We start from the raw sequence: 208,872 nt of genomic DNA on the forward strand, positions 1-208,872 counted from the left end.
TGCTCCTACAAGTCTGCACAATAACTATATATTAAAAAACTTTTTAATTGCAGTACCACCTCAGTATATGTTCTTTTTGTAGTGTGCAGGGATTATTTGTGGGTTTCTACTGCTCCTGAGGTGTGAACAGGGGAACAATATGGTTGATTACAGACTGAGCCTGAGGTGTGAACACTGCAGGGGGTGAACAATGCAGAGATTAAAAGGTGTGAACAACACAGTGGATTACATATTTAAACAATACAGCCTGATTACAGCCTGAATCTGAGGTGAGAACCATGCAGGGGGCCAGTTAATCACAGTACTGATACCATTTAAAGCTTACATAAGAGTAAGCCATCAAAGCAGCCAGACAGGTGGGGGGCCACACAGAGGGGGGTCGCCAGTTGGACAGCACTGCTTTAATGCATTCAGATTACTTAATGTACATGTGAACTCAGATTCTGTAGGTCTACAGACTTGAAGTAAATGGTGCACTGAATATGGGAAAAGTAACTGAAATGCAGCTAATGGTTAAACAAAACAACACAAACACAAGGGGCCTGCCATTGCTAAAGACATCAGTGAGCAGCATGGGAGTAAACTGTGTATTTTGATTCAAGTGACTGATAAAATTGTGCTGGGTAGTGATGAGTGAATCTGTCCCATTTTGCTTCGCGACTATTCTTGCTACAATTTGGACATGCGACTATTCTTTTGATGCCTGTGACTATTCTTGCAACAATTTGGACGTGCGACTATTCTTTTGACACCCGTGACTTATTCTTGCTACAATTTGGATGTGCAACAATTTTTTTTATGTCTGCGACTATTCTTGTGACAATTTGGACATGCAACTATTCTTTTGACACCTGCGACTATTCTTGCGTCAATTTTTGGATGCGCGACTATTCTTGCGACAATTTTTCGACATGCGGTGAATTTTTCTGTGGCGGATTTTTTCATCCATTTTGTGAAACAATCCGCCAATGGCGAAACGCGGAATTTTGCCACAAATCCATTCCTGGAGAAACATTTCGCCTGGATATTAGGAGAGGAGATATGGAGACTACCCTTTTAAGAATGGAAGCTTATTGGACATTTATATCTCAATACATTTTCTACTATGGGACTTAAGGTGCCCATACACGTGAAGATCCGCTTGCTTGGCGAGGTCGCCGATCCGACTAAATCTTTTAACCTGCCAGATCGATATCTGCCCAATTTGAGACCAGATATCGGTCAGGCATGCCTCTCGTTTCTGCCCCTACACGGGCTGATAAGCTGCTGAATCGGTCCAAGGGACTGATAGATAGATATATATATCAGTATTTTTAATTACCAAAATGTACTAATGCATTGTTCAAATATTACTTTTCAGATCTTGAATGTTTTGCTAATTGGCAGCTGTCCAGCCAGAGCTGAATGTCTTTGATACCTCTATTGAGAGTAAAATGGATGCTATATTTTTGCTTTCAAAATATCATGATATCATTACACAAACAGCCAACATTCCAGCACACACAACGGAAGGATAGATGTTTCAGATTGTAATATTGTTCATATCTATATCAGTCTGTCAGGGTTTGCATTCAGCATTCATATATGAAATTATATACAGAAATGAATTGTTTTTTTGTGTAAAAATATTCTGGAGACTTTTACGGGCCATTATATTGCAGCAAGAGTATCAAATTTCCACAGTACACAATTGAATGCAACATAACATAACAACATAAAAAACCTGTAACACATTAGGCCTCATTTAGTAATGCCAGGTGCAGAGCAAAACAGAAAACTGTGTTCACCAAAATGCTATTCACAAAGATACTTATGTCAATACACATTCTTCTATACTTTCACCTTGTGCTTAAAATGCTGGTTGCATCTGCTTTGCTTCTTAAGGTGCAAATTGTCAAGTACAGGTTGCACAGACAAAAGAGAATGTCCCAGTGAGTGAATCTTACACCTTATTCTTGTGTTTAAATTAGGTGGTAAGTTACGTGCTAGTACTAACTATAACAGGTTATTAGACATGAGGGTACCATAAAGTACTATTACCCCAGCTGGTATACTTTGGACCCGGTCCGATGGGGTTCAAGTTCAAGCACCTCCCAGTAGGGCACAAGCAGGGGCGGGCCAAGCCGACCGGGCACCCTAGGAAACCCGGTCGGCCAACTCCGCCCACCTCCCAGTCCCCCCAGGCCTGGATTTGTGGAGAGGCCTAGGGTGGCAGAAACCTGGGGGCGGCAAACTCTTTACTGAATAGTAGCTGGACATAATCAGAAAACAACAGAAGGAACGACCTGGAGGTGGGCATAGACAGTACTGTTTCTATTTTTGCTGATGACACTAAATTGTGCAAAACTATAAGTTCCATGCAGGATGCTGCCGCTTTGCAGAGCGATTTGACAAAATTAGATAACTGGGCAGCAAACTGGAAAATGAGGTTCAATGTTGATAAGTGCAAAGTTATGCACTTTGGTAGAAATAATATAAACGCAAACTATCTACTGAATGGTAGTGTGTTGGGGGTATCCTTAATGGAGAAGGATCTAGGGGTTTTTGTTGATAACAAGTTGTCTAATGCCAGGCAGTGTCATTCTGTGGCTACTAAAGCAAATAAAGTGCTGTCTTGTATAAAAAAGGGCATTGACTCAAGGGATGAGAACATAATTTTGCCCCTTTATAGGTCCCTGGTAAGGCCTCACCTTGAGTATGCAGTGCAGTTTTGGGCTCCAGTCCTTAAGAAGGATATTAATGAGCTGGAGAGAGTGCAGAGACGTGCAACTAAACTGGTAAAGGGGATGGAAGATTTAAACTATGAGGTGAGACTGTCGAGGTTGGGGTTGTTTTCTCTGGAAAAGAGGCGCTTGCGAGGGGACATGATTACTCTGTACAAGTACATTAGAGGGGATTATAGGCAGTTGGGGGATGTTCTTTTTTCCCATAAAAACAATCAACGCACCAGAGGTCACCCCTTTAGATTAGAGGAAAGGAGCTTCCATTTGAAGCAGCGTAGGTGGTTTTTCACGGTGAGGGCAGTGAGGTTATGGAATGCCCTTCCTAGTGATGTGGTAATGGCAGATTCTGTTAATGCCTTTAAGAGGGGCCTGGATGAGTTCTTGATCAATCAGAATATCCAAGGCTATTGTGATACTAATATCTACAGTTAGTACTAGTGGTTGTATTTATAGTTTATGTATGTGAGTGTATAGATTGGTAGGTGTGGGTTAGGTGTGCTGGGTTTACTTGGATGGGTTGAACTTGATGGACACAGGTCTTTTTTCAACCCTATGTAACTATATAACTATGTAACTATGTAACGAGAGACAAACTCAAAGTCAGGAACAAGCTGGAAACCAGGAAACAACCTAGGGACAGGACCAGGGAAGCAGGAACCAACAACATGATTCAGAGCACCTAGGAACAAGCAAGCTTGACCTGTAACAGACAGTGAATGAGTACAGAGTAGAGGTTTTTATTGCGAGACTAATGTCTTAAACTGAACACCTGTGACCAGATTAACACCAGCTGAAACAAGCCATGCCAGTCATGCCAGATGCATATAACTCTTTGGTCACTGGGGTTAAATCAAGCAGGATGTTACATAGTGTTTTCCACACCCAGAGTTAGTACTTGTTGCCTTGATGAAAATCCCCAGCACTAGGCAAATCTCATAGTGGTGTGCTACTCCAGGAATCTATTCCTGAGCCTAATAATAGACATTGAGAGAGTGCACAGAGGACTTAAACCCATTAGGCTTTCCCACTGATGTCATGTGCTTCTTAACTTGCTTTGCTGTAAAGATGGAAACTCTCCTCAAAGCCAGCAAGCTGAAGACAATTAGTTTTATGGACTCTGATATCATTGTACTATAAATTTCTCCTGGTATATATAGTATTTTAATAACACTGGTTTGTGAAACCCATATTACCCTGGGGTAAACCTAATGTTCAAGTGTGCCATATTCTGCTATAATGCTTTGAAAATGTGGTAGTTTACAGCTGGGAGTTTTTGATCTATATATAATATATATAGTTAGTTAGTGAAATTTTACATATTCTTAAATAGTAAATGAACTTACCTTGACACCCAGATATACCTTCTGTACCAGGAATAGAACAAAGTCAAACATCTTAAAATATGTTTGCTTGAATTTACACCAGGAATACCTAACCTTTCTTTATCCGTGAGCCACATTCTAATGTAAAATAAGTTGGGGAGCAACTCAAGCATGAAAAATGTTCATGAGGGTGCCAAATAACGGCACCAAATAATTGGTTATTTGGTGGCTCCTATGTTGACTGGAAGCCTACAGGAGGCTCTGCTTGGCAATACAACTAGTTTTTATGCAACTAAAACTTTCCTCCAATCCAGGAATTCAAAAAGAAGCACCTGCTTTAAGGCCAGTGGGAGCAACATCCAAGGGGTTGGGAAGCAACATGTCACAAACCGCTGGGTAGGGATCACTGATTTACACTGTAGTAACTTATCATATCATATTTAACCGTATGTTACTTAACATATCTAATGTTGTTGTACAATGTCATGCTCCTTAATATAGATATATTTAGATATAGATAGATTTTACATATTAATTTACAATCTATATGACAATGTTTCACCATGCTCTGTTAGAAATTTGTTAGGATTTTCACTGAAAAGTGGTTGTTCACTTACTTAACTTGTTAACTTACTTTTGTTACTTACTTTTTTGTACAATTGGTCTACTTTTTTTTATTTTATTATTTTTAGTTTTTCAATTATTTCACTTTTTGTTCAGCAGCTCTCCAGGTTGGAGTTTTAGCAGCTATCTGGTTGCTAGGGTTCAAATTACCTTAGCAACCAGGAAGTGGTTTAAATGAAAGAAATATATAAATAGGAGTGGACCTGGATATAAATATATATATATATATATATATATATATATATATATATATATAGAAGATATATTAAGAAATGTGACAATAACAATAACATTGTAATCTTACAAACCAATAGTTTTTGGCTGCTGGGGTCATTTGAAAGTTACAATGAGTTAGAAGAAGGCAAATAATTTAAAAACTATAAAAAAAATAAATACTGAAGACCAATTGGAAAGTTGCTTAGAATTGGACACTGTTTAAAAAATACTAAAAGTTAACTCAAGGGTGAACCACCTCTTTAAGAAAGTACAGAAGCCGGTGTCACAAAAAGTGTGCTGGACTGATCTAAAGCACACTATCATTGGACTTTTTTTTTTAAATTAAAACAGCAATACCTGTTATTAATGCACTTAAAAATATGAGCTGTCATTCATGAATTGCCTGTACCACCTCCATGCCTCAGGCACAGCACTCACTTTCACTTTCATTTCTGCACTTCCTTAATGTCACTCCCTCCTCACATCTCACCCCCCCCCTTCTCACTGTCAATCAGTTTGTGAATGGGCATTGACATCAGGTCCTCCTTTCTGGTGCATAAACATAATTTTGGTATGTTGCAATATTTGCCTTGATTGATACCAGCTTCCACAAAATGGCTGTGCCCTGCTTTCTGTAATTATGGATTTCAAAAGAAGAAAGGAAACAAGTAGGTAAAGTTTCTTTTGCCCAACTAGTAGAGTTTTAATTATTTCTTAGGGTGACAGGTCCCCTTAAATAATACCACTTCATAATTGGCAGTTTGAGGGATAAGGTTGGTTTGGCATATAGCAGGAGACCATTACCTGCCTGCAGGTGAATGCCAGTTGTAAAGTTTGGTGGTTCAGGGATATTTGTCTGTGTCACAGGGCCATGGTTAGGCTGTGGCAACAATGATTCTGTTAAAGAAAATCAATTGTGACACAGAGCCAAAGTTACTGCTTTGCTTGAGAGACAGAGCCAAAGTTACTGGCTTGCTGCTTCTTGTCAACTGTTTATTACATAGATAATTTACAACATACTTTTTGTTCCATTATTTCTTGTCCTTTACAACTTATGTTATACTTTATCAGCTGACCTAAGTTGTCATTTACATCATACTTTCTCAGAGATGCTAATATCTAAACAGAATTTTACTTGTGCCTTAACTCCCCCATTACTTCACATTCAGGGCAAATCAGAATATATGACACATCAGCATAGTCTAACACCATAACAGTGGTACAACACAAGTGTACAATTTCAAAATAACATTTGGACTAGGCCCTTAATTGCAGTCAAGGGGAATCTTTTTGCTACAGCACAAAATTGTGTCTTTGTGGTAATAGTTTTGGAAGGAACCTTTTTGTTTCAGCGCAACTAGCCCCTGTGCACAAAGCAAGGAAAATAAACAAAGTCTGCCACAAAAATGAAGTTTGTTAGAGCACCAAAGAAGAGACCATATAGAGAACATATAAATGCCAAAGATTTTGAAATTAAATCTTTAATAAGAACATATGAGTGTGGTGTTCATGCCACCCCATACTTTTGTTCTTGTAGTGTAAATGTCTTCTTTTCATTGGTCCACTTCCCTGGCCACATAACAAAAGCTTCTATTTGCATTATAGCAATTTCTGCTGAAAATGCTTTTATGAAACCACAATTCCTAGATCTTACATCTTCTGCTGGTATTGCAACAGAAGTGCAGTGGCTTAAGTTGGTTTATTTGAATGCAACTGAATATTAACAGCCTAGTTTTACTGTTATATAAAAATTGTATGTTGGCTAAAAGATATTTTCACAATAACATGAATAACTGAAAATGACAGAGTACATTTTCTAAATACAAAAATCAAATTGAGCTAGAAAGGGAAGTTTGAGAACAAACTTCATGTTGGTTTGAAAAACGTGAAGTCACTGAATGAAACCTGATCTGTTGTTGGCTCTTCCCATTTTTTCCATTATATAATAAAAACCAGTGTCCAAAGTTTGGATACTCGGCATAAAAATTGTGGGACTGACAGCATTTTACACTTTACCATTTAATGTATGAAGTCTATAGGTGAAATCTGATTGGCTGTTGGTGGCCCGCCCGCTTTTCTAAACTTGGAACTCAGTCACCCGGTGACAAACTAGGATCCTGACCCTGACATTAAACATGTGAGAATTGCAGCAGTTAAAATTTCCACACTGAAAACAGTGAAAAGTGATTGGCTTTTGAGGGGATTTTTGGAAATATCATCAAATGCTATTTAGGAAAGCTTTGTAGCTTGGTACTGTGGAGTAGAAAGACATGGGTACCCATTTTAGATTCGGGGAATGTGTACTTTACAAAAATATATATCTTTCTGGGAAGAGCGTACATTTTTTGTAGTGTTATCTCACAATGTAAATGTAAATGTAAATGTGTTGATTTTGCAGGAGCTAAAATGACAGAAATGATTGATCATATGGGGGAATGTTCACATTGGGGCCCCAAAATGCCAAATACTTAGGTAAACCTATAAATATTGGATGTCAAACTGTTCAGTGAACCTCTGGCATTTATTTTTAGGGTGTTTTATTTGGTTACTTTAAGAAAAAGTGGGTGGAGCCACTAATAGCCAATCCATTTCCACCCATAAAATTTAATTGGTTTACATTTAAACTGATGCCATTATTTAGATATTAATTCCAGGGTTGTTAAATGTTCCAAAGTTAGTCACTGGTTATTTGTGGTTCAATGTTCGAAAAAGTGGGTGGAGCCACCAATAGTCAATCACATTTCACTTATTTACTTTTAATGGTGAAATGTAAAATGCTGTCAGTCCCACAATTTTTACGCCTGAGTCCCCAAAATTTGCAAAAGTTGGTCATTGGGGGACTGCAGTTCGAAAATAGGAATAGTGGGTTGGACCAATCTGAGCCAATCAGATTTCATCCATTGAATTTTCTTGGTTTACATTTAAAATGCTGTCATTCTCACACTATTTATGCCAGGGTGCCCACTGTTTGTCACTGGGTGACTTCGACTCAATGTTAGAAAAAGGGGGCACACCCACCAACCACCAGTCACAATTCACCTATTGACTTTTATTGGTTTAAATTTAAACTGCTGCCATTCTCTAACTATTAATTCTAGGGTCCCTTAACATTGAAAACTTTGCACAGTGGTTTTTACTATATATCTGTGGTCCAAGGTTAGAAAAACTGGGTGGAGACAACAGCCAGCCAACAACACATCAGATTTCATTCAGTGACTTCATGTTTTTCAAACTAACATGAAGTTTGTTGTCAAACTTCTCTTTTCTAGTTTCTTCATGAAATGATATTCCTACTTATTTTGCTCCAGTTGCGTTTAAAAATGCCCATTAGTACCCTGACTTGAAGGTCATGAATACCATGGTTACTATCGCAGAAATGTGCTGCTACTGGAAGTTCCATTTTTCCACGTCTAATATAAGATCTGTGTGAGGACATCTGCTGGCATATTTGTTCAGGTTCACCCAATATAACCCTGTAGCTAGCCATTTCACACACAGGATAAGGCTGACCACAATAGCTAACTTTCAGGAGAACAATCCTTTATTATGTATTTATACTGGCATTGTAGTTTAGGTACCTGGCTTATAGTGTAAATGTGTGTGCATGTTTACACTTTGTTTGCAGCCAGGCATATTTGCCATATTCTGCTGGTCACTTGTGGAGCTTTACATAATTCATTTTTTAAGGCTAGACATTATCTGTATGCCAGCAGGGAGATTCTGAGAATATATTTTGCAGCTTGTCATCATATTGCATGAAGTGTTGGAGTTCTTTCATAATTTTGTATAAGGCATCAGGGTTTGGATTTTAAGTGACAACAAGGGGAAAACAGTTTTTGTTGATGATATTATTATCTTTCTGACAAACCTTACGGATGGTCTCACTCCTCACTATCACTCCTACTTTTTTATGCTAGTGTCCCTGTAAAAAAGAACAGGATAGCTGTTTTGAGCAGGAATTCTCTTCCAGTTAAGTAACTAACTCGGAACTCAGATTTCGGATCCACATGGCAGATTTGTAATTCTTAATTTCGAACTTGCTTAGCTTGTATGCACCTAATTCACATTAAACTAAATTTATAAACATAGTCCTCAGTCAACTTCCTGTTGTCATTGCTGATAGACAGCATTTTATTATAGAGGGTGACTTTAATATGGCTTCTAACCAATATTTAGATAAATGTCCCATATTAAACAGTGTTTCAATGCATACTGCTATAAACCTAAAAGTCTGCAGCACACCTTAAAGTTATATATTCTTTTTAAATCAGAGCATATTGATCGAACCCTAACCTTACATCTGACAATATCAAATGTAACTTTTCAACAAACAGTCCGATTATTTATTTTTTTGCGTGTATAAGGCATATTTAGGAGGTTACATTATAGCCCTAACTTCTAACATCGAGAAAAAAACTAAAGCATTACTAGATCTGAACCTATAATTATGACAGAACTTATAAATCTGAAAAAGAATTCAACCTCTGCATGTCCTTGCATGTTCTCCTTGATACCGCAGATCAATGAGATAACTATGCTTAAACAAAGGTACTACTGACAGGATAACAAATATGCAAAGCTGCTGTTTGCTAAACGTAAAGAAGCTAAGGCCAACACCAGAATTTTACAGGTTAAAACTGATGATTGAAAGTAATTTACCAATCTTTACCTAATAGCAGAAGGCTAATTTTTATTCCAAACTGTAATAAAGACACAAATACCACTTTGGCAATAGAACAGTTCTATCTACTTTACATAGTTACATAGTTACATAGGGTTGAAAAAAGACCAGTGTCCATCAAGTTCAACCCATCCAAGTAAAACCAGCACACCTAACCCCCACCTACCAATCTATACACTCACATACATAAACTATAAATACAACCACTAGTACTAACTGTAGATATTAGTATCACAATAGCCTTGGATATTCTGATTGTTCAAGAACTCATCTAGGCCCCTCTTAAAGGCATTAACAGAATCTGCCATTACCACATCACTAGGAAGGGCATTCCACAACCTCACTGCCCTCACCGTGAAAAACCCCCTACGCTGCTTCAAATGGAAGCTCCGTTCCTCTAATCTAAAGGGGTGACCTCTGGTGCGTTGATTGTTTTTACGGGAAAAAAGAACATCCCCCATCTGCCTATAATCCCCTCTAATGTACTTGTACAGAGTAATCATGTCCCCTTGCAGGCGCCTCGTTTTCAGAGAAAACAACCTCAACCTCAACAGTCTCACCTCATAGTTTAAATCTTCCATCCCCTTAACCAGTTTAGTTGCACGTCTCTGCACTCTCTCCAGCTCATTAATATCCTTCTTAAGGACTGGAGCCCAAAACTGCACTGCGTACTCAAGGTGAGGCCTTACCAGGGACCTATAAAGGGGCAAAATTATGTTCTCATCCCTTGAGTCAATGCCCTTTTTTATACAAGACAGCACTTTATTTGCTTTAGTAGCCACAGAATGACACTGCCTTGAATTAGACAACTTGTTATCAACAAAAACCCCTAGATCCTTCTCCATTAAGGATACCCCCAACACACTACCATTCAGTAGATAGTTCGCGTTTATATTATTTCTACCAAAATGCATAACTTTGCACTTATCAACATTGAACCTCATTTTCCAGTTTGCTGCCCAGTTTTCCAATTTTGTCAAATCGCTCTGCAAAGCGGCAGCATCCTGCATGGAACTTATAGTTTTGCACAATTTTGTGTCATCAGCAAAAATAGAAACAGTACTGTCTATGCCCACCTCCAGGTCATTAATAAACAAGTTAAAAAGCAAAGGACCAAGGACTGACCCCTGCGGTACTCCACTAACCACACTGGTCCAATTAGAAAATGTTCCATTTACCACCACTCTTTGTACTCTATCCTTCAGCCAGTTCTCTATCCAAATACAAATATTATGTTCTAGGCCAATATTCATTAATTTGATCATTAACCTTCTGTGAGGTACTGTATCAAACGCTTTAGCAAAGTCCAAGTAGATGACATCAACTGCCATTCCAGCATCGAGGTTCCCACTCACCTCCTCATAAAAGGCGACTAAATTAGTCTGGCAAGATCTGTTACGCATAAAACCATGCTGGCACAAACTAATAGTATTGTGAACTGCAATGTATTCAAGTACCCTATCCCTTATTACCCCTTCCAAAATTTTTCCTACTACTGATGTCAGACTAACAAGCCTATAGTTTTCAGGCTGAGAACGGGATACTTTATCCTTACCTACTTTATTTAAAGGAAACCGAAACGTATGAAACCAACTAATTATGAAGGACAAAGATTTACTGACTATAAAATAGTTTAAACTCAATAAATCTCTGGGCCTTGATGGCTATACATACAATTTTTATAAAATTCTGACCCAATGTGGACTCTTCTATTTAATGACTTGAATCACCACATCCTTCATAGGGATCAACTTTTTCAGGATGCTATCTCTAAAGTATGGAAAGATCCCAGTCTTGTGATGAATTACAGCTCAATTTCCCTTCTAAATCCAGACATAAAACTTTATGCAAAAATCTTTGCATTTCTTTAGATGCCGAAAAGGTATTTGATAGGGTAGCCTGGCCTTTTTTGAAAGCCATTCTGAATTTGCTCTTTCTGGTCCTTTTTTATATAACATTCTTGTATCATATAGGAACCACTCGGCTAGGATCTGTGCCAGTGGATATAATTCTCCTTTTTTCTATTTAACTTATGGGACTAGACAGGGTTGCCCCCTTCCCCCTTTAATTTTCACTCTATTAATGGAACTACTTGCAGAAAATTAGAATTAACTCACTCATAAAAGGCTACTCACTAGGATCCCAACTCCTACAAGATTCAGGGTCAGACTGGGCTAGAGGGGCACAAGAAAAAAACCTGGTGGGCCCCGCCAGCCCAGACCTGATCCCCACCAGAGCCTCCCCCCCCCGGCCACTAATCTCCATCCCTCAATGAACTGAAGGTAAGTTTAATGTGTGCTCAGGGGAGGGGGTGGTGCTGCAGGGGTTGTGGGGGCTGCGGTGGGGGTCCCTGCAGGGGTTGTGGGGACTCCTTGGGGGATGCAGAGCCAACACTGACAAGGTTTCATCATTAGCAAACAATCTTATTCTGTGTCTTTCTGACCCTATAAATTCTTTGTTAATCCTTTTTGTTACACAAACCCAATTCTCTTTAGTGTCTAGTGACTAGTCTAGTATTTAATTTAAACACCATTAAATCTGAAGATCTCCCCATTTCGATTGATAATCAGACTTTGACAGACTTCAAAGCTTCTTATCTATTTGCATTAACTGGCAACAGTGTTCCATAAAATATTAAATTATGCTTGTCTGTTAAAAACTTGTTGAAGGAAAACTTTTTGACAATTAATCCTTACAATATTTACTCCTGAAATTTTTCTGGGAAAGCTCTAAACCATGTTCATCAAAGGCTTTTGCCAAACATAGAAACAGTGGTGGACTTCATTTCAAGAAATACTATCAAGCTTTCCACCTAAACTTTCTTCAGAGGTTTAACAATTTGGACAATTAACCTCAAGGTGTTCAGCAAGAATCAGAAATTTCTTCTTCAGTTTTTGGTCCACTATTTTAATTAATCTGATCTAATCCTAGGATTCGTCCACCTATAGGAAAACTTTTCCCTACTACCCTGGCCTCTTTAAAAATGTGGGACGCCTATCAATTTAAATGCAGGACAACATCCATTTAATCCATTTTCTTATTTGCATCATGTTATACCTAATTTTAGTCTTTCAATTTGGATCCTAGACAGTGCTACAAAGTTTGCTGACCTTTTCCAGCATTCTTCACTCCAATCATTTGAAAATGAAGAACATAGTAGAAAAAGAACATAGTTTGGTTACAATATTACATTTTTGGCAATCTTGGCTAGAGGGGATGTCCCAAAACTGTGATCTCAGGGTTGACTGAAAATGATGATAAACTGCTAGTTGACTGGAACCACATAACCCACTTAATTAAATAGAAAAAGACAAGAAGAAGGAGAAGAAGAGGGAAGATTAGTATAAGATAAGATATGTACTAGAATGGCAATACAATAAAGAAATGAGAGAGAAAAGAAAACAGGCTCAATAGCTCATTAAATGTCTGGTAAGTAAGAACTATGTTCTTTTTCTACTTACATCTACTTACAACTATACGGTACATCCTGAAAGCTTACTTGATTTGAAAAGTTAAGCTACTTTCAAATGTTCAACAAAGCCTAACCAATTTAATATCCCAATCCTGTAGAATATCCCATTAATATGCCGGTCTGTCAGAAACTAATGCTCAAGACCCTAATTCTCATCTGATTAAGTGGGAACTAGAAACAAAACCCTTAGTCTATCTCTTAGATTGGAATATTTTTTATCTTATTTCCTCAATTACTAAATATATATGTCCACTAGAAACCAGTATTAAGTTAAAGTACAGGTTGCATATGGTACAAACTCTACCTGAACTCTGCTTCGTATTCACATCTGTACACTGGGCATTTTGGTTCGACTTTTTACAAGGTTTTGAATGTTACATTAACTTTGTCCACAAGACCAGTTCTTTTAAACCTTGATTTAGATCATACTGTATTACCTGAAATGCCAGAACTACTGGACTACTTATTGCAAGGAACTGGAAATCAGCAAACCCTTCAGACATTTAATGAGCTATTGAGCCTGTTTTCTTTTCTCTCTCATTCCTTTATTGTATTGCCATTCTAGTACATATCTTATCTTATACTAATCTTCCCTCTTCTCCTTCTTCTTGTCTTTTTCTATTTAATTAAGTGGGTTATGTGGTCCCAGTCAACTAGCCGTTTATCATCATTTTCAGTGAACCCTGAGATCACAGTTTTGGGGCATCCCCTCTAGCCAAGATTGCCAAAAGTTTAATATTGTAATCACCAGTATTATACTAAGAGGCAGAGTGGTATAGCTTCTTTTGATAATGCTTTCTATAAGTAGTAATTTTAGTTGGGATTGGGTAGTAGCCATATTTTGATTTTTATTACACCACATGTCTATTACATGGTAATTTGAGAGGTATCATAAGAGTGAACAAGAGAAGCGTAGAGCACACCTAGACGCAGTAAACATTGAGGTCTGTGGTTTGAGGAAATTCAGCAGGAGTGGGGTTAGAGTTAGGGAAGGAAAGTAATTAAGTACCCTCTTTGCGCGACTTTTTCGTTGCCATCACGACTTTATCGTATATTTTCCGCGGCTTTTTCGTTGCCGTCGTGAAAAAATCGGATTGGTTTTTCCGCCGTTTACAATTGCGCAATACGAAAAAATCACGACAGTGACGGAAAAGTTGCACAAAATACGATAAAGTCGTGATGGCGACGAAAAATTTTTGCAAAATACGGAAAAATCGCAACAGCGACGAAAAAGTCGCAAAATTTTCATTTCCAATCCAATTTTTTCCCATTCGGGATTCGGATTCGTGGATTAGTAAATGTGCCCCCTAGTGTTAGGTACATAGTCAGCAAGTATGTCACCATGGAGTACTCCATCAGAGTGAAAACCACAAGGTGGCTCACATATTGGGCCAGATTAAATTTAGTGAGAAAGTAATCCCATGGTTTACCATGTGAAAAATTATGGACAAGATTCAGTTCAAGAAGAAAACACTTCTCTCCTAATGCAGTTCCATTTTTTTCCTTTATACTTCACTTGAGTTTTTACATGATAAACCTTTTTCTCACTGAATTGAATCGGGCCCATTGTCTGTTGGGACTGTGATGTTGTGAATACACTCCAAGGTCACCTCTGATTGATCCAAAAAGAGTCTGCCCATTATTGATGGCTTTTAGTTTGGCAGAAAAAAAGTATAGTGTATTTGATCCCTAGATCACAGAGCTTTCTTATGACTCCTATGAGGTTGATTGTTTGTGAGTGAAGTAATCCAACAAGAAGAAAACTAAAGAAATCTAGAATATTTAGCAGCTTTATCAGGAACACCCTAGGTGGGGCACCAAGTGGATTGGGTCAAGTGGGTACCCTATGGGCATTTTCGAGTACGTATTGGGGAGAGAATAAATCTTGGTCCACCACCTCTTAAATCCAGGTATCCACAAAAACCTTAGTTTGGGTAGCCCCACCAATCATATGTTACTATGCCACTAGCTGTTCTCTAGGTCCTCCATCTAATTAGTAATGATTTTAATGGATGGTTCGAGCTGCCATAGCCAAAGTCAATGCAGTCCTCTAGATCTACAATTCTCATCTCGAGTGCAGCACTACTCCTGAATGTTGCTCATACTTTGTAGGAGAAAGCTCCACTTTTTCTCCACCTTCATTGTGAAGGTGAAGGTAAGTGTTTTTTGGCAGTTGAGAATGGCTGCCATCAGGTCTTCCACAGAAGAATCAGGCTCTGGGGTCTTCATTCTCAGGGGAGGAGCGTGATTATGAGGAATGTTGCATTGATACTGATCTGGTGCCATTTTGGTTTCGGGCTGGGTGAATTAAGTTTAGAGGCAGCATCTGAGTGCATTTTGTTGCAGATTTTACCCATGGTGGCAATGCTCAGCAATGCTGTCCAGCCAGTAAAGTAGACGTTGCTCAAATTTAGAGGCAGCATCTGAGTGAATTTTGTTGGAGACATTGCCCTTTTACAACCAGTGATACCCTGCAGAATGGAAATAAGAAAAAGGATTCAGTTCACTGAGAAAAAACTTTATCATGTGAAAACTTGTGGACAAGATTCAATTTGAGGTGCAATTCAATTCAGAAAAACTTATCTCACTGCTTCTCACATGAAACCTTTATTGAAGTCTATGGGGAAGAAATTGAATTAGGAGAGAAGTGTTTCTTGAATTGATTCACATCTGTAAGTATTCATGTGATAAACTATGAGATGACTTTTTCTCTCTGAATTTGAATCTGGACCAAAGATGGATATAGTGGAGATCTCAGCACAAATGCACATAGCCTGCTATGCAGCCATGCCCCTTGAACTGACATTTTTAAGAGCGATCCTATTCGTTATCCAAACTACACAGAATTAGGAGGAGGCTATGATTTTCTGATAGTTCTGATCAATATTTACTGAATTTCTGATTTCTGGGAGGCCTGATCTCTAAATGTGGAATCAACTAAATACATCTTATGTGTTATTTGGCATGATAAATCCCAAATTTGTATGCCTATATTGGATTTAAATGATACCTAAATGATTTTTAATAAACTGGCTGTTTGTTGTTAACTACTTCAAATATAAATTTGTATACAGATAGCTATTTCTTTAAAAACGGGCAAATCTTTTTTTTATTTTCAGTTATTTGCTGTTTCTCTTTAATAGCAAGACAGGACTTCCTACCTAATGATAACCTAGACAGCATAAATTCTTTTGATGGCAATATTTCTACTGGGTTTTAACATTTTTAAAAAGCCTTAAGGGAGATGGTAAGGTAAAAACTAAGTAAGCTTTATCAGAAAGGTCTATGTAAATACAGCCATTGAAAAGAAACACCGCATTTCTTTCCTTTTATTCTGTGTAGATAATATGTTGTATCAGACTTCCTGCTCTCAGAAAAATCCTTTAGGGCACTGCACAAGTCTGCTCAGTTTGCTCCCCTCTCCCCCTGCCCCTCCCATCTAAACTCTCTCTTCCTCCTATCTGTTCTGTGTAATCTGAGTTTAGAGCTGTTCCATGAGCAGTGTGCAGCCTGGGAAGTGAAGTCAGGCCAAGTTAAAATGGCAGCTGCTATCTTAAACAAACAGAGGGAGCTTCTTTGGCTGTTTACTCAGGTAAGGCAAAGTATTTTGCAGAATATGTATAGCATTCTATCTTGCACTATTGTGACTAATCTATTGGCAATAAAATGCCTTTTCTTCTCCTTTAAGATATGGTTTTACACATTACATAAAGATTCCCTAATCCAGGTTCCAAGCTATCTGGAAAATAGATCTAATACCTTCAAGTTCATTTTTTCAAGCCTACTAGTTACAACATTTCTGAAGCATTCCCTAGCAGAATTCAATTATATTCCATTGAAAGACACTGAAGCAGGATGACTCACACAGAAATATTATTTGAGCATCTGTTAAGTTTATTTCTTACAGTGTATGCTGACAGTTTCTTGGATCATGCTCCAATATGATGTTGTAATAAAACATAAAAGATAAATTGTAGTTAAAACAATCTTAAAGTGATACTGATACTAAAAAACTACTTTTCAAAGTATTAATGTACATTAAAAGTTACCTATATTGATCATTTTTCACTGATAGACCTGCTTTTGTAAGTGATTGTTACTTGAAGTTTCTAAACCTGACTAATGCTAAAGGACTACCATTGCACAAAAATGGCAGCCACCTCATTGAGGAACATGAGGGGATCAGATAGATTATGTGAAAGCATCGGACAAATAATCCTATAACGAAATTATAAAGCTTATACAAAGATAATGCTATAATAGATGTAAAAAAAGTTCAATTTCTGGTGTCAGTATCTCTTTAAACTAGAAGTTATATGACCTTAACAAAAATATGGTTTTGTCAAATGTTAACAAAAACCCTAAAACACTGGTAAACTTTCATCTAAAATATAAAGCGCAGTTCTGGTCTCTAGGTTTAAAAAAGGAAATAACTGAAGATGCAAACAAGGGTTTTAAACATGAGAGCTGAGCATCTGTAGAATCCTCTCCCTCAAGTGGTTGTACAGAAGTGTTTGTCACCTTCCTCTGGATTAACCATCAGTTAGGCAGGTTTCACATAGTCACAATGTTAAAGACTTAATGGATGTGTCTAATTTTAACCTCAACCATTATTTATTTTTTTAATTTATCCTAAAGGGAAAAAAACAGTCTGAAACTATCTGCTGTTTGCCTCTAGAATAGCATTTGGGACAATCCTTTAAACAACACTGTGCAATATATATTTGTATAGGTAGCCTTGTTGTTTTTCTAATTTGCTGAAATCACCTTTAATAATGCCAGGATTAATCACAGTTGTAGTATTGGTTGAGAGGAGCCTATGTGCTGCGTAACTAGATGAAAGCATGTTTAGTGCTTTACTCAAGAGTAGTGATGGGCGAAATAATTCGGCAGGCATGGATTCGCAGCAAAAATTGTTCCTCGTGCAAAAAAAATGCCAGCGTCAAATGGTCAAAACGGGACAGATTTGCTCATCAGTACTCAAGAGGCAAAGGGAAACGGGACAGATTTGCTCATCAGTACTCAAGAGGCAAAGGGAAACGGGACAGATTTGCTCATCACTACTCAAGAGGCAAGAAGGCAAAAGCATGATCTGTCAAACATGATTACTCATCAACAATTAGTTACCATCCTGAACTCCCACTACCAGTGCAACATTTTTCTTATACTAAGAAATGTCCTAGTGTCCTCTGCTATCAGTTACTCAGTGGAGTTTATTGTATGATCATTTTATATATTTTTATACAGTTATATTCTCATTAAAGTATCTTGTGCCAAATGTAATAAAACCCAACTTTACTAGTTTATGATCTCTAAGATTCTCTTTTACATGTTTTCATTAAAAGATTCTTCTCAGAAATCTCTCTAGTTGTGTAAAAAAAAAAAAACTTTTCAAGAATTGGCAAGGTTAGATTCTGAATGAGAACCTACAAATGCTGCATAGAGAGTAAATTATCACCCAAGAGCATAGTGCTGGCTCTATCTATTGCTTGCATAACCTATGTTTATTGCAAGTACTATTGTTCAGTTATTCACTATGCATGCCACTTAACATTTATGGTCCCAGCCTGCTCAAGAACTCTGCAGACATCTGTATATGACATCATTATTTTAGTATAATCCAGCCCATGAAAGTGTGATATATCAGATAATTGGCCAACTCATATGAAAAAGTTGGAAAGCTTTAACATTAGATAAGGATAATAATATAAATCTTAAATGAGACGTCCTGTGTTGACCTAGTCTTGAAAACGCTATAGTTGTACACTTGCAATGCTATACAAATAAACATATACAAGTACAGTATACATTATGATGCATATCTCTTAATCAGTTACATTCTCACAAGGTTTTCCAATCTTTGGTTTGGAACATTAATAAATCAGAGGCTGTACAAGTCAGTTTGCAAGCTTTAAAGTAAGTGTAGCATTTGATCTAGGTGTTGCACATGCTAGGTTGGAATATGTGGAAATGACAGATTTGCTCATTTTTCTGTTTGTGATGAACTACTGTACCTCTTTTCAACTTAGTGAACACTGGTGAAGGTGGACCCCATAAATGAATGACAAAGACGGTAAAAAACCAGAGTCCATCCAGTTCAACCCTTCCAAGTTACCCCAGCACACACAAACCTATACAGACCTATCTATACACTCACATACATAAACTATATATACAAACATTAATACTAACTGTAGATATTAGTATCACAATAGCCTTGAATACTATGCTTGTTCAAGAACTCATCCAAGCCCCTCTTAAAGGCATTAACAGAATCTGCCATTACAACATCACTAGGAAGGGCATTCCACAACCTCACTGCCCTCACTGTGAAAAACCACCTACGCTGTGTCAAATGGAAGCTCCATTCCTCTAATCTAAAGGGGTGGCCTCTGGTGCGCTAATTGGTTTTATGGAAAAAATAACATCCCCTATCTGCCTATAATCCCCTCTAATGTACTTGTACAGAGTAATCATGTCCCCTCGCAAGCGCCTCTTTTCCAGAGAAAACAACCCCAACCTTGACAGTCTAACCTCAGAGTTTAAATCTTCCATCCCCTTTACCAGTTTAGTTGCAGTCTCTGCACTCTCTCCAGCTCATTAATATCCCTTTTGAGGACTGCACCAAAACTGCACTGCATACTCAAGGTGAGACCTTACTAGAGACCTATGAAGAGCCAAAATTATGTTTACATTCCTTGAGCCAATGCCCTTTTTTTATACAAGACAGCACTTTATTTTCTTTAATAGCCACTGAATGACACTGCCTGGAATTAGTCAACTTATTATCTACAAAAACCCCCAGGTCCTTCTCCATTAAGGATACATCCAAAACACACCCCCATTCAGTAGATAGCTCATGTTTATAAATTATTTCTGCCAAGTGCATAACTTTTCACGTGTCCCCATTGAACCTTTATTTTCCAGTTTGCTGCCCAGTTTTCCAATTTTGTCAAATCACTCTGCAAAGTGGCAGCATCCTGCATGGAACTTATAGTTTTGCAAAATTTTGTGTCATCAGCAAAAATACATACTACTTTCTATGCCCACCTCCAGGTCATTAATAAACAAGTTAAAAAGCAAATGACCAAGGACTGGCCCCTGCGGTATTCCACTAAGAACACTGGCCCAATTGGAAAAAAAAACTCTCTCTGTAATCTATCCTTCAGCCAGTTCTCTATCCAATTACAAATATTATGTTCTAGGCCAATATTCCTCAATTTTATCATTAAACTTCTGTGAGGTACAGTATCAAACGCTTTAGCAAAGTCCAAGTAGATGACATCAACTGCCATTCCAGCATCAAGGTTCCTGCTCACCTCCTCATAAAAGGCGACTAAATTAGTCTGGCAAGATCTGTTACGCATAAAACCATGCTGGCACAAACTTATAGTATTGTGATTTGCAATGTATTCAAGTACCCTATCCTTATTACAACTTACAAAAGCTTTCCTACTACTGATGTCAGACTAACAGGCCTATAGTTTTCAGGCTGAGAACAGGATCCCTTTTTAAATAATGGTACCACATTAGCAATTCGCCCGTCTCTCAGCACCATGCCAGACCTCAACGAATCCTGAAAAATTAAGCGAAGAGGTTTGCCAATCACAATGCTAAGCTCGTTTAATATCCTGGGATGAATACCATCCGGTCCTGGGCCTTTGTTTACCTTTACATGTTCAAGTCTCTTTTGAATTTCCTCCCGAGTGACCCATGCGTCAGAAGCTAAATTACTAGAACTGGGCATATTAAAAGTGAAGCCTTCATTAGCTGGCTCCTCAGATGTATAGACAGATGAAAAATAAGAGTTAAAAATTTCTGCTTTTTCCCCGTTCTCATCAACCAACTTACCCCCCGTGATAATAAAGTTCCCACCCCCTCTTGCTTCATTTTTTTACTACTCGCATAATTAAAAATGCACAATGCACAAAAAATGGCGTCCATGGTAATGCAATGGGTGCAACAGAGGCAGATGTAACTCTTTGTTTAGCCACTGCAATGACAGCAAATCTGTCCTGAAACAATGAAACTTTGTAAATCACCAATGAAACTTTGTAAACAGTGGGTGTTTTTTTATGGTTTTTCTTCACACAAAATACAATGAAGTCATTGGTTACTGTGGTAGAGTGACCCAACAAATATGGAAAAATGTACGTTTTCCCTTAAGTTAAGTTCTCCATAGTGGGAGATGTAAGCTTTAAGGAAGATGCTACTAAATAGAATGCTTACTCTGTTTGAAGGACTTTGTTTTCTGGTCGGGGAACCTATAGTGTTCTGGAAGGAACAGGCAGACCAGGCAATCTCTTACTAGTCCAGCTCATATATTGGAGTTCACTTTCCACAGAAATGCTGCCTAGTGGAAAGGTATTTAATTGTGTGGAAAATGTTAGGAAGGTCTTTCAGAGTAGGGCACAGAGCAGGAAGACTGACTGCCTGTGTTTAGAACTCCCAGAGGGGCTGGAGGTGCTGCCTGCCACTGCAAGGAGCAGAGGGAGCCAAGATCAAGTGACTGAGAGACTGAGTGTCAAGGAAACTGAAAGGACAGCCAGGAGGCTAAGAAATTTCCCCAAAAATGTATTGTGAGTACAAGGGTAACCCCAACCATTTGTGTTTTTACTGGTAATCCACTAGGGGCCAAGTTTAGTGAGGGAACTCATCAAATGTGTGAAGGTAGTGCCCAGAGGGCCGGATTTTTTTTTATGATTTATTTTTTGTATGCTGTAATGGGCACCCCCGCGTTAAATAAACTGCCATAAAGTGAAGAAAGTGTCTGTTGAGGATCCTGCAAGTTTACAGTACCTACTGCAACTGCATCCCATTCACCAAAATTAACACAACTACAGGTGAGCTTTGTCATATATCTGCCACACTTGCTCCAAATATTCTCAAATTTGCCTTAAAGGAGAAGGAAAGGTAAAACCTAAGTAAGCTTTATCAGAAAACTCTATGTAAATACAGCCATAAGCACTTACAGAAACGCTGGACTGAGTCCTCTATCAAAAGAAACACAGGATTTCTTGTCTCGTTTTTTTGGGAACATGTTCTTTGGTATCAGACTTCCTCTCTTTTAGGGCTCCTTCAGGTTTGGGGCTATAGCTGCAGCAGGAAGATCACTTCAATTTACTTTTCCAAACAAAATACATGTGCTTTTTGTAACCAAATCAATTGACAGAAATTGACCATCGTGTGTAAATACAATTGCATTAGTATAACAAAAAGCAATAGTATTTTGTTTGGAAAGTAAGTTAAAGTGATACAGAGAGGTACTTTTATCAAAAAGTAAATTGAATAGACCTTGGGAGGGTTGTCTTCTCTTTCCTTTTAATTTGTTATAGTTCAACTAAACCTTCACAAGGTAATCTGGTTCTTGGAATTTAAATAGATAATTCTGAGTAGGTAAAAACTTTCTTCCCTTATTTCAAACACATACCAGAACCACATTGCTAAACTACCATTATAGGGCATAATTGGCAAAGCATTGAAATGCTGTGCAATGATATTACATGGTAATTTCCTTGATTGTACATTGAGTTAAATGTTAGCACCACCCCCTACAAACTCTTGTATCTTTCAGAACTAAATTGTGTCTATAACAGCAAAATATTCAGATGTTTAAAATAGTTTTTTGGTGACATCTGCTAAATATAACTAAAGAGGAGCCTTTGCCTACAAGGATACAATTTTCAGGAATAAGTCTGTTGTCTCTGATTCCTGTAAAATGCCCTAAAAGCATGAAATATTTCTCATGAGAAACCAAAAATCCCAGTAATATGTTATGAACTAAGCTGCTTAACTGATCTGGGACCCTTGCGTAAGAAAACCATGTTTTTGGAGATTTGCTTCATTGCTGGAATTCTTTGGGATAATATGTGTAACCCAATAAATCATCTATTTTAAACATTATGTGAAAATGGGGAACAGAACATAGCAAAGTTATATGATTCATATAAAGTGTTATAGACATGTCATGTATACTATTTCCTAGGTATCCCTGCTTTGTGCTAGGGGGCAGATTTATTTAAGGCTTTTTTTAAAGGGGATGTTCACCTTCAGACAACAGTCTGAATTTGAACAGCCCCTGTCAGAATAAACATTTTTTAAATCATCTTCATTATTAGGATTGCAACCTGTCCAGTTCCAGTCCCAGTTTTCGGTAGGGCTGTCGAAGATTGACGCGGCGATTGGCCAATTGCCAAACACAGCTCCATAACCCCGCCCCCATGACATTGCGCTCTGCCTCCCTGCCTGGAGTTGCCAGGCAGGAGAGGTGGCAACCCTATACAGACCGCTCTCTCCTTTGATCTTGGCTCTCAGTAGGGGATTTCCCAGACCAAATAAAAAAGAGTTTGCAATGAACTGGTTCTGCCTATGCCTTCCCTCTCCTGCTTCATTTGCACATATGTCACACAATTAGCTGGCAAGATTCGGGCAGAATGCAAGTCGAAGTCAGAGATTCCTTCAGAAAAGAGAGCAGAGAGCAAAGCAGAGAGTATTATAGCAGCACTGATCCTGGTCTGTAGCTTTAAACTAAACATTTAAGTAATGAAATGAATTACAAAACTGTTATTTTCTGAAAGCAGCTCTTTAAATTCAGACTAAGGTAGACTCCCCCTTTAAAGAGTTTTTCCTTCTGCTTAATTGCAATTATGCAGTCTGTGAAAATGGAAATTGTATTTGTCATTTTTACCCTTTTAATTTTAAAGTTTGTTTTAATAAAAACCAAAATGTATCACAATCAATTTCTTTGCTGATTTCTGTTCGCACAGGTATACAGGGGATGCCTTGGAAAGGAAAAAACAATGGGATGTTAGTAACAATCATACTTTGATTACATTTCAATTACTGCATAACTTTAGCAACTTCAACATCCTGCAATTACTACAGGTATGCACATGTAGTACACACTACCTAAATAATCCCTCATAGATAATAGGGGACAATGTTACATAACTGTTTTGTTTGAATACACTTGACCATGAAATTACATATATTTGGTATCTTATAATAGCCGATTGATAGAAAGCACAGAAAAAGTGTATGCTGCAAGAGAGCAATAAAATAATATATTGCATAATATTTCTATATAAAGATATGCACAGTTTTTTTTTATCTCCAAATAGGCAGTAATTGCATCAAGCACAGCAAGTGCAGATGGGTACTTACAGGCCACCCATTCCAATACAGCATCTTCTAAAATATGAGAATGCATTCACTATCTTCTCTCAGCTTACCACTAAAAGCTATAAAGCAAGGGAGTGCCCAATAGTGTATAAAAACTCCTTTACTTATGCAGAGAAAATAGTATTGCACTTTTTTTTTCCACGTAAAACAGGCAGTCGTTAAAAAAAATAGCCTTCCCATGGTTCAGGTCTCTGTGGAAAAGTTAGATGATATACACTGGCTTTCTTTTTTCCTGCAAGCCCTTCTTTCTGGTTGCTGGTGATGATGCCACGCCTTACATATTTCACCAATAGGCTTTATCAGACACCTCCGATGAAGCCTCTACCTTTTCCACAGAGACTTGAACCGTGGAAACCTATCCTATTTATTGGCACATATTCTTAAACAGAAAGAGTGTGAAACAGAGTTTTACATTTTTAAGAGACTTTTGGAAATTGTGTAATTCTTTATCAGGTACCTGCTTATTGGTTCATTATGGGTGTGCAGGAACTCCATGTTCATGGTGGGAGTAAGCCTGCTCATGCTTAGTGATCTATGCTAATTTGAGCCCCTGACATTTATTTTATTATTTTAGGATCTTCATTGCTTTGATATAATTCTAGAGGTTTATTTTAATGTTGCATTGTGTTAAACTTGAGTTGGCTAACATTGTTCTAATCTTCATTATGCTTTTGCCTCCCAGTTACACTTCCTGCTGTGACCTTGCATTGGTCTGTGTTACTATGCACAGAGGGTGGATTTGGAACAAAAATCACCTTTCTTTGCATTTTCTGGGTGATTTTTAAGTTTCTTGGTGTATGCCAAGTGCACAGTGACAGGTGGTGCAGGATGAATCAGCATCCGGGTAGCTGATGGGATGTCTGCCTTCTGGGCCTGAATAATTTTAAATCCCTGCCTGTTTTCACATGCATCAAGGGGTCCCATCATGAATACATCCCTTTATTTTGGCAACTTCTCCTTATATACCATAATATTGAGATTCTCAGAGAACTTGTTCTTTGCTTTCTGCCAGAGTCAGTACCATCTATCTTACTTATCAAACCCAGCTGGACTGGCAGCTCACATTTCTGGCTCAAATAAAAATCAACTGTTACTAGTAAAATTCATCTACTTTGAATTCCTCATGTTATCAGTTAAAATAGGGCATATGATTGTCCCATTGTCCTGTTAACTGGTGCTGATATTATTTTTTTGTGGATCCTACCTGTTTTGAACAAAAGTGGCACAATACACATTAAAAAGGGTCACCAAAAGAATTAGTTTTCATATATTTTATAATTTCTCTGCTATTTTAAAGCCTGTCTAAGCCTGTCCAGTCTATTTTAAAAAAATGTCTCAGAAGGCTTTTAAAAAAATGAATTTACTGCGTTTATTCATCCCAGTCCCACTTTATCCTTGAGATCCTTGAGCATCTGAACACACTGTTGGATCAAAACTCTGTCAGAGGTCAGGGCCTAACAGTTTCTTACATCCAACTTCATTTTTACAGTAAATTATCCTTCTGAACAAAATGATGATGTTGGTGATCATAAAACAACGAACACATTTGCACTGGAAGAATGTTGTCTCATTGAATATCCCTCCCCCCCATTCTTTACTATACTATTCACAAGAAGCTCCAGTATTTGCATACTGCTAAATAACCAAGCAAGGTAGCTGTGTTTTCTTTCTTACATTTTCAATTCCATATCACTTGCAAGCCAGAGCCCAAGAATTTTAAGGCTGACACACTGTTTTATTTTGAATCAATAGATATTCAGTTATTTGATGATATTTTAAAAAAAGGAAGTTTTCTTCAACCTTAATTGTAAAGCAAACTCTTGTTGCTGCTCCTGGTGACCTTTTTCTTTTTCATTAGGAAGAATTATTCTTTAAAGTAAAAGGAAACGTGGAATCATTGGTTGGTGCCAAAATGTTAGGCACCTCCCAGTGATTGTATTCACTTAGCTGATACTCCATCTTCTTTCTTCACGCTTGCTGTGCAGTAGAGAGAAAAGCTGCACTTTAACAAAAAAAGTTAGCTTTTTTATACCTGGGATTGCAGCAAAAGGAGAAGGAATGAAGAGGATCACTTATCTGCATGTACCCCGGGCTGGTGCGATTTTCTGCAAATAGGAGCACCAACCTTGGGTATTAGGTAAGCGATCTTAATCACTGGGCCAAAATGTTAGCCTCCATGCCCATTGATTCCATTTTCTCCTTTAAAGGTTGTCAAGTGGAAGTATTTAAGTTCATCTATAATTCTCTCTTACAACTGGCAATGCCATACATCATTTCTATAGGTCTAATTTTGTATCAATTAGGTTTGTCTGCTCTTATAAATCTTATATTATAAACCTTAAATTTTAAGCACAGACTTTCAAATGGTGCAATCCTTACCTAAATACCAAGGGGACTTTGAAGATACATCAGGTTAGGTCATTGTAAGGTAGATTAGTAGAGCACAGATAATCACCCTGCATAATAGAATTCTTTTTATGTGCGCAGTAGTAATCACTTATACCCTTAATGGAACTGCACTAGGCAAATCAATAATGAAGAAGGACCTTGGAGTCCTTGTAGATAATAAACTTGGCTGTAGCAAGCAATGCAAGGCAGCAGCTGCAAGGGCAAACACGGTTTTGAGCTGTATTAAAAGGGGTATAGATTCACGGGAGGAGGGTGTTATTCTTTATCCTTTACAGAACGCTGGTAAGGCCCCATCTAGAATATGCTGTTCAGTTTTGGTCTCCAGTGCTAAAACGGGTCATTATTGAATTAGAGAGGGTCCAGTGAAGGGCAACTAAACTGGTAAAGGGTATGGAATGTCCCAGTTATGAAGAAAGACTTGTCAAGTTGGGTCTGTTTACACTGGATAGGCGCTTAAGAGGTGACATGAAAACTATGTTTAAATATATAAGGGGATCATTTAATAACCTCTCTAATGCTTTATTTACCAGTAGGTCCTTCCAACGGACGCGAGGGCACCCACTACGTTTAGAAGAAGGGAGGTTCCGTTTAAATATACGGAAAGGGTTTTTCACTGTGAGAGCTGTGAAGTTGTGGAATTCCCTCCCCGAATCAGTCGTACTGGCTGATACATTATATAGCTTTATGAAGGGGCTGGATGGCTTCTTAGCTAGTGAGGGAATACAGGGTTATGGGAGATAGCTCTTAGTACAAGTTGATCCAGGGACTGGTCCATCTTGGAGTCAGGAAGAAATTTTGTTCCCCTCTGCGGCAAATTAGAGAGGTTTCAGATGGGGTTTTTGCCTTCCTCTGGATCAACTAGCAGTTAGGCAGGTTATATATAGGCATTATGGTTGAACATAATGAATATATGTCTTTTTTCAACCTAACATACTATGTTACTACGTAGATATCCACCTTTCAAGGACCAAACATGCAGTAGCTTCAGTTTCCTTATTTGCCCTGTTTAGTTCAAGAAAAAAAAATTATATACAATTTTGTAATTGAAACAGTTGGCAAAAAGTATTCCATAACATGCAAAACATAATAAAGTATAAAAAAGTAAGTCCAGATATTATTGCCAAAGTTCCTGTTACTCTATTAACCCTTTCACTGCCAGCCGTTTTGAACAAAGTGTAACTTCTACTGCCAGACAGTTTTTGAACATTTTGCACTGTTTCACTTTAGGGGCTTTTCCTCGGGGGGACTTTTAGTTTACCCAGGAAAATTCTGTAACAAGATATAGGCTTCTAAATGTCTAAAAAATGAAAAAAAATAATATTTTCCATAATATAAACACATACACCAGAAACAAAAATTATTGTATGCACAAAAATACGACTGATTTGGAAAGTCCCATGTCTCCTGAATGTGCCAATACCAAATATATATAGTTTTATGGAGATTTCTCACTTGTATAGGTCAAAAACTCCCAGCAGTACACTACCAAATTTCCAAAGCATTGCTCCAGAAAGCTGCATACTTTAGATTTCAAGGTCACAAATTCCACTAACATAAGGTTTATCCCAGAAAATGATACATTTTTAGAAAGAACAGATTCTGTGGAATCCAGAATAGATAGAACTGCCTGTCTTCTCCAAACTACCAAGTTGCAATGCTTTCCTAAAGTTATTGGTTTTTATCAAAATTTGTGAAATTTCTTAAAAATCGCTTCAAAGCTTCCTGTGTATAGTATCTTATCTCCTACAGGTCATAAAGTAACCAGATAAAACACCCTAAATATGAATGCCAGGGGTCCACTGAACAGTTCGATTCCCAATATGTATAGGTTTACCTAAGTATGTGGCATGTAGGAGCCCCAATGTGAACATACCCCCATATGATCTATCATGTCTGTCATTTCAGCTTCTGCAAAATCAACACATTTACATCATTTTGTGTGGGATAATGCTACAAAAAAGTATGCTCACCCCAGAAAGCCATATATTTTTGGAAAGTACACATTCCCCTAAATCTTAAATGGGTACCTGTGTCTTTCTACTCCAAAGTACCAAGCCGCAAAGCATTTCTAAAGTTAGCAATTTTGATGACAATTCCAAAAATCCCCTCAAAGCTTCCACTTTGCAGCATCTTATCTCCCACATTGCATTAGGTACCAAGATAAAATACCCTAAATTTGAACACCAGGGGTCCACTGAACAGTTTGATGCCCAATATGTATAGGTTTACATAAGTATGTGGCATGTAGGGGCCCCAATGTGAACATACCCCCATATGATCTGCCATTTCTGTCATTTCAGCTTCTGAAAAATCAATACATTTACATCATTTTATGTGGGATAAAGTTAGTAAAAAGTACATTCACCCCAGAAAGTCATATATTTTTGGAAAGTACACATACCCCGAAATCTAAAACGGGTACCCATGTCTTTCTACTCCAAAGTACCAAGCCGCAAAGGTTTCCTAAGTTTGCCGATTTTACTACATTTCCAAAAATCACCTAAAAACTTCCAATATGCAGCATCTTATTTTCTATAGGTCATTAGGTACCAAAATAAAACACCCTAAATATGAACCCCAGAGGTCTACTGAACAGTTTGATGCACACTGTACATAGGTTTATCAAAGCACATGGCACTTAGAGACCCCAAAATATACCTTGTGCACATGGCAGTTTTATGTGGGATAGAAACTGCAAAAATATAGGGTTTCCCCTGAAAACCATATATTTTTGGAAAGTACATGTTCAGACAAATCCAACATGGGTAAAGAGTCCTTTCTACACCAAAGTACCAATCTACAAAGCTTTCCTAAAGCTAGTGGTTTCTATAACATTTCAGAAAATCTACTAAAAATGTTGCAATTTGCCGCATTTATCTCACACAATTACTTGCATACAAAGGAAAATCACCCCAAATATGAACACCAGAGGTCTACTGAACAGTTTGATGCCCTATATGCATAGATTTACCAAGCTATGCAGCATACAGGGGCACCCAAATGAAAATAATGCATATGAATTTTCACGAATGATGCTCCGGCTTGTGCAGTTTTTGCACCCGGTATGTGTATTATGTGCCATAAGACCCCCTAACAGTAAGGAGACCATAGAAAACCATACATTTTCCGAAAGTACACATTCTGACAAAACAAAAATGGGTAAATAAATCTTTTACTCGAAACTACCAAATTACAAAGCTATGCTAAACAAAACGGTTTTTATGACATTTCTGAAAATCGTCACAAAGATTGCATTTTACCTCATTATGTACCCCTACAATTTGTAATGTATCAACATAAAACACTCTAAATATGAACGCTAGGGGTCTACTGAACAGTTTGATGCCTTACATGCATAGATTTACCAAACTATGCGAAGTACAGGGGCACCCAAATGAAAATGGTGCATATGAATTTTCACGAATGACGCTCCGGCTCGTGCAGTTTTTGCACCCGGTATGTGTATTATGTGCCATAAGACCCCCTAACAGTACAGAGACCCTAGAAAACCATACATTTTCTGAAAGCACACATTCTGACAAAACAAAAATGGCTAAATACATCTTTCTACTACAAACTACCAAACTACAAAGCTATGCTAAACAGAATGGTGTTTATAACATTTCTGAAAAATTGTTACAAAGCTTGCATTTATTATGTAGCCCACATTTCATAATGTACCAACATAAAACACCCTAAATATGAACACCAGGGATCTACTGAACAGTTTGATGCCCAATATGCATAGATTTACCAAACTATGTGGGGTACAGAGGAAGCCAAATTGAAATACAGCAGACAAAATGTCATGTGCAAGACAAGTAACAAAGAACAATATGAAATGCAATAACATCGCTAAAATCACAAAAAAAAAACCTAAAATCAATGGGGGGTTTTTTCCTAGTGATATCTGCAGTCAGAATCACAGTTTGAGTATTTTGGCTTGGGCAAATTAGTTTTACAGACAAAGTTAAGCGAACAACAACTATGCATAACTGAAATTGCAATAAAATGGCTAAAAATGCAATAAAATTACTAAAAATGCACCAAAATCACAGAAAATGTAATAAAAACACCAAAATAATACGCAAAAGGTATTGTGCAGTGTGGTTAGTGAATTCGCTATCTGCAATGGCAATAAAACAATTTTTTTCAGGCAAGTATAAAAACGATGCGATAAAAAAAATTACAAAATTACATGTGTGTAAGTGAGTGTGTACACTAGGTAAAATGTGTTTTGAGTGCATGTGGTGAGTGTGCAAGTAAGTGTGAGTGCTGTAAGTGCTGTGAATGTGGGAACCCCCCCCAAATTGTATGTGTGTATGTGTGTGTAAGTGTGAGTATAAGTGTGTATTAGTGTAATATGTGTGTGTATGTGTGATTGTGTGTGTATGTAGCACTTACCTGGGGTCAAAGGAGCTGAAGATTGCAGGAGGGAGGACAGGAGATGCAGGACAGCAGCTGCAGAGGTGAGTAGCCGGCACAGGAAGCGGGGGGGTGGAGAGGGGGAGCGCAGGAAGTGAGGGAGAGAGCAGAAAAAGTCGGGCACATAGAATCTACGTGCCTGACTTTTTTCTATGGCGCCCCAGGGGCCACTGGGTACCCCCCTCTGCTCGTTCCCTAGGGGGTTCTTTACTTTGCGCTCATTCTCTGCACTTGGATTAAGCAACGAGAGCAGAGAACGAGCACAAAGTAAAGAAAACGTAGCTCCTACGTGCTCAGCATTTAACATCTTTTTATGCCAGCACGTAGGAGCTACGTCTTTGACAGGGAAAGGGTTAATGGAAGTTAAATGATTTTTTTGTATTTGCAATTGTCAGCACATCATTATATATGTTAACTTAAATACTTTTTTTCTGATGGAAATCACGACACCATAAGGTACTTTATTGGAAACATATGGAAAAGTATGGATGAGTTAAGAGGTTTCAGATTATGTATAGCAACCTTTTAGTTTTATGAAAAACCTAGCCTGCAATAGGATACACTAATTTAATCATTATACACAAACAAGCAAATCAATATATATCTATATACCTGCAGTCAGTACCACAGACACAGTACCACAGCATTTTAATATTTAACACCTTACACTTGCACTTTACAACTTTAAAAGGATTAATTATTATTAATACAGTTATGGATTTACTATCTGGAAAAGCTAATGGGAATGCCATATCCTACACAAACAGACAATTGGTAACTTTTTACTTTTTTGCTTTTTTCCTGTAATATTATTAATACTTCCAATAATAATACTGGATAATATTAGTACAGGTATCGGACCCCTTATCCGGAAACCCGTTATCCAGAAAGCTCCAAATTACGGAAAGCCTGTCTCCCATAGACTCCATTATAAGCAAATAATTCAGAATTTTAAAACTGGTTTCCTTTTTTTATGTAGTAATAAAACAGAACCTTGTAATTGATCCCAACTAAGATATAAATAATCCTTATTGGATGCAAAACAATCCTATTGGGTTTAATTAATGTTTTATTAATTTTTTAGTAGACTTAAGGTATGGAGATCCAAATTATGGAAAGACCCCTTATCTGGAATACCCTTGGTCCCGAGCATTCTGGATAATGGGTCCTATACCTGTACTTGATCTTAATAAAGCTAAAATAAATAATATTGTAAAAAATGATGTAAGTAAATGTTTAACTGCTATTTGATTTTTCATGAACATGCACTTGAATGCCAAGATATCTTTCAACAACATTTTGTGTTTTTTTTTAACTTTAGGGCCAATTCCTGGGGCCATTTATTTTTCCTAGTAAAACCATTTCTTTCAGTACAAACTATGGGGCTGATCTACTAATAAACAAATCCGAATCCGAATGGGAAAAATTCAGATTGGAAAACGAACATTTTGCGACTTTTTCGTAGCCGTTAAGACTTGTGCGAATTGTCGCGACTTTTTCATAGCCATTATGACTTTCGTGAATTGTCGCGACTTTTTCATAGCCATTACAAATTTCGTGAATTGTCGCAACTTTTCCATAGCCATTATGACTTTCGTGAATTGTCGCGACTTTTTCATAGCCATTACAACTTTCGTGAATTGTCGCGACTTTTTCGTATTGAGCGCTCGAAAAAGTCGCAAAATACTGATCATTACGAAAAAAACGCATTCGGACGCTTTTCGGACGTTCGTAGATTAGTAAATGTGCCCCTATGTGTAGACTATGGTTTGTATAGATGTATAGACTATGGTATTCTACCAAATTCAAAGTTTATGTCATACATTTCAAAAAGTACACATTTGGACTACAAGGGGTTCTGACCTTTTAATTTGTCTGCACTTCCCAGGTCTAGCCTTTCCTTTCTCTTTCTTATATCTGCTCCTCACTTAGCAGGTGCTCCTTTACTTATCTTAGTTAAAATGTAACAGTTACTGCTGCATCATTAAGTGCTACTTATTTGCTACCATTTTGTCACATAGTTATGAGTAGCGTTTTCTGAATTAGAACAATAGTGCCTGATCACCTTTTAGCACCTCTAAGAAAGCACTTTGAAGGTTTTTAGTAGGGATGCATTGAATCCTGGATTCGGTTCTGGATTCAGAATTCAGGATTGGGTTTCGGCTGAATCCATGGTCCAGGCTGAACCAACTCCAAATCCTAATTAGCATATGCTAATTAGCATTTGGAACAGTATAGGTATAGGGAAAAAAAAATTCGGTGCGCGCCAATTTTTAACCATTCTGGATCCTAATTTGCACATACCAATTAGGATTCAGATTCAATTCGTGATTCGGCAGAATCCGTTGGGGTAGGTTCAGCCGAACCCAAAAGAGTGGGTTCGGTGCATCCCTAGTTTTTAACATCAAATAAAGGAGTATGATGTTTTCAGTGACGTTTGCTGAAATAATTTTTCACAAGTGAATGCATTGTTGTTGACAAAGGCTAATGGATTAGCCGAAACCTTAGTCTCCACTGAATAAACAAGTGTATAAATAATAATAATAAACCAGTGTTTTCACCATAAGCCCTTTGTTGTGGATTCATTCTGAACTGCACCCCAGGCCAGCTGGACTTCTGTGACGTGAGTGTTGTTTTTGTGAACTGTACTATATACAATACAGTAGTATAGTATAGTATCAAATAGCAAACAAAGGAAAATTGTGCTAACCACTACACCTACTTTTTATGGATTTTACCACACATAAAAAGCAAGAATTTCTTGATTTTGCAGTAACAGATATGACCGGGTGTATGTAATTTGACCCCTGGCATTCGCAATTATGATGTTTTATCTTGGTACATAATGATGTGAGAGATACTGTAGAATGCAAGCTTTGAAATGTCAGAAAAATACTTTAGCAAAGCTTTGAAATTTAGCAGTTTTGAGACATATTTAACAATTTTGTATTTAACAGAATGTGTTCTTTAAAACAATATATGGTTTTCTGGGGTCAATATAGTTTCTGAACTTTTTCTATAGATAAAATGCAGTGTGTTTATTTTTCAGAAGCTAAAGTGACAGCCATTACAATTCATGTTGTGATTCCCCAGACCCTGTAACTGTCTCCCGGACTCTTTTGTCATCTCTGCACAGTTCCAAATGATCTTCAGGTTGCCAAAGCTAAAAATCACATCTCTATACTAATCCTCCTTGATCTATTGGCTGCATTTGATACAGTCGACCACTCCCTCCTGAGACAATTTCTGCATTCGATTGGAATCTATAATCGGGCTACATCCTGGATGTCTTATCTTTCTTCACTGTCTTTTATGGTAACAAAACCTCATCTCCAGTTCCACTTAATGTAGGGGTACTGCAAGGCTCTGTACTTGGGCCATTGTTGTTCTCCCTTTACAATCTTTCTTTGGTAGATCTCATCCAGAGAATAGGGAGGCCTCTGTGTGCCCCAATCACAAATCTGGCGATGATCTCATTTGGGTTCAAATATCATATGTGTGCCGATGATATTCAAATATTTTTCGACCCCTTCATTAACAGTTAAAACTCGGACTCAAATTTCTAATGACCTCCTAGAAATCTGCAGTGGGATGAAATAATGCCACCTCAAACTGAACCTAACCAAAAACTGATAATTTTTCTGCCTAAGCCTGGTACTAGTTCAACCTTTACTACCTCTATCGATGGCATGCTCATTAACCCTGTCAGTTCGGCACTTTCTTTCAACTGTAACAGCTAGGATGTTCATTCATGCTCTCATCCTATCCCGACTGGATTATTGTAACTGAATTCCTTTGGAGAGAATCCTCCCTCAGTCTTTTCAGAACTATACTCAAAGACTAACTCTTTGAGCACTCAGGCAGAACCTGATCTAGGTACTAGCATTTATATTGCAGTGTCACCATTGTAACCTGTGGCACTCTCATCCTCCTATTTGTGTCTGTAAGTTACCCTCCCATTTAGATTGTAAGCTCTATGGGGCAGGGACCTCTAGCCTCTTAGATTCTTAACTTATCATGACTGCACCTTGTATCTCTTTTTATTTAATGTCATTCTTTGTATTTATCCATTATTGTGATGACCCCCTATATTGTTGTATTCATTTATTATTCTACTGTACAGCCATGTGTACATAAGTAGCACTTTATAAATATATACATACCTGTATATGATGAACTATGGTAATTTTTTTGTGGAAGTTTTCACCTTGCAATCTAAAGTATGCTGATTTCTAGACTGTTTAGAAAATCTGAACTACTACTGTACTACTGACATTTATAATGCATGCAAGTTAGGAATTTCCTAACATACTTTAGCATTAGTGTATTTAAAAGACATGGGGGTTTCCAAATCAGTGTAGTTTTGAGCATTTATGTTTATAGTATATAAACATATAGTATATTATAGTATATCTATGCTATGAAAATTCTGGATCTTCTTCTCCTTCTCCTTTCCCGTCTCCTTCTTCTTCTTCTTTATAATGTTATATCTAATTACAGAAAATTCAGGCAGATTTATAAAGCTTAGGTTTTCCTAGGTGAACTAAATGTTCCCCACAGAAAATGTCTACAAAGAGAGAGAAAACTAATTTCAAGAGCTGGCTAACACTGAACACAAACTTGGCTAGCACTGAAAGGGTTAAATTAAGTTATTCGTTCTGTTGGGAGTGTTTTTGAGTTTTCTCTTGTGAATACCAAAGATAACATGATTTACTTCCTCTTCATGTGCTGCTGATTTCAGTCTGTTTACACAGACTAGCTAGTTCTCCAGAAACATACTTCATAAAAAAGAAATAATTTATTAACTTCTTATCAGAGATGGGCTTCTCTACTACATGTACGACATGTACAAGGTATCCAAAAAATCTTCCCTTATGTACCAGGAACAGATATTTAACAGGCCTCTGTTCGCTAGGGTCTAGAACCAGCCATGTGTAAAGGTCTCACACCCTGGAATGCCCAGCTCTAATCCCTGGCTGATAAGAGTCATGCCATGTGGGGGAGTGAAAGCCCACATAAGGGTGACTTAGAGTTTACATCAGGACCCATCACAGATGATGTGATGGTCACACCATAACAAACACACACAAATTTATCACCCTAGAACCCATACTAGTTACACCAGTGGTATCAAAAACTGGGTACAGGTTTAATTTAATATGGCTGTCACGATCTCCCTGAGGAGACGCCCTGGGGTACCAGGAAGGTGGGAGCCTGAAGACTGGGTAGCCCGGAGTGTATCCATAAGTCACAGAACTGGTGTCAGAGGCCATGATATAGTGAACAACTTTAATAACTAGAAGCGTAGCAGTGCACACAATGGTAATACAGTACACACTGAATAGAACGGCAGGCAGAGGTGGAATCCAAAAACAGGCAAAAGGTCAGGGCAAGCGGCAATGAAGCGAAGTCGAGGACAGGCCAATGTCAGAACCGGGAGATCAATGCAGAACTAGGAAGGGCAACAGACAACAGGAACAGGGTAGAAAGCAGGAACAGGACACAGGAACACTGAAGCTTGGAACCAGCACGAAACAAGAAAAGTCACAGGAACCAGGAACACGGAGGCAGGGTCGCAAGAAACAATTAATGACCAAGCAAGGGGCAATGGTCAGGGAAAGGCTTATAAAGGGTGAAGATTAGGAGATGGGAAACACATGAGGTTAATGAGGTGGGCAGAGGAAAGGGAGCAGACAGAAAGCAGATGACAGACAAGAGAAGAATCAGACAGCCTAAAATGCCTCCAGTGGCTACAGAGGCAAATGCATGCCGCCAGAAACACTCCAAGTGGTGTTCGAATCCTGACAATGGCCTGTCAAAAGAGTCCAAACATGACTAACTTTGGGTACTTGGTTTGTCGGGTAGGAAGATCTGGGCTGGGGCAGGTCACACAGTAGTGATGTTTAGTATGTATGGGACTGGTGGGATAAATCAAAATTAATGAATTCAATTAAACTTTTTATTATGTTCCCATAAGGAGTTATGGGAATTAGTTTATTGGTCCAGTTCATACACAAAGGCGCTCATAAAGAACTCACACTCATTTATCAACATTGGGCAAATTTGCCCAGAGGCAGTAGCCCATAGAAACCAATCAGTAATAGGCTTTTTCCAGCCAGCTGCAGGAGGAACAATGAATGAAACAATTTGCCCATAAAAAAATTTGCCCACTGTCAATAAATGACCCCCACTGTGTCCTGCTAGTGGCGACATCCCTTGCATTCCAAAGGGTGGAGGGAGTGTCCAGTTACCTGATGCCCTAAAAACTGTAAACTGTAAATAGTCAGCTCTTCTGACTAAACATTAGATTTACTTTGGAGGACCAATTTGGAAGTCCGTCCCGTTGGTTTCCCCTTGCCTCCAGGACTAGAAGTACTCTGTTTGGTATAGGACTTCTGTGTTTGTTTCCTTTTATTTAAAAAAAAAACTGTTTGTAATTATTTTTCTGTATGCCCTTTTGTAACATTTTTTGGTATACGCACTGTTATACCTTTTGTAATATTAAATACAAAGTTTAATCATTTTTTTCCATGATGCTCTAAGCGACCCTAACCTCAGAGTGTGTAACTGTGTGCCTTAGCCCTCTGCATGCTGTATGCTGTATGCTGATTAACCATTTGACTGTTGGTAAGAAGAGTGTGTGTTAGTTACATTAACCCTTTTATACTAGAGTGCTTGGCATCTCATCGCCAGTGTGAAAAGTTTGTGAGTGTTGGTTGGTCTTTGGGGTGCTGTGACCTGTGTGCGAGGTGTATAAGACTGAGCAGGTCCTCCTCTAGACAGCCACGCCTAAAGTCACGTGCTTCTGGAAGTGGTGTAATCATGACACCATGGTATAGTCTGTTCTACCGCATTGCATTGTTTATCAACCATTTCTTAACATTATTTTAGCATTGTCAGAAGTTAATAGAGACTGAGTTGAATTTGAAATGTTCTCTTCTACAGAGCATAAAAGAGAAATATTGAAGTCGCGAACTATTGACTTCTTTTCTTAATTTGAGAAAGTATCTTGAAATGGAACAATAACACAGATCCAGCCGTTCCCTGGGAAGTTGGGTTGAATTTAAATTATCCTCATTTACTTTTAATAGTAATTGTGCTTTTTAAAACTAAACAAAGTAGACGAAACATGTTTTTTTTTTCACATCACACCAACAACTTGGATATATTTGGTAGTAATTTAAACAACATGCTGGAAAACATTAATAATGCCAAAGAGAGATTTTCCATGTTATTGCTATGTGATTAAGATAACAAAAACATTACAAGGCAGCAAGCAGACATTATTATTATTCTGTGTATTGCCACTGAAGCATTTTCTAAAGATCTGTAACTTACCATTTTCATACAGTGACATGTATATTACATACATAGTTACATAGTTACAAAGGGTTGAAAAAAGACTTGTAACACCTGTTTGGCCAGTAAAGGGTAAATCCAGGCTAGTATTTATAGAGCATGTGTTACATGCGATCCCCCTTTCCCAGGATGGGCCTCCGCTAAATGGGAGATGGCCTATAGGAGCTATTTTGTAGATGAGGATGTTGTTTAACTACAACTCCCTGATGCTGTATGGTGAAGAGGTAGTAATTAGGACGCCAGAAGGTTCTTTGCTGAATAACTGTAGAACGTTTATTGTCAGACAAGGTTGAAGCAGGGTTATACTCACAATACTTGAGGTAGGTAACAAACAGTCAGTAGCAGTTGTGGTTATGCAAGGCAGAGTAGCACCACAGTGGAGGTAGATGAGGAGCTAGCAGCAGTCCTAAGGATGATCACCCTTTACTGGACCAGATCCCTACAGCCAATGGTGGATCAGGGGTAGATACTGCCTGATACCTGTGTCTGAACTGCGGTCCCTACAGCAAGGCAAACAGAGCCTGGGTATTGCTAAACCCTTAACTTTCTCCTATGTTGGAGCCAATACTGCTCTTGCTAGATAGCCCTGACTATCTCACACTATCTAGAGCATGCTATAAAAAGATCTATCCTACCACTAACTTCTCCTCATTCACGGGGCCCTGTCCCCGACTTTCACTAGCCAAGGGGCTACTCTAGGGCAGGTGGCTTTACTGGGGCCTAGTCTGATCCCAGGCTCAATGGAGATGTTCCCTGAGAGTCAGAAGGCAGCCAAAGAGGAAGCCACCCCTCCTTGCTAGACACTTTATTAGTCTGCAAGGGGAGTGGTCATCCTAACTAAACCAATAAGGCATAATGTATAGTGAACTAGATACATGGGACTTTGCCCAGCAACAGCACTAGAAAATAGGCAGTAGGGATTTAAAGCCATAGGGACTCTAATACCTATGGGTCCCTACAGACCCATCAGAGTCCATCAAGTTCAAACATTCCAAGTAAACCCAGCACACACAAACCTATACTTACCTATTTATACACTCACATACATAAACCATATATACCAACATCAGTACTAACTGTAGATATTAGTATCACAATAGCCTTGGATACTATGCTTGTTCAAGAACTCATCCAGGCCCCTCTTAAAGGCATTAACAGAATCTGCCATTACCACATCACTAGGAAGGGCATTCCACAACCTCACTACCCTCACCATAAAAAAAAACACCTATGCTGCTTCAAATGATAGAGTGGCCTCTGGTGCACTGGTTGTTTTTATGGTAAAAATGTACATCTGTCTATAATTCCCTCTAATGTACTTGTACACAGTAATCATGTCCCCTTGAAAGGACCTTTTTTCCAGAGAAAACAACCCCAGACTTGACAGTCTAACCTCATAGTTGAAATCTTCTATCCCCTTTACCGGTTTAGTTGCACGTCTCTGCACTTTTTCCAGTTCATTGTTATTTTTCTTCTTAAGGACTGGAGCCCAAAACTGCACTGCATTCTAAAGGTATCAAGGACAACACCGTACCTTAAGGAGTGGCGTATCTTCCCCAGAGGAAATCAGGAGATAGTTAGTCTCACCTACATCTCCCACAGAGTAGAACAGTCGCTGAGGGTGGAGACAAGACTGACACCAGTGGAGGAGTGGCAGGAGTGCCATAGGTAAATCAGGCATCAAGCAGAATCGGCAGGCAAAAGCGTAGTCGGGCAGGCAAGCAGGTCAGTCCAGGCAGCAGGAAAACAGGATCAGAAATCAGGCTAAGGTCAGGTACACAGGAAATCAGGCAGGAATACAATGCTCAGTGTCAGTTGCAGGCAACAGCGATGACTTCGCAAAGTGACCAGGCCACGGCGTCCTTTTATTCACAATGTGCATGCACGCAGCGTCACTTCGCAATTCGCCTGCGTGCAACGTCAATTGGGACACGCGCCCGTGCCGCAAATTCCTCTGTTCGCTGAATAATAACTGGATTCTGGGGAGGACTTGTTCAACCTGGGAAAGGATTCTGCACCACCGGCTTCAGAAGACTGGATGAATCCGAAGATTCCTAGGCAGTTTCAACTTAAATGCCACAGCATTGACTTTTTATGGGAAAAGGACTCAGAAACCTTTGTCCAAACTTCTTGGAAGGGCAGGAGAGCTTCAGATTATGAGAAAACATCCAAACTAAGCCAATTCTAAAAACATGAGAGTCCTGGCACTTTCTGTCAGCAAAAGTGTTAAAATTCTCCTGAGCTCATCAAACCATGCGTTGAAGAGTCTTTGAAAAGTCAAACAAATCAGGTAAGGAGGCTGGATGAAAACCATAATTAGCAAAAAATGGTGTCTGTTTGGTTGAAGAATGCAAGGAATTATTAAAGGCGAACTCAGCCACTTGGAGAAGGGTGGCCCAATTATCCTGCATATAGAAAGAAAAGCAACAAATGTATTGTTCAAGAGTCTGATTTGTATGTTCAGTCTGCCCACTAGTTTGTGGTTGAAAGGCCGTGGATAACGAAGGACTAATATGCAGACCATGACAAAGAGGTTTCCAGAACCGAGAAGTGAGCTGAGGACCCTAATCCAAAATGATATCTCTGGGAAAGCCATGAAGACGAAAGATCTCCTTAATAAATATCTTGGCAGTAACAGAAGCAGAGGGTAGACCCTTCAGAGAAATAAAATGTGCCATCTTAGAAAGTCAGTCAATTACCACTAAAATTATATTGTATCCAACAGAGAAAGGAAGATCCACAATGAAATCTGTAGAAATAATCTATAGTCTCTCAGGAAGAGGCTGAAGTAGACCCAAGGGACGAGAATGAGAACCCTGCAGGTGAGCACAAGTGTCACAAGAGTGAACAAAACATTGACAATCCTTGATCACTCCAGGCCAGAGAAAGTATTGTCTAATTAGTTTCAAGGTCTTGCGAAAACCAAAATGTCCAAACAAAGGGTGGTCGTAACAAAACTTAAGTACCTCAGACTGCAACTCCTTGGGAACTAACATCTTGTCCTTATAATAAAAAAGATCTCCAGAAAAGACAAGATCATCAGTTTCGGCAACTGAGACTTTAGAGGCTTCTTTGAGTTTAGTAAACAGTTCACAATGTAAAAGGAGAAAATTGGAGTGTTTAAGAATGGCCTCATGTGAAACACTCTCTTTCCCAGAATCGGCCCACATACAAGAAAGAGCATCAGCTTTTACGTTCTTCGAGCCAGACCTAAAAGTGACATGGAAATTAAATCTTGAAAAAAAAAGTGCCCATCTCACTTGCCAAGAACGTAACCTCTTGGCATCAGATGTCTATCAATCAGGATTAAAAGATCAATCATCGAATCAAGCAAGTCATGTTTGCCAACTCGGGCCATCTTTAACTGATCATAGGCGAAGCTGATGCTTAAGAGCGGCCTTGTTCCACTCAGTGTCGGAAGCATACCTTGAAAAATCAGAAACATATTCCTCACCAGGCCTCTTGTTCTGTTGTAAGTTTCTTAAGGCAGCCTCAGCAGTTTCAGTCCTTTTGGGAGCATCATATAAATTTGCCATAGCAGACAGGAACGACTGGAAATCGCCAAGAAGAGGACTCTTTTGCTCCAGAAGGCAATGAGGCCAGGATTGTGGTTCCCCAAGAAGGAGTGAAATCGCAAACCCCACATTAGCCTGCTCAGTGGAATAAGTACGGGGTTGAAGCAGGAAGATCAATTTACAGCTATTGATATAAGCACTGAACTTGCTTCTGTCTCCACAGAAACGCTCAGGAAGTGGTACCTTAGGCTCTGGAATGGTTGCAGCAATTGGAGGAGACGAGTTTATGGAGGGGTCAGGAACCGCAGTGGCAGGAGCTGGAAGGCTACCTGAAGTTGTCAAGGTCTGGAGCTGGGCTTGAACCTGATGATACCCCCCCGGAGGTCTCGGACAGGCTGGGTCAGATCGGCTAGCTGCTGGGTCAGCAACTCAATAGGAGAGGCTCCACCGGATTCCTCCATGTCTTGGGAAAGTGATTCTATCAAGCACAACACCGTACCTTAAGGAGTGGCGTATCTTCCCTGCAGGAAATCAGGAGTTAGAATCACCTACACCTCCCACAGAGTAGAACAGTCGCTGAGGGTGGAGACAGGACTGACACCAGTGGAGGAGTGGCAGGAGTGCCATAGGTACATTGGGCGTCAAGCAGAATTGGCAGGCAAAAGCATAGTCGGGCAGGCAAGCGGGTCAGTCCAGGCAGCAGGAAAAAAGGATCAGAAATCAGGCTAAGGTCAGGTACATGGGAAATCATGCAGGAATACAATGCTCAGTGTCAGTTGCAGGTAACAGTGATCACTTCGCACGCATGCACATTCACAATGTGCATGCGTGCAGAATTACTTCGCAATGTGCCTCCATACAGCGCCAATTCGGACGACACGCCACTGATTGCTATGCCGAAGTGGGCAGTGGTGCAAGCGAGCCTGACACAAGGTGAGGCCTTACCAGGGACCTATAAAGAGGCAAAATTATGTTTTCATCCCTTGAGTCAATGCCCTTTTTTATACAAGACAGCACTTTATTTGCTTTAGCAGCCACATAATGACACTGCCTGGAATTACAATTATTAATTAGTGCAAATTCCAATATATGCTCCTTACTCCAGATACCTTGTGTCCCAGGTCAGAATAACATTCATATAACAGTCTGAAGTGCCCTCTTCTTTCTTCAGACTTAACAAATTAGTTCTTGTGAGGTAAGAGGAAAAAAAATAGCGTGATACTGTTTTAAATCGATTCATTTTCATCATATACAATATTCCCATAAGTGCATCAATATCACCAGTGAGTAGACTAAATTATAACACCCTTTCTTGTGCACACGATATCCTTCTTGTTGCTTTTCTACTTCCAGACCACTTAAGGCTTATGTGCATCTGAAGAAATTACTTATACAGACCTGCGGACTTTCACTTTCCTTTTTACCTCCTACACTTTGAATGGGCAAACATCCAACTTTAGAACAGACAAACAGAGGAAGGGGTTAGTTGTGCATGTTGAACATTTATCTTATGTCTGGGGGGGGGTACAGCTTGGTGTTCTGAAAAATATAAAATGAAAAATTACACTAGAATCAGTACCGGGGCAAGCTGACCGGGCGCCCTAGGCAACTTGGCCCGCCCCAACCAGAACCCACCATGTGTGCACATGAGCAAACTAGCCCACAATGTGTACACACCGGTTGGCGGGGTCCCCGAGGCCGCAGCAGTTAGGGGAAAGTGTCCGGAACTAGAGGTAGGTGAAAGAGGTACCTGCCTGGCACCCCCCCAGTGTTGCACCCTAGGTAGGTGCCTGTTCTGCCTACCCCTAGTTCTGGCCCTGACTAGAATAATGCAACAAACAAGTTGAGGACGTGACCACATTGTTCAGAAGTAGTGCAACATATATTTACCTTGAGTCTCCAGGGCTTGATCTTCTACTTCCGGAGCCTTCTCAACATCCTGGTGTACATTTGCCTCTTCTTTGGGCTTGTTTAGCATGCTGGGCCACTGCGATCTTTGCACCCTGGCTAAAATTGCCAGGAGGAAATCAGTTTACCTACTCCAAAGAGTTGCTCTGCCTACTTCCCCTACTTGCATAACAATTTTAACTTGTCCTTTGAAATACTCAGTCACTGGAGATATAATTGATAAAGTTATTATATGGGACACAATGATATTTTTGTAAATTATGGCAGCAGGAGAAACCACTCTTATATGCAAATATGTGACCATGCAACACCTAAACCCAAAAAATTGTCTACCCTGTACCCTACCCTGTACAAACATCTGTGCTATATTGGAGATATGCGTAGCAAACCAGAGTGTGTCCAAGTCAGAAAATTGTCATTTACTGTATGTTGTTCCTACACCTTGTTATTAGTAAATGATTAGTAGTAATTCCACTGAAAAAAGAGAAAGAAACTCTGCACATGAAGAACAGATAAAAGATTTAAATAGTTAAGTGCATAATCTAAGATCTTTGTAAAAATCATGGCGAATTTAGTTAAAAAAAAAAGCATTAGGAAAATAAATAACTTACATCTCCAATCTGTCGCAGCTTTTCACTCTACTGCACAGGTGCAAGTGGCGCAAAGACAGAAGAACTTGCTTGCAGGTACCCAGGGCCAGTGAAGGTTTCTGCTAACAAGAGCACCAACCCTGGGTAAGTCTTTACAATCAATTTGGGGTGCCTAACATTTTGGCACCTCCTGGTGATTATACCTTTCCTTCTCATTTGGGGGCTCTCTAATGGACCTTCACCTTCTCTGAGACCCCCTATGCTCCTCCTGCCTCCTGCCCACTCTACCCCCCTCCTTCTTACTCCCATGCTTCCACCTACCCTCCCTCCCCTTGCCCTCAGTACCTTTCTCCCGCCTACCTACCCTCCCCCTGTCCTTACTACCTTGCTCCCCCCACCTACCCTCCCCCTGTACTCTCTACCTTCCTACCCCCTACATACCCTCCCCCATCCTCACTACCTTGTGATTCCCTACCTATCCTTCCTCTATCCCCACTACCTTGTGACCCCCTACCTTCCCTCACCTCCCCTACATACCCTCCCCCATCCTCACTACCTTGTGATCCCCTACCTATCCTTCCTCTGTCCTCACTACCTTGTGACCCCCTACCTTCCCTCACCTCCCCTACATACCCTCCCCCATCCTCACTACCTTGTGATCCCCTACCTATCCTTCCTCTGTCCTCACTACCTTGTGACCCCCTACCTTCCCTCACCTCCCAAGGCTCACAAGCCTGCTCACTCTACCCCCAACCAGATGGTCATTCCGCACCCCAATCACCCCTCCCACCACCACCATCACCTTTTCTTCAACTCACTAACCCTCCCCCTCCTGTGTCCACCACTCAGATCCCACAAACTGGTAAGCAAAAAACCAAATCAAGTTAGTAAAAACTAGAAAATGTACATAATAATAAATCTCCCCCTAACCCCCATATAATAAAAGGCACTAAGTTTGCCCAGGAGCAGTAACCCATGGCAAACAATAAGATGTTTGCTTTTAAATGGGTGACCAGTAAATTCTACCTGCTGATTGGTTGCTATGGGTTACTACTCCTGGGCAAAATTAGTGCCTTTTACTACATAACCCCATTAGTGTCTTACACCTAAAACTGTGAATAAATGAAGATAAGGGAATGCTGTAGTAATGTAAACTTTTAAATTCTGATCAGAATTTTTTTTATTTGATTTGTTTCCTTCCACACCCCCAAACATGTAGCAGGGTTAATTGGTTTCTGATAACAATGACCGTGTGCACCTTGACTGGATAAAAAAAAATGGTGCATAGTGCAGCGCTGCGTAGACCAGCCCTGTCCATACCAGCTGCAACAGGACAGGTGTTAAGGATAGGACCCTGCTTTTTTTTACTTATTCTCTGTCACTACCCATGATGTACAGGTTAGGACATTGGTATGGGCCAGTAGGTGGTACATCTACTGTACATGCCTACAACCTCTCAAGTAAAGTTCTATATAATGCGGACAGAGCTCTATTCAAGGGGGTAGTTGAAGGTCTTCGTGCTTCGAAACTGAGCATAGTGTTCTGTGCCAATTAAGCAATAACAGAAAGTAGTGTGCAAAGTACACAAAATGTCACTACTTTGCCAATTGCTCAGAAGGTCATAAGTGATCCCTATAATCTTTGTATAGAAGAGGAATATGTTGGCGCTATATAAATAAGGGTGATGGAACTCGCAGTTAAATCAGAACTACCACATGTAACAAATCTCCCTTGATTGCTTTTTCACCAGCAATAAAGTGAATCGCTGGTGGCAAAACTTACACAACGTTTTATTCTCTTAGCAAGGAAACTTCATGTGACTTTGGAAAGTGAAGTGTTGAATATGTTTCACTTTATTGCCATTGGGAAAGCATTCTTCCCTGAATTATTTCCCAATGGCAATAAAGTGAATCACTGGTGGCAAAATATATGCAACATCTCTCTTCGTGCCGTCACCCTTAAGGCTAATAATTATCTTGTCACTTGCATCCACCTAATTATTGCCAAAATAAAAAGTTTTGCTCATATCAAGTTAACTGTTTGAAGAATCCTATTAAGTATGATCCAGTCGATGGCAAACTCCACTTAGACATGAAATATCCAAAAAGGGAAATATACATTTCTAACTGCTGACCCACGCTACCTTGTACTTGATCCTACAAGTACATGATTCCCTAATAAATCCTATTGGATATATTAGATGTTAAAAAAGTTTTTAGCTGACAAGGTATAGTGATACAAATGAAAGATCCCATACCTGTACCTTGAGAAATTACCTGATCTTTAGATATATGGCCAGTTAAGACAGGTACAGTAGCAGATGTACTATAATTCTTCTTCAGTTAAAAAGCAGACTTGGAAATATTTTCAAGAACAGATTCTTTGCAGTATAACAATCATAAAATATTTATTACACTGGTGTTCACAGTAATTAAGTAAAAATATAGCAATTACTTGTTCCTGAATTATATCTAATGTTTTGCTACACACACACACATTATGGCCAATGGCTGAAGCTTATTAAGGAAACATGAGAAACCTGTGAAAAGATAGATAGCACTAGAACAACATGACAATTCCACACAGATAGCTCTCTGGTAGCATACTGTTATTATTACAGTGGTTACTGTTGCCATAGCTATGAACTATGTTTAAATAATTATTAGTGTGCTTACCAGTAAACCAAAACAAAGATTAAAAGGTTTTTCCTATGTTGTAAAATGATGCCCTTGATTCTCTCATTGCACCACATATACAGTGGAGGAAATAATTATTTGACCCCTCACTGATTTTGTAAGTTTGTCCAATGACAAAGAAATGAAAAGTCTCAGAACAGTATCATTTCAATGGTAGGTTTATTTTAACAGTGGCAGATAGCACATCAAAAGGAAAATCGAAAAAATAACTTTAAATAAAAGATAGCAACTGATTTGCATTTCATTGAGTGAAATAAGTTTTTGAACCCTCTAACAAAAAAAGACTTAATACTTAGTGGAAAAACCCTTGTTTGCAAGCACAGAGGTCAAACGTTTCTTGTAATTGATGACCAAGTTTGCGCACATTTTAGGAGGAATGTTGGTCCACTCCTCTTTGCAGATCATCTCTAAATACCTAAGGTTTCGAGGCTGTCTCTGTGCAACTCTGAGCTTGAGCTTTCTCCATAGGTTTTCTATTGGATTAAGGTCCGGAGACTGACTAGGCCACTCCATGACCTTAATGTGCTTCTTCTTGAGCCACTCCTTTGTTGCCTTTGCTGTATGTTTTGGGTCATTGTCGTGCTGGAACACCCATCCACGACCCATTTTCAGTTTCCTGGCAGAGGGAAGGAGGTTGTCGTTCATTTTCCCGTTAATGCGAATAAGTTGTCCTGTGCCCTTAGCAGAAAAACACCCCCAAAGCAAAATGTTTCCACCCCCATGCTTGATGGTGGGGACGGTGTTTTGGGGGTCATAGGCATAATTTTTCTTCCTCCAAACACAGCGAGTTGAGTTAATGCCAAAGAGCTCTATTTTGGTCTCATCAGACCACAGCACCTTCTCCCAGTCACTCACAGAATCATTCAGGTGTTCATTGGCAAACTTCAGACGGGCCTGCACATGTGCCTTCTTGAGCAGGGGGACCTTGCGAGCCCTGCAGGATTTTAATCCATTGCGGTGTAATGTGTTTCCAATGGTTTTCTTGGTGACTGTGGTCCCTGCTAATTTGAGGTCATTAACTAACTCCTCCCGTGTAGTTCTAGGATGCTTTTTCACCTTTCTCAGAATCATTGACACCCCACGAGGTGAGATCTTGCGTGGAGCCCCAGAGCGAGGTCGATTGATGGTCATTTTGTGCTCCTTCCATTTTCGAACAATCGCACCAACAGTTGTCACCTTCTCTCCCAGCTTCTTGCTAATGGTTTTGTAGCCCATTCCAGCCTTGTGCAGGTCTACAATTTTGTCTCTGACATCCTTGGACAGCTCTTTGGTCTTTCCCATGTTGGAGAGTTTGGAGTCTGCTTGATTGATTGATTCTGTGGACAGGTGTCTTTTATACAGGTGACTAGTTAAGACAGGTGTCCTTAATGAGGTTGACTAATTGAGTAGCAGTGTCTAACCACTCTGTGGGAGCCAGAACTCTTAATGGTTGGTAGGGGTTCAAAAACTTATTTCACTCAATGAAATGCAAATCAGTTGCTATCTTTTATTTAAAGTTATTTTTTCGATTTTCCTTTTGATGTGCTATCTGCCACTGTTAAAATAAACCTACCATTGAAATGATACTGTTCTGAGACTTTTCATTTCTTTGTCATTGGACAAACTTACAAAATCAGTGAGGGGTCAAATAATTATTTCCTCCACTGTATATAGTGTGCATGAAAAATGATAAATCCTGATGGGAGCTCCTCCTAAGCCAGCATAAAGGGAATTAATAATTGATAAACATTGTGCTTATATAAACTAAGTACCAGTCAGAACTTTTCCTATGATTGGCAGAAATTCTACAGCAAAAGTTGCTGACTGACTTTTTATTAGCAATATCTAACACAGTATGTCTAACACTACGCCCTTACTGAATTAAAATTGTCAAGCTGCTGTTAAAAAGTCATTAGTACCTTGAAAATGAATTATGCATAATATATTTATATATCCATATTATTCATGGAATATTAAATAACTAGATATGAACAAATCATGCAAAGCTGTGATAAGTGGCACAGACACGAACAGGAAGAATTACAGATTTGTTGGTTTGCAATTCATTCATATTCAGCATGTAATAAAAAGCTGCAGCTCCCTAATTGTGGTTTCAGTTCTTAGATTCTTTAGTCCTTAATGCAACAATATGCTAAGTTTTTTAAACAAATGCTACAGCGCACATCAAGAAAATATTTAATTACTAATATCGTGCATATCATGGAGTGGCGGTGTATAGCTTTGTTACAATAAAATTCTCCACATACAATGCAGCAAGCCAATGTGACCGGTAGGGCTATGCCAAGTAGTGCTATGGTTGGTTTATGGCTTTAGGAGACATGCATTATTACAGACTTAATGGTTAAAAACCACAAACAAGCAAACCATTAAAAAAAATATATGCACTGTATTCAGCAAAGTATCAGATTATGTGGAACCACACAGGCACATTTTTCATGGTATTAATTGTATACCACCTTTAACACTGGTGGAAAATATACCAAACAGTAATCTTATTTACTGCATCGCTCACCATATATAGTGGGATGATTAGCTTTTACAATAGTAAGCAAATGGTTTCTTTTGCAGAGAATGAAACAGAGACATCACAAATGCAGGACAAACAATGTTTTGCCTTTAATCATTCCCTCAAAAACAGGTACTTGTCTGCATATGGCATCAAAAAATATAACAGTCTCTCATACATGAAATTGTAGGCTTCATGACTACCCCAGGCCCTCACAGGTTAACACCCTATTACTCACAGTCCAGAGATAACTTAAGTCAGCTTTACTGCTGCACTCTCTTCAAATACTGCCTCTCTCCAGGCACAGTCACAGTCTCCTTGGCACTTGCTTTCTCTCTCAAGCTCAGGCACTCTGCCTCTCTTTATCAGACACTCCCAGTGTCTAAGGCTCAGGCACTCTGCCTTTCTTTATCAGACACTCCCAGTATCTAAGGCTCAGACACTCTGCCTTTCTTTATCAGACACTCCCAGTATCTAAGGCTCAGACACTCTGCCTTTCTTTATCAGACACTCCCAGTATCTAAGGCTCAGACACTCTGCCTTTCTTTATCAGACACTCCCAGTATCTAAGGCTCAGACACTCTGCCTTTCTTTATCAGACACTCCCAGTGTCTAAGGCTCAGGCACTCTGCCTTTCTTTATCAGACACTCCCAGTGTCTAAGGCTCAGGCACTCTGCCTTTCTTTATCAGACACTCCCAGTGTCTAAGGCTCAGGCACTCTGCCTTTCTTTATCAGACACTCCCAGAGTCTAAGGCTCAGACACTCTGCCTTTCTTTATCAGACACTCCCAGTGTCTAAGGCTCAGGCACTCTGCCTTTCTTTATCAGACACTCCCAGTGTCTAAGGCTCAGGCACTCTGCCTTTCTTTATCAGACACTCCCAGTGTCTAAGACTCAGGCACTCTGCCTCTCTTTATCAGACACTCCCAGTATCTAAGGCTCAGGCTCCACGGGCTTATTGGTCTATGGAGCTGTCTTTGTGCTAAGTTTGAAAGAAATTGGCAACATGGGAGCCTTTTTTTCTACAACAGTTGTTGTTGTTGCAGAGCTAAAAACCTATTAACCACAATGTAACTTCACCATTGACTCCAATGCAGTTTGGCAACACATCATGTTTTTGCACTGTTTTCTGTGTTTTCACTAAATTTTCAGCCATCCATTCAGCCAAGCTCATTCATCCCTAATGATTAAAACAAACATCAAATCTTTAAAAACCTTTTATTTGTGTAATCTAGAACAAATACAAATATGCTTTACACTCTAACCAAGTGGATATGCTTCACATGTTAAGATACAAACAATGACACATTTTAAGTAGTAGATAATTTTAAGCAACCATGTTTAATGAAAGAATTTATTAAAAAAATCAAAAGTTAATTTGCTAGCTGCATATATCTTGAGATATAGAAACCTCATTACTGGCCAAATAGTTTGTATAAATGCTAGTATACAAATATAATATGTACTGTATCTACAGTATACATAATGACATTTAAATATGGTTGTGTTCTGTAGAAATACAGAAAAAATATCAATAAAAAATTCTGATATCAATTCAAAATTAACTATGGTAAAAATTAAGGATGTCTTAATACAAATGAAAGCCTTTTACATTTAAGATTAATTACATACAACATTTGGTTCATAAAATAGGAAATAATACTAAAATAATACTGACAGGTATTTGCATTTATCCACCATGCCCCATGTTGTGCTTTTAACTAAGGATTACATAAGCTTTGTTAAAACAGAGTTACACACTTTCACTGGTTCATTATCTCATAAAAACAAATGTAACTAAATTGTATATGTTACAGCAATGGGACAGATTAACATATCTGTTAGAAGAGTATTGTACAGTAATAAGCAAAAAATATATATAAGAGATTATGAATAAAATCATTTGTTGCTAATTAGAAAATGGAAAGATTTATTCCTCCTAATATATAAACTATATGCATGTTTATGCTATTCCAATCAGTGAATTTATAACAAGAAAGAAGCTCCCCAATTAGGGCCCTCTCTATAAAATAAGAAAATTGGGCAGTTTGGGATAAATTACCTTTCTTCCCCGTTTTTTAACTCAAAACAAATGGTTTTCCCTTGTTTTGAATACATTTTTGGATAATTTTGGACAGACCACTCTCAAATGGTATAACATATTAATATTTACTGCCATTATATTTTCAATTATTTCCATTCCATTAGCCATAACTGTTTTACCTCACATCAATTTTAAGTACCAAAAAATAAACATTTACAGAGTAGAATTACATGTTTGAGTTTTTTGCCCCCTAATGTCAAGTAATTGATCCTCTACATAATTCAATTAGCAGAACCTTAAAGTGATACTGACACCAAAAAATGTATTATAAAAATATGAACCTACTTCAAAACCTACCTATAGGTCATGTTGACTGTTTTTTCCTAAAAGTCCTGTTTCTCTACATAAATCCTACTTAAGATCCTGAACCTGACTGTAGCTTCTCAATCTGTCAAAAGGACTACGTCATAAACTGGGAGGATTTAGCTTGCCGTTTGCTTCAAAGAGTTCCCCCTTCCTCCCTCTCTCACATAGCATTGCATGGCGTTGTGAACTAGATAGCAGGCAGGCTTGATCTTTCCATTGCCTGCCTACTTCAAAGGGCTGTGCCCCCTCTCTCTGCTCTTCCCACAAAGAATTAAATAGCTTTCCCATGCCAACTTCTTCACTTTAATCAGTACATTTACTTTTTTAGTAAATTTGTAGTCATGGCCATTTTTAATGAATTTATTAAGCTCCTGACTCTTACATGATCTGGTAATGATTTATAATATTTTCAAAAACATGCAAAATAAAAACATTGGGGGGCCATATATAAAATTTGCACATTTATTTCCAGAGTTGGGTTAATTTATAGAATTTGCACAACACAAAATTTTTTGCACAGTGAACATATTTGTCCTGCCTGTGTTTACAGGACAAGACTGGTGCATTTAATGGGTAAACATTAGTGCGAATGTCCTTAAAGCTTTTTAAATATGGCATATTTGCAAACTGTGAATATTTACTGTATGCGCATACTCAATGTGTTAATTCCTAATACAACAGAAGTTAAGTTATCGAAAAGCCTTAAACTTCTTAGCAGTGGGGAACAGTGAATAATGTTTAGGTCAGCCTTATTGTATAATACTGTAGTACTTAAAGGGGTGACCTGGCAATTTGCTTCTTCTCTGTCTCTGAATTTACTATTTAGTATTTGTAAATATTCAGGTATCTTATGTATCATTAAGTTTAAGGTGTGCAAAATATTAAATATTTAGTAAAAAAGTAAAAACACTTAGGGGTCAAACTGACTTCTACATGATCTCGGCAAGTTTTAGCTGGCGAGTTGTTGGATTTGGGTTTTTAGCTGTTTGGACACATAGTAAATCTCAAAAAAAAATTAAACTTTTTCTTCTGTGACTTTTAGCATTAAAAATCTGAATTGAGAAAAAAAATCTGATGATTAGTACTGTACATGGGCCCCTCAGTTGCAGATTTATAAAAATGTGAGTTTAGAGCTTAATACATAAAAACTCACCCATGTTCTTTTCATTCCTATGGGATTTTTAGATTTCCATGAATCCTAATTATGTTTCTCAAACAGGAATTGCTCCAGCAGCCATTTTAGAAGCATTGGCAATAATAATGGGATTAACTTCCCCTAGAAAATGTGTGAAATAGAAAACAATGATGGGATTAATTTACCCTTGAAACTGGGTGAAATAGAAAACAATGATGGGATTCACTTCCCCTTGCAAATGTGTCAAGAACAAGCAGTCACTGAATATTCTATTCCTCTACTATAGGACTCAATGGTTCTTGCCAGCTTATAATTTTTGTCAGTCAAGAAGATTCACATTAAGTTTTATAAATCTCAAACGCTTGTGGTTTTAAAAAATTGAGAAACACTCTCGAGCTATGTTGAATTTTTCAAGAAAAAAAATGTAATCTTTTATTGCCAAAAAACACATACGTAAATCTTGAGGGAAAAAAAACGAAACATAAAAAAAAAACTACTTTTCTCAGAAAACCTTAGTAAATGGGCTCCTTAGTGTGTTTCCGCTGAATTTCTACCTCCCTCTTCATGCTAAGCTAAAGCTGAAGCATTCCATTAAAGCTTTTTTTCTGGCCAATAACCCAGCATTACAGTGTGACATGGTGTCTGTCAGCAGGACACAGACATTAAATAAGCAATTTTTCTGAACTTTTGGAGGATATTTTAGCAAGGCATAGTCAGGATTTCTGTGTGAACAGTTAGGTAAGTTGAATGCTGACACAATTTCTACTTTTGATTTGTTTTTAAGCATTTTTGGTAAAATTTCAACCCATGTACGCTTACATTTAAAAATGTTTTTTAAGAATATCTATCTAAGTTAATTAAGTCATGTTTGTGACTTTATATTAAGCCATGTTTGCGATTATATTTAAAACAATCTAGATCTATTTAGAATTGAATTGTGTTGCTTACATTATCAAAAAGAATTAAAAAAGAAGAAAGAGCTCACATTGTGAAAAATCAATGGGTATTATGACCTAGACCTAGATCAATGGGTATTATGGACTTATGAATACAACTTGCTGGGCCATGATGATGAGTTTTTGTATGTTGTAGACTGGGTGAATTAAAGGAGCTCCCATGCTATACCTTCTGGTATGAGATCTATTGGGCAGCCTGCAGCCCTATGTGATGCAACAGGATAATAATCCTAAGCATTCTTTACAGTTCTGTCAGAATTATTTAAAAAAGAAGAAAGATAAATGAAAGTTAAAAGTAATAACTTTAATCCTATGAGCAGATTTAGCTAGCTCATACTGTTCATTTGTGAAAACATCTGTAGAAGTGTTGGTGTGAACTTTCCAACAAATACCTTGAATCTTTACTTAATACAATGCCCAGAGTTTGTTCTGCTATGATCTGTACAAAAGATGGTAAAAGATGGGTCTGCTATGGTCCCTGCAAAAGATGGCTATTTTGTTGTGTCCAAAATTTAGCCTGTTTATGTTTACATCACTTTGCTACAATTAATGTGTGGGCAAGGAACAAAATTATATATATTTTTTATAAAAATATTAGACCATTTAAGACATAAAGTGCTTTACATAATTTAAAAACTTTGTCTTTATCTAAAAATGCAGTCCCTTAAAATGAGTACAAATGCATTATCTGTAGATATCTCTTTAAAAAATGTTATGAGAGTGCTAGGTTGCAAATAAACAAATCAAATTAAGACAGCGAACCAACAGCTGAACTTTTTTTGTAGGATTTTTGCTCCAAAACATTAAAACTAGCTAAAACTAGCTAAAATCTACGTAGAAGCTTTCAGTTTTAATTAGTAATATACAGTATGAAGGTACATAATCTAAACAATATTTAACTCTCTAAAAGTATTTTCTATACTGCATTTGAAAAATACTGATTATGTTAACTGAGTATAATAATGTTTTTGGTTCATACAGAAAATTAAACAAAAAATAATTTCAAATACAGGCTTATTGCAAGGGATGGTTGTACTGTTTTGATGATATCAACTTCTGTGGTCAGCAAAGTCCAGACAAAAAATTGTTCCTTCTACTGTTAATCCCATTTTGAACCCCTCCTAAAATGAAGAAGATGAAAATGATTATGTTTACAACAGATTTTTTCAGAATACCCATTTATGGCTATCACATAATATACACAAATAGCTTGTCAACAATAAAAGACAAACAGGCCTGTGAGAACACCATTACTGCACAATTTTATTACTGTATATCCTTCAAGCACAGGTAGATTTAAAAGTTGTTTTCCAGCTTGACCACCCAGGTAAAGGAAGTGTTTGTGGCGTGCACATTTATCGCTTTCTTTTACTCTTTCTCAATGGTTTTAAACTATGTGATGAGCAGAACTTTCTCTTTTTTTTGCTATAGTTTATACAGGAGCATTAGCCAGTGCCATGTTGTAGCTCCCATCCTTTTCAGCTACAGTCAAGTAATACCATTGGTGGCCAATAAAAAAATTAAACCAATAAGGAGTTTTAACCTTGAAAGCAAGTAAGTTACAGGTAAAACGTAGTCCCTGTAAAATTTGTATACTGCTAAATTAGAATTCTTAATGAATAAGATGAAAGTCAATGTAGGACTGGCCACACAAGGCATGAATTTTACGTAGTTGGCAAGCTTGAACATGTTGCAATATATGGACAAACACCCCTGTATTGTTTAAAGAGAAGGGCATTTTTAGTAGCTTAATTCACAAAATTTTTTGGTGTTGGTTGGTGTGATGTTAGATAAAGATGATAAAGAAGAAGCATTCATTGAAGATACATACAAAGCCTCTTCAGTACTTCAGTGCATACTTAAGGTGAAGACTTATAAGGGATTATAAAGGACCAAATTATTTTTTTTTTCGTTCCTTAAGTCATGCCTTTTTTATGCAAGAGACTACATTATTTGCAGAAACACAGAAAGAGTTAAACAGTCTGTTTTCAACAAAAATGTTGAAAAGCTTCATATGTGATTTTTCTCAAGTGCATAACCTTATCAACAATGAACTTTATTTGACAATTTGCTGCCCATTTCTCCAATTTTAAGATTGACAACATCCTGCATATAACTTTTAGCTTTTGCACAATTTTAGTACCATCAGAAAAACCTCAAGCCTCAAGGCATTTTACATTTATATTAGCCTATAGTATTGGGACATTTCTATACATTGCTCAGATGTGTTGTACAATATACATTTGAGAAAGATGGCTTTACTTGTTTTTATTAAATATTTACTAGTTTTTTTACTGCATTTAGGGTATAATAATTTTGTAATCCTACATAAAGGTATTGACTCATTAAAAGTGTGTCGTTATTCTGGACCCTGTGGCCAAGAGAATATTTGAAGTGAATTAGTACATATTTCCATATAAAAGAAAGTAGTAACATGAAAGTAAACACATAATGACAGCAAGTTCACAAGAACACAGTGAGCAAGCACAGGAAGAAGGAATGTAGACATAGAATGGACATTAAATTGCACATGCCCTTACAGTAGCACGTCTAATAAAAGTATTGTTTTTGAGCCACTGTTGGATCCATTTCATAATTACATAAAACATAATGAATCCTACAACATTCTAGATTTTTGTAATATACTTAAGAGACAAGTAATAAGAGATCTTATCCCAGGTAGGTTTAATATAGTGGATAATGTCGGTCCAATACATTACATTGGAGCACTCCCCAGTAACATTGCCATTTAGTTCCTTCTAATCTTCCCATGGCTATAAGCCTCAGGGGCGTAATATAGATGTCAAGGACCATCTTAAGTTGGACCATTTTGTCCCTGAGGGATATTAGAAATATGCATAAATTGTCTGTAAGTTCACTTAAGCTTTAACAATTAAAACAATATGCGTTGTTTTCAATTAAATTAATTTCTCGCCATATTTTACACAAAGATGTCCTAGGCCCTTTCACTAATAACATTTTAGGCCTTAATTCAACCATTATAAAAAGCATTAAAATCTCCCTTGATCAAAACCAGCCTGTGGTGGTTGTCTCCCCGTGTGGCTTTTGTTTGTCAGAAGGGTAAAAAGATCTAAGCAGAGAGATGTTTGCAACTCCCTGATTTATTTTTGCATCCATAAATGATGAGTATTGGATTGCATTTTCTCATATAGTGGTATGCTGCAGATGGTGGCCAGGACGCTGATGCGACCGGACGTGTGAGAGGAACTCTGCTTCCTAAACCATTAAAAAGAAATGGCTACAACCTGATTTGTGCCATAAATCCTGTGCGGTCCTCTTTTCTATTTTCTATTGCCAAGAGATGCCGCCCAAGGGGAATAAAAGATTAACCCAGCCTGATCTAACTCCTTTTTTGGCTAAGCCGAAACAGTCAGCGGTGAAAATCCAAGATGGCACTGGAACACTTGATCAGGCTACGCAGGACAGCAACTCAGAAACGGAGTCTGCTAACCCAACACCTGTAACTGTGAGTGTAGACATTTAATATAAGTTGTTTTGATCATTTATGTAAGTTGTTTACAGATAAGGAATGATTAACTGCTACATGCTGAATCCTATATCGTCACCCCACACTATCAAATGGCCCCAGATGTCACATGTTGTTTTGGAAAGTCCAGAAACTTCTGGTATCACGGATGGTCAAATATTTTCTTCTCCAATCTCTCTTTTTTTTTTTTCTTTGACAAGTTAAAATTAATTACCAGGATATATTATTTAATTTTTGGGTCTTGCGTTTTCTCCTAGTAACATAATAATTTATCTGCATTTTCTACTATCACCTTGTACATATAACTCCTATGTTTAAAATGCATTTACACATAGGGGCACATTTACTAACCCACGAACGGGTCGAAATGAGTCCGATTGCGTTTTTTTCGTAAAGATCGGTATTTTGCGATTTTTTCGTATTTTTTGCAATTTTTTCGGCGTCTTTACGAATTTTTCTTTACCAATACGATTTTTGCGTAAAAACGCGAGTTTTTCGTAGCCATTACGAAAGTTGCGTAAAATCTTGCGATTTTTCATAGCGTTAAAACTTGCGCAAAAAGTTGCACTTTTTTCGTAGCGTTAAAATTTACGCGAAACTTCGCACCTTTTAAGTTTTAACGCTACGAAAAAGGCGCAACTTTTCGCATAAGTTTTAACGCTACGGAAAAATCGCAAGATTTTACGCAACTTTCGTAAAGGCTACGAAAAACTCGCGTTTTTACGCAAAAATCGTATTGGTAACGAAAAATTCGTAAAGACGCCGAAAAAATCACAAAACATACGAAAAAGTCGCAAAATGTTCGTTTTCAAGTCGGAACTTTTCCAATTCGGGTCGGATTCGTGGGTTAGTAAATCAGCCCCATAGTCTCAGTGATGTTAAAGGGCTTAATAGTCCTCAGAAAAGGAAAACCGTACTTAATTGGGCTAGGAACGCAAAAATTGATATCCTCTGTCTCCAAGAAACACATTTTAAAGCGAATGCCCACACCAAGCTTAATTCTTCCTACTACTCAGAGATATTTCATGCTAATGCTCCTGTTAAAAAAAATGGGGTAGCCATCTTAGTTAAAAATTCTTTACCAATCTCTATTAAGGAGATACAACAAGATCCACATGGTAGATTTTTATTGCTAAATTTTGAAATATACTCACAAAAGTATTCCATTCTTATTGTTTATATCCTAATGTACATAAAGCACTGAAAACTCTACCAGACTCCCTCTTAGACCGCAGGCAACTAATAGTATTAAGTGATTTTAATGTGGCTCCAGATCCCTACTTCGATAAATTTCCAATTCCCAAAGATCAAGCGCTGCGTACCACTATGAACCTGGCTAAAGGCCTGAAACTACTAATTAAAAAATATGGCCTATATGATGCCTGGAGAGCAGGACACCCAGCTGATAAAGATTTTTTTTTTTTTCTCACACGTACACCTATCTCATTCACGAATAGATCTAATCTTTTTAGATCCTTTTCTTTTGCAATCTATGGAAAAAGTTTACATAGGCATTGCCACCTGGACAGACCACGCTCCAGTGGGCCTCCACCTCAACTTAACTGCGGTTCCATGCTCAAGTACTATATGGAAAATGAACAACACAATTCTTTCCACCCCCAAAAATATAGACCACTTAATTAAGCTTACAGAAGATTTTAAATCTTCCAATCCACAGATGGATTACAGTCCAGATTTACTTTTTATAAGAGGCCACATTATGTCTTTGACCTCTAACTTAGAAAAAAAAGAAACAAAAGACCTTTCTTTAGCTCCATGAACAATTGGCTACCGAGTTATCTAACTTAAAGAAAAGACCTACTGGAGCTAATTCCCAAATGGTGGCAATGCTAAAACAAAAAATGTATGATATAAACGCTGAAAAAATTGCATACCAACTGTTGATGCTGAAACAAATGTATTACTCAGAGGATAATAAAATGGGAAGACTGCTGACCAACAAACTTAAAGAGGCAAGAGCCAAAACAAGAATATTATTACTCAACCCATTACAACCTACACAATGTCCCTAACACTCCACAACCGACACAGCCTATTTTTGACAATTTTTTAGCCTCTTTACCCTTACCAACTCTTTCCCAACAGCAAAAAGAACACTTAAACAAACCTATCTCGGCAGATGAAGACTTGCAAGCAGTTAAAATATTAAAAAACAATAAAGCCCCAGGCCCTGATGGATTTACTAACAAATTTTTATAAAAAGTTACTTTCTACTATTTCCCCACTCTTAACTCAGCTATTTAATAATTTAAGTAGTAACAATTCTCCCCGCTCTGAATTATTCCAAGCTACCATCACCACCATTCCAAAACCAGGGAAGGATCCCAATTTAGTAACTAATTATAGGCCAATCTCCTTATTAAACTCGGATTTAAAAATTTATGCAAAAATACTTGCCACTAGATTGAATCCAATCTTAAAAACCCTCATAGTAAATGACCAAGTAGGCTTTGTCCGCACTAGACAAGCCCCGGATAATACTAGAAAATTAATTAATATATCTCTTCACGCTAATTCACACAAAATTCCCTGCTTGATTCTTTCTTTAGATGCTGAAAAAGCATTTGATAGAGTCGCCTGGCTTTTTATTAAATTGATAAAATTTGGCTTTTCTGATTTTTTTTTGAACAGTGTTTTATCATTATATATTAAACCACCTGCTAAAGTGCTTACAAATGGTTTTAGCTCTGCCTCATTTTCTTTGACTAATGCTACGAGACAAGGCTGTCCCCTCTCCCCGTTAATATTTGCTCTTTTAATGGAACCATTAGCTGAATCCATACGGAAATCTGTTAAAATTCAGGGATACACAATTGGTTCCCACACTTGCTTCATTATTTGCGGATGATGTGATCATCACACTTACTGAACCGGCTAACTCCTTACCAGCTTTATTCCAAATTCTCCAGCAGTTCTCAGCAGTTTCTTACTATAAAATTAATACAACCAAAACAGAAGCTTTACCTATCTGGATTCCAAATCACACTTTGCAGTGTTTAAAAGCCTCTTATGGGTTTGAATGGCAGCGGTCTTCCATAAAATATTTGGGTATTCATTTAAATTTTTCTGTTAAGAATTTAGATAACTTCATTCCTATGTTGGCAACATTTCAAAAACTTACACAGGACTGGATGTATAAAGCTATTTCTTGGCTTGGTAGTCTAGCTGCAATTAAATGTAATTTGTTACCAAAAATTTTATATTTATTTAGAACTATTCCAATACCCATTTCTGCTAAATTTTTTGTATCACTACAAGGGTTATTATCTAAATTTATTTGGCAAAAAAAAAAACCTAGAACTGCATATACTACAATGGCAAAGCCAAAAAACAAAGGAGGATTAGCCCTGCCTAATTTTAAAAAGTACTATCAAGCCTGTCACCTCAACTTTCTGCAGCAATTTTTTGACATAAACAATCCCCCTCAATGGACAGAGAGTTTATTATAGGAGAGCATCCTATTATTTCTACTATCTGGATTCCTCCTCGACTACGAACAGGACAAGAAACTCTCTTACCTGCCACTACAGCTACATTCAAAATCTGGGACACACTTATGCATTCTGGTAATCTGAAAGATGGACTATACCCTCTATTCCCATTATCTGGATTCCAAAAACTGATAGATAATTTGAATTTAACCCCATGGAAAGAAGTAAACATTCTTACTTTTTCCGACATGTTCCATAACTCGATATTTCAACCTTTCACTTACTTAAGGAACAAATTTAATGTCTCAAACACACCTTTTTTAACTTTCCTACAAATAGCAAGTTATTTAAAAACGTATTCACTACAGACATTAAAAGCATTACCAACAGATCAAAAGCGGCTTACCTCTTTAATACAACAACCCTCAAAAATCTCTCATTACTATGGTATTTTGCTAGATATAAACTTACAAGAATTGGATTCTTTCACCACAAAATGGGAATCTGAACTGAACATAAAAATTGATCCTATAGACTGGAACACAGCCTTTCCTGCCCTTTTATCATCTACTCGATCAATTTGTCTTCTCGAATCCAGTGTGAAACTAATTTATAGATGGTATATGACCCCTGCAAATCTTTACAGAATTTTCCCAGCTACAGAATCAAATAAGTGCTGGAGAAACTGCAACCAGGTTGGAACCTTTATTCATATATGGTGGGATTGCCCCAAGATCTATCAATTCTAGCCCTTAATATTTTCAATCCTAACAGAAATACTTCAAATGCCCATCACACTTTCTCCCAGAACGGCTCTCTTGAATTTAGACTTGGATCATATCTCCTGGAACAAAAAGTGCCTGATAATTCATATTCTAGCAGCTTCTCGTTTATTATTAGCAAGAAACTGGAAATCAACATCCATCCCAACGACAGACTAAATTTTGGCCTTAATTAATAACAACAACTCCATGGAATACTACAATGCTAGGAATAACCACTTCCTCCAAAAATACCATGCTAAATGGAACCCATGGAACGCCAGCAAATATGCAGTTAAAACCACTTCAGTTATATCATTAAGCTTTGTCTGAGCTTAAATACCGCGAGTTATTGAACATAAGACAAACCCATATCTTACTATAAGCCCTTTAATCTTAATTTTAATTTATACTAAACTTTTTATATCCTGGTTTATATACAACCATGGAGCCATTAGTGCTCACCTGTCTCTTTTATTTTCTTCCTTTTTCTTTTTTATATGTTTTGTTTGCATTTTCTATTTCTTTGATATTTTTATTGGCTATCTGATAGTTATAAAACTGGTGAAGTCACAACCGATTTAAAACTTTTGCAAAAGTTACGATGCATGATTTTTATTTTTTTTTATTATTAACCCTTTAAGTGCCAGCAGAATTTGACATTTCGGTTCCCCTCAGTGTAAGACATTTTGTAAACATTCTGTGCTCTCTCAATTTAGGGGATTTTACTGGGGGAAGTTTAGGTAGGCAAACTATATATTGTTTTTTTCATGAGAACCTGAGCTTTCCAAATCTGCCTGAGTTTTTGTGTATTTCCACTTCTGAACAAGATTTAGAGCTTGAAATACAAAAGAAAAAAAAATTCTAAAAAATCGCCTCAAATCTTCCACTTTCAAGCATCATATCTCCCACATAATATTAGGTATCAAGAAAATACATCCTACAGTAAATATGAAAGCCAAGGGTCCACTGAACAGTTTAATGCCCATTGTGCATAGGATCACCGATGTATCTGGAATTTAGAAACCCCAAAAGGAAGTTAGTACATGCAAATTGCCCCGGAGATCTCTTTAGCTAAATATGAAAGCCAAGGATCCGCTAAACAGTTTGATGCCCATTGTGCATAGGATCACCAATGTATCCGGCATTTAGAGACCCCATAAGGAAGTTAGTGAATAGAAATTGCCCCAGAGGTCACTTTAGCTACTGAAAATTCAACACGTTTACTGCATTTTCTGTGGGGTAAAAACACAAAAAAATACATTGACCCCCCATAACCATATATTTTGGGAAAGTACACATTCAGGTGAATTCAAAATTGGTACCCATGTCTTTCTACTCCAAACTACAGAGTCGCAATGCTTTCCCGAAATTGTCGGTTTTGATGAAATACCTGAAAATCCCATCAGATCTTCCACTTTCAAGCACCTTATCTCCCACATAACATTAGGTACCAAGAAAACACATCCTAAATATGAAAGCCAAGGGTCCACTGAACAGTTTGATGCCCATTGTGCATAGGATCACCAATGTATCTGGCATTTAGAGACCCCAAAAGGAAGTTAGTGCATACAAAGGGGCTGATTTACTAACCCACGAATTCGAATCCGAATTGGAAAAATTCCGTATTTTTTGCGATTTTTTCGACGCCTTTACGACTTTTCGGAAATTATCGCGACTTTTTCGTTACCAATACGATTTGCGCGAAAAAACGCGAGTTTTTCGTAGCCATTCCGAAAGTTGCGATTTTTTCGTAGCGTTAAAACTTGCGCGAAAAGTTGCGCATTTTTCGTAGCGTTAAAACTTAAAAGGCGCAACGTTTTGCGCAAGTTTTAACACTACTAAAAAATCGCCACTTTTTGCGCAAGTTTTAACGCTACGAAAAAATCGCAACTTTCAGAATGGCTACGAAAAACTCGCGTTTTTCCACAAAAATCGTATTGGTAACGAAAAAGTCGCGATAATTTTCCGAAAAAATTGCAAAATACCGATCATTACGAAAAAAACGCAATCGGACGCATTCGGCCCGTTCGTGAGTAAGTAAATGGGCCCCAAAGTGTATACGCTGCAATATAAGCTACCGGCATGTGCATTATGTGCCATAAGACCCCCTAACAGTATGGACACCCTAGAAAACTATACATTTTCCGAAAGTACACATTCAGACAAAACAAAAATGGGTAAATACAACTTTCTACTGCAAACTAGCAAACTACAAAGCTATGCTAAACAGAACGGTTTTTATGACATTTCTGAAAATCGTCACAAAGCTTGCATTTTACCACATTATGTACCCCAACATTCTGTACCGTATCAACATAAAACACTCTAAATGTGAACACCAGGGGTTTACTGAACAGTTTGATGCCATATATGCATAGATTTACCAAACTATGTGGCATACAGGGGCACCCAAATAAAAATAGTGCACATGAATTTTCACATAAGACGTTACGGCACGTGCAAATTTTGCACCTGGTATGTGTATTATGTGCCATAAGACCCCCTAACAGTATGGACTCCCTAGAAAACCATATATTTTCCGAAAGTACACATTCTGACAAAACAAAAGTAGGTAAATACAACTTTCTACTGCAAACTACCAAACTACCAAGCTATGCTAAACAGAACGGTTTTTATGACATTTCTGAAAATCGTCACAAAGCTTGCATTTTACCACATTATGTACCCCCACATTTTGTAACGTATCAACATAAAACATTCTAAATGTGAACGCCAGGGGTTTACTGAACAGTTTGATGCCCTATATGCATAGATTTACCAAAATATGTGACGTACAGGGGCACCCTGTGACATTTCTGAAAATTGGCACAAAGCTTGCATGTTGCCCCATTACGTACCCCACATTTAGTAATATACCAACATAAAATACTCTTAAGTATGAACACCAGGGGTCTACTGAACAGTTTGATGCCCAATATGCATAGATTTACCAAACTATGTGGGGTACAGAGGATACCAAATTGAAATACAGCAGACAAAATGTCCATGTGCAAAGACAAGTAATAAAGAACAATGTGAAATGCAATAAAATTGATAAAAATAAAAAAAAACACTAAAATAATTTTTTTTGCCTAATAATATCTGCGGTCAGAATAACAGTTTGAGTATTTTGGCTTGGGCAAATAAGTTTTACAGACAAAGTTAAGGGAACAACAACTATGCATAACTGTAAACGCAATAAAATGGCTAAAAATGCAATAAAATACCTAAAAATGCACCAAAATCACAGAAAATGTGCGGTTAGCAAATACGCTATCCGCAATGACAATAAAACATTTTTTTCAGGCAAGAATAAAAACGATGTGATTAAAAAAAAAAAAAAAAACTAAATTACATAAGTGTGTAAGTGTGTGTACATTAGGTAAAATATGTTTTGTGTGCATGTGTGTATGTGTGCAAGTAAGTGTGAAAAACTGTTCCTCCACTCCCATCCGGAAAATAAAGCAGGACGTAGAATCTACGTCCTGTGGCACTTAGGTACTTTGATACACAGGATGTAGATTCTACATCCTGTGGCACTTAAAGGACAAGGAAAGTCTAAGTCACTTGGGGGTGCTGTTCTCTCCCAACAGGGGCACCAGCCCGGGGTACAAGGTAAGTGATTTAAGTCACTTGGGGGTGCCTAACATTTTGGCACCCCCAAGTGACTTAGACTTTCCTTCTCCTTTAAAGGGTTAAGCTGTACTAATTATACTTTACTGAACCTCAGAAATGTCTATGCCTAAGTGTAACAAAGTTGTTGTTAATTTTCTTCACCAGTCAATAAAAATATTAAAATAAGAACAATCATTTTATATTGGATCAATGCTATAACTATATTTGCAGAATGTATATATGCACACATCGATCCCTACTTAATGAATTCTAATTTAAATATATTGTATTATGTTATACTATATTTGGTATACATGATTGTTTTCCATTATATTATTACAATTATTTATATTTAAAGAGACAATAATAATATAATACATTATTATTTTGTAAATAATTCACAGAGGTGTGAATGCTGATAGCATTACCAAAGTATCATGTGATTTATAGAGACAGGTGTTACTTGCAAGAGTTGCATGAATGGATCTGTGAAGAGTTCTGAAACTGGGTAGCCACAATCTTTCAGTGCTCCTCTGAGATGTTTGTGCTTCTTGTCCTTGTAGTCTGTATCGGTTGTCACACCGGTGTAGCATTCTAATAACACCCATGTTTGTGTTCCAGCGGATGGTGGAAATCGAACAGCAGATATTGATCTGTATGAGTGGGTTTCCTGTATACTGTCCACTGAGTTTATGTGTTCTGAAAAGGCCACCACTTTATTGGATCTGATTTTAACCTGTGCCATCTACAAACCTGAACCAGTGACCTGGTGTAGTTCCCTTGAATGTAAGTAAGGCCTTCCTTTCCACTTTCTCCATGTACAAGTCGGCTACAATAAGAGAAACTGGTGAACCCATTGCACAGCCATGTTTCTGCATGTAAAATTGGTCCTTGTATTTAAAGTATGTGGTGTTAAGGCACAAATCTAGCAACAAACATACTTGGTTAGGACCGGGTTTCATTCTGCTGCTAAGGGTGTTATCTTGCTGCAGTTGATCAGGCTTTGTAGCATTATGTGTAAGTTTAAATAAACTAGTAATAAACTTGTTGAGCTACATAAGATGTTCATTTATTCAGAGAGCATGTCTGTCTTTTTCGATTTCCTTTATTGGCTCCCTGAAGCTGAAGGTCTGGGACATGAGCACCCGGACCCTCTACTATAATGGGTAAGAATTTTTACCTCATTCACCTATTACTATTTTTTGTTATTTTTCGATTTCTTACTGTCAGGATCTGCGAGGAAACGAACTTTGAACTGTATCTGCATTAACCTATTGAGCCACAGGAGGCTCTTTGAGCAGGGCTTAGTCAGTTGCCCTGATGTGCATCTAGCATCTCTGCCCATTTCCCTTTTGTCTCCACCCATCTTGTTAATCACAAGTGTTGTTGGTCGAGCAATTAAGGGGCTTTATAAGCTGGCTCCTTACAAGAGACAGTTGCTCAATCATCATTGTTCCTGAGCCTGTTATCTATTGTTCCTGCTCTCCTATCCCCACCTGGAACCCATCTTCTGTGGATTCCTTGGTTTGGCCTCCGGCCTGTTTACTCAACCTTGTTTGGCTGCTGCCTGCCACTGACCTCAGGCTGCCTTTCGGACCTTGTCAGTCTTCTGCCAGCCCTGACCAACTTGCCTGTTTACGGACTCTGTTTTTTTCTGTCTTTGCCTCATCACAGGCCTGTATTTGAAGTCTTATTTTTGTTCTGCTTTTCATCTGTTGTGTTACTTCCATTATTGGTCCATTAAATCTGTTTGCTTCACCTCACTTGGCCTTCACTAACTATCCAGCCATTAAAGGGTGTTTCTGGGGTTACTACTCAGCACATAGGCTCCAACCTGCTGGTCACTCACCAGTGGCCAGTCCTGACATTTACAGTCTCAATCTCAATTCTCACAGTCTCTGTTGTAGGTATACATGTGAACAGTGAAGTGACATCATATGATACCATTGTTTTTTCTGCATCTAGTTGAACTCCATGACTCTTGGTGACAAACTCTTTGGCATTTTGCATATATCCAATGGGGTTACAACTTCTTTGAAGTTGAGCTGTAGCAGTGGATTGTTACACAATACTAATCTGTAGGTAGGGTATGTCCCACAGTATATAACTGGCCTTATAACCTAGGTGTTTGTAACTTTGTAATTTTTAAAAGACAAAGCACTTTTGTTCTGTAATGTCTCTTGCTTTTCTGACCTACAGATAGGATGGATGCAGAGTGTAAATCAAATTAGGAGGCATATGATTTGCATTACCCTATTTTACCATTTTTGTGTATTCGTCTTCAGTGGGTTCAGTAATGTGATCTATAACTATAATTCAATGTAGATTATACTCAATCAGTGTGTGTAAAAAAAAAGACAGATGGGGCAGAAAACTGCATCTTTTTCAAATGCTTGCACAAAAAAACAGCGTCAGAAATCCAAAACCTTCAAATCAGAAAAGTTTCCAATCAGAAAAAAAATCTGATGATTAGTAAATGGCCCCCATTTTAAACAGGTGCACCTTTTATTACATAACTATAAAATATTTTTAACAAGTTTTTTAACTTTGGTGCTATGCGTGCATATACAGAATACTATATTATTTTTTATTTTGGTGCTCCTTCAGTTCAGTGTGTTTGTTTTTGTGATTGTTGTGCATAAGAAGTGAAGCAATCAGTAATGGGTTTGGCCGGTTTTTGTCAAGAAATTTTCAGATTTATATTTGTTTGAAACTAAGAAAAAAAAACACTTTCCATAAATGGTAGCCATTTATCACAAGATCTGAACTGAAAAATCATGAATGAAAAAAGTAACTGAAAAAGTCACGAAAACCACAACTTTTTGTCTTGTCACGCCATAACCACAACTTTTTTGTGCAGCATCAAAAAAAACCAGAAACCTCTAAATCCATGAAGCAAACAAATATCTTCCAATTGTAAAAGGAACATCTTCCATTGACTTCCACATAATCTGGACAGGTTTCAGCTGTTGCGGTTTTGACGCATAATAAATCACAAAAAAATCATGTTTTTTCCACAACAAATTTGTCTTTTCTGCAACAAAAAGCCTGACCTGAAAATTTTGTGCATTTTTAAATGCCCCCTATAAGAAGGGAACATGTCAAAGGGATAGTGTTGATTGAATAATAATAATAGTCTGAAAATGGTGGAATACTGTATATCTGCCTAACTAAAGAAGTCCTTGGTTTTTAACATGGATATACTAATAATCAGGTCCAGTGCCACATGATACAAAGCACAAATCAGCATTACTAATAACCCTTTAAAAGTACCAGCACCATAGATCCTACATTTTACTGAATGAGAAACACATGTTGCCTAGTAACACATTGTACCAATTGTGGAGACCACTGTCAGCACTCAAAGACAAAAACATTGTGTACCCCCAGTACCCCCTTAATGAAGAGTAGAGAGTCTTCTATGCCTGCATTATTAGTATTAGTATTAATATAGTAATAAGACATGTGAAACAAAACTATGGCACATTGGTGACTGTCCCTATGTTTTCTGGAACCTAAAAAATCCCAAATTTATTTTTAAGTGCAACAAATGCTCAAGCATACAAATAGATGTACTTTATACAAATTACATCAAAAAGCAATTTTAATTGATAAAACAGCAATACTAACCATCTCTGACGCTAGATTTCCATGAAAGCACAAAGAAGAAATGAGAACAAATAAGTTCAAAACAAATACCAGCACCAATATATATTTTGTTTAAGTATAACCATTCACATTTTTATATTACTTATTCAATTTTGCATACATACAACATACTACAGTATGCTGTTTATATTTGGTAGTTGTTTTTTTGTTCGGCAATAGGATAAGTAATTTAGTTTGTTGTTGATTCTGATTTTGTTGCATTCAGCTATTCATGTATACATGCATTACTAGATATTCAGCTATATATAATGGATCCAGTGTTAGTTGTTTTTATTTGTATGTGTTTGCGAAGAGCACACGCTTATATTTTAATATAATATGCTTTGTTTCATTAACACTATGGATTTCAAGTGGTGAGATCCATTTATTGCATCCACTTGTTTTCTTGATTAAAATGTTTTTGTATTCGGCATTTCATTTTCCTATAGAAACTCCTTTGCCATATGCAGTGAGTCAGTGAATTCCTTATGGTTATAGTTTTTTCACTCAAGTGATCTTGTGTGCAGACATTTTCACTGCTCCTATAGTTTACAAGAATCAACACCGGGTTCTGTGGTACAATGGTACAATTACTGCAGCCTCATGCTGATCATTACATTTTAAAATGCATCATGCACCTGCATCTCATCCAGTCTGGATTGTATGTCCGGAGGAAAGTCACCTGCTGCACAGCAAAATGGATCAAAAGGTTCTGCTCCAAAGAGATCCTTTTCTAAAATATTAAAGCAGAAAAGATATATTAAAATATAACAAACACATTTTAATATGTGAATTATTCCACTGGTAAAAATTTTAAATATATTAGTCCAAAGTGGCAAAGTCTGCAATATTGTTCTATATAGGTAGAAGGCTTAGGGTAGAACCTGTGAATGAGGACCCTTAGGGGCACTCTGCACCTAGCACCGGATTGGAGTGCCATGCAAGTGAGGGGAAGGGTAGGTGGAGAGAGGAGGTATACCAAAGTGTTTTGCAGCTCCTGCACCTAATGAATACAGTGCTGCTGAATACAGGCAGCACTTCAGCCAAGGTGCACACACAGACCTCTGCACTCCTTTCCACCTAGCTGCACTTACTGCAGTTCAATGGGCTGATTCAAATCAGGCATAATTGGATGGTGTCCATTTATTACACTATCACATTTTTAGAAAGACATTTTATGGCACAGTACCATTGAGCTCAAGGCAGCCCTGTACTTAAAGCCTCCCATAGATAGGCAGGAGTAAGAAGAAAGGGACTCTGCAGCCCCTTGCACTCTGGTGCACCCTTTCAGTGCTTCAGAACTTGGGAATTGCTTAAAAAGGTACACAAAACACAGTAGTTTGTGCCAGTTTTTTGCATTTTGCACCATGCAATAGACATTGTAAATGGTTAAAAAGAAGGGCAGTCTTAAATATATCAGACAGCTTACTTAATACAGCTCATATATGCTCAGCTTCTCTGTGTCTAGAAATAAAAGAGGTTGTTTACCTAGATCCTGGGCTGAAGTACAAGACTGCACTTCTGCTATGAATCTGGCTCTGCTCTGCACCTCACAGCACATAGAAAATTTGACACAAATGCAGAATGCAGGCCAATAAACTAAAAGCAGGCCAATTGAACTTTACTTACATAATATAAATTATCTAAATCTTGTTTCCTTCAGTCTTGGAATTCATAATCATAGCAGGCAGGCACCATTTTGTGGCCAAAGCTTTGCATTATCCCCAAATATTGTTGTTATATGTGACAGAATGGGGGAACTCATGCCCATACATAGGTTACACAGATAGATGGTGAGGAGGGAGGGGGAATGAGAGAAGTGCAGTGACATCTAGGGAGTTCAGAATGAAATGTGAAAGTAAGTGCCTGTCCCACTATGCCTCAATATATGATTGATCAAGCATGTCATCAGTAGCAATATGTATTCATAAACAAAATCTTACTGGTCTCATCATCTGATCTGATCGGTGTAGGAGGAGGTGGAGTTCCATTTCGTGTAGGTGTGGTTGACTCAGGTGAGATAGAAGAAAAAGGGATCATATCAAATATATCAGTAGATGGTGACTGGGGTGTTGCACTGTCTGTCTGTAAAGAGAACAAGTTTAAAATAACTATAACACTGAGAATACAGGCAACACATGGGTATAATAATTGGCCTTCCCCTCCAAAGACTGTCCCCTCTCCAGTCCATAATGAATACTGCTGCCAGGCTCATACACCTCTCCAACCGCTCCTCCTCTGCCATGCCACTCTGCCAATCCCTGCACTGGCTTCCCCTACCATCCAGGATAAAATTCAAACTATTGACCCTCACATTTAAAGCAGTCCATAACTCTGCCCCACTCTACATCTCTGAACTCATCTCTAGGTACCATCCAACCCGCTTGTTACGCTCCTCTACTGACCTGCTCCTCAACTCCTCTCTCATTCCCTCCTCACACGCTCGCATTCAAGACTTTGCAATGGCTGCCCCCCTTCTCTGGAATTCGCTCCCACAAACTGTCAGACTTTCTCCCAATCTCTCTGCCTTCAAGAGATCTCTAAAAACACATTTATTTAGAGAAGTTTACCCTAATCTAGCTTAGCAATACCCTGTGCCACACCTCTCACAACTCTGGTCATGCCCATTCCCACACCTTGGGGCACATTTACTAACCCACGAACGGGCCGAATGCGTCCGATTGCGTTTTTTTCGTAATGATCGGTAATTTTGCGATTTTTTCGGTGTCTTTACGATTTTTGCGTAAAAACGCGAGTTTTTCGGCGTCTTTACGAAAGTTGCGCAAAATCGCAATTTTTTCGTAGCGTTAAAACTTGCGCGAAACGTCGCGCCTTTTAAGTTTTAACGCTACGAAAAAGGCGCGACTTTGCACGCAAGTGTTAACGCTACGAAAAAATCGCGGCTTTGCGCAACTTTCATAAAGACGCCGAAAAACTCGCGTTTTTACTCAAAAATCGTAAAGACACCGAAAAAATCGCAAAAAATACGAAAAAGTCGCAAAATGTTCGTTTCCAATCGGAATTTTTCCAATTCGGATTCGAAATCGTGTCTTAGTAAATCAGCCCCCTTGTGTCTCAACCCTTTCTCCTTGTAGATTGTAAGCTCTTTTGGGCAGGGCCCTCTTCACCTCTTGTATCGGTTACTGATTGCTTTATATGTTACTCTGTATGTCCAATGTATGTAACCCACATATTGTACAGCGCTGCGGAATATGTTGGCGCTTTATAAATAAATGTTAATGTAATGTAATGTAATAATCTGGTTAGCCCCCTCATTGGAAGGAAAAATTCTTTGGTCTATTTGCATTAACCTTGGGACTGTGGTTTTCGGACCAATACAAACATACATATACATTGCCTCATGTTTTTGAGATCATCTTTGATATTTGACTTCAGAAAGTAAGACAATATATTCTGGTATCCTATTGTCTGTCCTCTATACATGTACCCTCCTGCCATGCACTAACTGCTCCAGTCGCAAGTACTGCTCCACCATCCAGGTGAATACCTGGTGGTGTTTATGGGTGGTAGTTAGCAGTCTTTGTTAGGGATATTAGTTAGGCCTGAGAGTGGTGGTCTTCTTTTCTCTTCTTTATAAATATTTTTTTTTCTATAAATGAGGCAATTTGATGGTCAGAACCATCTGTCTCCCATAAAATCAGTATTTCCTGAGATTGTTGTGAAGAGGTAAAAATAATTGCCTTGGAAGCACACATACAAACTCCTTAAAGGTTTGCTACTGGGGTGTATCTGCACAACTTGGTTAGCTTGGATAATATCAGAGCAGTTGAAACTGAATTTAAAGTAATTGGAATCAATTATCCCTATTTACACTCTACTTGGACTCCTTACTATGATTTTTGGGGACTTCAGAAAGAAAGGTTTATGTTATATTTATTTTCTTTTTACGAAGTCTTTTTATGGTGCAGTTCTGTGAGATTCTTTTCAGATCATTTTCATACCCCCCCAACTGTCCCGCTTTCTGCAGGACTGTCCCGGTTTTAATAGCGCATCCCGCTGTCCCGGATAGTTAAATTAATGTCCCGCGTTTCCATAATAGATTATGGAAATGCGGGACATTTATTGAACCACCCGGGACAGAGGGATGCGCTAGCTGGAGCCGGGTGCTCCTGCTCCTTCTGTAGCTCTGCTCCTTATGCGGCTCCTTGTGCGGCGGTGATAGGTCCTTTTATAATGTTGCGCCCCATGTGTACTGATGTCACATGTACGCACAGGGCGCAACCTTATAAAAGGACCCGTCGCTGCCGCACAAGAGCCGCATAAGGAGCAGGAGCCGCAGAAGGAGCGTCTATGGGGGGCACTGTGTATGGGGGGTACTGTGTATGGGGGGTACTGTCTATGGGGGGTACTGTCTATGGGGGCACTGTGTATGGGAAGTACTGTCTATGGGGCAATTGAGGGCACTGTCTATGGGGTCAATTGGAGGCACTTTCTATGGGGGCTACTGTCTATGGGGGCACTGTGAATGGGAGGGTACCATCTATTGGGCCATTGGGGGCACTGTGTATGGGGTGCAAAACTGGTGCATAGTTATAACTCACTTATAACTGACTGCCTTCTCTCTGTATTTGTATTTTATATGTAGGAGTTGCTATATTGTTTGGTAGTACAGTATGAGGGTATAGCACATTTTGCGTCTGATCCCCCCCAAAATGGGGTGTGGTAATTGGGGCGTGGCCACAAAAGTGGGCGTGGTCAAAAAATTGCTGCACTGCACGCGCCAAATCTTTTTGTCCCTCTTTTCATTTTTCAAATGTTGGGAGGGTATGCCTTTTCAGAATACTTGTGTATATAGTTTGGAAGTTTCTGAATCTATTTTCAGGTTGTATTTCTATGTATGATCCTTTTTTAGGTCATTGTCAGAATACTTGTGTAAATATCTTGTTTAGATGGTTATGTGTGTGTGTTTTGTTAAGCTCTCATAGATAGCAATACCTGTTCTTATGTAGTAATTCAGGATATTGTATATTGGCTATTTGTAGCCTAAATTTATTTATTTCACTTGTATTGTATTCGACTAGGCTTATGCTTGGTTAGTAGCAGTAGTCTGGCTGAATGTGTTTTGGGATAGGTTATAGTACAATGTGTAGATATTGGTGTTTTAGGTTTATGCTATAAACACATTTATATTAGTTATTATCAAAGAACAAAGATTTAGAACAGGACATAAGCACAGAACAACTGCAATTGTTGGATGATTTTAGACATCAAGACCAGAGGTCATTCTATTTGCTATTTGGGTCTTAAAATGCTTGCACAGAACAAGAAATGCATCTGTTGTCTCCTGTCACAAGTATTCCTAGTGCGAGGCTAAGAAAGTCACAAATAGTCTCAGAATCACCAACTACACAAATACCATACAGATCATTGTGCTGAGACACTTAAGCCTTTCTTAAAGATGAACAGAGAGACACAATTATGCTAAAACAAGTATGATGATTGGATGGCATGGGATCAGCCCCATGTAGGAAGAAATGGTTAAATGGCAAAATTTTTGTACGTGAACTTGTTCCCCTAACATCCTCATGAGCTTTCAGGACGTATAAGCTATTTATTTATTTAATACTCTGTATTAATGTACAGGTATACTTCAATAAAAGCTTTTTGGTTAATATCCTTAGTGAATCTGAATGATTCAAGTCAGGCCCAGGAGGAACTTCGGGGCCAGGCTCGCTTTAAGTAAGTATTTATTTAAATCCAAGAGTGACTTACTCACTGTGGGCAAGAATCATATATCCCTAGTGGAGAATCATATGGGAAGACGAGTACATATGAACCCAGTATTCAGAGCATTGAATACTGACATTTCAGAAGAGAAACACACATTGTCAAATACGATACAATACAATTATGGTCCGTTTATACCCAGTTTTGCCAGTATTTATATTGGATATTGGGAACATCTTTTCATCCATGGTAGTTTGTTAAATATAATATTTTGGCATAGATAAATAAATGATATTGAATTAATTTGCAAAGGAAATCATGATGAATTAACTCACAGCCTTGGCCACAGATTGTATTAGAGTTATAAAAAGATCTACAATAAATCATAACAAAACCAAAGTATACTGGGATATCAACTCTATGTTTCATATCCTCAAAAGTTCAGCATAAAAAACACCCATTGACTGCAAATTTTGTCAGCAAAGTAAAAGTGGACAGATTAGCTCATCATTCAGCAGCTCTACAGTTTAGAATTTATGCAGCTATCTGGTTGCTAGGTTTAAAATTACCCTAGCAACCAAATAGTGGCGTGAACGATAGACTGGAATATAAATAGAAGATGGCCTTAATAGAAGGATAAAATTTAACAATTTAGCCTCACAGAACAATAGGTTTTTGGCTGACAGGGCCAGTGACCCCCATTTGAAAGTTGGAAAGAGTCAAAAGAAGGAGGCAAATACTATAAACTATAAAAAGAGAAAAAATGATGACCAAATAAGAAGTTGCTAAGAACTGCCTATTCTAAGGAATGCAAAAAGTTAACTTGTGAAGTGAACTACCACTTTAAAAAGTATTTTAAAGTACCATTTGCACATATTAGCACCCAGTTATAAGAAGAAAATGTGGTCAATTGTGTGGATATATTGTGTGGTAACTTTTGCTGCCATAAATGTAAAGCTTGAAAATTTACAGCGATGATAAATCATTTACTGCCCCAGACTAGCTTACAGTCTAAGATCCCTATGGCATTTAGTCTAATGCCACACGAAGCGTATGACGCATATTTTAGGCAAGCCAGAAAACTCTTGCAGAGAATACACTCCATACACTTTAACATCACTCCACCTGTGTCTGCACTCAAATGAATTGAATACGCTCAGGTGCAGGCATATGTAGCCGATATCTGCATAAAAACACCAGAAAATGCAAAGTCTCGCATTTTTGTGCGGATATCAGCTACATGTGCCTGCACCTGAGCGTATTCAATTCATTTGGGTGCAGGCACATGTAGGGGAATATTTAAGTGTATGGAGTGTATTCTCGGCAAGAGTTTTCTGGCTTGTCTAAAATATGTGCGATACGCTACATGTCACTTTAGTCATAAGCCAATTAACCACCTGTATGTTTTTGGAATGTGGGAGGAAACCAGAGCACCTGGAGGAAACCTATATAGACATGGGGAGAGCATACAAACACCTTGTAGATAGTGCCCTGGTTGGATTAAACTCAGGGCTCTAGGCAGAAGTTCTACCCACTGAGCCACCATGCTGCTCCCCTGTGCACGCATAAGTGAAACACGCCAGGGGAGGACACCGGCTGGGTTTTTTTCTGGTGTCCCGGCAGCCCAGTCCGACCCTGCAGACAGGGTTAGGGCTATGATGTGACTGGTTGATGTGGAATGTAAGAGGCATATAATAATGTCTTTTTTCTGGTCTCTTTTTCTTTTTGTTGCAGCACATCTGTACCAGGAGAAAAAGTACTCTCATCCCTAGCATATTTCTGTGGGTCTGACGTATGCAACATGTAGGTTATAAACTACAGCAAAGCAGACTATTTTTTACTATGGCATGTACCTTCCATTGATTCAGGGCATATGTAATAAGATGACTGACAGAACACCTGGGAAAGTCCTGGAAGCAGTGTATATCTGTGCCAGGTTTCTTTGAAAGTAGTTCTGGACCATGTAGCCAGGCCAGGTTTTCTTGGGCTCAGGTGGGCTAATCAAACAGTTTTCTCCAATCTGTGTGGGACTGGTATCTGAAAAGGAGATGGTTTTGTTCCACTCTGAGCTGGAAATTCAAAATAGCATTAAGTGTGACTAGAGGTAGAGAAAGTAAAAGAAAAGAAAAAAAATCATCGTAATAAACTGTGTGCTGAAAGCCCTCTGGGACTTTATGAAATAAATGCTGTAAGTGTTGGACATTTTTATTTTTGTACAGTAATCTGTGTGCTGAAGCAAGACTGCTAATTTTTAGTTGAAGTAAGTGTGCGGAATCCAGTCAAGTTGCACTGGACTTTTAGAAGTGGCATTAAGTTTCTGTGCTAAAACTGTGCTGAGACTATAGTCCTAACTAACAGCAAAAAAAGTTGTGTAAAAAGGTTTTTATTTGCCCAAGTACATACAAAAAACAAGAGCAACGTTTCGGGCCCCTCCGGACCCTTTTTCAAGCTTGAGGAGGGGCCCGAAATGTTGCTCTTGTTTTTTGTATGTACTTTGGCAAATAAAAACTTTTTTACACGGCTTGCAACTTCAGTGTGCTACTGGATTTTTTTGCTGTTGGATATTGACCCCCATGCAAGGTGAGGTTCTTCCAGTATTTGCACCTGATACCCGTTTGGGTAAGTTAACAGAGGGTTGAGCTCCCCAGTACTGCTATTGCTATAGTCCTAGCTAACGTGAACTCATACAAAGCATGCATTCTTTAATAACTGAAGCATGTTTCTAATAGCATGTATTGTTTTAGACAAACTGAATATGTTCCATTGCACTCACATTTTTATGTACTGTTAGTGATATTATACACTGGTAGTATGATTGGTTTAAAGCTGCAGCCAAACCAAATACTTAATCTATTCTAGGCCCTGGAATATGCATGCCTGTAAAGTTGCTGCTCCCTGTGAGCCTCACAAAGATTTTAGGCCCTGGAGTATGCATGCTTTAAAAGCTGTACCCAAACTAAATTTTTCATTGTGATTGTGGGGTTAGGTAGTATGCATGCTTTAAAAGCTGAAATCGATATTGGTTAACTGTGTAATCTGAAAGAAAAAGTATGTTTCTGTAACGCCTGTATGCATCCTTTAAATGCTGCAGCCGATCTGAAGGTTTTACTGTACTTCACATAGATTCTAAAGGCCTGGCAGTATGCTTTCTTTAAAGCTGATGCCAAACATATTTTACCATAATTTGCATTCTTGGCCCTGTGGTACCTGTTTTCAAAACTGTAACCAAACTAAAAGGTTCACCTGTTGATTGAATTAACATATTGGTGTACCCCAGTGAATAAATTTTTCTTGTCCTTTAATAAGCTGAAGATGTAGTAATCAGTTTTGTTTGGTTTAGAGGTTCCATATGTGTGTGACACTATGGTCTGGCAATTTGCTGACAGAAGTATCAACCAGACTGAAGGAATTCTCTGGGTTATAGTAGCCCAGGGGCATGATAATAAGCTTATTTTAAAGCTACAGTGATACCTAGAGCACTTTTATTACCTCTTCTTGAGGTAAAGCTCTATAACTGGCTAATTTGCTTCTTAAAGGAGAAGAAAACATTAAATCAGTGGGGGGTACCAAAAGTTAGGCACCCCCCAGCGATTGTAATCACTAACACCCCGGGCAGGTTCTCCTGTTAGCAGAAAACTGCCCTAGCCCGGGGGATTCTTTGTTCTTTGGTGCAATTTGTTTTCCTCTTCTCTCTTCTTTTTGCCAGGGCATGGTCATGCACACTAGAGTGCTCATTCGCCTGCCCTGATCGGAACAAGAAGACAGAAGAATCCGAAGAGATTCTTCTGCAGGAGTAACCTGGGCTGGTGCAGATTTTAGTGAATAAGAGCACAGGCCCAGGGTATTGGAAAGTGATTAAAATCGCTGGGAGATGCCTCAGTGTCACCCCCCAGTGATTTAAACTTTAGTTCTCCTTTAAAACAATCACGTTGCCTGACTGTTGGCTAATGTTCAGGGTTTGTCATCCAACTGCAATCATTTGAAGAATATATACTAGTTCATATACCACTGTTTCATCTCATTCCAGCCATTGTATTATCTTGTTAGGAGTTCCTAGCAGTAGAGATTACTTTCATTCAAAGTTATGATCCATGTCTGTGTTTTGTTAAGAATGCCTTTTTGTTGTATTAGTGTTGTGGCCCTTAACTGGTTATATTTTAATATGGCTCATTTTAAGGTTACCATTTAATTATTTTTTATAGATGTCAACTAGTTGAATAGGGGCAGCTGCCATTTTGAAATCTTTCTCACATAAGGAAAATAAGGGTATGTGGAGGTCTTGTATTTCAGTTCTGGTCCATATTAAAAGTGAATTACGCTGCTTCCAGAAAAACAATCTCTTGATAAGTGGGTTACACAACCCCTCACTTTAATGTGAATCGCCTGCACTAGAAGGAGTTTCAGCACTTGACACAGTGTTTTGGAGCTTCCTAAAAATGAGGCATTCAACACACCAAAAATTGCCCCATGAGCCATTGCCCCTCTTTCAGACCTGCCTAACTAAAAAATTAAGCATTGTCTTCAGGTAAAAACCTTCTTTTTTGTAACAGTGACCCTTTAAGGAATGTAAGCTGGAAACATGCATGTTTTTGAAGCACGAGCCAGAGCCTATGTGAAAATAAAATGCAGTCAGTCCTTCAGAAAGAGAACAATTTTTTTCCCAAGTAATACAGACCAAATGTATCTTTTATGTGTGGCCAAAACCACAACCTAGAGAGAAAGTGTAGCAAGACTGATCTAATGGAAAGTCTCAGATTCAATGACTCAATGCTAGTCATCAAAAGCTGTGTCTGGAGAGTTTCAGTAAATAAATGACACAAGAGAAAGCTATATACATGGCTTAACAAGGTTATTAAAATGTGTTTTATCTAAAAAACTTGGTTTTAAAAGGATATCCTTGTTTCTCATACAAAGTGGAGAGGGAAAACTCCTGTGTCTGTTGTCAGTGGCAACAAATTTGGCAAAAGCATGCTATTTTTCTTTGTAATATGCAGTAGCATGCATATATATTTAGTTAGGTTTGATATAACATATTGGTAGCCCACCAAGTCCATTTTGTTCATCAGCCAAATCTATGCTGGTTCAAGGAAGATGTACACTGTGAATCTGTGACCTTGTGCCTGTACTGCACATATTCTTGGGCATACTCTTGCTGACGAGTATCAGTTTCAAACCAAGTGAAAACCCCCTCCTTTCTTTTATAACATATTATAGTACTGGCGATACTTCCTTTGCTCAAGTTTCAATGGGCATTATAAGTGCAGAGATAACAAAAGAGACAGTAGTAATTGTTGTTGTGTCCTGGTCTTTTCTGCAAAAGGCACTGTTGGTATGGTATGTCTTATCCGGAAACCCATTATTCAGAAAGCTCCAAATTACAAGAAGGCCATCACCAAAGGGTTCATTTTGAGCAAACAAAATTTAATTGTTTTAACTGATTTCATTATTTTTTGTAACAAAACAGTACATTGTACTTGATCCTAACTAAGCTACATGAATTCAGATTGGTGACAGAACAGTTCTGTTGGGTTTATTTAATGTTTAAATGTTTTTAGTAGCACAAATTACAGAAAGATCCCTTACTCCTGGTCCCAGACATTCCACATAATATATTTGTCTAATAAAATAATAATACCTGTAATGTCTTAATATACTCATAATAGCAATAATATAACTGCAAACTAATTACTAGAGTAATGAAAAATAACTTAATCTGTAACTGCTTAACCTGAGTCTTAGCTCCTGACCTGCCAGCCTGCCTGTCACTGCTCTGTCCTGCTCCCCCCCCCCCCAGCCTGCTTGTCACTGTCTCCCGCCCCCCCCTGCTTTTTGTGTAGTGGGGGAAATTGGAAATTACTTCAGAGAGGGGAAATGTAGGAGGGGTGGCGAGCAGAGGTATCTGAACTGTTCAAACATTATGCAGACTGTATGTGCCAGTGCTGACTAATAGCAGCCTCCATTAAGCAGATCAGTTCTGGTCCTAGCTCCTGACTTCTCCTGTCACTTTTCCATTCTGCTCCTCTCCCCCAACATGCTTGTCACTTTAGCCCCCTGCTATTTGCCCCCCTTGCTTGCTGTATAGTGTGGGGGTAGGGGGGAAAATAGAGAAATTTATTGTGGAGGGGGGGGGGGAGCGAGAGGTGTTACGAACTTCTGGTCCTGCCTTGGGCACAACTTTAAAACTGATTGATTTAAGTCCTTAAAAGCGACCTGTCACCCAGACATGAAAAGCTGTATAATAAAAGTCCTTTCCAAATTAAATATAAACCCCCAATTTTTTCCAAACTAAATATAAACCCCCTTTTTTTTTCTTACCTGTTAATCTTATATTGCCTGCCCTGCCCCTATGCATCAGGTGGGGCTGTCACCTGAGCTGGAACCACTAAACCAGAACTGCGTTTAACTGTATTTCAGTAAAATTAAAATGCACATTGCAATAGTAGGCAAGAATTGTTTAGTCTCATGGCTTTTTTCTCATGAGTTGTATAAAAGGGAGATAAAAGAGGACAGTCAGTTGGATTTTAAAGGGATGGCAACTTTTGTACTTTTTATTAATGTCCAGACTTAAACAACTGAAGTTAAACAAATTTATGTAAAATATATAAACATCCTGTATCTCTAGCTGAGATCATATGGTTAACAGACCATTTTCCATCATAAAAATCTTCTACTTCTAAAAGAGGATTGTACTGTGAATGTTAAAGTCAGCTTTCCAATCCAAAGGGAGTTTACCCCATGTATTTGGCATGTATTAATTCTGTCTTGGAAAGTATTATAAAACCACTCATAAATTGTGGGATTTGGCAAGATATGCTTTATAGCAAGAAGTCAGCATCTGATGATCCGAACATTTAAAGAAACTGTTCAGAAAAAAACACTTCATTCTTTTTAACTTCTAACAATAAGGCAATAGACTTACAGGGCAACTAAAACAGGACAACATCTAAAGGGAGGAAATAAGCAGCAACCTCTTTTACCACAGCATTGGCAGGACATAAGTGTATAAGTATATATCCTGGACTTTAAGAGTGCCAGTATTACTGCTTGCCTCTCTCCTTTGGTATACCACAAAAGCCTTTATTACTGGCATCTACAGTACCGTAACTTGACTACTGTGCCCTATAGTTCAGATTTATGTAATTTCCAGGATGGATGGGTTGTTTATCTTTTAAATGAGAAGGAAAGGCTAATAAAGAGTTAATCTCAAGTTGCAGGCATACCTTCAGCATACCTCCCAACTGTCCCGCTTTACGCAGGACAGCCCTGATTTTTTCACCCTGTCCCGCAGTCCCGGATTTGTCTTCAAATGTCACGCTTCCTTCGGCTGTGTCCCCCGGCTCTTCTTCTACCAGTGACGTTACATTCGCTATGGGGGAGCTGGAGAATGCTATGGGGGAGCTGGAGGATGCTAGGAGGGAGCTGGAGGATGCTATGGGGGAGCTGGAGGATGCTAATGGGGAGCTGGAGGATGCTAATGGGGAGCTGGGGGATGCCGGGGCTGATGCTGGGAGGGAGCTGGAGGATACTAGGGGGGAGCTGGAGGATACTAGTGGGGAGCTGGAGGATACTAGGGGGGAGCTGGAGGATGCTAAGGGGGGAGCTGGAGGATGCTAAGGGGGGAGCTGGAGGATGCTAAGGGGGGAGCTGGAGGATGCTAAGGGGGGAGCTGGAGGATGCTAATGGGGAGCTGGAGGAAGCTAATGGGGAGCTGGAGGAAGCTAAGGTGGACCTGGAGGAAGCTAAGAGGGAGCTGGGGGGGGGAGCTGGAGGATGCTAAGAGGGAGCTGGGGGGGAGCTGTAGGATGCTGGGAGGGAGCTGGAGGAAGCTTAAGGGGGGAGCTGGAGGATGTTAAGGGGGAGCTGGAGAATGCTGGGGAGGACGCTGGGAGGGAGCTGGAGGATGCTGCAGTGGGGAGCAGCCCATGTATGGGGACACTGGGGGAGGACCAGGAATGTTTTAGGGGGCCCTGGGCTGGCTAGCAATGTTTTAGGGGGTCCCTGCCCTGGCACCAATGCAAAACGTAACACCTGGCTACCAATGTTTTAGGGGGGCCCTAGATACCAGTGTTTTAGGGGGCCCTGGCTACCAATGTCTTTGTGTCCTTTGTACTGATGGGGCTTCATACAGCTCTGGTGATTTTCTGAGTTTTTAAATGTTTAGAAATGGGTATTAGAGATGCTGAGGGTCAATATGTAGCATGGGATGCTTGTGTTACACTGAGTCTGTCATGATATAAAGGTGCCACAGTGCGTAATGAAATCCTTAGGGCACAATATGTCATAAAATGATTGGGGCCACCGTGTCTGTCTTCTGGTGCACTTTGTGTATGTTATGCTTTTCAGGTGTGGTTTTGTAAAATGGGCCTGTTTTGGGGGCGTGGCCACGAACTGCGTGGTCTAAAAATTTTGACTTGCTACGCGCAGCAGATATTCTTGTCCCTCCTTCTACTTTTCAAATGTTGGGAGGTATGCCTTCAGTTGTCTCAATTGTGCCCTTAAGTCTCCCTATATTTCTCCCGTTCAGATGATCAGAAGCCAAAAAGGAAGGAAAAACACTGAGCTGTGTAAAGAAAGTTCCCATAATGCCTTGCTCCTGCCCAGACACCCAGACCAAGTGTACATGCTCAATTAGTTAGACTATGAGTCAGCTTCCTGCTGATTGGCTCAGATCCACATTTCTAAGGTAGAGGGAGTGAGTTCATAGCATTCTTGAGGGAGAGGGAAGCAGGAGAGAGCGGAGAGGAGACAGCTGTGTGTCTCTGGCACAGGAAAACAGACACAACTAATCTTTTGATAGAGAAGTCAGTGCAGCATTTCTGTGAGTGCTTATGGCTGTATTTACATAGAACTTTCTGATAAAGGGACCATGCTCTACTATATCCTTTAGTTACTGTGTCTCAAGTCAATGAAGGATTTGAGTAACTTTTTTCCAATACGGGAATAAGAGGCTTGCATAATTTTAAATCCCTATTGGATGATTTGCAGATACCGAATGATCTAAAATATGGTAAAATATGAGCTACAATATGCTGTCATATTAACAAACTTTGGCCAAAGGGCTACAGTTCCACCTTTATCAGACACAAGTCCTCCACAAATTTTTAACTGCATGTTTCTACTATTTCTACTATCGAGAAAACATTATACTACACAACCTTTTCCTTCCTTATTCATTTTGTATTTGAAGGCAGTATATCTATGCAATAATTTCTGCAGAATGCTTTATCATACCTGAGTAAACAGACCTAAAAGCTTTCTCTGTTTAAGATAGCAGCTGCCATTTTAGCTTTGTCTGACGTCACATCCCTGCCATACATTGCTCCCTGGAAGAGCTCTCTGCTCAGTTAAAAGCAGAGAGGGGAAAGGGGAGCAAACTGAGCAGGCTCACACGGTGCCCTGAAGGATTTTTCTGAGAGAAGGAAGACTGACACAGAAGATCATGTATACAGAATAGAAGTAAAATAAATGTGGTGTTTCTTTTCAATAAAGACTCAGAGCAACGGTTCTGTAAGTGTTTATGGCTGTATTTACATAGACCTTTCTGATAAAGCTTACTTGGTTTTTACCTTTTCTTCTGACAAGTTTCTACAGTACATTTCAGTGAAATTACATTTGGAAATATGATACCCAAGTCCCTATGATTTTTTTACTGTAGATTTATATATGTCTATACATTTTCTGTTGCGTCAGGTAAGGATGTCTAATGGTACTGTCAAATTCTATTTACTGTTGAGTCAAGGCAAAGTATGTAATGCTTCTCTTTCTACCAGTTGATAATCTTTGAATACAAAATGATCAAACTCATTTTCACTTTCAATATCTTAATTATTTCAAGAGTTTAGGGAAATTATCTAATTTCACATCTTAGTTCTTAATATTTGTTAGCATGGTGGTGCAATGGTTAACACTGCTGTCTTGTAACACTAAGGTCCCTGGGTTCATTAACTGAATATTTGCATGTTCTCCTTGAGTGGATTGTGTTCCAGGTCCTCCCAATATACAAACAGTATTAACTGGTCCCTGACAAAATTGACTATAGTGAGCGTATGCCTGAATGTTATATATTTAAGCCCCACTGTGGCAGGGACTCATATGATGTAAACTTTCTATAAAGGATATGTCAGCACTATATAAATAAAGAAAAATACCTCTTATTATCTATCATATCTCCTAATCAAAACATTTTACAAAACATTATGTTTAATTTTCCAGTTTAATCTAAAATATTATTTATTCTGTAGGGTCTAAGAACTTAGTATTGTGTAGTAAAGTGACTCCACCATATAATGACAAATCAACTTAAGAATATCATGACACACTAAACAATGGATATAGCTGCACAGTTGACACCAGCATCTATGCTGTAATAGTAAAATAACTGTAGAATACTGCCTCGGTAACTCAAGCATATTAAGGCACAGTCCAGCCTGGGCAAAGTAATCATGTCATTTGGAACTTACTTCACATCAGGACATTATTATGCCAATAACATGACTCTGAACTTATACAATATCATTGCCATATTTAAATCCACACCCTCTACCATTATTTATTGAACTTGATGCTTCTGATATCAGCACAGGGCATCCTTTCTTAGAAGCAAGAAATAGATGGGAAAATAAATCTGTGCATCCGCATAAGTGAGGAGCAAATCTCTTCAGAAATGAAGAAAAATTAGCAAACCGCATTGAAGTCAATGGGCGTATTTCTCATTCCAAATGCATTGAAGTCAATGGGAGTTTTTTTCACTCCAAATGCATTGAATTTAATTGGGATTTTTTTCATGGCATTCTGGTTATTTTTCTTGCAGTGAAGATTTTTGCTGCAATTTTTTACTGCAGGTTCAAAACAAAAAATTCACAGATGACAAATTTATTTTCCTTTGTATCAGTGGAAAATGTTTGTTAGACTTATAGTTTTTTTTCAGTGCACAATGCAAGTAATAAAAACAAAATATACATCACCTTCAAGCAGGCATTGAGCTTTTTGCATAAGGATCTTTATGACAGAAGACTGCCGGTCCCACGTGTAAGTTTAAGGAGACAGCAGGAGCTTAGGGAGCTAAAAGTCTTGGTGTAGGAAGGAAGGGTTTGGGTTCCTAGAGCACTGGGCTAACTTTTCTTTGGGGTACAATCTATACAGCCATGACGGATTGCACCTCAATGGAAGGGGGTCCGCTGTGCTAGTGGAGAGAATAGTTAAGAGGCTGGAGGAGTGTTTAAACTAGACAAGGGGGGTGGGGTGGGTGAACTAGAGTGTAAAAGCTAGTGTGAAAGCTAGTGTAGACGGGGCAGTGGGACTAGTAAAGAGTTGTGGGGGAGGAGTGAGGGGGGCATATAGTATATCAGATAAGGAGCTTCCGTTGTTACAAGGGAAACAGACTAAAATTTGCCTTAGCTCTAACTCTCCATTAGCTAATGTAAATATCAGAGGGAGAAGTAGTAATCTCCGCTGCATGCTGGCTAATGCACAAAGCTTGTTGGGTAAATTAGGGCTATTGCATGTACTGAAAATTATAATTTAATTGGTATCACTGAGACCTGGTGGGATGAAAAATGCGACTGGGCCATAAATTTAAATGGTTACACACTTTTTAGGAGGGACAGAGAGATTAAAAAGGGGGGAGGGGTTTGTCTTTAAGTAAAGTCAGATTTAAAGCCATGTAGTAAAGACATTACCAATGAAAGTGTTGAATCTCTTTGAGTAGAAATTTCAGTGGGGGGGGGGATGAGGCCCAGCTATTGTTGCAAATGGAGGAGGCTTCACAACTGGGTCAAGTTGTTATTATGGGGGACCTTAATTATCCGGACATTGAGTGGAGTAATGGGGTGGCTAAGTCAGAAAAAGCTAGTAGGTTTGTAAATATGCTAAATGACAACTTTTGATTTCAGGCGGTTCAAGGACCTACTAGGAATGACTCTATTTTGGACCTGGTAATATCTAATAACACTGAACTCATCTCTAACATTTGTGTGGGTGAGCATTTGGGGAACAGTGATTATAACATGGTCTCCTTTGAGATAATGCTACAGAGACAGCTCTATAAGGGAGTAACCAAAATGCTCAATTTTAGACGTGCAGACTTTGCCAGTATAAGGGCATCTCTGCAATGTGTCAACTGGGAAAGGCTTTTCATAGGGTTAGACACAGAAGGAAAATGGAACATCTTTAAATCATTGCTTTGTAGGTATACACAACAGTATATTCCCCTTGTAAGCAAGGAGAGGCATCGCAAAGCAAAACCTTTATGGCTGAATAAAAGTGTTGAGCTTGGTAAGAAAAAATGTGCTTTTAACACATTCAAGTTAGTTGGGACAGCAGAAACTTTCATCAGGTACAAGGACCTGTTATCCAGAATGCTCGGGACCAAGGGTATTCCGGGTAAGGGGTCTTTCCGTAATTTGGATCTTCATACCTTAGGTCTACAAAATTATTAAAACATGAATTAAACCCAATAGGATTATTTTGCAAACAGAAAGGATTAATTATATCTTAGTTGAGATCAAATACAAAGCACTGTTTTATTTTTACAGAGAAAAAGGAAATCAATTTAAAAAATCTGAATTATTTGATTAAAATGGAGTCTATGGGAGACAGGCTTTCCATAATTCGGAGATTTCTAGATATCGGGTTTCCGGATAATGGATCCTGTACCTGTAATTGGATAGAGAAGTGGCTGAAGGATAGATTACAAAGAGTGGTGGTAAATGGAACATTTTCTAATTGGACCAGTGTGGTTAGTGGAGTACCGCAGGGGTCAGTCCTTGGTCCTTTGCTTTTAAACTTGTTTATTAATGACCTGGAGGAGGGCATAGAGAGTACTGTTTCTATTTTTGCCGATGACACTAAATTGTGCAAAACTATAAGTTCCATGCAGGATGCTGCCGCTTTGCAGAGCGATTTGACAAAATTGGAAAACTGGGCAGCAAACTGTAAAATGAGGTTCAATGTGAACAAGTGCAAAGTTATGCACTTTGGTAGAAATAAAATAAACGTGAGCTATCTACTAAATGGTAGTTTGTTGGGGGTATCCTTAATGGAGAAGGATCAGAGGGTTTTTGTAGATAACAAGTTGTTTAATTCCAGGCAGTGTCATTCTGTGGCTGCTAAAGCAAATAAAGTGCTGTCTTGTATAAAAAGGGCATTGACTCAAGGGATGAGAACATAATTTTGCCTCTTTATAGGTCCCTGGTAAGGCCTCACCTTGAGTATGCAGTGCAGTTTTGGGCTCCAGTCCTTAAGAAGGATATTAATGAGCTGGAGAGAGTGCAGAGACGTGCAACTAAACTGGTAAAGGGGATGGAAGATTTAAGCTATGAGGTTAGACTGTCAAGGTTGGGGGTTGTTTTCTCTGGAAAGCGATCAACGCACCAGAGGCCCCCCCTTTAGATAAGAGGAACGGAGCTTCCATTTGAAGCAGTGTAGGTGGTTTTTACGGTTAGGGCAGTGAGGTTGTGGAATGCCCTTCCTAGTGATGTTGTAATGGCAGATTCTGTTAATGCCTTTAAGAGTTCTTGAACAAGGCTATTGTGATACTAATATCTACAGTTAGTATTAATGGTTGTGTATATATATAGTTTATGTATGTGAGTGTATAGATAGGTAAGTATAGGTTTGTGTGTGCTGGGTTTAATTGGAAGGGTTGAACTAGATGGAGTCTGGTCTTTTTCAACCCTATTTAACTATGTACCTATGTATTATTTCCTTTCAGGTAATGATGACCACACATAGGCAGATTTCATAATTCTCATCTTGTCTGACACGTTTTGTCTACAGTCATTTGAATTAGTTGTTTGTATCAATTAACTGGATTCCGTAACAACTGCACTAACCAGTCTCCAATGACCTTCTGGGACCAAATCCAAAGAATATTGCTGCATATTTATTCACTTTTTTCTTAATTTTTTTGCCACTTTTTACACAGTTGATTGTCAGCTTCTACTTGACATCACACTCTCATCTATTATACATGTTACCCAGGATGGCAACCTTGGGCAACCCCTCTGTCAGTTTCTAAATTAAACTGTCTCATGCCTTATACTCTGTTAATGCCTTACAAGTCTTTGGAAAATGAATGAAGCTGTCCTTAAAAAGTGTGTGTTTTTTTTCTACTCTGGGTAAAAAAAAATGGCAACTTCTATCCAAAATTACCCTTTGTACACTGTACTTGTATAATTAAATAATCATTTTAAGTGTATTGGGAATGGTTATGATTTTGATTTGTTTTTAAAACATTTTATGTCAGGGTATATAGTATAAGGGTTCCATTTCATATACTGGGATAAGAAGTTTATGCATGGGGTCATTGATATAAATAAACTAAATGCGATTATTATTTTCTCCATTAAGCACTTGGATTTACATCTTTCTTTGCAGCAACAGTTGTCTTGTGTTATACAATCCTATTTTTACTATATTTCCATTCTGTTTGCCAGACCTTAAGGTCATAGCATTAAAAAATTTCTATTGCTGCTACCAAAGCATCGCATCATCTGAACAGTGTTTGCATGACAATCGCCTGCTGATCAATAATAGCAGTGCTGCACATTGGCCTTAAAATAAAGTCACTCCGAATTTTGTGTTTTGATCTTGCAGCAAATAAAATGTTTTCATACTAAAACATTAGGTCATGTGCTCAACATATAGTATGTCTACTGTTTTATTTATTTAGTCTACGATTCGTGTGTAATTTCTTGCAATAAACTGGGCAAAATCTCAAGTTAAGTCACATTCTTTCTGCACCTATATGTCAAAACACTGAATTAAACTAATGTTGCAAAAGGCAATTATAATAACAATCATATAATTACCTTGCTGAGCAAAATAATTTACATAGCACTGCAGAACGCTATATGCCAACTTCACTGGCTACATATGCAATTATTTTAGTATAAGATTTGCTGGTGTGTTAAGTGTCAGGCCCCATGGAACGGTAATTAATAAATATTTTGGTGTACCCAATACTTTGAACACTTAAAACTAGATGGCTTCTCAGGCACTTGAGTATGTAAGGTTTATGCAATCATGTATTCATTTAATCTTATTTTTTAACCTTAATATTTATAAATTAATTTTGAATGCTTGTATTTGAAATACATCAAATAGAAGCAAAAGATAAAACCTAGGAACAAGAATGCTATTTAAAACATAATTCTTCCAAAGTTCAAATTTGTTGGAAGCACCTTTGGCAACTGGCGCATTTACATGTGACTCCTTGGATAGTGTAACAATCTACTAACTTTTCCCTGTTGGCAGTATTTAATATTTGGCTTGTGCTTTACAAATATGCTTAAGCCCTGTAAAACTGGCATATGCTTGAAGACTTAAATACATTTTCATGTGCTGTCCCTTTTTAGTACTCTGGCAGACCCACTGAGGACATGTTTCCCAGCATGTGACTGTACATAACTGCTAGAACTTTTGCTTAACCAGAACAGAGAAACCCCCTGTCTTTGTATTTCCACAATGATACATAAAATTGCTTACAAGAGGCTGCAGTTTCCAGTTTATAGAAATAAATATCAACTACCTGTACACACTACACAAAGGTAAGCCATTGGCTACTTTAGTATACTAAGATGATACACTTTGCATAAATGTATTTCTAAAGGGTATTCTGTCACACAGTTGATAGACTGGAAAACAGTAGCAAACTCCCAGGAAGAGAGAAATGTAGAGGAAGGAAAACATTTGTTAATTTTGTGCAGTTTGGTTAAGTTATTCATACAGAACTCATTGTTTTTATAAAAAATACATTTGCGTTCAGTCCACAGTTGCAGTGTAGTAAAGAACATACCAGAATAATATAAAATAAACCCTGGTAAGCCAAAAAAGCAATTAGGCAGTAGTTATACTAACTAAACTTAAATACAAAAAGAACCTGTAAAATATTATATCTAGGTAATTAGAAAAATGCATTTATTGGAGAACACAATAGTGTCTCAGGAGTAAAATAAAGATGTTTTTTTCTACTGCTGCAATAGATAATACACAACATAAATAAGGGTTACACAAGTCCTCTTAGGACCTACTCACTGTTACCTGGTTATGACTATGAAGATTTTCATTCATCCAGGTCATGGTATATCTAGTATAAATAAATCTAAAGCAACTGGACTTGTTAAGTAATCATTGGAGACGTTTCAATACGACCAGCTTCTTCAGTTCAATTGACTGGTAGGGGAAGTCCTCAGCATATGTACTCTTCCACTAATCCAATCACAATGGCACATTGTAACTTTTCAGAGAGGTGACACATAAAATTCACAGAGGTGTGAATGCTGTGGCGTTACTTTGAAAGGATTACCAAAGTATCATGCAACTCATCGAGATAGGTGTTATTTGTTAGAGTTGCATGAATGGATGTGTGAAGGGTTCTGAAACTGCCGGGGTACAGATGTTAGAACAGCATTGTATGTAGCAGACAGATGGTGTTGAAGGCCCCCACCTGTGTTTAGGGATGATTTCTCCACTTTAACATGAATAGCCTCTTTTACACCTCTTTCAAACCAGCGGTCTACTTTGTCCAAAATTTGGACATTGCTATTCTCAAAGGTCTTTTAGTTGTAGAAATACAGCAGAGTCTTGGCCTGTAGCGTTCGCCCTCCTATGGAGAGCAGTTGGAGAGTAGTTAGAGAGCAGTTGCTTTGTCTCCCCAATGTATAGGTCTGTGCACTCCTTGCTACACTGGACTGTGTATACCACATTGCTTTGTTTTTCCTTTGGTGTTGGATCCTTTGGGTGTACAAGTTTTTGTCTCAGTGTGTTGTTACTAAGTTTAAAAAACAGAGATGTGGTGTTTGTTGAAAATCTCCTAAGTTTCTCCCTCCGACACTCCTGCTACATATGGGATGACTATATTGAGCATACTCTGTGCCTCAGGATGGTTATTCATTTTGGTGTTTCTGTTAGGCTTAGTTGCTGTTGTTTTGACAAAGTCCCAGTCTGGGTAGCCACAAGCTTTCAGTGCTCCTCTCAGATGTTTGTGTTCCTTGTCCTTGGACTTTGTATCGGTTGTCACACTTTCCGCCCTGTGGTGTAGAGTTCTAATGACACCCCATTTGTGTTCCAGTGGATAGTGAGAATTGAACAACAGATATTGATCTTTATGAGTGGGTTTCCTGTATACTTCTGTTTTCAAGTTACCCCCCTCTTGAATGGACATCAAAAAGTCCAAAAAAGCAAGTTAGTTCTCATGGACATCCTCCCTTGTGAACTTGATGTTATTGTCCACCAGTGTTCTGAAAAGGTCGCCATTTCATTGGATCTGATTTTAAAGTGTCATCTACATACCTGAACCAGTAACTTGGTGCAGTTTCATTGAATGTAAGGCCTTCCTTTCCACTTCCTCCATATACAAATGGGGCTCCATCTTTGTGTATCTTGGGGAGTCCATATAAACATGGTGTAGCTTCTCTGGGTTACAGGCGGTGGTATAAAGCTCAATCAATGGCTTCCTCCTTTTCAAGTTGTTGTAGGCAATCTATCTACCTTTTTCTTGTAACTGCTGCTTGGGTCTCTCCTTAAAGGTTCATATGTATTGCTATTACTGAGTAGCGTGGTCATTTTGCAGTGATAGTCAGTTGTGCTGAGCACAACTGTGCATCGCCCTTTATCTGCTGGAAGGATAGTGATGTTCGGGTCCTTACTAAGAGATGTGAGAGCTCTCCTCTCTTGTGTAGTAAGGTTACAGGGAGATGTTCTGGCACTTGACAAGGCAGCTGGCACTTTTAGTTGGAGTTGTTCTCCTTCCTCCATTTTTTTTTATACTAGATGCTACCTGGTTACTGTAACATTTCTTGCATCTGTAACAGAATGCTCTCAAACACTGCCCATTTTGATAGAAACCTGGATAATTGGTTCTGAGTAGATCACACAACAGTGATGCATCAATACATCTATGCATGTATAGTAGTAGAGGTTTACTTAAACCCACTTTACTCTTACTTTACTCCTCTACTACTATGATACACAGAAGGGGGTTGTGGGAGCACTCCAAGGCTAAACAGAGTATACAAATACATTGTAGTGTGACTGATCTGGCCAAATTAACTACAAGCATACAAAAAGAGAGGGGGATTGATCAATGCACATTTCCTGGTCCCCTGTTTCATAAGTAAATTGTCTATGCTAGTGCATGTATTTACTAAAAACAGGGGTTTTTAGTTACAAAATTATGATCACAAGATTGGTAAGCCACCATACCACGTCAAGGTAAACCCCGTATGGTGGCCCTATCTATTTACCTCTGGTCATACCCTGGCACTCTCTTCTCCTTTACAAGCCTCAAGCGGGGGAGGATTAAGCCTGTAGAACCAATGCTGTGGTCTTGGCAATCTCTCTCTATAAAAGCTGAAGGCATGGGGGTAGACTAAGCCCTCTGACTCAAACCAGCCCCCAGGTCAAGAATGGCTACTGTGAAAATCAGGACAGTTGGGAGCAATGGTACTTCCTTTAAGTTCCTGAGACGGACCAATAAGGATAATGTTTGAAGAAAAACATTTTGGAAAGATACTTTTTATGTTGCTGCAATCATTCCACACCATATTCATATTAAGTATAATGAGAAATTGCTATATTCATCTATTGTGGTAAAATGTGTACTTTTCCATCTGGGGTAAACTTACTGTTAATAGAATTATTATTATAATCTAAAGGTAAGGCTTACTTATAAATCAGTGCTTTAGGAGTATACTACTGGAAACAGTTTCTCTCCATAAATCATACATATTTTGTATTGGTTTGGGAGATATGAGGATTTCAAAATCAGTTGTATTTCCCCCTTTGGATAGAATATGTTTATTGAGTATTTGTCTCTATATTATGCTCAGTTTTGAGCAATTTCACTGCACTTGTGTTCCTAAATGAGTCTGGCAGTTCTTATAAAGTACACACAAAGGAGCATTTTTACTTACATGGTCCTTCTAAGGACATTTTCACAAAATATGATTCTTGGCAATACCGTCAGCCACTGTGAATGGCTACAGGTTTTACCATCCCAACTGTGTGTGTGTAAGCATCTTGCTAGAATTTATTGTCACTTGGCATGTATTGCCATTATTGAAATGTGTAACCCAAAAATTCTGGATTTTCTTAGAAAATATTTTGTAGTATAAGATGCACAGGGGCAATTCACTGTAGCATGAGTACAGATTTGCATTACCTTCTGTTTGGTTTTTGCTTTGTTTTCAACCAGCCACTTTAACTCCCTCAGATCCCAAGGGTGCCTATTTGGTTTACTATCTATATATTTAAAATGTTCTATGCTTATGTGTCAATAACCTGCATGACGCCTTAAAATGGTCTATAATTTTGTGGTATTACTAATTGCTAATAGCATTTATGTTCACAACTACCTCAGATTATGTTCTGATTATGTTTGTATGTACTTACAGGGGAATAAGAGACATCAGTCATTAAAAGCCGGTTCTCTAGGTCTTGTACTTTACATTTCAGTTCTGTATTTTCTGTCTCTAGTTCCTGAATCTGTAACACAAAACACAGTAGTATTAAACAACCTATATAGAGAAAGAAAGACCTAATCACCTGTACAGGAAAGCTCTGTGTTATTGTTATACTATGTTACAGTTTACAATTATAGACTGTAAAATGAATACTAGATTGTGGTTGTAAATTTGCATAGTGCACAGCTTAGAAAAATGTTAGTGACAGCATTAGGTTGGTATTTTGTTTTATATGTTATCACATGGTGGTGAAATACTTAAAACATAAATTATGGCAGCATGTTATGGATTTTGATTCATGTGTTTTAATATACTAGGTAAAAGCAAACACACCAGCAGGTCCAGCAGGAAGCATTTAATTATAAGCTTTTCCAGTAGTTGTCTTAGAACAGCCAATGTTGCAGTAACAAACAGCAGTGATTCAACTGTTTTCACAACTTGTTTCAAACACAACACTCTATCAAATGCTGGGTCCTGAGAGTACCTACTGATAGAATGTTGCAGGGGAAAGCAAGCTAGATGCAGTAGATAAGGAGACTGTCTATAATGAAGAATGTTCCTCCCGAGGCAGTGGTAATACTCCACTGGCAAATAAACCACCCTTGAACAATTATCCATACGATCCTTCTGGAGCAAAAAATACAGTGCTCGCTTACAAACATAGGTGCTAAATTGCACAAATGTAGTTGACAATAGTAACCCATCAGCAATTAGTTTTGAACAGTCTACTATGGAAAAATGAAAGCAAAGACCTGATTGGTTGCTAATGTTAACTGCCACTGGCAAATTTCTGCATATTTTCTGTGATTTTTAATCCTTAAACAGCTCATTCAATTGGGGTTACGTAGAAAAAATGCATAAACACTATATGAACCGATTATCTGTTAGAATGACAGTGTAAGGCAACCCTTTTTTCATGGAATCTGTGATTCCCTCTGCAGAGTCCCTCTGATTTTTGTAGTAGGAGGTGCACAGATTCCATGGAAAGCAAAAGGACTTCAAGACTCAGAACCCATCACTTCAATATGGAACAAGGTGAGAGAGGGGTTGCTTTATACTGTCATATTAAGTGATACTGAGAAATGGTTCAACAGAATAACATGGATTCCTTTAAAGAGATACTGACACCAGAAATGAAACTTTTTTTTACACCTATCATAACATTGTCTTTGCATGAGCTTTAAAATTTTACCAAAAAATTATTTCCTGATGCTTTTCCATTCCTTATCTGATCCCCCATGTTCTTCTATGAGGGGGCTGCCATTTTTGTGCAGTAGTAGGCTGTTAGCATTAGAAGCTATAACTGACAAGCTGAGAACGGACAGTCAGGTTGGCAAAACAGTCAGGTTTAGGAACTTCAAGCAACAATTACATACAAAACCAGTCCTAACAGTGAAAAAAGATCAACATGACCTATAGGTAACTTTTTATGTAGCTTCATAAATTGAAAATTCATTTTTTCGTGTCAGTATCACTTTAAGTCTTTAGAATCAGGTAGGTCTGTCTTTAAACTGTAAAACTAATAAGGGAGGTTGGGAGCTGGAATATGCATTAAGGCAGACTATAATGCTTTCCAATCAGACTGTAAAAGCAGATATGTCTGTGTTGAAAAAAAATACCTTCTAAGGTGAAGCAAAGACTTTATATAAACTTTAGTTTATCATGTGAAATTTTGGGTATCAAAATTGGATATATCAATTATTCCTATGTAACCACAAATATGATGGCAAAAACAGTATACAGGATAATAGGCACTGCAATTCTTAAAAATTCAAAGCCAGTATGATAATAAAACTGCAGCTAAATAAAGAAGTTTAAGTTTAGAGGAAAGTAAAGGTACTTTTGTAGCCTATCATATTTTATTAAAAAAGTGAAGATACGTTTTCTCCTTCACAGTTTTCTTTTTATGTGGTCCCTTGTTGAAATCTGATCAGTCCAACAATTAGATCACCCCAATTTGGCCCAATGCTGTAATGCCCAAATTAATCTCCATAAAATACCTTTATATTGCAGGACAACCTCTTCAATCACATAATTGAATAGAATGATTGCCATCTGGAACTTCCCAACTGGAAGCATGAGATACAAAAGTGCCCAGAGTGTTGTCCTAAAACTGTAAAATCTTACCAAATCTAACTGAACAGGGACAACAGAGAAAGGTGAAAAGACACACACCCCTGAAATACAGCATGGGCATAGTTTTCTGTTTTAATGTTGTGCCATTTAGCCCATTTTGGAAGTTTTATATATTTAAGGCATCTCCAAATATACAAGGTTATAGAAGTAAATAAAGCAATTTCTTATGTGATTTATTGCTATCTATATAACCAAACTCACCCTTCTTTGCAAACCAGCTAATTGTTTTCTTGTTTCAACATCTTTTCCTCCTGACTCCAGAAACTTCCTGTATGCCAAGTCAAAAGCCTGACCAATAGTTAATGTGATCTCCTCAGCCTAAAAACAAAATAAAATGTAAAAATATATCTGCAAACTAACAATTATGAAAAGACTATTACATTTGATTATTGATTTATCTAATAGAATGATCCAAAAATAGTGTACTTAGAGGTCTGTTGGTGCAAATAGTTTTCATAAAATGAACTTTGAGAAAAACTTGGTAAAATATTGTATCTGTTGTTGGAAAGCTAGTTAATGAGTGAATAGCAAATACAGTGAACCCCAAAGACCACACAAAGGCCTGAGCCTAGGGTGGAACAAAATAGCTTGGCTATATGAACTTCTGGAAAATTACAAATTATAAACAGAGACTGATCTCATGATTTATAACATAGGGTGACAAGAATGTAGTGCATAACAGTAAAGTCACCTCAAAGTGTATGTTGTTCTGGTATTTCATTGCAGCTGTTGATTACCCAGCTATCTACTTCCACAAGTGCAAAAGTGGGAAACCCTAATAAATGGTACCTACCCACTAGAAGCATGATGGAAAGCTTTCTACATTGTGAATATACAAATTATCTTGAAAATCATTCCTCTATCACTGGTACTCGGCACCTGAAAAACATCACCACATCTAGCAACATACAAGCAACCAACCAATGCTGGAGAAACTGTGGATCCGTAGGACACAACTTGCACATACTGTGTGGTGGAATTGCCTGCTTCTACACTCTGTTTGGATATGTCTTTCATTAAGTGATAAAATATGTCACTAGCCTAAACATCAACTTTATAAAGGGCTGGATTGAATCCCAAAACGTTGCCTTAAGGAAAGTCATCACTTTTCAAAATAACTGATGTGCTGCTGTTTTCTTCATTTTGCATTTATTTAACCAGGAAGAGGGTACAGCCTGCACCTGGGGCTACAAGGAGCTGTTTCCCATTGTGTAGCACACCTTAATTGATTCTGGCCTAAACATCAACCTCGCTACAGTAGCTTTCCTAAATATGGAACTAGAATCCATTCCACCAATTCACAGAAGTACTGTTTTCACATACAGCTTCCAGACTTTTGATTCCCAGAAGGTAGAAATTATCTACCCCCACTTATTATTATATTTATATACAACAGTTAACATGTACATATCAACAATTCACAAAAATGGTTTGCAGTTACATTGGATTAGGATCAGAGACACTAGGGGGAGGGCCCTGCTCGCAAGAGCTTACATTCTAAAAGATCAGGGTAACTAGCATGGCGTTAGAGTTCGTGTAGGTGTGTAAAGTGACAGTAAGTGCAGAGTGAGAGGTGAAAACCAGTGGTTAGTGAATATTTTAGGGAAATTGCATGTCAGAGGGTTTAGGTTATAGGCTTGCGTTAAAAGGTGAGTTTTAAGACAGACACTATAACAGAACATCAATCCACAATCCAAGAACATGCCTAATATGAATATATCTCTGCCATTACCCTTGATAACACTAAAATCTGTGGGATGACTAATCAAAATTGACAAACAAAAAAACCTTATCTATGTCACCTTAAACAAAACCACTAACCTATTTATGAACAATAAAGTCACATACCTGGGACCTAGAAATGTGTTACTAATGCTTTTCTAATGTTTTTCTGTCTTCCATTTTATCCTATTCTTCTTCCTATTTTCTTTCCCTTCCTTTTGATAACTAAACTTCTGATTTAGCAGATTTTTGTTGAATTTCAAAACGTCAACAAAACTAAAATTGAAAATAATTTTTTTTAAAAAAAGCACATCTTTAAAGTCAAACAAAATGATATTGGTGCTTGATAAATTATGGAATTTTTCTGGAGGACATCAGGAAAAGCACAAAGAAAAGTACACCAAAATTCAGTAAATATTAGTAAACAGTCTGCAAAGCCTTGTCTAGAAAGCAAAATATTTATGTTCACATTAAATTATACTCTCATTCTGTAGAGATTCTGTTGGAATAGGAGACACAGGTAATAAATCTGTGTTATCTAAAGCTTTATTAAAACAAACAGTGTGAGTGGTGTTTAATGTAGGTTACATATAAGAGGTGTCTGCAGACATTAAGATCTGAAATTAAGAAAACATTATTTAACATTTAGATGCACATGACAGAAAACACTTCTTTAACAATTAAAAGAGAAACTTCATTTTCAGTTCTTAGCTGCCTTGCTAGCATATTTGTTTGTGTGAAGGATACATTAACCCACTTTGATGTTGTAATGGAACTCTGTACTCATTTTAAAGATTCCAACTTGATTATTTCAACTTGAATATGGATAGTAAGTTTTATTATGTGAATTATTAAGTACTATATACCGTATTTTTCGGACCATAAGACGCACCGGACCATAAGACGCACCAATTTTTTGGGAAGGGAAATGAAGAAAAAAAGATTCTGAAACAAAGTGTCCTAAAATATTTTATGTGCATTAAAACCCAACCTGTACCAGCAGCACCCAACATATTGCCCCCCACCTGTACCAGCAGCACCCAACATATTTCACCCAACATATTGCCCCCCACCTGTACCAGCAGCACCCAACATATTTCACCCAACATATTGCCCCCATCTGTACCAGCATATAGCCTACCGATATACTTTAAAAAAATGTTTTTACTTGCCCATGTGGTCTCCGCAGGGCCCTCCTCTATTTACCGGCACTTAGCTCTGGCGCATGCACAATGACGCGCATGCGTATGGGCATGCGCGTCATTGTGCATGCGCACAGCGCCATAGCTAAGCGCCGGCAAATAGAGGAGGGCCCTGCGGAGACCACATGGGCAAGTAAAAACATTTTTTTAAAGTATATTGGTAGGCTATATTCGGACCATAAGACGCAGGGACTTTTTCCCCCCACTTCTGGTGTCTTATGGTCCGAAAAATACGGTAAATATTTTTGGGTGATGTTAATAAGAGAGCTATATAATTGAGAACTGATTGTTTTAAACATACAGTACAGAATGTATTCAAAGCTTGGAACAACATGAAAGTGAAATATTTTTAAATACATATTTTAATTATAAACAGTGCCAAAATTTTGCTTTATAGCTTCCACCTCTGAAATTGTGCAAATGAAATATTCAAGATTCACATGTTAAAAACTTCTGCATGTAACATCTCATTTTTTACGTTTTTAACAAAACCCAAACAAAGCAATTTTGGATCGAACATTTAAAGCAGATATTGCTACTTAAATGCGTTTATCTTGCTTAGTTTATCTTCAATTGAATAAATGGAATGTGTTGTTGATGAAAAGCATATGTATTCAAGCTGCTCACAATGGCTTAAATTTATCAGGTGGGGAGAAAATTATTTGTTAGTAAACCTGTTCTGTACCTGTTTTATTTAATTGCACAGTTTTATTCTGAGGGGTGTATTTTGATAAGTACATTCTACAGAAGCCCCTGGAAACATGGATCTTTCTGCTCTGGGAGTTACTGACACTTTTCACATTTTACGAGGCTCTAACTGATTTAACTTTTCTTAGAGCATGTCTATGTGATGCCAGTAATGAACAACAAAATGTACCCAGCATTTATCTATACATATTGATATACCAAACAAACATAACTTATTCATCCCCTAACAACAGCTGATAGCACCAAAATCTTATACTGCATATCATAAGGCTCATGGATAAATTTAATATATACTGAAGTTACATAGTTTATTTGAGTCAAAAAACACAAAAGCCCATCAAGTTCACCCATTCAAATGAATTCTAGAAGTCTCTGATATAAAACAGAGTATAATATTTTTATGCACTAAAGTGAAAAGTTTATGGCTGTGGTCTTTTCTGATTTTGGCTGCAAGGATATGCACTGAGGTCTGCTCCATCACTATATCTTATTCTATAGCATATTTAATTTTTTTCCCCAAATATTTTGTATTGAGTATATATAGCATCAACAGAGATTAGGCTGTTTGAGCCTCTCATGTTTTATTTGTGTTAGCAGCATCTATCTTATGCTTTACAAATACAGCAGACATGAGGGCCTTGAAACAATGCAGATGGCTTTTTTCGAATATAAAATAATAAACTGTGGAAGAAAGCAATGCAGTATCTTGGAACAGATTCCCTACTAGTTCAAAGCAATGTATTTCTCTGTATGCTGATGGAGCTCTGCATTCATTTGTACTTTTGTGGAGTCGTTTAGATTAGGCTTTTGGATAGGCCAGTCTTTATAGATCATGTAATTCTTCAGGCCAAAAAGAAAAACAGATTTTCCTAAGACTTGTATGATTCTTAGCATGGGAAGAAAGTCAAAAGAAACATCTTGATCTATTTTCTCATGATAGGTTGGAGCCAATAATGAAGATAAACATCTGCAGATTCAATCTGAGCCAAAGTCATTATTGGAAACCCCAGCCAAGCCAAACCCTTTTCATGTAGAACAGAAAAAAAATCCCTCCGACATCTGGCATACTTACACACTTTTCGCTATCAAACACATAACATAAGTGCTTATTCGACTCTGAATCTTTGCAAATGAACGTGAATATCCTTTTGTCTGTCTTATCGTCAGCGCAAAATGATATCCTGTGTAACTGACAGTTGTGCACAATTTCCTATAAACAGAAAGGAATGGAGTCATCTGAGTTAAAACTATTTTTTTTACAAGCTGCATTCATATAAACAGTTTTTAAATACAAAAACACTGGATTTAAACGTCTTTTCATTATGTTTGTCACAAAAAAGGTAGCAGTAATATATTGGCTCATTAATTTGAAAAATAATGGCTTAATGAAACAAAGGCTTTACTATAATTAGAGATGCAGTACAAGACACATACTTTTTAACTTTAAAATCAGGACTGTTTAAGCAATTAAAAGTTTAGACAAATATTGATTCTTCCATAAGCAAAATAAAACATTTTCCCTCATATGTAATAAAAGAAAATTGATTTAAAAAAGGTTTGCTATTGAGAATACTGTCTCTGTAATCCAGTAAGAGTCTCACATATAATAACAAATAACACACTTTAACAAAATAGTGCAGCTGCTAATTTTCACAGATTTTTGTGTAAAGAGGCATCTGTTATCTTGCAGGCTGAAAGGGCACGGCACATAATTATGGCAGACAGAAGATCGAAGTTTGCCTGCATCGGTCATCTAATACCGCCCCATCCCCCAGAATCATTAGGGACATATGCCTACAGCAATTTTAGTCATCAAGTCACACAAAGTTCATATTAGAACTCTAAACCTACATTATAAACGTTTTAGGATACCTGCATATATCAGTGACAATCAGCTAGGGAATAATACAGTTTTTTATCCTTATTATTTTTATATTTCATACAAAAGTGAAAACAGTTTGGAAAGGGTAGAAAATATGAATGTACAAACAGTATAACACATTGATCTAATGTCCAGTTGTGTAAGGGATGGATTAAAAACCCCTGCTGTCTGCTGTTGTGTGAATTAGATGAAACACAGTACAAGAATGACACCAAGTGGCAAATGCTTAAAATCCTAGTTTAGTATTCCTACATGCCAGGAAAAATGGCCAAACAGATTGAATGTTCAAGACTCAAGAGACAGAAATAATGTTTTATTTTATCTCAAATACTTCTCTCTTGGGTAATACAGATGATTACAGTTTTTACTTGAGATGTACTGTAAAAGGAACAAGCTGTTAAAACAAATAGCCTTGAAATATAGCAATTTTGTAACTTATTCTAGTTTGTTTAGGTTTTTGTATTCAATTTGTATTCCCTTTTACAAGGAAAGGTTTTAGTTTATTCCATTAACATGATTGTCTTCCAATACTTTTCTAAACACATATGAACTGTATTTACAAAAAGGATACAGTATAAACATGCTCTGTGCAATTTGTTTACATTTTAGTGGTTTCAAAAATAATACACAAACCAGCTTTCTGTTGTTTTTAATATAAAGAAAAAATAAAACAAAATGAAAACTTCCACTTTTTGGAATAATTGGCAATATATAAATACAGGTATGGGATTTATCTCGAAAGCTCCGACTCATTTTAATAAAATAATTCCGATTTTTAAAATTGATTTCCTATTTCTCAGTAATAATAATAAATAGTACCTTGTACTTGATCCCAACTAAGATATAATTAATCCTTATTGGATGCAAAACAACCATATTGGGTTTGATTAATGTTTTATTGATTTTTTAGTAGACCTAAGTTATGGAGATCCAAATTACAGAAAGACCCCTTACCTGGAATACCCTTGGTCCCAAACATTTTGGATAATGGGTCCTATACCTGTACTTGTGAGTAGTATCCTCTGATCCTATTTTCACTCTATAACCCTTGTTTGTCAAATTATTCTAAGACCCCAATATGTTAGAAAACTTTAAGTGTCACTTTTCTATGGAATTGGGGCATATTGTGCCACAGATACAATTTAGGAAATTTTTAAGTTTGTTCAATTCTTTTCAGTAACTTTAAGATTTTATAGTAAGAGCAGACACTTACAGCTTACTTCTGGCCAGGATAATCTTACTTTTTGACACTTTAGGAATACAGATTTCAAGAATGTAGCCTAGTCACTGACAAAATTATCAAGATCAGTGAATTATCTACAGAGGCTGGACATGAGATAGTTATCTAGTTTTGGCAGGTCAACAAGAAGAATGTGAGAGTAAAAAATGTGAAGATCTGAAAGAGGAAAGGGGTCACTGTTAAAAGCATTCTTATGGTTTGATGTGGCTGTCAAATGCTAGTGTTTGTTGAAGAAAATGCAATGGCCAGGGTTCATAGGGGTCATTACTGTGGCAGTTTAAATCACCTAGGGCATGGTGGAAAGTACAGACAGGCAGTAATGTATTTATAGGCTCGTATACAGACCTGCAGCTATTCTTTATCATGGTGCAATGTCTAAAAAAATGGCAGATGGCACTTTTTTGAACTTTGGACATGATTTCTTTTTTACAAGTATATTAAAGGGTATTATATACAGATAAAAATGGATCTTTTTCCCATAAAAACAATAAGTGCACTAGAGGCCACCCCTTTAGATTAGTGGAATAGAATTTTCATTTGAAGCAGTGCAGGTGGTTCTGGTGCAGGGTGGAATGCCCCGCAAGGTGATGTTGCGATAGAAGATTCTAATAATGCCTTTAAGAGTGATTTCTTGAACAAGCATAATATCAACAGTTATTGTAATACTAAAATCTACAATTATTATATATTGGTATATATAGTTCATATATGTGAGTGCACAGATAGATCAGTAGGAGTGGATATGTGCATTGGAGTTCATTTAGAGGGGTTGAACTTGATGGACTTTGGCCTTTTTTTTAACACAACTATGTAACTATTTGTATGTAAGTGCAATAAGTTCTTTATTTTGTTTGTATCGATTAATGAATTAGAGTTCTTAAATGTGGGCGTTTTCCGTGCATCAAAATGCATAGATTATGTTGAGCTGTATTAAAAGGGGTATAGATTCACGGGAGGAGGGGGTTATTCTTCCCCTTTACAGAGCGCTGGTAAGGCCCCATCTAGAATATGCTGTTTAGGTTTGGTCTCCAGTGCTCAAACGGGACATTATTGAGTTAGAGAGGGCCCAGAGAAGGGCAACTAAGTTGGTAAAGGGTATGGAAAGTCTCAGTTATGAGGAAAGACTGGCCAAGTTGGGTCTGTTTACACTGGAGAAGAGGCGCTTAAGAGGTGACATGATAACTATGTATAAATATATAAGGGGATCATTTAATGACCTCTCTAATGCTTTATTTACCAGTAGGTCCTTCCAACGAACACAAGGGCACCCACTCCGTTTAGAAGAAGGGAGGTTCCATTTAGATATTCGGAAAGGTTTTTTTTACAGTGAGAGCTGTGAAGTTGTGGAATTCCCTCCCCGAATCGTGCTGGCTGATACATTATATAACTTTAAGAAGGGGCTGGATGGATTCTTAGCAAGTGAGGGAATACAGAGTTATGGGAGATAGCTCTTAGTACAAGTTGATCCAGGGACTGGTCCGATTGCCATCTTGGAGTCAGGAAGGAATTTTTTCCCCTCTGCGGCAAATTAGAGAGGCTTCAGATGGGGTTTTTTGCCTTCCTCTGGATCAACTAGTAGTTAGGCAGGTTATATATAGGCATTATGGTTGTACGTGATGGACGTATGTCTTTTTTCAACCCAACTTACTATGTTACTATGTTTATATTCACTTTTTTAAATGCTTTTTGTAAGTTTAACACACATCTCTCTATTCTGTTGTATTACAAATGCACCTCAAATACAAAAAATGCAGTATATGACAATTCAAAAAAGCAATTTTAACTTGGTTGCAATAACACTAAACACATGTAAAACAGTGCTGCATTAATTTGGTTCACTTTTACCTTACACATTAGTTTGTAAGTTGTGGGTGCATGTGTGCATATATTTTGAGGGCGATTAAACATAATTCTTTAAAAAATAACATTCCTGCCCAGTTCACTTTTGTTAGCTTTCTAAGATATTTTTGGAGAACTATTTTTTTTTTACTTTTTCATTAAAATGCAAATCAGTGTTAATACCCGATTAATATTGTATTCTATATTGTCTGCAGTCAATTATGTTTCCCATAAGGAGGCATAGGAGTCATGGAATATCTGTTGCAACAAAAGATAGTATGAGTCAGTGATCGTAAAAACAGATAGCTTGAGTCACTGTGAAGCCAAGCTGCTTTTAAATCACTAACCCATATGGTTAGTCTGAAAAGAACAAGGATCAGTTCAACTGAAAAATACTTTTCAGTGTGTGGTGAAAGAGTACAGAACTTGCAGATATATCAGGTTAGACAATGAATAACAAATGTGGTGCTACAAATTTTCCTGTAACCCTTAGCATGTTCCTTAGTTGGAATATCTTACAATTAAATAAATGCCTTTCCCAACCCATCTGTAGAATAAAAAAAAAAACTACAAATAAACTGCCATTTGCTATTTATCCATCTGTTTCTCAGCCATTCGACAGTTTCAGGAAGCCATTTAGACAGTTTTTGAAAGACAGCTTGTGAAAGAGCCCCATGAGCTCCAGAAGCTCATGTTAAAACTGGTTGTACATGTGCACCATGATAATGAGTGCAGTGCCACAATGATGAGTGTCTCTGCAGGCTTTACTGCATCTGAAGACACACCTAATTTTGCCTCTAAAATTATTGTTCTGCTCTGTGTACTATGTGCACCAGATTATTATTAACATTTATTTATAAAGCACCAACATATTCTGCAGCGCTGTACAATATGGGGGAGATTTACTAATCCACTAACGGTCCAAAGGCGTCCGAATGTGTTTTTTCATAATGATCGGTATTTTTGCGACATTTTCGTCGCTGTCGTGACTTTTTCGTATGTCCCACGATTTTTCGTTGCCGTCGCAACTTTTTTTGTTTATTTTTCCGCAACTTTATCGTCACCGCCGCGAAAAAATCGGATTGGTTTTTCCGCCGTTTACTATTGCTCAATACGATAAAGTCGTGACGGCGCCGAAAAAGTTGTGCAAAATACGATAAAGTGGTGACGGCGACGAAAAAGTCGTGACAAATACAAAAAAAAATCGCAGCGGCAACGAAAAAGTCGCAAAATTTTCGTTTCCAATACGATTTTTTTCCTTTCGGGATTCAGATTCGTGGATTAGTAAATCTGCCCCTATGTATTGTGATTTATAATTAGGGTTGTTTATATGATTATTATGGAAGGGGTGGTTCACCTTAAAGTTAACTTTTAGTATGTTATAGAATGTCCTATTCCTAGCAACTTTGCAATTGGTCTTCATTATGTATCTTTTATAGATTTTTAATTATTCGCTTTTCTCTTCTACATTATTTCAGCTTTCAAATGGGGGTCACTGACCCTAAAAGCCAAAAAAACTATTGCTCTGTGAGGCTACAATTTTATTATCATTGTTACTTTTTATGCTTTATTTCTATTCAGACCCTCTCCTATTTGTATTCCAGTCTCTCATTTAAACCTTTGCATGGTTGCTAAGGTAAACATGACCCTAGCAACCAGATAGCTGCTGAAATTCCAAACTGGAGAGCTGCTAAACAAAATGCTAAATAACTGAAAAACCACAAAAAAATGCAAACCAATTGCAATATGTCTCAGAATATCAATGTCTATGTCATACTAAAAGTTAGATTAAAGACGAACAACCCTTTTAACACACACACACATTTGGGGGCTGATTTACTAACCCACGAATCCGACCCGAATTGGAAAAGTTCCGACTTGAAAACGAATATTTTGCGACTTTTTCGTATGTTTTGCGATTTTTTCGGATTCTGTACGAATTTTTCGGATCCAATACGATTTTTGCGTAAAAACGCGAGTTTTTCGTATCCATTACGAAAGTTGCGTAAAAAGTTGCGCATTTTGCGTAGCGTTAAAACTTACGCGAAAAATGCGCAACTTTTCGCGTAAGTTTTAACGCTACGCAAATTGCGCAACTTTTTACGCAACTTTCGTAATGGATAGGAAAACTCGCGTTTTTACGCAAAAATCGTATTGGATCCGAAAAATTCGTAAAGAATCCGAAAAAATCGCAAAACATACGAAAAAATCGCAAAGTACCGATCATTACGAAAAAAACGCAATCGGACTCCATTCGACCCGTTCGTGGGTAAGTAAATCAGCCCCTTGGAGTCCCAAACAGTGTTATTCTCACTCCACAAACATGAAGGCTCTCTCTAAAGTTCCAACATTCAGATGTTTCACTGGAAAAAACTTCAAAAATGGAGAACAGGAAAAAAACAGAATATTGTTCCAATAAATAAATACACCCTTGTGTCACACACTCATGCCAGCATTAAAATATTCTCAAATACATTATTTAGAGAGCTCAAGCCTTGTAAAAACCAGTAAAGTGGTTCAACACATTCATTCATTCACCAATTAATAGTTGATCATACTCACAGCCATGTACAAGAATGCGATTGTAATTTCAAATCTTGCTGTGTCTCTTTTACAGGCAATAAAAAGTGTCATGTGCAGAATCATTTAAATTACTTTAATACTTAATCAGAATGCAAATCGTGCAAGATTTCATTATCGTGATTACATCACAATTGTGATGCAAGATTTCATTATCATCATTTATTTGCAGATTACTTTACAAGCATTTTAAATTATGTGCAGCGAATTTATTTGATCTGATTGCACTATATCATTGTTGGACAGTTAATGATTATTTTTGCTAATAGCTTTGCATTCAGATTTATTAAAGAAACTATGGTCTATGAGAATTATAAAAACTGGGAGATTTGCTCTTAGTAAATAAGAGAAACTGTAGCTTGAGAGAAGATTAGTAAAGAAGCGATGGATGCTCTTTACTTTCAAAAATCTTTCAGATTATCTTGGACTATAGGAAGGGGGTATTGGAATTTAACATACATATTGCCATTCTATGGGGAGTCCACCAGGCCCAGTGAATTTTCCATTGCTTCAGTTCCCCTAACTACAAGTAAAGTTATGATGGTTTAAGATTTGGAAGCCCTATGTTCCTTAGATATCTATCTTTTATTAAATATGTATTTCATTTAAAATTGTATAATTAAATGTAATACATTTTGAATACTTTTAATATAATGAATGCTGTCAAAGTAATATTTATTTTTTAAACATATTAACTAATAACCCACAGGAAAATGGAGGTGGTATTTAAAGATTTATTAGTTTACACAGTACGGCCCATATTAAGCAGTGTATTATTAAGTACCTATCAAAATGATGCAATTGCAACACTTCTGTGGGGGTAGTTATAGTATAAAGAATGCATTGTGTAAAAAAAATTTCTAACCCAGAAGTTTTTTTTAGTGATAGTTACATAGTTACATAGTTACATAGGGTTGAAAAAAGACCAGTGTCCATCAAGTTCAACCCATCCAAGTAAACCCAGCACACTTAACCCACACCTACCAATCTATACACTCACATACATACACTATATATACAACCACTAGTACTAACTGTAGATATTAGTATCACAATAGCCTTGGATATTCTGATTGATCAAGAACTCATCCAGGCCCCTCTTAAAGGCATTAACAGAATCTGCCATTACCACATCACTAGGAAGGGCATTCCATAACCTCACTGCCCTCACCGTGAAAAACCACCTACGCTGCTTCAAATGGAAGCTCCTTTCCTCTAATCTAAAGGGGTGACCTCTGGTGCGCTGATTGTTTTTATGGGAAAAAAGAACATCCCCCAACTGCCTATAATCCCCTCTAATGTACTTGTACAGAGTAATCATGTCCCCTCGCAAGCGCCTCTTTTCCAGAGAGAACAACCCCAACCTCGACAGTCTCACCTCATAGTTTAAATCTTCCATCCCCTTAACCAGTTTAGTTGCACGTCTCTGCACTTTCTCCAGCTCATTAATATCCTTCTTAAGGACTGGAGCCCAAAACTGCACTGCATACTCAAGGTGAGGCCTTACCAGGGACCTATAAAGGGGCAAAATTATGTTCTCATCCCTTGAGTCAATGCCCTTTTTTATACAAGACAGCACTTTATTTGCTTTAGTAGCCACAGAATGACACTGCCTGGCATTAGACAACTTGTTATCAACAAAAACCCCTAGATCCTTCTCCATTAAGGAAACCCCCAACACACTCCCATTCAGTAGATAGTTTGCGTTTATATTATTTCTACCAAAGTGCATAACTTTGCACTTATCAACATTGAACCTCATTTTCCAGTTTTTCCAGTGATGTTTCATGACTACCTACTAAGTGAGATTCCTGGAGAAATAAAATTGATGAAGCTACTTTTTCATATAATGCAGTATCTTAACTTAACGATTTCCATTTCAAGACACAGTTATTATTAAAAACACTGAAGGGCATGTAATTATTTACCATCTTTCATTATCACTTAGTAATCACATTTAATTGGAGACCATGGAACATTATGAATTGGGGTAGGGTTCTCAACCCTAGCTTGCCTCCAGGCCCTGATTTGTTGGAAGGCCACAAAGACCCGGGATCAGGGTTTTTGGGGCAGCATGCCATGCAGCTGAATGTCTATTTCTTCATTCCTACAGACACCCGGAGCACTGGGTTATTTGAATCTCCAGTGTCCTGTGCAGGTGTCTGTAGGCACTCATAGGAAGTTTGGTTGAAAAAGGACACATGACTAAGTTCAATCTTAATGCCTACATATAACCTGCCTAACTGCTAGTTGATCCAGAAGAAGGCAAAAAACACCCATCTGCCACTTAGCCACCCAGATTGCTAGTTTGTCAAGATTTTGCTGCATCTTGAATAGATATTTATTGGGTTGCAGAGTTTTGTGTCATCTGCAAACACTTATACATTACTTAATACCCTCCCCTAAAATTGGTTTAACATGACCTGATTTATGAAGATAAAGCCATGCTGATTGCTGGTCATAATGCCATTCTACAGAACATAATTTTGAATGTGATCCCTTAACAAGCCTTTAAATAACTTGCCTGCCAGGGAGGTCAAATTTACTGGCCTATAATTACCAGGCTGAGATCGTAATCCCTTCTTCAATAAAGAAATTACATCACATTTCCTTCTGTCCATAGGTTCCATAACAGATGAAATATCAGAAACAGAGGCCATGCAAAAACTGAACCTAGCTAACTCAGTAGCCAAGGGTGTATTCATCTGGCCCAGGTGCCTTGTTCACAATAATTTTGAGTAAACCTTTATGTACCTATGCTGCGTCAACCACTGACTTGAATGAGCTAAGCCAACATTACAGCTATAGGTTGGGTCTTGGGTCTCTGGATACCCTATTGTATAAACTGAAGAAAAGAACTGGTTTAGCACATTTGCCTTTTCTGTATCTGTTATAAGCTGATTGTTACCATAATTCAATAGCGCCACACTCTCAAACTGCATCTTTTTACTATTAATATACTTAAAGGGGACATATAGCATAAAATTTCACAATGGCCTAAAGCATGCTAATTAACATGAAATAGAACTATCCATTTTTATTTTTTCAACTTTCAGATCAAACATGGATTAAAAAGTCAGAAAACAGCACTCGACCTAACCCGTTCCAGCCCAAGGCTTCTCTCTGTATCTCTCAGGGGCTGCTGGCACTTCCAAGCAGGACTGGGCTCTTCTTTTATTTGAATTTGTACAAATCTATAAAGGAAGAGGTAAAGGCAGCAGGGGCGCTATCAAGGAAGAGAAAGGGGAGCCGCTCAGGGAAGGTAGCAGGGAGCGTTTGGGGAAGGTGGTGCTTTAGGAAGGCGGTGAGGGTGGCAGGGACACGATGGGGGAAAGAAGCAGGGACATGATGAGGGATGCCTTTGGGGAAGGTGCTGGTAAAGACAGAAGGAAGCCATTCGAGGAAGGTAGCAGGGAACTGATCGAGGAAGGCAGAAAGAAGCCTTTTAATGTGCTGCCTAAATATAATATATAACAAAAAAATTGTTACAACTCCCTGCATCTATGGCTATACTAATTCTGCACATTCATATTCAATTTTTATCCTATAAATGCATTTTTGATTTAGCTTTAATGCTATTAAACGGTCTTTGAACATATTATCTAACTACAGAACAATGGCTGCGGCTTGATAACAATGACACTAATGACACTAATGACACTAAGACAGTTTAGCATTAGCTGCAGCTTGTTAGAGCTAAACCAAAACTGTAGTTATAGGATAAAAATAAATAACAATGATTACACACAGGGGGCCTGATTCACTAAAGTGCGATAAAAATTATCGCACGCTTTTTAGCGATTCACCATAGTATTATCGCGTGCGATAAATTGCCATTTTCGCATTCGGCTATGCGAAAATTAACTCCTACTACAGGCAGGCGAAAAATTATAGAAAAGTACAGTAAATGATTTTTTTGCAATAAAATATGGACTTACAGTGTTATTTATTCAAGTATGTGTCTTTTTACTCAATTTTATTAAAGTCTTGGCATGTATGGAATTTCGCTACTAATATACAGTACTATAGCGGTAAAAATTTATTCACCAAAATATACAGTACTATAGCGGTGAATATTTTGTCGCGCAAAATACATTACTATGTATATTTTGGCGATTTTTTTTTCCCCCGCAATTTTGTAATCTCGCGAGTGGACATTTTGTGGCGATTTATTAATCTAGTGACATGTGCGACTTGGGGCCATTTTGTGTCAATGAGCCTGCAGCCACCAAACTGAGAGGACATGCCTGGGGTTTCAGACTTGCTACCAGGGGAGAGGCGCTATATTATCAGCGTGCTCCTGCGTGCAGAATATGACCACCCACCACCGGGGGACTTTGGGGTCCACGAGAGGAAGAGGGCAATCCTGGACGAGCTAAGAGAAGGGTTTGCTCGCCAGGTTTGCCCTTGATGTGGGCCCCCGCCAGCTCCGGCGGCTGTGGTCCGACCTTAAGCGCAGGAGCCCAGAACTGGTCGCTGAAATTAGAGAAGGTAATTATTGTACTTTATTATGCTTTTACAGTATACATTCAGTAAAAGATTTAGCAAGTAATTTGAACTAAAGGTACAAATGTAAGAAATGTCAGGGATGATGAAAGTAACATAGTAACATAGTAAGTTGGGTTGAAAAAAGACATACGTCCATCACGTTCAACCATAATGCCAGTGAAGAACTGAAACGTTGCTTACAATAAACCTCTGAATATTATTTCACATGTTTGTGACTCCTTGTCAAAATCCTGTGTGTGCCGTCACCCCATGCCTGTCTAGATTTTGTTTTGCCACAGGCACCCAGGTATTATTGTTCCTTATGGTATGCAGCTTCCCAGCACTTCCTATTGTATATATATATATATATACACATCTATTTTCAAATACATATCCATAAATAAGTTTAAAGCAGGGGGGAAACAGCAGGGAGCGGCCCATAGTGTGAGTCATTTGGGGAAGGGCCACGAATGTTTTAGGGGGCCCTGGCTAACAATGTCTGTGTGTCCTTTGTATTGATGTGAGGGTTCACAGGGGGAGGGGCCATTGGGGGCGTGGGAGGAGGGGGGCCCCAAAAATGTTGTTGTGAGGGGCCCCGTTATTTATGATGGTGTATGAATGTATACATATATAATATATTACACAAAATAACATCTTGCAATACTATTTCACAGAACTTCAGCTGGCGCCTCCTCCCCAGGCCCAACCCCAGGCCCTCCAGCCTCTACTGGCCCAGCAGGCTCTACCGGCCCCAGCAGCCCGACCTGCGGCCCCCGAGGCCCATCCACCGGCCCCCGAGGCCCAACAATTGGCCCCAGAGGCCCGACCAGAGGCCCCAGGACCCAGCCAGGCCCCAGACTCTGATGAGGCGGAGGAGGCCGCCGAGGCGGAGGAGGCCATGGATGCCCCGGACACCCCCCCCCTTTACTCCTCCTCCAGTTTGAGCCCACTTTCCCCGGCCCTTGGGTTCCCCCCCCAGCCCCCCGGATGCCAGCCACCAGGTTCTCCTGCCGAGGAAGGCTCACAACATCCCCCCCTCCTTTTTTATTTTAAGTAAAAGTTTTTAGTTTTATACTTTTGAACTGAGTAATGTGTCATTATTTATCCTTCATTGATATGGTATTCTATACTTTCATGTAGTTTCCCCTACACTCTTACATTTATCAGTAACAGCATCAATATGCTATATGGGTTAAATGTTTGCAAATATTCTGCCAACAATTTTGTCTTTAGCCCATTTTGCTGAATAGTAAAACTTGCGTTAATTAGTACGTAGCGTATTTTCTGGCGAGTGTGATAACTGCCAATCCAATGTTTTGTTGCCAGAATAATTGCAATATTATATTTGTCCCCGTTTAATAAAGTGCCCATAACATATTTGCCATTTATTCTGTGTCTAAAATCTCTAACTTAATTTAAGCCACTTTAGCAAACGGACCCCTAAATATTTGGCTAAATTTTCTTAAATGCCCCCCCCCCCCCCATTTTATTATCTCTATCACTTCTTTTTTTTTCTTACTTAGATTTTTATAATTTTTGGGGGTTTTTTTTGCAAATAAACTTTTATACAGCACCTCTTTAGCACTCTGTGCTCTCCCAGGGCAAAATGTTGCCATTTTTATGCTGCCGATTGTCGCGTATTTCATGTGATAGGTTTGTCGCGACAATTAGCGCATGCAATAAATAGCCTGCATGCGGAAAATACAGCGCACGCTATTTATCGCAATCAAAAACCGCGCGTAAAAAAGCGCGAGTATGCTTATAGTGAATCGTGCGAAAAATCGCCAAAATTAAGACGCGGTAAAATTTATAGCGCATGCTATAAATAGCGCACATTTTATCGCACTTTAGTGAATCAGGCCCAGGGTGTATCAGCATAAGACTTGTATGTGCAAGCTGGGAAAAGACACAGGAAGAAATTTGGAAGGGGCTTTCTGTGCTATCACAGTGTTCAGCCTGTCAGTCAGTGCTGTGACCACATCCTGTGGGAGAGAGAAGAGACACTCTCACCTCTTATTTCAGCCTAGACTCAGAAAACATCTCTCTGCAGCTCTGATAAAAAGAGGTTTTAGGAGGTAAACATTTTTTTATGCATCAAAAATTACAAATTACATATTGTAAGAAATGAAAAATAATATAACCAAAGATGAGTATTATATGAAATGTCCCTTTTAAAAACATTTTGGGGTTAGTCTTGGCCTCTGCTACAATGTGCTCCTCATTTTCTATCTTTGCCTTCCAGATTGCTGTTTTACAACAGCTTCTGTCCCCTCTGGTTTGTATTTCTTAAATGCTTTCCTTTTTTTAACTATTAAATTATTTACCTCTGAATTAAGCCACATAAGGGTTGATTCACTAAAGGTCGATAAGCGTTATCGCATGCTTTTTTGTGTTAAAATTAATGCAAAAAAGCGCGATTCGCTAAAGTATCGCATGTGTTAAGTTGCATACCATGTGCGTTAAATAGCAAGCAACCAAATGCGTTAATTTTAGCGCATTGCGTTAATTCTCAGAAATAATACTAACGCATGATTCACAAACACTTAGGGGCTGATTTACTTACCCACGAACGGGTCGAATGGAGTCCGATTGCGTTTTTTTCGTAATGATCGGTATTTTGCGATTTTTTCGGATTCTTTACGAATTTTTCGTTACCAATACGATTTTTGCGTAAAAACGCGAGTTTTCGTATCCATTACGAAAGTTGCGTAAAAAGTTGCGCATTTTTCGTAGCGTTAAAACTTACGCGAAAAGTTGCGCATTTTTCGTAGCGTTAAGTTTTAACGCTACGAAAAATTCGCAACTTTTCGCGTAAGTTTTCCAATTCGGGTCGGATTCGTGGGTTAGTAAATCAGCCCCTTAGACGCGCTAAATATCGCATTAGTCTGTGCGAAAATTAACACCTACTTGGGGCAGGCAGTAATTATAGAAAAGTACAGTTCATGAGCTTTTGGCAACACAATATGGACTTTGCAGTGGGATTTATTCAAGTATGTGTTGGCCCTAGAGTGATGTAGCCTCCAGTTTGCAGGGAAATGGTCACTATCAGAACACTAGTTTTCCAAAAGTAATGGCTTGTATGGCTAATATGGTGTGCGTTTTTTGCACACACGGTGACAATTTGTGCACGCTGCGTTAATTAGCACGCGTTGCGTCAAATACTGCACAAAAATAGTCTTTGCGACCTACATAACGCAAACAGCATTGCGTGTAAATTAACATATGCTTTTAGTGAATCGTGCGTTAAGTCGCGGAAAATAAGACACGTTAAAAACTTTTTTACGCATGCTATAAATAGCGCTGATTTTATCGCACTTTAGTGAATCAACCCTATAGGGTGGTGTTTAATGCTCTTCCTCTTTGCTCACATTAGGGGTAATATAGCATACCCCTAACATTAATTTGGTGGACCATGCCCCTATCATTAATAACGAGAGTGAGTGTGTTATGTATGTGCTATGGAGTGGAGGAGGCAGCTAAAAGAACAAGCGCTTGATGTGGGTGCTTGCATTGTTGGGGTGGACTGTGTGAGGAGGCCCAGTAGGTAGCTGGCAGGGGGTATAATTTTAAAATCCAGCACTGCTTGCTACTTCTGTAACGCAGGTCTATACCCCACCATTCTTTCTCTCAAGACACCTTGAGCCCTTGCTGGCTTTCTTGCTTGTGAATATTGTGATGACCAATATGCATTGAATTATAGAACTATGTAAAATTAAACTTGCATAGCTCTCACTTTAAAAGGTGTTACATACTTGGAAACTGGCACAAAACATTGCATGTTTATTTTGTCAAAATAATTTTGAGTCTTTCAATAGGAGAACAAACTATTATAGTAATGGGACCATATATATTTAAAGTATCAAATATGGATAAGAAGTCAAAAGATTCCTATTACTCGCATATATTTTGCTTAAACACAAATCTAACCATGTAAGACTAAACTTGCATTTGCAGCATGTCTCTCTGAATTAGTTGATATGTATTTAAGCAGGATTTACTTAGCATGAACACTTGGAAAGTCTGACTCATAACATTTTACTGGGCAACAGCATCAGAAAGAATTACATAACTATATATGGGATTGTGGGTTTTGCAGTCATCGCAGTCTGGTTGTGCTAACAAAGCAAAATGTATTCATGAATATGTAAACTTGTTTTGCACTGGCTGCAGCAGTTATAGATGTGGCCATATTTACATTTATGTATCCTGCATTTATTAAAATATAACAAATTTTGACAGTTTGCAGATGGATATATCAATACAGGTATGAGACAGAATTCCTGTCTATAGCAAGCTGAAGGGTTAGAAAACTATGTAGACACTTCTCCAGTAACCAACCTCCTCCATATTCAACCACACTCTTACAGAGTATCAGATTAGACCTTCCAGCATCTCTGAGCTTGCAATGATGAATTCACAAGAAAACTTTCTGTTCTGTTTAGTGGTGACTACACCATATTCTCCAAGCCAACAACATGACTATCGCTGCTTGCCAAAAGCTTTGTAGTAAGAGGAATTGAAGACAGTTGTCTCCAAGACAGCTATATACAGTGGTGCAGGAAAGTTTGTAAACTCTTGTAGATTCTTAATATTTCTGCATAAAAATTACCTGAAATGTGATTTCACACACAAGTCCTAAAATTAAATCATGAGAACCAATAAATAAATGCATAAAAATACAATGCTTATTCATTTATTTATTCAGGAAAGTACTCCAAAGTTACATACTTGTGAAACTTTGGTTTCAATAACTAATGTGCCCTTCCATTCAGCCTGATGTCTGCTCCCAGAACCTCCACAAAGATTTGAGTTCCTGTCATTGGAGAGCTGCGCAAAGAGGGCATAATGATTTGGCCCATGATGGCTGATAAACGAAGAAAAGTTTTCTGGAGCCTTCTCAGTCACTAATTTATCTGGGGGATCATTTCAACACATTCACAGGGAAAGTTTCTCTTCTGAGGAAGAAAGCGCATAAGATCATTCAGAAGGTCTCACATCTTCTCAAGGTGGAATAGATCTCAGCCTGGGAATTCATGTCGATCCTGGGTTTGATGGCTTTCACTATTCTGATCACCAGATGGGCTCAATGCACATTAAAATGGCTCAGCAAATTTTTCTTCAAAATCTGGAACAGATTCCAGAAGGATTGGAAGGAGATGGGGCAAACCGAGTATCGATCCAGAGTGAGAGGGTGGCGATGCCACCTGATTGCTCCATTTTGACCTCGGAGCCGGTGGTTCCAATTGCTTATGAAACTCCAGATAGTGGAACCTTGGTGGCTGCCTGCCAGGAAGGACCTCCTTCTTCAGGGCCCCCTGTCTCATCCAGATCCGGCTTCCCATTCATTGGTGGCATGGAAACTGAGTGGAAAAGGCTAGAAGTCTTGGGCCTTTCTGAAGCGGTAATAAGAACTCTGAACAATGGATTACAAAGCAGGACTCTTAAAGTCCATATATCAGCCTTGTCAGCTATGACAGGAGTTCGCTGGGCAGATGATCCAGTCATTAAGAGGTTTTTTATGGCCACACTAAAACTAAGACTCCAGTAAGATTCTTTACTCCGCCTTGGGAGTAACCTATTGTTTTGAAGTCTTTAGCCTCCCCTCCTGTTGAACCTCTGGTCCAAGCCTCAGTTTGGAATTTGACCTTGAAGACCTTGTTTTTGGTGGCTATTGAGACGGCAGCTAAGGCAAGTCTTCTGCAAGCTTTGTCCATAAGTCAGGAAAATATTACTTTTCTGCCAGACTGTCTTGAAACTAGATGTCGCTTTTCTACCTAAAGTTGTGTCTACATCATTTAAATTCATAAATTATCCTCCCTTTACTGTCAGTTGGTTTGACATCAGGAGATCCTCTATTTTCAAACTTGGATCCAGTTAGAATGGTAAAGCAGTACCTGACCTCTGCAGAACCCTTCAGAAGATTGAGTAATTTATTCATTATCCCATCAGGAGTCAAAAAAGGTCTGGTGGCCTCCACATCCACTATTTCCAAATGGTTGGTGATCCTGATTTCAAAGGCCTATCGGCTATAGGGCAAGCTAGCTCCTAAAGGGATTAAGGCACGCTCAACTAGGGCAATAGCAACATCCTGGGCAGCAGTGGCAGAAGTTCCAATTGATCAAATTTGTCATACAGCATCTTGGAAGTCAGCCAAAACCTTCATGAGTCACTATCGTCTCAATGTTTGCTTCTGGAGTTCTCCGGTCCTATAACTCTAATTGAATCTTTTTCTGCATTCAGTTGTGGAGTTTTTTCTTGCCTACCCAATTTGGTTATAATGCTGGGTACATCCCAGTGTTTAAGTTGACATATAGTGGCCAGGAATAGGGAAAATTGTTTTCATACTTACTGTAATTTTCCTTTCCTAGCCACTATTTCCTTTTCCCAAACATAATGCTTTTAACTCAAATTTTAAAAAGTTCTGTTTTGGTATTATCTATCCACAGAACATTCATCCATTAGTCTTCTGACATATCAATATGGTCTTCAGAAAACTTGAGGTATACAGCAATGTTGTTTTGTGTAGGAGTGACTTTTTCCTTCTTTAACTCTACCATGACGTTGTTGTTCTGCTGAGTTCTGCTGAAGGTTTGTAACCTTTTTTCAGCCTGGAAATATGTTTCTGTTCTGTAAATAAAGCAAGTCCTCCTACACTCACACCTAATTATCATCCTATTGACTGAATTTTTAATTTAAATGAACTAAAAATCCAATGCTCATCCCTGTTGGAGGGCCTGTCTAACTCCAGCCACACTGCACAGATTTATGTCCTTACTGCAGAGGGTCAAGAGTGCTTTAAATGAATACTGTCATGTGAAAACATTTTATTTTGAAATTCATCGGTTAATAGAGCTTCTTCAGCAGAATTCTACATTGAAATCTGTTTTTCAAACACGGAAACATATTTTTTTATATTTAATTTTGAAATTTCACATTGGGCTAGCCATATTTTTCATTTCCCAGGGTGCTACAGCCATGTGGCTTGTGCTCTGATAAACTTCAGTCACACTTTACTTTACGCCCCCGGAAGCTGATCAGCAGAACAAAAGGTAGCAAGACAGCAACTCGCAGTAGATATCAGAATAGCACTCAATAGTAAGAAATCCAAGTCTGGCTTGGGACTTCTCTGGTTACATGGGAGTATGAGAAACAATAGGTTACCTGAAAGCAGTTTTACTATGTAGCGCTGGCTCCTTCTGAAAGCTTAGACTCAGGCACAATGCACTGAGATGGCTGCCTACACACCAATATTACAACTAAAAAAAATACATTTGTTGGTTTAAGAATAACATTTTGAATAGTAGAATGAATTATTTACCATGTAAACAGTGTAATTTAAAAATAACAAGTACATCATAAAAATTATGACACACAGTGTAATGTTGCATTAAAAACACCAAAGATAATGACACATATCCTGTGTTACACTATTAGAGGCCCTTTGTCTCTGTGGAGCCACTCTGTTTCAGATTCACATATAAGAGATAATATTCTGTACAGTACAAACTTTTCAGCAATGTCATAAAAGCTTTAGCTAAGCTTTCCAAATTGGGATCTTGGAGTAGAATGGCAGATTTGACAAAAATGTACTTTGTAAAAATATATGGTTTTCTGGGGTCAACTTACTTATAAGGGCTTTTACTATTTTATGGTGCAACCAATTCTGGTTCCAGTCAGTTTATATGCTCACCCCATGTTTGCATGGGTTTTATGTTTTCTCCCACACCCCAAAAAATATAACATCAGGTTAAATGGTTGCTGATAAATCTCACCATAACTCATATATATATATATATATGTATTTATATCAGTCCTTGGAGTGTCTGCACTCTCATGCCGAAAAAAAATTACATGGCGGGGTGCAAAGCCAAATCAAATGTATACCATACTGGCACACCCTATGTAAAAAATCACAGCTTTATTGTGAAACACATTCCACAAAAGTAGTCCAACGTTTCAAGGACCTGTTTCACAATAAAGCTGTGATTTTTTACATAGGGTGCGCCAGTTGTGAAATAATTTTGGGGTATATATAATTATATAATAATATATATAAATAAATAATCCATAGGGTGCACACCATTTACAGCAACAAAACCTGGGTGCTAGTACAAAAAAAATGCACTGGAACAAAGACAGCACTCCTAGCATTTAAAGAATTGTGAGCAAAATGTAAATGCAAAAATAGAAAGGTTTATTACTCGAGTCGAGTAATAAACCTCTCTATTTTTGCAATTACATGAAACTTCAATCTAATAAATAGTATATTTTGTATACATTCCTGGTGTGCATCAGCAATTTTCCAATTTTATATATATATTTTATATATATATATATATATATATTTATTATATATATATATATATTTATATATATTTATTTTTTTTGAGTTAAACTTACTTTTGGTGTCATTTTTCATATTACAACTTATAGTATAGTATCCATAAAGTCATGCATATTTGTTATTTGTGCATTTAGGACAGATGGGGCTTTTTCAAATCAGCTGTATTTTCATTCTTATAATAAAATATATTCTGCTATTTCTTCTGAAAACAAAATTGAAGTTAAACATTCTAGCAAATTTGGAAAGCTTAGATGTGAAAAACAAGATATAGTTTTTATCTAAATGAAAAAAAACTCTAATCTTGTAAGCAATTTTAAATAATATACGGTGGTTGGTTTCACTTTGGGCTAAAAAATGAATACTATCAGTAAAAATTACCCCTTTATTGGAGCTCCCTATAGATCCTCTCAGGTCCCTGTGTCCGTGTTTCAAAAGAGGGGTGGGCGTGCCCTTATGGTCCCTGCCAGAAGCACAGTAGGAGGGGAATAACCAATCACAGCCCTGCAGTCACACAAGCAAAGACAGGCTTCCGTTCCCTATCATGTCAGTCTATTCCTATTGTACAGTGCAGTGTACTGAGTACTGCCTGCTCCCCTGCACAGCCTGGGAAAGGAGGAAGAAGGAAGTGGAACAGATGGGTGGGACTAGTGGATTTTAGACAAAATTTTCAATAAATCAGCCCGAAACACTACTTTTTAAAGTAGTTTTGAAGTTCTTCTTTTTTTAGATGAGTACAATTCATGGGCACAATTTGGTTTTTCACACAATATGTCCCCTATAAGCTAACATGGGAAATGTCTGTAAGTAAGAATGCCAACTAAATCCATGACACCAAGGATATAATGACCTACCCCAGGCATTTTGAGACTTTATCATATGCAACTATTCAACTATTTAGTGGCAAAAGAAATTAGGTCTGGACCACTATCTTCCTGATGATTAGGTTTTAGTTTATATCTTTGATTGTGCATTTTACACTAGCCCTCATTAACTAGTAACAAAAGTCAATGTAGGGCTATGTTAAAATGGATGCTGCATAGAAGGCTGTCACTTCAAAACCTTTAATTTCTATGGGACTTGAAATTTGATGCTGTAGAAATTGTGGATTGAAAGCTCTTTTGAGGAGGGTGGCCTTTTCTTCTTGTATTGATTATTGGTTGTTTTGCATGTCTTGTATGGTTAATGTATACTCCCATTTATTGTACAATGGTGCAGAATATGTTGGCATTTTGTAAATACCTAATAATAATAAATATCTGAAACCCCACAAAAGTCATATTTCAAAAGTCTACCTCTCATTTATCTGGTATAACTTTTAGTTATATTTATATACAGTGATATTTCTAATGCAATTCCTTTGGACTGACCATCAGGTAAGAACTGCCTGACTTGAAAGCTAAACATTTCTAGCTACCCCAAAATAGAATTGCATTGCCTATTATTGGTTGTGTTAATAAATGGCACAGCCCATAGCATACTTTGATTGGAGCAACCACCCTTTTTATGGTTCACAAGTAATGTGTAATACATTGTGAACTGGTAACGGGAAAAGAGTTTGAAGGGAGATAGATAGTGTCACTAATAATAATTAACAGTCTAGATCTGCTAGCAGCCAACGAGTGAGGGGGCAGACTGTCTAAAAACTGAGGCTTGAGAAAGGCTAGGTCTGTACCTGTGTGGGATAAAGTGCTACTGTTTTTTCCTCAAACAAAAAAGACTCTGTGAAGGTACTGTGACTCTGTAGAATTGTATTTTTGGGTTTAGCTGGAAATCCCAGTGGGGGACCGGCTGCAGAAATTGTAGTAGTTAGAGCTCAAGTGTGGCAAGGGATTTGTTTTGTTTGGTTTATGCTCCTGTTTGACAACAGAGTTTGTAACTGTATGTAATAAATGGACTTTATTTATGCAAAAGAACTGTCTCATCTGATCTTTCTCACAATATATACTGTATACACTTTGTGTATGTATATATATATATATAATATATATGAAAAAGATAGGTAAATAGGATGAAGAGGTGAAGAGGTCATGTATAATAAAACTAAAAAAGGACATTTTTCTGTGTTTTTAGTAAATAGATTGCTTACCTTTGTCTTAGGTTCGAGAATTTTAACACCATATATTGAAATCTGTAGTTCAACCTTTGGGGTTTTCTGACCTTCTGATTTCTTAATATGTCTGGAAAACTAACACAAATGGAAAAAATTAAATCTGGTTGTCCTGTTTAAGGGGAATGAAATTATATACTCTACAGTATCTTTCTAGTTTATGTCAATTAAACATTTTTAATGGTTCTTTTTTTTAATGGTTCTTTTTTTTAATGGTTCTGCTGTTGGCAATACTAATGTAGGTGCTGCTCTGTATTTGCCATTCATACAGTATATAATTGCACTGATTTTAAAACAGAAAAAAAAAATCTATTTGTCAAAACAGAAACAGCTGCAGCTTCATGCACACAATCAAACTAGCACATTCATTGGTAGAAAGACATACTATATGTGTAAGCAAGAATGTCATTCCCGATGAAGGTTTCCATACATTACTACTATTTCTGGGACATAACTTTCGCAAAATTGTTGTATGTCAATTAATAACCAGAAATTAAATACCCCGCCCCCCCCCCTTTACTATCTCTATTGATGGCACCCTCATCAACCCTGTTGATTCGGCACATTGTTTGGGGGTGATCTTTGACTCCTGTCTCTCCTTCTCTGACCACATTAACACCACTGTCAAAACCTGACACTTTTTCTTACGCAATATTGCCAAAATCCGTCCCTTTCTTACTACTGCAACAGCTAGGCTGCTCGTGCATGCTCTCATCCTATCCTGACTTGACTACTGTAACCTGCTACTAACCGGCCTCCCTAACTCCCATCTTTCCCCCCTACAGTCTATATTAAATACTGCTGCCAGAATTCTCCTCCTCTCATCCAGGAGAGTTCAGGCCCTTCCCCTGCTAAAGTCCTTATTGTGGCTTCCTATTAAACAAAGAATATCTTACAAACTCCTTCTCTTAACCTTCAAAGCCCTCCATTCCTCTGCTCCTCACTACATCTCTTCCCTTGTGTCTCCGTATGTTCCTGGCCGACTCCTTCGTTCCATGCAGAGCAATCGTTTGGTTGCGCCCCCCACTAATACTGCTGTTTCCCGCCTTAATGCCCTCCCTGATTTCCTCTGGAGAGAATCCTCCCTCAGTCTTTTTAAAACTAAACTTAAAGGACAAGGAAAGGTTAATATAAATTAAAAGTAAGCCTAAAGGCATTCTTTTTAAGTACTTACTGCATATCTAAATTCCCAGATCTCTGCTTGCTTCTCTGAGATATGGTGCTGGCAGCCTACAGCAGTGTGAAGACTACAGTGACATCACTGAAATCTCTCTCCCCTTCCTGCAGGCTTCCTATTCTCTGAGCATGTGATCCTGTCTCCTGTTCTGAGCTACACATGCCCACCAGCCAATCAGAAGCGGATCTAGCAGAGGGGAGGGGGGGGGAGGGAATGAAACACATGTGCAGTATGAAGCAAGGAGGGAAAGGAAGGGAGAATACCTTTTTAAAGATGGCTGCCTGTTCAGAAAATGTGAAGTAAGTGTGACTGAGTAAATATTTGATTAGGTGAGCCAAAAGTGTGCTGTTTTTACTAAACAAAATTGGCAGTATGCTTTTTAAATTTTGACTTGCATTCTCCTTTAAAGACTACCTTTTGGAGCACTCACCCAGCACCTGATCTGGGAATTAGCACTTATATTGTAGTGTCACCCACTATGACCTACAGCACTTATACTGCATTTGCCTATCTGTGTCTGTAAGTTACCCTCCCATATATTGTAAGCTCTACGGGGCAGGGACCTCCATCCTCTTGTGTCTTTGACTCTTAACTTATTGCAACTGTATTTATCTTGTATTTATCTGTATTTATTGTTATACTTTGTATTTATCTATTATTATCTGTAATCCCGTTTGTATTAATGTATTGTACTGTACAGCGCTGCGTACATAAGTAGCGCTTTATAAATAAAGATATACATACATACAGAACATCATCTAATTTGTTATTATTTTGGCTTTAATCCTACAAGATTGTTGCATTAACATGTACAATTAATATCCGAATGTTCGTCATACGATGACTAAAATCTATACTTGTATGGGTGGGCTTTAAGGTAGGGAGATCCAAATTATGAAAAGACAGTTAGATAATAGGTCCCATAAACCTTTACAAAGGAAGTAATCTGTTCATCTTTGTTATATGTCAAGATATCCAGTGTTACTGTTATTGAACTGTCTGCTATATAACATACTTATACAAAAGTAACTTTATGTAAACCTAAATGTTAACAAACCCTTTAAGAACCACTGATTCTTTGTGAAAATATATGTGTCAGCATGAAAACCCTTCCTCCAATACTTCTATAAGGGCCCAGCATAGGTTGCATGTAGTAGTTGCATGTAGTAGTGCTTTAACAAACAGAACCTCAAGCTGGCCATACACGCACCGATAATATCATACGAAACCTCGTTTCGTACGATATTCGGTGTGTGTATGGCAAGTCGGCGAGTCGACCGATATTGCAGGAAGCTGCTGATATCGGTCGACTCGTCGATCGTACCAGTTAAAAGATTTTGATCGGGCGCCATAGAAGGCGCCTGACCAAAATCTGCCTTCAGCACTGAATCGGCAGAAGGAGGTAGAAACCCTATTGTTTCTACCTCCTTATCTGCCGTTTCAGCCCTGAACGGTTTGTGGCTGGTTGTACGATCTTTCGTGTGACCGATGGTCGCACGAAAGATCGCAAATCGCCACGTGTGTGGCCACCTTCACACCTATAGTCCTACAGGTATATTCAATTAAAGGATAAGGAAAGGTAAAATCACTGGAGGGTGGCAAAATGTTAGGCACCCACCAGTGATTGTAATCACTTACCTTATACCCTGGGTTGGTGCTTGTGTTAGGAGAAAACTGCACCAGCCTGGGGTAGCTGCAAACAAGCAAGCCTCTTCCTTCTCTCATCTTTTTTCGGAATCCTGGGGACGGCACTTGTGCAGTAGAGTGAAAAAGCTGACTTTTTTTGTTAAGGTTCAGCATTTCACCGTACTCCACATGCACAAGCGGAGCAGAGACTGAAGAAGGAAGAGGATTTGTCTCTTTAGCTACCTTGGCAGTTTTCTCCTAGCAGGAGCTCCAGCCCGGCACCCCCCAGGTGATTGCACCTTTCCTTCTCCTTTAAAGAAAAATCCACAAACCCTGTGTTATTAGGAAAATAAACAGAGGAATGAATGAATGAACTACAATGTGTAAAAATTTTGATTCTTGTTCAGAAGTAAAAGTTTGAAAACCAACTAAAATCTGTTTCCAGCAAACATCCCAAAGATTTTAAGCAAAAGCATAAAATGGTGGTTAGAAAAATATGGAATTTTATTGCAAAGCACAAGCTCCATCTTGTGGTTACCTTATGACAGAACATAATGATGAGTTAAATGTATTCAGTGTTAATATGTAGCTCGGCATGCATTTCAAGACAGTTCAACTTCTTGATGTAAAGATAATATAATATGACCTGTGAGAGTCTTTAACAGTTAAGATAAGACAAATGTTGTCAGCATGGTATATTTATCTGAACATTGCACTGCTTGGTATCTGGACTACTGGATATTGCATCAGATTACAGAAAAGATAACTTGTAGAAAGACAAGTGAGGAGCAGATTTCGAAGGGAGCTACCATATTGGAAGCTACTATTAGGAAGCACCTCAGAGTAGCGCAGCAGGGCTGGTGGCAGCCATGTCTTGCCACACCATGTCCCATGTGCAGGTTCTCTAGCATTGATTGCCGACTAGGAACATTCTAACTGGAAACCAGGGCCTGATAAGATTTCAGTGCACATATTCTTTCTTGGCGATCTCAGGGACAGACTCAATGGAGGTTATTTTTCAACACTGGGCAAATTTACCCATGGGCAGTAACTTCTCAGACTGTTGCATTCATTATTTTACCTGCAGTGGGCTGAAAAGGGCCACTCACTGATTGACTGCTGTGGGTTGCTGCCCATGGGTTTATGTTTTCACAATACCTTCCCTCAACTTTTGTTTTACTTTGACCACTAGGTTCCTCTATGATTACATGGCCTGCATAAACATTAAAAAACAGCAACACTAAGGTTACCTTAAGTTTTCTTACTGCATCTCTTACAATCTCAGTACCCTTGGGTTGTTCAACTTCTGTCCGCCCAAGAAACTGCAAAATATGTTACAAAAGATTAGTTTAAAGAAACAAATATTTTGAAATATGAATTCTTTGAGAATTCAAGTTTTGACAAAACAGGTTTTCCATATTCTGACAGACACACACAATTTAGTACTATGTAAAGTTGACAGAAGACAAATGTCTATCAAGTAACTGCCTAATCAGCGCAGGATTTGTCTTGCGGGCGCCTCAAGGCCTCCCCTAAATTTGTGCCGCCCTAGGCCTAGGCCTTTGTGGCCTCGCTGCAAAACCGGACCTGTGCCTAATGCTTGAAAAATTGAGTACGAATTTCTGGAATAACTTTGTATTATATATGTTTTTTTTTTTCATATATTGCATATGATGTGTTTCGCCACAAAAAACTACCAAAAAAACCTCCAATGGCTGCAAAAAAAGTTGTGCAGTAAAATAGTCGCACAATACAAAGCCACCACAAAATAAAAGCCCATTGACTTCAATCATTTACATAGTTACATAGGGTTGAAAATAGACCAGTCCATCAAGTTCAACTTTTCTAAATTCAAGTTCATTGGCACAAAGCATCATTTTACTGCCCAGGCTGGTAAAATACCAGTCAGGTGGCATTCCCACCCACATATCACTAGTCCCAGTCTATGCTGTATATAAAGGTTATATTGCTTTACTAAAAGTCATATTGGGCATACAGTGCCCAAAAGAGATATATATATATATATATATATATATATACTGTATATATATATATATATATATATAAAACTATGGTATTATTTATTGCCACGCACATTAGCAAATTATTGACTTAGGGAACTTTTTTACTGCAGAGCTTGGCCAACCATAACAAAAGATTAATTAGATAGTGCTCGCTTTATTTTATCCATATTAATTTATCTGAAGGCTCAGGATTGAAATTAACCTTTTTTGTCTAAATCGTATGAACTACTTTTAGCCATGTAGTAGTAGTAGGGAAACAGGACACAGCAGATTTGAACTGCAAATTGTGAAATTTATTACCCTACATGTTTCGAGCTTCACAAGCCCTTTATCAAGTGTGAATATACAAACAGGTTTTAGCATCTTAAACCCACAACCCCCTTAGTGACATCATAGCTCCACCCCCAGTGTAGCACGCTCCATAGTCCATATACAAGTTTATACAATATAATGAACAACTTCCCATTTTACTAATGGAAATTCCTCAAGATCAACAAAATCACAAAAATAAATGTGAATATAACACTTACTTTAGCATTGTAGGCAATAAAATGCTTTGACAATGTTTCTGGAGTATGCATCCATGATTTATCTAAAAAAAAAAGTATTGTGTATATGAGTCATTATAACAATAGGGCTAATTTACATTTGCATGCTCAGTGGTAATTGCACTATTCCCCACTGTAAGGTGCACCTAAATCTACTTTCATTAAAGGTAATTGCATCAAAATGCACTCATTGCTCTTCCCTAGAGTTGCGCTCAGTACCACTCAGTCCTTCTTGCAAACATTGGAAATGCCACCAGACAAGACGGTGCCTTCACAATTGCATCCGGTACTTTCATAGGTGGTTCTACTTCCAGTACAACAGTCTGCCACATGCATGCAGATTTGGAACAACAGTTCCAAAGTGAATGAGAGCAAATTGCTACTTTAGAGGCTTGTGTTAAAGCCCTGGAGGAACACAACTTTTTATACCGTTTTTCCGGTGAATTCGTGTTACACAGCATAATAAATACACCCCTTAGTGACGAGGTTGGTAAGAAAAAAACATGCTTTTAAAGCATTCAAGTTAGCTGGGACAGCAGGAACTTTCATCAGGTACAAGGAAGCAAATAAAGCAATTAACCCCTTGCAACTGATTGTAAATTGCTTGAAATCCAAGGCCAATGTGATACTAAAATCTACACTAGTAGATCAATACATTAGTAGCGATGTTGCTATATATAGTTTATGTAAGTGATATAAGTGACTTGATGGACTTTGGTCTTTTTTTAACACAATTTAACTATGTAAAAAAGAGAAGCTATTAATATAAAGGGAAAGAGTGCCTCTAATAATATATGCAGTTTTTATATAATTAAAATTGCAGATACTAAAAACCTCACTGGACTCCTCATTACCCATCCCTCCCCACGTTCTGTGTATGGGCATGAGAATCACGTCCTTCATTCTGGTACATAAACAAGATTTTGGGATGATGCAAAGCTTGTATTAATAACAGTGTTCACAAAATGGTGCCTGCCTGCTTGCTGTGATTGTAATTTTCCAAGATTCGGTAAAACTATATTTATATAATTTATATGGTATAAGAAAAAGAAAAGAATTAGGAATGATTTCTTAGGATGGCAGGCCCCCTTTAAAGAAGGCCCAAGTCACATTTTAAGCACAGGTTGTTTAAGTTTAAAGCAGTACATTTTAAGTATATAAGTGTAACAAAGAATTTAGTGAAGACATTTTGATCTATGCATATCCTTTATGATGAATAAGCATTTTATTTTCAGAAACAGAATAAAAAATGAGTATCCTATTTGATGAATGTTTGTTCCATTTTTAGCAGCTATTTGACAAATAAGCATTCATATTTTCTACGTATCGAAGAAAATTTTGAAAGAATTGATACAGTGTATATATATATATCATGTAGATGTTATCATCGTGATTTATGTTTCTTATTTTGGCAGGTCACTGCCATTCTGATCCTCAGAATTCTCTTTTTGTTGTCCAATGACCAGTCCAGTTAGTACTTTGCAAAACAAATAGTTAATTAAACTGGGTTTAACAAAGTAATTTTTTATATTTGTAGTGGAAGAAAGCAATAAGCAGATCATATTGTTCAAGTGCATACTTCAGGGCCCTCAACTTCACTATGCTGATGTGGAGTGGGTACTTTGTATTATAATTCAGTAGAAGTTGTGGCTTTATATGTTACTGTATTTTGTCTCTTCCTCCAACATTGCATAGCATTAATCACAGTGTAGAAGAGACTGGACAAGTAAGGTTTAATGCCACACTGTCATCATTCTCCCTGACTTTATGCTGTGTGCAACATTTGTACTGGAACATATTTAGTATGGACACAGAAAATGATTATGATAGATTTAAACAGTTTAAAGGATGTCTAAAGAAAGAGACACAAAAACTAAACCAGGCCATCTTTTTGGAAAGTTTATTACTGTAAGTTTCTACTGTACAGCGCTGCGTACATAAGTAGCGCTTTATAAATAAAGATATACATACATACATACAAGTGATTATAGTTTATATTTTGTAGGTCTAGTAAACTCTTCCCTGTCTTGTACAGGTGTAGCAGAATTGCTCAGTATATACTGCAACCTGTGTGTACAGAAGCTGGACTTGTAGGGCTTATAATTATCATACAGGAAATTATGTAACCCCCGGTTGTAAAATATAAGGATATTAAAATGCATGAGAAGTTCCATGAACATATAAATAGACAAAGCTAAAGGACTTAAAGGGGTTGTCCACCTTTAAATAAACATTTGTACGATATAGACATTGATATTCTTAAACAATTTGTCTTCATTTTTGGGGGAGCAGTTTTTAGCTTTCTATTCAGAATATTTCCAGTTTGGGATTTCAGCAGCTATATTGTTACTAAGGTCATATTTACCCTAGCAATCAGGCAGTGCTTTGGACAAGAGGCGGACATATGAATAGAAGAGGGACGGAATAGGAAATTATGTAATAAAAAGTAAAAATAACAGTAAAATTGTAGCCTCACAGAGCAATTGATGTTTGTCTGCTGGGTCAGATTTGAAATCTGAAAAAAGGCAGAAGAAATAGAAATAATAAAAAAACTATAAAACAATTATCAATAGACAATTTGCAAAGTTGCTAGGAATGGAACATACTAAAAGTTAATTTAAAGGTGAACCTCCCTTTAAAATGACTGTGAGAACATTTAAATTAGAAAGTAAATTACCTTACCTCTCTTTCTGCTGAACGCACGGTTCATTTTGTGTAAGGCGCTGCGCTTCTATCTGAAAGGGGTAAGAAAAGTTTTATTTACTTTCAAGTCTTATATTCTGCAGTTATAAATTACAAACCCAGATGCATGTTTATTGCCTATAGGTAGGACTGTACCTATTATATAGGGGACTGAAATTGTTCCATCTCCCCTAAAGCTAGTTATTATTATTTTTACCTTTTTAAATTATTCAGCTATGGTTTACTAATATGCTTTCAGTAAAATACATCAAAGTTGAATGGGACACAGGCCTCATAGGAGCTTAAAGCTAAAGAAAGATCAAGATAGAAAACAAGAATCTTTCTGCTTAGACATAGTAAGCTTATTTTTTGCACAGCAAACTGTGAAGTTAGTGTTAGTGCCAATTTCTCTTGGTGCCGTTGATTTCCTCTTGTGCGAATCGAGCCCTGCTGTCAGCGCCGGATTTATAAACCGGGTGCCCCGAGGCTGCCCTGATTCTGCGCCCCCCCCCCACCCGCGATTGCGCATGTGCGAACACAAAAGCCACCCCCAACCGCGCGATCGCGCATGCGCACAGGGTTAAACTTCCATACGGAGCAGTGGGGAGGAGTGCCCATTGCTCCTTATGGGAGCAAAATTTCAAAGTTTCACTGCGGCAGGGCAGCCCTAAGATTGTGCCACCCTAGGCCCGGGCCTTTGTGACCTCGCCACAAATCCGGGCCTGCCTGTGTACCTATTGATGCAGTGAATCCTTAGAGCTGCTACCACGTCCAAGCTAGGCAGTAGCTCCTGGGTCCCCTCAGTGCCCAGTGTTAATTAATAGGGGCATGTGATAGGGAATTTTTTAGTTTGTAAGCACCACTTTGGTTGAAACTACATCCCCTCAGCCCACAAGAAGAGCCAAGTCTCTGATTCAAAAGCCAAAACTTTGGTACTTTTGTCACCACTGTGGAGCACTTAAAGGTTCTCAATTTGTCTTAAGACAGGAGTACCCCTGCATACAGTATAATCACTGTGGAATGTCTAAAATGAGAAGTTCACCAGACAAAAAAGAAAAAAAAAACAGCGTGCAAGCTGAGGGATCTATACGCAAGTTGAATAACAAAGGAAGATGGAGATTCAGAAACTTTCTTTATACACATTGTAGGAAAAATAAACATATCACTTAGGAATGTAATATTCTATAGCAATACTGCATGTGGAAAACTATGCTTTGCTTTATTACCAGCCATCCAAATAACACAAACCGCATGGTAAAACTTGCTGCAATTCACTTAATACAAAAGTATATACTAAATATATATAATTTTCACTGAAAAAAGCTACACTATTTTTATGCAGCACAATATTATAGGAAATATATAAATATTACTTTTAAATGTTTTTCAGCAAGCTTTAATCTGCTGAATATTCATCCACAGCTCTTTAATTAAAACACTGACACATTATCAAGATCTATAATCTGGAATCTAAACAAATTAGCATAAAGTAATGTAGAACTTTCAGGATGAATACCAAAATAATAAAAAAAAGTGGCAAAACAGAACACTCTGTGGCTGTCAGGTTTAAAGCCTTGCTGATACTCACTAGATTCTCCTAGATGATCAGTCACCGATACCTTATTGGTATGGATTTATGTGCTATTTATGATGTTTTATTCACATATCATTTTAAATACATCTCAGTAAGAATACTTTTCAATAACTAGGTAAAAGAGAATTGCATTTAAATAAGTTCTAAATGCAATTTTTTCTAACTAAATATATGCAGCTCCAAGGTCCTATTGCAATGCAGAACAAAATGGAAAATTTGAGAGAAAACGTTTCTGTGGTAAAGCTTTCACAGGAAGAAACAGAAGTTCAGAAATACCTGAGTCATGAGGCCTGTGTCTCCAAAGAGACTGTGAAAGCAAAGGATTTTATTGTGGTTTTTGTTAACCCCCTTTTCTTTCCCAAATGATTTTGTTGGACCCTAGGAGGTTAGGAACAATTAAAATGGGGGCTACAATAAAATAAACTACCTGCCACTAACTACCAGAACATCCTTTTTTAGTTATAACTTTACTGGGCATTTGCATGAATAAACATAACTCAATAAACAGAGTATTAACACCAGGGTCCCCAAACTTTTCACAGTTGGTCATTAGGGGACTGCAGATTTAGTTTTGAAAAAGTGGGTGGGGCTACCAACAGCCAATCAGATTTCACCTATTGAATTTTATTCGTTTGATGCCAGGGTTCGCAAACTTTGCACAGTCAGTCACTGCGCGGCTTCGTAATCAAGGTTAGAAAAAGTGGGCGGGGCCGCCAAAAGCCAATCACATTTCTTTTATTGTTTTCAGTGGGGAAATTTTAACTGCTGCCATTCTCACATGACATTCTCAAATATCAGGGTCCCCAAACTTTGCACAGTTTGTCATTGGGTGACTATGTTCCAAGTTTAGGAAAGTGGGTGGGGCCAATAACAACCAATCAGATTTCACCTATACACTTCATATGTTTAAATTTAAACTGCTGCCATTCTTTAAATATTAATACTAAAGTCTCCAAACTTTGCAGAGCTAGTCACCTGGTAACTGCGGTTCAGAGTTAGAAAAAGTGGTTAGAGCCACCAACAGCCAATCAGATTTTAATTATAGATTTTCAATGGGGAAATTCAACCTGCTGCCATTCTCACAGTATTAACAGCAGGGTCACTAGGGGACTGCATTTTTAGGTTTTGAAAAGTGGGTGGAGCCACCAACAGCCAATCAGACTTCACCTATTGATTATTTTTTTTGTTTGTTTAAATTTAAAATGCTGCTTTTCTCACACTATTTATGTCAGGGTTCCCAAACTTTGCACAATCAGTCACTGGCTGACTACATATTCAGGGTTAAAACAAGTGGGAGGAGCCAACCACAGCAAATCCATTTCCACCCATTAGATTTCATTGGTTTATATTTAAACTGATACCATTATTTAAATATTAATTCCAGGGTTGTTAAAGTTTCCAGAGTTAGTCACTAGGCATTTGCCGTTCAATGTTAGAAAAAAGTGGGCGGAGCCTACAACAGCTTATAACATTTCACCTATTTACTTTTAACGGTGAAGTGTAAAATGCTGTCAGTCTCACAATTTTTATGTGTAGGTCCCCAAAATTTGCAAAGTTGGTCACTGGGGGACTGCAGTTCAAAAATAGGAAAAGTGGGTTGGGCCACTAACAGCCAATCAGATTTCATCCATTGAATTATATTGCTTTAAATTTAAAATGCTGCCGTTAACTATCAATCCTAAGGTCCCTAAACTTTGCAGAGTTAGTCACTGGGTAACTGCAGTTCCAGGTTACAAAAACAGCCACTAACAGCCAATCAGATGTCACTCGTTGACTTTCAGTGGGGAAATTTAAGTTGCTGCCATTCAGACACTATTAAAACCAGGGTCCCCAAACTTTGCACAGTGGTTTTTACTATATAACTGTGGTCCAAGGTTAGAGAAAGTGGGCAGAGCCCATTCAGTGACGTCATATTTTTCAACCCAACATGAAGTTTGTTCTCAAACTTCCCTTTCTAGTTTGTAGTCTGTTATAGTATTGATCCCAAACTGTTCTTTGTATTTTTTAATGTACAGTGCCACATAAAGTGTTGTATATAAATAAAAATATACATGTGGTTAGGCAGGTTTCACTTTGACAGTTAATCTGTTTGGATGCAGATGTTTGTTTTTATCGCCGTCTACCATGTAACTATGTAACACGCACACATATATGCATTTTGTCCTTCATGTGTGCAGATTAATCTCCTGGGTGCTCAGAGGTGTTACTGGAGCAATATGCTATGCTATGGAGGCAATGGGGGAGATTAATGGGAGATTAATGCTTGGCACTGGAAGGAAGGCTTTGGGTTTTTTAGAGAACTAGACTAATTCTTCTGTTGGCTACAGGCTCTGTGGCAGGGATGGGTGGCACCTTAATGATGGTGCAACTGTTACAGGAAAAAGCTTAAGGAATGTTTAACTGTTTTAAAAACTTTAAAAAGTGCATGTTTTATATAGCAACAGCCCATCAGACAATATATACGTTATCATTGTTGATAAACAGGGCCAACCAACATTTTTAAAAAAAAAGCGTTCATTACAAATAGGCCTATGACTTAAGACATAGTTACATAGTTACATAGTTACATAGTTACATAGGGTTGAAAAAAGACCATTGTCCATCAAGTTCAACCCATCCGAGTAAACCCAGCACACAACCTATACTAACCAATCTATACACTCACATACATAAACTATATGTATACAACCAGTAATACTAACTGTAGATATTAGTATCACAATAGCCTTGGATATTCTGCTTGTTCAAAAACTCATCCAGGCCCCTCTTAAAGGCATTAACAGAGTCTGCCATTACCACATCACTAGGAAGGGCATTCCACAGCCTCACTGCCCTCACCGTGAAAAACCACCTACGCTGCTTCAAATGGAAGCTCTGTTCCTCTAATCTATAGGGGTGACCTCTGGTGCGCTGATTGTTTTTATGGGAAAAAAGAACATCCCCCAACTGCCTATAATCCCCTCTAATGTACTTGTACAGAGTAATCATGTCCCCTCGCAAGCGCCTCTTTTCCAGAGAAAACAACCCCAACCTCGACAGTCTAACCTCATAGCTTAAATCTTCCATCCCCTTTACCAGTTTAGTTGCACGTCTCTGCACTCTCTCCAGCTCATTAATATCCTTCTTAAGGACTGGAGCCCAAAACTGCACTGCATACTCAAGGTGAGGCCTTACCAGGGACCTATAAAGCGGCAAAAATATGTTCTCATCCCTTGAGTCAATGCCCTTTTTTATACAAGACAGCACTTTATTTGCTGTAGTAGCCACAGAATGACACTGCCTGGAATTAGAGAACTTGTGATCTACAAAAACCCCTAGATCCTTCTCCATTAAGGATGCCCCCAACACAACCATTGCCACCAATGGCCTTTCCTGATGTGAGAGCAACAGTCCCATTTACAGAGGTTACACAACATTGCCGCTTGTTAAAATGATCATCATATTTGTTACAAAGTGTCAGAGAAAACAACACCAACAATTCTACATCTACTGTATATAAACATTCAATGGCACTGATGTGGCCTGTCAGCAATAATACAGATTATAGATCATTCATATCAGTTTCTGCATCGGTGGAAGTTGCAACCAGAATGCCCAAACAAAACCACACAGACCATATAAACTCCTTGTACCCCTGTGCTGGAAGGCATAAACACTACTCACAGAGCCACTGTGCTGGGTTAAGTCTGTGAGACCAATGCTTTGATCACTTTTCCTAATATATGCAACCAAGCAGTGAGCAGCCAGCCTATGAAAAATATGACCAGAGATGGTGAGGACCACCAGTACCAGTACGAGTACTTGGTATGATGGCTTGGCAATTTTTATGATCATTTGAAAAATATGTGCAAAGATAGATGAGAAATGGATGCACTTGCACAGACTAAATAACATGTAGACAGTAGGTACTGAGAAGTTCCTCTATGTATTTTGCATTTCCCAAGTACTCTTTTTGAAGGGATGCATGCGGATTAGGACTTCAGTCTTAAGTTAGACCGCAGAGCTCCAATGGTAGTCAGGAATAAGCTATCATTTATAACATCCACTTTATGGCCATGACAAGCAAAACTAATTTAGAACAGTTTGATGCAGTTATATTGAAGAGTGACAAATAATTCAAACAGATACATTTTAATATCTATTATAGTTGCTCTAATTAGATTAGTATATTAGATTCACTAGTGGGCACTTGTCAAAAAAGCATGTGTCAAAAAAGTCACACGAAAATAAACCTGCTCTTCCGAGCTCTACCTTTTACACATGGGGGCACACCTCAGTTAAAGGAGAAGAAAAATAATTTTGGCATTTTACTGCCAATAGATTCACCACCTTAGTGCCTCCTAGAACAATATATTTATTCTGCAGAAAGCATTTCTATATCCGAGTAAACAGCTCTGGAATGAAGGATTTTTCTGAGAGAGGAAGTCAGACAAAAAAGGGGACAAGAAATCCTGTGATTCTTTTGATAGTGGATTCAGTGCAGCTTTTCTGTAAGTGCTTATGGCTGTATTTACATATACCGTTCTGATAAAGCTTACTTAGTTTTTACCTTTACTTCTCTTTTAAGTACAGCAGGAGCTCAGCTCTCAGCTACTGTGTGTGTATCTTTATATCTATCTATCTATATTATATACAAAACCAGAGAAAACGATCCGCACACTTAACTTTGCCCGGGTGCAGCTTTGGAAAAACCACCATATCTCACAATAACATAGCGCACTCCAGGGACTTTTCTGTAAAAGTTCAATCTTTATTCCATCTATGCCATCAGATCAACGTTTCGGCTCCGGTCTAAAGCCTTGAGTATCTTAAGAAAGGCTCTAGACCGGAGCCAAAATGTTGATCTGATGGCATAGATGGAATAAAGATTGAACTTTTACAGAAGAGTCCCTGGAGTGCGCTATGTTTTTGTGAGAGAGATATATATATATATATAGATATATATAGCTATATATAGATTTAAAAATGGGTATTTGTGTTTTTCTTCTCAAAAATTTATTTTTCATTTTCAATTTTAATTGCCTAATTGCATTTTTGCATAATAAAATGTAGCTTTACCCTGTATCTGCCCCTGACTTCAAATCATAAACCATTGATTCCACACACCATTGATTTCCATCCTGCAACGATGTAGCTGTTCTTAAAATAAACCTGCCACCATCTCAAAAGAGCTAAAGAATGCCAGTGAATATCAAAAGCTGCCAAACAGCAGTGTGAACATCCTTATCTCACACGGGAAATACTGTTATTTATGTAAAACCTTCAAAATACATTTATTAATACTGCTCTTCATCTTAAAAAGTTCATCTAAAAAGCCTCAATTTAGGCCTTTATCAGATAAGCAGTAATATTATTTTTTTAGTGCCAGCTTAAGAAAAAGAAAGATGTTAACACAGATGTAACACCTAGGGGCTGATTTACTAACCCACGAATCCGACCCGAATTGGAAAAGTTCCGACTTGAAAACGAACATTTTGCGACTTTTTCGTATGTTTTGCGATTTTTTCGGATTCTGTACGAATTTTTCGTTACCAATACGATTTTTGCGTAAAAACGCGAGTTTTTCGTATCCATTACGAAAGTTGCGTAAAAAGTTGCGCATTTTTCGTAGCGTTAAAACTTACGCGAAAAGTTGCGCATTTTTCGCGTAAGTTTTAACGCTACGCAAAATGCGCAACTTTTTACGCAACTTTCGTAATGGATAGGAAAACTCGCGTTTTTACGCAAAAATCGTATTGGATCCGAAAAATTCGTAAAGAATCCGAAAAAATCGCAAAACATACGAAAAAATCGCAAAGTACCGATCATTACGAAAAAAACGCAATCGGACTCCATTCGACCCGTTCGTGGGTAAGTAAATCAGCCCCCTAGAATATGTAAAGGAATTCACTTTAATATACAAAAAAAAATTTCATACATTTTATAAGGAAATTAAAAACATTTCATGATTATGCAAATGTTAAAAAGCCTGCAAGCCCCAGAAGGCTTAGATATCTTATCCTAGTATGAACATAACAACTCAGTGCAGTATTTTATTTGGCTTTTTCCAGTGCTTCTGAATACTAAAACACTGAAACATTTTATTAGGTATTTTTATTTTGGAATGTGTGTTCTTTGAGATGGCATGCAAATTTTAATTCTAATTAAAAATCACATAAATGCTATCCAAATAGCTATCTTATATTTTAAATTCCTAATTAAAAGAGTATACCCTTGGAAACACTTCTTACTGAAGAATGAAATTACTGTTTAGAAAGGAAAGTTGGTAATTTTAAAAATGTGAAAACTATTAAAACATACCATTTAGACTTTTAAAACAGGGTACATAAATCCTAAGGACCAAAGGATGTTGAAATTGGCTATAATTATATATATATATATATATATATATATTTTTTTTTTTTTTTTTTTATTTATTTATTTTTTTAACATAGCTGTCATGTAGGACCAAATGAGATGGCGTGGATGGGAAGCACAAGACTGAAGAGTATTTTATATGAATTGCCAGCAGCTTGGAATAATTTTCAGAATTGTATCAATGTATTATCAAATTAATACATTTCAGTAATCAAGTATTTTAATCATAATTTAATAATGTAATTTAAATTATTGGCATCTAATTCACTAATATATAATATGCTAATATATAATATACTAACACAGCATCTCACCTATGAGAGTAATTTCACATTACAAAAGTCATTTGGACGCACTTGAAAAAGCTTAACCAACATGGATACGATAATAGGCAAGGGCATATATGTTTGCCATAAAATTTGATCATAATTCGTATCCTATCACACTTCAGTAAATAGATATAAATTTGATAAAGGCATGAGAGAATGCTGTTGGGATTAAGGAGGCAAGGTGATGTTATTAGAACTCTGACCCCCTGATAACAGCCTAAGTCAAAAATAGAGAGGTCCATTTTTAACCATAGCTAAATTATGCCCATTAGTCTACATAGTTAGAAAAGAGGAAATCAGAACTTTGCAAGATAATGCAAATCAATCTTCAATTTGCAGGATGATGAAAATAATCCTAGGTATAATAATTTCCTATCTTGTGCGGTACACATTTGGAAAAAACAAATTGCCACTCATCAGCATCATGGGAAAGAATCCAGTCTACTGTTTTGAGGGGGAGTTAGGAGTGACTTAGTGCGGTCCTGCTGACAAGGAACCGTTTGGAAAGATGGTACAGTAGGAACTACAAGAAAAGAGTTGCTGTCTTCTTAAATGGACCCCCATTGATTTATCAAAGACAACCCCTTACAAGGTAAGTCAACTTTTGGTTAGTGAGAGTGCTATTAAGTAAGTCCCTCCAAAACAGGAAAGATGTTGGAGCCGTAGAATTCTATTGTAGAAGGATGGCTTTCTTGGCATAATAAAAAAGTTGAAGGTAACAAAGTTTGGCACAAGTCTTCCGCCACTCCCACTCCAAAAGTTTTGTACAACTGGGCAACTCCAGAATACATGCATATACAAACCAGTTTAAATACAAGATACAGACCTGAACTAATATTATTGCAGCCAAACTAATTATATCAGAGGAGTAAATGTTCATACAAGGTACAGTTGTAAACCATTACCTGTCGAACCTGTATTACGAACCTGGGTATAGAGTCACCACACCCAAATAGAGATCGTTTTTTTTTACTACTTTCATCATGACCTGCTTTATGTGTCTTTTACAATGTTGCTGCCTTGTCTTCAACATGAAAGATGACTTTTTGACATGTTGGCTTCTATGCACTCTGTTGGTCACCTGGAGGATCACCTATATAAAAAGGAGGGCTAAACCTCCCAGAGCTCCTTGTGCAAGTCAAAGGAAAGTGAAAAAGTCCACAAACTGTGTGCTGCACAGTCAATGAAAACAGATACTTACATGTTACATGTTCGAAATAGGTTGAAAAAAAGACACATATTCATCAACTCAACCCCAACAGCTAGTTGTTACAGAGGAAGGCAAAAAAAAAAAACCTTTCTTGATGCTAACTAATGTATTAGCCAGTATGATTCAGGGAGAGAATTCCACAACTTTATAGCTCACACAGTAAAAAATCCTTTCAGACCCTGAACAGAAATTCATTCAGCAAATAACCCTGTTGTTAAAGGTTACATTTTGGGTGCAGTTGACTAAGTGCAGATCTCCTATGGTCAGAGTGGCCTGAATTTGGATAGACCATACTGTGTGGTTGTGAATTATAAAGAATACTTGTATGACGAGTCAGTCATGCCAAATTTTCCTGTCTTTAAAGATGATTTTTTAATCAACAGCAAACCAGAAGATCCAAATACTGAGAAATACATTCCTGTGTTTGATGTAAACATAGTTCCTCTATCCCTTAACCAACGCAATTTACTAGATAGAAAAGATACACATGTAATACAAATCAGAAGTGCCATGGTTAAAACTGAGAAGAAGTTGAATGTTTAATGAAACAGGGGCGGGCCAAGCCTGCACAGTTCCGGGAGGGGGGGATGCGACGCGATGGGTCATTGCCCCCACCGGTAATGACAAGCAGTGGGGGAAATGACAAAGGAGGAGGACTAGGGGTAGGCAGGAGAGGTTCCTGCCTGGCGCCCACTAATCATTGCGCCCTAGGCAGCTACCTCTTCCGCCTACCCCTAGTTCCGGCCCTGGAATGAAATGTTACAATATGGGGAAGCTGATCTAGTTGTGGATAGAAACGTGGATAGAAATTAGTATGAAAGGACTCTTACCAGTGTTACTAATAATCATGATGGGTAAGATAATTTACCTGGATCAACTCTTCAAACAGCAAAGAGAGAAACTTAAAATGCAAATGGAGATGAGACATAAGCAGTGTGGCCAAGCCTCACTGGCCACAAGAGGAGTACTGTTAACAAACACTGCTTATGTAAAACCTCCATTAGTATCTGTATATAGATATCAGTTATTAGTAGCTAGATTTATATGTATATACTGTATGTGTGTGTGTGTGTGTGTGTATGTTTGTGTAAATGTATAGCTATCTTATATTATGTTTGGGGATAATCTAAGATGGTATGACTTTATGGGAATACACACTGAGAAATAGTTTCAGATGGTACAGTTAGGGTAAGGCCACGAGGCGGATTTTCAGCCTGTGTATAAGCGCAGGCTGACCAACCACCCGTACGCTTGAAAAAATCTTCTAGTTGTGCCTGCACCCACAAGCACTGAATCTGCCCAGGGGCCGCACATGCAGCCAATATAGTTGGTTACCAGCTGATTGTTCACTGCTACAGAAAGGATTAGCACAAGAAAACAAAGAAACTAGAATATTTCATTGGCCAGGAGACTTGGACCTAGGAAATTGTAGCATTATCTTGCTACAAATTACCATTTACTCTGCCCATGTAGTAAACTACAATGCTTACGCAGACTTTCAAAGGAAATTAGATTCCATCCTGGATACTAAATTTATTTCTTTTATTAATAAATGCCATGCTGCTTCTTTAGCAGCCCATCCACTCTGTAGAGACCTCCGTCCAGCCACAGGTGCCTAGCTCAGAGGGCCCAGCATAGAGGGGAAGGTCAACTAACCACTTTGCCATGCAGCTTCTTTAGCAGTCCATCCACTTTGTAGAGACCTGTCTCCAGCCACACATGCCTAGTTCAGCGGGCCCAGCATAGAGGGTAAGGTCAACCAACCACTTTACCGTGCTGCTTTTTAAGCAGTCCATCCACTCGAAGAGACCTACCTTCAGCTGCACATGCCCCACACTGAAGACCCAGCATAGAGGAGAAGTAAACCAACCACTTTGCCATTCTGCTTCCTTAACAGCTCGTCCACTCTGTACACAAAAACCCCCAGCTCAGAGAGTAAGCTCACCCAACCTCTTTGACATGCTGCTATCACCATAGCCGTTAAGGAAACACAACACATCAATTCGTTCATATCTTCCATGTAAACCACCACACTGTGGCTACGCATCTTGGGGGTTAGACAACTACTCTGCAGCCGCCAGCCTTGGGGTCAAAACAACAAACAGCAGCTTAAGGTTAATTAAAAATGCTCCTGCTACCATCATTGGTGTTAAGCTTTGATATAATGATCACTGTAGTGACAGCTAGCCACATAAAGAAATAACTGATATCCTTGTCCTGACTGGGATGGGGGCTTTAAGTTTCTCTATTGATTGCACCCTTTCTCCTCATTCACCCCCCCCCCCCCCACCATGTAACCCAAGCTTTTCAAGTATACTACGAACCAATCTAGGGATTCAATAACCAGACAAGCAATGCCTTCCCACTGGCAATAAAGTGAATCACTGGTGGGAAGGAATATGCATTGCTTTGTTTTCTGAAGCCCTATGAGGTATCCTCCTGCAGGAAACTTTATGCAACTTTGGAAAACAAAGTGATGTGTTTGCCTTCCCACCGGTGATTGACTGTATTGCTGGTGGGAAGGCATTTTGGGGATATTAGTCGCTCACGGTAGTGATTTAACCACAGGCAACTAATCCCCATGTGGGTCAACAATGATAATTTTGTTGTAAAGGGACCCGTGATTTCTAATGGCAGCCTTGGAACTTCCTCCATCACATTTTTTAAAATGCTTTGACATAGACATTTCAGAACCCAAAGCAACCAGGCTAACGTGCTCCCTCATTTGATTTTTTAAGAGACACGAGGTACAGCTAACAAACTGCAATAGTACAATGGAAAATGGTTTGTAGGATGGTGTCTTTGATTACTCCAGTGAATGTCCGGAGAATTGAAGTCAACCATGATAAAAACAATATGTTCTGGAATAAGCATGGCATTTAAAGGCTTCTAGGGAAAACTTTTCATATGTGTTCAATTAATTTTTTCCTATTTTTGTACATATTTTACCATTTCATTTAATTCCCTTGGCTTTGCATCTAATGCACAATGTAGTCTATACAAGTCTATACAAGTCAAAATGTGAGGGTCAATTGAAGTTGTAATAATTATGGAGCCACATAAATATCTATACTGATGAGTACATTTCCAGCATGTACAGTAGACAATGGAAACTTTGGGATTTCACACAACTGCTGCAGACTTCAGTGCTTTGATCTCTATTCAACAATTCAACATTATTTAATGTAGTGTACTCATGCTATTTTGTACTAATTTGGTAGAATTCTTTTACTAGGTATGTGATGCAGCTTCTTTATCTAACTTTAAGCAAGGTATTTTTTACACTATGGTCATCACAGCAGACATTCTGAAAAAAAGGTTTAGGGCAATAAAGTTTATTTATTCAGTCACCCGAAGTTTCCTCTGAAGACAACTTCAGGAGACTGCAGGACATCGCAGCGACACGTATGCCATCCCACCGGCGATTTACATTCTAGCCAGTGAGATGACATTGTGGGGAGATTAGTCGCCTGCGACAACGAAGATTTATTGCGGACGACTAATCTCCCCGTGTACCACTGCCCTTAGGGCCCTTGCCCTAAGGCAAGGCAAAGGGTGGATTGTCAGCCTGCGGATAAGTGCAGGCTGACAATCTGCCCCTACATTTACAAAATCTTCTAATTGTTCCCGCACCCAGAAATATTGAATCAACCTGGGTGGAACAAACACAAGATGTGCCATTTGTTGGCAGATATCAGCTGCATGTGCCTGCACCTGGGCAAATTCAATGCTTCTAGGTGCAGGCACAACTAGAAGATTTTTAAAGCGTAGGGGCAGGCTGACAATCAGCCCTGTATGCCCTTACCCTTACCTTCGTCTTTTAAAATAAGCATCCAATGCAAGAAAATTGTAGGGGCAGCAAATTAAATATAGGCTACAACAGGTATTAGACAGAGGTTACCTTTCCACATTATAGATAATTCGTAAGCACCTGGTCCTGAACATTAATTTCAGTTTTGGAGACTGTGTCTACATAGAGAATAGTTAATGATAGTGAGACTGGTAAACTCCATTAATAAAATATAATGCACATGCTGTTTTCTGATTTCTGCTTCACTGGATGAGACACGCTGTTAAAAGCTGTGACCCAATCTTCCATCATTTCAAATAAAGATAAATCCAAACTACAGTTGCATTAATATTTCTACAGTAACTTTTAGAAGAATGTTTATTTGACTGATGCAATGCATTAGTTAGGAATGTTGAGATCAGCGAAATCTTGCTGAATCTTGCTGAAGTTTTCTCTGTTTATTTGATATATACAAGGGTGAATGGAAACTTTAAAAGCAGACATATTTTAGAACAAAGAAAAGGGCACGGTTTATAAATGAAAATGCATATTACAGTAAAAAAAAAGTGTTTTCAAAATATTGTGCAAAGCAAGTTTGACAGTTATAATGGACCTAATGTAATAAATTAAAGAATAGCCTAAATCTCCTGGGAAATGGTTCATAAGCACCAACTTTGTAGTAAAAAAAAATACTTTTGATATGTTGGGGCCCCTTAATCAATGTAAGACATACTGCATTGAGGTAAATAAATTAAAATTTTAGGATGCAAACATAAAGCAGAGAGAAAAGCAGTAATTTCTCTCTTAACTTTGTATAGAGAGGCATACACTAGTTTTAGTTCCTAAATTCCTGGTTCTTTTGAACGATTGTGGGAGGAGGGGAAGGTCATTTTTCAGATAACCACTGCACTGCAAGAGGTGAAGAGGGCGCTGACCAAAAGAGCTTACACTCTATAAGCAAGTAGTTGAGGCAGAAAGTGTATGAATGGGCATTATTAGAATTAAGCAAGGTGAGAGATGTAGAACAGATAGGAAAAGACAAGAGTTAAGAGCTCTGGTTTGAGATCAGGAGAGGAAACACAAATCTGAGTATCATCAGCATAGAGGTGGTAATAAAAACAATATGAGTTTAGTTTGCCAAGAATGGGAATATAGAGAGAAAATAAAAAAGGGCACAGGACAGAGCCTTAAAGGAACCCAAACAAAAAGAGCTAAGGGAGATTGTGATTCTCCATTGTAAGAGACACTGAAAGAACAATTTGTGAGGTAAGATGAAAACCAGGACAAGTTAGTGTCACAAAGGCTAAGAGAATGGGGGGACTAGAGGAAGAGAGGGTGAGCCTCAGTGTCAAAAGCAGTTGAAAGATCAGCCCTTCAAATTAAGACTCAGGCAACTGTGTAGTAGAAATTTTGGCCACAGCTTTATTAATAATATAACCACACTGTACACATCAAGCACATCAAGGTTTATTGGATGTAAGTGAATCAAATCCTTTCAGAGTATAACTGAATTACTACCTTCTAGATTTCTAATGCAGAATTTCCCTCTGCACTAATAAATTGCCTTCAGGTCTCGCCACCCCTCCATTCCTGTCATGTCCTCAGTTTTGCTGATCTCTGCTTGGCTTGAAACTGGAACCTGGTGTTCTGCCCTGCCCTCTATGCTACAGAGAAAGGTTGCAGGTATTAAAAACATTTGTACTGAAATCTACCTAATCCAGGTTGTGCCAAGTACTGCTAGTTACTGCCATCTGATCTCTATTATTTACAAGATGGTTTTTTCCCAGGTATCACATTCCCAACAGAGACTGCTTTTATACCCTAATCCTACATTGAACCCCTCTAGAAGCTCTGATCCTGCACTTGATTTGTATCATGAATCTTGTATATTTTGCACTACAAAAAGAGTATTCTGCCTGTTTATCTGTGTTGAGCCTTGAGCTTTGTGTCCTGTGCCCTGACAAAAGGAGCTTCTGCATTGCATCCGGACATACATCCTGTGCCTCATTTGTATCTGATGAATTCTCATGTATCTGTCATGAATCTGATATTAAAGTCTTCTGAATACTGCTTTCTTGTCCTGTCTGCATTATAGTTTGCCTCACCTATGACATGAGGAGATCCCAACTGGTTAAAAAGTGGAAAGAATGAAATGTGAATTAGGGGAGCAGGTGAATAATAATAGTAGTTGAATCTACAATTGTTCTCAGTCCAAACATACAGTTTGTTTTAATTGCTTTTATTAACTTGTGTTGTACATCGATGGACTTCTTTTAATATCTTGTAAATAAAAGTTACATTTAATATGACAACAGACAGTCAAAAATTAAACATATATACTAACTATCTCGCACTAAAGTCCCAGCAACTTTATTGTCATATTGACCACGAAATAGCAAGTGAGGCCTATTTTTCCACTTTTTTCCCTGTTAAGATTTTCTCATGTCTAAGTAACTTTTGGAATGGCCAGCATGCCAAATGGGCTTTTATTTGTACTTGAAAGTAAGATATTTCCAAGGTGCAGGGCTCATTTTCTATTTTTTATTTACATTTGCTATGTCCTGGCTACAAGCTCCTGGTCAGTACTTGATATCTTGGCCTACTTGGGCAAGCTTTACTTACCTTTGTTTCTTGCCTGTTAGATATCTTTGTTCCTTAAATAAATGCAGTGATAATGTAAACACTATGTTATTTGTTTATTCTTTGCCGAATACAACATTTTAAGTAAAGATCAAAAGCCATAAGGTGAAAAGCATGCGCTACAATGGGTCTTTGGTGGCAGAAAATATGCTTACATAGTTACATAGGGTTGAAATAAGGCCAGAGTACATCAAGTTCAACCCCTCCAAGTAAACCCAGCACACACAACCTATACTTACCTATCTATACTATCACATACATAAACTATATATATACAACCATTACAACTGTAGATATTAGTATCACAATAGCCTTGGACTATACTATACTTGTTCAAGATATGCTTTGGGCATATTACCTAAAACCTAAAGTGCAGAGTACAAATATTAGAACACAGGCTTTTTGTTATCTCTATAACATAGAACTACATTCAGTAATTTATCTTTTTTTATGAAAAATGTACATTATGAAGTATTTTTTTGTCAAACTTTCATATTGTTTCTTTAATGTTACTCTTTTAATAGCAGAGATTTAAAAACATTTTCTTGAGCCAGCATGACTAATTAATTTATGGCCCACTCCTAATGTGCTGCCACAGTACAAACATTAGTAAAGCATTCTGTTGAGAAAATGTAGGTAACATTTTTCAATTAATTTGCTGAAAGAATAAACTGTTTAATTAGAAGCCCCTTGGGAATATATGCCAATTATTGTGAATAAATGTATTAGACCAGAGGAGTTTGCAAAATATTATACAAGAAAGAAAATATATCAGAAGCTATTAAACTATAATAAAATAAAGTTAGCTAGGTGAAGAAAAATTAACATTTTGGATCTTGACAATTTGTAAAACACAACTAGTCTAATATTCCAATATCTAACAGTTTTGGGCATTAACAGTTTGCTCAACTATATGTTTTATAATTAACAAAAGAGAACCTTTAACTTTTTTTAGTAACTGCTTGAGGGACTTGAGGGACACACTTATTGGCTACTGAAAAACATTGTGCTTTAAGTGCTAAGAATAGATTTAAATGTACATTGTCTAACAAACACTTCTGTAAATACTTGGCAGGGGATAGTTGTGGCAAAATGAGCACGGTCGAGTCAAAATAGGTGCGGTCACCTAAATTTAGTGCCCAGCTTTTTTTTTGCTTACAGTGTTTTCATGCAAAGAGGTGGTCTAAGCTATGGCAACCCTGTGGTAAATTTTCCAGCATTCTGTAACAATATTGTTTAGAAAGTTGTTGACATATGTTTTGTGCTGCAATACAATATTTTCTAAATGCAGTCTAAGGGAATAATATAGTTTTGTACGGTTCTGAACAGGAAAATATTGCTAGGATTAATAACAAACTGTTATTGGTTTTATGTGAAAAACATGTAGATCAGCTTGAGGTTAGAAGAATTTTGCCATAGTTGGTAAGTAGGTCCTTATTCCAATAGTTGCCATTTTTCAAGTTTCAGTAAAAAAAAATATGGCATGCCCCATCTGGATCAAATATACTTATTGCTTAAGATAAGTTTCTTTATTGCTACTTTCTGTAAAATGTAATTTTTCTAAGGAAATCCCACAGCATGGGAAAAAGGATGCTTCTATAATATTACTTTCCTAAAGCGGATAAACATGTTTCATAATCCTTTATGACATTCTTTTTCTGCTTCGCTTTACATTGATATCATTTGATTTATGAGGAGTATTTTTTATTGTTAACGCTACATGAATTTCAACAATATAAAGTAAAATGTAATACTAACATAAATCCCAGTTTTTATTTTATAAACAGCTAATATTGTAACTACCAGTTCATTTGCATGATATTCATTTCATGCTTGAGAGATTGTTTAAATAGCAAATTATAAACCATGTATATGAAACAAATTGAACATGCGCCCTGTTTTAACTCGTGCCAGCTAAGAAGCCTGTCGTTTGGAGAATGTTAGATGGTATTTTAAATCCTAATGTTTGAAGTTGTTGATACAAATTTTAATAAACTGCACAATAAAAAAAAATGCATATTAGAATTTTGTGAAAACTGATGTTTTCTGGTTTTACATAAATTTTGTTTCATATAAATGATAGATCACACAATAAAAAAACTTCCATGCTGTAAGTCTAACTGAGTGCTATACTTTGCACTTTATTCTTAAATTGAAACATCTTACATATTTTTATTATGTAAACAAGTTAGTTTAGGCATGGGGTTTATATTGAAGGCTGAGTTGAGAGGTTACAGGAAAATGGGTATCTGTATCCCATAATACGATCACAACTTTCCCTAGAATTTGTGGATATTTCAGTATGAGATCTGAACACAGCTGTTATACGGGGTAGTGATTAAAATCCTGATCACTGGTAACCTCAAATTACTTACCTTAATGGACAAACGTTCCTGTTTCAAATTAAAAAAAGTGATCAGAATCAACTTTTTGGAAAACTGGCTAATTTATAAGAAATAAGTAAGCTAAAGGTTTTGTAGCTTGTAAGCTCTTTTGGGCAGGGCCCTCTTCACCTCTTGTATCGGTTATTGATTGCTTTATATGTTACTCTGTATGTCCAATGTATGTAACCCACTTATTGTACAGCGCTGCGGAATATGTTGGCGCTTTATAAATAAATGTTAATGTAATAAATAAATGTTAATGTAAAGGTGGCATGTATAAATAACCACACACAGAAACAGAAACTGAGGTGAGGATTGGTTTTACTATTGAGCAACAAAGATACATACAATCTGTAAATGCACATTAAAGACAGTGGTGGGTTATAGATGTGATATAGATGGGGCAATTGGCCACCTAGGGGCCATGACTCTCCTGGGACATAAATTTGCCTTTGTTTCCCAGTCCTGGGACCACTTCCTAGACTTGTGAAAATTTAGTAGTACCTGAGTACCTGAGTTGCCACATAACTGCATTTGAGGCTCAATGGAAAATATGACTATTAACAACAAATCCTGGTGGCTCTTGAGTGTTACATAGTTACATAGTTACATAGGGTTGAAAAAAGACCAGTGTCCATCAAGTTCAACCCATCCAAGTAAACCCAGCACACCTAACCCCCACCTACCAATCTATACACTCACATACATAAACTATAAATACAACCACTAGTACTAACTGTAGATATTAGTATCACAATAGCCTTGGATATTCTGATTGTTCAAGAACTCATCTAGGCCCCTCTTAAAGGCATTAACAGAATCTGCCATTACCACAGCATTCCACAACCTCACTGCCCTCACCGTGAAAAACCACCTACGCTGCTTCAAATGGAAGCTCCGTTCCTCTAAGCTAAAGGGGTGACCTCTGGTGCGTTGATTGTTTTTATGGGAAAAAAGAACATCCCCCAACTGCCTATAATCCCCTCTAATGTACTTGTACAGAGTATTCATATCCCCTCGCAAGCGCCTCTTTTCCAGAGAAAACAACCTCAACCTCGACACTCTCACCTCATAGTTTAAATCTTCCATCCCCTTTACCAGTTTAGTTGCAGTCTCTGCACTCTCTCCAGCTCATTAATATCCTTCTTAAGGACTGGAGCCTAAAACTGCACTGCATACTCAAGGTGAGGCCTTACCAGGGACCTATAAAGCGGCAAAATTATGTTCTCATCCCTTGAGTCAATGCCCTTTTTTATACAAGACAGCACTTTATTTGCTTTAGTAGCCACAGAATGACACTGCCTGGAATTAGACAATTTGTTATCAACAAAAACCTCTAGATCCTTCTCCATTAAGGATACCCCCAACACACTACCATTCAGTAGATAGTTCGCGCTTATATTATTCCTACCAAAATGCATAACTTTGCACTTATCAACATTGAACCTCATTTTCCAGTTTGCTGCCCAGTTTTCCAATTTTGTCAAATCGCTCTGCAAAGCGGCAGCATCCTGCATGGAACTTATAGTTTTGCACAATTTTGTGTCATCAGCAAAAATAGAAACAGTACTCTCTATGCCCACCTCCAGGTCATTAATAAACAAGTTAAAAAGCAAAGGACCAAGGACTGACCCCTGCGGTACTCCACTAACCACACTGGTCCAATTAGAAAATGTTCCATTTACCACCACTCTTTGTAATCTATCCTTCAGCCAGTTCTCTATCCAATTACAAATATTATGTTCTAGGCCAATATTCCTTAATTTGATCATTAACCTTCTGTGAGGTACTGTATCAAACGCTTTAGCAAAGTCCAAGTAGATGACATCAACTGCCATTCCAGCATCGAGGTTCCTGCTCACCTCCTCATAAAAGGCGACTAAATTAGTCTGGCAAGATCTGTTACGCATAAAACCATGCTGGCACAAACTAATAGTATTGTGAACTGCAATGTATTCAAGTACCTATCCCTTATTACCCCTTCCAAAATTTTTCCTACTACTGATGTCAAACTAACAGGCCTATAGTTAGCAGATCTGCCATTATAAGTGAAGTGTTTAAATACCTTCTTCCCTCCAGCCTGTTGTTCCAGTGCCAGCTTCCCTCCAGCCTGTTGTTCCAGTGTTGGATTCCCTCTAGCCTGTTGTTCCAGTGCCAGCTTCCCTCCAGCCTGTTGTTCCAGTGCCAGCTTCCCTCCAGCCTGTTGTTCCAGTGCCAGCTTCCCTCTAGCCTGTTGTGCCCGTGCCAGCTTCCCTCCAGCCTGTTGTTCCAGTGCCAGCTTCCCTCCAGCCTGTTGTTCCAGTGTCGGATTCCCTCTAGCCTGTTGTTCCAGTGCTAGCTTCCCTCCAGCCTGTTGTTCCAGTGCCAGCTTCCCTCCAGCCTGTTGTTCCAGTGCCAGCTTCCCTCCAGCCTGTTGTTCCAGTGTCGGATTCCCTCTAGCCTGTTGTTACAGTGCCAGCTTCCCTCCAGCCTGTTGTGCCTGTGCCAGCTTCCCTCCAGCCTGTTGTTCCAGTGCCAGCTTCCCTCCAGCCTGTTGTTCCAGTGCCAGCTTCCCTCCAGCCTGTTGTTCCAGTGTCGGATTCCCGCTAGCCTGTTGTTCCAGTGCTAGCTTTCCTCCAGCCTGATGTTCCAGTGCCAGCTTCCCTCCAGCCTGTTGTTCCAGTGTCGGATTCCCCCTAGCCTGTTGTTCAAGTGCCAGCTTCCCTCCAGCCAGTTGTTCCAGTGTCGGATTCCCTCTAGCCTGTTGTTCCAGTGCCAGCTTCCCTCCAGCCTGTTGTTCCAGTGTCGGATTCCCTCTAGCCTGTTGTTCCAGTGCCAGCTTCCCTCCAGCCTGTTGTTCCAGTGCCAGCTTCCCTCCAGCCTCTTGTTCCAGTGCCAGCTTCCCTCCAGCCTGATGTTCCAGTGCCAGCTTCCCTCCAGCCTCCATTAAGGATACCCCCAACACACTACCATTCAGTAGATAGTTCGCATTTATATTATTCCTACCAAAATGCATAACTTTGCACTTATCAACATTGAACCTCATTTTCCAGTTTGATGCCCAGTTTTCCAATTTTGTCAAATCGCTCTGCAAAGCGGCAGCATCCTGCATGGAACTTATAGTTTTGCACAATTTTGTGTCATCAGCAAAAATAGAAACAGTACTCTCTATGCCCACCTCCAGGTCATTAATAAACAAGTTAAAAAGCAAAGGACCAAGGACTGACCCCTGCGGTACTCCACTAACCACACTGGTCCAATTAGAAAATGTTCCATTTACCACCACTCTTTGTAATCTATCCTTCAGCCAGTTCTCTATCCAATTACAAATATTATGTTCTAGGCCAATATTCCTTAATTTGATCATTAACCTTCTGTGAGGTACTGTATCAAACGCTTTAGCAAAGTCCAAGTAGATGACATCAACTGCCATTCCAGCATTGAGGTTCCTACTCACCTCCTCATAAAAGGCGACTAAATTAGTCTGGCAAGATCTGTTACGCATAAAACCATGCTGGCACAAACTAATAGTATTGTGAACTGCAATGTATTCAAGTACCCTATCCCTTATTACCCCTTCCAAAATTTTTCCTACTACTGATGTCAAACTAACAGGCCTATAGTTAGCAGATCTGCCATTATAAGTGAAGTGTTTTAATACCTTCTTCCCTCCAGCCTGTTGTTCCAGTGCCAGCTTCCCTCCAGCCTGTTGTTCCAGTGCCAGCTTCCCTCTAGCCTGTTGTTCCAGTGCCAGCTTCCCTCCAGCCTGTTGTTCCAGTGTTGGATTCCCTCTAGCCTGTTGTTCCAGTGCCAGCTTCCCTCCAGCCTGTTGTTCCAGTGCCAGCTTCCCTCCAGCCTGTTGTTCCAGTGCCAGCTTCCCTCCAGCCTGTTGTTCCAGTGCCAGCTTCCCTCCAGCCTGTTGTTCCAGTGCCAGCTTCCCTCCAGCCTGTTGTTCCAGTGCCAGCTTCCCTCTAGCCTGTTGTGCCCGTGCCAGCTTCCCTCCAGCCTGTTGTTCCAGTGCCAGCTTCCCTCCAGCCTGTTGTTCCAGTGTTGGATTCCCTCTAGCCTGTTGTTCCAGTGCCAGCTTCCCTCCAGCCTGTTGTTCCAGTGCCAGCTTCCCTCCAGCCTGTTGTTCCAGTGCCAGCTTCCCTCCAGCCTGTTGTTCCAGTGTCGGATTCCCTCTAGCCTGTTGTTCCAGTGCCAGCTTCCCTCCAGCCTGTTGTTCCAGTGCCAGCTTCCCTCCAGCCTGTTGTTCCAGTGTCGGATTCTCTCTAGCCTGTTGTTCCAGTGCCAGCTTCCCTCCAGCCTGTTGTTCCAGTGCCAGCTTCCCTCCAGCCTGTTGTGCCTGTGCCAGCTTCCCTCCAGCCTGTTGTTCCAGTGCCAGCTTCACTCCTGCCTGTTGTTCCAGTGCCAGCTTCCCTCCAGCCTGTTGTTCCAGTGCCAGCTTCCCTCCAGCCTGTTGTTCCAGTTTTCCTTCAGCTTGTTCTTCCAGTGCCAGTTTCCCTTCAACTTGTTGCTGAACTTCTAGCTTCCCTCCAGCCTGTTGTTCCAGTTTTAGCTTCTCCCCAGCCTGTTGTTCCAGTTTTCCTCCAGCTTGTTCATCCAGTGCCAGTTTCCCATCAACTTGTTGTTCAAGTTCCAGTTTCCCTCTAGTCCGTTGTTCCAGTTTTCCTCCAGCTTGTTTTTTCAGTGTTAGTTTCTCTCCAACCTGTTGTTCCAGCGCCAGCTTCCTTCCATCCTTTTGCCCTAGTGTCAGCACCTCTCCACTGGGAGCTTCCCTTCTTCCATACCCACTGCCTGTACCTGTGCCTGCATCCCTCCAGCATTTTAATTGCTTAAACTTCCTTCCAGAACCTTGACCCTGTGCCAGCTTGCATTATCCCTTGTTTTCAATGAGCAATATGATGGAGATGCCAGTAGCCAGAGTTCTAACTGTACAAAGCACTGGGATTACACAGTGTAATCCCAGTGCTTTGTACAGTTAAAACACTGATCATGTCTTGCAACTTACCTTATATGTACAAGCTGTACACTTTTGAATGTTTGAATGCCACAAATCTTTACACTACCAGTAAATAATGCCAAGTTTTGTACCTGACTTATTACAGGAAAAGGGGAATGGGGAAAGAAGAAATTCTCTTATCCAATAAATTTTCTCAGAAACTAGTGTTTTCTTGGGGGTATAAAATTCAAAATATTAGATGAAGAAGAAAAAGATAACACCTTAATTAGAAAACACTTTTAACAATAGCTTCCCACTGTTTGATTCAGCTCCAAATACCAACCAAGAGTTTATAAATTGATTCAATAAAGTGATTTGTGTTAAATAAATAAGAAAAGTGCAATTATTTAAAAGTACTAGCTTTTTCAATAGTCACTTAAAAAAACAATTCAATTCAAGTGCAAGTGCTATAGTTTTATATTCTTACAATTTCTCATCAAAAACCATCAATTGGTGACTGAATAAATTAGATTAAAAAAAAAATGCAGGTTTTTTTAAAGTCCCCAATTTTTTATAATTTCACTTAAAAAGACTTTTAGAAATCATCCAATCAAATGCATGTGCTATTCCTTCAAAACCATTAATTAGAAAAGTGCTAGTGCCACAAATTAAAATATCACCATATATGTGTAGTTTTCTTAAAAAGTCTTAAAAAGTCAAAGATAAATAAAATTCTATTGATTTAACAATGAATTAACAAGCTATCAGCCAAATTTTTGATTGATAATTTACCTCATTAGGTATTATAGAGAGAAAACGAAGATTCAAGAGGTGTGGAGATATCCCAATTGTATTTAACTATCTCAGTTTTTGCTGAATAATAAGGGATACCACAAGGCAAAGATAAGGCAGATACCAAGTTTACATTGCCTAAGGGCTCTGGCACACGGGGAGATTAGTCGCCCGCGACAAATCTCCCTGTTCGCGGGCGACTAATCTCCCCGAACTACCATCCCACCGGCAAAAATGTAAGTCGCCGGTGGGATGACACACGCTGTGCAGGCGAAATTGCCGAAGTTGCCTCGCGAGGCATTTTCGGCGATTTACCGAAATCGCCTGCACAGCGTGTGCCATCCCACTGACAACTTACATTTTCGCCGGTGGGATGGTAGTTCGGGGAGATTAGCCGCGACAAATCTCCCTTGTCACGGGCGACTAATCTCCCCGTGTGCCAGAGCCCTAATAAGCCACCCAGTAGCAATCCATACAACCTCAAGTATCAATTTAGCATTCCAGTAGTAAAAAATGTTAATACATTAAAATCAAAAAGACTACCAAATGTTAAAAAATCTGCTCCACAGTGCCTAGACACATGTTTAGCTTAATTAGCTTTCTCAAAAGGCAAAAGAGTGAGACTCTGGCTGCTGGGTGGCTTAATTGAAAAAAAAAGGTGCAGCTTAAGCTTTCTCCTTTACATTTATCTTAACTCGGTTTTCTCTCAAGATCCATGAGGTTTGCGGTTTTATATGATAATTTAGTCCTCTAATAAGTATTAGGCAAGGTAAACTTTGAGACTGCAGCCACTTGGTATCTGCCTTATCTTTGCTTTGTGGTATCCCTGTAATTAGTCAACAAAAACTGAGTTAAATACACTTGGGATATCTCCACACCTCTTGAATCTTCCTTTTCACTCTATATAATCAATCAATAATTTGGCTGATAGTTTGTTAAATCATTGATTCAACAGTATTTTATTTATTTTTTACTTTTATGTTGAGCTTGTCTTAAACTGGTTTAATTGTGTAAAAAATGAACTGTAAAGAATTAAACTGATTTAATGGAATCCAAAAACCATATTTAAAAAGCACCATAAATTAACTTTGTTTTCTGGCAGCTGGATACATCTTTAATTATAGCAGTGTTTCTGTCACCTTGACTGGTGTTTTCTGGCCTGCTCCTTGATAATTTGCTTAGCGGAAGAATTTCTTAATGCATCAGAAAGCTGACCCATGCAGAAACTGCATTTGTGTCTGAATTATTATGTTATTTTGAGCTTATAGTAGTGTTAACCCTATATTAGACAATAGCATTCCCATCCAAAGACATATTTTTTTTATTAACATATATATTTTGCTTAATTCGATCCTCATTTAAAACTCAAGCAATACCAGTACAGTTTTTCATATTTTACAGGTATAGATGTAGTTAAACAAATCTGGAGCTTATTGAGCATCTTTTTTCCATTTGCATATTAGTCTGTATACCAAATCAGCTGCAGAAGGTTCTAGCAACCTGTTTAATTTTGTCTTCCTCCTAACTGGCTTTTTCATCAGACAGAAGAAATTTTTTTTTTTTTTTAATTTAGGAGGTTACGCTTTTACAAAATAAAGTAGAGCTCATTCACAACATGGAAGGCATTGTGCAAATTGACACCCCATGAATACAGCACTGCCTGTGTAGGGCTGCGCTGTATTCATGAGGAGGTGGGGGAATCCAAATAGCATCCCTTTCCCTCCCACCCCCTTCACCAATTTGTGTGTCTTTTTAGTACAGGTTTGGGATCCCTTATCCGGAAACCCATTATCAAGAACTCTCCGAATTACAGAAAGCCCGTCTCTCATAGACTGCGGTTTAATCAAATAATTCAGAATTTAAATCTGATTTCCTTTTTCTCTGTAGAAATAAAACAGTACCATGTACTTGATTGCAACTAAGATATAAATAATCCTTATTGGCAAAACAATCCTAATGGGTTTGATTAATGTTTTATTGATTTTTTAGTAGACTTAAGGTATGGAGATCCAAATTACGGAAAGACCCTTTATCTGGAATACCCTTGGTCCCGAGCATTCTGGATAATATGGGTCCTATACATGTATAAGGAATTTTTTTTTATCTCCCGAGAGTTGCAGAGTGCAACATTACCTCTGCTGAAAGTTGGATGTAAATGAACACCAAGGGGTGTAAAGGTGCTTGCTTGGAGACCCAGAGATGCCTGGAACTGTAGCCAAACATAATTGTGGCATTAGGCACTTGAAACTGGAAAAGATTAATGTGCTGCAATTCCCTTACCTCTTGGCAGGACTGTACAAGCTGTGGCATTTGATGAGTTGATTCTTTATCAGTATTTATAGGGTCTGAACAGACATGCAACCTTTTGTAAAAGATGTCTACCTTTATTGAAAAGTAGCAGAGCTAAGGTTCTACATCAGTACTGATATAGCACTAAAAACAGATTCTTCAGCATTATTCCATACACCTCTGCCTTTACTCATGGAGAAAAATCCATGATGGCTAAGATAAATTATTACAGTTGATCTTTAAATACAATATGCATCACCCTCCCTTAGCTAATACCTGCTGAATTAAGACTTGGGGTAAGCTAGCAAGACATGAGTCTTTTTTTAATTCCTACTATGGTACAGGACTAGCTAATGTACCTGCCAATGTTTTCCTATTTTTCCATGCACTTGTAGTGGTACCCTTATTATTATGAGCTCGTATAATTACCTTTTAGTCCCTCTTGTGTGGCATTGAAGGCTTGCAGTAGGATCAAGAGCTATGATTTATTCAGTCACAGATGACAGAATCTGCAAAAAGTGAGATGAAAGGGTTAACAGGAAACATGGGCAGCAAAATGATCACATGTATGTATCTGACAGAATAAAAGTACAAGAGAATAATGTGTGCCTTTGAATTAGCAGAATCAGTAAAAAGCAACATAATTAATACAGAGAGATAAACAGTTATATGCTACCCAGAGCTATCACCACTCCCTTTTGTTCTTTGGAATTATACACTTTATCCTTTTTAAAACATGTTTTAAATATGTTGAACTCACTCAAAGTACAGTTATCAAGATGTTGCCAATCTCAATGCATTTTTGAAAAAAAAAATGAGTAACCAAAAGTGATCATTTTATACTTTAACTATTTCTCTTATTGATTAGCATTTTGGCAAATACTGCTAGAAGCATGGCTATCAAAGTGGATGTTTCCACTACCAAGTTACCAGTCCTTGTAGCCCACTATCTAAAAAGAATTTACCAATTTTTCTTTGAAAATAACACTAACAATAACTTTCCTCTCTGTTATTATTCTAAGCTATCTATAACACTGGCATCAAGTATTTTTTTATTGACTGGGACAGTAAAATACTAGCCAGGTGGTAACCCTATGCAATAATATTTAAACCTCAACATCTTCTATATTAATGATATGCATACAATGAGTCGAATTTTGGAAGAGAGTGAAAGATCTCCAGTTTCCATTTATGAAAAACAAGTAAAGTCTTCATTATTTTAGATGAATCTCCACCAAAACACAGTACAGGTATTGGACCCCTTATCCGGAAACCCATTATCCAGAAATTTCCGAATTACGGAAAGGCCATCTACCATAGACTCCATTTTAATCTAATAATTCACATTTTTAAAAATGATTTCCTTTTTCTCTGTAATAATAAAACTGTACCTTGTACTTGATCCCAGCTAAGATATAATGAATCCTTATTGGTAGAAAAACAATCCTATTGGGTTTATTTAATGTTTAAATTATTTTTTTAGTAGACGTAAGGCAGGAGATCCAAATTATAGAAAGATCCCTTATCCGGAAAACCCCAGGTCCCAAGCATTCTGGATAATGGGTCCCATACCTGTACTACAATCTGAAGGTTATGACTTTAGGTAGGATTACACTTATAATTAAATTATTTTACCTTAATTTTGGTTGAATACAAACTAGACACATTTTTAATTAGGTGATTTCATATATATTACGCTACCCAGAAACATTAGATCTGTGCAATAGTAGGGGTCTTCATTGTAGTCATTTATCAGTGGATTTTACTTGTTGAATAGTATGTGCCAACAATTTAATTTTTTTAATTTTCTGTTAGTATAATTAGCATATGCATCTCCTTTCCCCAGTACCTTTAATTTAAAAAAATACTCACTTCCAGTTCTGACTCTTCAAACAGTGAATCAGAAGCCAGTTTTCCTCCTAATCTTTTAAAATAATGGCTTTTTCTACATTGTCAGAACCAGTAGCGCAGAGTATAAAAATTGCCAGTCAGATACTAATTTCACAGCAATTACATTTACAAATAACAAAGATTATTCATTCTCACCTGCCCCTGTTCCAATGGAGCTTACAATTTCTGACACAGTATTTTTGAAGTATGGACAGAAACACTAGAATAACTTAAAAATCCTTGAAAATAGTGGTTAGGCCAGAATTTACTTTAAAAAGTGCCTTACAGATTTTTCAATCCACAGGTAATATTGAATTTAGGAATATACAGTGGCTTGCAAAAGTATTCGGCCCCCTTGAACTTTTCCACATTTTGTCACATTACAGCCACAAACATGAATCAATTTTATTGGAATTCCACGTGAAAGACCAATACAAAGTGGTGTACACGTGAGAAGTGGAACGAAAATCATACATGATTCCAAATTTTTTTTACAAATAAATAACTGCAAAGTGGGGTGTGCGTAATTATTCACCCCCCTTTGGTCTGAGTGCAGTCAGTTGCCCATAGACATTGCCTGATGAGTGCTAATAGCTAAATAGAGTGCACCTGTGTGTAATCTAATGTCAGTACAAATACAGCTGCTCTGTGATGGCCTCAGAGGTTGTCTAAGAGAATATTGGGAGCAACAACACCATGAAGTCCAAAGAACACACCAGACAGGTCAGGGATAAAGTTATTGAGAAATTGAAAGCAGGCTTAGGCTACAAAAAGATTTCCAAAGCCTTGAACATCCCACGGAGCACTGTTCAAGCGATCATTCAGAAATGGAAGGAGTATGGCACAACTGTAAACCTACCAAGACAAGGCCGTCCACCTAAACTCACAGGCTGAACAAGGAAAGCGCTGATCAGAAATGCAGCCAAGAGGCCCATGGTGACTCTGGACGAGCTGCAGAGATCTACAGCTCAGGTGGGGGAATCTGTCCATAGGACAACTATTAGTCGTGCACTGCACAAAGTTGGCCTTTATGGAAGAGTGGCAAGAAGAAAGCCATTGTTTACAGAAAACCATAAGAAGTCCCGTTTGCAGTTTGCCACAAGCCATGTGGGGGACACAGCAAACATGTGGAAGAAGGTGCTCTGGTCAGATGAGACCAAAATGGAACTTTTTGGCCAAAATGCAAAACGCTATGTGTGGCGGAAAACTAACACTGCACATCACTCTGAACACACCATCCCCACTGTCAAATATGGTGGTGGCAGCATCATGCTCTGGGGGTGCTTCTCTTCAGCAGGGACAGGGAAGCTGGTCAGAGTTGATGGAAAGATGGATGGAGCCAAATACAGGGCAATCTTGGAAGAAAACCTCTTGGAGTCTGCAAAAGACTTGAGACTGGGGCGGAGGTTCACCTTCCAGCAGGACAACGACCCTAAACATAAAGCCAGGGCAACAATGGAATGGTTTAAAACAAAACATATCCATGTGTTAGAATGGCCCAGTCAAAGTCCAAATCTAAATCCAAATCGAGAATCTGTGACAAGATCTGAAAACTGCTGTTCACAAACGCTGTCCATCTAATCTGACTGAGCTGGAGCTGTTTTGCAAAGAAGAATGGGCAAGGATTTCAGTCTGTAGATGTGCAAAGCTGCTAGAGACATACCCTAAAAGACTGGCAGCTGTAATTGCAGCAAAAGGTGGTTCTACAAAGTATTGACTCAGGGGGCTGAATAATTACGCACACCCCACTTTGCAGTTATTTATTTGTAAAAAATGTTTGGAATCATGTATGATTTTCGTTCCACTTCTCACGTGTACAACACTTTGGGGCTGATTTACTTACCCACGAACGGGTCGAATGGAGTCCGATTGCGTTTTTTTCGTAATGATCGGTACTTTGCGATTTTTTCGTATGTTTTGCGATTTTTTCGGATTCTTTACGAATTTTTCGTTACCAATACGATTTTTGCGTAAAAACGCGAGTTTTCCTATCCATTACGAAAGTTGCGTAAAAAGTTGCGCATTTTGCGTAGCGTTAAAACTTACGCGAAAAATGCGCAACTTTTCGCGTAAGTTTTAACGCTACGAAAAATGCGCAACTTTTTACGCAACTTTCGTAATGGATACGAAAAACTTGCGTTTTTACGCAAAAATCGTATTGGTAACGAAAAATTCGTACAGAATCCGAAAAAATCGCAAAACATACGAAAAAGTCGCAAAATGTTCGTTTTCAAGTCGGAACTTTTCCAATTCGGGTCGGATTCGTGGGTTAGTAAATCAGCCCCTTTGTATTGGTCTTTCACATGGAATTCCAATAAAATTGATTCATGTTTGTGGCTGTAATGTGACAAAATGTGGAAAAGTTCAAGGGGGCCGAATACTTTTGCAAGCCACTGTATATTATATTTTGAAACAGTATTGAACACTGCTGGCAAAATTTCATATTTACCAAGCTCTGTATAAAATTGTGGGCTAGAATAATAAATATAAGAGCACTGAGTTGTCTATGAGGTACAAGCCTTGAGAGCTTAAATACACTTTCATCCCCTAATGTTTGGCTCAGTTTTGCTATTTGAATCAGTCAGCTGTAAATAATGTACATCATGAAGCTCACTTTAGTAAGGAAGGTTCATGCCATGAATGCATTATGATTTTTTAAATAGTTGGTATGTTCTGCAGCAGACTTGTGGGAACACAAGTAATTTATTCTATCAGAATGCATTTTACGCATAAATTCCCTCCATGTAATTTTTAGATGTTTTTTTGTTATGTTTGTTCGTAATTCAGTTCAGTCAAAATGTGCTTATATGATTTACAGTTGTATACATGTATTTTTCCTCTAGACAACTTCACATATTAGTAGTCATTATAATTATCCAATCTATAGCTTGTGTGTGCCTAAACCTAAATTCCAGGTACGGCAAAGGGTGCTGCACATATGGGGATGTAAACCATGACTTTTATCAAGATCAAACAGACATGCTAAGCTAATTAATTAATTACATAATTAAACACAGAAGTGGAATGTCTTTAAAGTGCTACTTAACAAACATACCTGTAAGTAATGGAGGAAAGACGTGCCAAACCATTGTGGTTTGACATAAAGGTTAGCAGTAAGATCGGTAAGGCAAAAAGTGTGCATTTAAGACATTCACATTAGCTGGTATAGCAAAACAGGCTTATAAAGCATGTAAAAAACAAGCTGATCATTAGTTTTAAAGAGAGGTAAATAGATGGATAAGAGCAAGAAAAGAGTAGAGATTCTGAACTGTTCTTTTTTTTGCAACCCAGGGTACTAAAGGCGTCAGCCACTGATTGTCAAACCAAGTTACTTAAATTTTTAGGCTTTTTTTTGGATGTCTGGCATGGTGTCGAGAGATTGGCAAATTGATAATCTGGTGCCTTTATTTAAGATACCAGAAGTTCAAATTGCACTATTATGACTTTGTAAAACCACAAATGTTACTTCTATGGCAGGAGGTGAGCACAAACCTAGACAAATGGGAATGTGGAAGTGAATGTTATCTACTCTGATTTTGCTGAACCATTTGATGCAGTAACCCACAGAAGATTACTGGTTAAATTAACCAATAATAGCCTTTACCATAATATTTTACTTGGATTGAGGACAGTTTTAAGGATATATTACGAAGAGTGGTGGTAAATGGTACATTTTCTAATTGGAAAGTGCATTACCACAAGGACCTTGAGGTAAGCACTGTCTCTGCATTTGCTGATGATATTTAACTGTCCAAAACTTTGTTGCAACTTTGCAGAGAGATCTGACTAAATTGTTAGGCAACTAACTGTCAAATGTTGATAAATGCAAAGTTAAGCACTAATTTACTAAAATTAGTTTTTTTTCTGGCCTTGAAAGTCTTATAAACTCGACATGGTATAAATCTGAATTAAACTTGATCAGTGTTGTATTTATAAAATGTCACGATAATGCTTGAATCGTTTGTACGAAATTTTCAAGTTTGTTTTCGAAAATTACAAATTTATTGGAGCTGAAAGTATCATTAAAATTAGAAAAATGTATTTATATAATATACATCCCTTTTCTAAACTAACTGTGGAAACTGAGATCAAATTACAAACCTTCCAATATGCCAAAAATGATCATGATGATGCACTAAACTGTATTCCTGTGGCTACTAATGTCACAACCTAATCACAATTACAGTGTATTTAATTTAATGATTGCAATACTGGTATTAACATACAATTGACAGGATCATTTTTATGCTACTTCCCCCACAATTTTAACAAATCTTTTTTTCCCAAGTTATATTTATCTAACAATGGCTAAATCACTGAAGATAATATTATAGACAAAATTATCTTACATAAGTCCTAATAAACAGAATCATTTTAAAGGCAAATCTATGATCTTGGCAAATCATTATTATTCGATTAGAAACTGCAACACTTCAGATTTCAGGAAGTTAATGAGGGTAAAAGCATGCTCTGCATTATAAAAAGATGGAACAGTTCCAGATTCAGGTCCTTTAATAGAAAAGGAAAGGTAAAAACTAAGTAAGCTTTATCAGAAAGGTCTATGTAAATACAGCTATAAGCAAGCAGTAATTACTGTAAGCAGTAATGCTGCACTGAGTCCTCTTTAAAAAGAAACACAGGATTTCTTGTCTCTTTTTTATAAACATGATGTTTCAGTGTCTGACTTCCTCTCTCAGAAACATCCTTAATTCCCATGGCCAGAGTCTGCGCAGAGTCTCCCCTCTCCCTTCTCCTGCTCCCCCTCCCACCAGAATGCTAAGAACTCCCTCCCCCTCCCTTAGGAATGTGTGATCTCAGCTATAACGGCTAGATTGCAGTAGTGCTGGGCGGTATACCGGTATAAACCGAACACCGTTTTTTTTTTAAAAAATGATATAAATTTTTAACTTACCGGCATACCGGTGTGAGCGCCTCCTGGCAATTTTTCTTACTATTTCGGGGTTGTGCGCGCTGACGTCACGTGCGCGCTGACGTTATGTGCGCGCTGACGTCACGCGCGCAACCCGGAAATAGTAAGAAAAATTGCCAGGAGGCTCTACAAAAGCGCCGTCGCTAGGACGCATACCAATGTGAGCTGTCGGGGGTGCCTGCGGCTGCCTGGCAAGTCATTTATATTTATGTGAAGGGGATGGGGGGGTGTTTGGGGTGGGGGGTGCGGATGGGGGGGTGTTTGGGGTTGGGGGGGTGTTTGGGGTTGGGGGGGGTGTTTGGGGTGGTCACCTAATCATGCATGGGGAAAAAAAAATACCGTCAAATACCGTGATACCGATAAAATTTTGAAAAATACCGTGATATAAATTTTTGGTCATACCGCCCAGCACTAGATTGCAGGCAGGAAGCTACCTAAAATGGCAGCTGCTATCTTAAGCAAACAGAGAAAGCTTCTAAAGATGTTTACTCTGTTTTGGTAATGCTTTCTGCAGAATAAATATATTGTTCTAGGTGGCACTAATGTGGCAAATCTATTGGCAGTAAAATGCCAAAATGCCTTTACCTGGGTCATACTAAAAACATTTTAAAATCCCTAAGCTGAGAATTGAAATTTTCATGAGCTATTACTGCACTTGCTTATAAAATCATATTAAGTGCAAAATACAAAAAAGGAAGTCACTTTCGATTCAGTAGGTGCAAAAAACTGCCTCCATGAAGGTTTATTGGAGTAATCAGTTAGAAGGATACAGACGTTTCGGGAACCTCTTGTTCCCTTTTTTAATGTAGCATTCCCTAACACCCACCCCAGGTGAACAGAATTTAAACTACATGGTGCACGTCCACGATCATAGGAAATCTCGCAAGATCTCGGGCTGTTAGTGATATCAGTCATAGGTCACGTGATAAGCCATGGCTTTTAGGAATACGCACTTCAAGTTAACTTTACTATAGACTCTATCTGGGACAGCACAACTGATTTTTTCTTTTTGCTTAAAAAATCATTGGTCAAATACATTACTGTCCAACTTCTGTGGTACCAAGGGCCGGAATTTCTCTAGGATACATAGTGGAGGGCCGCTAATGGAAGCCATTTTGACCACTCCCCTTTTTTAAACTGCACCCACTTCAAACCACACACATGTTATCACAAGAGCTTTTAAGACCATGCCCACATTAATGGTAGTAGCACAGCAATAACCCAAATGCTTGGTGCTCACTGAAGGGATGTCAACCATCATTCATATGTGAAAGAATTATATTATGTCATATTAAGAAATGCCCTTAAATCCATATGCCTCTTCCTCCCCTGTGGATAGCACAGCAAACCCCAGCACATAATTACACACCTTAGGGACCATTTAATGGCTATTTCCAACTACTAACAAACTCCCAGAACAAACCCCTGCCAGGTTCACTTCCCACAGGCAGCATAGGGCAGATAGCGTATGGTACACACAGGCAGCATAGGGCAGGCAGAGCATAGCACACTCAGGCAGCTAAGGGCAGACAGAGTATGGCACACACAGGCAGTACTCTGCCTGGCCTATGCTGCCTGTGTGTTACATACTCTGCTTGTCCTATGCTGCCTGTGTGTGCCATACTCTGCCTGTTCTATGCTGCCTGTATCTGCCATACTCTGCCTGCCCTATCCCACCTGTGTGTGCCATACTCTGCCTGTGAACAATGCAGGGGGTGAACAATGCAGAGATTGTGCGAACAATACAGGGGATTACATGTTTAAACAATACAGGGGGATTACAGCCTGAATCTGAGGTGTGAACCAGTTAATCTAAGTACTGATACCATTTAAATCTTACACAAAAGTAAGCCATCAAAGACAGGTGGGGGGCCACGGGCCGCCAGTACAGCACTGGTCTAATAGAAGATTCTTATTAACTTAGCAGCAGTTTCACAAATGAGCCCATGTACAGAAGGCATTTATGCCCTGAAACTAAAGGTTCTGGTACACTTTAATAACTGCAATGTTTAATCCAGTTAAGTGCAGGCATCTGTCATCTGTCATACACAGATAAATGCTTGGGTGGGTCATGGTGTTAATAAGTGGAGCTATGAATTTATAGGGGGCAGAGTCCTGACATCCAGAGGACAAAGTCCTGTCGTGAAGGATGGATCGGCTGTGGATATGGTGAGTATAGGAACTAGGAAGGGAAGAATGGAGCATGTTAAAGGCGGGCTGGAGACAGATTGAGTATCTGGTAAATTTGTCATTCCGGCTCAGCCTCGGCTGGTATTTTACCGGCTAGGCCCCTTCTGGACCCGCTCTAACACTAAATTTGTAAGTGGGAGAAAAGGGGCTGCTGCCACCTGAGGCTGAGGATCGTGAAATTTGTCCTCCACCTGAGGATCACCCCGATTAGTACTAATTGTAGTGCTCATACAGCCATGGAATTTCTGTTAAGGAAAGTCAGCAAGGCAATATTGTGGAAAAGCAGCAAATATTACATTCACTATGTCAGGGATCTACATGAGTGGGAAGAGAAGGGTATATCCAATGTCTTAAAAAGACACAAATGTATATATATAGTCCACAAGCAATCGGCACTCACCGCTTTAAAGTCACTCGCCGGGTGCTGTCCAGAAAATAGAAAGCGCATTTGTAGAAAGCACTCGCGGCATCCAGATGTAGGAAGAAATATTATTTATTTAATCACCGCATCTACACGTTTCGACCCCCATAGGATCGTCATCAGGATGGGGAAGGGAAGTGAGGTGCAAGCATAAATACAAAGATTAACCAATCAGTGCTCACAGACAATTTACATATTTAATCACAGTGTTAACATATGTTATTTTGATTTAAGTGGATAATATTCACCAATAAGAAAGACGTGATCACATAACCCCATAAGTGGAAAAACCCACATATCATACAGGGATACTTAAAAACCAAATTCATTTAAAGTTTGTGAATCACAGCGCCAGTGTGAATTAATACATATTGTCATGATATCACAATCCTCAGCAATATCTATATATATATATATATATATATATATACTGAGGCTAGCCAAAAATGAGCATAACCACAAAGTGAAAAATTCTAAAGCCAACACCTATCAAAAGGAAGTGAAAATATGGCATGATATCATCTTACACAGTGAAACTGATTTAATAACAGTATATACCCAACTATAGGGGTCAATTAGATAAAGTGAATATGTGCAAATGAAGGTATAGGAAATTGTTTAAAAACATTAAAAACATCAACCTTTTCCAAGGGTGTTAAAAAGCACAATAATATCAGAAGTCTCAAATGGGAGGAATCAATATATCATATACCAATATCAGCATCATCAAATAATATAAAGATAGTCAAAATTTAAATATAGAAGGTCAATTGCACTTCTTCCATAGTAATCCAACCAAGTTCATAAAAAACAGGAGAGCGAAAACATTTCGTTGAGTCCATGGGGGGCAATAGTATCCAATCTTCGGATCCATGGAGCCTCTCTTTGTAGCAATAATTTAGAGCGATCGCCACCGCGTGCAGGAAGAGGGATATGATCAATCAAAATAGCCCTTAACATTTTTAAATGCCTTTATAATGGGTATGGATGTGTTAATATAAAAATGACTTTGGGTTACATGTTTAATTTGAAAAGGACTTTTACTATACAGTTTTTTATGTCTGGGTGACAGGTCCACTTTAAGTATCCCTGTATGATATGTGGGTTTTTCCACTTATGGGGTTATGTGATCACGTCTTTCTTATTGGTGAATATTATCCACTTAAATCAAAATAACATATGTTAACACTGTGATTAAATATGTAAATTGTCTGTGAGCACTGATTGGTTAATCTTTGTATTTATGCTTGCACCTCACTTCCCTTCCCCATCCTGATGACGATCCTATGGGGATCGAAACGCGTAGAGGCAGTGATTAAATAAATAATATTTCTTCCTATATCTGGATGCCGTGAGTGCTTTCTACAAATGCGCTATATATATATATATATATATATATATATATATATATATATATATACGAAAATAAACTATATGCTTTTACATGGCGATACATTTTCAACAATCACACCTCACTTAGGCTCTGTATTTAGCCAATCCATTTACTTTCAGTTAATTATCTTTTTTTAAGAAGTATTTTAAAAACCTAAAACAGAAGTATTAGTTGTTCATGATTTACAGTATTAGTCAGATTTTGAATGACTCCCTTGAAATCCTCCTACTTTCAGATATGAACACAATTATTGTGTCATGGTTAATCAACCACATCATCCAAAGTGAAGCAGAACAAAAATTAGAACAATTATATTTCTTCAATATAACATAGCTCAGCTTCAACTTCTATTTATAGCATTCCAGTGTGTCTGTTTAGGACATTTTGAGGTAAGTTTTAGTGGTGATATTGCTGTATTCTTTAGAGAACAGCTTTGACTGTTCTCTCTTTGACAGAATTTCACCTAAAATTTACCCTGAACCCTATGTGATATTCAAGAATGAATGGATACTACTTATTAATAAAGGAGGAGAACACATACTAAATTGGTGAAGTGACTGCAAAATATTGATTAATAAACTATGTACTGCATGGGACCCTAGCATTCTCAGGTGTAATACAGAATGCCCAAAGTTTCTGACATATCGAGTAAAAGGGCCAGATTTCCAATGGCACTCCTATTCTCTTTGTGGTGCGGTGTCGTCATCACTCATGCATGTGACATCATTGCGTCGCACTTGGTGTGAATATTTGGCAAAAAAAAAGGCAACAATAAGTCTTTCCTTGTGAAGTTCCCGGGTGCATTTAAATTGCTGTTTTGACTTGATCTACCAGTTTCTGGCTTTCTGCTTTGTTCCCCACACTGCAAAAATACCCCACAGTGTATATATTTCTTGAAAAATGCAGACCTCTGACCATTTAAATGTGTTCTCGTTGCTTTACTACATGCAGAATTCTAGACAAAATTATTTGTAAAAGTCTCTACAACATCCCTCACTAAAGTAGTCTCAGCTCAGTTGCCTACATACTGTCCCGGGAAAGCCCTAGGACCTAACTAAAGCTATTTGGCATCTTTTCCATCACATTCTGCCATAGGTGGATTTTCAATAAGGCAAGGGGAGGCTAAGCCTCCCTAAACTTGTTTGGAACCTTAGGAAAAAAAAAAACTGACTCCGTTTCTGCCTTTAGGCTCATGCCACACCAGGCGTAGGGCTGATTTTTTCGGCAAGCGGAAAAACGCTTGCCGAAAATTCAGCCCTACGCCTGCTACTTGTGCCTGCACCCGAATGAATGGGATACGCTCGGGTGCAGGCACATGTAGCCGATATACGCATGAAAACGCGAGACTTTGCATTCTCTCGCGTTTTCGTGCGTATATCGGCTACATGTGCCTGCACCCGAGCGTATCCCATTCATTCGGGTGCAGGCACAAGTAGCAGGCGTAGGGCTGAATTTTCAGCAAGCGTTTTTCCGCTTGCCGAAAAAATCAGCCCTACGCCTGGTGTGGCATCAGCCTTAACATTAGGGAAATCTTCTTCCATTCCTGCAAGTTCTGGTTCTGTTGTAATCTGTTGTGCTCTGATTGAATCTTTCTTCTTGTGGCTTCTTTAATCAGAGCTCTTGACAGACAGTAAAACTGACCAATCAAGGGACAGATGTAGGCAAGGTTGGGGAAATATTACAAACTGAAGGCTCTGTAGAAATGAAGACTGGTAAGAAGGATCTGCAGGCTGTAACTTTACCTAAGATCCACACCAACTCTGAACAGTTCCTGCAAATTTTATGCCACTCCCATGGATACTATACTATGTTCTAAAAGCTGAATCACAAGCTGAAATTAAATAGTTTTTTGTCACCTGGCATCTATAATATCCCTAATCTCCTCGCTCCAGTCCTAAATTAACTCTTTCCCCTGAAAATTTTGCTTTTATATATTTGCTGTGGTTTTTTGCACTTACTTTTTCTTACTTTTGTCATTGTTTTGTTAATTTCTAGTTAAGTTACAGTGGAGCCCTCATAAGACTGCATAGCTGGGAAACAAGCACATTTTGTGTTTCAGTGCCAGTGTAAGGACATGCCTGAATATCTGCCATTAGTACCCACTGCATCTCACTGCATATAATGTGCTGCTTTTGTAAATACAGTGTTCTGCTGGGGTTTGATCTCAGGACTTCTTGATTGTTGACTGCTCTCCCTAACCAGCAAGAGCACATTGCTCGTTTATTTACCCATGCACTTGTATACTGGGCTTTGTGACATCACCCCAGCAGCCTTATTGCTTAGGTGGGGTCAGCAAATCAGGGCTGACTCTGCCCTATATAACCCCAGCCTCCTCACGTTCCTTGACTGAGTATTGGTCTAACTGTGGGCACTGTGGCTTGTCCCTACCTCCTAGTTCCATGTTCTGGCTCCTGTCCCTATTCTGTTTCTGTTCTAGCTCTGTCCTTGTTAAAACCTGTTCCAGTCCTGTTCGTGTTCTTGTTCCAGTTCTGTTCCTGTTTTCGCTGCAGTCCAGTTCCTGTCCAGCTCTCAGTCTTCGCCTGCTCAGTCCCGTCCTGACCTGCTTTCAGTCTTTGTGTGCTTCGTCCTATCCTGCATTCAGTCTTTGCCCAATCCGTCCTGTCCTGTCCTGCTCTCAGTCTTCACCTGCTCCATTCTGTCCTGTCCTGCTCTTAGTCTTCACACGCTCTGTTCTATCCTGTCCTGCTCTCAGTCTTTGCTCGTTTTGGCCTGTCCTGTCAGTCTTCGCTCACTCCATCCTGTCAGTCTTCACCCTCTCTGTCCTACGTCATCCATTTTACAATTTCTCTGTCCTGTTCTTGTCATTACATTAACAGCCCCTGCCTTAAAGGCTCACCTTTCCCATCTCCTCTTAAGCCCACCTACCTATGCCCTCACAGAATCCTTTTCCTAACATACAGACTGCATTTCACTGTATATAATGTGCCTGGGATGTCAGTACCCACTGCCTTTCCTGCTATAAAATTAACAAACACAAATAGTTGAAGAACCCCTCATAGAAGAGCATGTATTAATACTTTTATCCTAATTTTTAGGGTAATAAAGGACTCCCACCTGCACTTTTGCACAGTATCCTTGTAAGTCAGTGGGACCCCCAAGAGGCAGTTGGGAGGTTCATTTTTTTACACCAGCAGCAAATCCACTAAGTCTCACATTAGCTTTAGGTCAGTTTATGTATGTCCCATCTTTAGCCTCCCCAAACAAAATAGTCACCCTCCACCTATGCATTCTGCTTTTAACTTCATCTCACCCTCTATGTTTTTAATAGTTAAACACCCTACCTAATAAAACAATTCCTAAAAGAGGAATTGCAATATATTATTTATGCTTAAGTAAATCTGAGCCTGACTACAAACATATGATATTCCATCCAGCCTTGTTTAAAAAAGAAAGACTCATGAAAGCTGTCATGTGAAAATAGCGCATAAATATTTTATGAACTGATCTCAAAAGCTGGGAGAGAATAGAAAATACCAGCCTGAAAATTATGAAAGATTTAGACAAGGGGATGCTAGATATTTTACACTGAGAGAAAAACATAAAAAAAGGAATGACAACTGAACTTTGAGCGATTTCATTTTCATGGAGCCATTAGTAAAGAGATTCAGAAGATTCAGAAAGTAATCACTAAGATCATTTTTTAGCAATTATCTTTAAATGTTCAGGGATGAAAACAATATGAACTCGAAAGGGAAGTTTGAGAACAAACTTTATGTTGGGTTTAAAAACGTAAAGTCACTGAATGAAATCTGATCTGTTGTTGGCTCTGCCCACTTTTTCTAACCTTGGACCACAGTTATATAGTAAAAACCACTGTGCAAAGTTTGGGGACCCTGGTCTTAATAGTGTCTGAATGGCAGCAATTTAAATTTCCCCACTGAAAGTCAACGAGTGACATCTGATTGGCGGTTGGTGGCTCCGCCCACTTTTTCTAACCTGGAACTGCAGTTACCCAGTGATTAATTCTGCAAAGCTTAGGGACCCTGGGATTAATAGTTAAAGAATGGCAGCAGTTTAAATTTAAAGCAATAAAAGTCAATAGGTAAATTGTGATTGGTGGTTGGTGGGTGTGCCCACTTTCTAACATTGAGTCGAAGTCACCCAGTGACAAACAGTGGGCACCCTGGCATAAATAGTGTGAGAATGGCAGCATTTTAAATTTAAACCAATAAAATTCAATGGATGAAATCTGATTGGCTTTTAATGGCCCAACCCACTTTTCCTATTTTTGAACTGCAGTCCCCCAGGCATAAAAAGTGTGGAACTGACAGCATTTTACACTTCACCATTGAAAGTAAATAGGTGAAATGTGATTGGCTGTTGGTGGCTCAGACCACTTTTTTCTAACTTTGAACGGCAAATAGCCAGTGACTAACTCTGGAAAGTTTAACAACCCTGTAATTAATTAATACTTAAATAATGGCATCAGTTTAAATATATGAAATTTAATAGGTGGAAATGGCTTGGCTGTTCGTGGCTCTGCCCACAATATTCTAACAATATGCATATATAAGAAACGTGAATACTTGAAAAAAATCTGAAAGTAATCTAATGTTAGGTCATATTCTATTTATTATTCTTAGCCCAATCTAAGCAAATCAGCAGGCCATTAAAAGCCTCTGGATAACAAGCTACACTTCGTCTAACAGGCTGAAGCTGGGGAAAAAGAATGGGTTTGTTTCTACAAAAATATAACTAAAAATGCCATACAAACACCAAAATAATAAAAAAAATGATTACATTGTGTTTTTTTAATTAGTTTTAAAGCTAGTCATGCTGGTAATAATATTTTTTAGCCAAAAAAAATACACTATTTTCCCACCAATGCTGTATGTATGCATATGTATACAGTGTATACATGTAAATTACCCCCTACTGTGAAGGGTTTCCCTCAAATGTAGATTCCAAACAGACTTTATAAATTGAAAACTTAACCCTCCAACATGACAATACATTTTTTGTACAAGTACAAGGCACATCAATGGGGTCCAATGTGGCCCCTACCTTTGCAAACATTTGTATGAATCAATTTAAAAAAAGGTTTGTATATACAAACATATTATACTGTAAATATTGTAAAAAATGGATGTGCTACATCAATGATGTGTTTGCAGTATGGGCCGGGCCACGTTGGACCCTAGAAGCATTTGTGCAGGAAATAAATAGTGTACTTCCTTTTATCAGATTCTCACTAAATGTCAGTTCCATTGAAATTCCCTTTTTGGATACAGGAGTGTATAAAGGTGAGGACAGGCTTCTAACTGATCTCTATGTGAAACCAACAGATCGGAATCTGTTACTACATTTCAAATCCTTTCATCCGCCACAGCTGAAAAAAGCTCTACCAAAATCACAAGAGTAAAGAAGATAGCAACCTCAGAGGAAAATGTGGATAAGAGGTTAAAAGAAATGTGTAACAAATTGCGGCTAGGGGGTATCCAAATGATTTATTCCAATGACAGTTGGAGGACATTCAGACACAGGATAGAAGAGAAATGCTTCAAAAACGGCCAAAAAAAGTGGGAAATCATGTGACTTTTGTGACCCAATATAACACCTTAAGCAAGCAAATTACTCAAATTTTGAGGAGGCAGGCTGTTGCAGCTCATTTTATTGAATGTGGACATAGACTGAACCAACTTAAATTTCAAATTGTTGAGACAGTTGAGTTGAAAAGGAGAGGAGGAAATAGATTGAAGGAACTGCTATATAGGGATTCCTTCTGGATACATAAATTAGAGTATCCAGAGTCCTTTTGGATTAAATAAAAAATATGACCTGAGACCTATATTCAGATGGATTTTCCTCCTTCTTTTCATGTATATAAAGAAAACTCTATATGGTTTTTAATTTATTTATTTTTTTTATGTGATTTAGATTTTAAGATATGGATTATTATCATGTTGCTTTTTAAAAAAAAAACACTTAAGGATGTGAGACACATAAATGGTTACTCTGGACTTGATACATTGTTTTTTGCTACACTATTACAGGTATAGGACCCATTATCCGGAATGCTCGGGACCAAGGGTATTCCGGATAAGGGGTCTTTCCATAATTTGGATCTCCATACCTTAAGTCTACTAAAAAATTAATAAAACATTAATTAAACCCAATAGGATTGTTTTGCATCCAATAAGGATTATTTATATCTTAGTTGGGATCAAATACAAGGTTCTGTTTTATTTCTACTTAAAAAAAGGAAATCAGTTTTAAAATTCTGAATTATTTGCTTATAATGGAGTCTATGGGAGACGGGCTTTCCGTAATTCGGAGCTTTCTGGATAACGGGTTTCCGGATAAGGGGTCCGATACCTGTATATGCAAAGTTGAATCCACTAGGTGGTGCACAAGGGTGTAAAAAGGAAGGTGTTTAATTGTTAGTATCTAGTAGAATTAAGTCTAAAACAACTGGACTTTTCTGAGTTTTTCTTGAAAACGTTTCACCACTCATCCGAGTGGCTTCTTCAGTTCAAATGACTGGTAGGGAATTCCCCGGTATTTAAACTCTTGATGGTAGTAGAGTCACAGACATCCAATCACAATGGTTCCATTGAACTTGTTCAGTTAGGTGTTAGCTGAAACTGACAGGTGTAAGATTGTTAATTGTTAGCTTGGTAAAAGGCCACACATGGCTTGAAACGTTGCTGTAATGCCCTAAAAAATATATGCAATAAAGGCATTTTAATTAAGAACACAAGTGGTGCTGTTCCAGACTGTTTTTGCTTGGATGTGCCGATGGGAAGTGGCCATTGGGGAACCTGCACTATTTCAGAATAGAAACAAGGTGTTGTGCTGACTACTATCTACAAATATGATATTTTAAATAAAAGGTGGAACTGAAAAGATCAGCTACAGGCTACATATCTAAATAATATCCAAAAATCTATCTCAAATTATTTGGGCCATGAGGAAAGCACACTTGATACTCTTGGGAGAGGATATGGAGCTCTGCCTCTTGCTTATGTTCTAGATGTCCCATTATAAAATAAAATAAAAAATGTATGTCTAATATGTATGAATGAATTTTAATGTTTTATCACATACAACAGATGTACAGCAGATACATTGAAACTTTTTCTATACCACCCACCTCTCAATTGCCCCAGAACCTATTTTGCGTGAAAAGAAAGAAATAAGAACCACATGTAGTTAGATACCTTAAAAGACATGTAAAGCCTACATTTTCCTACAATGTATATCAGTTGGGCACAACACCCCCATCCAAATGCCATCATTTGTACTGCATATATCCCCTCCGTTTGCCAGCACAATCACATTTTCCTAAAGCAAATAGCAGCTTTCACCAGGTGGCCATTTTTCCTCTGATACATAATCAGATACATCTAAATCTGCAAACAGCATACACACACAGACCCTTATTCAGCATACATTTCATCAAGAATACAGACTCACACAAGCAGAACTGTCTTGATAAAAGTTCTGCTTTGTTTGAGCTGAGCTCAGGAGAGGAGGTTAGGAGAAAAAAAAATGAAACAGACAGCTAGAGCTGAGTTCCTATGGGAACCAGCAATGCCATCTCTTCACTGGCTGCTAGACTGGGGGGGGGGGGCATGTTTAGTAATCTGAGCTTAGAACAACTGAGCATGCCTGACAAGCCAGAAGTCAAAGCAAATTCCTGAGGGGGGCCAAGTGGGTTACAGGAGGAGAAGGAAATCTAAGTGATTAAGGAGAGGTTGCAGCCTTACTATTAACCTCTGAACAACCAGAATGGCAGGTAATTTAAAAAGTTCAATGAGGCTAAACATTTTGATAATTTATAGCTTTTAACAATTAACTTAACAAAGTTATGGCTAATTATTGAAGCAGCCTTCCATCCCCCACCCTCCAGAATCTCTGGTTCCCTGGTCTGTGTCAGTGGCGCAGAAATTTGTAATTAACAGAGAAAAGGGAAAGCTGATTTGTAGTGATGAGCGAATCTGTCCTGTTTCGCTTTGCCGGAAAATTTGCGAATCTTTCAAAAGATTCTTATGATGCCCGCGACTATTCTTGCGACAGTTTTTGGATGCGCGACTATTCAGCCCTAAACATAGATTTTGCTTGGGCGCCGTCAATATTTTAACCTGCCCAATCGACGAAACGACTGATATCCGCAGCCTTTGCGATATCGGTTGTCTCATCTACTCACCATACACGCACCGAATATCGCACAAAACAAAGTTTTGTACGATAATATCGGTGCATGTATGGCCAGTTTTAGAACAGCTGTCATGCACCCTCCTGCAATTTACACATACAGATACAAATCTTACTTCAATAGCCAGATACAGGTATAACAAAAGAGTGTATAAAAGAGACTTTCCCTGTACCAGTCACAGAGACACATCACTTGCAGCAATATTACAGACCTCTGCACAGGCAACTGTGTGTGTACAGGCACATAGATTCCTGTATGTTGGATTTACAGACACCTCTCTATGTCTCTCAGTCAGAGCTCAATGGTGGACTGATGAGCCACGCTTTCAGGCATCTTGATTAGCTAGCTGAGTCTAATCAGGCCCATCTGGTCATTCTATAGCAGTGATCCCCAACCAGTGGCTCGGGGGCAACAAGTTGCTCCCCAACCCCTTGGATGTTGCTCCCAGTAGCCTCAAAGTTGGTGCCCATTTTTGTATTTCTGACTTCCTAAACATAGCCTCTAGTAGTCTGCAAGTCCACATTGGGCTACTAATTAACCAATCTACGTCCTTATTGGTCACCTACTAGGAAAGTTTTTGTGCTTGTGTTGCTCCCCAGCTTTTTTTTCACTGAAATGTTGCTCACAGGTAAAAAAGGTTGGGGATCCCTGTTCTATAGCATTTACTCTGCTATAGCCAATCCATGTATTCTTAAGGAATGGCTTTATATTCTGTTATCGATTAGCTTGCATACATATGAGGTGTAACTACAATGTTACTGTACAAACAGTAGCACAAGTTACTGTTTCTACAACATTTATTTATAAGTTATAGAAAAGGCAAAGTGTAGTTTTATGGGTATGTGCAAGTGGATGCCCTAAAGTTATTGTTTAACTACAACTCCAAGATAACCTGCCAGCTCGCTTGGCATGTATGTCTTAAATTGCTATACCTTTGCTAAATAACTTGATTGCTGCTGATCAAAAAAGTAAGTGATATGTGGCTTCTTTCATGTTTTTAAGAAGAATAAGAAAATGTAGGTGTTTGTTAGTGAGTAAGACAGGTGTCAGACAATGTAAGGGTGAATTAGGTTGAATTTTTAAAACTTCAAATCTTCAAAGTCTTTTCTAGGTTTTCTATCAGAAAGGAACCCCTATCTGATGGGCAGGTGGGGGGTTGACCTTTAGATGTCAGTCAAGAACAGTTGGACCACTTCCACTCCTCTCTGCCTGTCAGAACTGAGCCAAGTTAAGCAGATTCCCATGCATGATAGTTCCTCTTTAAATATTGGAATTACATAAGATTTCCTCCACTACATAGGCACCATACCAAATCAAAATGAGTCTGAGAAAATCAGAAAAAGAGGGTCTGGCTAGAACTTAACTGAGCTCTCTAAGAACCAGAGGGTGTATTCCATTGGATCCTGTTCCTTGTTCACATTAATTTTGTGTAAACCTTTATGCACCGTATCCTTAATCAACCACTGGCTGATCCATAAGTGTGCCTATCAGGTGGGTGTCAAAACTCTGACTCCTCTGTTGTATACACCAAAGAAAAGAACCAAATTATTCCCATTATTTTATGGAGCCATACTTTTAGCCTAAAAAGCGAGGCTTGAGATTTCTGTTGGCAGTCGTGCAAAGCAAAACTGGAATGTAGAAAATCCTATACATTCAAATAATATGAAACCACAAAGCTAGTTCTTTAGTTCCTATTTAGACATTTCTCAGTGCTATGATTAGCCCACCATTTTAGTTTGAAAGTGTTAAAAAGGGTCAGTCCCTATTTGCCATAGCCCTTAACTTTTTAAAAACTTTTAATGACTTTAAAATAATCCCATTACATTAAGGGATTCTGATAAATTCCCTAAAAACAAGCAACGTTCCAATATACATGCTTTATTTTATATATAACCAACCCTATGTCGGATTACAGCAGAAACAAAGCAAGAGGTTGACTGAGGCTGCTTGTGACAGCAGAGGAAAACTGATTGTATGAAAACAAATAAAGCATATATAGTGAAAAGTTGTTTTTAGGGATTCTATCATCCCCTTTAAGAGGCAAGGATTGTAAAATCTAGTACTGATATAAAATAACCAGCAAGCAAGAATCTACAGTTTCAAAATGCATTTTTGCCTAAGCAATAATATATATTTACCGAAAACACACATGCAGCAAGAGCAAAGTCCTTTGTCTAGAAAGGGTTAAACCTGTAATTATGATAATGAAATCAGCCTTAATAATGCCTGTCAGTGCATTAGAAACAAATTTAACTTTGATTCGGAAGCACAAAAAAATTGGATTTCATACATAAAACCTTATTCACTCAAGTTTGCTTATCTCTTCTTTAGTAACCAATGCAAAATGAATTATGTCAAATATTTTCTTGCTCCATTTTTTTGAGCTGTCAGCAATCCAACAGGATCTTACAATGGTCTGTTAAAACTGACCCCTGGATTTGACATACATGACCATAAGGTCAGAAGTATGGTTGAAATCAACCGAACTAATGACCAAATCTGCTCATGTGTAGGGGATCAGAGGAGTCTTTCCCCTGGTTTTGTATCTGTTATAAAGGGGTTGAGTAACCAGCTGATTGTGCTCTGCTTTGCATCTAGCTCCAAACTATAAAGAGAGAGATCTTCTAAGTTGCTGGTGGATGCCTTTACCTCAGTGTGAGTATCCAGTGTGTATCCTCTGTGTGAGGACAGGTCTTTCTTGAGTGCCTGCTACATGGAAGCAACAGCCTATCCAAAGGGAGAGGTACTTTGGGGCAGGTAGCAATATCTGGGGAAACTAAAGAGCTCTTGGCAAAGGGACTTTGTCAGAGACTGAACTGGGCAAGGGAATTTCCACCAGGAGTGGAGTGTGGGACTGGGTCCTGGGAGAGACTGAGCCAGGAGTTGGCTAATCCACAATGCAGAGTTTATACTGTTTGTATTTTACAGTTATTCCACTTTTCTAAACTGCTACATAAAGTTTATCTTTGCTGAAAAACTCTGTGTGATTATTTCCTGGTGGAATGAGGTGTGCTCCTCTGTGTCCACTAGGTGGAGGTACTGTGTGGTAAATCCCAGTTCCCAGTATCTTTCATATATAAAGAGAATTCAGCCCTTCTAAAATACGTACAAACCAGAGTGGCGAATGTAATCCAGTTTCTGCAGAAGTGTGTCTAGAAAGGGTTACATTTTGGAGGCACTGCTGATATGTCTATTGCGAAGCTGGAAATGTTTGATGAAAGTATGTCTGCACTTGAAACTCTGCAAAGTGTTCGGCAGTGGTGTAATGTTTTGGGACTTAACACCCGAAAGATTGCTGTTGTGGGGCCCATGGTTCCCAATGTGAGATCCTAGATGGGGAACAAATTTTCTACCGCCCAAGAGTGGCTGTGTCATGGCGAGATTCCGCTAGGGTCCTGCTGAATGTTCTTAAACAGAGCCCCAGAGAGATAGACCCCAGAGAGTTTCCCCCTATTGATGCTAAAAGTAAAGGGCCATGGAAGATTGTTCTGACATGTCTGATGACCCAAATGAGTTAACTACCCATGATGATGTCCTTGTTATCCAGTTACTGCACCGGAAGGTGTGTTGCTGAAAAATAAACTGTTTGATTCGTCATTTGAACAGAGTCAAGTAAAGTGATATCCATCCTGTGAGAGCGTTGTCTCCAAGAGGAGTTGGCATAGCTTGGGAGGCTGGCTGGTTGAGACCCAATCTGTACTGTGTAAGGTACGCCGGTGGCTTGGGAAGTTATATGGAAGATGTTACAAGTGCTAAGTGATGGGTCATTAGGCTCTAAATTGTAAGACTTACAAAGATTCAACAGTACAGAAGTCCTACTTTGAGCCTTCAATATATGAGGGTGACTCCAGTGAAGAACACGAGGTGTTAAGTTAAAAGAAGTCTTCTGCGGAGAACCCTGTTGGTATGAAGGTAGACTGGAATCCTTGATTCTTGATCCCCTCGATAGATCTAAGAGACTAGGTCTAGGCAAGCACAAGTCTCCAGTTAATGCCCCTGTTAGTTTCTCAGGTAACAGCAGTGAGGTAGAAATTGTTGAGAGTTGTACTGTTTATGAGTGTCAGGGGATACGGCAAGCGAGGACATTGTCCAAGGGAGAGTGTAGGGGATCAGAGGACTCTTTCCCCTGTTTTTCTGTCTGTGATGTTATCTAGCCCAGTTACAGACTGGAGAAAAACCTGAGTGGCTGGAAGCCCCAGTGCACTTCTGGAAGAAAAGGAGGATCCAGGGAGTGCCTGGTTTTGGATCCAGAACCAGGGGTGGGATGAGCAGGTTATAAAGGGCCCTGTTGCAAAGCCAGACAGAGAGAGCCAGATCCGGAGTAAGTAACCAGCTGAGTGTGCTCTGCTGCATTGAGATCCAGACTATAAAGAGAGAGGTTCTGCTTGTGTGAGAATATGTGTTTCTTGAGTGCCTCCTACATGCAAGCAACTGCCTATCCAAAGGGAGAGTTACTTTGGGGCAGGTAGCGCTACCTGGGGAAACTAAAGAGCTCTTGGGGAAGGGACTTTGTTAAAGACTGAACTGGGCAAGGGTATTTCCACCAGGAGTGGAGTGTGGTACTGTGTCCTGGGAGAGAGTGAGCTGGGAGTTGGCTAATCCATATGGGTTCCCCAAAACAGGGTTTATACTATTTGTATTTTATAGTTACTCCACTTTTCTAAACTGCTATATAACGTTTATCTTTGCTGCAAAACTGAGTGTGATTATTTCCTAGTGGAATTCCCCGGAGGTGTGTTCCTCAGTGTCCACTAGGTGGAAACACTGCGCTGTAAATCCTAGTTCCCAGTACCTTTCACAAGTGTGCCAAGAAAGAGTTACAAGTATATGCAACTTTTAATTAAGCTGATGTAGTAACTCTTTCAAGTGAAAAAATGGAGCATTTGTTCTGGGAGTTTTTAAAGGACAAGGGAAATTTTTAGATGCCTGCCAGGGAATAAAGCTTACTTTTTTTCTGTGGGTCAGCATGCTGCAGCCTTCAGACAGTTGCTAAGCCAAGTCACCACAACACTCTATACAGTAAAATGAAACATAAATAATGAAAACCAGTGTAACTACTTATCTGCCATAAAGCACAAAATCAAGTGCACTGGCTGTCAGTTACCTGACTGCCAGAACCTTAGAGTTTCTTCTTTGATCTATAACATGACAAGCCAAGTTTCTTATCTGGCAGCACCTTACCTGCCAGCAGGTAAGGGGTTGATAAAAGAAACGAACAAGCACTGAGAGAATATTTCTCTAGAGGTGTTATGATCCCTTTAAGTGACAAGATTTAATTACAAAAACACTTTCCATTATGAAATCTGGAGATAGACAAGTAATACATATTGCAACTATATTCCCTCTGCTTTGTCCATCAGCACTGGCTGTATAAATCACAGAAAAACATTCACCTGTACATATCATATCATTATATAATCACTGTGTACAACTGAATTAGTTTTCAGAAAGATAAATATATAATGTCCATAATTATCAGTAATGTTAGCTTACCATATATTGAGGATAATGTTATACCTGCTGTAATTTATATAGCTATTAGAAGAAATTATCTAATCCTATAAAAACCATGTGCCACCCCCCTCAGCATTTTGTAAAAGTTGCAGAACTCTGAAGTGCTTTTTTAATGGCTTTTTAAATATACATGGGCATATATTATTCCATATCCTCCACAGTGCTAGGGCTGTCCACTGGTAATATTTACTTTCCCTTGCCTCCAGGAAGCCTGGAGTCAATGCAATGCTGGGGACTCAGTTGATGAGAAAATGTATTGATGTTGGAGTTACTAGAAGGAACTGTACTCCATAAATTTTGCTGGAAAATTATCAAATTCTTGGCACATCATGGTATGTCCCCTCTTACTGTAGGCACCAAGCCTCTATTGGCAATTATCTTTCCATCCTGCCTATGTTAGGTTGTCTGTTTTGGATGTGCTTCAGTGCGGGTCTTGGTGATATGTGGCCAGGCACCTTAAATTATAACTGCCTGTTAGCTTTGATATGGGTGTTCTGATCATTATCATAACTATATTTTTCAAAACAAGTTATTGTTTTTAATAATACACACCTTTCTGTTAATCATGTAACACAAATTACATTATGAAGCACCAATTACAACTGATCACTAATCACTTTTTATAGTTTACAGAATAGTCATAGTCTCGAGTAACCATTTACGGCTTGGATCAGATGTGGGAAAACAAAATTGTGCCAATGAACTGTACTTATCTAAATATAGAAGGGAATGAGCTTTAAAAAGTTGTGTTTCGTACTAATTTGTTGAAGATTTCTAAAAAAAAAAAACCACTAGCCCCACCCACCTGTTCCACTTCTTGCTGCCTCCTTTCCCAAGCTGTGCAAAGGGGCCAGTGGCACTCGGCGCTGCGGGATATGAACCAATCACCAGCTAGGCTGACCTGATAGGGATCTGAAGCCTGTCCTTGCTTGTATGACTTCAGGGCTGCTCCCCTCCTACTGTGCTTCTGGCAGGGACCATTAAGACCACCCCTCAATCGATACAGGGACCTGAGAGGATCTATAGCAGTGATCCCCAACCAGTGGCTCGTGAGCAACATGTTGCTCATCAACCCCATAGATGTTTCTCTCAGTGTCCCTAAACCAAGTAGTTATTTTTGAATTCCTGACCTGGTGCCAAGTTTTGGTTGAATAAAAACAAGATTTACTACCAACTAAAGCCCCCTGTCAGCTGGCACAGAGGCTACCTAATAGCCAATCTTAGCCCTAATTTGGCACCTCCATGAACTTTTATGATGCTTGTGTTGCTCTCCAAGTCTTTTTACATTTAACTGTGGCTCATGAGTAAAGGTCCCCATACACGGGCCGATTATAGCTGCCGATATTGGTCCCTTGGACCGATTCGGCAGCTAATCAGCCCGTGTATGGGCAGAACCGAGCGGCCTGGCCGACTGATATCTGGCCTGAAATTGGCCAGATCTCGATCGGCCAGGTTAGAAAATCCAGTCGGATCGGGGACCGCATCGGCTCGTTGATGCGGTCCCCGAACCGACTGCCCCATGGCCGCAATGTAATCCGATCGTTTGGCCCCAGGGCCACATCGCCAAGCGAGCGGATCTTATAGTGTATGGGGACCTTAAGAAAGGTTGGGGATCCCTGATCTATAGGGAACTTAATAAAGGGGACAGATAGTTTTAAATTTTTAACCTAAAGTGAAACCAGCACCATATATTATTCATTACTGCCTACAAGTTTAGAGATGTTTTTATTTATCCTATATGTCTACTTTAATGGAAAAACTATCACACTGTAAAACTCCTCTGTAACATGTTTTATGAAACACACAGTCGATAGTAAACAAAGAATCCCCTTTTCTCTGTAATAATAAAACAGTAGCTTGCACTTGATGGCAACTGAACTGCACAAATCCATATTAGTGGCAAAACAATCCCATTGGGTTTATTTCATGTTAGTTAAGGCATGAGAGAAAAATCCCTTATTTGGAAAATCCAGATTCCAAGTATTCTGGATAATAGATCCCAGTTGAGTAATGTATTCACCAATATTGTAAATGTACTAAAAACAATTCTCCTTTCTTGTTTAAATGCAGAATTCCCTTCTTAGAGTGTGTCTGGCCTAAAACTGTACTACTGCATCAATTCAGTTTCAATAAAGTATTAATGTTGTATAAAAGAAAATGCTTGTGTCTCAGCCGGTACCTCAGTGTGTTGTTGAAGTAGAAGTATAAGCTCCAAGCCTCCATTATCACAAACTCTCCCATCTCAACTAGAGCTAGCAGAACAATACAGGAGAGAAAGACTTCCAGGAATTACAGTGACACTAGGAATGAACTGTGACTCTCAATTCTTCCTTTTAATTGATGCCAAAAGTTTATTCCGCTCCTCCATGTAGGCCAAAAGCCCCTAAACTGAGCCCAAAGCAACAGTGTTCCATGAGCCTTCTATAATCCCCATGCCCTGTTACTGCCCCAGCTAACACCCTGCAGTGCAGCCATGCCCCGTTATTGCCCCAGCTAACAACCTGCAGTGCAGCCATGCCCCGTCATTGCCCCAGCTAACACCCTGCGGTGCAGCTATGCCCCGTTATTGCCCCAGCTAACACCCTGCGGTGCAGCCATGCCCCGTTATTGCCCCAGCTAATACCCTGCAGTGCAGCCATGCCCTGTTATTGCCCCAGCTAATACCCTGCAGTGCAGCCATGCCCCGTTATTGCCCCAGCTAATACCCTGCAGTGCAGCCATGCCCTGTTATTGCCCCAGCTAACACCCTGCAGTGTAGCCATGCCCTGTTACTGCCCCAGCTAACACCCTGCGGTGCAGCCATGCCCTGTTATTGCCCCAGCTAACATCCTGCAGTGCAGCCATGCCCCGTTATTGCCCCAGCTAACACCCTGCGGTGCAGCCATGCCCCGTTATTGCCCCAGCTAACACCCTGCGGTGCAGCCATGCCCCGTTATTGCCCCAGCTAACACCCTGCGGTGCAGCCATGCCCCGTTATTGCCCCAGCTAATACCCTGCAGAGCAGCCATGCCCTGTTATTGCCCCAGCCAACAACCTGCAGTGCAGCCATGCCCTGTTATTGCCCCAGCTAACAACCTGCAGTGCAGCCATGCCCCGTTATTGCCCCAGCTAACACCCTGCAGTGCAGCCATGCCCCGTTATTGCCCCAGCTAACACCCTGCGGTGCAGCCATGCCCCGTTATTGCCCCAGCTAACAACCTGCGGTGCAGCCATGCCCCGTTATTGCCCCAGCTAACAACCTGCGGTGCAGCCATGCCCCGTTATTGCCCCAGCTAACAACCTGCGGTGCAGCCATGCCCTGTTATTGCCCCAGTTAACACCCTGCGGTGCAGCCATGCCCTGTTACTGCCCCAGCTAACACCCTGCAGTGCAGCCATGCCCCCTTATTGCCCCAGCTAACACCCTGCAGTGCAGCCATGCCCCCTTATTGCCCCAGCTAACACCCTGCAGTGCAGCCATGCCCCCTTATTGCCCCAGCTAACACCCTGCAGTGCAGCCATGCCCCGTTATTGCCCCAGCTAACACCCTGCAGTGCAGCCATGCCCCGTTATTGCCCCAGCTAACACCCTGCGGTGCAGCCATGCCCCGTTATTGCCCCAGCTAACAACCTGCGGTGCAGCCATGCCCCGTTATTGCCCCAGCTAACACCCTGCGGTGCAGCCATGCCCCGTTATTGCCCCAGCTAACAACCTGCGGTGCAGCCATGCCCTGTTATTGCCCCAGTTAACACCCTGCGGTGCAGCCATGCCCTGTTACTGCCCCAGCTAACACCCTGCAGTGCAGCCATGCCCCCTTATTGCCCCAGCTAACACCCTGCAGTGCAGCCATGCCCTGTTATCGCCCCAGCTAACACCCTGCGGTGCAGCCATGCCCCCTTATTGCCCCAGCTAATACCCTGCAGTGCAGCCATGCCCCCTTATTGCCCCAGCTAACACCCTGCAGTGCAGCCATTTAGAGTCTCGGCAGCTGTTGCAAGAGTCCTGATCCCACATTCTTGTAACTCTGGATTTCCCAACTGTGGCCAACACAAACAGTTGCACAAAGAAGTAATAAAAAAATAGCCAGAGAGCCTAGTGCCACAAAGTGACCATTCCAGAAATCACATATGAAGTTCAACAACCTCAGTTTGCACTCGTTACTCCCGGGCAAGCTTTATATGAATCCTGCAGAGGTCAGCACAACGGGTCCCACAAACCTCATCTTATGTACTCCGGCTGTCTCTGCCCTACAACTTTATACACAGCGATGTCTGCTCAGAAAGTCACAGCAGCAAGTTGCCCGCGACACAAATCTGTGCTGCCCATTGCGCTAATGAAGTGCTCCATGGCTGGGCAGACACTGCTGAGATTGGAACACTGAGGGAACAGAGTTTATGTACGTGCCTATTCCCAATGGCATCTATTTACGTCCTCCCCCGTTAGCCCTAATCCCACCCCTTCCTTTGGAATCTCACAGAATCACCCGCTTACCCTTGGCTGTGCAGAAAAGCCGCAGATGCTCCAGCCGCAAGTCGCACTCCCAGGCTCAGCTCTGGAGCCTCTCAGCCAAGCCCGTGACGTCACAGGGGCCCCCACCCGACACCCCCTCCCGCTGTTTCAATGGCAGGCAGGCTACAGCCACCCTTTCCCTGCTGGAATGTCCAGACGACAAAGGGCAACTTATGCCTTCCTTTGATCATGACCGGGAAGCGTGCCAGGAATTGAATTTGCCTCTGCCCCCTCACCATGCTCTTGGCTTAGTGACTAACTGGATCCATTTACAAATCTTGGAACAAATGACTGAAATCCTCTACATTTCCTAAAGGCTGTTGATATTTTGATGCTCAGACAGTTCAGCAGCTATTGAAGTGCTCTGGCGAACGGATTTTCCTTTCCTTCAGCATCAGATGTTCATTTCAAGTAGTGAAGTGGCCGATTGCATATTGTGTCTGCATTTACCGATTATTTGGCATATTAATATATGCTGCTGCTGCACGGATCTACAGTATGTGGCTGAGTCTACCAATACCGACAGATAGTTACACATGGAAAAAATATTTCCCTGTTGTAACATTAAAGTATACAAAAAATTTCTAACCAGTGCAATTTCTTATAAACAACACTTCAGATGCAGTACTTTTATCCTGCTCATAAAACTCTGGAGTCACATCCAGGGTTCGACTGGGCTGCCAGGAAAAAACCCGGTGGGCCCTGTTGACCCAGACACAATCCCCCCAGGGCACTATCCGAGACGCAGGTCTCCCACCCGCCTCCCCCGACGTGCTGTTTGTAAATTTAAGGCTGATGCCACGTGGCTTAGGGCTGATATTTTCGGCAAGCGGAAAAACGCTTGGCGAAAATTCAGCCCTACGCCTGCTACTTGTGCCTGCACCCGAATGAATGAGATACGCTCGGTTGCAGGCACATGTAGCCGATATACGCATGAAAACGTGAGATAATGCGAAGTCTCGCGTTTTTCATGCGTATATCGGCTACATGTGCCTGCACCCGAGCGTATCTCATTCATTCGGGTGCAGGCACAAGTAGCAGGCGTAGGGCTGAATTTTCGCCAAGCGTTTTTCCGCTTGCCGAATATATCTGCTCTACGCCACGTGTGGCATCAGCCTTAAGGAGACATATCCTATAAAAAGTAAGAATGTACCAGTGAATTATACTCCTACGTGTAGATATAGAAGGATTGTGCTTAAGAAGTTGTGTTTCTGACAGATTTCTTGAGAAATTCCACAAAAACCCCACTAGCCCCGCCCATCTGTTCCACTTCCTGCTGGCTGATTTCTCTGGATGAGCTGGGGAGCCGGCGGCCCTCAGTACACTGCACTGTAGGATAGGAACCAATCAGCAGCTAGGCTGACCTGATAGGGAACTGAAGCCTGTCTTTGTTTGGGTGAGTGCAGGGCTGTGATTGGCTCTCCCCCTCCTACTGTGCTTCTGGCAGGGACCGTTAGGACACGCCCACTCTTCATTTCATACTGAACGGAGAAGTGATACGATCTATAGGGAGCTCCAATAAAGGGGCCATTTTGACAGGATTAATTTTTAGCGCAAAGTGAAACCAGCACCATATATTATTCATAATTGCCTACAAAATTAGGGTTTTTCCCATTTATCTAATATGTCTCCTTTAATTTAGGTGCACTTGGGAGAGGGTGTCAGATGGGTGGGCCCTGCAAGGGGGTTGAAAGGCTGCGACGAAAAAGTTGCGCGAATTAACGAAAAAATAGCAGAAAATACGCAAAGTTCTAAAACTTAGAAAAAATACAACTTTTGTTGTATTTGTACTCAATCGTGCATTGATGAATGTGCCCCTATGTGTCTGTCTGAGTATACGAGCTTCACAAGTTATACTCTTGGAATCTCACTGACAAAATAATAATAATTATTGTGTTAGTCAGTGAGGTAGTGCCCATAAGGATGTTTTCTCACCATAAACAACTGTACAAACAGTTCCACTTTGAAATGCAAAAGACCCTCCAGACGGTTCGTGGGATATCTTGGTGTTGGTCACTCACCTATTACCATATAATACGAGGGTAGCCACCACAAAGGCACTTTAAAGCATTCCCAACTTAAGCAACTTAATTAACATCTGACTGACTCGCTGTTTAAATCTATACAGATATCTTTGTGCACTTTGTACCTTCATACAATTAAATTATATTAACATCACACACTTGCAGGTATATATGCATAGTCCCTACACGTATTACTACAATTACCTGAAGAGAAGAAGCAGGAAGGTAGGTCCTATATTGTTAAAGGACCTATCTAGTAGTTTCCCTTTTGTCAAGGTGCTTCCGGGGAGCTGTCCCCTTCCTTACTCCTCAATGAAGCCTTAGCTGTTCAACTAGCTGGCATACCATTATCTTTCACCACCTACAGTGATCACCACAGGTCTGACCTGTCACAAGCTAACCTATTTGGCTTGCTGCTTTGGTACCTCACTGAGGTGGCTAGCCTCAAGCTCCCTGGAATCATTCACTCTTTTCTTCTTACATCAGCCAAAGAGAGCATGGCCCACTACTCTCCTCTTCACATAAACTAGGTAGGTAATTCTCCTCTTAAATGACAATGAAAGGTTAATATAAATTAAAAGTAAGTCTAAAGGCATTCTTTTTAAGTACTTACTGCATATCTAAATTCCCAGATCCCTGCTTGCTTTTCTGAGATATGGTGCTGGCAGCCTACAGCAGTGTGAAGTCTACAGTGACATCACTGAAATCTTTCTGTCCTCCCTGTAGGTGCCAGCGGCAGCCTTCCTATTCTCTGAGCATGTGTGTAACTTGATCCCGTCTCCTGTTCTGAGCAACACATGCCCACCAGCCAATCAGAAGCGGATCTGCCAGAGGGGAGGGGGGAGGGAATGAAACACATGTGCAGTATGAAGCAAGGAGGGAAAGGAAGGGAGAATACCTTTTTAGAGATGGCTGCCTGTTCTAGAAAATGTGAAGTAAGTGTGACTGAGTAAATATTTGATTAGGTGAGCCAAAAGTGTGCTGTTTTTACTAAACAATAGGAGGACTATTGGGCAGTATGCTTTTTACATTTTGACTTGCATTCTCCTTTAAGTTCTCTTAAGAGGAGAACCTGCTCTAGAACCTACTTAAGGGGGTTCTCTCAACTGGAATAGTAACTGGAATAACTAGTTACATGAAACATGTCTATTATAAACTATTTATACCCCCTACATGAGGCCAATACCATGGCCTCTGGACCGGCATTGGTGGAGGAGACACAGATTCAAGCCCCTGGTCCAAAATCCTAGTTGCAGAACCTTGATATGCTGGAGAATCACTTGGCATCTAAAATACTTAGCATCATTAAATTGACTGCCATGATTAAAGTAATAATAGCAGTTCCATGGCAGAAACATATACTGTATATAGATATTTCTCTTGATAAAATTCCATTTTCTCTCAAATTTGTAGAAAGGTGAAAGACATCTCAGTTTTTCATTAATACTGTGGGTGTGCACTACATATTAAATCATGTCAAGTGTACAGTTGAACCATCTGTCAGTGCGGTGGAAAAAACTAATGTTCAACTAACTAAATAATTAGGCACTCAAATGGATTTAATTCACTTCTCACCAGAACAAAATGCATTTATTAGTAGGCACTACATTTTTTTTTTGTCAAATAATCTTATCATACACCATCTAAATTCATATTCTGTAAGAGAAATACATCACATTTGATAATAAGTACACCATTATTTCAAAATTTTGTGAATAAAAGTGAGCAAAATCGGATTTCGGAAAATGTAAGTTTATCCATAAATAGTTATACTAGAATGCTGTTTTTATGCTTGCAGTTATTAATCCAAACTGGATCGACAGATCACTGCCAGAATCCTTAATTAAATATCTCCTCATTGCTAAGCCACTTTATTACACAGTCTAAGTCATTATAAGAATTGTCTCACTCTGCAAGATTATAAAGACATATACCAAATCATTTCACTTAAAACCGCACTAATTAAGCTGCTAGGTGCTGGCTCAATGGGCAAATGATAAGTGTTCAATAGAAGGAAAAATAAACCCTCCCTATCACTATCTAATCTTCCAAAAATAAATATAAATGTATTTTTACACAGACATACCTGATTCCACAAATTAAAAGAAAACCAGGACTGTCTGCACTTAAGAGACACCCACCTCCTTTAGACTGACAGTGTCATGCACCCCCCCACCCCAACCGTGTTCTTTTCTGAAGTGATGGATTCTGGGGCTTCAAATTCCTCTCCTTTTAAAAGAACCCACATAGTAAATAATTTAATTTACTGAAAGGAGGCTTTACTTAGACCTAAATAATTGGAAAAACTCCAAGTGCTTGATTTAGAATTTCCTGCTTCCCACACAAGCTTCTACAGAGGCAGAGGTAATAGGGTAATGACTTTTATAAAAGAATATAAGTGCTAGGCCTTGTCTTATTATTTCTGCATTAACACAATGAAACAATTGATGGTTCAGAACAGATTTTTCGTCCTGATGCAATACCAAAATTTATCACAAGGTGGCATACAATCTGTGGGGTTTTGTTTTTGTATATACTGTAACTAGCAAACGTCTACAGCTGTATCCATAATGCTGAACTAAACCAGCCAAGTTAAGTACAAACTCTTGCATTTTTATTATCAGTAAATAGGGCCTTGATATATTTGAATCTAATTCCCTATTAATAAGGTTGTCATGAAGCATACATTTGACCAGCCAGGGTGGTAAAAGAAGGGGCAACCCTATTAGTAAATAAAAAATAATACTACAGGTAAATGGCAGTATTTTAATCTTTCTAGATAATGGGTTTCAAGCATGCATATTTCATAAGAGGATGTACTGGCTTTCTGTATTGTATAAAAATAATAAAGCTGAACACATTTACCTAAGGTGCTGCAGGTAATATTCTGTCCTTGCATTACCTTAAAGGATGTGATATTGGCTTCAGACATTATTCCATACTGCGTTATTCCATACTGCTTGCATTTATTATTTACATCTGCATTTTCCCAATGTGACAAATTGCAGAAACATCTAAAATTATCCAAAACCATGATGTTTATTATTGTTGAAGTCATTACTTTGGCTAAAGGATTAGAGGAATAGAAAGGTTTACATGTAAAAGTAAAACCAGCAGACAAAGCTAATTTACTATGGGCAGGGATATATGTGCAAAACTAAAATCTATTCTCTATACTTTGTACTAAACACAAGGAAGCCTTATACACTAATTTTAAAATGTACCCCCTTATTTAACCTAAGTTCATTAAATAGGTTAAATAGTGCTTGTGCTAAACAGAATTTTTGCCTATTGTCATAATCATGAAAAAGCTTATTATTATTTCTTGAGCAAACAGGGAAATTAAAGATACTCTGTGTTTTGGCGTAGTTAGGTAGATATACAGTATGTAGATTACCAGTATACAACCCTCTCCATTCACCTTCTGTTGTGAAAGTTTTGTTATTTGCAGTCAAGCTTGCCACCCTTCTTAGAAGAAAATGCTGTTCGGTTTTATAGGTATGGGACAGTGAGAGGTACTTTGCACTGGTCATCTTACTTTCTATCTTGCAAGGTCCAAACATGGAGTTGCCTCAGTTTCCCCTGTTTACCCTATTCATTGAGCTCATGTTGGACTAAATACCTAACCTATATATGTTTTCTGCCAAAAACACAGAACAGAAATGGTTGCCATTTAAAATGATATTAATTCATTACTGTTCTCAAATTATTTCCTTAAGAAGTAAATGTAGAAGTGTTAAGAACCTCATTCAGAGGTAGAGAAGTTAATAAGGAAAAAAGAAAAGCATTAAGAAATACAAGTCAGAGGGGACAGAAGCTGCATTTAATGAATATAAATACTATAACAAGTTTTGTAAAATCTGGAAGGTAAAGATAGAAAATGAGGAGCGCAAGGTGGCAGAGGCTAAAACTAACCCCCAAAAGTTTTTTTAAGTATATTAATAGTAAAAAGATGCAGGTTGAGAATGTGGCTCCATTGAATTACGGTTACAATATGGTTATAATATTCCCAGACTCTCTTTCATCTGGTACTGTACCTATGGACTGAAGGAAAGCTGATGTCATTCCTTTATTTAAAAAGGTATTACGATCTCAATCTGGCAATTATAGGCCAGTAAGTTTGACAAAGTTATTTGAAGGTTTGTTAAGAGATCACATTCAAAATTATGTTCTGGAAAATAGCATTATGAAGGGCAGGTCATGTCAGACCAATCTGATTGCTATTAATGATGAGGTTAGTAAGAAGTTGGACAGTGGGGTTGCTGTAGGTGTGATCTATTTGGATTTTGCCAAAGCATTTGATACCGTTCCACACAAACGACTGCTTTCTAAACTAAGGTCTATTGGTCTTAGTAAAGTCGTTTGCACATAGATAAGAAACTACAGCAGGTGTGGCCAGACCTTTTTCATCGGTGATCGACCAACCGTACGCATTCACACAGTACTTCCGCATCCCGGCTTCATCGATGTCCACCAGAAATCCACAGGGGATCGACTGGTGGACCATGATCGATGTATTGGCCACCACTGGGCTACAGGATCGGGTAAAGAGGGTGGTCTTTTTTTCAGCCTAACTTACTATATTACTATGTTATACCTCCATTATAAAATAAAAGGAAGTAAACTTTTAATATGTTATAAAAATGTCCTTTCAGCTGGCACATTTTTTAATGATAGTTTTTAAATGTTTTAAAAGGTTTTAAATAAAAATTTGTTGGAGGGCCTGGTGCAGAGTAGCAAACTCACCCGGCAGGGTCAGACTGGGGTGTCTGGGGCCACTAGAGCTGCCACCCCAAGGGCCCCTACCCCTTTGCTCACACTTGTGGCCATCACTCCCAGGGCCGGAACTAGGGGTAGGCAGAAGAGGCACCTGCCTAGGGCACAACAGTTAGGGGGCACTAGACAGTTACATTTGTTGCCAAGTCCAGGATCTCTTCCCCCCAACGCTTATTTCCTGGTTGCTCCCCCCTCTGCAAGCCTAGTGCGAGCTTTAGTGCTGCACTCCCCCCTCAATGGAGCACATGTGCACGTTCATGCGCACTTGGAGGGGGGGAAACAGGGGAGCAGCGGTGGGAGCAATGTGGTCGGCTGGGTCACCTAGGACACCCAGCTGGCTTGGCCCTCCTCTGATCACTTCAGCAGGGAGTTACCCATCACTGACCATGTTTTCTTCAAATATGTCAAATGTTATTTATTCTACTACTGCACATACTCAAGGATTCTCAAGGGTTAATAAAGTTTGAGAAAACCAAGGTGTGAAACCACAAATTCAGGAAATCAGAATTTTAATTTAGAATTAAAAAAAACTAACATTTTGGAACCCCCCCCCCCCCAGCAATTGTAACTTTCTTTTTAAAAAAAACATGAAAAAACAACTGGAACATTCTACGGTTCACTTTTAATAAGTTGAATTTCAAAACTCAAGTTACAAAATAGTTTGAAATTTGAAAATATTGACTACTACATAACTGACTTCTACATGAACTTGACAGCTGCTAGTCTTTTTCCCAGAAAGTTTGCCAGGAGGCAAAGGCAGTAGATGTTTCAGACTTGGTCCTTCCAGCTAGCCTATGCCTTTCCCCCTTTCCTCTTATTCTCTAGATTCTTCAGAAGAGAATTCAAGACAAAGCCAATTTAATCCTGATGGTGCTGAAGTGGCCACACAGGCCATTATACCTGCTTATACTCAAGTTGATGATAGCACAGCCTTGGCCTCTTCCCCAGAGGAGGGATCTTTTGAGTCAAGCCCTGATTCTCCATGTGAATCCAGGGGCTCTGTTCCTTCAGGCCTGGAGGTTGAGCACAAGAGGCTTTTGGCTTTAGGGTTGTAGTGGTAGCTACTCTCTTAAAGGCTAGAAAATCCACATCTTGAACTTACTATGGAGTCTGGGTGAGATTTCTTATATGGAGAAGTCAGAATGGTGATTCAGAGGAGATGTCCTTTTCTCAAGGCTTGGGGAAAGAGTTTCTGAATAGGACTTTTAATTTTGCATTATATGGCAGGTCTTGGGCAGAAGATCCGGCAGTGAAGAGGTTTTTTTGCAGATTCTCTTCAGTAAGAAAAGCCCCTGTGGTTTGGAGTCTTACTCTGGTGCTGAAAGCTCTTTCATGGGAGCCTTTTGAGCCCATGGAAACAGTGTCTAACAGTATCAGTCATTAGATCTGCTTGTGCATATCGAAGGCATATCAGCCACAAGGCAAGCTAGTTCTACAAGGTCTGAGGGCTCATTCGATGGGGGCTGTTGATAAATCCTGTGCAGCGTTGGCAGAGATTCCAGTGACGCAGATTTGTGAGGTGGCTTCTTGGTCATCAGCTCAGACCTTTATTAAACATAACTGTTTGGATGTCTGTTTGTCTAGTAATCATGCTTTTGCAGCAGGAGCTCACCTTGCCTTTGTCTCTTAATTAAAGTATTTTTGAATTCCACTTTGTGATTTTTGTCTGGCTTCCCAACCTGGTTGTTGGTTATGGCTTGGTAGATCCAGGAGTAATGCAGAGATGGAGTGGCCGGGAAAAGGGAGAATTGTTTCAAACTTACTATAATTCTTTTTTTCCTGGCCACTCTCCATATCAGCATTTCCCACCCTTAGCAGACAAACGTGGTATTAGACAAGCTAGGTGAGTATGCTACTGTGAACTTCTGTGTACGACTGACTGACCGCACTTTGATCTGTTACTACTGGTTATGACCCAGCCTGGCCCTAACACTTATTCAGCCTAATGCACCACAGTAACCGATGTCTGTTTTTTTCACAGCATCAAGCTAGTTCCTGACGCAGTTCTCAGTTGAGCTGAGGGTTTACTTTCCTATCCTGAGCACAGTGCTCACTGCTGTATAGAGCTGTTGCTAGGTAGGCCCAGCTCCCCCTTTCTTCCTGCACTAGGGGCTCAGCAGCTACTGCTGCAGCTCTGTGTAATTAGAGCCACTCTGCACACTAATACAAGGGGGAATTTCTTATTGTTTAAAGGGTATGTTGCTATTACCAGCCACTATGATCCTAATAACTTTCCCTCACAACTACAGTGGCTTGCAAAAGTATTCAGCCCCCTTGAACTTTTCCACATTTTGTTACATTACAGCCACAAACATGAATCAATTTTATTGGAATTCCACGTGAAAGACCAATACAAAGTGGTGTACACGTGAGAAGTGGAATGAAAATCATACATGATTCCAAACATTTTTTACAAATAAATAACTGCAAAGTGGGGTGTGCGTAATTTTTCAGCCCCCTTTGGTCTGAGTGCAGTCAGTTGCCCATAGACATTGCCTGATGAGTGCTAATGACTAATAGAGTGCACCTGTGTGTAATCTAATGTCAGTACAAATACAGCTGCTCTGTGATGGCCTCAGAGGTTGTCTAAGAGAATATTGGGAGCAACAACACCATGAAGTCCAAAGAACACACCAAAGTTATTGAGAAATTTAAAGCAGGCTTAGGCTACAAAAAGATTTCCAAAGCCTTGAACATCCCACGGAGCACTGTTCAAGCGATCATTCAGAAATGGAAGGAGTATGGCACAACTGTAAACCTACCAAGACAAGGCCGTCCACCTAAACTCACAGGCCGAACAAGGAGAGCGCTGATCAGAAATGCAGCCAAGAGGCCCATGGTGACTCTGGACGAGCTGCAGAGATCTACAGCTCAGGTGGGGGAATCTGTCCATAGGACAACTATTAGTCGTGCACTGCACAAAGTTTGCCTTTATGGAAGAGTGGCAAGAAGAAAGCCATTGTTAACAGAAAACCATAAGAAGTCCTGTTTGCAGTTTGCCACAAGCCATGTGGGTGACACAGCAAACATGTGGAAGAAGGTGCTCTGGTCAGATGAGACCAAAATGGAACTTTTTGGCCAAAATGCAAAACGCTATGTGTGGCGGAAAACTAACAATGCACATCACTCTGAACACACCATCCCCACTGTCAAATATGGTGGTGGCAGCATCATGCTCTGGGGGTGCTTCTCTTCAGCAGGGACAGGGAAGCTGGTCAGAGTTGATGGGAAGATGGATGGAGCCAAATACAGGGCAATCTTGGAAGAAAACCTCTCGGAGTCTGCAAAAGACTTGAGACTGGGGCGGAGGTTCACCTTCCAGCAGGACAACGACCCCAAACATAAAGCCAGGGCAACAATGGAATGGTTTAAAACAAAACATATCCATGTGTTAGAATGGCCCAGTCACAGTCCAAATCTAAATCCAATCGAGAATCTGTGGCAAGATCTGAAAACTGCTGTTCACAAACGCTGTCCATCTAATCTGACTGAGCTGGAGCTGTTTTGCAAAGAAGAATGGGCAAGGATTTCAGTCTCTAGATGTGCAAAGCTGGTAGAGACATACCCTAAAAGACTGGCAGCTGTAATTGCAGCAAAAGGTGTTTCTACAAAGTATTGACTCAGGGGGCTGAATAATTACGCACACCCCACTTTGCAGTTATTTATTTGTAAAAAATGTTTGGAATCATGTATGATTTTCCTTCCACTTCTCACGTGTACACCACTTTGTATTGGTCTTTCACGTGGAATTCCAATAAAATTGATTCATGTTTGTGGCTGTAATGTGACAAAATGTGGAAAAGTTCAAGGGGGCCGAATACTTTTGCAAGCCACTGTAGTTAATTGACAGAATTCACACAAGAATACAACAAAACCTGTTTGCTCATTCTGAGTGGGGCAAAGTCATAATAGGCTTTTGCTATCCTGTGTTTGGAAGGACAGAACACAAGAGTAAACCTCTATTAGTGCTGGAAGAAACCCTAACACTTTCTCCAAGTTGTCAGCTCCTTTTGCAAAAGAAATTTACTCATCTCTTGGTAAAATCCCCTAAATTTGCATATATTTTGAAGTGTTTTAAGTGAAGTGGTTCTTTTTTCTGGAATGGCTTGGTCTCTCTGGGTGCAATGGATATTCTGCCATTTTTTGGTGGCAGTTACATTTCCCATTTAGTAGCAGACACATTTTCAGATTTGCCTTCTGGCCAATCATAATTTTATAGTCTGTGCATGCTGGGAAGCTGGGAAGTGAGGGTGCATGGGGGGCTATTAGCAAGTCATTAGCATGTCAGCAAGAGTGATTTGCTGTAAAATGCTTATCAGGATTAATAGCCACTGCTTGTCAAAATAAAAATTGCATTGTTGTAATTCAATATGCCTTTTACATTTTACAGATTCATGTCTCAGTTGCAAACAGTAAATGCTTACTACTAAATGTACTAAATATAAAATAGAATTTTAATGAACACACATTTCACAGTGGGAATCCTTGCAGATCTGGCATACCTTTTGAATTGAAATGATTATTGCAAAAAAAATAGATGTAATGGATGCATGCCATACCATACCAACTTCAGAAAATCATCAACGGTGTCTAAGATTCCAGTTCACATCTAGCTAACGCTCCATACACATTTTGCAGAAGAATGAAATAAGTAATTTTATGAATAAGACAAGATATAGTAACATTTTTATTTAGATGATATCCTCGTTCTAAATCCAGATATTTTAACTCATTACATTGGTAGATCAGGGTCACATGGGGGCATCAGTGAGCTATATATTGGATGTTCGTGACCTGGCTTGGAGGCTGCACCGGTCTTCGTCATCCCATCATCGTCATCAATTGCCTGCTTTGTTATACAGCAGCTCGTTTATATAAACTATAGTAGTCTTTCTAAAGCAAACAGATCAGTTTTAACAGTGCAGGGCAACAGTATGGAATATTTTAACAACTTAAAATAATTTCATTTTTGGTGACACTAGTCCTTTCACATGTACAGGTCTAATAAAACTTATACTTTTCCCGCACCATCTACTCTCTTAAATGTTAGGCTGTGGGCTTTGGCACAAGGAGATTAATCAGAGCAAAGTGAATCTCCTAAAAATGCTTACCCACTGGCATTAATGTAAATTGCTGGTGGGAAAACATATGCATTGCTTGTGCTTCGTGTAGTAGCCCGAAGTTGCTTCCCAAGTTAATTTGGGGTACAATACAGTCCATATGTTTTCCTAACAAAGATTTAGTCCAGGTGTATCTAGTTTGGCCATCTAAACCATGCTTTCCACAGATACAATTCCTCATATCAGGCAAGAATGTACCTTTGAGGTTCACACCAAAATCTGGATACACTACATTTCCTAATTTCAAACATCTCTGAAAACAAACTTTACTTAAGACTAATACAGAGAGGCGGATCTGCAGACCAATGTGCCTTAAATATGACTGGAAAATTAAATAATTTTTTAATACCAATTTTCACCAGTGGGACTCAAAGCACTTTTACAGCAAGTAAGGCAGCCATTATAGGAGACTGTGACCTGTATAGGGTCTCTAATATGATGTCCCACATCAAAGGCTGACCACCTCCTCCTAGGCCAGCCTCTTCTATAATATGTATCTATCTATCTAGTCAGATAGTAGACTAGAGGAGTATTAATATCAAAGTATAAACAAATAAAATCAAAACCGCGCGTATCACACCAATAATCCAAGCTGCATCCAAAGTAGTGAATCCACTTGTCCACCGAAAAAGTAAATGAACAATATAAAATCATGAGGATGCACACTGATGCACAGCCTTCCTCTTCTGTGATGTTTCTGTTGCACTCACAATAGTGTAATACTGCTGGGAGAAGCAGCTACTGCACGCTAATATGTTCTACTTACACTTTTTTGTAAAAGTATATGCATATCTCCTTATATCTGCCTCTTCAACTGTTACCACATCTAAAGGAAGGGAAATCGATTATAGTGAAGCACCACTATTGTGAGCGCAAACTTTTGCAGATACATCACAAAAGAGGAAGGCTGTGAATCAGAGCTCATCCTCAAGATTTTATATTGTTAATATCAAAGAAGCTACTGTTTTTAGAGTTAAGCTGGCCATACACGTTCAGATTTTAGTCTTCTTCCGACAAATGTTTGGATATTGACTGTATGTTTAAATGCAACAACTGAAATTGTAGGATAAAGACCTAAAAATACCAAATCGGAGGATGGCAGACAACAGTTGTATGAGTGACTTCCTGGAAATGCATTGTAGGTCCTCCAAGAATACTGTTAGTAGTGTCACTAGCTACTATTGATGACTGAATCTGTCCCGTTTCGCTTTGCCATTAAATTTGCAAAACAGCAAGAAAATTCGGGAAAAATTTGCGAAATGCATTTGTCGCACATTTTTTTTGTCGACCGCGTCTTTTTTGTTGCCCGCGTCTATTTTTTTGTCGCCCGCCTTTTTTTGACGCGACTGCCCCTTTTTTTACACGACCACGTCCAATTTGATGTGACCTCGCCTTTTTTGACGTGACCTCGCCCAATTTAACACGCGGCAAAAAAAAATTCTGTGTGGTGAATTTTTCCGCAGCGAATAGTCACGGAAGTTTCGCGAAACTATTCGCGAAACTCTTGAAGGGAACACAGGTGGAGATGCTGCACCAAGGAATAAATGGTCCTCTCCTAAGTGCTGTGATGCAGCAGTGGATCCAACACCCCTTCTAACCTGAAATCTTAATCTAGCTCTCCTTGCTCTTCTAATTCATTTTCTGTTCTCACTCTCCCACACACTACTGAGCCACACGGGATCTGCATCATTCATGGCAACAACTCAAGGAATTAAGGCTTTTTAGAGGACTAATTGCCATGGAAACATCTAGAATCTCTAAAGGAGAAGGAAATGTACAATCACTGGGGGATGCCAACATGTTAGGCACCCCCAGTGATTGTAATTGCTTACCTTATTCCCCGGGCTGGTGCTCCTGTTAGGAGAAAATCGCACCAGCCCAGGGTGGCTGCAAGAGAGCGATCCTCTTCCTTCTGTCTTTGCACCATTTGCACATGCGCAGTAGAGTGAAAAGCTGAACTTTGACAGAAAGCCGCCCTTTTCACTCTACTGTGCAGGCGTTAACCCCAGGATCACGAAGAAAGGAGACAGGAGGCTCACTCATTTGTAGCTACTCTGGGCTGGTGCAGTTTTCTCTTAACAGAAGCGCCAACCTGGGGTATCAGGTAAGCGAATACAATCACTGGGGGTACCTAACATTTTGGCACCCCCCAGTGGCAAAATGTTAGGCACTCCCCAGGCACATCTCCTTTAACACTTTCAGACTGCTTAACATAAACTGGAAGATAACGCAATGCGCTTTCACTCAAGCCTTTTCGGGATGAATTGAATTGTGAAAACTAAGGGGTAGATTTATCAAAACACGAGTTTGAATCCCAAATGGGAAAAATTCGGATTGGAAATGAAAATTTCTGAAGATCGCAAGAATCCCAAAAATGCTTACGAAAAAATCGTATTAGTCACGATAATATCGTATTGGCGATCCGAAAGTCACAGAGTTTTTGTACCGAACCATTGCAAACAGCGGCAGAGCCTTTCCGAAAATCGGCGAGAATACGTTCAGAGCGTTTGCATGAACGATCCGAGCGTTCGGGTCTTTGTAAATCTCCCCCTAAGCGTTACTATCAGTTTCAGTGGGCTGTTAAATTGCAAAAACGTGTTTGCTTGGTATCAAAAAAATAAATCGGTTAATATAATGAAGAGTTTTCTAAATGAATTGCATAGGTTACATGTGAAAAGACGCACTTATATAAAAAGTTCTATATCGCATTGAATTAAGGCCTTACTGTGAAGTTATTAAAGGGGAAGAAGTAAACCATCCATTGAAGGGGGGCGCAAATAATAATAAAATCATATGCAACCCTTTTTTTGGTGCAATTGGCATGAAATTACTTAAGGGAATGTTGTAAACCACTTATTGAAGGGGGCCGAATTAAAAGTAAAATCATATGTAACTTAATTTATTAGTGCAGTTTACAGGCTGCTATGCACTCTGCTATGTAAAGGCAACATAACAGCATTAAAAACAGATTTATGGAACATAAATGAACATGATCAGCAAGAAAAAAACTGCATGTTAGGAAAACCGATGGTGTTTCTCAACATGAAGTACACTAAATTTATCCCAACAGACTAAAAGAAGAATTTCTTTTTTGATCAAAATATTTGTTGTAAAATTGGATGCTACAAGTTAATTTTTGTGATAAACTCTTGTGATAGTCATGTTTACATATTAAATACAGGTTTTCACTGCCATCTTGTGGACTATTCTTGAACTGATTACAGATTACACTGTTGTAAGTAACTAACCAGCATAGCCTCTCCCTCAGTGTTTGAATGGAGGAATGCTGTGCGGCCAGCTGCCTCCCTCACAAGTCTCCTAAGGTTCAGGTGAAAAGAGAAAAAATTATGCCTTTCAGCTAGAAGTTTGGTTTTGTGAGCCTCTTTCAGGAGGCAGTAACAGCAGTTACTTGGTTTGTCTATGAGTAACCTCATATTTACTTATGAACTCCCTGGCAGTATGTTCCCATCCCTTTTCTGGGGTCAGTAAATTTTATGGGGTTATGTAATAAATGGCACTAAGTTTGCCAGGAGCAGTAACCCATAGCAACCAATCAGCAGGTAGCATTTACTTGTTTACTTTCAAGCAAACATCTTATTGGTTGCTATGGGTTACTGCTACCTTAGTGCCTATTATTACATATGGGGGTTTGTGTTAGTTTCTTGATCAGGTAGGACATTGGTGGGGAGCTATCCGTCCACTGCAGAGCAGACTTACCATGGGCAACTGATCTCTTTGCGTGGCTTGGATTTACCTGCACCTGCCCTGTGGGACAAGGAATGCTAAAAGTTCTTGGGTGCAGCACACAAATGAACATCAGGATGGCTGTGATATAGATACTTAAAAGTACTCTTCAAAGTATTAAAGGAGAAGGAAAGGCTATGTCACTTGGGGGTGCCAAAATATTAGGCACCAATAAAATTCAATGCATGAAATCTGATTGGCTGTTAGTGGACCAACCCACTTTTCCTATTTTTGAACTGCAGTCCCCCAGTGACCAACTTTGCAAAGTTTGGGAACATAGGTGTAAAAATTGGGGGACTGACAGCATTTTACACTTTACCATTGAAAGTAAATAGGTGAAATGTGATTGGCTGTTGGTGGCTCTGCCCACTTTTTCTAACTTTGAACCGCAAATACCTAGTGACTAGTGGAAAGTTTAACTTTTTCTAACCCTAAATATGTAGTCAGCCAGTGACTTACTGTGCAAAGTTTGGGAACCCTAACATAAATAGTGTGAGAAAGGCAGCATTTTAAATTTAAACCAAAAAAACTGTCTGTTGGTGACTCTACCCACTTTTTAAAACCTAAAAATGCAGTCCCCTAGTGAACCTTGTGTTAATACTGTGAGAATGGCAGCAGGCTGATTTGAAAATTCACACTGAAAATCAATAGGTAAAATCTGATTAGCTATTGGTGGCTCCACCCACTTCTAACTCAGAACCGCAGTTACCTGGAGACTAGCTCTGCAAAGTTTAGGGACCTTAGTATTAATATTTAAAGAATGACAGCAGTTTAAATTTAAACGTATAAAGTCTATAGGTGAAATCTGATTGGCTGTTGTTGGCCCCACCCACTATTCTAAACTTGGAATGTAGTCACCCAGTGACAAACTGTGCAAAGTTTGGGGACCCTGACATTAAACATGTGAGAATGGCAATTATCGTGGTCAATGCGAAAAGTTCTAAAAATTAGAAAAAATACGAATTTTTCTAAAAAAAAAAAATTGTGGTGTAATGAATGGGCCCCTACGTGTTTAAAAAGTTGTGCAACTTTGCCAGATCTTTTTAATACCAGAGCCATGTTTGAAATAGTTCTCAAATTCTGGCAATGGTCTTATTTTGGAGTGAGGAAGAGATGATAAATAATTTTATATTTGTAAATATTTGCACAAGTCCAGGTTTAATTCTTCTTTTAGGCGGATAAATGACTTATGTTGGTCTGCATTATATAAGTCTATAAGCTTTATTGGAGCTTCTTTTACCTATGTTGCAAGATTTATATTCATTATAGCTTAATAGTTTAAGACAGGTGCCAGTGGGGAAGTAAAAGAAGAATATAATGTATTTTTCTCTTCAGACTTTTATTGCTGGCTTTACAGTTGCAGGTAAATTCATGAAGTTTTTTTTTTGTCGACTTGTACATTTGACCAAAATATCACACTTAATAAGTATGGTTTTAATAAGGTCATCTCCATTTCCGACCATCTTGTTCACGGTTGTGAGAATAGTAAATCTGATTCTTGGTTTAATAGCCATATAATATTTTTTGATGTTTGGTATAACAAGGTCTGCTGTAGGTTATTTATTTTTCTGCACCATACGCACAGGGGCCCATTCATTAAACCACAATTGTTTTTTTGAGAAAAATTTGAATTTTTTCTAATTTATAGAACTTTTCGTAATGTCCACAATAATTTCGTTAAAATTGCACAACTTTTTTTGTAGTTATCGTTAACTTCCACAAAAAAGTCATATTTTTTGCAAAGACTATGACCATTTCAGAATTTATTCAAGCTTTGGTATCATGACTATCTTTTAGCCAGGTTGGATCTGTAGAGTGACGAAGGGGTACTCCCCCGAAAATGTTGCTTCTATATTTTGAATAAACAGGCAGGGGCTAAGCTCCGCTTGTATTACAATCGTTGTGCCGGTCAACTATTTTTTGCTGGATCTGTAGAGTGCCATTGAGTCCTATGAAAGGCTTCCAAAATCGTACATTGAAGGTTTCAAAGCCATAAAGGTTTTCGCTGTGTTTCCGAATGTTCGGGAAATTTTGTGACTTCCGGAACGCAACAACAATATTTTCATATGACCGATAAAAGAATTTTCTTGACATTTTCGAACATCAGAAATTATTGTGGTTACTCTGAATTTTTTGCATATCGTGATTTTAACCACAAAAAAATTGTGGTTTAATGAATGGGCCCCTAAATGTTATAATATTATGGTCATTATTTCCAAGGGGTTCAAGCACTTATAGGTTTGCTATACAATCTGGGTCATTAGAGATCACTAGATCCAGTATAGCATGGTTGCTGGTTGACTCTTCAACAACCTGTGACATAAACAAGTTTATAAACTTGTTCCCATTTACTGTCCTGGCAGTACTATGGCTCCAGTCAATACCTGGGTAATTAAAATTCCCTCATTTACCATTAGATTCTAGAACTGATCTTTCTTACTTCCTTTTATAAAAGGCTGTTTCTTGGATGAAAAACCCTTGTATGAGTGAGGTTTCTTTTATGGAGTTAATCTCAAAATTCTCTCAAACAATTGTTATAATATTCCCTGTCTTTTATATTATTCAATATTCATTCAATCTCCATGAGTTTATTGGAATTTTATTTAAAGGTTCATTTGTATAAAGTGGTAGTGGTGCATGGTATGACCATGTTATACAGTATGTCCGCTCTTTTAACATGTTGTAAAAGCGCTTTGTCTACAAAGAAATAATCTATTCTTGAATAAATTCAATGAGGAATAAATTCAATGAGGGCAAGAATAACAAGTGTAATCTTTTGATTTAGGGTTAAGTATACTCCAGGAATCATGAATATTATATTGGGAAATGAGCTTTGCAAAAGGTGTATGTCACCTTTTATACCATTTCAAAGGTACATTTTTGCTATCTATCCGAAGTTAAAGTAGTGTCTATTTTGGATCTAATATGAGATTAAAATCACCTATGACAATAAATCCTTGATTATATTTATACAATTTACTGAATAATGGAATTAAAAAACTAATTTGAATTGTGTTGGGAGCATATATAATACATAAGGTATAAGTTTCCCCATTTAATTTACATATCAATATTAAGTATCATCCATCAAGATCAGACTTAAATCAAAGGTAATTCTGCAGTTAATCATAATGGATACTTTTTTATTTTCTGGAACAGATACATGAAAAATATAAGGAAAGTACTGTGAAGAGAATTGTGGAGAATTATTTTTATTAAAATGTGTTTTATAAAAATATTTCCTGTAGGAATACATATCTGCTTTCTGGTTTTTCATTTTGTGAAATGTTTTAGATCTTTTAAAAGGTGTATTAAGACCCTCAACATTAAAGATATTGAATTTATTTGGCGTAGTCATGTTTAAGAAAAAAAATTACAATATTTACTGACCTCATGGATAGGTGAGGAAGGGTACCACATAAAAAGCATGAGGATAAATTGAGAAAATGCAAAATACAATATAAAATATATGAGCAATAAACTGAGTTCAATATATATTAAATACCTATTCGGTTGTATAACAAACCTAAGAAGCTACCCTGGGGACAAAAGTAACATAGTAACATAGTAAGTTGGGTCATAAATAGACAAAAATAGAACAAATAAAATATAACAACAAAATCAGTTTCATAAAATATTGTTTTAGTTTAGATGTTGTGATTTCAATACAGATGTTTAGATATTGTGATTTCAACATAAGTTTCCAAGTTCTTTTGTTCAAAGATGAAAAAGGTTGAAGCAGGTTTAACAGAGACATGGATTTGTTTACACATGTAAATAACCTTGTAGAACTAGGCAGAGAAAAAAGGTTTAGCCAAAGCTATCCCGACTGTGTCTGCTATATTTCTATTTGACTAGGCAGAGATAGTTGTAATATTCTCTACTGAGTTAAGAATGGTTTCACTTGACTGGTGTACTTTTTACTACCGTATATACTCGAGTATAAGCAGAGTTTTTCAGCACCAAAAATGTGCTGAAAAAGTAACCCTCGGCTTATACTTGTGTATATGGATTTGAAGATGTAATGTGCTTGTTGCGCGCACCCACAACCCCCCCCCCCCCCCGTGGATGGACAGACGTGCGTGCATGCGTATGTACGTACAATGGGAACTGCACACAGCAGAAATATGCAGGGGAACGCTCAAAGCAAACAAGTGAAGCATACGAACACCTTGATACCAGGGAATGTACACACAGCACACATATGATGGGAACAGCATACGAGTGAAGCATACAATTTATACAATGGTAGCGCACACAGCAGGGCAGCAGGATGGGAGCGCACACAGGGGAGCACACACAGCAGGATGGCAAGTACTTGTCACTTAGTATGGCTGTTTAGCCTTCCCAAATTTGCTCTTGTCTGCTGCTGTACCATTTTTCTTTCCCTGTACCTGTTTCCTTTCCCTAATCTGCAGCTGCCAGCATGATATATTTATGAAGAGTTCACAGGGGGACATGCTGAGTGTCCTTTTATTATTTATTTGATTATTGAAACTTAGCAGTAGCGGCTGCATTTCCAACCCTAGGCTTATACTCGAGTCAATAAGTTTTTCCAGTTTTCTTAGGTAAAATTAGGTACCTCGGCTTATATTGGGATCGGCTTATACTCGAGTATATACGGTATTCTCTAATTAATCTAGGTTTCTTTTAGCAGGAAAGACCCAATTAAACTCTGCATTATCCAACTCCCATGCACCTACTGTCACAGGAGTATCCTCTTGTGTGTTTAATACCACAGTGATACCATTTCTGGCCACAATTAATCTGGTAGGAAAGCCCCATTTTATGGTATATTATTAGCCCTCAAAAGTAAAGTCTGCAAACTCTTTGGGGAGAATTCACAAAAGTGATGATATTGAGACAAAATAAAAGTGGAGATAGATTTGTCGGATTTTCCACCTAATTCACAAACCTCTGTCTCCACTTTTGTGAATTTGTCTTTTAAACAGACAGTTTTTAGATTTTGTAGTTTTCCTGACTTTTTTTTATGAATTTCCCTGTTAGTAAATCTGTCGGTGCCATCAAACCCAGTCGCACAGCTACATGAGCCTTGGAATAAGAATTTTACCAGCAGGATTTTGCATTTCATATGCCATTTGTCATTTCACTTTGGGGGCATTTCCTGAGGGGTAATTTTAGTTTGCCCAGGAAAACTATACATCATTGTTTTCAGGACAAGCTGGGCTTTCTAATGTTTTCTATATTTCTGTGTAAATCCACTTCTGTAACAAGGTCTAAATACAGTCTTCTCTAGCCCCTACTCATTACTGGTCAACAGCAATCCGGCCCACACACCACCATGCCTGGTGAAATGAGGTCCAACAGGACTAGGGCCCACCAGGACTTTATCCAGTGCCCTGTTGGGCCAGTCCAACCCTGTACCCCAATATCCCAGTTTGGGTGCCAGTGTGCATGTGCTGTTTGCTGATCACCAAGATGGCTGCTGGGAACAGGTGGGGGACCAATGCTGTCAAGCAGCTCTGTAGTTCTGGACATGCTATGGGGGCACAGATTAGTTGGGGCAAATGTCAGTGAAGTGATTAAAGAGGGGGCACTGCTGCTAAAAATGTGCCTGGGAGGCTTTACTTTTCCTTTAAATAAAAATGTTTACAATATATTCACACAAAATGTTATTGCCTCATTGATTAAGCTAAAACTAGCATAATCATGCAAATGTGAGGAAACGTTTTAAAACGTTTTATATATAAGATATAAATTTAACTTTTTTTTTAATCAGTGTTTTACTTGTTTATAAAATGTTAATAAGGCTTTTTGCACCTATTGTTCTAGGGTGAGACAGAAACTTGTTCCCTAACAATAGTCTGGTAATCCCCATTAATATGTTAACGATCCCCCAATGGGGCCCCTACCAGAGATGTGAATTGGAGACTGGGTGAAACAAAACAGAAGAGCTTAGACTTGATCTAACAGAGTTACACTGACCTTTACTCCATTTTGAAAATGTCGGGTGAAAAATATCGGGGAAAAAATGTTGTTAGAACGTTGTATAAATGTTGTTTAAACAACAAATTCTCAAAAGTATCTGTAAACTGTCTTTCTTTCACCAAAAACGGAAAAGTGACGGTTGAGTCGGAATTTAGGCGGAATTCTTTTTGGGAATCTGGAGAAAGTGTTTTCCACCAATTTTTATGCCAAAAAAGGGCACTCTCCACTTTTGTGAATTCGCCCCTTTCTGTTGGGCTAGCGTTGTTGTGGCAAATATTTTGCATTTCTGAGTTAAGAGAGGCATTTTTAATATGAAAGAAAAGATATCTAGCTATTACATCATGCAGTGCTAAGTTTGGAGAATTTCGGGATTTTGTCAGCCTGTGTGCAAGGTCAAAAAAGTTATAGAGACTTGAGGAAGTACTGTTAAAGTGGACCTGTCACCCAGACATGAAAAGCTGTATAATACAAGTCCTTTTCAAATGAAACATGAAACCAAAATTCATTTTTATATTAACACATTCAAACCCATTCTAAATGCATTTAAAAATCCCAGCTGTCAATCATATACTGCCTGTCCCGCCTCTATGCCTTAGGCATAGAGGCGGGGGAAGACAATTACTTAAACTTTCCATTCAGCACTCACATTCTCCCTACCTTCTCACCATCTAATTGTGTAGGCAGTGCATGGGCAAAGGCATCAGGTCCCCCATTCTGGCACATACACAAGATTTTGGGGGTGATACAAAGCTTGTCTTAAAACAGTGCCCACAAAATGGCAGCTGTCTGCTGGCTGTGAATGTATATTCCCAAGACTGAAGGAAACAAGATGTATATAATTTATATAGTATGTGAAGTTAATTTTGCTTAACAAACACAATAGAAAAGAAATTGGAATTATTTCTTAGGGTGACAGGTCCCCTTTATTTAGCCTTGGAGTGCTCCCACAACCCCTTTCTGTGTATCTATGTATTTTAGCAGAGTTATTCTGCAGGAAGAATGGCCAAATTTCCATGTGGTTTAGCACCCCCACACCCGTCCCTTTAATGGTGGTCTTATGCCTTTAAAAAAATGGGTGTTGGTTAATGGGCAGTCTTCTCCTTTACAACCCGCAAATGGGGGAGGATTAAGCCTGTAGAACCAAGCTGTGGTCCTGGCAATCGCTCCCAGGTCAAGAATGGCAACAGTGCACGGGAGTGCCAGCCTTTGAAAAATTTGTGCAAAAAGGAAGAAAAAACCCTGCACTACAGCTTCAGGGTGCACAGTATGTGTGTATTAAACATAATTCGAGAAAGAGATCCTAAGTGGACAAGACACACACCATTCTACTGGCACACCTGTGAATAAATAAAACTTTACCTTTATTTTAACCATTTA

The 208,872-nt window shown here is 38.7% G+C and overlaps 2 protein-coding genes across 3 annotated transcripts; one reads left to right on the forward strand and one right to left on the reverse strand.

Moving 5' to 3' along the window:
* Window positions 1-53,569: 53,569 nt before the first annotated feature.
* On the reverse strand, window positions 53,570-185,967 carry gulp1 (GULP PTB domain containing engulfment adaptor 1). Of its 2 annotated transcripts, XM_031893544.1 has the most exons (13): window positions 185,865-185,967; window positions 157,308-157,387; window positions 130,573-130,625; window positions 127,873-127,934; window positions 126,569-126,640; window positions 122,495-122,593; window positions 101,108-101,245; window positions 96,605-96,721; window positions 94,197-94,289; window positions 71,060-71,201; window positions 69,755-69,849; window positions 69,099-69,109; window positions 53,570-55,250 (listed from the first exon to the last, which is right to left on the reverse strand). In XM_031893544.1, the coding sequence occupies exons 3-13, from the start codon at window positions 130,598-130,600 to the stop codon at window positions 55,229-55,231; spliced, it is 879 nt and encodes a 292-aa protein (XP_031749404.1). In that variant the 5' UTR covers window positions 130,601-130,625; window positions 157,308-157,387; window positions 185,865-185,967; the 3' UTR covers window positions 53,570-55,228. The 2 variants fall into 2 exon arrangements, with proteins under 2 accessions (XP_031749404.1, XP_017953118.1); XM_018097629.2 differs by lacking the exon at window positions 69,099-69,109.
* LOC116407816 (keratin-associated protein 10-2-like) lies at window positions 140,913-151,500 on the forward strand. Its single transcript, XM_031893853.1, has 3 exons — window positions 140,913-140,916; window positions 150,956-151,237; window positions 151,316-151,500. The coding sequence occupies exons 1-3, from the start codon at window positions 140,913-140,915 to the stop codon at window positions 151,498-151,500; spliced, it is 471 nt and encodes a 156-aa protein (XP_031749713.1).
* Window positions 185,968-208,872: the final 22,905 nt, after the last annotated feature.

The sequence above is a fragment of the Xenopus tropicalis genome, chromosome 9, assembly GCF_000004195.4.
Source record: "Xenopus tropicalis strain Nigerian chromosome 9, UCB_Xtro_10.0, whole genome shotgun sequence".
NCBI classification, from domain to species: domain Eukaryota; kingdom Metazoa; phylum Chordata; class Amphibia; order Anura; family Pipidae; genus Xenopus; species Xenopus tropicalis.

Coding starts and splice junctions, on each gene's coding strand:
- gulp1 (XM_018097629.2), bottom strand. CDS start 130,600: ATGAACCGTGCGTTCAGCAGAAAGAGAG. Junction 101,246..122,494: donor TTCTCGAACCTAAGACAAAG/GTAAGCAATCTA, acceptor TTCTGTTTATAG/GAAATTGTGCACAACTGTCA. Junction 94,290..96,604: donor TAGCTGGTTTGCAAAGAAGG/GTGAGTTTGGTT, acceptor TTTGTGTTACAG/ATTCAGGAACTAGAGACAGA.
- LOC116407816 (XM_031893853.1), top strand. Junction 151,238..151,315: donor CCCTCCAGCCTGTTGTTCCA/GTGCCAGCTTCC, acceptor GATTCCCTCTAG/CCTGTTGTTACAGTGCCAGC.